Source organism: Anabrus simplex, chromosome 3 (genome assembly GCF_040414725.1).
Source record: "Anabrus simplex isolate iqAnaSimp1 chromosome 3, ASM4041472v1, whole genome shotgun sequence".
In the NCBI taxonomy this organism is placed as follows: Eukaryota; Metazoa; Arthropoda; class Insecta; order Orthoptera; family Tettigoniidae; genus Anabrus; species Anabrus simplex.
Genome location: NC_090267.1, coordinates 354,352,634 through 354,555,541, shown reverse-complemented (window position 1 = coordinate 354,555,541; position 202,908 = coordinate 354,352,634). Strand labels below are relative to the sequence as shown.

General features: G+C 38.5%; 1 protein-coding gene across 1 annotated transcript; it reads left to right on the top strand.

Moving 5' to 3' along the window:
• The first annotated feature begins 41,740 nt into the window (after positions 1–41,740).
• Positions 41,741–181,092, top strand: LOC136867331 (protein phosphatase methylesterase 1). Its single transcript, XM_067144490.2, has 9 exons — positions 41,741–41,904; positions 53,861–54,053; positions 72,502–72,611; positions 76,764–77,009; positions 92,515–92,580; positions 119,267–119,444; positions 151,056–151,239; positions 166,356–166,488; positions 180,029–181,092. Exons 1-9 carry the CDS (start codon positions 41,831–41,833, stop codon positions 180,045–180,047), a joined length of 1,203 nt encoding a protein of 400 aa, XP_067000591.2. The 5' UTR covers positions 41,741–41,830; the 3' UTR covers positions 180,048–181,092.
• Positions 181,093–202,908: the final 21,816 nt, after the last annotated feature.

Genomic DNA, 202,908 nt, shown 5'->3' with positions numbered 1-202,908 from the left:
AACTTAGAACCGACAATAATAAGTACCGTATAAAAAATTATAAGTACCTACAGAATATGCAGAGCAAAGTTGGAAAATTATAATTTAAGAGTACTATAACCTCTACAGTCACAGCTGTTTGGGGTTGAAGAATACTTGCTTTGTCCAATTCTACCAAATAATTAGGTTATGGCTTCTAATTTATGATGACCGGGCGAGTTGGCCGTGCGGTTAGGAGCGTGCAGCTGTGAGCTCGCATCCGGGAGATAGTGGGTTCGAACCCCACTGTCGGCAGCCCTGAAGATGGTTTTCCGTGGTATCCCATTTTCTCACCAGGCAAATGCTGGGGCTGTACCTTAATTAAGGCCACGGCCGCTTGCTTCCTTCCCATTCCTAGACCTTTCCCTTCACATCGTCGCCATACGACCTCTCTGTGTCGGTGTAACGTAAAACAAATAGCAAAAGAAGCTAATTTATGACGGCAAAATACTACATATTTTCTTTCATTGATAGAAGTATTATATAGGCAATTTAAATTCAGTGCTTAATTACTATCAGTTAAAGATATTACTCACATGTAGATAGTTAATTTACTGTCTGCTGTTACACATATGAAGAAGTTTACAAAGAGCGGATAACATTCTATGTGCGGCACAGAAGTACTAGGCTACAAGTTTATCAGTATTTTTGATGTAGCTAAATCTTTGTGAATACAAATTAGAGACAATAACTATCAATGAGTACAATAAACAGTACCGGAACCTACGCTGTGGAAAGAAGTCGTCTTCTCGAGAATGCAGACTGCGCACTGTCATGTATCGCGCAACGCGTTTTCCAATTGACAGCGCGGAAACCCATCTTTCTCTCTGAAATTTTTGTACAGGAAAGTAGTGACCAGATTTCGCATCCGTTTTATACGATTTGCAACCTTATACAGAGCAGTACCTCCTCAAATTTGACAATTTTCTTTCTGTTTCCATCACGACGTCAATGCTTCGCCATGTAAATATTCCTCACCAGTCACTATGTTGCAGCTTCAACATTCTACCGCGTGGCTGCGCCATCCAACTTTTCTGACGTCAATTAATAAGCGTATCATTCTCTATATAAAAACCTATAACTCCGACTGGCTGTAATCAACGCCAAGCCAAAACTACGGGACGTAAAGAAATGAAATTTTGGGTATACATTTATATTACAGTGTAGGTGATTACTAAGGGAGGATTTTTGGATATTCCGTCGCTAAAGGAGTGTAAAGGGGGATGAACTGTTTAAATGCGTACATATATATCTAAAAATTGACAGTTTCACGGAAATAAAAATTGATATTTGGAATCTACTTTAAAAATCAAGAAAAACGTACGGTATTATTTTGTTTCCAGAAAATCCACTTAAGGGGGACTTGAAATGAAGTGAAATAGGGGTTGAAGTAATTATATTATGTTACTTATCAATATAAAGAAAATCGTACAAGCGTGTGCCTGTACATTGACTATTTTGACGAAATGATCGTACAGTTATACGTTTCAGGTGTAACAATGACCATCTGTAAATATTTTAGCTTCGTTTCCTGAAAGTCCTCATTTTACACCCTCGCTCCAAATTCACGATGGCGGCACAATCTGCCAGGCGAGGTACAAAATTGAAATTTTGCAAAATTAAAGGTTTAGCCTATAACTGAAGGAAAAATTCCAAGATGTTTCAATTTTTCACTTTTTACCCCCGGAAAATATGGAAATAAGGACTCAATTTTTATGACGGTGCAGACTTTCGTTTCGATATATTTCGTGGCAAGTCGTATCACAAACCGGATAGCACAATCGAACTCAACATAAAAGACAGAATTTCTCAATTTTATATAAATTTGTACTTTTTACATTTTCTTTTTAATTTGGCACACTTATAGTAAAGATAGAGTCATCAAATTTTGTACGAATATTCACACAAACCATGGCCATATACGAGTCAAATTTCATTATTCTAGCTTCCATATAAGTATGCGAAAAATAATGTAAAGTGTTAAAAAAGTAACAAATTTCAACCTGTTCAAAGATTATAGCTCCATCTAACCCATAAATATGGGAGATACAAGAAAATGTTATAAGACTTAACCATGTAGAGCGATAAAAGGGGCATCTGATGGTGCAAGCCGTTTGTCGATATGATGTACCGTTCAGGAGCAGTAAATCTCGAAATGAAGATCTGCACTTATAAACGTGGCCATGCTTATGTCATCTATATCTTCTCTATAAAAAGGCTAATTCCGACTGGCTGTAATCAACGCCCAGCCAAAACTACGCGACTTAAAGGAATAATTTTTGTATATACATTTACATTACAGTGTAGGTGCTCACTATCTATATCTCAAAAGTTTACAGTTTAACGACGTAAAAATTGCTGTTTGGAATCTACTTCAAAAATGGAGAAACATGTGCCTATTTTTGTTTACAGAAAATTACCTTAAGGGGGGTAAAATATTGTGAAAAAGCGGTTCAATACCTTTTATGAGCATACTTATATCTCAAAAACTGAAGATATTACAGATTTGAAAATTGGTATTTGAAATCATTAAACTTAAAGAAAAACGTACTTTTTGTTTTCGAAAAATTCACTTAAGGGCGGCTTGAAAAGAAGTGAAATAGGGGTTGATATTTATCAATATAAAGAAAATCGTAAATCGTAAAACCGTGTGTCTGTGCAATGGCTATTTTGGTTAAATTTTTTGTACAGTTATTCGTTTCAGGTGCAACAGTGACCATCTGCATATATTTTAGCTTCGTTTCTTAAAGGTCCTCATTTTACCCCCTCCCCAACATCAGAATGGTGACACCATCTGCCAGACGAGGTAGAAAATTGAAATTTTGCAAAATTATAGCTTTTAGACTGTAACTGACGGGAAAATTCCAAGATGTTTAAATGTTTCCATTTTTACACCCCGAAAATATCGAAATAAGGACTCAGTTTTAATAACGGTGCAAGTCTTCGTTTCAATATATTTCGTGGCTAAACGGTAAGTCGTCACATAACGGATTGTACAATCTCTGTTCAATTTGGAGTGATTTAAAACTTTGGTCCTTTGACTTTTTGTCGCATCTCTATCCTTTATGCCTTAGATTTGGCTTTATTTCTCAACTGTACATAAATTTTGATGTTTTACAAGTATACTTCAAATTTTCACACACTTATATGTAATTCGGAATCATAAAATTCGGCACGAACTGTGGTCCTCCTGCTAGCCGTTTGTGAGCCAATTACAGTACATACCGTATGTTTCCAGCTGTCACATATGTATCCGAAAAGTAATGCAGAGTGCGGAATCTTTACACAAATTTCTCCCTATTCTACGATTCTAAGTTTCTGACTCAATCAAACTCAAAATTGAGGAGACACGGGGAAATATTTTCGGATCAACCATTCAGCCGTTAAAAGAGGCGACTTATGGTGCAATCGGTGTGTCGATATAACGTACCGTTTAGCAGCTGTTAATCTGTAAATGAGGGTCTGCAATGTTGTAATCATGCAAATACTTTCGTATGTCGATCTGAACATATCCACTGAAGTCAATTTGTAGCGATCTACGAGGGGCGTGTCTCGGTGTCTGCCATTATAATTAATAATTTACGAATCGATAGTGACTGCCAGCACTAGGACGTCTGCTATTGTAATCTATACTCCCCATATCGAATTTGACTGTCAATAGGAATGGGGTCCTCCAACTCCTGTGTAACTGGCATTAGTAAGGATGGCCTTCCATTGTAATGAATAATTCCCTTGTCGATGTGACTGGCAGAAGGTAAAGGAACGTGCAATTTTCTTCAAAGCTCCCCTACACAATTATGTCTGGAAGTAGGAAAGGGGGCCTACTATTGTAACGAAAACACCCCAAATAGACTGCGACCGCACACAGTAGACAAGGGTCCTTCTATTGTAATGGAAACTTCCCCAACTCGATTGAGAATGGCAGTAGCTAAGTGAGCCTTCCGTTATCTTCATGACTCCGCAATTCACACTCTACAACGGAAACAAGCTATGGGACCTCCACAAGCTGCTTTTTGGATAACGCTAAGAGACATGCAATTTAAACAATCGTATTCACTACGTGTACAGTAATTTACTTCGATATCCATATACAACATAGAATACCGTAGCGAAGCACGGGTACATTTGCTAGATATCATTAACTTGTAAACCTATGTGAAGCAAGATTGTTTTCCAGTGCCACCGTTTATTTATAAAAAGTAGGAACATGTGGCAATAACATCAGTCTGACTAATTTTCAGAATTCCAATGTAACTGCAGCATTATTGCGATTAGATAACTACTGAATTATAGAAGACTGGACTATACACTGTATTTCTACCGCTTAGTCCCGTTTCCGAACGGGGTTGGGAATGAGATGAGGTTAAATTAAATACCGTGTTTTATGGTCAGATGCCCTTCCTGAGGCCCACATCAATTGAGCAACTAGAGAAGGTCAAATAAATTATGATGTTGAGTGAAGGAGCTGGAAGGAATAGGATGTGCGCAATGAAAGGGAAATGTCTCGGCATTCGCCAGGAAGTGAAAATAGGAAACTACACGACAATATTCTCAGGATAACTGACAGCGGAATTCCATCCCACCCGCTTACCGAATACAGAGCTTGGCTCCATAGCCGCAGCGTGTTTACACGCGTAACCACTCTGCTCCGTACTTGTCATGTTCACAAATGTACACTATCATGTTATAAGAGTGGTGTACTGGTACCGGTACGCTTTCTTTCCTTCTGGTGTGCGTGGAGGGATTCACATGTATTTTTGTGCCTCGTCATACAACGACACTATTATTATTATTATTATTATTATTATTATTATTATTATTATTATTATTTTTATTTTTATTTTTATTTTTATTATTAATTAAAAGCAATATTCGAATTAACAATCTGTTTATAAGAAGAGTGCTTTAACTACAATGTACACACAAATAAAAATATTTTAAACGCTATTGTAGGAAAGTTAATATTTTCTAAGCTACAGAGAGAAACAACATATCATGGATATGTTTTAAGCTCCTTCTCATTATAGGTCTAAAACGTCCAACATCAAAATATTCCGAAAACATGTTTTCAATCACGGTGTCGATTTTTTGTCCAATCTAACATCAGAAAGACTCCCAGACAAAATATATATCCATGTTAATATGTAAGAAATACTTCATGCATTGTTTATACATATCACTAATGCCTTCAACAATCTCAAGAAGAACATCATCGCGTCGAAACTTGATACGCTAGTGGAGGACAAAGCTTCCATTAGTCTGGTCCAGAACATGTTGAAAAAAAATACCTGGTGACGTCATCTACGACATTGTAACATCATCGAAGAACACACAGACAAACAGTGTTCTACAGAATGTCCCCACTCAGCCCTTTATTGTTTGACGTGGCTGCTGATGCACTGGTGATAGTGAAGGATAATTCAAATGACGTAACAGTATATTTGTGAGCTGATGTGATAATATGTTCGCAGGGTATAACTTAAATGAACTGCAAAATGCACTGGAAACACTGAAATTTTTGTCAGATACAAGCAAATTGCAGATGAACCTTAAAAAGATTGTATACATGAACATTGGGGTAATCACATAAATGGGATAGTAAGTTAAATAAGCAGTTGTAATCGAGCTAGCGAAGAGAGAGGTTGTATTGTGCAGTGAGTGCTGAGTGAGAAGTATGAATATTGCTTTAGAGCAATATCGCGCGGCCATAGGTCGATGGCACGGGCGAGTGAAGTGTGTGTGTACGCCAAGTGATAAGGTTCATTTAAGAAAATCTGGGCTTGAGGGAACTATGATGGTAGCAGCAGTGGTGGCAATTCTTCTGATAATAGGAGGCATAGAAATGAACCCTGGACCAACGGGTTCATTGAGCTGGGAGGACATAGATAAGATTAGGGAAATAGTCAGAGATGCTTGCCAGTTTGAGCAAACGAGGGAGTTAATTCGCGAGCTGAGAAATGACATGACAGAAATGAAAGACTGCATAAAAGAAGAGAGAAGAATTATGACAGAAAAGGTGGTGGAAAACTCTAGGGAAATAGAATTATTGAAGTCGAATATGAAGGAGATTGAAGGAGAAACTGATAAATTAAAGTGGCAACTGAAAATGACTATCCAGGACGCAAAGAGGAAAAATATTTTCATATACGGCATTGCAGAGAAGGAAAAGGAGGATTCGAATGATCTAACGAATAAAGTGTTGGATATTATAAATAACCATATCAAGATAAATTGTAAAGAAGAAGATATTGATGAAATATATAGGCTGGGGAGAGTCAAAGGGAAAAGACCTATTAAGGTTAAGTTGATTTCTGCTTTGAAGGCGAACAAAATTATCCTCAATGGGAAGAACTTGAAAGGAGAAAGGATTTGGGTAAGAAGAGATACGGATAAAGAGACAATCATGGAACAGAGAGTCTTGCGATTTCACCTAGTAAAAGCTAGGAACTATGGACTAAAAGCATACATAAGAGGCAAACGTCTTATAGTAGGTGACAGTAACTGGTCGCGTATCTGGTCAATTGCACAGCTACGAGAAATGGATAGACAGTTGAGTTCATCACACCAGGAAGTGCAACGGCCTGTAGAGGAAGGAATGTGGCAGTCAGCTGCCTGCACAGTGGCTGATAACGTACAATCTGATGACAACAGCGATCTGCATACTCTACAGAGGAACAGAAGACGGCAGAGGGACGAACACCTAGTGGAGGAGGATGGACAAACAGCTGACTGACGAGTCGACACGAATCCAGGAAGTAGCGGCACACCTGATGACAGAACCAAGACTCTGGCTGGGAAAGATCTTCCAGCGGAGTTAAATAACAGTGGGAGGAACGACGAGGCGAGCCGGATGTCAACAGCGGCGCCGCGTGGAGGAGCTGAGGATATTTCCAGGCGTAGGTCAGTGAGTCTAAAAGAATTTTTTCAGAAGAAGGGGATGGGTTCAGGTAGTAGATTAAAACTCACAGAAGAACTATCTGAGAAGGACGTTATTTGCTCTCCGGAGGGAAGTATAATGGAAGTGGAAAGATCTAGAATAACTAGAAGTAAGTCAGGGAGTTTAGAACATAGAGGTAAAAAATAACTAGAGTTAAAGGTAGCATGTGTTAACATTGAAGGAGTATGGAGCAAAATAGGTAACGAAGACTTTAAAGAGCTACTGGAAGAAATGGACATCCTTGGGCTTGTAGAAACTTGGGCTGATTACAAGAAAGATTTAAAGATAGAAGGGTGTATCGTATGGAGTCAATATGGATCAAGGAGATCCAATAGAGGAAGGATATCGGGCGGAATTTCAGTGGTTATAAAAAACAACTTAAAAGATAGAATACAGCGGTTAGAATCTGAGTTTAAGGAATTAATCTGGATAATAATATTAGATAGGGTTAATTGGAGGAATGAAATATGTATAGCTTTTATATATAATCCACCTTTGAGCTCTCCATTTGCGCAGAATGATTTTTTTGAGAATTTAGCAACAGAAATTAGACGAATGAAAAGTGCGTATGATCAGGCAAGCATTATTATTATGGGCGATCTTAACGCGAGGATAGGGGACAAGAAACCAGTTTATAGTCAACTTGAGGACGGGGTATTACTAGTTAATAGAAATAGCCAGGATAAAGAATGTAACAGAAATGGAGAAAAACTACTAGAGTTATGCGCGGTAGAGGAGCTTTATATATTGAATGGGTGGTGGTTTGGAGATGAGAGTGGAAAACTAACCTATATAGTAGAAAATGGGGGCAGTACAATTGACCTAGTTGTATGCTGTAGGGATAGTTTGCAAATTATCAAAGAGATAAGCATTAAGGATTAGGCAGAGGCAAATCATATGCCAGTATCTATAAAATTAATTATTCAAGAGATAGGAGCGCAAGAGATCGTTTACGATAGCGTACAGGAGAGGAAAATAGCTAGGTATCGTTGGAGAGAAGAATTAGGAAATGAATTCAGAGAGTACTTCAATGGAGAAAATTTTGAGATTTGGAAAACAGGTATTGTAATATTGATAGAAGAGAATAGAGTGGAGGAAGCCCTAACCAGGATAGAAAATTTAATAGGAATGGCAGGAAAAGGTATGAGGCAAAATCTAAGTAAAACGCAGATAAGAGGTGGATGGTATAATACAGAATGTGTAAAGAAAAGTCACAAGTTATGAAGGTACTTAGGATATACAGGGTGGATGGTGGTCAAGTAGCTAGAAACGAATTTTGTAAAAAAAGGAAAGAATACAGAGAATTGTTAAGAAAGACGATGTTGGAATGGCAACAAAAGTTGGCTGCAGATATAAATAAAAAGTGCAAGGACAATGACAGTAGGAAAGTATGGGATAAAATAAATCAAATAACCAAGAAGAAGTCGGGCTCTGGGGGGACCGATATAAGTTATAGTACATGGGTCCAGTATTTCGAGAAAATATTGAATAAAGAAGACACATGGAGAGCTCAGCATGAGGGGATTACTGTTTCGAGGGGTTTGACTGTCACTCTGCCTGAATTAGATGAGGCTATTTCGACTCATGAAATAAGGAATCTGTTACAACGAGCCAAAAAGGGAAAATCAGGAGCAATTTCAGGTATCACATATGAATTTTGGAAAGAGGTGGGAGAACGAAGCGGCATGTTGGAAATTTTGACAAAGATATTCAATAAAATATTCGAGAAAGGGATATTTCCAAAAGCTTGGAAAGAGGGGATTGTATGCCCTATATACAAAAATAAAGGGGATAGATTAAATCCAGGAAACTATAGGGAAATTACCTTATTAGACACATTGGGGAAAGTATATACGGGTATACTAGCAAATAGACTAAGGAACTGGGCAGAGAGACATTCAATCCTCTCGAAATTTTAAAGTGGCTTCAGAAGAGGGAGAACAACACCAGATAATGTTTTATAGTGAGAACTCTTATTGACAAATATGTAAAGAAAAAACGTGGAAAGCTCTATATTACATCAATAGATTTAGAAAAAGCATTCGATACTGTGAACAGAGGGGCAGTCGTTACTAGATTGAGACAAGTAGGAGTTACATAAAATAAACTTCATTATAAAGCCCGTATTGTCGTGAGTATACGTTGAAGGTTAGGTCAAATGTTCCACCTTTACAATACTAAGATTCTTTATTAACTAAATATTTACATGATTTTTAATTATATCGGGACATGTTTCGTCTACCTTGTAGACATCATCAGCCATAAAAACTTTTGAGAAAAAGCTACAAGGACAAGGACAAAGTAACACATTAAAATAATTCGGATAACCGAATATGTCATTTAAAATGGTGAAGAATTCAGAACTGTTTTGAGCACAGCACTTAAGAATACCGTTGACATTAAAATTAAAATTGTCCACATGGGATGATTCAGTAAAAACTTTGCGTTAAAATTCTTCCTTTTTGTGTGATGTGTTAATATATAATATTCTGTTATGTCGTGAAGGCTTGATAATGAATTGCACAATGTTCATTCCAATAGGATAATAACGATGTATAAGAAATCCAGCGAGCATATGTTAAAGCCGTCTTATTGGTGTAGTATTGGCATTTCCTGTTGAGAAGTTAGGTGGAAAATTTGAACGTGATGACGTAATGTGGAATGTGCAGTAGAGGGCTCTAGAATAAGAAAGATGGCTGTTGTTAGTGTTAAAATAGGCAAGTTTTTGTGTCTTGAGATGTAAAGTAATGAAAAAATGAAAAATGAGAAGTGCGGCACATCTGATTACTTACGTTCTCGCCTGTCTGACAGCGACTAGTTCAGTGTGGAAGCCTGTGGTTGACTGAGAGCGAACTATGGAGGTTGTGTGTGAAGGGAGCCGCCATGAGGGGAAATTAGGGGAAGGTTAGGATCAGTAGGCGGGAAGCCGTCACATGGAAGCTTGTTATTGGATTTGTCAAAGTAAGAACTATTGAGCAATGCCTCAAAAATTACGTTCGCAGTTTCGGAAATTTCATTCAAATTGTGAAAGGGATTGCATTTATGATCTATATTAATATACATGTTTTCTAAAACATTGAGTAAAGTGCTTTTATTATGAAAATAAAGAATTTTTAAGTCCTGTTCTATGGAAGTGAAGGAATGATTGGATTCTGTCATGTGAGTACTCATGGCGGAGTATCTTCTATGTTTAGCGGCGTTGATATGTTCCTTATATCTAACTGAAAAGCCTCTTCCGGTTTGCCCAATGTAGCTCGCGGAACATTGGTTACACTTTAACTTATAAACGCCTGACCTATTATATTTATTCGTAGTATTGTTAATTTTATGTTGGTTGTAAAAAAGATTAGTATTATTGTTGACTGTTTTAAAAGCAATGTTGATCTTATGTTTCTTGAGGGTGTTGGTGATATCATAAATCTTACTATTTGTATAAGTGAAAGCGGCATATTTGTCTGTTTTTCTTTTTGTTTCTCTAAGTAAAGTTGAACTGGATTTGTTAGTAACTTTATTGATTATCCTGTCAATGAAATGCTTGCTGAAACCATTTTTACTCGCTATTAAGCGGATAAATTCAAGTTCTTTTTTACGATTAGCATTTGATAAAGGGACGTGAAAAGCTCTGTGGATTAAACTATAAAATGTTGCTCTTTTTTGAGATTCCGGATGCGTTGAGTCTTGTCGAATAGTATTAATAGTTTGGGTGGGCTTCCTTAATATGGTATAAGAGAATTTGTTGGAGCTATTGTTAATAGTGACATCTAAGAAGTTTAATGAATTATTGACTTCCGCTTCGGAAGTAAACTTGATCCATGGATCAACTGCATTCAACTGTTCAAGAACGATATCGCCGTTGGAGACGTTGTGATCTATTAAAGTAAATGTATCATCAACAAAGCGTGTCCAAAATACGATACCTTTAATTTTGTTAAGAATTTTGGAATTTTCCAAGTGGTCTAAATAAATTTCTGCCATTATTCCTGAAGCCGGGGAGCCCATAGGAAGACTATCCTGCTTATAAATTTTCCCATTAAAAGTGAAATAGTTGTTGGAAGTTACAAATTCTAAAATATTTAAAAATTCTTCTATTTCTTGTATGCTTAATTTTCTGTGTTTTAGAAAATTATCCTTGATGATCTTTAAAGTTTTCTTGACTGGTATATTGGAATACATGTTTTTAATGTCAAATGAGTACATTTTTTGTTGCGGCTGTAATTCTAGGTTTTTTGTCAAATTACAAAATTCTATAGAATTTTTGATGGAGTTGGGATTTTCAAATTTGTAGTATTTCTTCAAGAAATTATGAATAAATTTGGAAGTTTTGTAAGTCGGGCTGTTCCTGTAGTTAACTATGGGTCTTGTGGGAATATCTATTTTGTGGACTTTAGGCAATGCTTTAGTTGTGGGGATACTGGGATTCATATTGATGAGTTTTTGAGAATCATGTTCAGTAAGAATAAAGGACGTTTGTTTCAATAATTGTTTTAAGTTTTTTTGGATATTGTTAGTAGGATCTTTTTTTATCAGTTTAAAAGAGTTATCAGAAAAGAAGGTTTCAGTTTTTTGCACGTAAGTTTCTTTGTTCATAATAACTGTGGCATTGCCTTTGTCCGCTTTCGTAACTATTAGATCATTTTCGTTAATCTTCTTTTTTAACGAGTCTATGGCTTTTTTGGGAAATAAAGGAGCTGTAGATTTGCTGACTTTAATTAAATTAGCAATTTTTTTGCGAATATTTAGTCTAATTTCTGTTTGGCTGTCAATTGGTAGTTTTTGTATGGCGTTTTCAGTTTCGGCAGTGATAGTAATGGCATCTTTCAACTTAAAAGCAGTAGGCCAATTGAATTTAGGGATGTGGGGATACTGGGATTCATATTAATGAGTTTTTGAGAATCATGTTCAGTAAGAATAAAGGACGTTTGTTTCAATAATTGTTTTAAGTTTTTTTGGATATTGTTAGTAGGATCTTTTTTTATCAGTTTAAAAGAGTTATCAGAAAGATAACAGGCTTCAGGAATAATGGCAGAAATTTATTTAGACCACTTGGAAAATTCCAAAATTCTTAACAAAATTAAAGGTATCGTATTCTGGACACGCTTTGTTGATGATACATTTACTTTAATAGATCACAACGTCTCCAACGGCGATATCGTTCTTGAACAGTTGAATGCAGTTGATCCATGGATCAAGTTTACTTCCGAAGCGGAAGTCAATAATTCATTAAACTTCTTAGATGTCACTATTAACAATAGCTCCAACAAATTCTCTTATACCATATTTAGGAAGCCCACCCAAACTATTAATACTATTCGACAAGACTCAACGCATCCGGAATCTCAAAAAAGAGCAACATTTTATAGTTTAATCCACAGAGCTTTTCACGTCCCTTTATCAAATGCTAATCGTAAAAAAGAACTTGAATTTATCCGCTTAATAGCGAGTAAAAATGGTTTCAGCAAGCATTTCATTGACAGGATAATCAATAAAGTTACTAACAAATCCAGTTCAACTTTACTTAGAGAAACAAAAAGAAAAACAGACAAATATGCCGCTTTCACTTATACAAATAGTAAGATTTATGATATCACCAACACCCTCAAGAAACATAAGATCAACATTGCTTTTAAAACAGTCAACAATAATACTAATCTTTTTTACAACCAACATAAAATTAACAATACTACGAATAAATATAATAGGTCAGGCGTTTATAAGTTAAAGTGTAACCAATGTTCCGCGAGCTACATTGGGCAAACCGGAAGAGGCTTTTCAGTTAGATATAAGGAACATATCAACGCCGCTAAACATAGAAGGTACTCCGCCATGAGTACTCTCATGACAGAATCCAATCATTCCTTCACTTCCATAGAACAGGACTTAAAAATTCTTTATTTTCATAATAAAAGCACTTTACTCAATGTTTTAGAAAACATCTATATTAATATAGATCATAAATGCAATCCCTTTCACAATTTGAATGAAATTTCCGAAACTGCGAACGTAATTTTTGAGGCATTGCTCAATAGTTCTTACTTTGACAAATCCAATAACAAGCTTCCATGTGACGGCTTCCCGCCTACTGATCCTAACCTTCCCCTAATTTCCCCTCATGGCGGCTCCCTTCACACACAACCTCCATAGTTCGCTCTCAGTCAACCACAGGCTTCCACACTGAACTAGTCGCTGTCAGACAGGCGAGAACGTAAGTAATCAGATGTGCCGCACTTCTCATTTTTCATTTTTTCATTACTTTACATCTCAAGACACAAAAACTTGCCTATTTTAACACTAACAACAGCCATCTTTCTTATTCCAGAGCCCTCTACTGCACATTCCACATTACGTCATCACGTTCAAATTTTCCACCTAACTTCTCAACAGGAAATGCCAATACTACACCAATAAGACGGCTTTAACATATGCTCGCTGGATTTCTTATACATCGTTATTATCCTATTGGAATGAACATTGTGCAATTCATTATCAAGCCTTCACGACATAACAGAATATTATATATTAACACATCACACAAAAAGGAAGAATTTTAACGCAAAGTTTTTACTGAATCATCCCATGTGGACAATTTTAATTTTAATGTCAACGGTATTCTTAAGTGCTGTGCTCAAAACAGTTCTGAATTCTTCACCATTTTAAATGACATATTCGGTTATCCGAATTATTTTAATGTGTTACTTTGTCCTTGTCCTTGTAGCTTTTTCTCAAAAGTTTTTATGGCTGATGATGTCTACAAGGTAGACGAAACATGTCCCGATATAATTAAAAATCATGTAAATATTTAGTTAATAAAGAATCTTAGTATTGTAAAGGTGGAACATTTGACCTAACCTTCAACGTACAAGTAGGAATGTCATGTAAAAAGATAAGGGCTATAGAAAATATATATGCTGAATTAAAGTGTACTGTGAGAGTCAAAGAAGGAGTAGTAGTAGGAGATATTATTTCTAAAATGAGTTTGAAACAGGGAGGTAAATTGTCACCGATTTTATTTTTATTGTTCATTAACGATATACTAGAATTTGAAGTTGAGGAAAGATTAGCACTGCCGTGTTTAGAAAATCAGGACATTCCTGGTCTTGTCTTTGCTGAAGACATACTCCTGTTCACACTAACGCCAGTTGCAATGCAAAAAAGTATTGATGGTATCGAGAAGTACTGTAAAGAGTGGAATATGAAAATTAACGCACAGAAAACTAGAGTAATGGTGTGCAAAAACGGGAACAAATTAGCAAAAAAGGAAAAATGGTATCTTGAAGGAGTAAATCTGGAAGTAGTTAATAAGTTAGAATATTTAGGAATTATCATATCAGGAAATGGAAATTGGTCTGAACACGTCAAGAGAGCAAAACTGTTTGGTACAGCAGCCCTAGCTAGTATAAGAATATTAGATAACAGGACGCCTAATATTGATTTTAGGGTACAAAGAAATGTATACAACGCTGTGATTAAATCTAAAATGATATACGGTTCAGAAGTATGTGGCACAGAAAAGGAAATAGTAATGCTCGATTCAGTTACTAGTAGATTTATTAAAATAATTACAGGCTTAGCAATATGTACAGCGAATAGTGGAGCAAGATTAATGTGTACTGACATTAATATAAAAGTGGATATAATTAAGAGATTAATAAAATATTGGTTTAGGTTAAAAAGGGGTGGATGGGGAGAAATTCTAGATATAGCTTACCGACACCAAATGAGGTATGAGGATGGGTACTGGGCGGGCAACTTAAAGAAAATATTAGAAGGAATTGGGATGGGGAACTATTGGGACAACGATTTAGAAGAAAGAAAAGTCTGTGAGAGAGTGGCACAGAGGGTAGCAGATGTAGAAATACAAAGGCTAAGAGCTGAGGGTAATAATAGGAGAACTCTGGAGGAATTCATGAATATATACCCAGGTATGAAAATAATACATGATAAATTAACCAAAAGGGAATACAGGGGAATGATATGCTGGTTGATGGGAGTTTATAAAAATAAGGCATTTACAGAAGTCGCAAATACATGTTTATTGTGTGAAAAGGAGTTAGGAAATGCACATTTCTTGAGACAGTGTGAAAGTACAAGAGCATTACGGGTTAAATACTTGGAAGCGGAAGAGATAAATAAAATGGAAAGAGAATCTGAGTACTATACTCTTGTCAAATTAATAAACAGGGAATGGAGAAGGCCAGGGAAACTATTAAAATTATTCACAATTATAAAAAGCTTGTGGGAGAAAAAAATGAAATTAGTGCATGAGGGAAGGGGCACATGCTGCTGAAAAAAAATGATGAAACAGCGTAATCAGCACGAGTACACATGGTTAAAAGGATGTTATGGGACACTTAAGCTACACATACAGGAATGCATGCTAGTATTTCAGGTTGAACCAAGTCTCGGCTCTCCTACTTCGGACGACCGAAGTTGAAAGAGGGAGACTCCAAATCGACCAGTTACCCGTACACTGAATAAGAAGTTTAAAATTGATTATAGTCAGTAGAAGAAAACATACGGAGAGTAGTTATCTCTGAAGTATCATCTCTGTATGGGTTAATAATAACGAAGTTTTGTAATCATGTATGTACATAAAACAAATTTGATTCACAGATATGGAACATTATAGAGTTTAACTCACTAATAACTAAGGGCGACAATAATTATAAGTTTAGTATTATTTTCGTTTTTCATATCTGTTCAGTTTTGTTCCCTTGTTCCTTAGGTATTTTTGTTTGTCTGCCTGTTTTATTTTCTTTGGTTTTGTTAGTTAGTTTGTTTTGGCTACCTTCTAATGAGATTGTTGGTTGTTTGTCTGCCCGTTTTATTTTATTTTGGTTTTATTTTACTTTGGTTTTGTTAGTTTATTTGTTTTTGGCTGATGACGTACAGTGGAGTTGGAAGAGGCGGGGATAGGCCTGACCTATCTCAAGCTAAAGTGTTGATTTGGTACGTCTGCACATGTAAAGTAGAGTAAAGTAGTGAATAGTGTTAGGTTAGAGGAAGTAAGTTGTCAATGAGACAGTGAAAGATGAGCCGAGTTATGGAATCCGTCTCGGCAGTGAAATATAGGTGTGACAGCCTACATGTAGAGCTAGGCAATCCGCACACATGTGGGTTGTTACAGGAAGGAGTGGTGAGGAAATAACATTGACAGCTTAAAGGGTCTATGAGGTATCGGTTTCCGAGCCTCATGAGACATGTCTGGTCGTGACATCCCAGGGAAGGGTGGTAGCAGTTCCTCACCAGGGGTGATGTCGCGGCCAGACAGATTTAGGATAGATTTAGTATATATTCATGTAGTAAAGTAGTTAGTTTAGTTAGGTGGTGTGTTGCATGTGGAGCTGGCGATCCGCCCATGTGCAAGATGCTACAAAGTAGATTTAGAAATAGTTAAGTAGTATATTCATGTAGTAAAGTAGTTAGTTTAGTTAGGTGGTGTGCTGCATGTGGAGCTGGCGATCCGCCCATGTGCAGGATGCTACAAAGTAGATTTAGAAGTAGTTAAGTAGTAAGTAGTTAGTGTCTAGCTATAAATAGTCTGTGAGTGTTTATTTTATTGGAACATTGTAACTGGGCGAAAGCCTGTTATGTTCAGTTCAATAAATTAATTCATTCATTCATAGAGTCAAGTTAAATAAACGGTACAGATCTCTGCACATGGTTACGAGGGTGTTTAGGGGTTGTAGTAAGGTTGTAAAAGAGAAAGCTTATAAGCCTCTGATAAGACACCGACTAGAGTATGTTTTCAGTGTATGGGAACCTCATCAGGATTACTTGATTCAAAAACTGAAAAAATCCAAAGAAAAGCAGCTCGATTTGTTCTGGGTAATTTCCGACAGAAGAGTAGCGTCACAAAAATGTTGCAAAGTTTGGGCTGGAATACTTGGGAGAAAAAGACGAGTTGTCCGATTAAGTGGTATGTTCCGAGCTGTCAGTGGAGAGATGGCGTGGAATGACATTAGTAAACGAATAACTTTGAGCGGTGTTTTTAAAAGTAGGAAAGATTAAAATATGAAGATAAAGTTGAAATTCAAGAGGACAAATTGGGTCAAATATTCGTTTAAAGGAAGGGAGAGTTAGGGTTTGGAATAACTTACCAAGGGATATGTTCAATAAATGTCCAATTTCTTTGAAATCATTTAATAAATGTCCAGTCAATCAATCAATCAATACTGATCTGCATTTAGGGCAGTCGCCCAGGTGGCAGATTCCCTATCTGTTGTTTTCCTAGCATTTCCTTAAATGATCGCAAAGAAATTGGAAATTTGTTGAACATCTCCCTTGGTAAGTTATTCCAATCTTTAACTTCCCTTCCTATAAATGAATATTTGCCCCAGTTTGTCCTCTTGAATTCCAACTTTATCTTCATATTGTGATCTTTCCTACTTTTATAGAAGCCATTCAAACCTATTCATCTACTAATGTCATTCCACGCCATCTCTCCGCTGACAGCTCGGAACATACCACTTAGTCGAGCAGCTCTTCTTCTTTCTCTCAATTCTTCCCAACCCAAACATTGCAACATTTTTGTAACGCTAATCTTTTGTCGGAAATCACCCAGAACAAATCGAGCTGCTTTTCTTTGGATTTTTCCAGTTCTCGAATCAGGTAATCCTGATGAGGGTCCCATACACTGGAACCATACTCTAGTTGGGGTCTTACCAGAGACTTATATGCACTCTCCTTTACATCCTTACTACAACCCCTAAACACCCTCATAACCATGTGCAGAGATCGGTACCCTTTATTTACAGTCCCATTTATGTGATTACCCCAGTGAAGATCTTTCCTTATATTAACACCTAGATACTTACAATGATCCCCAAAAGGAACTTTCACCCCATCAACGCAGTAATTAAAACTGAGAGGACTTTTCCTATTTGTGAAACTCACAACCTGACTTTTAGCCCCGTTTGTCAACATACCATTGCCTGCTGTCCATCTCACAATATTTTCGAGGTCACGTTGCAGTTGCTCACAATCTTGTAAATTATTTATCACTCTATAGAGAATAACATCATCTGCAAAAAGCCTTACCTCCGATTCCACTCCTTTACTCATATCATTTATATATATAAGAAAACATAAAGGTCCGATAACACTGCCCTGAGGAACTCCCCTCTCAACTATTACAGGGTCAGACAAAGCTTCACCTACTCTAACTCTCTGAGATCTATTTTCCAGAAATATAGCAACCCATTCAGTCACTCTTTTGTCTAGTCCAATTGCACTCATTTTTGCCAGTAGTCTCCCATGATCCAACCTATCAAATGCTTTAGACATGCCAATCGCGATACAGTCCATTTGACCTCCAGAATCCAAGATATCTGCTATAACTTTCTGGAATCCTATAAGTTGAGCTTCAGTGGAATAACCTTTCCTAAAACCGAATTGCCTTCTATCGAACCAGTTATTAATTTCACAAACATGTCTAATATAATAAGAAAGAATGCCTTCCCAAAGCTTACATACAATGCATGTCAAACTTACTGGCCTGTAATTTTCAGCTTTATGTCTATCACCCTTTCCTTTATACACAGGGGCTACTATAGCAACTCTCCATTCATCTGGTATAGCTCCTTCGGCCAAACAATAATCAAATAAGTACTTCAGATATGGTACTATATCCCAACCCATTGTCTTTAGTATATCCCCAGAAATCTGATCAATTCCAGCCGCTTTTCTAGTTTTCAACTTTTGTATCTTATTGTAAATGTCATTGTTATCATATGTAAATTTTATCACCTCTTTGGCCTTAGTCTCTTCCTCTATCTCGACATTATCCTTGTAACCAACAATCTTTACATACTGCTGACTAAATACTTCTGCCTTTTGAAGATCCTCACATACACACTCCCCTTGTTCATTAATTATTCCTGGAATGTCCTTCTTGGAACTTGTTTCTGCGTTAAAATACCTATACATACCCTTCCATTTTTCACTAAAATTTGTATGACTGCCAATTATGCTTGCCATCATGTTATCCTTAGCTGCCTTCTTTGCTTGATTCAATTTTCTAGTAAGTTCCTTCAATTTCTCCTTACTTCCACAGCCATTTCTAAATCTATTTCTTTCCAGTCAGCACCTCCTTCTTAGTATCTTTATTTCTCTATTATAATAAGGTGGGTCTTTACCATTTCTTACCACCCTTAAAGGTACAACCCTGTTTTCGCATTCTTCAACAATTTCTTTAAACCCATCCCAGAGTCTGTTTACATTTTTATTTACCGTTTTCCACTTTTACTTTTTAGAAACTGCCTCATACCTGCTTTATCAGCCATATGGTACTGCCTAACAGTCCTACTTTTAAGACCTTCCTTTCTATCACATTTATTTTTTACTACCACAAAAACAGCTTCATGATCACTAATACCATCTATTACTTCAGTTTCCCTATAGAGCTCATCTGGTTTTATCAGCACCACAACCAAAATATTTTCCCTCTGGTTGGTTCCATCACTTTCTGAATCAGCTGTCCTTCCCATATTAACTTATTTGCCATTTGTTGGTCATGCTTCCTGTCGTTCGCATTTCCTTCCCGATTGACATCTGGCAAATTCAGATCTCCCGCTACAATCACATTTCTTTCCATGTCGTTTCCCACATAGCTGACTATCCTATCTAATAATTCCGAATCCGCATCAGTGCTACCCTTTCCCGATCTGTACACTCCAAATATATCAAGTTGCCGATTATCTTTAGAAATGAGCCTTACACCTAGAATTTCATGTGTCACATCTTTAACTTTTTCGTAGCTTACAAATTCTTCTTTCACCAGAATGAAAACTCCCCCTCCCACCTTTCCTATCCTATCTCTACGTTACACACTCCAGTGCCGTGAGAAAATTTCTGCATCCATTATATCATTTCTCAGCCATGATTCAACTCCTATTACAATATCTGGTATAAATATATCTATTAAATTACTTAATTCTATTCCTTTCTTTACAATACTTCTACAGTTCAACACTAACAATGTTATATCATCCCTACTTGATTTCCAGTTCCCTGTTCCCTTATCACCGCTCCCTAGGCCATCCCGTTTCCCTGAATGTACCTCCCTATTACCCTTCCAAACAAATTTCCTAACTTACACGTACCACTGCGGTTTAAATGAAGGCCATCCGAGCGCAGATCCCTATATCCTACCCACCCATTAGGATCTAGAAATTTCACTCCCAGTTTCCCACATACCCACTCTATAGTCTCATTTAAATCCCCAATCACTCTCCAGTCAGTATCCCTCCTACACAGTATTCCACTAATAACAATCTCCGCTTTCTTAAACTTCACCCGTGCTGCATTTAGCAGATCCCACACATCTCCAACTATGTTGGTACTTATATCAGCTTGCCTTACGTTGTTGGTACCAACGTGAAACACTACCACCTTCTCCTTCCCCTCCTCCCTCTCTTCTACTTTCCTCAACATCTTCCTCAACCTAATTCCTGGATAACATTCTACCCTGGTTCCCTTTCCTCCACACACTTTCCCCACGTGTCTAACGATGGAATCCCCCATGACCAGAGCCTCAACCCTACCCACCTCATTTGATCCCCTCCCCTCTTAGGCAGCCCTATCTTTCCTGATAGCTGCAGAAGCTACTTCCTCCTCCCTTTTCTCCTTCCCATGACCCTGTTCCACCTGTCTATTCCTATCCTCTACTCTACATTTCCCTTTTCTACCTTTTCCCTTCCTCCTACTTCCACACATCTCAGCAACAGTTCCCTGTCCCTCATCTTCCCTCTGTTGTTTTACCTGGAGTGACTCGTACCGATTTCGTACAGACACCTGTCCTGAATTCTGATCCTGAATAGAGCCCTTGGCCTGCAATCTCCTTCCCCTTAGAACATTAGACCACCTGTCTTCTACAACTCCTCCCTTTCCTTCCCCTCCCTCTTGTACACCTACTGTAACCTGTACATTGTTTGAGGGAGTCCTATCTTCCTTCCTGTCTTCTGTGAGAATCCTAATTATCTCCCTCAAACTTTCCAGGAAAACAACAGGTAGGGCATCTGCAACCTGGACGACTGCCCTAAATGCAGATCATTATTGATTGATTAGATTCAGAAAGGGAGGTCATGTACTGTATCTTCATATGGCAAACTGACTCACAAGCATGTTATTATGTATAGCACCGTAAACTGTTTTAAATTCCTCGGCTGGAGATTACAGACGACAGCAGATTCCTTTGGGGCTTCACATAAAAGTAAAAGTGGTGGTTGTGGTGGATTTTCTTTGACAGGAAGTACTGGGTAATCATCCTCTCTGGACAAAGTAATAAGAAAATAAACTTAAAATAAAATATATTATGTATCCAACGAAGGAATTTCAAGATTAATTACAATCAAAAGGCCAAGTAAGTTCCCCGAGTGAAAGAACACTTGAAAACTACATATCCTTTGTTAATCCCTCTCGTATATAAAGCGTATGGTGAGATCAGCAGAAGTCACGTCAACGGCTAGTATGAATTCCAGTGATTCTTGTGGGCCAAGGTTCCGTCTTAGAACAGAGAGATTGGCGCACCCTGTAGGAATGTAGGCCACTGTGAAATTAAGAACACGTGGGGGGATCTTCCCTTTCTTAGGAGGTAAGAGTGAGAAGATATTCCATGACCTAACCTTAGTCTAGAAAAACTACTGCCTCTCTCCGTGCAGACAGAAAAAGGACCGCCACACGGTAGTTGTCTCCTTAGTTGCTCTCAGCTTATTGGGAGTAGCCAATCCTATTCCCACGACGCTAAGGTAGTTCGACGGAGCTGAGAACAGATATCCCAAACAGATACACAGATATTCACAGGTCTAGGAGGTAAAATTACCGCTTCCTATGCAGCTTGCAGGAACCCCACCCATATTACTATATAACCCTGAATACGCCGGACAGGAAACTCAAACTACAAACACAACACCTAAATCTAAGCAGAAACATAGAAGTGATAGTATAAGAATAGGTCCATGGATTTCAGCCAATAGAGACATATGTAACAGCCGGAATTCGAACTCGTTTTTCCTACATAAACGGAAAATCTAGCTAATGCACGTCAAGTTCCTACATGAGAGAAGAAGCAGGAAAACAATAGGATTTATTAAAACTGAAGACAGAAAACTAGGGCCAAAAACATCAAGATACACAAAAGTGAGAAATGTGGCGTTAAATAAATACAGTCATGAAAAACACCTTACTTTTACCTTAGTTGCTTAGTACAGAATGTGGGATGCACACGTCCATTAAAATATATCAATACATGCGTTTAATGCTCAACCAAAACAAACAGAACAGAAACATTCCAATTCGCTCCGCACAATACAGCTGATAGAACCAGCTTTCACAACAGATAAGGGCTTGTGTTCCCAAGGGATATCAATTACGTCAGCCCGTGAAGCAAATCCCAGATAAAGACGACACAGTAACAATCAGTCATGGGAAAGGTACAAAATAAATGTAATTGTGTTCAATTACATTTACCTGAGAAAAGATTACTCCATTACAATTAGTAATTACTTTTCAAAACTAATCAGTAAAATTACAATTACAATTACTTCATAGAACGCGAGTCTTCATGGAATCACAGACACTTTTTCTCATACCGGGCGAGTTGGCCGTGCGCGTAGAGGCACGCGGCTGTGAGCTTGCATCCGGGAGATAGTAAGTTCGAATCCCACTATCGGCAGCCCTGAAAATGGTTTTCCGTGGTTTCCCATTTTCACACCAGGCAAATGCTGGGGCTGTACCTTAATTAAGGCCACGGCCGCTTCCTTCCAAATCCTAGGCCTTTCCTATCCCATCGTCGCCATAAGACCTATCTGTGTCGGTGCGACGTAAAGCCCCTAGCAAAAAAAAACTTTTTCTCATGGAATGGAATGGGATGGAATGATACAAAATTTTGAAAGGAAAAATACATTACATAATTTTGTGTTTTTTTAGCATAGAGATACTTACTATCACCACTAGGCGAGACTAACCAGTCTTTCAATATGATAGCTTCCAAGAAAAATTTGGATGCCACTTTCGTGATTCCATTACTTTCAGGATAACTAATTAAAACTTGTTTTTCAAATAAGGGAATGGAAATGCCTTAACCACCGTCATAAGTTTATTCCGGCTCCATTCTCGACCACGAAACCACTGTGGGTGGGGATGAGGGTTGGAAAAATAGCATCCAATCGGGAGCAGGCTTTGGCGAACACGGTTCCGCTAGTTGAGCCTGCATTGCTTCCACTTAACTGGGCTACTGTACTCGATTCCAGATTTCCTACCTGATCTCCCTTGATCAACTTTTGTTCTTTCCGTAGATCCACGGAATTAGGTATTCGAGGACTAGCAAGCCTTTGAATTTTTACTTGCTTCGTTGCCCTTCCTTTCTTTTGACGATATCTGCACTTTTCGAAGTGTCGAATATCCTCAATTTTCCTTCTGATTAGTATTAACAGAAGGTGGTTGAACTGCTGGGCTTCCTCTTAAAACAATAATCACCACCACAACTACCGCCTCACCAGTAACAACAACAAGCACCTGCGTGTAAATAGACGAGTGGGGACGAATCTTGGCATTATAACCTTAGTGCGACGCCTTGCGAGCTCTGGGACTCCAATGTTGCCAGGCTCTCAATGCTATATACGTCGATTACTATAAGGAAAATAAGGAAAGGAATTAAGGAAATTGTCAATAACCCAGTTATCGAATGTGGTACATGGAGGGATTTGATGTTTCTGACTACTACATGAACTCATAATCATTTACGCGGAAATCAGTTAAGTGGTGGCGGAAAATGTTATTCTTGCTCCTGGAGGTATCCAACATTAACTCCTATATACTATTAAGGGAATCCAGTACTAAAAGGTCGCATCTGAAGTTCAGGAAAAACTTAGTAACCCAACTTGTTGGGAACTCAGAACAGAAAAAGGAGCAGGCCATTAACTACAGATGATGAAGTGCGATTAAATGGAAAGCTGCATCTGTTTTATCCCCCATAACCAATGAAAAACGGAGGACTGCAAGGTTTTCAGGAGCAGCAAAGTTGGAGGGGGAAGGCGACAAGCGGTTCACTTCTACAAAACCTGCAAGAAGCAGCCAGTACTTCACACAGTATCATAACCCCCAGAAATTCCGATGAAAATGTGAAAAACATTGTCTTTCTTATGGCTTTGTGTACAATATTTTTTGCATGTTGAACCTGTATATAACTGTAGTAAACATGCGATTAAGTCATTCAAAATACATATCAAAATTGACTGAAATAATTACAAGTTGAGAGACGTGATGGTTAGGAAAATACTCGAGGTCAACGGATCATTAAATATTTTAATTTTGAACATGTAACGTTAGAATAAGAAATTCTAAAGGTTCAATCAATAGCTATTCTAACCATGAAACAGCTTATAATCTCAATCAACATCCCTTCCAAACGCAAAATCGCCTATAATCAAGGGGATTTTTGTCATTCAAAAAACATACTACTTTAGGAGGTGATTTCAATGCACAGAACTTATTATGTGAAAGTGCATACTGTTGCACAAAAACAAAAGAATATGAGACTATAAATAACACCTATATATCTTAAATAATGGATCACCATCTGACTGTCGAGTCCTAACTCATATTGCAGTCCTTTTGATTGGATTATAACTACTCTAGATATAATTCATAAAGTAAACTGGGCTACTATTTATGACACCAGTCTAGCTAAAGCAAGCAGTGGAAGCGAACGTGCTGAGTGGCCAGTGCCGAACAATGATTAGAGTTGAGCAATATCGGGCCGCGATTGGAAGATGGCAGTGCAGCCCGAAAAAGCAATCAATTTCAAGAATGGAGTATAAGGAGCATCTGGGAAAGATGGGAGAGGTGGGTATGGTGGCAACCGTGACAATTGTAACACTAGTTATTAGGGGAGTCTAATTAACCCCGGCCTGAATACACTTGGCAATATTACCTGGGATGGCATTGAAGTTATTAAGAAGGTGGTGAGGAGGTACTGAAAGAAGCCTGCCCATTAGACCAGATTAAGGAGATGATCCAGGACCAATCTAAGGAGTTTGAAGGTATGAGGAGGTGGATCCAGGAGAAAATGGGAGAGTCAATGGCCAAGACGAAAAGCAACGTGGAAGAAATCGTGATAATGAGAGAGAAGGTACAATATCTGGACGAGGAGGTGGCATATATGAAGAAAGAAGAAGCAAATAGCATTCAGGAACATATGAGGAAATGTATATTTATACACGGTTTGCCGGAAGGTGTGAATGAAAACAAAGTGGACATAATACATAAGGTGGTGGAAGTTATTCAGAATAAAATTAAGATGAACTGCAGTGAAGTGGACGTCGATGATGCAGAACGGGTGGGCCAATTAAAGTGAAACTGTTATCTAACTTGATGGCTGATATTGTTGTGAGAAACGCATGGAAGTTACAAGTTGAAAAGATACGGGTTAAAAGAGAAATCGGAAGCGAAGATAGAGTGCTTGAAAATGTTAAGGGGCATTTACTGAAAGCCAAGCACTAAGGACTGAGGACGCACATCAGGGACCAACAGCTGATGGTATCCAACGGGAGATGGGTGAGATCGTATCATGTGAGGAAGCTGCAACATGTGGATGAGAAGCTCAAGCAGGAAGAAACCATGGTGACAAGGCAAGATGGCAGGCAGGTTGCAGAGCGAGTGGAGGGAAGTGACGAGGTAAGACACGAGCGCATGGCAGGGGTCAGTATCCAGTGTAATTCAGGAATAGAAATGATTAGTCAGCAGGCCTCGGTGGAGGGAAAAACTCAAGAACCGGCAAATCAAGCGTTCAGTGGACACGTGGGTAGCAAAGATGATGGTACGCGTGATGAAATAAAAGGAATAGAAGCCTTCAACAAAGAGAGAAGTTTGAGCTTAAGGGAATTGTGGGGTAAGAAAACTAAAGGTGCAGAGGTAAAGGAGGGCAAATAGCGCCCTAATATGTCCAAAGAAGAAGGAATGGAAGCATTAGAGAGGGCCATAATAACGAGAAGTAAAAATAAGGGAGGGAACGGGGATCCAAAGGAGAGTAAGTCATAACTTGACTGGAAAATTGGGTTTGTAAGTATCGAAGGATTGTTAAGCTAGCTAGCCAATGAGAAGGTCACAAAGGTATTCGAAAGCTTTGACATTGTTGGGCTCCTAGAGACGTTGTTAGAAATAGGGTAGATAATTACATGGAGGGGGTTTGTGGTCAAGTACAAATCCAAGAGAAAAGAAAGCAACGAGAGTAGAACGCCGCGGGGATAGTTGTTTTAATAAAGAAAGAGATTAGCGAACTACTAGAGGACATTGAGAATGAGATGGAAGAAGTGGCCTGGGTCAGTTTCAATATGGGTAGTGTGAAAGGGAGAGATAAAAATGTATGTTTGGCTTTTGTATACTGTCACCCCAAGTGCTCCCCTTACGCAAATGCATTTTTTAAAGATTTATTATTGGAAACACGTATTATAAGGTGGGAAATTTGAGGAAGATGGAATGTTGCTATTTGGTGACTGGTATGCTAGAATAGGTGAGCTGTGCTCAATATTCAGCAAAGGGGATGGGATAATAATGAGGGAAGGAAGACGTATTGATGATAAAGAGAGAAATAGTTATGGGCTAAAACACCTGGAATTATGTGCCGCATGTCATTTTTGTATTCTGAATGGCTGGTAATAATAATTATTTCGTGTGGCTATTTCTAGCCGAGTGCAGCCCTTGTAAGGCAGACCCTCCGACGAGGGTGGGCGGCATCTGCCATGTGTAGGTAACTGCGTGTTATTGTGGTAGAGGATAGTGTTATGTGTGGTGTGTGAGTTGCAGGGAAGTTGGGGACAGCACAAACACCCAGCCCCCGGGCCATTGGAATTAACAATGGAGATTCAAATCCCCGACCCGGCCGGGAATCGAACCTGGGGCCATCTGAACCGAAGGCCAGTACGCTGACCATTCAGCCAACGTGTCGGACGAATGGCTGGTGGGAAGGGGATAGGGAAGGTAAGTTGACATATATCACAGCACAGCAGGGTAGCGTTATTGATTTAGTAATTTGCTCAGAAGATATGTTAGAGAGAATTAGAAGGATCGAAATAGGAAAATGGTTGAATCCACTGATCTTCTGGGTGACGATCGAAAGAAGTGAGGGAGAGGTAAAATATGTAGAGAAAAAGAGGTACGTTGAAAATGGTAGAGGGTATATTCAATATAAATGGTCATAAAATGTAAAACAGGAATTATATGCCCTCATAGAAATTGAAATACAACTAATTAAGGGTGATTGGGAGGAAGCACTGAGAGAAGATAATATTGACTGAGCGTTGGAAATAATTGAATACCCAACCAAAATGGTGGCCCAGATTGACAGAGGCAAGAGAAGGAAGACGGAAGGGGAAGGAGGATGGTACAACAAGGAGGGCAAGGAATTAAGGAGAATAGTCATGAGGTCGCTAAAAGCATATAGAAAGGAAGGAACGAGTGCAGAAGGAGAAGTTTTCTGTAAACTAAGGAAAGAATACAAACTTAAAATTGCTGAGATGATTAAATTGTGGATGAGGGAACAAACAGAGTCAATAAAGGGGGAATGCAGAATGAATCAACCTGAGAGAGTATGGGGCAGAATAAATATAATTAATAAAAGGGTAAGAGTATCGATTACGACCAATGGGTGGATTACTTCCGAGACTTATTAGGAGGAGTGGATGAATGGAATTCTATAAAGGGGGAAAATGTTTTGTGGAGGGGTATAGAGGTACAAATATATGAGCTAGGTCTTACTGAAACAATCATGCAAGGAGTGACAGGTTCCTAGACTTTCTTTTAGTAGTGATATACTATATTGTGAAGGTATATGTGTAATGAAACTGTATGAATAGTGAGAGTTAAGTTCGATGATGTGAGATGGTAGAGTGTAGCACGTAGATGGAAGAGGGAGGGATAGGCCTGCCCTGTCCCATGTAAGTATTTCAAAAGAGGAAGTGCTAGGGGTGATAGGTAAACTTAAGTGAAGGTCGGTGGTGGAAACAGTAGTATCAACAACGTCTATTGGAAATAAATAGGTAAACACAGGCAGATGATAGAGGGCATAAAAAATTCAATAGGATCTTTGAGTGTGGTAAGTTCCCTGAAGAGCGGAACACAGGGATTATACGACAAGAATTTTCCGAGTAACTATAGGGGTAAAACCGTTCTAGTCGCCTTGAGCAAAATTTACACAGGGGTACTAGCAAATAGACAGAGAGACTGGACGGAGGAACAATTGATACTCCCAATCTTTCAGGGTGGTTTTAGTAAGAGCAGTAGGACGGCAGATAATATAATGACAGTGAAGGTGATCCTGAAAAAATATCTGAATAGGGAAGAAGGAAAATATATGTAGCCGCCATAGATTTTGAAAAAGCGTTCGATACAGTGAGTAGAAGAGCATTAATAGACCAATTAGGAACGTTGAGGGTGTCTAGGAAAATTATTCGATCGATTGGGGCACTATACGAGAATGTCTATCGTTGCATTAAAATGTAAGAACATTTAGTAAGCAGTGTGATAGATTGCAAGATAGGATTAAAAGAGGATTGCAAGCTATTGCCGATTCTATTTTTACTATTCATAAATGACATACTGCAAGGCTACGGAGAAAAAAAATAACTAGGCGGCGCCGGTAGTGAAAGATTTAGAGATCTCAGGGTTGATTTTTGCCGATAAGGTGATTTTGTTGACCTTTCAGGGGGGGGGGGGATTGCAGAATAGTTTGGATGTGGTTTTGGAATACGATAGGAAGTGGTCCCCGAAAATTAATGATAAAATTCGAAGGTGATGATAGTGTCTAAGATTAGGGGGAGTAAGAAGGGAAAGAAACGGGTGGAACAGGGAGAGACGATTGAAGAAGTAGAAAAGTTGAAATATCTAGGAGTTCTTATAAATAAAGTGGGGGAAGGGAGGATCAAATTAAGAGATTTGAAATTGAAGGGGAGTGGGCGTCTCTCTCAAACGTAAATATTCTCGAGACTAAGTTCCCGGCATCAATTATAGTATTCAAAAATGGTGCTAAAGACAATGGCGTTACGAAGAATACTCTATGGGGCTGAATTATGGGGTCTAGGGGAAAAGTGATATATTAAATCAAATCATTTGTAAATTTAGTAGTACTTTAATGCGCCTACCGCAATGTACTTCAAATGTCGGAGAGATGGTAATGTGTGGGGTCTACATAGAAGTGGAATGTGTAAAAAGGGTACTTGAATATTGGGTGAGGCTAAAGGGCGGGGAGGGCGTATAGAGCTGCTAGCCGCGTACCAGCAACAACTGAAAAGTATGTATGCTGGAAGCTGACTGTCGGAGATTAAAATTTATGTGGATAGGGTGTGTATGGGTTACATATGTCAGGCGGTCGGGATTACTAGGGGCAGTATAAACCAGAGATCGATTATAAGGAGTGTTAAAGATATAAAAAGGCAACGTCAGGTGGAGGAATGCAGAGAGAGAGAGCTTCCCTTGGTTTATTTAACAAGATAATTCAAGTTGCTAGGATAAAAATTAGTAACGTGTGTAGATCGCAGAGAGGAGGGCTCTTGTGGTGGTTTACGGGCTTGAATAAAAATAAGGAGTGGATTAAGAATAAAGACAATTCCTTGTGTATTTTGTGTGGAAAAATGTACAGTGACCTGCACTTGGTAGGTCAATGCAAAGGAACAGAAAATATGAGAATGAAACTCCTGAGTATAAGACAACGAGAGAGATTAAATCTGGGCGATGAGCAAAAAATTATAGGGTGGTGATTTAAGAAGGGTTTAGGGGAGGAAATTTGAATCGGTATTTAAGTGCGGTGAAAAACTAAGTGTAAAAAATCGAAAGTAGTGTAAAATAATCTGGGAAGTATTAAATGAAAAAAATATCTGTGTGTAGATTTAGGTGATGTTTAATAAGAGAGAGACAGTTGGACACAAATTTAAATTTTAAGTTGCGGTGTCCAGATCTAGGCGCGGTTAAATAAGACAGCGACAATTGGACATGAATCAAAAACTTAAATTGAAAAGGCAGTAAGCTGAAACTCGGGAGGAATGAAGGCACGAACTCAGCAGACTGTAGGAATGACAAGATTGATTCAGCAAGTAGTGACATAGGTCACGTTAAGGGGAACAGCCTTGTCGGGAAACAATAGCAGTCAAGAACAAGGGCTGAGCTGTCCCGGCGCATGACGTGTGAGTAAGGAAAGTAAGGAGCTGGGTCTTACTGTATCAATTAGGAAAAAAGTGACAGGTTCCTAGACTTTCTTGTAGTAGTGATTTACTATATTGTGAAGGTATATGAGTAATGAAATTGTATGAATAGTGAGAGGTACATACATACATACATTTATTGAACATAACAGGCGACTTCGCCCCTATACATGTTCACATGCAATAATAATAATAATAATAATAATAATAATAATAATAATAATAATAATAATAATAATAATAATAATAATAATAATAATAATAATAATAATAATAATAATAATAATAATAGTAATAATAATAATAACGATAAAATAAATTATTAAAATGGATAATAATAATAATAATAATAATAATAATAAGGATAATAATAATAAGAATAATTAGCAGTCATTAGCTGAAGCAGTTCACTCACTCAGTGTTTATCCAGTGTCCTTATTATGCTCTGTACTTGCATCACATTCTTGTTACTGACCTACACCTGATCAATAATCAAACAACAACACTCAGCATTTCAGCACTTGCATTCCAGCTAACTTTAAAACAAACAGACCATGCAATCCTGTCCTCTTACCCAACTCCACCTAACTAAGTACTCAGTCCCTATATTCCCTAATCCATTAGAATTTTAACATACTATCCCCTTCCCTTATACAGATAACTATTCCACCCCCCTATTCCCCTGCCCACCCTCTAACTCACTCTCCTTCATTTTACTCTCGCAGGCCTTTTTTGTCGCACAAAAATACCTGTTCAATTCACCCCCTTTTTCCCATTGTTTAATAATCCATCTCAGTATTGCGTTCTCATCCCCTCTCCCCAATATTTCCCGATGCTCGGCACTCAATAATCCATGTCTTAACCCCTTCGTTACCTCACAGTCTCTTAGCAAGTGAAACTCATCATTCACATCTCCACAAAGTACACACCTTGTCTTATCCCTCCCCTGTAACCAGCCTGTATTCCTTGGCAAACCTAAAAGCCACCACATCATCCCATATCGTTTTGACCTATCGACGTATCTAATATTCAACCCTGCTATCTCCTCTATTTTCGTAAAAACAGTCAGCGAATTTCTTAGTCTGCTTTCCCCCAATAATTTCTGCCTATGGATATCTCTAATTCTCCTTTCCAGTATATTCATCCCTCTCACTTCTGTCTTTGACCAAACCTCCCCCCACAGGTGTCCTAATCCTATCCTCTCCAAATATCCCTTTATTTTTTCTAACCATCCACCCTTATACATGCTCTTAAATTGCTGTACATATGCTGCCTGTAATACTCTCCCACCTTCCTGTCTTTTTAAATTCATCCAGTATCTAACTATTCTTTTCACACCCTCTGATTCCAAATCCTCCCCACACATTAATTCCGCCCCTACATTTGCTGTACACCTCGGTAAGCCCATCACTAACTTAGCAAAACTACTAACAATCCTTCTTAGTTCCTCTCTTTTCTCATCCAGCCCCCAAACTTCTGCTCCGTATAATACCCTCCCAACGATTACCGACCTGAACACGAGTCTCAGTGTTTTATAACTGATCCCCGGGTACTTGAGTAGCAAATTTCTGACTGAGGCTAAGGCTGCCAATCCTCTATATTTCACTCTTTTGATCTGGTCACTCCAAGTTCCTTTATCATTAAAAATAACTCCTAGATATTCCAACTTCCTTACCTGTTCCAATCTTTCTCCCTGAATTACCCAATTCCCTTCTATCTTTCTTCTTTTGTCCACCTGTACTACCAATATTTTAGACTTATTTCCATTAATTTTCAATCCCCATTTCCTCGCAAATAGCATCACTGACTCTAAGGCCCTATTCATCGCCCCTGAAGTTAGCGTCATCAATAACACATCATCCGCAAATATCAGTCCTGGTACTTCCAAACCATTAATTGAATAGTGAGAGGTAAGTTCGAAGGAGTGGGATGGTAGAGTGTAGGACGTAGCTAGAAGAATGAGGGGTAGGCCTGCCCTATCCCATGTAAGTATTGTCAGAGGTTTTGTATGTGTAAAATAGGTGGTTGGAAGTGAGCATTCAATGCGGCAGTGAAAGACGAGTCGTGTCATCACTCTCTGTAGGAGAATTGAGTTGCGGCGGGCCACGTGTAGAGTTGGTTATCCGCTCAAATGTGGGCCGTTGCATAATGGAGTGCTGAAGAATTAGATTTGTCAGCTATAAGGGTCTGTGAGGTCACAGTTTGGTCCCACGAGACATGCCTGGCCGTGTCATCCCAGGCTGGGTGGCTTGTTCCTCACCAGTGTGAGATGACAATGCCGGTCAAATTTAGAATATAACTAGCTGATATACCAGTGCTTCACTACGGAAGTCAACATTGTATGCGGAATTCCAGGTTAGCGACTGTACACATTGTGTACGTTAATTGCATAGCTCTTAACGTTACCCTAGAAACGCGACTTAGAAGTCACCAAGCGTCTTTTGTCATATGAAGACTGCCAACAGTACTATGCTGCCGATGTAACAGCCCAAAGCAAAGTTCCAGATCTGGAACGACCAACCCGCGCACAGCCGTGATGCGCGAACACTCACCGTTTTTTCGTCGGGAGGGGGGGGGAGTGTCGAATAGTGTAGAGTCCCAGGGCAAAAATGTGTATAAGACATAAATGATCGGAAATGTAATCTATATATTAAAAAAATGATGAAAATTAAAGTCAGTCAGTACGTCCATTCTATCCGGTCGATTTCCTTCATTTTTTAAAACTGAAAGGTATTCATGCACAGATTTGTCATCAGGCACTATAAATCACTTAACTTTCACCTTCCTCAAATTATTTGATTTTTCAATTTTTTGTCTCTTTGAAGCAATCATATCTTTGACTCTAATTGAGGTACGGAGTTCGTTTTGACCTAAGAACACTCAGTGGATCAAGATCTTTCATTTCAGCTCTTAACTATTCAAATTGGTTGATTCTGAGGAAAGTTATGAGTGTCCGTGACGAAGATCTTTCAAGGACTTTTCAACAATTCAGCGCTTAGTCTTGTTCCAAGGGACGTTTAATTCAATTTCTTTGTGTGATGTATTTTCAAGTGTTTTATTGACACACTGTAATATTACATAATATTACATTCTATTACCGCAGCAGATCATGTGCTTTATTTCATTAAGTCGGAACTTTGCAAATACATCCGTGAGGAGGTTAACGAACAACACCATACTTTGCACATTGCGGGTGGAGCCAACGCGAAGCTCCTAGTTATATCTAACTTCAGTTATGTAGTATTTATAGATAGAACCAATAATAATATATAGCCTTCCCCTAAACTACCATTTCATTCAGTGTGAGTAAAATGATTTATAGCCTAGATTGTAGTGGCTCATCTCCCGTCTTTTCATTTCGTTTTTCATTAAATTCTCTTCAGCCGTTTCCTCGTGATGCTTGTACAGACAGACAGACAGACAGACAGACAGACAGACAGACAGACAGACAGACAGACAGACAGACAGACAGACAGACAGACAGACAGACAGACAGACAGACAGACAGACAGACAGACATTACTGAAAAGTAAAAAGTGCATTTCCTTGTTACTGTGGACAAGACCGATACAGAAATGCCATTCTTTTCCATTTCTGAGCAATGTGCAGACAGAACACTTATTTTGTATATAGATTAGTGAAGAAGTAGGGGTGGCGTCTTGCATGTGGACTGGTTATCCGCCCATGTCAGAGGCCACATAGTAGATTCAGTATTTCAGAGTTTAGTTAGATGTAGGGGTGCGTATGATTTTATTTGTTTGTATTCGGCAAATATAAGGGTGGTGTTTTGCATGTGGAGCTGGCTATCCGCCCATATGTGAGAGGCCACATAGTAGATTTATATTGATTTTATTTGTTTATATTCTCTAAGGGTAGGTTTCATCAAACTCCGTTAAGGATTTAACGTCACATTAAACTGCTTTAACGGGATCGTTAACAGAATGGCTATTTTATCAACCTTCGTTAACGCTAACGCTACGTTAACCTCTCTGTTATTTTAACGTGGCCCTCCCGTCCTGTTAAGATAAAAACGGCTGGAAGGGATTTTGTGTTTCGAGCTCAGGTACTCTATTTAGATTACCTCGAAAATGCTGAGAGACAAGATGTTCCCCGGAGAAGTAATGGCCTGCTTGAACTCCCGGAAATGCGGTTTTTGGAGCGGTACAGGTTATCTAAGCCCGCCGTGAGAAAAGTTCTTGAAGAGATAGAGGAGAGGTTAGAATTCCTCACAGCGCGGAATTCACCTCTGTCTCCAATGCAGCAATTGCTAATTGCATTGAGATATTATGCAACAGGGTCACTTCAAATCATTATGTGCGATGCGGCAGGTGCTTCCAAAGCTGCAGTTAGTAGGGTTGTGGATAGTGTTTCTGCTGCAATAGGGAACATGCATGATCCGGGGTCTTAATTAAAAATATGCTAATTTGATTCAAAATTGCATGCAGAATTCAAAAATGTGATCAGAATGTACAAATAATAACTCCAAACATGATAAAAATATACTAAAATGTCACGTCACGCAAGTACGCGATCTCATTGGCCTGACGTCATCGTACAGGTTGACTGAATTAGCAGACGAAATAACACATAGTGTGCTGTGAGAAGCAGGATACACTTCGCGTATTTCTACTTTACGTTAGTGTCTACTATGGTTAAATTCGAGGTCTATACATTGGATAATAATCTGAGTGGTATATTTTAGACTTAAAATGAATCCTGCGCAGACAGTGAGGCAGAAAACTTATAAATGGTGTAGAGTTCCGATGTGCAATAGCACATCGCATGCCATAAACAAATTGTTTATAAACGTTCCAAAGACGCTAAAACTAGGGAGAATTGGATTTTGGCGAGCTGGAGAAATGCTGGTGATATATCGGAAAAGTCTACAGATTATTTTTTTGAAGATTTTAACGTAAGATGAATTTGTTTGAATTTTCAAATCACTTTTCGATGTCAGCTGTTCTAGTGGTAAAACTTTAAATTTTAATGTATGGTGCTTTATTTAAATGCTTCAATTACATCTTGGAATATGAAAGTAACAAACATTGCATTAAATAATGCTGATTATTAAAGTAATCTCCAAACCTAACCTGTGTTTTGGGTGATCCATATCAAGATAATAAATCAAAGGGGTTATGAACCATTTGACAGCTCTAATTCTACCAACATATCTTGGCATGGGACAGTTATGTATGTCTTTATTGAAGAGCTTAATTGGTAAAGAAATTTAGACCGGGCGAGTTGGCCGTGCGCCGGGAGATAGTAGGTTCGAATCCCACTATCGGCAGCCCTGAAAATGGTTTTCCATGGTTTCCCATTTTCACACCAGGCAAATGCTGGGGCTGTACCTTAATTAAGGCCACGGCCGCTTCTTTCCAACTCCTAGGCCTTTCCTGTCCCATCGTCGCCAGGAGACCTATCTGTGTCGGTGCGACGTAAAGCCCCTAGCAAAAAAAAAAAGAAATTTAGGCTATATCTAAATACTCTATAATGTAACAAAGAATAGGCGTGTACATCATGAAAGGAAACAACGTTAATTTAAAAAATGTATAACTCTACACAAAACCAATGCTTGTCTGTTGGGGTCTTATAAGTTAACAATGCTCAATTATAATAATTATCATAATATTAATGAAATAAATAACATAATTGCACACAGGTGAAAATAGTGATGTAGGTGTTTAAAATATTATCCAACTTAGCCTAAGTTTTGGGTTATACAAGCCAAGTCAATAAACCGAAGGGTAAAAATACCGCGCGAGTTGGCCGTGCGGTTAGGAGCGCGCAGCTGTGAGCTCGCATCCGGGAGATAGTGGGTTTTGAACCCCACTGCCGGCAGCCCTGAAGATGGTTTTCCGTGGTTTCCCATTTTCACACCAGGCAAATGCTGAGGCTGTACCTAAGGCCACGGCCGCTTTGTTCGCATTCCTAAGCCTTTCCTGTCCCATCGTCTCCATAAGACCTATATGTGACGGTGTGACGTAAAGCAAAAAATGTAAAAGTCACAGCACCCAAAGACATTCCTGTATTGAGCGACTAAAATGTCACCAGGACACTTTTCTTTCCTGATATGCTCAGCTTGTTAAAAGCCAAATGTAATTAATGTTATTTTCTTCACGCCCCGCTAACTACTTCTACGATTTTCGGAGGCGCCGATGTGCAGGAATTTAGTCCTGCAGGAGTTATTTTACGTGCCAGTAAATCTACCGACACGAGGCTGACGTATTTGAGCACCTTCAACTACCACCAGACTGAACCAGGATCGAACCTGCCAAGTTGGGGTCAGAAGGCCAGCACCTCAACAGTCTGAACCACTCAGCCCGACTTGTGAAAACTAGATGAAGTCATATTTATCTTTATCATGTTTAACTTTTTCCCTCCACAAAGATATTTAATTCTCTTTCATGGGCCCCGGAAGAGGGTAGGCCAGTTGTCCCAACCATAAATATATATTTTTGGGGGAATGATAGATTATAGCCCTATAGTACTATGATCTTTCTTTCTTTCCTTCTTTCTTTCTTTCTTAATCAGTTTATCCTTCAGGGTTGGTTTTCTCTCCGACTCAGCGAGGGATTTCACCTCTACCACTTCAAGGGCAGCTTGTCCTGGAACGTGAGACTTTGAGTATAGTGATGAAACTGGTGAGGAGGGCCATTGCCTCGCGCAGGCGGCCTCACCTGTTATGCTCAACAGAGGCCTTGTTGGAGGATGGGAGGATCGGAAGGGATAGACAAGGAAGAGGGAAGGAAACGGCCGTGGCCTTAGGTGCCTGGAGGAGAAGTAGGAAAATACGAAAAACCACTTCGCGGATGGCTGAAGTGGGATTCGAAACCCTTCTACTCAGTTGACCTCCCGAGGCTGAGTAGACCCCGTTCCAGCCCTCGTACTATTTGTTTTCAACTTTTATGGCAGAGCCGGGAATCGAAACCGGGCCTCCGGGAGTGGCACACATTAACCACTACACCACAGAAGCGGACTAGTACTATAATGCAGCCTATATGTTTATGTTAGTGCTGAAATCCGATTTCTTACTTTACTAATGCTGAAAGCCCGAAAATGTAATGTTATTCTTTAATAGGGGAATCAGTCTAGAAGGAAATGTTGAAAGTGATGTGATATCTATCCAGGTTCGTTGTTATCCTAATACTATGGGTTACAGTACATTGCACGTATATAAAAGACTCCACTTACAAACTTGCTTTCTATCCGCGAATTTCTGCGGCCACAAAAGTCACTATTTTTCAAGAATGATGACATTTACACATGATAGATTGTCTGACTGTGCTGTTTTGAACCTTTCTTCTGTCATTTTGAAGTTATTCGCGATCATGAATAATAAACAATCGGCTTTTAGCAACGGTTGATGCACAACGGCTGGTAGAGTTCCATGAGGTACTGGATCGTGACGTCACAGCGCGCCGCTTACGTCAGAGGCCGTTTCACTCGCCTTGCGGAAAGGCACTATTAAATATTTTTTTAATGGTAGAAAACAAGGCAACATACCACAATGTAATACGTTTACGTACTATTTCATTGGTGTACTTTTCAAAAAAAAATATTTCTGAAAATGATGCATGTTCCCAATTGCAGCATTAATGCCTCTTTACACAGTCTAGCGGAAGCCAGTAAGGAGAGTAGACGTGTCGTGTGACGTGCGCCTGTGGAGTGGAGTGGAGTAGGAGTGGGGAAGCGGTCGGGCCAAGTGGACGGCAAAGAGACGGATAGGATGAGCTGGGTAGACGTAGAAGTTATGAGAAAAGTGGTAAAAGAGGTAGTACAGGAGTTATGCCCGTTCGAGCAATTAAAAAAGATGCTTCAGGAGCAAGTCCAGGAGCACGAAAAGACGAGACAGTGGATCCAGGATTACATGAAAAATACGAAGGCAATAATGAAAGATAGCGAGAAAGATCTGGTGTCACTAAGGGAGAAAATAAAAAATATGGAAGAGGAGGTGGTAAACCTGAAGAAAGAAATAGCAGTTTGCAGACAGGAGCGCAAGAAGAAATCCATATTTATTTACGGGGTGGAGGAAGAAAAGTCAGAATCTAAAGTGGACATTATTTACAAAGTGGCAGATCTCATACAAAATAAAATGAAAATTAATTTCAGTGAGGTCGATATAGACAATGTGGAGAGAGTTGGCAAGGTGGGAGGGTACAGACCCATAAAAGTGTCGCTGCTATCTTCATTGATGGCAGATATAGTGATAAGGAACGCTGGTAATCTGCAGAGTGAGAAAATTGGAGTGAAGAGGGATTTCGGAAGAGAAGAGAGTAGGAATTTCAAAATTCTAAAGAAACACTTAGTGAAAGCGAAAATCCAGGGGCTGAGAGCGTATATTAGTGGTCAGATACTTGTGGTAAGCGACAGGAATTGGACCCGGAAGTGGACAGTATCGAAACTGAAATCAATGGATGAGAGTTTGAGGCGAGAAGAAAAAAGCAGGGCTGAGAGTTCGAGGCAAGAAGAAACTACCAGGGCTGATGTACATACTGTAAAGGGAGGAACACTGAGTAGATGGGGTTCCTGGGAAGCTATCGTAAAAAGAGCTGAAGAAAAAGGAAATTCAAGGAGGATGGAAGTAGTCAGGAAATTAATGAACGAACTAGTGTCGGAGGTCAGCGCGAGTGAAGAAAGCAGGTTGCAGGAAGAGAGGATGGAAGAAGAATCACAGGGAAAGACAAGTGGACAGAATCGGAGCGAGAATAATGGTTTGAGGGAGGAAGCAGAAGTAAGAAGTGCCGTGGTTAAAGGGAGAAGCTTGAGTTTGAAGGAGCTATGGGGTAAAAAGGGAAAAATGGAAGAAGGAGTAATTACGAGAAGTAAAAAGACAAGTAACAGTAGTAAGTAACATGGTTTGCCTGTGTTATGAAATAGATGTCTGTAAGGAGCGGTGTTAAGTATAAGTGATTGTTGTGTCAAAGTTGAAGTGAATGATGGTGGAGTTCAATGGATGGATGATCAGAGAGGTAGCGAGGTTTAGAGGGTATTCATTCAAGTGAAGTTGGTTTTAGATGATTATTTAATTAGATCAAGCATGATTGAATAAGATGAGCAGGAACAGACAGGTAGTGCAGTGATAAAGTTGCAACATGAGTAGAATACGTATTAGCAGAATGTGAGTGCAACGGAAGTATGGAATCAGCAACCACGAGGGAGTCAAGTAGAGGAAATGTAGTAGGAATGGAATGTGCTAAGGTTAGCGTGTATGAGGTCTGTGACATTCATAATACCGCTGAAGCATGGAATCAGCAACCCTGAGAGAGTCAAGTAGAGGAAATGTAGGAGGAATAGAATGTGCAAAGGTTTGTGTGTATACTCAGCAGGGGCATGGTGGCGAATGGATGATAAGAAAGATAGCGAAGTTTAGTGGGTATTTATTCTAGTAAAGGTGTCTTTATGATAAGAGGTAGATATGTAATGATATGTGGCATGGAAATGAAGTGAATGATTGTTGAGTTCGATGGATGGATATTAAGAGAGATAGCGAAGTTTAGAGGGTATTTATTCAAGTGAATGTGTATTTATGTGTATTGAGATAGTATTGGTGAGTGATTTATGAGTTAATGACAAGAGGTACTAGGATAGAATTAGTATAGATTTAATGTTGTAAGTAATTAGTTATAGGCTTAATTTAGATGTAGGGGGTGCCCTAGCATGTGAGCTGGTCATCCGTCCATGTTAGAGGCAGCTTAACTGATTTAGCTAGGGGTGGAACCTTGCATGGTTGTCTGGTATTCCGCCTGTGTGGGGGTCCACCAAGTTAGTGGTATGAAATTTGGCTTAGGCTGGACATTGTTATTTTTCTTTATAACGGATCAAATGGGTATTATTACTGTAGATCTAAAGAAAAATAATAAATCTAAATCTAAATCTAAATCTAATGCCTCTTTACATTGCTTTCCTGCAAGGTGATTAAGAAGCAAAGGAGAGAAGTGGATTGTTTAGAAGTGGACATTTTCCTGGTGTGGTGGGTGCTTTAGACTGTACACATATAGAAATGCAGTCTCCTGGCCATGCCAGGGGTGAAATATATAGAAATAGAAAGGGATATTTCTCATTAAACATCCATGCTGTCTGTGACTCAGATCTCTTAATAAGAGACCTTGTTGTACGTTGGCCAGGCTCTGTGCACGATAGCACAATATTTAAAAACAGCAGAATTAGAGCTGACTTTTAGACTGCACGGATTAATGGTGGTCTTCTTTTAGGTGACAGTGGCTATCCTTTAAGGATTTATCTACTGACACCATTCTTGAAACCACTGACACGAACTCAAGAAGGATATAATGGAGCTCATAAAAGGACAAGGAGCTTTGTTGAGAGAATGTTTGCTGTGTGGAAGGGGCGATTTCCAATCCTGAGCTTTGGGCTTCGTACCAAAATGGAAACAACGTTTAAGAAAACAGTATTGCTCTTATGACAAAAGGTATGCCATATCGAACGCTTTGCTCAAAAGTTTCACTGGAAAACGGCGATACAAACTATTGTGAAATTCAGTAGGCCCCTATTTTAGTTGAAGAGAAGAAATAGTGAAAGAAACGAAGCTGCAAATTATTTTTATGAACTAAAGGGGATGGGGTGTTTACATGGGCTATTTTTGATTTGTATTGAATCGGAGGTAAACTATGGCACATAAAAAACCTCGGCACTGTAGTGTAAGGTAACTTGGGGGAGAAAAAAGCCAAATAATGTTTATGCCGTCGTGGGGTAAGGGATGTATTTATTTGTATTTAATCAATTTCTCCTGGCAATAAATGCTAGAAAACAGACGCAACAAATAAATGCTGTAGATGTTTCTACAAATGAAAGAAATCTCATACGTATGCTTATCGCATAACTCTCATTCAACCCAAGACAATTACGCACTGATTATAAGCCTAAAAACACACACGCAACAAATACATATTGTAGATGATTTCACTACAGAAGTGAGTTGTCGCTGTTCACTGTGTGATTGACTACACGAGGCTTGTACCAGAGCAACACAGAAGAAGGAAAAGGAAGTAAAGCAACGGAACGATGGTTGTTACATCCACTGTGTGTTCTCCCTACAAAAAATGTGTTAAAAAAAGCAATGTTATGTAGTTATTTTTAGCCGGTAGCTACCGGTAGGTGTAGCTTGCCTGCCTCTTACCCGGAGGCCCCGGGTTCGATTCCCGGCCAGCCCAGGGATTTTTACCTGGATCTGAGGGCTGGTTCGGGGTCCACTCAGCCTAAGTGATTAGAATTGAGGAGCTATCTGACGGTGAGTTAGCGGCCCCGGTCTAGAAAGCCAAGAATAACGACCGAGACACACGACACCTCGTAATCTGCAGGTGTTTGAGCTGAAATGTGCTACGGGGTGCTATTTTTTAATCTTTCACGACACTTTGCAAAGACCCTTGTAATATACCTTAATAACGAGGAATTATAGATGTTTATTAATATAGGGTTTTAAAACATTCCAAATCTATGGGGGCTCACATAGCGGTTTTACTAGGCGCAACAGGTAGGTACGTTATAAAGTTAGTGGCTTTCCAAAGTGTGCATACAATACACTGAAGTTCAATGTATTACTCTTTCCACGGCCTTCTTGTTTGTATAAGACGAAGAATCGGACTGTCCGGCAGTCTGATGACGAGAACTTAAAACTGTTCGCGAAAGCGAAAAAGGCTGTGTGTTTCCGATCTATCTTATCTTCGTTATGTCAACATTACAAAAGTGGGTGCAAAAATCTAAATTGCCACCAATTGCACCGGTTGGACAGTTATCGTCCAGGTGAGCTTTTTCGAAGGAGAACAAAGTTTGAATAATTGTGATATTTGATTCTGTAGTTTAATTTAATTTTAGCTAGAAACAACCTTTTCAAGTGAGTTACTAAAATAAACAAACATACATTTCGTGTTCACGTTTTATCACTAGTAAATTATGCATCGAGGATTATCCTAAATAGCTGGCTTTTTTATTTAAACCTCTTCTTCTGTACCACATATCTATGGAAACCATAATGTTGGATAGTCATGATAGACCCATGTGACTTGTAAGTTAGAATGCTGTTGTAATCCCTGACCCTAGACGAATTCCAGATCATCTTCTAGCTTATCTCAAAATACTGACATTTTATTGGAATATTTCCAATCTTTATTGCAGTCGTTTACGTTACTAACAGAATTTGGTGGAGTTATCAGGATAGTAATGTGAAGCTGAAGAATTATTATTAAGTGCATGTGTATGATGAGCCAAGGAGCACATTGTCGTCTCCATTTGTTATTCCTCAGTTTTCTTTCCAGAGAGTCAAATACATAATGAGAAATATTGTGAGCTTGCATGAATATTCTGTGTAACTTAATCAATTGGCCTACTTTGATCTACTGCTATTGATAACTCATATTAGAAGTTTTGAATATCAGTGGTTTTTCACCCTTGGAGCATAATTGTGGAGCAATACATCATTGGTATTTACTTCAGACATCTTATCACTAGAGGTTTACTAAAATGTATCATCATCATCATCATCATCATCATCATCCTTGCAAGTATTGGGCCATGTGTCCCGTTACGGTCTTGCATTTTTCTTTTTGCAAGACTTGAAAGCAATCAAATGCCCTTCTGACAGGTTGCTAGCCTGAAGGAAGTAAGACCATTGGTGGGTCTGCCACCTCTCAGCTAGTGGACTAGCTGAAATTACAGCATTTCCTCCGTAATTGATGTAACAGTTATATTTTAAAATCTGTTAAGTTTGTTATATTTTGAAAGTAGTGTAGAATTTTTATTTTTAAGACTTCAGAGACTTGTTTAAGCTATGTCTAAGATAAGTGAAACAAGAGTATGAAAATTGCAAGTACTTTCGAGCACATTAAACATTTGCCATGCAGGTCGTATATAGCATCTTTCATATACTCCAAGACCGAACGCACAGTGTTTGTACTCTGTGCTACGGCAGATATAGTGTGCATCTGGCCGGCTTTAAGCGTGTATACAATCTTATATGAAATCTTTCCTTATAAAAGATGGTGGAAGTGTCGCCTTCCTGGGTTATACAGACATTGTATCTGGTAACCACATTCTGGCTGACATGAGTGAGTTCTGCCACTGTAATGTTTCTGATTTCATTCATAATGTTTTCTTTCAGTTCCTCCAACATGTGAGGATTTGTTCAATACTTTTTTTTTTCTTTCTGTTTACCCTACAAGTAAAAAACCACACACTGTTAGATCTGGAGAATGAGAGGGAAATAGACCAGCACTGATCACTCTATCTGCAAACACTTTCTGAGATTGTAAGAAGGGAATCTTCTGCTGTATGAGCAGGGGGCTGAATCTTGTTGAAACCACCCACGCGATTCTTCTTCCGTTAACTGATGGAAGAACGGCAACAAAATGTCATCTTGGTACCTCTTTGCATTTACTGTCGTCTTGAAATAAATAGAAAAATAGGCCCAATTATTCATCTTGCACCAACAGCACACCAAACACAAATCTTCTTATTGTAATGAGGGACTTCATAAACAACATTAGGATTTTCTGCCCACCAATAGCAAGAGTTATGACTGTTCACATGACCATTAAAATGAAACCAGAACTTTTACATACGAAAATACGGTGTTGCTAAGATAACTGTCTCACCAAGTTAACAGCAGAGATTCATACTGATGCTTGCCAGGTTGAACACTTACAAGCTGCTTGCAAGGTTAAGAACTATGCGTGCGCCTCCCATACTGGAGCTTATACATATCAAAGAGTAAAAACGCTGCTTTGACGGTCTTAGTTTATATGAGAGACCCTGTAGATGATGACGGTTATGGTGGTGGTTGTTTTAAATGCAAAAATATTAGTACTTGCAAGGTTACATGGCAGATTGGGCATTTGTTTTTGTTGGGAATAATTGGTTTTGTTTGACATATGTTTGAGTACTCCAAAATGTTTTCATGTAACTTAAAAGCTTGTCAGTTTGTCGAACACACTAGTTCAAAACAATATACGAGGTTCATTCAATAAATAAGTTTCCCTATTTTACAGAAAGTACAAGCGGGTTATTTATACTTGTGAAATATTTTATTTTCATTCTACAACTCGTACACTACTTCTCCAAATAGTCACCATTTCTGCCCAAGCACTTTTAGTATCTTGGCAGCAGTTTTCTGATATCTTCGTCATACCAGGTCGGGTCCTGTCTCCGTAGCCAGCGGTTCACCTCCGCTTCTACCTCTTCAGCAGTCGCAAACCACTTGCTTCCAAGGTTCAACTTGAGTTGTGGAAAGAGATGGAAATCACTCGGAGCAAGATTTGGAGAATAAGGTGGATGGGGGAAAAGTTCCCAATTGAAGTTCTGCAGCAAATCCTTGGTCCTTTGAGCTGAATGGGGCGCGTGTTGTTATGAAAGAGCAACACTTTCCGAGACAGAAGGCCAGGACTTTTTCATTTGATTGCAGCTCTGAGCTTCGTAAGGGCCGTGCAGTACCTTTGAGCTGTGACCGTAGTGCGTCGAGGCAGGTAGTCAACCATTATAACACCATTACAGTCCTGAAAGACAGAAGCCATAACTTTGCCCCCAGAGCCTGAGGTCTTGGCCTTTTTTGGTGCACGTTTGCCATGTTTCTTCCATACCATGCTTTGTCGTTTTGTTTCTGGAGTTGAATGATTCACCCAACTTTCATCTCCAGTTACAATGCATGAAAACAGTTGATCTCCCTCTCTTGAAGCATTTGCAGGAAAGCTCGGGCCGCCTCGATCCGTTGTTGCTTGTAAACATCAGTAAGTACCGGGCGAGTTGGGCGTGCGGTTAGGAGCGCATAGCTGTGAGCTCGCATCCAGGAGATAGTGGGTTCAAACCCTACTGTCGGCAGCCCTGAAGATGGTTTTCTGTGGTTCCCCATTTTCACACCAGGCAAATGCTGGGGCTGTACCTTAATTAAGGCCACGGCCGCTTCCTTCCCATTTCTAGGCCTTTCCTGTCCCATTGTCGCCATAATACCTATCTGTGTCGGGTGACGTAAAGCAAATAGCAAAAAACATCGGTAAGCAAACGTGGGACCCATCTTGCACAGACTTTTCAATACTGCAAGACATCTGACAGGATCGTCACAATAGAGGAGCATCCAGTGTCCATACCAGGAGGCAGTCTATTCATTATCTCATCAGTGCTGATGTGTTGATCTTTGTCCACCACATTCCGAACTGCAACAGTGTCTGCATTGCCTGTAGAGGTAACAGGCCTACCATTGCGCTCTTCATCATTCATATTTTGCCGTCCTTCCAGGAACCATGAACGCCAGCAGCGACCCATTTGGATGTTCATGCATTCTTCACCATAAGTACTAAATGGTGATGAATATTGATAGCAGTTTCATTTTTCGCCATGAAAAAACGAATAACAGAACGGAGTTCACAAGTGAACACGCTTTCAAGTGGTAGCTCCATGGCAGCTGGCACCGTACTGGCAAACGCTGAGCATGCACGTGCTGTTGAAGGTCAAGTGCATTCTTTTGCCAAGTGCACACAATTTACAAGGAACATAGGGACATTCACTTCAAACCAAATTAAACAGTAGACCACTACATCTGATAAAACGGAATACTTATTCAAGTTATGAATGTTCTCCTCCAAACTACGTACAAACCATTACCCATATTACTATTCAACAAGACATAATCTATAAATTATGTGGCTTGACTATACGGATGGGGAATGCCAACTCCCAGATCAACTCAGGAACGTTTGCTGTAAGAGCGACGGCATAGTTCGGCGCCAGCTGCAGCAGTTTTGATGTGTCATTTGGTTTCAATTTTGGATGTGTTGTCGGACTTCACCAATGTTTTAGACTTGGATTTTAAATTGAGACATACCAGATTGTTTTCTTTATTATTGGGTGTATGTGAGCATATGTTTTCCAGTTGGATCATGGCAGAAGATGACCCAGTGCATGTGGGGTCGAAAGTAGTACCAATTATATAGGACACTATATTAAGTTAGTGGTATTGAATAGGTACTTCTCCATCATGCCACGTCTGCCATTCACGCGGGCTCTCAACTTGATGTATGCTATTCGACATCGCGAAGGCTTTTGATACCGTGGATCACACGCTTCTTGCACACAAACTTTCTGAGCGGTTTAATGTGCATGGGAGACTCCTAGCTCTCATTAACAGCATTCTGATTGAAAGACTACAGCGCGTGGTCCTTGATGGATGCAGTTCTTCTCCTTCCACCACCCTCTCTAGTGTCCCGCAGGGTAGTGTCCTAGGTCCCCTTCTTTTTGCCCTGTTTATTGATAACCTTATCGATACTGTTTCCCACCATTCATGTGAAATCCTTATCTTTACAGATGATTGTAAAATATTCAAGCAGATCGATTCTCTCATAGATACAATCCAGTTGCAAAATGCACTTTATTCACTGTCAGGTCGGTGTACTACATGGCGTCTTAAACCTCATCCCTCAAAGTGTTCCACCATTTCATTCACAGTTCGTAAATCCCTCGTTCTACAAGAATATCACCTACTGAACCAACCAATTGCAATTGTTAATAATCAGTTTTGACAGTAAATTGTTGTTTGTCTCGCACATAAATAGGGTCACCTCACATGCTATGCCACTCCTTGGTTTCCTCTACAGGTTTTCTGACATCACAGATATAAATGCCCTCAGAACATTTCTACGTTTCCTGTATCTTACCATTTCTGCTTCTTCAAATCTCAGCCACCTTGACCGTGTACAATCTTTTTTCTGTGCTATTGTCAGAGCCAGGGTCCCTGCGTGTCGCAACTTAAGCACTATCCAAGTGCTTTGGAAATTGAAACTCAAAACTCTTTCTGCTCTGAGAAAAGTAGCCAAACTAAAGATGCTATACAAAGCAGCTAATGGTCTATTTAGGTCTCTAGATTTAGTTTCCTTATTCCCCCTCCACGTCCTATCCCATAGTACCAGAATGAAGACCCTATTCCATACTCCCGGCTTTCTCTCACTAAAAGGTCCTTTTCTGTACATATTCCAGCAATGTTTAATACCTTATCTATCAACAAGAACCTAGACATCTTCGTATCATTTCCTTCTTTCCGTCATGATATTTATCATATAACTTAGTTTTCCTTCTTGTTCTTTCCTGTTTCTACTCCTGTATTTACTGTAAATGTATTTTCCTTTGTTAATGTCGTTGTTTATGTAAATATGTATTAAATAGGATTGTACAGTTTTTATTGTGTATATTTGTGTCCCTTAGCAAATATTTATATATCTTTCGTTTTAGATTAATCTCTATTGTACATAGCTTGAATCTTTGTAATTTGGCATTATGCTGTTGCTGATCCTGAATGAATAAATAAATAAATAAATAAATAAAAAAAAAATTGCATATCCATTATAGTCGTAGAATTACGGAGGTACTTTTATTGTACATATATTTTTCAATTTTATTGGTTTTCAACCTCAGTTTCAGAAAAAAGTAAGTTTAATTTAATTTCAGAATCACAACTTCAGAGAAAGTAATTTCAGTTTCAGAAAAAGTCAGTTAATAGTTTAATTTCAGCATAAATATAACTAAAAATTACATTTTCTGTATATGCTGAAAAAATTCTGTGCCCAAAGATAAATTAAATCATTTAATAATTAATAACTAAACAACAAGTTTCTCACTTTATATAATTTCTTTTTTGAATTTTCCAAAATTATGTCACCCATTCGCATTACAGCAGGAGAATGTATCTGCACATGCTTGACAGCCTCTAGGCACATCTGAGCGGTGACAGTTTGTATTGTGCCATCAGCGATAATCTCCAGGTTGCAAAGTCTGAATTCATTTTGCGTCATAGCTGGATCAGCCTTCATTAAAATGTTGTGGATTTCATTCAGGCGTTGCTTAATGTGTGCCTTACAGCACTCCACACATGTTCAGTTGGGTTCACCATAAAGCTGTAGTAGCGTTGTCTAAAAAATATGAAAATGTCTTCCACGTCGTGTCCATTATTTGCCATTACTCATATACAGTGCCTCAAAAGCTCGAGGAGGAGTTCTCTCCTAAAAGCACCTTGTTTACATTGCCAGAATTGTAAATCCATGGAAGAAATGCTGTCTACAATACGAAGATTTGATCTGTTATTGTTCAGTACCTTAACAGCGGCATTTTCTCCCTCTCTCCCTGTCTTCTTCTTCTTCTTCTTGTAGTACAGGTTGAAATTTGTTTCATCAATGAATACTTCATGCTTCTATTGGCCAACAAATTCCAGTATTTTTTCTGTGTACCTTCTCCTTTTCATCTTTTTTTCAATTGAATTCTTCCCATCAGCAAAATTGTGAACTTCTTCAACATTATTAAAAGTCCGTCCAGAGTTTGGGGCACAGTCTGCTGTGAAACAATTAGGCCTTTCTGTTGTCTTATCCCCCTGTGGGTGGGGGAGGTAGATTATAACACCCACGGTATTGCCTGCCTGTCGTAAGAGGCTACTAATAGGGGCCCTTAACTCGGGAGCGTGGGTTGGTGACCACAGGGCCCTCAGCTGACTCCTGACATTGCTTCCACTTGTGCCAGGCTCCTCACTTTCATCTATCCTACCCGACCTCCCTTGGTCAACTCTTGTTCTTTTCTGACCCCGGCGCTCGAGGCCTAAGGAGTCTTTAATTTTTATGCCCTTTGTGGCCCTTGTCTTCCTTTGGCCGATGAAATGAAGTGGCTTATGGCTTTTAGTGCCGAAAGTGTCCGAGGACATGTTTGGCTCGCAAGGTGCAGGTCTTTTTCATTTGACGCTTGTAGGCGACCTGCGTGTCGTGATGAGGATGAAATGATGATGAAGACGACACATACAGCCCCCGTGCCAAGGAAATTAACCAATGATGGTTAAAATTCCTAACCCTGCCGGGAATCAAACCTGGGATCCCTGTGACCAAAGACCAGTACACTAACCATTTAGCCGCAGAGCCGGATCTTTGGCCGATACCTTCATTTTTCGAAATATCGGATCCCTTTCATTGTTTCTCTCTGATTAGTGTTGTATAGAGGATGGTTGCCTACTTGTACTTCCTTTTAAAACAATAATCACCACCACCACCTCTCTTTTCTTAAACGTTGGCATATAGTATAAGGTAAGATCAGACGCCAAATTTTCAAAATATTGAAAATTTTTTTTTTTGCATTATATAATTATTTGGACTTTTCTGAATATTATGGTATACTATTTATCATAAAAATCTAATTATAAATATTTTATACAGATTTTTTAAAATTATGTGACATGACTGCAAATATGGCCTCTGGGCATCACACTGGAAAACTGTTCATCTACAGAATATTATTTGATCTAGAAGGCTGTGGTTTGGATTATTTCTTTGTGAATTGTTCTGCTATTTATTCCTTGGAGTTCTAGTGATTGTCCTTTGTTTATCTTCAGTCTGGGAGCACGACTTTGTCAACTGAAAAGCAAACCGCACGACACAAAATTATCTGATGGCAAAAGCATAAAAAATGCTGGTAGGCTTACCGATGTGGTCATAGATGAATTCCAGGAGTACTATGGAAAAGCTATCAGAGAAAATACCCATGATTTGGAATCAATGAAAAGGGTTGTGTGGGCAACCTACTTCCATAGGTTGTCTACAGATAAGAACCCAGTTCACCACCTGTGCCCACCTGCACTAAACACATAATGTAAGTACATAAAAGCGCAGGCAGCTGGCACATTGAATGAGTTCCACCATAAACACTCCATTCCTGAGACAGTAATGGAGGCAGTGAATCCAGTTTTCAGAGATTTAGCACACCCTAACTTACTGAAAAAGTGTCTTCATGGGCGGACACAGAATATCAACGAGGCATTCAACAATGTTATCTGGTCTCGAATACAAAAAAATACCTTTGTTGGCGTAAAAACATTGAGGCTGAGTGTATCAGATGCTGTAATCACTTTCAATAATGGCAATAAGAGTAGGATGAAGGTCCTCCATAAGCTGGGAGTGAAGATAGGACGTAACACGGAAAGAGCCCTGCTGCACCTTGACAAATTACGAGTGCGCAAAGCTGAAATTGCGGCTGAACAAATGATTAAGGTGGCAAGAAAGAAGATAAGAAGGAAGAAATTAGGTATCAGGGATGAAGAAGAAGGCTCAGACTATGAAGCAGGATGCTATTAGCAGTAATGCATCAACAAACAATAGGAATGTTGACATCATGAAACTTTAACCCATTTTTTCTCAGTTTAGTTTTTTCCTGCACATTTGTCCCATTTTCTCAGAAATGAGACACAACAGAAATATAATTTTTACACATATTATTCAATATAAGGTACTGCATATGTAGATCTACACTCAGCTGTATTTCACCGGTAGAACTCATTTTATGACGAGAAATATGTAAATATTTTCTTAAAAAATAATTATTTTTTAAAAAATACAGTTTTCTTTCCTAATCATCTGATCTGCTTGAATCTAGATCAGTAAACTGTCACGGGTTCTATGTAAAACTGACGAAAATTACAGCTTTCTATTTTGAATAGTTCCTAAGATAATGGGTCACCAATGTAGAATATTTAACATGGTCGGTATAGGGCTTTTAATCTTACCTTAATGCAAACTGTGAATTTTCAGCTATCCACTGAATAATAGAATCAACATCTTCATCAGACAGTTTAGGATGCTGCTTACTGCCATATTCTTTCCATTAGACTTTACCTTTCCGTGAGCAGTCTTGTTCTTCACTCCATTAGCTGTAGCCATCTGTTTCCAGTTTACCCCCTTTTCTTTTGCATTCAGAATTTGGCTCTAACATTTTTTGGATACCTTTTGATATTTTCCTCTTCGATGTCGAATAACTTCTCCACTGTTTTCCATATCGCACAAGAAAAATTATTATTATTATTATTATTATTATTATTATTATTATACGTGTGGAAAAATATATCCAAACACCAAGAAGGGGGTTCTGCTAGATTAACAAATGTTGGTAGGCATGTTTATACATCTGAAAGATGATGTTTATTCAGATTTTCCGCAAATTGCATTAGCATGGCGCTAGTATCGGCCCCATGATGTTGCACATCAGGCAGGTTTGCTTTGGGCTGCACTGTGCAAGAGCGTTAGTTACCTGTGAGATTGGATGGAGTGACTGTGTGTGTCAAGAAAGCATTTACGACGACGAAGAGGCCAGTATCAACAGGCGGTTGAACGAGTCCGTATAATAAGGCTGTGTGAAGGTCCATTGTGTTTTCTGATGAAAGCCAGTTCTGCCTTGGTGCCAGTGATAGCAGTGTGTTGGTTAGGAGGAGGCCAGGTGGGCGCTTGCATTCTACCTGTCTGCGGCGTCGATACACTGGACCTACACCGGGAGTTCTGGTGTGGGGAGCAATTTCCTATGACAGCTGGAGTATCTCTCGTGGTTATCCCACACACCCTGACATTCAGATGTGTACATCCGTCTCGTGATTCGACCTGTTGTGCTGCCATTCATGAACAGCATTGCCGGGAGGGTGTTTTCCAACAGGATAATACACACCTCCATGTTGCTGTTGTAATCCAACATGCTCTACAGAGTGTTGACATGTTGCGTTGGCCTGCTCGATCTCTCAATCTGTGTCCGATCGAGCACGTATGTTACATCATTGGACGACAACTCTAACGTCATCCACAAACGGCATTAACTGTCCCTGTATTGACTGACCAAGTGCAACAGGCATGGAACTCCATCCCACAAGCTGACATCCGGCACCTGTACAACACAATTCATGCACGTTTGCATGCCTCCATTCAACAGTCAGGCGATTACACTGGTTATTAATGGACCAGCATTTGCGATGGCTTTTCTCGTGCGGATATTAACATGTAGTTTTGTATCTTTAATCAATTAAATATGTTACCTCAACAAATTTATTGCCAGAATTTCTGTATTCTGTATTCCTTATTTCATGGTGTTTGGATATTTTTTTCTGCCAGTGTATTATTATTATTATTATTATTATTATTATTATTATTATTATTATTATTATTATTATTATTGTTGTTGTTACTACTACTACTACTACTACTACTACTACTACTACTTAAATGACCGGGCGAGTTGGCCGTGCGCGTAGAGGCGCGCGGCTGTGAGCTTGCATCCGGGAGATAGTAGGTTCGAATCCCACTATCGACAGCCCTGAAGATGGTTTTCCGTGGTTTCCCATTTTTACACCAGGCAAATGCTGGGGCTGTACCTTAATTAAGGCCACGGCCGCTTCCTTCCAAGTCCTAGGCCTTTCCTATCCCATCGTCGCCATAAGACCTATCTGTGTCGGTGCGTGTAAAGCCCCTAGCAAAAAAAAAAAAAAAAAAAAAAAAAGAACCTACTTAAATGTTGTACATGAAATAGTAATCCGCTTTATGTGTGACAGTGGATTAACCAAGGGTATGTAAATTACAAGTGTAGTGTTACTCAGGGAATGCATGTTCCCTTTTGATTCGTTAGTAATTTTTCGGCCTATTTAATAATTTTTTGTTTTATTTTGTACTGCGTTTCCAAATTCGTTTCTTGTATAAATTATTTTGTTTTATTTTAAATTTCTTTTCCACTAATTTGTTTACAGAGGATGATTACCTAGTTGTACTTCTTCTTAAAGCAAAAATTACCACCACCACCACCACCACCACCACCTGAAATTGTACAGTCTGTTTACTTATCGTCAAGACAACCATACCACTGTTATGCATCTCAGTGCTGAGAATAAAATAATACACTAATACAGTAACACTTTGTTCATGTTGTCTTATATTTTGAGTTCAGCTGTTTTTCTTTAATTAAATTAAATTTACTTTTTTCTGGAATAGAAGTTAGCTTTTCTGAAATTGAGATTACTTTTTCTGAAATTAAAATTACTTTTTCTAAAATTAAACTTACTTTTTCCCAAATTGAGGTTGTAAACGAATAGATGGGTCATGATAGACGAGTAGCTTTGTCACAGACTTCTCAACATGGCAGCCATACTCAGACCCCAGCCAATAATTCATGTGAAATTTTTGAAATTAAAATTCAGGTCAATGTCATTCAGTTTCCAGGTAAAACTGGAAGTACCTTGCCTATGATTATGATATCAACAGTTATGTAAAACTATTCACTCTTTATCTAGAATTGAAAAAAATATGTTCTTTTAAAATACTTCCATAATTTGATGTCCATATTGTGTTGTTATACTGAACACTGTTTATTTCCTTAACTTCAAACTGTTGTTTTGGAAACAGTTCAACTAGTTTTGAATGGCTAATGACCAGAAATAAAAGTACTTAAACCCTGGGAATATTTACACCTGATAAATACAGCTGAAGCATGTATTTCATGAACAATCATATTGATTGAAACCCTTTTTAGCAGGTTTATGCATTTGTGCATTGTTTTGTATTTAACAGTTAATAGTTTTGCGAAAATATCACTAAAGGGGTGTATCCTCTTCTAAAGAAGATGTATGTATTCTGCTTTCTTTCGGCGATACAAGGCTGGGAAAGAGCTAGGATAGGAAAGATAGCGGCCATGGCCTTAATTACGGTACAGCCCTAGCATTTGCCTGCTGTGAAAATGGGAGATGTTATTTTATGGGGACGTTAAGTGTAGAAATATGTTTGTAACAGAAATTACCATTACATTAATAAGATGAGTAAGAGATACTAATGATTTTATACCTCTTACATAGCATTAATGCAGTGCCTCTTAGTAACTTGGTCATTTAGTCTTGCTGTCATATTCAAATAGAACTAATTTATAACCTGAAAATTGTTCTGTGTTACAGAGGTGCTCGTCGTGGTGTAAGTTCAAGGAAGCGTGACTATACTCCTACACCTTGGAATCAGTATTTTAAAGAGTGTCGAGATATTTCTATTGATGGAGATCAATTTCGTGTCTACCAGTTAGGCAGCAGTGGACCCGTCCTGGTGTTGTTACATGGTGGGGGATTCTCATCTTTAACATGGGCATTGTTTTCGGTAAGTACTTCTTTACGCTGATTAAGGTGTAAAAGAGTGGTAGTGGTGGTGATTTTTGTTTAAAGAGGCAAAACAACCAATTATCAGCCCCTTGTAACATTAACAGAATGTGGAAGAGAAAGAAAGAGAGTTCATGCCCTTGAGAAATGAGGATATCAGTTAATGAAAGGGCCATGAATCACCACCACCACCATTGGTTTACAACCCCAGTTATCCAGGTACTGTTAAAAAGCTTCTTCCAACCTCCTCTATTCATAAATGAGTCACCCATTTGAAAAGTGGACCAAGTCTATTTTAATAGAATGCTAGTAAATGAGGTAAAACTGATTTCTACTATCACAGCTAACCTAAAATCATAAAATAGCTAAGAAATAAGCGGTTTAAATTGTTGAAGCTGTGAAATCTGTGGTCAAATGTTAACTTAATATTTTTATTTGAAATTTGCATTTAACCCGTTTTGCAGCCGAAGAATGGAGTTAGCCCGCTTTGCAAACGCCTGGGTGGCCATAATGGGTGCAAAATCGGCTGCGAAACCGGCCATGTCAGGAACGTTTCAGTCTGCTTCTAGTAGGTTGGGAAATATAGCCTATGGGGAAAAATGTAATGACCAAATACCGTATTTATGCAAATAATCCCCGCCACCGAATAATCCCCGCACCCTAACTTTAGGAAGGCTGATTTAAAAAAAAAATGCCAACATTGACTCAAAAGAAACCTGCACCCCAATTTCGTGCCTCAGTTTTTAAAAAAAATATGCGGATATTATTCGCATAAATACCCGTATTTACGCTAATAATCCCCACCACCGACTAATCCCTGCACCCTAACCTAAGGAAGGCTGATTTTGGAAAAAAAAAAAAAAAAAAAAGCCAACATTGACTCAAATAAAACCCGCACTCCAATTTCGTGCCTTATTTTTAAAAAATGCAGGTATTATTCACGTAAATATGGTATTTTTGTTTAAAAATAGAATGTTATTAACTGAGACTTTTTATTTTTATTCTGACACAGTCACAGGCACATAGTATAGTCAAGTGCCCATGCTAAGATAAGAGTCACTTTTGCACAATAATCATGCAAAACAAAAAAACCAGTAATAAACATAGCTCACAAGAAAAATGATCTTAATTGAACGTTGGAAAAAACATCCACTGAGTCAATGTATTTTCAGTGTCGTTTTCCTCATTTGGAGTTATGTCTAATTGCTAGCTTTCTTGCTGCATTTCTTTGAAGAAATCCAACTTCTCCTGTTGAGGCCATGATTTCCTGAGTGCTATTCTAGGATCTTGCTGATGTCCTTTATTTGAGCTGTTTTCAGTTTGACCCTCTTTGGAATCAGATCAGGAATGACACCTTTCTGGAAATGTTTGCTTCTTTTGATAAGAGTTATGGGCTCTCCACATTCAAAATTGTAGCATGGCTCTCCCTGCTCTAGGCATGTCTCCTTGTTTGACAACTTACACAATCCAGCATTCACTGGAGAAAGATATCTTGGAAAAGGCTTTTGACAGAGTTCAATGGGAGAAATTGATGGACATACTGAAGAAAAATGGAGTAGACTGGAAAGAAGGCTAATTAAGAACCTTTACATAAACCAAACTGTTCAAATCAGAATAAAACATGATCTGTCAGAAGGGAGCAGAATTGGCAGAGGGGTGAGGCAAGGCTGTTCTCTTTCACCAATGCTGTTTAATATATACCTGGAGGAATTGATTGCAAATTGCTTTCAAGGAAAGCAAGGGGTGGCAGTTGGAGGAAAGAGAAGTGAATGCATTCGATTTGCAAATGACATGGCAGTTCTAGCAGAAACTGAGAAAATGATGAATGCTATGTTGGAAAAATTGAACAGATCCTGTAAGAAGTTAAAATTAATAGGAAAAAGACCAGGGCAATGGTCATGGGGTCAAAGAAGGACTCAGCAGCTAAAATAATACTTTGGGGGGAGCAGATCGAACAAGTGTCTAAATTCAAATATTTGGGAAGCATAATCAGAAGTGATCTTTATTGCTTGGATGAAGTGAAGGCTAGAATTGCAATGGCCAAGGAAGCATTTATGAAACAAAGGACATTCTGTTGAGTGGGCCTCTAAATAAGAACCTTAAGAAGAGGTTAGTGAAGTTCTTTGTGTGGAGTGTGGTGCTTTATGGGGCTGAGACTTGGACGTTGAGAAAAGAGGAAGAAAGAAGACTAGAAGCATTTGAAATGTGGATCTGGCAGAAGATGGAGAAAATCAGCTGGCAGGAAAAAGTAAGGAATGAGGAAGTATTAAAAAGAGTGGGTGAAGGAAGGAGAACGATATTGGAATGCATTCAAAGACGGGAGAAAAATTGGTTAGGCCACTGCTTGTGACGAAATTGTTTAATAACCAAAGCCTTGGAAGGGAAGATACAAGGGAAACTGAAGAGAGGAAGGAAGAGGTATTCGTTAGTGGACATTGTAAAGGTGAATAGAAGCTATTGGAAGACAAAGAGAATGGCTGAAGACAGAAAAGCGTGGAGAATTCATGCAAAGACCTGCCGATAGGCAGACCACCAGTGATGATGATGATGATGATGATGATGATGATGATGATAACAACAATTGGGCAACTGTCCTCCATGTGAGGGGAAAAATAAATTTACATTTTATTCAGTTTTGGAGTTAATCATTATGTAGGATTAATTTGTTGTAAATTAAACAAAGCCAATTTTCTTCTAAAATTAGGGTGTGCAGATTATTGGATTATTTGCATATGCATGGTAGCTATTTTCCATACATGTATGTGATTGGTACTTATTTCAGTATAACAACATTTCTTTATAACAAATTAATTTCTGAGGTCCCAAAATGATATTATTCTGGTATTTTACTATACTTTGTTTCCTATCTGAGTTGGGGGAAACAGGAAATAATACTATATTTTTTGGTTTAAATATCTATAATGTTGATAGAATACTTATTTAGACAGTTTATTACATGGAGTTGTAACTTCCTCAGTTTTTGTATTCATATAGGCCTAGGTACTAGACACGGTATTTTGTGAACGGTACCTAGCACTTCAAAATCCATAGCACATGCAATGAAGGGTAAAATTTCTTGATACAAATTATATAATAGCCTTGTAAACTTGGTTTATAAAGAGTTCAAAAGAATATATGGTATTGCACTGACGAGTTAATTAACAACATATGAATTTCATAGTTTCAAACCCCCTGTGGGTGGAGGCAGTAGAATAACACCCACAGTATCCCCTGCCTGCCATAAGAGGCAACTAAACGGGGCCCCAGAGACTCTAAACTTGGTAGCGTGGGTTGGCGACCATGAGGCCCTTAGCTGAGTCCTGGCATTGCTTCCACTTGTGCCAGGCTCCTTATTTTCATCTATTCTATCCGGCCTCCCTTGGCCAACACTTGTTCTTTTCTGACCCCGACTGTATTAGGTTGTGAGACCTAGGGAGTCTTTCATTTTCACGCCCTTCATTGTGCTTGTCTTCCTTTAGCCGATACCTTCTTTTTTTGAAGTTTTGGGCCCCTTCAATTTTTTCCTCTCTGATTAGTGATAATAGAGGACGGTTGCCTAGTTGTACTTCCTCTTAAAACAGTAATCACCATCACCACTCACAGTTTCTTTTTCTATTTTTTTGCTTGTTGCTTTACGTCGCACCGACACAGATAGGTCTTATGGCGACGATGGGACAGGGAAGGGCTGGGAATGGGAAGGAAGCGGCCGTGGCCTTAATTAAGGTACAGCCCCGGCATTTGCCTGGTGTGAAAATGGGAAACCACGGAAAACCATTTTCAGGGCTGCCGACAGTGGGGTTCGAACCTACTCACAGTTTCAAGGTAGTTAATGGTCTTTGTATCGTTGGTGATTACTACTACTTATCTCATTTGCAATAAAGTTAACACCGAATGTTGGTTTTATTCAACATATAAATTCTAGGTGCTATGGATACATAAACAGCTAAAGAATCAATTCATGCTAGATGTTCTTTGTATCTTCACATAGAATCGATCATGATAATAAGTTAATAACAAATCAACGTTACTATTATGCTTATTACATTCTCCCCCAGTTCCATTTAATACATAGTCCTATAAGTAAGTTGGGGGTTTCACTACTATGCCAGAATTGCAGGGTACATTGTTCCCATCCAGTTTTGTCTCCCTTCCTTAGTTGTTCTTGTTCAGATTGGCATCATCACTTTCCATCGTGATTGAACTTCAAAGCGGCTTAGGAGGTGTCATATCCCTGTTCACATTATTTTTGACATCTTCCACTTGAATTCCATCCCCGTCTTCTAAAATAGGCATCTGTCCCTTTGGAGCAAGGTGTCGATTAGATACAGTTATGAGGATTATGCCGAAAGTTTTTTGCAGAGTGTGAGAGAAAAGATTTATATTTAAAACAACAATTACAACTTTTCAAAATACTCTCCATTAGCACGCATACATTTTTCCATTCTCTAAAAACGTCTCAGTCCAAGCTTCTTTCGGGATACCACTTAGTATATTCTTTTATGCTTTAATGGCCTCTACATTTGACGAAAATCACTGCCCATAAATTTTTTTCCTTGGTCTTAGGGAACAGAAAGAAGTCATATGGGGCCAAGTCAGGTGAATAGGGGGGATGAGGTAACACTCGCTCCTTTTCCTTTTCCAAAAAATCCATTGTTCTGGCAGCCCTTTGCACAGATGCATTGTCGTCAAGCAGCAGGAGGTGCCCACTCTTATTCTTCGGGTACTGTGAACTCCATGTGGCGAGGACTTTGGTAAAACAATCATTCATGTACCATTTAGCATTGACCGTACAATGTGTCACCAAGGTCACAGATGTGAGATGCCCCATTTTCGTACAAAAAGTTGCCACCATCTTCTTTCCAGAGCTCCGACTTCGTCAAACTTTTGTGGGTGTTTCCACCCCTGGAAAGCATCACACAGAAGACTGTCTCTTTGTTTCAGGATCATAATGGTAGACCCATGTTTCATCACCTGTGATGATATTGAAGGTGTCTTGGGACCGCCCTCCATTGAAGTTTTCTAGCATGAAATGACCAGTCCACTCTCGCTTCCGTTTGGCTTTCTGTCAGGGAATGTGGCACCCAGCGGGCACATCTCTTGGTAAGGCCTAAATAAATGTGAGCTATGGTCTGCGCTGCTGTTGACTCAATATTTAGGGTTCCTTCAATGTCACAAAATGTAAAATGTGGATCTTCTTTGATCAATTTCCTCACATCATCAATGTTTTCCTGAGTCACAGCTATTGCTGGGTGACTGGGACGAGGTTCATCTTCAATTGACTGCCGACCCCTTGAAAACCTATGAAACCAATTTCCAACTATGGCCCTAGAATGGTATTACCGTTAATAAAGTATTAATTAACTAATTAAAGAAGAGGAAGCCTCACCAAAAGTACGCAGCAAAGAAGAATAGCATTCTTTAGCACTTAAATTCTTTTTATAATCATAAAAAAATCATTGTGCGAAAATCGCGGCGCGACAGATCCATCTTGCACCATGTCTGACTCAGCACTGTGGAGGATCCACCGCTGGGAGGGGTTGTGTGTGCCTGTTCCAAGGTCGAGAATGCTCTTTCAAATGAAAAGAATCCCATTGTCCTCAGAATTACTGTTTACGGGCTGCTAAATACTTTCGGCATAGCTTTCATATCTCCCTTCCATGAGACGTATGAACATAAGAATAATTAGTGTTTGCTTTTATAAGTTGAACCTCCTCAACCAATAGGTCGAACTTACTAGCATGAACGTTTCTTCTCAAGAAAACAGGGCCAGGCATTGTTAGCCATGACGGTAGGATTGATCCATTCGCATTGCGTCTAGTGTGAGTGAACATATTGTAACAGGAACGCCCGTACTTCAGTTTATCGGAGAGCATGAGGAACGACAAGGCGTGTACGGCCCATGCTAAGAGAGTGAGAGAGAAGGGTAGTGAAAAAAAAATTCATGATTAAGTGGATCCTTCAGTTTATTCAATAGATATGCAAAGAATTATGTCACCTTTTACAGCTGAATTGTGGAGTTATCCCTGAAGGCGTGGAGAGGACGTCGTCCTGCGGCGGCTGTGTCGTCCTGCGGTCGGCGTCGGTGTTGTCTTCCGTCGTTGGGGTTTTCTCTGTATTAGTGTTGATGACTCGAACCTGAGGCAGGAACGGGGAAATGTGGAGCTTCCACATTGGACGTCATGGGGCACTGGTGTGACACTTCTCGAAGGCGAAGCACGCCGAAATAGTTCCCACAGTCAATGATGTTGAACGCACTTTAGAGTCACAGTTCCACGAGGATAAGATGGAAGGAATTATCGTATTTGGAATAATAAACAAACGAAAACAATCTAGGACCTTCCGAGGTGCAGTGATTAAGCACTTCATAAAGAAAATTAAATTTACCGGGTACAGTCTCTGCACTGTACTCCATCAGCACAATACACTTGTTGAAAGAAATGACAGTCCAAGTTCCATTACGTCGTAAATTTTAGAAGATTGGCACTTAAGATCATACGTGATTCTGAACAGGTTATGATGGGAATTGACATGGTTCCTCGGAAAGAAATCACGATACTGCATTCCACTGTCTTTAAGAGGGAATGTTGGCACAGTTTATTATAAACACAGTTCAACGGATAGACACAGTCTTTAAATGAAATGAAGATCGGCACAGTCTATGCTAGAAACACTGTCGCTGTTTTCACACAGTCTTTAAATGAAATCAAGGCTGTCACAGTTTATGCGAGAACACAGTCTTTAAATGAAATCAAGGCTGGCTAGAAACACTATCGCTGTTTTCACACAGTCTTTAAATTGAAATCAAGGCTGGCACAGTTTATGCGAGAAACACAGTCTTTAAATGAAATCAAGGCTGGCTAGAAACACTATCGCTGTTTTCACACAGCCTTTAAATGAAATCAAGGCTGGCACAGTTTATGCGAGAAACACAGTCTTTAAATGAAATCAAGGCTGGCTAGAAACACTACCGCTGTTTTCACACAGTCTTTAAATGAAATCAAGGCTGGCACAGTTTATGCGAGAAACACAGTCTTTAAATGAAATCAAGGCCACGGAGAAAGCTCTTAACACGAACGTTCTGAACTCAAGTATACAGCCGGACCGAGTGACGATTATGTCGCGACGTGCTTACTTGCACACACTCACTAAACTCACGGCTTACTGCCGACTCCATTCACTCATTGCCTACAGCACACTGCCGCTGCGTACCGCACACTCTCTCTGCTTTACCCCAGGCTGGCGACTCGCTTATATTGCCGAAGGCCGGTGGGCGTGGCTACACATGTGGGCCCCAAGAAAATTTTATATCTTGGCCATCTTCATACCGATTGACACGAAATTTCGGCTAGCAGAGTTCATTATTCCTGCCTGCAAGGTGACGTTATTGAAATATTGAGATTATATTTCGTTCATGCAGCAATGCTATGGAACACGAAGGAACCTTCTGCGTGACGTCGCTTGTCCTTGGCCGGTGTTCTAGAACATCGCGAGCTTGTTTGCAGCTCCCACTATGCCTGTGCGCTCGGCGCAAGTTTTAAATGCTTACGGCCGGGTGTTAGCGAGCTCCTCATAATAAAAGAATGAAACGTGAATGCTCGTAGGGCGTTCCCGTTTCAATATGTTTATGAGGTGTCATATTAGTATCTGTGAACAAACAAGACCTTATAGCGTTTAAAGATTCTTGAAGAACAGTCTCCCATTGCATAATGGAAAGTCGTTGAGATTATAAAGTGAGTTCTATAGATTTCCTGATTCTCTAATTATATCTCTTAACTTGTCCATTTCCTTGAAGGTTGTATGGTTGTATGCCATAGTAGGACTGGTAGCTACTCCTTGCGAACAAAGGTACTGCTTAAGTTGTTGCAATATGAATGTAGAACCTCAAACAGAATGGATAAATGATGGTAAATAATGGTGTCCAAAATACAGAGAACAGAGTGGATAATTTGCTTTTGTTGGTTGAGGCTGAAACATCACTGCAAGAGAATGCAAATGGGAATCTTGAATACTTATCGATAATTGTGAGCAAGTATCGATTACTAGTTTTTGATGGTAATGGTCCCCTAAATCTATATTTAGACGTTTCAAAGGTGATGTTGCTTTAATGAATCGGTCTTCTCTTTCATAGAAACAAGGTTTAATTTCTGCACACACCGGGCGCGATGCAGTCATCTTCTAAAGAGTATGGGAAATTGTTACAACGAATAAAGTGTGCCATTTGCATTACATCTGGATGGCAGATTGACTGATGAAGGTGAAAAAGGGTAGGAATTGTAGTAGATGAGCAGATTCTGGACTGTGTATCGGCTACAGGATTATCTTTCCCAGGACAGTAGACATCAAATTTGAAACATGATAATTCCAACCTCCAGCATTCGATCTTCTCATTTTTAATTTTTCCATGCTTGCAGTTAAACATGAATGATAATGGACGTCCTATAAGATAATGTCTCCTTTTATGTAGTGATTCAACTATAGCATATGCCTCTTTTTCTATAGCGAAATGCTGACATTCACTTTCAGAGAGAGTTCTAGAGAAGAATGCCACTGGTCTACTTATTTAGACTGTTTATTACGTGGAGTTGTAGCTTCCTCAGTTTTTATATTCGTATAGGCCTAGGTATTAGACATGGTATTTCGTAAACAGTACCTAGCACTTTAAGGTCCGTAGCACATGTAACAAAGGGTTTCTTAATATAAATGATATCTTTGTAACTTTGGTTAATATAGAGTTCAAAAGAATATGTAGTATTTCTCTGACAAGTGAATTAACAAAATATGAATAAAATAGTTTCGAGATAGATTCGTCTTTGTATTATTAGTGATTATTGTTGCATATCACATTCCAGTATTCCATTTTTAGCATGTGGTTGAGTAAAAATTAATAAAAAAATAATAATCCCAATATTTGCATTTCAGAGAAGTTTTTAGAAATCATTTCTGACTTTTTTTTTCTTCAGTATTTAAGGGATGTCTCATGTAATAGGAAAATTGATGGTGGTGATGATAATAATAATAATAATAATAATAATAATAATAATAATAATAATCTACCAGCTATAGTAAGAATTCAGTTTTAATCACATTTTTGTTACTCCCATTAACTTGTTGAAATTAAGATACTCTTAATTCTTAAGTGCATTTTAGAATTGTAGTGTAGTTATTAGATTAGATACAGTAATATCTTGCTTGCATTCTTTACTGTTATGTAATTCTTGTGTATTCCTTCCGATATTTAGCAGTGGCAGTTTTCATTTCTGTTAGGGCATAATAGAATAAAATAATAATAATATGTCTAAGTAGTATTGTAGTGAAGTTAGTTTATTATTTATACTTCGCACGGCTCTACTTTTAAATTGACGTTTTGGCAGATTTTGGCTCTGGTGGTTATGCGCTGAAGCATAGACATCCAACCAGTCCCAAGCTGCCATTCATATCGATTTATATCGGCAGAACACGATCTCGAAACCTAGTTGACAACTCTAATATTTACATTCACCATGTGGTTAACCTATCTCGTTCAGCGTGTATGGTATTTGGTACTGTTCGCGATCTTTTGCATTTTCCTTCAGTAATTGGTGTGTTTTTCATATTGTTGGAGGGTTCCAGTGACTCTGAGATCAGTAGAGTGTTCCCTTTGTAGGTCATAACCTCCTTCCTGTGCCAACAATTAGCGGTGAGTGATGCGTTATTTCCTCATTCTCTTTTATTCTTAATAAAACATTCTCTTTTAGTGTCAGATGTTGTTAGTAAGTGTAGTTTTTGTGCATTTGTTTTCAATCCATACTCATTAGTTTTTCTGAGTACGGTGTTACATTTGACAAGGGCTGTTTACCGCGGTAGTATTGCATCAGCTGTTCTCGTGGGTGTAGCGCGCTGGCAACAGAGGAAAGGCGATGCTCATTTGTTTTGCGAAACTTCAATTTAGAAGTAAGGCCGTGGGGAGTATAGTATATTGCTTACTTTATTGCCATGTGATCCTTGTGTTATCCTAGACAATTTCTTTTTATTCGCAGAATACGTTATTTTATTTTTTGGTGATTTTTCGTTTTTTCTGTAGAGTAAAGAATGTCCAAGGAATGCAGGTGTAGGGACTGTGAGTGGGGAGTAGAAAGTATGAGGGATAGTAAGTAAACTCGTGTCCTCATCCTGAGGTGGTGCAGCTCTTTTCAGGCACACCCTCAGTGGAGGTGAGCTGCATGTACCATTCTAACCACATACCAGTCCTCCTGCCATTCTTAAATTCCTGGCAGTACCGGGAATCGAACCCAGGCCTCCGAGGACAGCAGCTAATAGCGCTATACGCTACGGAGGTGGACAGTATGAGGGATGAGTTGGAGAGTTTGAAGGAGATAATTAGAATTCTCACAGAGGACAGGAAGGAAGGTAGGTCTCCCTCAAACAATGTACAGGGTACTGTAGGTATACAAGAGGGATGTTACATATGCCTTCACTACATTCATTAAATGACGAAAACCTGTCAGTTAATTTACTTCTAATTCCATGTGTGCTTTCTAACAAAAACTGACAAAATCTGTCTTCAAATGTTCCTGATATTTTAGTACATAATTTTTCCCCCCACACGTATTTGGAAACATCAATATTTACGTAGAATTATCATACTTTTTCATTTCTATGTGCAGTTTCCCATGCTGTAATCATTATCATAAGATGAAAATACATTCCTACACTCAGCATGGGGAAACTTGCTACATGCCTAGCCCATGACATAATGGTCTGCATTTTCCTGTATTACATCATAGTCATAATTAGTTACTGTTGAGTGACATTAGCAACAAAATTGCACTTCATCACATCATTATGAGTCAGTAGAAAGTCTGCAGCATCAGATTCACAATTGCTGTCATCAGAAGCACAGAGCAGTTGATTTATCATTACAGCCCTTATGGCACTGCAAAATTTTGTTGCATCTGGGGTTACATTGTTGCCTCCTCTTGCTCTGATGATGGAAAAAATGTTTTCAATGCAGTCCTGTGTGAGCCTCCTTGTTAGCAAATAATGGAAACCATAATCTATGTGTAATTTGGACCACAATAGTTTTGGTGCAGAAATATTGTCTATCTAACCCTGAATCTAACCCTTTGTGATCATTCAAAACTTTGAGTTGTTTTAGACAATCACTAATTTTGTCCAGTTTTTTCATGTCTTGTGCCATTGCTAAAGGTTTCCTGTACTCTTTGGGACTACTGAGACTTGAAGAATTAAAAATATCAGACAATGTATCCCACATTTCTATGAACTCTGCATTGTTTGCAGTACTTGATTGCAAAGAATTGAATGATACTAGTATTCCAGAAGCTACAGAATGGCTGAGGACCCTGGTGGCTAAACCTACCCACATATTTGAAAATGGGGGAAGTGTGATACATTTCTTTGTTAACTTTGGGGCTAACCTTGGAATGATTTTTGAGTCCTTTTTGTAAAATTCTCTTATGTCAGACCAACTACATATTTTACCACTAGAAAGAAAGCCATACTCTTTCAGAAGATTGTTTCTCACTGACTTGATTAAGTGAGGTGGATCATGGAGAAAAAAAAAAAAAAAATCTCATCATTTACCTGAATGAATGGCTTCTCTGCAGTCACATCTAACAGTTTCCTCACATTCATATTATTACTCCCTCGATCACACACAACTGCTTTAAGAACTAACCCTATTGCCTGAAGTTGACTGACAATAAATAGCACTAGCTCTTTGATGTAGTGTCCTGCCATAGCATTGTTTGTTACATATCTGGCAACCCTTCCGATTTACCCGGAAACTTTCCGTTTTTTAACCCTTCTTCCAATTTTCCAATTTATTTTTAATTCTTCCTGTATTTGACCAATATAACCTCCAGTATGGTCAATAATCTTCCCCTAGGATAAAGGATAAATTCTTATGTTTGTGTAATTTACCCAACCTCATTTTTAAGCATATTTATTTGATGCTTTATTTCGCGAGTGTATCGTCTGACACCTTCATGTATCGTGTTTCCTGCTCGCTACAGAAGCATGTGTGCTTTACGGCTGGGGATTCGGGACGGCAATTGTCCTACAAGCAAGAGAGGCTAGTGCGCGCTAGTGACTCAGTTAATCGGGATGAAAGAATGAGTTTGTTATTGGGTGGTTTGCGCACTATTAATGTCGTTTCTGCACGTAATTTCATTGGAGTTGTAGGCCACGTGTTTTTTCTAGTTGTTCTGTGCTTACCCAGCCGGCCCCGTGGTGTAGGGGTAGCATGCCTGCCTCTTACCCGGAGGCCCCGGGTTCGATTCCCGGCCAGGTCAGGGATTTTTACCTGGACCTGAGGGCTGGTTCGAGGTCCACTCGGCGTACGTGATTAGAATTGAGGAGCTATCTGACGATGAGATAGCGGCCCCGGTCTAGAAAGCGAAGAATAACGGCAGAGAGAGTTCGTCGTGCTGACCACACGATACCTCGTAATCTGCAGGTCTTCATGTTGAGCAGCGGTCGCTTGGTAGGCCAAGGCCCTTCAAGGGCTGTAGTGCCATGGGGTTTGGTTTGGTTCTTTTCTGTGCTTACCCCCGTGTCAAAGTCGTATGTTAATAATGTATGAGACATACCGATCTGTTTTGTATGTGGTATTTTTGCGTATTTCAGTATATTTTTTGTTCATTGTTACTTCATAATTTTAATGAGTTGAATGGATTTCAGGGAGTTGTGTCGGTGACAGTTTCTGGTATTTTCTCTTTACGTTATGGCCAAGAAACATAACAAACTTATCTCCAAGTGTTCAGAGATCCCTATAAAATTAAAATAAAGGAAACTATTATGCGTTTTGTTGTGTGTCTCAGTGTGATATAAATATTATTATTCTTATGTACTGTATGTGTCATAAAATGAGAGTGATTACGATTAGGTACATTTTCTTGTGACCATTTTTTTGTTTTTTTTTAAGTTTAAGATTTTAAATTTAATGGTCAATTCACATTGTAACTGTAGATATGTATGCCTTTTATCCTGTCCTTTTTTCACTTAGACCATGGCACAATGTATCTGATGAAATCCAAGAATTAAAAAATCTCCGTATTTTTGATTTCTAAAAGTTGGCAGCTATGTTGTTAGGAAGTACTCGATTATTTGTTTGTAATTGAGGCACAAACCTTGAATCAAAAATACTATATATTTTTTTTTTTAGTTTAAGATTTTAAAATTAATAGTCAATTCACATTGTAACTGTAGATATGTATATCTTTTATCCTTCGTTACATTGTTGGCTGTACAGGAGTATCAACACCAAAATCTTAATAGCTCTCCAGTTAATTCTTCTGAGGATCATGTGACAGTGATGACTTAATGGAAATTTCATCAAATACCATGAAATAACCTGCTCCTCCCTTCTCATTTTCTTTGCTTTAATTTCCAGCAAGCTTAGACCCATTTTATTTACTCCAGGTTCCACTTGAGCATTTTGTAACTTAATGACCTGGTACTGGGCAAAGAAAAATGCTTTTACATGAACTTGTATGACAGGTGAACAATAATGCAAAGCTATGGCAAAACTTTTGTCAGTACTTGAGTATCTTCGGTCCTGAGCTTTAGGGTTGTCTTGATTTTGTTGAACATTTATAGAGTTCTGAGCATCTCTCTTAACAACACTTCTCTCACAGTTATACTGTGATTGATTTTTCTGCACCACACATAATTGCCTTCTCAAACTTGTATTCACTGATCTGTACTTGGATACAAATTCTGAGAATTCCAATATTTCAACATTCAGTTTGAACAGCATTTATCCAGTCTCTCTTCTGCGGGCACTTTATCATCTTCATGGTCTGCGCTTTCTTTTGGTACTGGTAAATCATCTGAAATTTCTGGGGTAGATCCATGCTCTCGTTTCCTTTTCTTTGGGCTACTCCTCAAGTTTGTTCATTTGAAATTGTGGCATAACACTGATGGCACTACACCTGGCTAGATTCTGTAACAAACATGAAGATTTAATAATCAGGCATTCACAAGTGAAAAAAGCAGTAATGATGGAAGAATGCAATGCTTGTACTTCAAGCAAGTTCATTAGCAAAACCAGAAGAAAATATAGGTAATCATATACCTACCTTTGGTTTAATAGATTTTTGTTTCTCTATTCCTTTTTTGTGAAGTAGTCTGAGCACACTACATAGCTTTTATTTTAATGTTCTGCTCCTTTGGTCCTCAGAATTTCATCTGAATCTGCCCTTCTGCTCTCCACAACCCACTGCGTACACCTAAAACTTGATTAAGTGCATAGATTTAATCATAACATTGTTTTAAAGAAAGTACATTCACATAAAAAGAAAAAAATACAGGCACATAAACATTAACAGGTAGGCTTATACTCGCAGCACCTTGTTGTTAAGAAATCTGTAAAATAACTTGCGATCACTTTTTCTTATGTAATTAAAACAACCATACATAGCACAAATAACTCCTCTTCCTGCCATTTCCAAAATAGTGATACATAACAAACATGAAACTATCTGAATTACAAATGAGACGCTTCTAACACACACAGCTGACAGCAGTAGCAAGTGTAGTTAGCTCCTCGAACCGCTAGATGGCACGCAGGTGCAGTGTCACCAGTTTCTCGCAGGAGTTTCCACTATTATCTTATTAAGCTATTTGGTACTGCTCAGACAGCAGCAGCAACATTCAGTGCTTGTTGCTGCCATGTGGTCTTCTTTCTGTGAACTGCTTTCATATGAGTCATCTAGCTTTGAGATTCAAGTTTCTCCTGCAGCCTCCTCTTCACGTCAAGTTTTGATGTTACAAAGCCTTTCGCCCACAGTGACAACTCCATTAAATAAGTATACAGAGTTAGAAGAGAAAAAAAATCTGTACACACAATCATTAATGATCTGCATTTAGAGCTGTCGCCCGGTTGGGAGATTTCCTGTCAATTTTATTATTTGCCTAGTCTTATCTTAAATGATTTCAAAGAACATGGAAATTTCATTGTATTCACAGTAAGTACACAATACAAAACAAATAAGTTAAAAACGAAAGGCATGAAAAAATGTGTACTTGTGCAGTACAATTCATGCCTATTATATTAGAGTACAAAACTTACATAGTTAATAATAATAATAATAATAATAATACATAAGACAGAACTCAAATTTTTTACATTCACTTGTGATTTTCCGTGGTTCTCATGAAGTAATAACTCCATTGAATATACAGAATTAGATGTATGAATGTTCGTAATCCCAATAACCTAGGCCTAAGTTTTAATATAAAACAAATTAGTTGAAAAAATACATGAAAAAATACGTATTTGGTGGATCTATACCTCCTTATACTGTACTAAGACAGTACAAAATTTCATAATAATAATAACTCAAATTTTATACACTAACTTCTGGTTTTCCACTCTGGAAGTCACAACTCTTTTATATATATCTAGAATTAGATGTAAAAATACATGTGTTGACAATAAGTAGCCTACATATTATATAAATCAAGTAAGTTGCTTTACATTGTACTGACACAGATAGGTCTTATGGCAACGATGGGATAGGAAAAGGGTAGGAGAGGGAAGGAAGCGGCCATGGCCTCAATTAAGGTACAGCACTGGCATTTGCCTGGTGTGAAAATGGGAAACCAAGGAAAACCTTCTTAAAGGCTGCCTGCGGTAGGATTCGAACCCACCATTCCATGAATGCAAGCTCATAGCTATGCGACCCCACCCGCATTGCCAACTTGCTTGGTCATCTTTGAAAATATGTCTTTTTCTATCAGTCTAGGATTTTTTAAATTGTCATATGTTTTATAGGCTACCGAGATGCACAGTAGCCCTCTGATTTTCTGATTAAACATCTTTTTATTTAGGAAAGCAACTACCTCACTCCTCATTTCCCTAGTACGCCTCTTCACTGATGCCTAGGCCATCTATGACAGCTGATGGCAGAGCTGTTGAGGATCCCACCAGCGGAATCGCTGACGGACTGAACATCCATACATATTTAGGCTATGGTGTCAGTCGGCTCGGTTACTGTCCAACCTCCTCTTTCATCAACTTTTTATAAACTCTTTCCTATTACTTCGTATAATTCCATACAACATTACTTTACTGCCAGCTCTATCTGTTTCCATCTTTTGTGTAAATTCTACCCATCTGTTCTTCTCTTACCAATTTCTTATATTTTGTATACATTACCCCATATTTCTGCTTCATACAATGCTCTGGATTTTTTTCTAGGAAATTTAGAGTGCTTTTTTGTTCCTTATACTGTAGTCAGTATTTGGCCTGTAATTGTAGACAAGATAATAAGCTATTATATCTATTGAAGATGGCCCAAACATAGTGCTGAAGCATGTATAGATTATAAGTAAAATATAATTGAGTTGAATAGGAGGTTATATTGGAATAAATAAATCTTATAGTTACCTGTCAGTGCAGATAGATAATGAAGTTTGTAATTTATCATGTCTACTGGCATTTTCCTCTTCAAACATCTTGTGCTAGGCAGAGTGGCCAACCCTTCCATTGTTTGCTTGTCTTTTCCATCCCAGTTACTGTTAGATGCAATAAAGGTTGCCCAGATGAAACACTTTTATTGGTTTCTGTAATGATTTTTTGTTTCGAATGCGTGAAAATATAGGAAGTGACATACCTGCTTAAATATAGTCTCCTTGTTGGTTCAAGCGAGTGTCCCAGCGGTCTACTTGTTGATGGATACTCTGAGCGAATTAAGTTCGTGATTGGCAGCAGAACCATTCTTCAGTGGTGTCTCGGGCTTACAGTTGCTTGCAAACTCGCAACCCTTGATTGTTGTTGTTTTTTAAAAACTCTTTGCCATTCCTAACATTCCAAAGTACTTGAGTTTTATGACTCGCTTGCCATGCTGAGTACTTGAATACTTCAATGTTTGAATTGGTGAAATTAAATCATGATTCCCTTCTGAGAAATTTTTTTATATAAAAGCCAAAGGCTTACATTTATCTCTCCCAGTGCACAATCAATACTGCATTGTCCTATGAAGGTGGCTTACAGTGATGTCTCAATGGTGCACTAGCCGCAAGTGTCTTGGAAATGTGTGGCAGTCAAACTGATGAGCCCATTGTCACACTGGGCCGAAACTCTGGTGATTTCACAATTGAAAATGCCCTAGAGCTTGAATTCTTAAATAGGTACAGTAATTGCATTCAGTGAAATTAAATTTTGATTCCCTTTTGAAAAAAAATCTGATATAAAAACCAAAGGCAGGCATGTATAGAAGTGTAGGTACATATCTGCCTTTGTGCACCTTTGCTGCATTGTCCTACTAAGGAGGCTTGCAATCGTGTCTCAACAGCACACTAGCTACCTGTTTCTTGGAAATGCATGGCAATCTGACAACCCCACTGCCACACTGGGACAAAACACTGGTAATTTTGCAACTGAAAAGACCTAAGAGTTTGAATATTTCACAGAATCCCTCTCCCTGTATTAATAGTACTTGTTCATTGGCATCCAGGCAACAGTGCATATACCAACCTGTTCACTTCCCCTGAGGACATTAATTAGTAACTTCTAAGAATAGTACCCATCAGAAAATACTAATAAATACTAATGCTTGTTTTGATGAATATGAATGTTAAGTAAAAGTCTGAACTCAAGAACATCTGTAAATCCTGCATGTTTTTGCAAAATCTCCATTAATTCTTGCTTGTGTAATACATCTTTTATTTTTAGATATGTTTACTGAATACTTATTAATAAAGAACTGCTATTTCAATTAATCTGCTCTTCCACAGCAGCACATTATAAGAAAATGTACTTGTATCTTCAGATCATCAGCAAATAGCACTCTATGTATATTATGCCCTTAATTTTGAACCCCTAGTAACATCAAAAACAGGGCTGACATAAAATAAGCATTACTAACAAATTACTTTTTGCTGCAGTTTGAATTGTGGTATTGAAAGTCATAGCCATGTTTTCCAGATTTTATTATAAAATTATTTACTCTTTGACCCAATCATACAATTAAGTGGCAAGAAACAATAAGCTTTTCTTTTCTCTTCTTACCAGATAGATAATCTCAATATCAGAATTTATGATTTCTGTTCATCCTGTGGTGGTAAATGTCTGTATAATTTTATTCAATCCTGTATTTATTGGCTTAACTATTTCTAAGGCATATGTGTACTTGGTTCCAATTTGATGTTTTCAAAAACTTTTGTCTTATTTAAATTCTTCAGAATAAGTGAGCCAGAGAAAACTTGTTCAGAGACTTCCTTAGAGTAAACATTGGGTTATATTTGCTATGTATTCTCTTGTCAGTTCTCATCAATAATATTAAGACATGCAACTCAAGAGTTGTTTAGTAATGGAAGCATAACATAAATTAGTTCATTTAAATATGACTAGTATTGGAAACATCAACTTTTGCCTTCAATCTGTGGTAATGTTAGGAAGTTTTCTAAAATAAAAAAAGTTTTCTTAGAATTGTGTAATGTTTCAGGCATCTGTAACAAGTATGGTGGAATGCCAGATTCTAGCTATAGACCTCCGTGGCCATGGAGACTCCATTGCAAGGGATGAAGATGATCTCTCTGCTCATACCATGGCAAGGTGTGGATTAATATTAATATTCTTTAAGGCCCAATTGTATAAACATAGCTGATCTTTGATAAATTTTTATTCGAGATCAGAAAATGATCCTTCCCAAGATGCTCGTTGTGTTGTACACTATAACATTAATCACAGATCTCGTGATCTGGATCAGCTTTGATCTGTGATCATAGAATTTCGCTTGACAATGTCGTAAACAGCTTGGGGAATTGGAGCTAATCAGGATTATGTTGGTAGTGGTTAAGTTATTTCATATTTTTGTTCTCTGTGATGTGTCAATAAGATCTCAAAGACATTGACTGAAAAATGGACATGGCATGGAAAAATCATAACAAGGATGTGCCTTTAAAGTTAAAAATTTCATTGTTCCGTATTGAAGAATATTTCAATTATTTCAATTTTTACTGTAAGGATGTGCCTTAGCGAGAAAATCGAGTGCCATATTTTACAGCAAACAGAAAGGATTTGTTAATTGATTTAGTTGTTATGCAGTATAAGAATACAATGGATAATAAAAAGACTGATGATATAAGTAAGAAAGAGAAAGAAAATTCCTGGAAACCACTAGCCACAGACTTCAGTGCCTACGCAGATATGATGCAACTGGATTGGAAAACCTTGTATGTTACAAGAATGTCAAATGAAGAACAAAAAGTCTGCTGCAGACGATTAGGCAAGTACAGAAATACTTTATAGGCTGTTTATGTATTAATCATTAGTTGAGACTTTGAAGTACCGTACTTAACCAACTGTATATTCTTACAAGGCCAACTTTCATAAAACAGGTGGAGGTCCATTCATACAAGCTATGGTGGATGAAACTGGACAAAAACTCGTGGCAGCATTAAATCCTCAGTTTGGCCCAGTAGCTTGTGGGTACAATTGCAATATGTTAACCTTGAAATTCTGATATGAATAACTAGGAATATGGGGTGTTCAAAATATACAAAACTACTTTTTTCACTACCATATGGCATTGTAAATTAGTTACTGACACACAGGACTAAGAGTTCGTTTTTTGTTCTAGTGAATATTGCAATATGACCTTTTCCTTAATTCATTGGTCATCAGTAACTCCAATAAAAATTACAAACTACCCCATGATGACTTATGACAGGTAACTAAGTACAGTGCATATTCACTATGGAAGTACATGATGTCTACTTTTATTATAGAGATATACTGTAGGTGAATGTGGTGTGGAGGATCCTGCACTCGCAATGGAAACTGCAGTGCAATAATCGCAGTTTTAGTCGCGATCAGTTGTTTCTGAGGAGGAAATCGCTGTCAGTGGATTTTCTTACAATGTGGTAATGTATCAAGTTATGTGACTGCTGTATGTTGCAACAAACTTTATGTAGGTGTAGTTCAGATAGAAAGTGTGGTTGGTATCAGTATTTGGGAGATAGTGGGTTCGAACCCCACTGTTGGCAGCCCTGAAGATGATTTTCTATGGTTTCCCATTTTCGCATTAGGCAAATGCTGCGGCTGTACCTTAATTAAGGTCACGGATGCTTCTTTTCCACTCCTAGTTCTTTCCTGTCCAATTGTCGCCATAAGACCTATCTGTGTCAGTGCGACGTAAACCAACGTGTTAAAAAAAGTTCAGATAGCTGTTACATATTAAATTAAAGACGCTTTTCACAAACTTAACTGTTCCTCATTACTATTCCACTCGCTTTTACACCAAAGCCATTCTTATTTTTTATCATCACCTTCTCGTATTTCAGTTCTGACGGGCTGATATCAGGAACAAGCAACAGAAACAGATGTCAGTCCTGCTCCCAGCGGATGAACTTTACCTCCTAAAAAAGAGAAGCCGTGAAACTGAGCGAAGTTTAAGGGAAAACTTCTACAAGAGAAGATGGAATGTCTGGAGGCAGAACACACCATAAAAATGGAAAATCTAGAAATTAATCACAAAATTAAAAAATGAGCTAGCAGCAGCTAAATCAAGAGCAAATTAATATTGTTTTTAATACTATTAATCTTAAAAAATCATACCTGAATACATCGTTAATTATTTCATTCCTAACAGTAGTATTATTTCCTCCATTTAGCCCAGCTTCCTTCTTTCTGCTAAAACATCTCCTTCCACTTCAGGTTCACCATCAATGGAATCTAAGGCCATGTTACATAGGTCAAAAGTTCCCACTATAATATGCAGAATCCAGGATAATTTGACTTGAAGACCCATTTTCAAGCAGGGAAATACTCTTTTAACAACCTTGAAAGTTCTTTCAATTGTGGATCACGATCACCTATAAGGTCTATTGTATGACATCTCTGCAGGTGTCGCTTCGTGTAATGCTGTAGTGAGGAGGTACTTGCATCAATGGTAGGCATTATCTCTAAGGAGTGATATATACAAACCTCAAGAATCTTCAATGCCCAAATTTATTCTTCTTGAATTCTTCCTTCAACAGTTAAGTGCATTAATTTATGCATTTTTATGCATTATCCAAAACTTTTACAACAGTTTTGACCTTTCCACATTTATAGTGTCAAACCACTGTGTTTTCATGAATATTTCTTCTGTAATATAACCCACATTACTTGATTTTGTATTGAAAAAGTGGAAATATTTTACTCTTAATTTTTAAAATTAATGAAGGCATTATCTCGGAAAAGAAATCCTTTGGGTATTTCCTCCACCTCAGAGCATGAACTCTAGGGTCTTTGAATGTACTACTGTCATGTTCAGATCCAGGCCACCTTGCTACGATGTCAAGACAAAGCAGATTAGCATTGCATATAACTTGTACATTCAAGGAGAACCATCTATGCCTGTTCCTGAATACTTCAGCATTGTCACCCTCTGGCAATATGATAGTTACATGTATACAATATATAGTACCAAGAATTCCTGGGAAATGAGCTATGTCATAGAAGTGACTTGTGATTCTTCTTGCTTCTCTCTGGTCAGTCAACATATTGATAAACTGAGTTTTCAAAGCTGCAGTTTCTTTCGTTACTTTATGGATGATTCGACAAACCATAGCTCTGTTAATTTCGAATAAGTCACTAACTACAATTTGAAAACTCCCGGTCGCGTAAAATCGCAGAGTCAATACAGTTTGGAATATCGGAGTAAGTGGGCGGTTTCTGTTCTATCGTCTCATTAAAGCTTCTCCATGTCTACCTTTCATAACCTCAACAGTGTGTTTGGGTAAACGGAATCCCGTTTTAAAGGCTTTGTTGCCAGGTTCTATGAATGGGCTTCCTCTTTCTTGGAATACTCAAGGGGACTGCTGAAATTCTTCATTATCGTCATCTGAAGAAAAATCAGAGTAGTCCAACATCTGTTGTTCAAAGAAAGAATCGCGATAAAAATCCATTCACCAGAGTAAATAATAAAGCATAACTCTATTTTATTTTCTTACCATGATTTCTTGTTATGGCACTGTTTTTCACTGCAGCAGCCTTCTTCTTTTAACGTTGATAAATGTGGCCTACAGTACATGAACACTACTTGATGCAGATTGCAAGGCTTGATTCAAGGAATTTGTGGATCAATTTTGATTCGAGATCTAGGAGAAATCTTGGATCAACAACACATATTTTAGGATCAACATAATCTGGTATCGGTATTAGACCTTGATCTAGGATCAACTGCTTTATACAGTCGGGTCTAAGAAAACTGCTTGTAACAATTTAAGTGAAGATTTTTAATATCAGTTCCAAGTTCAGGCTTTTGTGATGCAAGAGGAGGATTCGCTATTAACGTTTGGGATAAATTGATGCCAAACGCTGATTACAGAATGTATAAAAAAGTTTTTAATGCTTTAGTTAAATCTAGGGTATTGTACGGAGCAGAGATCTGGGGAGCTGAAAGAAAAGTTCCCACACTTGATCCAATCACAAGTAAATATACTAAAATAATTACGGGATTACCCAGTTATACAGCAAACAGTGGAGTGAGAATGTTGTGCAATGATGTAAGTTTACAGGGAGATATTTAAAAAGATTAGAGGATTAAAAGATTAAAAGGTTAGGGTAGCATATGGTATGTCATAAAGTCCTTAAATTGAGAGAGCACATGTAACAGTAGGGCAGCTCAAGAAGAGATTATTGCAGCTTTATTTAAACCATGTGGTTTTTAAAATTCTTTTGCTCTTCCTTTTTATCAATGCTTTCTTTTCAATGTTTCAGTGATGTTGGTAATATTGTTGGTGCCCTTTATGGCTCAGATGCTCCACCTATCATTCTAATTGGACATAGCATGGGTGGTGCTATTGCTGTTCACACTGCTGCTGGAAATCACATTCCATCATTGATAGGACTTGCAGTAATTGACGTAGTTGAAGGAACTGCTTTAGATGCTCTTGCAAGTATGCAGAGCTTTTTACGTGGTCGGCCTGCATACTTCAGATCTCTGGAGCACGCCATTGAGTGGTGGTAAGTAGTTTTCTCATTTTATGTTCTTTACCACAATATAAGAGGTACTGTTAACTTTCATCTGGTAAATGTGGTTCCTTATTTCTGGCTTTTTCCTGCCTGCTTTTTTAGCTTCAATGATTTAAGGTTTATGAGGCAAAGGAAAAAGGTTATATGTACATAGGGATGCAAATGGTTCAAGCTTTCAGCTTAGTAAATTTGTTTGTGAAATTTCAGTGAGAGCCAAAAGTAGTGTTGAGAGTCAAAATTTCATGATATCAAATTCTTCCAGCAGATGCCACCCACATAATTTTGGTTTCATGGTTTAGTCTCTTAGATGGTATGTACAGTAGAACCTCGATAATTCGAAATCGGTTAATTCAAAATCCCGCCTAATTCGAAGAAGCTCTCGTTCCCGGAAACATGAGATACAGTTTTGCATGTTATTTCAATTGTTTAATTCGAAATACGGATAATTCGTAATTCGAAGTACAATGTCGGCCCCATTACCGAAATTCAGACTTTTAATTCGAAACTGCCTTTACATTTTAAAACAATAGTACGTTACAGAGTAATTTCAACTCGAAATTTATCCGCTCCGCGTCATAATAGAACGCACGTTCCGGAACGTGGAGGGGTAGCTTTCCGCACTTACACTCACTTCGGTGGATCTACAGTGCGCTTCATGATTGCTAAGTTGAATGAAATCGGAATTCTTTTGTGTTCAACCTTTTAAGGAACGCCGTAATATCACACAACAGACTGTGTGCGGGAAAACAGAATCCGCGAACACTGGCGATGCCGACAGTTGACGAAAAAACGTGGCAAATATAATAAATTCGTAGGCACCGAACAATATTGTCATTGCCGGTGAAACTGCATTGCTTTATTTTAATGCGAGCCCAAACGGTCTAATGGTTTCAAAGGAGAATTGCCAGCCGGGAAATTGTACAGTGTGAGGGATGGGGGTCATAGTAGTGCGTTGCAATGCACATGGAAGCGAGATACTTTATCCCCTCGTCTTAAGAAACTTCGATAAGCCACGATGTTTTAACGTCGGGCACTTTCCATGCCAGTACAAAGCATCTATAATAAAAATGCAAACAGTAAAGAAATCCAAAAAATAATGCATTTGCACTGGGGAACCGGCATAATTTATCCTCGTCTTTGAATTGTGCGTTTTTTTTTCTTTCGTTGCGTGAGGTTATGTTTGTCGGTGATTTATCCAAATGCATTATTTGAACATTGTAAATGCACCTTGTTGGATACATTTCGGAAATAGTTTTTCCATGGCATTGGAAAGGTTTAAACTGTGAATCGAGGTGATTGCATGTATTAATGGGTCTTACAATACTTCGTGACGCGGCAAGTGTTTACATTTCTGAAGTACGAGAGAACAGAGAAGTGCCATGGCGGGAAATCGTACAAGGATAGAGTCATAGGAAAGTTCGATTTTAAGGGCATCGGGTACTTTCTGTGTAAATACAAGGCATCTAAAATGCATACAGTATAGTAATCCAATTAATAAAGCACTTGCACAAGGGAGCGAGCATAGATTTCTCCTCGTCTTTGAATCGTGCTTTTTCTTCTTTCGTTCGTTGCGTGAGGTTATGTTTACCAGTGAGATATCCGAGTGCATTATTTGAATACTGTAAATGCACCTTCTTGGATACATTTTTGAAAAAGTTCTTTTTTCATGGCATTTGAAAGGTATAAACTGTGAATCAAGGTTAACTGCATGCAGTAACGGGCCTTTTGTAACGCAGCAAGGGTTGGTACTTCTGAATTGCGAATTGGCGGTTAATTCGAAATCACGTAATTCGAAGTCCGATTTTTGAGTCCCAACGACTTCGAATTAACGAGGTTTTACTGTATATAAAATTTTCTGAACCCTTCCACATGCAAAAAACTTTAACCTTGGTTTTCTCAAAACACACTTTTTTGCCTCCTTTGAATTCCAATGACAGTGTGTCTCACGTTTGTGTGTGTGTGTATTTTAACATGAAATACCTTTTTGCAGCTTTCTTTCCCACTGTTCAGTAATGCTAATTACTCAGTTCTGACCTAGGTGTGTGAGACATCACAAGAGTTTATCTGTACTTTTGTCAGAGCAAATAAAACATTGGTATTTTTGTGTTGGCCATGCCCAGAATAAGAGAGAAATGCAGTTTTAAAATTTCTGTCATATCTCTCTGTATGTACGCACATTATGAGTAAATTACTGAACAAAATTGAATGAAAATAAGTATTTAAGGTCAGGGGAGAAGATACTTTCAATCTAGGCTATCAATAATTTCATTCTTTCTGGGTGAATTAGTAGTTTAGTGGAAAGTCTAAAAGTTAATTCTCAGATATCTCCATTAATACTCTGGCTCCTTGGCTGAATGGTCAGCATACTGTTTTTCGGTTCAGAGGCTCCTGCATTTGATTCTTGGCTGGGTCACAGATTTTAACTGCATATTGCTATGGCTTGAGAACTAGGTGTTTGTGTTCATTTTATTACACTTCTCGTCATTCTTCTACAAAGGGTTGGTCTCAGGAAGGGCATCTGACCATAAAACATGGCTATATCAAGTGCCAATTCCAATTAATTGGGAAAGCGGCCAGGAAGAAGATCTCTGTTAATACTGTTGCTATTGGTATATGCTACACAACAATAGTTGTAGAAAACAAAATTTCCAATCTTACACGCAATATGAATTGATCCTCTGATGAATAACAAACATATTTAAGATGTTTTGTAAACATTTGTTTCCTGCATTGTAGTGTTTTAATTTTGGTGAAGAATTCTTTGTAACAGAGAGAGAGGAGGAATAGCATTGTTAGTGTTTTAATTTTGGTGAAGAATCCTTTGTAACAGAGAGGGAGGGGAGGAATAGTTATCTCTGATTTTCCATGCCTCATACAATTTTATCATGGTAGAAAGTTTACTGGTTGAATGTGTTATGTCCAAAGCTGGCCATGAGTGGACATCTGCATGGTGTGCAATCTAGGGGAGTTATTTCACTGAGTGGTACAGCCTCTGTCTGAATATTGGTAAGGAGAGGCTGGGAAGTTAAGTAACTTTCTTTTTTATGTTGCCCCGGTTCATACATGTTCTGATAACTACTGGTACTTGACATGCTGGTCCATCATTGTACTCTCTGCATCTCACGAGAAGTTGCAGCAGCTTGTAGGTACAGAATAACAGATACTACACCAAGCTATAAACATTAGTCGTGATAAAGAGTGCAAGCTCTCTGAAAGAGATGTGTGTTCATTATTAAACTGTTCATTATGCAGCATGAGTAAATGTTTACTTAAAGCACAATTGCACTACCAGTTTGAAACTTCTCAGCAGCCCCTTAGTTCACAAGAATCACCTCGGACGGAACTGATGTTTCTTGTCAGGCCTCGAGACTTGAAATTGGTGCATGCGCAGCAGCCATGCTTACCCTCTGCACCTCTTACCCCTCATGCACGCGACTTCTTGTCAGATGACCATAGTATTCAAGCTATTTAATCTGTGCTGACAGGAATTGAGAGTTTACACACTGAACAGAATACAGCAAAGGTTGTCTGTGGCCAGGTCATTCCAGCATTGACACTCGGCCTTGTTATAACTGCAGCATTGGACTTGAATGAGAAGCGAGTGGAAAGATCACTTTGGTAGTGATATCTTCTGGAATCTTCCCTGTTTTCTTACCCTGGGAAAGGTCAGATAGACTTTCTTATGTGTAGAAGACAAATTCTGAAGGAGCTGTGAAACTGTAAATGGTAAAGTAGTAAGGACTCCATGTAGAGTCTTCATTATGAGTTGCAAATTTCAAACTGGTAACAGAAGTAGATTCCTGAAGGTGATGTCCAGAATCAATTGGTAGAAAGGGAAAGCCCCAAGTTTGGAAAAGGAATTTAAAACAAAAACCCAAAAGTGGAAGGTGTGCAGAAGTGGTGGGAAGTAAACAGCGCAGATTTTAGAGAAGTGTGGGTAGAGGTTTTTGTATAAAACATCACGGAAGGGAATTCCAGTGGATAAGGAAAGTGGAACGACTAACTGCAGAAGGCATTGTAATAGAAAAAGGAAGCTAAGAAAATGTGGAACAGTTTGGAACATAACGAGGATAAAACACAGTACACATTAGCAAATAAGAGGGCTCAGAGGGCTTAGGAAAGGCAAAAGCAGTAGCAGTAGATAGAATGTACGAAGAGATGGAAACTAAACAAGACCCGAAGAAAATTTACAGGATAGCCAGGCAAAGAGATGGAGCAACTAAGGACTTTACCCACCTAAGGATGGATGAAGAGTACCGATATATTGTGCTGAAAAATGTTGATGATAAGAGGTGATGGAGGTGATAGAAGAACAGCAGTGAGCATCTACTTAATGAAGAGAACCCACAAACCACCCTTGAAGAAGGTGTACCAGATCTAGAAGTGATGGGCAGTATTAGTAGAGCCCTGCATGGATGCAGATGTCCGCGAAATTATTTTCTTGGCGGATGCAAATTGAATGGCAGTGCAGATAATTTTGGTGATATTTTCTAAATAATGAAGTTTATTACTTTTCATTCAGGTATACTCTTATGTTTGCTTCTGGTTAGGTGACCCATGGCAGTGCTATGGGAGAATGGTGATATATAAAGAGCCTTGAGACCATAAAGCCGTAAATTTGATGTAAGCCTAACTGGCTTCTGCTCGCAATTAATGGAAGGAAGGAACAAAGTTCAATAGGTCGGTAGTTACTCCAAGAGAAATTCCCTCATAAACCTGTGACTGAAGGGGTTCTGGTGCCAGGTATCAGGCCTATTGCAGAGATGTCAACTATTATGATTCAGTCTTAATAGTTACGAATGACCCGTCACAATTACGCTTTTACAAATCACACACCACAAATTATGATTTTTTTTTGTTGATTTTTAAATCTAAGTGTAAGAAGTGTTCAAAAGGATACACAAGGAATGCCATTACAGCTTGAATTCTCTGAATATTATTTTCATATTTCTCAGTAATGATTTATACCCCTTTCCTGTCCCACGTGTAGGACTATTTCGAGTTTTCACGCGCTGAATGCAGTGTGTGCTTCCAGTACCAGAAAAATAGGCACCTGTGAAGTGGTATATCTTGCGGAATAGTTGTCTTTGTTCGTCACATGGCCAGACTTCCATGCAACCATACAAGTTCTTTTGTCTTTGTTTTGGCGGCAAAGTGGTGTCAAACTCCGTTTCATTGTGGATACTGTGTGTGTGACTGTTGAAGTATGTATTGCGATTTTGGTTGCCAAATTTACATGTATTGTTCTTCTAGGATATATGCTAATCATGTTACAAAGTGCAAAAAGTTTGAAATAATGAAGCGATTTCTTGTGCAGGAAAATACGCGTGGTGACGTTGCCGTGATTAGTGACGCTAGTAATAAACCAAAAATAGTTTTTAAAAATTTGGGAGGAATACTCGAAAGACTGTCCCTGTTTACTGTGTTCCTTAAAATCTCATTTACACGTGTTTTGTAGTGTGTGCAGCAGTGATTTTTCAGTTGCGCATGGTGAGGAAGAACAGAGCCTCCGTGGCTCAGGCGTCAGTGCGCCGGCCTCTCACCGCTGGGTTCCATGGTTCAAATCCCAGTCACTTCATGTGAGATTTGTACTGGACAAAGCGGAGGTGGGCCAGGTTTTTCTCAGAGTATTCCGGTTTTCCCTGTCATATTTAATTCCAGCAACACTCTCCAATATCATTTCATTCCATCTATGATTCATTAATCCTTGCCCCAGAGGAGTGCGACAGGCTTCGGCAGCCGTCACAATTCCTATCCTCGCTGCTAGATGGGGGCTTCATTATTTCATTCCTGACCCTATCAAATGACTGGAAACAGGCTGTGGATTTTCATTTTCATGGTGATGAAGAACAAGACTGAGTTCCGTGCTAATATGAGCACCGAATTGTTAAGTGCTCTGTTAGTGCAGAGGATGCACATGATATCAAAAGGAAAAGCATGTAACCAGTGTAAGTTTACCAAACAGCAACTACAAGCTACTAGGAGAGCAACTACAGTACTCAACAAAAGAAAGGATCCTTCAACCTCCACTCAGATATGTACTGCAGATCACCTGTTGCTTTAGCTGGTAAGAATCATACACTCTTTATATGCCAGTCGTTGAATATCTGGTTGAATTGTGTGTTGTTCATTGATTTTTCAATGATATGTAAGTTAGTAAGATCTCCAAAAAAAATTCTACGGTCGCCTCCCCCCCGTCCCCTTTCACCCTTTGCCCGAACGGCTACATTACGAATTGCCTTTCTTGAAAGTTGGCATCTTTGCTATTATGTTATGTTAACAGATCTATCCATTTCAGTATCTTGGGGTAGTTTAATATTTACAATATCCGCGGATAACTGTTCGCAGATACGGATGAAGGAAGTGCACATACGGAGCGAATGCGAATAATATTTTGTATATCCACGCAGGGCTCTAGGTATTAGCAGGCAAGAAATTGTAATGGCACTAAGAAAAATGAAGACTGGAAAAGCGATTGGCCCTGACGATATCCCCAGTGAAATGTGGAAGTGTATCTGTGAAGAAGGTATTGATATTGATCAGTTGTGGGATCTGATGCAACAGATTTATAGAGAAGAGAGTGTACCTGGACAATGGTTCTAAAAATGTCAATAACAAAACATTACACTCTGTATATACATAAAAAAACGACAAAACGTATGCAGTCAGCAGTGACTGTGCTACTGGAGGTGAGTCCTGCAAAACACATTACTCATACACTTTTATCCAACATTGGGTCACAAGCTCCATTAAGTTTCTTATTTGCTTTCCCATTCAGATGCTATCTTCAACAACCTGTATTCGCACAATTCACAAATTTACTTACAGTATATGAGGTTCTACTAATGTCAGTTAACCACTCCTAGATTTCAAATTCCCAGAAAATGGTAGTTTACAAATTAAACACAGGCAGTCAACCTTATTGAAGCTCTCACAAGAAAAACTGGATTTCTCCTCATCATCATCTTATTACCCCAATTTGTAGATTTCAATCAATAACACACATGCAACATTCAAGATTAAGTGAATGCTGAAATTCTTATAGAAGTACTTTCCACAGATTGGGATGAATTTGACATTCATCAAAATATTATTTTATCCAATGTGAATATCATTAGAAGTAATTTCAAGAATTTATACTGCCGGGCTGTGTGGCTCAGACGGTTGAGGTGCTGGCCTTCCGACCCCAACTTGGCAGGTTCGATCCTGGCTCAGTCCGGTGGTATTTGAAGTTGCTCAAATACTTCAGCCTCGTGTCAGTAGATTTATTGGCACGTAAAAGAACTCCTTTGGGACTAAATTTCGGCACCTCAGCATCTCCGAAAACTGTAAAAAATGTACTTAGTGGAACGTAAAGCAAATAACATTACAGTATTCAAGAATTTATACCTGTTGCAATGTCACCAGACACAAAATTTTATTTTTTAAGACACATCAAACTTCATAACACAGCTCATGAGCACTTCACCCAATTTTAAGTATAAGTTTCATCATTGTTTCATGTATATATACAAAGTCTAAATTTTTTACTATAAGTTGCTGAGGATGATCATTACAGTATATGATTGAAACTAGTCCCACATTGTGTTGTATAAATAGTCAGGTATAATAAACATGTATTGAGTGGAATCCTTATCTCAGCTTATTGTATAAATATGGGCCAAAATGAAGATAACAGCATATGAAGTTCATATCGTACAAAGGGGAATGAAGTTGAAAACCCATAAACAAATTTTGGATAAGTACGTTACGATAACATTGACAATATGACAAATTTCATTCAAAAGCAAAGAAAATGCACACTGTGTATGAAGTGTAAAGCTGGCCTCCATTCAAATGGTTGTTTCATATCTTATCATTTGAGGCACTACATGACTGAAGTGAAATTACAGATAGACCTGTTTTACAAGTTAAAATACAGCAATTTTTGAAGTTCATAATTGTTGCAGACTTCGTACACATAGCAGATGATATCACCCCCCTTGTGACCATGGACTGTATGTGACATACCAGTCATAATTTCTACAATTATCAATAAAATACTACATGAGTACCCATTTTTATTTAAACCAACCAATAAGTAGTAAACCCACATAATTCCATTAAGAAACTCCCACTTTTTGAATTGCGGCCATCATTAGATTTTTTCATATCGTATTTTATCCATTCTCATGACTGCATTCATCCACCTCAACATTTTTAAATCTGCCAAATCAATTTTCTTTTTCCATACTTCTTGATCCCCCATGTTTCCACTCCATACACCATTGCAGGCGTAACCACAAGTTTATAAACCTTTTCCTTCAGTTTTATATTCAATCTCCTGTCACAAAATGCACCTGACATCTTCCTACAGTTCAGCCAGCCAGCGTTTATCCTATGTGTCAACTCTGAGTCCAAATTCTCCTTCTTTTCCACTGTAGAACCACGTTACTTAAATTTCTCCACTCTGTCCAATATTTCATCCCTAATTTTGATCGATCCCTCTCCCTGCCCTCCAAAGTTGAAGTACACTGTTTTGTTTCTGTTTATCTTCAATCCTCTTTCCTCTTATATTGTACACCATGATTCCAACTTTCGCTGTAACGCGTCCCTGTTGGTACTGCACAGTACATCATCATCGGCAAACAGCGCACACCATGGCGCTTGATCCCTGATTCTTCCGCTTAATACATCTATCACAAGTTCAAAGATGTATGGACTTAATCAAGATTCCTGATGAAAGGTGAAATCCCATTTGTACAATCATCCAGTCTTACAGTTCTATGCAAGTGTAAACCCTCGTCTGCACTACTCCATACATGTCCTGCACCAAGTGTACATACTTTTCAGATACACATCTTTCGCTCATGCTCCTCCAAACATCCTGCCGAGGTACCTTGTTGTTATGCCTTCTCCAGGTTGATAAATACAAAGTGCAGTTCTCTTTCTTGAAACTTTTCCATAACCTTGGTTCCATGGTTCCCTCACGAGGCATGAATCCAAACTGTTCTTCACTGAGCCTTTTCTGAATGATTCACTCCCGTTGTTTCATTGAATGTGATAATTGTATCCCTCTTTATTTTACTGCATTTCTGAATATCCTCTTTCTCTTTGTAGAAGGCCACCAATGTTGGACGTGTGAGTAATGTGTTTAAGAGGACTTGCCTACAGTAGCACTGTCACTGCTAATTGTATAAGTTTTGTCATTGTTTTTTATATAAAAAAAATACAGGGGGATCACTGTTGCTCATGCTCATAGGTTTAACCTTGAATTACCGTACACATGTCCCCCAGGTAGTGCAAAGTGTGCAACATTAGAATAAGAGGAGACCGAACTGTGAACTGTCGTATACGACCTCTTGGTCAAGGAAAACTGAGGAGAAAACACACCTAGAGACCCTTTTCAGGACCCTCAAGTTCGTAACATTGGCCCTTCAACGAAAATATGCCAACTTTACAACGAGGGCATAAGCAGAGCAAATTGTGAACATCTAGCAAAGATTCTCAAAGAACACCAGGCTCATATCATCCTGATTCAAGAAACCACACAGAAAATGATCTCCAGCTGCAATCCAGAGGGAGAATTCCAGGATTTAAAATAGTGTCATCAATTAATCAGTTTACTTTGTACCTTGCACTGTCACAACAGAGATATCGTGTTCTGTGATACCATTTTTTTTTTCTTTTTTTTAAACCAGATATCACCCTATCACCCACTGTCAAGTCTTGCCATCCTCCTCAGATAATGAAATATTTACTACCTCAGTCGAAGTCTGTTCATTTATTTACTCGTGTAAGAATCATTCTTAATCATACAGTTAAAATAATAATTAAACTATTTACAAAAATTAACAAGCAAAGGAAATTGACCAAATTTACTGTACATTCAGATCAGGGATTGTGATCCTATGCCACGCGTGTCACTAGGTGACATGCAAACACGATTTCGGTGTCACGCCACATGAACATATTAAAGTTTTTGTATACGTCTTGTGCTACAGACTATACATATCTCATGGATCGTATAGTCAGTGTTTCATGTGTAAGAAATAAATATCGAAAACCTGGCCGTCAGTCAGTGAGTGAAGTTTGACTTGTGTGTGGTAACCAGTAGCGCGTAATTGTTCGTTGTGTATTACTGCTTATTGAATGTCATTTGTATATGGATTTCACAAACATGTTTTCGGTGCTGAAAAAAAAAACCCCACGGAAACTTAACAATGGTAGTGACCAGATTCTTCAAGAACAGTGGACAAGGGAATTTGGAGTGATAGAAGCAATAAAGCTTTGTGTTGCCTGTACTTGAAAACTGTTGTGTCCCACACATTTAATGTAGGCATAAAGCGCCATTTCAAGACGAATTGTTTAAATGTTCGTTCCATGCCAAGTGAAGAAATAAGAAAGCTCGTTTCTCAGAAAATCAAACAGTACGTTTTGTATCATCTTTCATGCCAAGGAATAATATCAGTGCAGTTGTTTCCATCTGCCTCACTACACATTAGAGCATGGGAAACCGATTTCTGATGGTGAATTCTTGAAACAAAATTTCTTATTGATGTCCGATACATTAACTGAAGACTTTCCTAACAAACAACAAATAATTAACAGAATTAAAAGAAATGCCAGCCAGCCAAAGTACTGTCAAGGGTAGAATAATGAGAATGAGTGAAGATGTTTCGGAGCAATTGAAAGCTGATTCGGATAACTTCCAGATGTATTCAGTATGTCTTGATGAAAGCACGTATGTGACCTTACAAGAAAGGATTGCTGTTTTGCCTGATTTTCTGGTGGAAATGTGATGAGGGAGGAATTAGTTAAATTGTTGAGTTTACGAAGTATGGCAATAGGTAAAGATGTAATGAAGGATGTGAAGCAAGAACTTGTATTAAAAAATGGGGTTTGACTTGCAGAATGTTGCCTCAAGTGTGGGTATTCATAATGGGTTTGTGCAATTTCTTAAAGAAAAATTAAACACCCTATTTTACAGTTCCATCGTATGTTATAGCAGGAAGCCCTATGTGCAAAAGAAGGTATGCAGTAATTTGAAAGAGTATCTAAAATTGTGAACTTCATACCGGCACATGCTCTAAATAATTGCCAGTTCTTGAAAATGTTACACGAAGTGGAATCTCACTGTGGTGTACTTGTGATGTACAATAATGTTTGCTGGCTGAGTCGTGGGGCAAGTACTCCAGAGGCTTGTCGAGCTCTTGGATGAAATTCGCTTCTTCATGATAGAAAAGCACAAAGAATTCCCAGAATTCACGGACCCTATTTGGCTGTGCGAATGAATGTTTCTCCGTGATTTTACAGCAGTATACAATCATATGAATAACGAACTGCAAGGAAAGGGACATACTGCAGATAGATTGTTTGAGATCATAAAATAATTCCAGAGAAAACGTGTATTCATCAGTTTTAAGTACTTACCTTCACTTAAAGTACAACTTGAACTGATGTCAAATTTTGCAAATCAATTAACTTTTGAAGGCAAAAAAAAATTATTTGTAAGAAGTATGTGGACATCTCACAAAAATCGAAACAAATAATTTCCAAGAGATTTTTCCAATTTTGAGATTTGGTGAAAACATTGCACTTTATTACAGAAACTCATATTGCACAAATGAGTGACATTAAGGTCAATTTTTTACTGACCATTTAGAAATGGAGTTGATTGAATGTGAAGAAAGCAGTACATGGGTGAACAAATTTGTACAACTTGGTGAAGCATGGGTGAAAATAGACTGTGTTGTTGATGGTGAATATTATCTCCAGAAGCCAGATAACTTAATACGTGAACAATGGGACAGCCTACCACTAAAGATTTCGGTGATGAAGAAACTTGCTACAGCATTACTTACTTTGTTTTGGTCATCATATGCATACGAACAACTATTTTCTACAATGAACGTTGTGAAGTCAACAGTTAGAAGCCGTCTTGATTCAGACATGAGTGCTTCTTGTGTGTTATTGAAGACAAGAAGTTATGAGGCTAATATAAATGACATGGGTACTAAATGTGTGAACGATATTTCACTTAAAGTCCATTAGCAATATTCGTGATTTCAATTGTTATATCCAATAATATTTAATGACGAAGTGTGTTACAATGGGAGCTTATTATATATATGTACAAGTAATGTTAGGTTTTCTCCAAATACTTAAAAATGTATTTTTGATATATTTGCAAAATACAACCACGAAGCATGCAATCAAATGTATTTACAAGATATATATTAAATTAGTAAGTAAATAAATAAATCATTAAATGAATAAATAACATATTATGATACATAATTGGGAATTAAGAAAGGAAATCGGAGGGGGGGGGGGTATATTGTAGCCATTCCTTAAAAGAAAATAACAAGTGGCACAGTAAACAGTTGAGAATAATAAACCAGACTTAAAATAGCACACTAGCTGGTAAAGGTTCGCCATCCCTGATCCAGATGGTGTTTTTCCAAAACTGAGCCGCAACTAGGACGTTGTCATCAGCAAGCATTAAATCTTGCTCTGAGCATAAAAATGGGCAGAGATGACATTGTTACATATGGTTCACTATTTGTTCTTCACCGCAGTCACACTTGCTGTCCTCTGATATCTGATGTCCCTGCCGACACCAGTTCTTAATCGGTTAAGGTACCTCCAAACACTCCAGTCTTCATTGTAGCCAGCTGGAAGATATGTGATGTACCCACTTGGCCCACGGATGTATGACAAAATTATAACGTGGCGGGTCACTTTAATATTAAAATAAATAAATGATATGTCATTGTTTCTCCATAACCAGTACCCCAAGGGCACCAGTCTTCAAGCTTATGGCTTGAAAACAAAAGTAGATAATTAATAATAATAATAATAATAATAATAATAATAATAATACGTAATGAGACTCAAAAAACTCCCAGGGGTGAGGTGAACGGAACACAGACCATTAAGTACACTAACTTGGAATTTAAGGATCATTAATAATCATTTCATAAAATACAAATTAAAACAGCTATTTATTAAGATGAAAAACGTGACGTAACGGCGTTTTAACGTCATCTGAACTTATGGAAGCAAAATAAAAATTGAATGAAATTAATTTTTAAAATGAACTGTTGCGCGAAGACTTGCAGTAACTTATGCCATAAGCTCACCATATGTAGACTCTGTTGTCTTGAAGCTGATGATGTGTGGATCTCGTACCGGCGGCTTCTCTGTTGTTGGATTCCAGTCCTACTTCTACATTTCCTGTCCTTAACACTTCCTACTGTACTCCTTACATAAAGTCATAATTATTATTATTATTAGAAAAGCGCACGAATGTGCATTATAAAGATCATTGACCGTTTTAGTCTTTGCTATAATCGCATAGAGATTTGTTGTTGTTTTTACATCTTGTGATGTGATACATGTCACAGAACTGATCACACAGTGAACATTCACATTTTTCATTTGGGTCGTGATAAGACATATTTTTACATATTTTATGGTGGTACCCGTGTACTGCTAGTTTTATTATCACATGTCTTAGCTTCTGGTTGGCGTTCGTCCAATTTCGATCCCACATGGCATCTGTGCTGTAGAACTCTAGCGGAATTTCTTCTCTCTTCTTCCGCCTCTCCGCTAGGTGTGCTTCTACATTCATTGTGGTAGTTTTATCCTCAGTTCTTCAATAAGAAAGGGTTCCCGTGCTAGTTCGTATGTTAGGCGGGAACGCGTGTATTTTGAGATGCCCATTATGGTCTTTAGGAATTTTGCCTTAACTCCTTCTATGGTGGCCAGGTCTCTCTTTGTTAGTCTTTCCCATATCAAGTGGATTCCATAGGTGAGTATTGGTAGGATCGTTGTGTCAAATAGGCGCATAGCTGTTTTTAAGAATAACTGCTGTAGATTGTTGATGTCGTACATGGTTTTCATGGCTGCAACTGCTTTGTCTTTTATGTGTAGTCTGAATGTCCCAGTAGTCTGTAAGGTTATTCCCAGGTATTTGAATGAGTTTACTATTTCCACTTTGCCGTCTTCGTATTCTGCGTTTGCTGCGTTTCGTCCGCCTTTCCGAAAGACCATCTGTTGAGTTTTTTTCCAGTTTATTTTCAGGCTGTTATTTCCTGCCCATTCAGCCAGCGCTGAGAAAGCGTGTTGGAGCTCTTCCTTCTTTGTTGACCCTAGGACCATGTCGTCTGCATATATGTAGATCACTGCATCCTTTGCTCTTTCTCTGATTGCTTTTGTTACGTACGCGGTGGCAATATTGAATAGTATGGGGCTGAGTGGATCACCTTGCAGCACTCCATTAGTTTGTTTCTTCGGTTTAACTATATCTTTTACCTTGACATTCCACTAGGGCGTTTCTTGATCCTCTATGGCAACCTCGTCAGAATGATAGGGAGAGAAAAGACTCTTCCAAAAGAGTGGACGATAGGGGTCATTATACCAATTTTCAAGAAAGGAGACAGGAAGTAATGTGAAAATGATAGTGGAGTAACAATGATACCTCATACAGCTAAGATTAATGAAAGAATCTTGGATAAACGAATAAGAGACAGAGTAGAGGTAAAATAGGCAGAACACCAGTATGGATTCAGAAGAGGCAAGTCCATGTTTGATCCGATATTTACATGGCGTCAAATGATGGAAAGGTATTGAAATGAAGTGGCGTATGGCTTTTAGTGCCGGGAGAGTCTGATGACATGTTCGGCTCGCCAGGTGCATGTATTTTGATTTGACACCCGTAGGCGACCTGCACGTCATGATGAAGACGACACATACACCCAGCCCCGTACCAGCGAAATTAACCAGTAATGGTTAAAATTCCCGACCCTGCCGGGAATCGAACCCGGAACCCCTGTGACCAAAGGCCAGAACGCTAACCATTTAGCCATGAAGCCGGACATGGAAAGGTATTGGGAATATGGAAAGGACATAGTAGTAACATTTCTAGATATTGAAAAGGCATATGACAGTATCCCAAGGAATTTGGAATTGAAAACATTGGCAGAGGCACAGATTGGGAACGGGAGGTATAACAGTCCATGGGAAACCTCTAGAGAAAATATGTACGTATCAGTACCTTGGGAGTATGATATCATAAGATAGAAGAATGAGACAGGAGATTTAAGTATAGGATTTGAATAGTCATTTTACGTTACCAGTGCCTTCATTTAAACACAGAACCACAAATCTTAGGTAGCTGGAATGCCACTGAAATTACCATGGTGCAGATAAATTAGAAATATAATTTCTCTCTGCTTATCTTAAGTGTTATTTTGCACGTAGTGAAATAACTTTTTAACTTTCTTTTCCTTTTGAAATATCTTTGGTTGCTACATCACTTCTTTTCCGTAACATAGCAATACATTTTGAGTTTTGTAATATTACAGTTAGTACAGTATTCTAAGTTTTAATGAGAAAATACTGTTTTCTTTGAGTGTTTAGTTTAGAGACACACTTTCTCAGTTTGAAGAGTCATCTGTGTGTTATAAACCATTTATTCTGTTGTTAATTCATATTCATATTCTCTTTGCAGTGTACGAAGTGGACAGGTTAGAAATGTTGAGTCTGCGAAGGTATCGATGCCTGGACAGATAAAGAAGTATGTATTCTTTTTTATAAACCTCTTCTATTACCACACACTTTTTCCCCTTTTATAATTATTGCTTGCAGACAGTTATCTCCTTTGTGCCAGTTCATGTATCTGTGCTATCTGTTGTTGAAATTGATATGATAATAGCCAAAGTAAATTAATTTTCTGTAGGTTTCTTTAATGCTAAATCCTTTGGTTATTTCTCCTGGGAAGGAAACTACAATTTTTGTATTAGGTAATATGGATAAGGATGTGTGTGATTATGTGGAAGATTAAATATGTTACTTACTGGTTCTCTTGTGTGCTATGTCCAGGAAGGTACATTTTAACCAATTTGTGAATACTAATAAATAATAATAGAATATCATAAATAAAATATATAAATAACTGAATAAATAAAACTTCATAAAATACTTGAAATACATTAAATTAATAAAAATAAAATATCAAAATGTCCGTAGTATGGGCGCCAGAGTTTACCAGAATGGATCCCTCTAATTTAGATAGGGCATGATAATTCTTTATCTCCCATGCCGTGTACATAATGCTGCGTACTGGTACATCTGCTACAGGCCTTACCTAACCTTCTGAAAACGACTAAATAGCTAGGTTCATCAATAACTCCACTGATTCTAAAATAGCTAACTATATTCTCAATAAAATCCGTGCATGAGCACCTCATCAACACACCAAAATATACTTATAATACACAAACAAAAGATTGCTGGAAGACTCCATATTTACAACAACAACAACAACAACAAAGAAAACAGTGGGAAAACAAAAGTGAGAACTAAACCACCATTTGTAGTTAGTTCGTTGAACAATGTACATATATGTAGATAAGAACCCTTCACTGTCTCTGCATCAACTCGACTTAATTCTCATAATCAGCACTTATATCACACAGATACTGTACCTAATAATACTGTGTTCACTGACTTTAACACTTGTTGTAAAGATATATACATTTGAGCAACACACGCTTATCGATCCTGAACATAAATTATGGAAAGTCTGAGATAGGTTTCACCAACATGTAATGCCAGACCGCCAAAAGTGCTACAATACCTAATGCGTAAGCACTCCACAATTTGTCGATCAGCCACTTTCCATGAACATAACAAGACTACATTCCTCGAACGTTGGAAGCCCAGTCAGTATATTGCAGCAGTGTCACTCCAGCACCGCATATCCAGTTTCACTCCCGTATGGTGTTAACACCACTTTCTTCCTGTGTCGTGTATGGTCTCCTTCCTTCTCGTACAGTGTCTCTGGTTGTAGTTTTTCCGCTGTGGCTTCGAAGTATATAAAGATCTCAGCATTCCCCTTCCTCTCACATGATACGCCTAGATTGATCTTTGCCAGCCAATCATGAGTGATCCTCTTGTCAAGATCATGCCCTGAACTTCTTTTTGGTCCCAAGACATAAACAAACGCTGGGGTGTTTCATATGAGTCGTAGAACTTTCCGAGTACAACATCAACAAGCTCACATGATTCTGGGCTATTCACATGATTCATAGAACTTCCCGACGACAACAACAAGTACATCTCATAAGACACTGGGATGTCCGCATAAGTCATACAAATTATCAAAGCCCAATATAGCAATGTTTTCCCAGCCGTATGTACAAAACAAATTACTAATACCTACATATGTGGAGACTTCTCAGCTTACAAATATTAATGACAAAATATACAAATGAAATACTGACAATAATAATAATAATAATAATCATAATAATCATAATAATAATATGTCTATATAAAAGCAACACTGATTGTTTCATATACCATTGAACACAATCCCTTCTTACTACTGTACACTTAACTCAAAATTGATAATATATACATCCCAGGTGCAAATCCTATCTCTTAAATCTGCGAAGGCTATAGATATTAAATGTCCCAAGGACCTTGTTGTCAGCGGTTAGGAGCCTATAAGCACACTTGCCTGTTCTACTGTCCACAGTATACGGACCCTGATATAAATGGAAAAGAAAACTATATATAAACTTAACAAGATCTCAACATCGATAGACGAGGAATACGTACTGCAATAAAATCTAAATATATCTCGAATCCAATCTATCTCACAAACATTCATCCCATCCAGTCACACAGGAATCATACAAACTTTCATTTGGAACATTCATAACCAAGAAATCCCTATTTCTGAAATACGTAGGAATCTCACTATGTTTCCTCTTCCACAAAAACATAATTAATGGAAGCAAACAGATCACATACTTTTTCACACATTCCACATCGATATACAACACGTCATTCAAATCATACGCACAACTCTCAGCCTTAAATGAAACTTTACACATTCGCTTGAACAGACTTTCTTTCATCTCACGCACACTTCCATTCTCACTTTCCTTAAACATTTCCAACACATGCACATGATCTCTGACACAAGAATTTCTCACAAAATCTTCAAACCCTGAATCACCATACAATTTACCACCCTTCCAATGAATCTCATTAAGCACAAAACTTGACATACTATTCGCTTCAAACAACCCTTTACGAACAACGATCATAGTTAACTCACACTTATCATACACATGTACTTCAATTACCTCAATCTCATTCACACCACACTTAGCACACGTACCATCACTCACGCTCACTCTATTACTGAAATCGTTACCATAATTCACTTCAGATTACCATCTTTACTACTTAATGCCCCAACAATTAAACCATCTTCACCACCTTCCATACCGGCTCCTATTTTCACTAGCTTCATGCCAACAACACTGCTACTCTCAACTCTCTTACCAGAAGTTTCATTAATCTCAGTCACCATTTTCACACATAATCGACTAATTTTACTCTTCTCACGTCCACTTAAATCAACAAAAACATCCTCATGATGTATACTCCGTAAAAACTCTTCACTCACTAAACAACCTTCATCAACTTCACTAAAACTTCACTTTCAATTTCAGAAACTTCTGTAAATTTATCGATCGCAACACCGTTATTACCATCACCACTAGCACAAAGTAAGACATCCGACACATCTTTCTTACCTTCATCACGCCCCCTATTCTGAAGATCCCTCTGATAGTCAATTTCACTCTCTACTTGATCAAATGCCACCCTTAACACTTTACCTCGCTCGTCAATCTTATTGGACAATCCATCAAACATATTACCGATTTTGCTAGACAGTAGAACATTATTATTATCAATTTTACTGGACAGTTCAAGCCTCTGACTATCAATCTTACTGTTAACAACATTTAATTCCACACTCACTGAATTTAACTCCTTACTCTGACTATCCATCGTACTGTACAATTCACCCTTCAACTCTTCGTTCTTATTAAGAAGCAACTGAAGCATACTACGAATGGAAGCCTCCTCTAGATCCCCTACTTTCTGAGTTTGAGGCGGGTTACTCGGTTCCTCACCTATCGTTGCCAATTGATCTTTTCTACTATCAGCCATTTCGCTAGTCTCACTTAAATTAGATAAACACAATGTGGTGTAATTCTTTTGACCTCTCTTATCCTGATTCTTAGTACCAGCAACTTTAACAACCTCTCTACTTCTTAATTTTATAATACTCAACTCGCTACAACATTTCTTCATACTCCAACATACATATCACGTACATATAAAACACTTCACTGACATAGTTTGCAGAATTCCAACGACACCTGACAAGTGCACCTACGCTTCTAAGCCTAACAGATGTACCAATCATTCAGGCCCATGCTGGGTGCCAATTGTAACAATTTGTGAATACTAATAAATAATAATATAATATCATAAATAAAATATATAAATAATTAACTGAAATAATAAAACTTCATAAAATACTTGAAATACATTAAATTAATAAAAATAAATAATCGAAATGTCCGTAGTATGGGCACCAGAGTTCACCAGAATGGATCCCTCGAATTTAGATAGAGCATGATAATTCTTTATCTCCCAGGGCGTGTACATAATGCTGCGTACTGGTACATCTGTTACAGGCCTTACCTAACCTTCTGAAAACGACTAAATACCTAGGTTCATCAATAACTCCACTGATTCTAAAATAGCGAACTATATTCTCAATAAAATCCGTGCATGAGCACCTCATCAACACACCAAAATATACTTATAATACACAAACAAAAGATTGCTGGAAGACTCCATATTTACAACAACAACAAAGAAAACAGTGGGAAAACAAAAGTGAGAACTAAACCACCATTTGTAGTTAGTTCGTTGAACAATGTACATATATGTAGATAAGAACCCTTCACTGTCTTTGCATCAGCTCGACTTAATTCTCATAATCAGCACTTATATCACACAGATACTGTACCTAGTAATACTGTGTTCTCGGACTTTAACACTTGTTGGAAAGATATATACATTTGAGCAGCACACGCTTATCGATCCTGAACATAAATTATGGAAAGTCTGAGATAGGTTTCACCAACATGTAATGCCAGACCGCCAAAAGTGCTACAATACCTAATGCGTAAGCACTCCACAATTTGTCGATCAGCCACTTTCCATGAACATAACAAGACTGCGTTCCACGAACATTTGAAGTCCAGTCAGTATATTGCAACAGCGTCACTCCAGCACCGCATATCCAGTTTCACTCCCGTATGGTGTTAACACCACTTTCTTCCTGTACCGTGTATGGTCTCCTTCCTTCTCGTACAGTGTCTCTGGTTGTAGTTTTTCCGCTGTGGCGTCGAAGTATGTAAAGACCTCAGCATTCCCCTTCCTCTCACATGATACGCCTAGATTGATCCTTGCCAGCCAGTCACGAGTGATCCTCTTGTCAACACCATGCCCTGAACTACTTCTTGGTCCCAAGACATAAACAAACGCTGGGGTGTTTCATATGAGTCATAGAACTTTCCGAGTACAACATCATCAAGCTCACGTGATTCTGGGCTATTCACATGATTCATAGAACTTCCCGACGACAACAACAAGTACATTTCATAAGACACTGGGATGTCCGCATGAGTCATACAAATTATCAAAGCCCAATATAGCAATGTTTTCCCAGCCGTATGTACAAACAAATTACTAATACCTACATATGTGGAGACTTCTCAGCTTACAAATATTAATGACAAAATATACAAATGAAATACTGACGATAATAATAATAATAATAATAATAAATCAAATACTGACACTATCTCTCACTTCTACATGTAGTGTGAGGGTGTGATATATGTACTATCACAACATTCTTCTTGATTTTGACATTGGTTTCATAAACATATAAGGGGAGTGATGGACAGATGGAATGAAATTACTGGCTTTGGCTCACTATCCTACCCAGAGGCTATCTGGAAACAGGAATGGGTGGAGACGATGATTTTTGATGTGTATTGTGTTCTGATTAGTTATGTCTCGTAAACAATGAATGTGTCAAGTGTGACACCAGATATTTTCTACATGCTGACATTGTCCACGTCCAAATGTGCAGTAATTTAATTGAGCTCCAGTGCTGGTTTTGCTTTAGCGATCCTCACCTGGACTGTTCGGAAAATAGGTATAAGAATAATCCTTGTGCTTGGTCTCCCTCTCACTCTCTTTCACTAAAACTTCATCTCCATTATCTGTTTTGTTATTCTTTTCACTTCCATCCTCTTTACAGGTCCAAACCATGTTGGTTTACTCCTGTCAGTTCTCTCATTTAGGTTTCCTATTCTGACTTCCTTCCTAACATCTTCATTTCTCACTCTGTCTTTCCTTGACTTTGATATCGTACTACTTAGGTATTTAATTTCGCTGGCTTGAATTCTGCTCTCATTCCTATTTGCCACTTTCCAGGTCTCAGCCGCATAAGTCAATATGGGTGCATAATACATTTTGTAGATAAGAACCCTTTACTGTCTCTGCATCAACTCGAGTTGCCGATTCTCATAATCAGCACTTACAATATCACACAGATACTGTACCTAGTAATACTGTGTTCACTGACTTTAACACTTGTTGTTAGGCTGATTCCAGAGAATAGTCCACCCAAGTAGGAAAAAGTAAATTTTAAAATAAAACTCAACAATTTGTTTCTATGATTGATAAAACATGAAATTGTATTAATTTTATGATATATGTTAATTTATGGATGTCTTTCAGTTTTTAATTGTGTGGTTAATTGAACTTTTATGTAGAGGCTAAATTCATTTGATATTTCTCACTAGTTTTAGGAATTCCTGTTTATTATGATTTATTATGATGAAAAGTTATGAAAATAATTATAGTAAATGTTAATTCTGATGCTCTTTCTCTTCACAGTAAAGTACTTATTTAGATTATTAACAGTTTATATAAGGTGTAATAAAGTGACGAATTTATTGCTGCAGTCCATGTAAACACGAGGCAAAAAAGGTATAAAAGTTTCTGTAGACAAAAAGTGCTTGGCTCATTCTGAATAAAACTTGGTATTCAAAGCCAATACGGTACACCCTTTCAGGTGCTAGCTATATCATTCGTTTAAAATTTCAAATGGATTCATACGATGCTGATAGTAAAATACTTCGCGTATTTCGGCGTTCTCGCGAGCAAGCATTCGGGAAGTTCCCTGCTGCTGCAGCACGCTACCCACAAGATTCAATTTCTGCATCACACTCACTTGTAAAGAACGTATTTTAGAATGGCAGTCGGTGTTCACACTGGGGTGATATTTAATAATGCAGCTTACTCACAGGGAATGTTGTGAACGGTATCACAAGAAGAAAAAGAATGAGGAGCATTTTAAAAGAAAGGATAGGGAAAGGCATGCAAGGAGAAGAAGGAAGATGACACCTGCCCAGTTACGCGTGCGCCACCAACAGGCACGATAATCGGTGAAGAAGCACAAAGCTCAGAAAAAACTTCAGGGCTTATCAACAGTTAATTCCTGTTCTACAAGTCCAACAACACAACCATCACATCGATTGCAGAGCCGAGTATGCCAGCATCTGCTTATAAATGCAAACGAACAGGGGAAAGCTGTAAAGCGTTTGGAGCAGGTTTTACCAGCGAGTCTGCGGAAGAAACGGAAGTTGTTTCTGCGTCGAGTGTAAAATTCGGTGTTAAGTTCATCTACCTCTGGCAGGCACAGGGTCTTCACTTCCAAATCAAGCTTAAATTTTTCAATCCGGATCATATCAGTTGGCCATTTCCTCGAGCAAGAGATTTTATCTCCGTAAAGGATTGTTCTGAACAGAAATTAAAAACGGAAACGATTCATGTGTGTCACATTGCAAGACGCATACAAAGTTTTTAAACAAGAATACCCACATCACGCAATCGGTCGGTCTTCTTTTTGTGGACTTCGACCGAAGTACATTTCCTGCGCACTACCACGAACACTTCATATTCATTTTGTGGGGCCATTCAAAAAATATATAGTTCAAGAAAGAAAATATTCTGAAACTACTACCACACACTCTCTACATCCAGACTACAAGATCGAAGCAGATGACAAAAATCCACCCTGTGGTATAGCTTTTGAAGTGGGTGATTTCGTACTCGGAAAATACAGCAGAAAGGAACATTCAAAATATTGTTTGTACCATAACTGAAAGTAATGGTGATATTTAATTTGTATCCAGTTTTCACAAGTGCAACGAAAAGCTGAACTGTTTTGTGAACCATCGACGAAAGACGAGTGCCTATTAAATGTATGTGAAATCGAAAGAAAATTAACGGTGGCTCGTTTTACTCGTGGGAAATTATATTTTGATGAGTCTGTACCAGAAGCAGAATGAATAAAAGATGTTTTTTCATTTTATTATATTTTTTTCTGACGAAGCTTTCTTTCAAACTGTAGGCTGCGTAAGTGTTGAATGTTCAGTTATTTTTAAATGTTTTAGTTCATTTCACATTCACTGTTATTAGTGTTAAATGTGTGACACTTCACAGAAACACTTTATTATGTAGGCCATATTTCAGTACCAGTATCTGTAGTTATATACATTATTATTATTATTATTATTATTATTATTATTATTATTATTATTATTATTATTATTATTATTATTACACTGACTGACAGAGCAAATGCAACACCAAGAAGGAGTGGTTCGAAAGGGATGAAAGTTGGGGAAAAAACAGAGACGGCACGGACAAATAATTGATGTTTATTTCAAACCGATATGCAGGTTTCACAATGCGCTCGGCATCGACTCAGTAGGATGTAGGACCACCGCGAGCGGCGATGCACGCAGAAACACGTCGAGGTACATAGTCAATAAGAGTGCGGATGGTGTCCTGAGGGATGGTTCTCCATTCTCTGTCAACCATTTGCCACAGTTGGTCGTCCGTACGAGGCTGGGGCAGAGTTTGCAAACGGCGTCCAATGAGATCCCACACGTGTTCGATTGGTAAGAGATCCGGAAAGTATGCTGGCCACGGAAGCATCTGTACACCTCGTAGAGCCTGTTGGGAGATGCGAGCAGTGTGTGGGCGGGCATTATCCTGCTGAAACAGAGCATTGGGCAGCCCCTGAAGGTACGGGAGTGCCACCGGCCGCAGCACATGCTGCACGTAGCGGTGGGCATTTAACGTGCCTTGAATACGCACTAGAGGTGACGTGGAATCATACGCAATAGCGCCCCAAACCATGATGCCGCGTTGTCTAGCGGTAGGGCGCTCCACAGTTACTGCCGGATTTGACCTTTCTCCACGCCGACGCCACACTCGTGTGCGGTGACTATCACTGACAGAACAGAAGCGTGACTCATCGGAGAACACGACGTTCCGCCATTCCCTCATCCAAGTCGCTCTAGCCCGGCACCATGCCAGGCGTGCACGTCTATGCTGTGGAGTCAATGGTAGTCTTCTGAGCGGACGCCGGGAGTGCAGGCCTCCTTCAACCAATCGACGGGAAATTGTTCTGGTCGATATTGGAACAGCCAGGGTGTCTTGCACATGCTGAAGAATGGCGGTTGACGTGGCGTGCGGGGCTGCCACCGCTTGGCGGCGGATGCGCCGATCCTCGCGTGCTGACGTCACTCAGGCTGCGCCTGGACCCCTCGCACGTGCCACATGTCCCTGCGCCAGCCATCTTCGCCACAGGCGCTGTACCGTGGACACATCCCTATGGGTATCGGCTGCGATTTGACGAAGCGACCAACCTGCCCTTCTCAGCCCGATCACCATACCCCTCATAAAGTCGTCTGTCTGCTGGAAATGCCTCCCTTGACGGCGGCCTGGCATTCTTAGCTATACACGTGTCCTGTGGCACACGACAACACGTTCTACAATGACTGTCGGCTGAGAAACCACGGTACGAAGTGGGCCATTCGCCAACGCCGTGTCCCATTTATCGTTCGCTACGTGCGCAGCACAGCGGCGCATTTTACATCATGAGCATACCTCAGTGACGACAGTCTACCCTGCAATTGGCATAAAGTTCTGACCACTCCTTCTTGGTGTTGCATTTGCTCTGTAAGTCAGTGTATTATTATTATTATTATTATTATTATTATTATTATTATTATTATTATTATTATTATTATTATTATCATTATTATTATTATTGGGAGGGGAACGAAGCCTGTAGTTTTACCTTAATTAGCTGTACCTTAATTAAGGCCACGGCCGCTTCCTTCCCATTCCTAGGCCTTTCCTATCCCATTGTCGCCGTAAGACCTATCTGTGTTGGAGCAACGTAAAACAAATAGCAAAAAAAAAATCGCACATGCATTAATTGGGACTCGAACCCAGTCCGTCTTGATGGTTCCAAGCAGCTTGACCGCTGCGCCATCACTCCCCTTCTTTATTATTACTTACTGCGTTGTTAAATATACATTTTATCATTCAGTAATCGTATTTGATGCAGAGTTTTTTATTAGCCCCTCATGCCATGTCGCAATAGCACCGATTCACGTGTGTAATCCCGCTACGATCACCTTTAACCCTGCTGTTCTGTCCACTTTTACTTTATGAATATACTGTTCGGGTCAATATGCTGTAGAAATTTTGTAAAAACATACAAATTTGTACAGTTGTTAGGTATCGACATTGTTGTTCTTTTCCAATACCTTGATAATAATAATACATAAATCTTTTTCACATAAATTTAAAAGACCAGAGAGTTTTCAATACAATTATCTTAGCAAACACTGCAGTTCTTTTCTTACTTTTCTTCTTACTGATTGGAGTGTGGACGCAAGTAGGTGACATGCGTTATGCAAATATGTTTACTATATTTTACACACAATGTGTTTCTTTTATTGTCATTGTTTGATGGGCAGAACATACATCGTGCACGTTTCGTAGATTTTCTTGTTGTTACTGACGTTGACACACAGGTTACATCTTTAGGCTTTTGGATGCTTCTGACCATTCTCACAGAATCTTCTGTTCTTGAAAAATGCATTCTTGGTGCAACGTGTTTTCTTATAAGTGACTTTCCATGTTCCTCCAAGAATATTCTCCTTCTAGTCAGTTTGCTCTTATTCCATTTAGAGTCAATCAAGTCCACAAGATATGCACTATAAGCTGAAACATCAAGAATATTGTAGAAAATTAACATTGGCCACATTTTGGTTTTTCATTTGCATGCATAGGCCTATGTACCTGATAGCTGATCAAGCATGTCTACAGCCCCTTTGGTTGAATTATAGTCCAAAATCCTTTTTGGCTTCTTATCAGCCGTGTCACTGATTTCCTCATCATGGTGGAGAGTGCTCATACGTACAACATTCTTATTTCTCTTAGAAATATAATTGACCACAGTACTGTCATTTGTGAAAATGAAAAGCTAGTATATCCTTGAAGGTCATTTTATGTGGAAACTCAGGCTTTTTTTCCGTGTAGTTCCCAATATAGTCAATTTCCTTTTCAGAAGCAGCTGTTCCTAATTTTATGATATAAAAAAGTTGCCACATGTGATATTCTGACCATATACCTCAAAAGCGAGATCAGATACTACTCTCATTCCCTGATTTCTTTCTGGTGCCACTCCAATTGCCTGCTATCTCCAGGGATACTCTTGATGATGTCCAAAGCTGGTAAGTGGTGGTGGTGTGCTGGTAGATCCAACTGCCATTTTATATTCCTATTTTTAGAAAGAAAAGTCTCTACACCATCTTGTGCAGGCTGTGGACTGTTGTAAATGTCATCAGAACACACTGATATAGATGCTGATTCCCATAGGGAATCTGAAATATTTGTCCCGAATGAGTAAATTTATAATACCAATGTAAATGGTCCGTTAGTGGACGTTTTAAATTTTCAAGTTAGCTGAATTTATAATGTCCAATAACGGACCATTTACATTGGTATTATTAGAACACACTCTTTCAGATGCATTACTGACATGACTTCGAACTCAGAAAGTAATGCTTCATCTCCCCAGGCACTTAGTAATTCTTCCAACTCATCATCAGTCAATGATCTAATCACCATGGTTTCACAATTCAAACTGAGCAGAAACAAAGCATTCAGATTGTTGAGAGCTGCTAATTATGACTACCTAGGAAGAGCAAGAAACAAGCCTGTTGTTGTAAACGCATGGAGGCTTCGTTGATAGTTGAGTAGGTTGGAATGACAAATATCAATATTCCCATAAAATATAACAAAAACGAAGTTCAACATTTCCATTCTTTAAAAAAAAAAAACCAAATAACCGTAATCATAATTGTGTCGGGTCACACTGACCTGAACGATACATATGAAACTATTACAGTTTATGCCCATTCTACTTAAACTATTTTAAAACCTTTTTAAACGCACGCTGCTCTTCTATTTTCAGACAAAGTCACCGAGTTTCATAAACATTTATTAAACATTTAAAATATGAGAATTGACGCGCATGTTCATTTAGGGTCCTATAGACCCAAACAGAACAGCAGGGTTAACTATATTGTGGAGACATTGCGAAACTTACACTTTTTTACACTTTTTTTTTTTTGCAAAATGTACCTTTGTCCTTCTCGTAAAATACATTTTAACATTACCAATAAAAGTTGCAACAATTCGCAAAATTTTCGTAAAGGTATGTGAAGTTAATAGTCCGTTCCATGTAAACACTGATCGCTATGTTTAAAATTTAATAAAATCTCATACATCAGGTTTACAACAATGAAATTTGTGGAGGTTGTTCAGTATCATCTAGACGTTATTATGCATAAATCTCAATTTGTTTAGATAGTAAGTTTCATATATATGTTAAAAAGAAATGTCAACACACGACTCCTGGAATTGGCCTAAAACACTTCCTTAGTTCTTCCTTAGTCCAGACAAGGTTTCTTACACACTAGTAGAATGCATTGCGCTGTTGCACCCTCCTGCTAATCTCCATGTCCAGCCTTGTATTCTGCAATAATTCACTCCCTAAGTATTCGAAACTGTCCACAATTTCAAGGCTTTGACCACCACTTTTCACAATGCCTTTCCTCTGTCTTTCTCCTCTTGATATCACCATGGACTTGTTTTCAATATTTTCATTCAGTGCGTCAAGTTGTTCTTGTACTTCTTTGCTGTTTGTTGCCCATACCACGTTATTGTCTGCAAACAGTAACAACTTCATCTCCCTATTCCCATTTGCTTCCTTTCTTCTCATTCTCCTTTCTAATTTCCTTTCCAGTATATTTGTCACTTGTGATAAGTGTGTGATCCTTCTATAGTTATCACACACTTCATCATCCCCCTTCTTAAAGACTGGTATTACTATTCCCTTTCCCCAGTCTTCTGGCTCACATTTATGTTTCCGTATGCACTTTTACAATCTGTACACCCATTGTTTGAGGTCTAACATGTCTAGCAGTCTTTACCATATCCACACTAATTTCATCCATCCCTGGTGCTTCCTTTGTCTCCTTTACAGTATCGTCCATAACGTGTAGAAACAAAGATGTGACAGCACACTCTCCTGTCTTAGTCCAGTTTCATTTCTAGACCATTCTGTCATTCCAACCGGAGTCTGTATGCTGCTGATTCAGTTGTTGTACATCGCTTGCACCATTTGTATAGTTTGTGTACCTAGTCTCTTTTTGACCATGATTTCTCAAACCTTCTCCCTGGGAACACTATTGCATGCGTTTGTTAGATCTTTGAATGTCATTACCAGACATTAATTTGCATATTCCCAATTCTTTTCCATTAATTGCCACATGCTGAAAATTTGGTTCACTGCAGATCTTCCACTTCTAAAACCATACTGTTCCTCTTGCAACTTTCCTTTTTCCTTTCTTCTCACAAGCAAATGCTGGGGCTGTACCTTAACCCTTTGGCACTCAGCCTATATGCAGGGGTTTGCTCAAAGACACTCAGACTGTCATTAACCAAACCAAATTACAAAAAATCAACACGCGAACACTTTAACACACGTGAAAATAAAATAAATCACACTAATACAGGAAACTATGAGCATTTCAGAAATGAATATACCTAGGACGTATTGTTATTGGTAAAGCAAAAAAAAAAAAAAATTATTAAATTTTGAAAATAAATTTAAAAAAATAATTTTCGGTTTTCAATGACTGAAAAATCAGACATTATTGCGTCTTCCTTCTTTACTCTTAGACGTGAAAGAAATAACATTTAATTCTGTATAATTTGATATCAGTATTACGTGTATGCTGCAATTCACTCATGAAGCATGGCAAAAAAGTTATTCAGTGTACATGTAACGGTCATCGATGTTGGGTCCTCGCGGTCCGATGCACAGTGAGCAGCTGTGACTGTGTCACTTCCCACATAATACAAATCACTTTTGGCAAAAGAAGTTCATTATTACTGTCTAAATCATCTGAAAATTCAATGATATCGGCCTCATTTGGCCTTGAATATGGCCTAGCCATTACGATAAAAAGATGACACAAGCACGTGCAACAACGGAATTATGAAAAGGAGTAAAATTATAGTTTGCGAAGTGCAGCGAACACACGATATATCAAAGAAACGAAATATACTCTAACCTAAACTCATATCAATATCAAATTGTTGTATTCATAAGCCAACCAAAACAGATCCTCGCAATGACAACTTCAAATAACCACAACATAAACATTCACGGTCAACAGATTTCATTTGTCGAAAATAAAAATATTTTGTATGGCTGGTGGATATATCTGTAGAGTAAAATGCAAATTCAACGCTTCACGATTAACTGTTACGATTTAACAGCCACGCAAATGACCAAAATCCCTAAATAGGACTGAGCCGATGTACCAGTGTCGGGAGCTTTCTCGCCATAACTTATCGCGCCAATAGATCAGCGCGCTGAGTGCGAAAGGGTTAATTAAAGCCACGGCCGCTTCCTTCCCATTCCTAGGCCTTTCCTTTCCCATCATCGCCATAAGATCTATCTGTCAGGGGGATGTAAAACAAATAGCAACAACAACCTTTCTTCTCATTCTTCTTTCTAATTTCCTTTCCAGTATACTGTATTTATCATTTGTTATAAGAGTGTGATCCTTCTATAGTTATCACACACTTTATCATCCCCCTTCTTAAAGACTGGTATTACTGTTCCCTCCCCCCAGTCTTCTGGCTCAGGTTTTTGTTTCCGTATGCACTTTTACAAATCTGTACACCCATTGTTTGTGGTCTAACATGTCTAGAAATGTTCAGTTTTGCTTGCCTGTTGGCAGCAAGATTGCTGAATAACTCATTGAGTCTATATGTGCTTCTTTTTCGCATTCCATGCAGAAGTTAGAAGTTTATTTTGTGTTGAGTGGTGCAGTGAAATGTAGCTACTATTTGTCGTGTCATACGGTAGCCTATATCTGGATTAGGAACATACCTGTTGCATCACTTATTTTCCCTATTACCGCGTACTACAAGTATCATTAAAATGTCCGATGCCGAAGAAATTCCAGGTTAATTTAATGAATAAACGGTGGTCGACATGTCCATAAACTATAGGCCTAATTTCAATTACAGTTGCGCAGTATACACGAAACAATACTAGCAGCGTTGCCAAAAAAATTTTTTTGTTATATAATAGGTGTCACACACACATTCTTCTTCTTGAAATAATCCGGCAGTAGAACAGTTTCGAAACAATTTACTTGTACTTACATCCTTGGGTGTCCAGTTTAATATACGGCAATCCAATAGTTACATAGTTAGCTCATATTGCAAAAGGTACACTCACTCAGATATTCATTCCACAACACAAATACGAAAGAACGATGAATAGAAACTACATTAGGTAAATAATTACACAAAAACTAAGGCCAATGGCGTCTTGTACGTCACGACTTCTCCAAATGCGTCCATCATGGCGTTTAGCCGAGAACAGACTGGCGTGCAGGAGAGCAAGCCGCGCATCGCTCAGTTAAAAGAAGAAGTGCGCTTGCACGCTCGAATCAACTAGCTTATTGAGCGAATCAGAGAAACCGAAGGACCGACGCAACAATGGCAAAATATGCATTTTAAATAAGCATAGTTCAGGCACATAAATTAACGGCAATTCAAACAATGGCCGAGAATGGTAGATAAAGTCCACACACACAAATACATATGTCCAACAAATGAGGGTAGCATAAATTATTGTCACACCGTTGATGTGTGTGTAAATGATTAGATTTACAAGTATCTGTAATGTGTATAACATCCACCAGAGTGCATTCATGGTGGCACCATCCTGATGTTGATAAGTTGTTACCAGTGGACTGCTATGAGTCATACATTTAAGCAAGACGTGCAGTGAGGACTACGTACAGTATGAAGCACCTGCGATGCCTTGCAGATGTGTTAGACAGCCTATCCACCAATTGACAGCATTTGACAGAGGCTGCATTGTGGCACTGCACGAGGCTGGTTGGTTGTATCGTGCAATTGCCAGGCATGTGGGCTATTCAGATGTCACAGTGGCCCGATGTTTGACTCAATGTGTACATGAGGGTACTCATTCACATTGTGCAGGTTCGGGTCGACCAAGAAACAGCTCCCCAAGGGAGGACTGTCGTATGGTGCGTCAAGCATTGCGGGATCCCATAACTTCGCCATCCGCCATCGGCGAACATATACTGGAGACTCTACAACATCCTGTAAGTTCCCGCGCAGTGTGTCAACAACTCGCATCCGCTGGGTTAGGGTCCTACCAATGCATGCGTCGGTTGTCATTGACACCAGAACACCAACACCTTCATTTGGAGTATTGCCTTGCCTGGGAGGCATAGACAGAGGACAACTGGCATCGCATCATGTTCAGTGATGAGTTCCGCTTCTCCATAACCTTGGATGACCATCGTGTGCGGGTTTGGCGAAGGCAGAGGGCAGATCCTGCCCATATTGTGGAAAGATGTACAGGCGTAATCCCTGGCATCATAGTGTGGGGAGCCATTGGATATGCGTTCCGGTCACCTGTTGTGCTTCAACAGACTTTCACGGCACAGCGATACGTCAGACATTCTGCGTCCGCACACCCTACCCCTTATGGCACAGCACCCTGGGACAGTGGTCCAACAAGATAATGCATGTCCACACATGGCATGTGTGTCTGTGGACTGCCTAGAGCATGTTGAGGTCCTCCCATGGCCAGCATCATCCCCGGACCTCTCCATCATTGAACACGTGGGATGACATGTGAAGGGGACTCCGTCCCAGTACCAATCTGCGGGATCTGGAGGGGCAGCTGAAACAACTATGGATGAACTTGCCTCAGGAGGGGATCCAAAGGCTATTTGACACCATTCCGAACCACATAAGGGCATGCATTGCGGCCGGGGGTGTGCAACACCCTACTGACCTGGTGCCCACATTCCACCTGTAACTGCCAACGGCTTTGTCTCGTTCATCCCATTTTGTAATCAGTTCAGTAAGTCTTTCAGCAATGTGGTTTCATTCACTTTCAATCACTCCTTCTGGGTGCTTAACTTTTTTTGTCAGCCAGTGTCTTTCCATTTTCCCCATTCCCATTTTTGCTATTACAACTCTATGATCTTCATAGAATGCCTCTCCTGGTAAATATCCATCAACCGTCTGCAATTTTTCCTTTCCACCACATTTTATTTTTCCGTCACCCCAACCATAAATTGTAATTGTCCTGCTGTTTTTCTTCTGAAACTATGTGTTGCCCACAATCATTCCATTCTTCTCACAAAACTAAACTAGCTTATCTCCTCCTTCATTCCTTTTCCCATACCCATATGGTCCAATTACTTCTTCCTTTCCTCTCTTTCGCTTCCCACTCGTGCATTTAATTCTCCCATTGTAATCACTCCCGCATCAGTTATCTCCTTTTCTAGTTTCTCCAGGAATTCTTTGATATGCTCTTCTTCATTCCCTGTCTCTGGTGCATATAATTATGTCATGTCCCTCACTTTGCTCCTCATTCTCACAAGGGAAGTATCAGGTGAGATAGGTCGCAACCTATGTAGAAATTTTTTTGACACAGTCATTGTACTATAAAAGGACAACATGCAGAAAATCAGCCTCCAGATTTAACTGCAAGTCTCTGAAATCATGTAGAGAATCTCTCACATAGATTAATGGGATATGGCACGAGTACTGTATATGTACATGGCTGGAGTGGACAGCCCTGGTGGCCGATGTACCCAAGGCCATTGATAAGCGGATCTGCATGTACTAGTAAGCTGTGGGGTGTTTCACTGTATTCAGCAGTAACGTAATGGTTTTGATGGTTGTTTTAAAGAAAGCAAGACAGTTAAAATGAGTTCTCGGAAGATGATGTTTTAAATTCTATTAATGTAGCGGAGTTTGTAATGAGTTATTTCCATGAAAAGGCGTTTTTGTTTTCAGGATAAATTAGATCCAAAGAAAAGGAAACAGGACAATATCTGATTGATTTTATGGAAAATAATCTCCACAGTGGAGACAGTGAAATCAACTCAAGTGATTCTGTTTGTCAAAACCTTCTGTTAATCGCAAGCAAATCTGCAGGTCCCGGTTCGAAAGTAGAATAAGACTCCCCGGAATCTAGTGATGCTCCGAGTCCGCTGCCTTGCAAATCGTCTAGTTCTAGTTATGTTCCTTGTCACGTAGAAAGTGTGTCAGAAAACATCAGTGTGGGGTCAATGAAGAGGGCTGTAAAATTCTGGCTTAACGAAGGTGATAAAAAGTGATTATCATTTTCGCACATCCACAGATATTTTGGTTTAGTGAAGTTGGAGTCATATCTTTACTTGTGGAAGAAGCAGTTGGCCGTGCGGTTAGGAGCGCACAGCTGTGAGCTCACATCCAGGATATAATACGTTCAACCCCTCGGTTGGCAGCCCTGAAGGTGGTTTTCCGTGGTTTCTCATTTTCACACCAGGCAAATGCTGAGGCTGTACCTTAGTTAAGGCCATGGCCACTTCCTTCCCATTCCTAGGCCTTTCCTCTCCCATCGTCGCCATAAGACCTATTGGTGTCAGTGCGACGTAAAGCAACTAACAAAAAAAAAATACGGGTATGTCGGCAAGTCCGATTGAACATTAAAAAATTATGTATGAAAAACTCTGTTCCTGTTTCCAGGAGGCAAGAAAGAGAAGGCAAAATGTAAGTGATGAAGATTTATGATTGTGAGCTCTGGAAATTGCACGAGAACTATGTATAAAAAAAGTAATTTCTCCAACTCTCATGCCTGGATCACCTGTTTTAAGAAACAACACAGAATTGCGAGTAGGAAAATGAAATGTGTACTCTGTTCACATATTCAAGACGAAAAACAAATGAATAAGGCTGCAGAAAAATTTCTGGAGATGGCTTGAGAACGATTCTCCATTACACCCCATTCTCTATTTATAACACTGATCAAAGTGGGTTCGAGCGCAAATGCGGTCAAAAAGGACTCTTATCTATTGTAGGACCTTTTTACACCATAATACTAACAATTAGTATGGACAATTCTTTGTTCCCTAAATGATTTATTGTATTACAGGAGCCAACCAGGACCTCCAATTCTCTGGTTTCAAAAAATATGTTTAAAGCAGGTAACATCATTGTCATTGCCACAAAATCAGAATAAGTGGGGAAAACAGAACTGAAAATATAGTTTAGAGAAGCCTTTTCTCCATTCTCCTAAGACAACTGTGTCCTTCTTTTCGATTTGTGGACCACATACAGTGATACAACTTGTCATGAAGACATCCCCCCATACAAAACAATCGAACTGCTTCAGATTACTCTAGGTATCATGGGCATAATTCAACGCTTAGACAAATTCTTCTTCTGGCAGTGGAAAGCTTTTTACCACCGATTAATAGAAATTCTAACCTCTTGCATTGATGTTAAATTGAGGTTCACCACAGAGATGTCCGGCTCCATGGCTAAATGGTTAGTATGCTGGCCTTTGGTCATAGGGGTACTGGGTTTGATTCTCGGCAGGGTCGAGAATTTTAACCATAATTGGTTAATTCCCCTGATGTGTCGTCTTTATCATAATTTCATCCTTATCACAATGCGCAGGTCGCCTACGAGTGTCAAATCAAAAGACCTGCACCTGGCGAGCCGAAGTCCTCTGACACCTCCCGGCACTAAAAGCCATATGCCATTTCATTTCATTACCACAGAGATACAATCCTTAAACTGCAGTCCTTCATACATTTTCAGTTTTCATCTCCACGATTTTGTGATATGATAAAATATTTATTTGCAATGAATTGCACGAGGTCCCGAGTTCTTAGTGCTCTCTAAATATTTAGAGAAGAAGAAAGAAACGTGTGAAGAACAGTGTGACAATGAAGTTCTGCTCCACCCGTCGTGCTTGCGTACCAGGATTCCAGGTACAATTTCAAAGCCTTCAGAGCCTTGAAGATAGGCTGTTCTCAAGTTTTAATTTGTGATTTCGTCCCCATTTTAGTGTGACATACTGTACTTTCAAACTAAGAGGTTCTCAACCTTGCTGCAACCTCTTACTGATTTAGCTTCATCATGTCTCACTTGTTTTTATATATTCTTTTTCATCGTGTTTTAATAACAATCTTTTAACATTAATTCATGTAGTTTTTTTAACATTTTTTCACTGAAGATGGCTTAAAATGAGCCAAAATATGTTTGATTAAAATTACTCCATCAGAAGATGGACACATGTATTGAATATCAAGAATCAAGAATCTTTATTTGCCATTGACCATATACAATGAAATAGGCTTCGTCAACTGATAATAATTTAGTACTTAATATTACTAAGACTAAATGAACATACACCTTTCATTAAAACTTAATACTAACATTATGGCCATTGGTTGTGGCATCATACACAACCATTAACTCGGCTCAAGGGAGATAGGGTCACCTTCCCTATCCTTCACTTGAGTAATTCTTGTCTGACGCATCCACGTTGCGGGGGTGGGTATCCTTCACATCAGAAGGCCGGTGTGACGGAGAGCTAAGTTCAGGCAGGGACCCAGTCTCATGGGGTATAACGTGGAACCCATGCCCAGGGTTTCAGGTGAAGACCATAACAGCATCTTAGGCAGAGAAGGAGACCTTCGGAATGGTGAAGATGGTGGATGATTCAACCCATCCTCTTTGGGGAAAATTAGAAGAGGAAACCACTGCCTTGTGGAGAAGAGGGATCTTCAAAGGCTAAGGGAGTAAACCCTGAAAGAAAATCCTCAGATGCATTAGGCTTAGCAGGTCAGCAAATGAGTAAATTTGTACTTGCTTTCAACTATAATACAAGCCTCAGGTGGAAGTTTAAAAATGGAAATGGAACTGACAAGTCTCTGACTACAGTTGCACAGTATGATGGTAATGCTGATGTTCGTGCAAGTGTTAGATCAGAGAACAAAGCCGATATGGAACAATAAATATTTTAACAATGAATGGGAAGGAAAATGAATTGATTGACCTAATGGTGAGACGAAAACTCGACATCCTGGAATTAAGTGAAGTAAAATGGAAATGGAAAGGAATAAAGAAATAAAGAAAGGGGTACACCTTGTACTGGATGGGTAACAGTCAAGAGAAAATAAATGGAGTGGGATTTGTAGTGGATCAGAATGTTGAACCAATAGCTGATGTTGAATTTGTAAATGAAAGAATTATAATAATGCACATACATGTAAACAAGGAACTACTGAAGATAGTACAGGTGTATGCTCCACAGACAGGATGTAGCATGAAAGAAAAAGAAGAGTTCCTCAAAGAACTGAAAACACATATTGTTGGAGATGGCATTATGATAGTGGGAGATCTGAATGCTCATGCATACCTGCCAACTTTTCTGATTTTGGCAGGAGACTCCTGATTTTCGACAGTTTTTCCCGCTCCTGATTATTTTATTATTTCTCCCGATTTTAGCTTATATTTTGGTGAACTTCAAACATTTGTTTTCAAATCCCACCATTTCAGCTTTTTTACACCAGTGGCCGGAAGTTCTTCTCTCATTGGCTGCTTTAAAACGAAATATCTACGTTTATTAATGTGAGAAATGTGCACGAATGTGCAATGTTTATTGAAACCTGTATATCGCGACGCGTATTATGAGCATCAATCTCTCGTTCTCATGTGCTATGCTCATGTTTGTTTACATCAGTCTATGAGTCTAGTCGATTCTAGAGACAAGTCGCTAGTTATGGAGTCTTTTTTAGTAATTTAGTGACAGAATTTCAATGATAACGACTAGTGACTTTTCTAGAAATTTTAGGAGCCTTATGGAGACAATTCTGACTAATGACCGATGATGCTCTATAAGGGAGTGAAACATGTCCCGCTTATAACTTTATATTAATGATGAAACTCTAAATGTAATAACATTTTTATGTATTGAATAGGTGGTTTATAATAAAACATTGTTTATTGTAATTAAATCATTGTATGCCAGAATGATTAAAAATGGACTGGGGACAGAGCCCTGTGACACACCAGTTGTAACTTTCTTCAAAGTGGAATACCTATTTTTAATAGAGAAACTGATATCTCTTATTTAAGCATGACTTAATTATGTGTAGTGAAGGATACTCAACACCATCCATCTCAAGCTTTTCAAATAAAATTTCATGATTAATATAATCAAAAGCTTTACGTAGATCACATAACACCAAAGAGATGGCCTGCTTGTTTTCAAAAGCTGTTAATATCTGATTAACAATTTCAAGAACAGTAGTAGTAGTAGTAGTAGTAGTACATTTACCTTGTCAAAACCCAAACTGACTGTCAGATAGGAGATTGTAAGTTTTAAAATAGTTGCAAAGTTGATTGTACAAAAGTTACTCAAATATTTTAGAAATTATTGAAACAATTGAGACTGCACGATAGTTCTGAAGAAATTGTTTGTCCCCACTTTTTAATACTGGAATAACTAGAAATTTTAAAGAAATCAGGAAAAACTCCAAACTCTAAACACTTATTAAAAATAAAAGGTAGAGTTCAGAAATCAAATGTATTATTCTTTTGGTGATGTAATTAGATAACCAATAAGAATCCATACTCTTAGAGTTTGATAATTTTAAGCTAACTTTAATTACTATATCAGGTGTGATTTCAACCCAGTGGAAAGTGTTTCGGCAGAGGGGTTGATCAAGAAGAAAGTCACTCGCAGATGTACCTGTTGCCTTAATTTGATCCTCAATTTCTTTTACAGAGTTTAAGAAATAATTATTCAGGATCAAGGAATGTGTCTCGAGTACGAGTAGGGATATTTTCTTGTACTATAACATCCCATGCCGCCTTGCATTTGTTAGGTGCATTCTCAATATATTTTTCACATGCCCAAGTTTTGGCATGGATAAGTCTTTTATAAGTCTTAACAGTTTCTTTACTTTGGATCATTTGCCAAGTTGCTGATTGCCGTAATTTAATAGTTTCATTTATTTTGTGCTGAGGACCAAGTTTGCAGTTCCTCTTTTCATTTTGTGATAGTATTATATTCTTAACCTGGTTTTGATCTGTTCATTTCATATAATAAAGAGTCTAAAATGGGAGGATAACTCTGTATAGACTTATTGAATAAATAAATAAATAAATAAATAAATAAATAAATAAATAAATAAATAAATAAATAAATAAATAAATAAATATCTTGAGTGAACCCTGCTTTCACTCCCATACAGCGAAGTCTGTCCAAGCAGTCTGAAAACAGACCGATGTAAAGGCGGTTTCATCCACAAGCTAACTTCATTGTTACAGAATACTGCTGATCGCAGCTCCGAGCTCACGACATTAGCTTTGCTGCACCTTCCTTCAAATTTAACTACTATACTACCATCCTGGAAAATTCACATCCTAAATACTGTACTTGAAGTGATCTACCTGTTACAGTTTGCATTTCCAACCTGATATTCAATTGTGTTAGGTTTATTTGAAATTGTAGACTACCATCTCTCCTACCCTGCCAACCAACATTCTGAGGGTCAACATTTTTCTGACCAACCGGATTCGAACTGGCTAACCATGGCCAGATGGTATGTTTGACAGGTTTACCAAAAAATATTAGTTTTGTGGAAATGTAGTTGGCAGTTTGCCTAAGCCATAAACTGGTCTTAATGGCAGACTGAGCCAATAGTCTGCAGTCTATTATCTAGCAACTTGAAAAGAGGTCCGGTGAGTATGATATAAAAATGAGCATTTTGAAAACTAAAGTGATATCAGCAGGAAATAAACCTAAGACAATTGAACCGTAGGACCTGTCTGTGTCAATGTGACGTAAAGCAAATTGGTACAAAAAGAAAATGAGAAAAGATATGCACGAAAGCCTGGAATTGTGCTCCGTTTTTCACTTTTTGTGTGTATTTATAGTATATACAGTTTGTTACTTTCCCTTTGTACAATACGTGTAGCATTCATACCTTACCAGATTTTACGATTTAGAGACTAGATGTGCAACACCGTGTGAACATCTAAGTCCATTACGTTCGTCGGTATTATTCCTTTAAATGTTATATAGGACTGTATACAAGCATAATAAAATATTGACCGAGCAAGTTGGTCATGTGGTCAAGGCCCCGCAACTGTAAGCTTGCTTTCAGGAAATAGTAGGTTCAAACCCCACTGTCGGCTGCCCCGAAGATGGTTTTCCATGGTTTTCCATTTTCACACCAGGCAAATGCTGGGGCTGTACCTTTAATTAAGCCCACAGGCGTTTCCTTCCCACTCTTAGTCCTAAGTCGTTTCCTATCCCATGGTAACGTGTCCAGTATTTTATAGCTTTGATCTTATCTATGATGTTTGTGTGTTCTAAGTGGTCCATATATATGTTCGCCAAAATACTCGAGGACGGTGCTCCCTTAGGTAAACCTGTCTGTTGGTATATTTTATTCTCAAAATGAAATAATTATTACTTAAAGAGAATAGGCCTATGTTGACGATGTGCTAGCCATCATAGATAGCAGCGATAACAAAGGAAAGGAACTTTTGGAACTACTCAACATTTTAGATCAGAATATTAAATTCACTGTGGAAATGGAGAGCAATAACTTGCTTAATAATTTAGACATAACACTATCATGTCATAAGAATAATCACCTGGCATTTAACATTTACCGGAAACCAAGTTACACTGCTAACACTATTAAACAAAATTCAGTACATTCTGAAGCTCACAAAAAGGCTGCCTACAATAGTATGTTAGAAAGAGCTTTAAAAATCCTGCTCTCAAAGAAAAATTTGAAAAAAGAAATCATGACCATCCACAAAATAGCTTTGAACAACAGATTCAGCACAAAATTTATAAATAACCGAATCAATAAACATACTAACAAGCCCGCAACTACTTTAACAAGTCAAAAACTAAAGAAAAATATGCCACATACACATTTACCAATAATAATAATAATAATAATAATTATTGTGTGAAGTTAAATAATATTCTTTCATTAGTGTTGCTGGTTTTGAAAGCAATTTTTAGGTTCTGTGTATATTAAATACTAGCAATAAATACACAAATTCTGGGATATACAAACTGGAATGTCAGGGATGTAGGTCAAGTTATGTCGGAAAAACTGCTAGGAACTTCCTCATAAGATATACAGAACATCGCTACGCTTTAAAATATAATCGTTTCTCTGCCATGAGTAACCATCACAAAGACTATAACCGCAATTATACTACAATAGATCAAGATCTAAAAGTTCCACAATGTGAACAAAAAGGTCCACTACACAACATTTTAAAGGATTTTTACATCAGTATGGATCAATATAAGAACCCAGCCCTCAACTTAAATGAGATAAATGAAAAAAAAAAAAAGAAACGTAATATGCGAAACTTTTATTCAAATCATTTCTAGTAAAAAACAGGAACATAAGAACTCACAATTATTACACTCTGTTTCAGTCACCGCCCCCATTATTCCGAGCACTCCCACTCTCCCGCAAGTCCCACCCCATTTCCCCACTCCACTTCCTTGTAGCAACACGTCTTGCATCTCGACTGCGGGAGCAAGTCAGTCGAGAGCTGGACTCCGTAGTCAGAGAACACGGGTGATACAAGCGGGCCACGTAACGTAAGTTAATTTTCGTTCTTCATAACTTAATCTAAATATTGTTCCTGTTGGTCACCATTTTTCAACCTTAATGTGATTTGTATTACCCATCTTATAGACTAAAAATCAGACGGTTCAACTTCAATAATGCTTATGTATATCAGCCCATGTTGGAATACAACAACTAAGCCAACAGTACGCAGATACCAGTTAAACCACACCAAACGACAACAAGAACATTGAAACAGAAAGACCTCCAGCTCAAGACTGTTTTAACGATCAATATTTCACAGTTTTTTAACTTTCGTCATGCTTTTTAAAAAACTTTTTAACTAAGGTTTCATTTTGTGAGTTTCCTATGTTTTTAATGCATTTTACATGTCTTACTGAGGATGCTCCAGTGCTGGGTCGAAACATGTCTGTCTATGTGTGAAGTTTCATCTTAATTGGACATAAAATATATAGTACCGACTAGGAGGATTAAAATAGTTTTGTGCAATTTTGTAAGAAACAGTGATTCTCTCACAGATGGTGGCACTGATGCTACCTCTAGTGTATTATTTACTAACTCTGTGATCGGCCCATTTCCATTCTCTTATCAGAGAATAATATATTCTTTTCTTTTGTATTCTGTCAGCAGTTCCCAAGAAAATTCTGAACAGTTCTGTGGCTTCCATATAACATATGCAGTTTATGTAAAAATAGAAATAACTGGTAGCCCCATATAAAAAGAAGCTTGGATTTAGGACTTGAAAAGGGCTGTTTCAGGCTTTCTGTTCGGTCTTTTGAAATTTTCAAATTAAAATGCAAGGAAATGAATGGGTTAAGACCTAAGAATCCAGACCCTAGTTATAACTCAGTCTTGTAACCTCTTCTGATTGGATATGGGTACATTGTTTAAAAAAATAAGACAAGACATTACTGTATATAGGCCTATGTAAAAGTACTGTGGATGCAACATAATTCTGGGAGATATTTAATCTCTCTTGGAAGATAAAATTTAATTCCAGTAGACTTCAGATCATTCTTGCAAGTCTGGTGCAAGGGGTGTCAAATTTCTTAATGTGAAATGCAAGAAAATTAAGATTTAGAAAATAAGTCTTAACAAACTTGTGGAAATTTCTGCTAAGGGGGAAATTATGTAAATAAATACAATAGTGGTTTTGTGAATCTAAGTGTTGTGTACTAAATCATAATTTGAATAATATTTACTTTGTGTCTAGTTGATGTGAATTAGAAATAGATGAATGTTGGTATTTTTAAGTTCACATACTCAATAGGAACTCAGATATTTGCATTTTATTAAAACTTGTCCCAGAAGCAGACTGTTATTGCTATCAGGAAAATTAAATACGCCTTTTTAATTTTTTTTCATGTTTTTCTTTTTCTCTTGCAGCAATGAAACTGGAAAACTTGCAACTAGTGAAGTTGATGCATATGTCCCAAAGTCTCCTCTTGGAGATAGTCATCCCCAGTTGCCTGTTGATAGCATCAAGGAAGAGGACCCTGATGAATGCAATAGTAACAGCAACAGGACTGACACTGACACAGAGTTCAAACCTCCTTTGGCTCCAGTATGTTGAATAAGCTCATTAAATGTAATTGTGATTTGTTTTTAAAACTTACTCTCTCAAATCTTTCAAATCTGAATGTGATGGTGACACAACTTGGGAGATATGTGAGGATCTGTAGTGTTCTTGAAAATGAATCCAGTGTTTAACAAGAATCTCTCATTAGAATATTTGGTATTCTCTTACAGATGACACCTGATTTGTCAAACTTTTGATCCAAAATTAACTTTCCAAAAAATGACAGCTACTGACATAGCAGTTTGAGGCTGTGATAGGCAGGTTCCCAAACAACAACTTTTGTCAGTATTGTAGCAACAAGATAAAACTCTTATAAATCCTTAGGTACTGCTCCAAAGTTCATGGCTTGTTGGTGAACAAATGCACCTGCAGGATCAATATGAGATTCAAACACGAAACTGAAAGATACATTATCAATCTTGCTGGTCAATACAAATCTGACACTAACCAACCTGCAACATTAATTCTTCTGAAAGGATATTAACCAGCTAGTGTCAGATCTTGTAACAAGTCCCCCCCACCAACATTACATCCTTATATCAGCTCTTCAGCAACGGTGGCAAATAGTGACGATACCGATCTTGTTGATAATGATAGTGCTGAAAACTATGTGGATGAAGGGGTTCCAGGAATTGTTGTGCAGAAATCGGTGTATTTAATATTAAAAACTACATATTTGGTCCATATTGAAAGGAGACTAACATACAATAAAGGAGAGTACAAATGATCCACCTTATATCAATACAAAATATGTTGCTAATACAAGATCACAACACTTTTATTAGGTACCGGTTTCAATGTCTTTGGACATCATCAGCCACAATGGGTCAAATGAACAAAGATATATATATATTATAATAAAAAATATAGACCATTAGTAATAAAATTACATTAATTGGATGAAATATACAACGTGATGGTGCTTAAGTCATTCTTACAAAATTTACAAGTTAGGGACTTGATGGTCGAATAATAAAATAGAAGTGAAAAAATTAACAAATGGTTTTAAAAGTCTTTGTCAATGTGTAATGCCTAAAAGTCTTGAGCATGATGTGAATAAACACTGGATGAATGTTGAATGTTGACATCCAAAAGCTGATGTAAAACATTGTTCCTCTGTTGATAATATGTAACTTGGTAGTGGCCTGTAGCATCAAGGTCCTGCATTGGATCGAGAACTTTCTGGTTTCACAACAATACTTCTATCAATGCTGTTAACATGATCCACTTGCTTAATTACTTTATAATTTATTGTTTACCTTATAAAAACCGATGCTACAGGCCACTACCAAGTTACACATTATCAATAGAGGAACAAGCTGCCTCTGTGGATCCGTGGTAGAGTGTCGGCCTCTGAATCCCAAGATAGCGGGTTCAAACCCGGCAGAGGTAGTCGGATTTTTGAAGGGCGGAAGAAAGCCCATTCGACACTCCATGTTGTATGATGTCGGCATATAAAAGATCTCTGGTGATACATTTGGTATTTACCCGACAAAATTAATTAAATCTCAGCCATAGACGCCCAAGAGAGATCCGGTTTACTCTGACTGCCATCTAGCGGCCCTAGAGTAAAACGGAACGTCGAAATTGACGAGCAGGCAGCCAGATAGCGTCAAATTGAAATGTCTGCACACGGTAGCTGAGGCCATACGATTATTATTATTTTTAACAGAGGAACAATGTTTTACGTCAGCTTTTAGATTTCAACATTCATCCAGTGTTTATTCACGCCATGCTCAAGACTTTTAGGCATTGCACAATGACAAAAACTTTTTTAAACCATTTGTTCATTTTTTCACTTCTATTTTATTATTGGACCATCAAGTTCCTAACTTGTAAATTTTGTAAGAATGACTATTAAGCACCATCATGTATATTTCATCCAATAATGTCATTTTACTACTAATGGTCTATATTTTGTATTATAATATATATATTCGTTCATTTGACCTATTGTGGCTGATGATGGTGCCCAAGGACATCGAAACCGGTACGTAATAAAAATGTTGTGATCTTGTATTAGCAACATATTTTGTATTGATATAAGGCGGATCATTTGTACTCTCCTTTATTGGAAATCGGTGTAGGTGAACGGAGTTCTACAAGCAGCAAATACGCTATCAAATCACAATACAGTATTATGACCACCTGCTAGTATCCAGAACAACTGCTCTTCGCAGCACGGACAGCAGCTAGACATGTTAGCACTGACTAAGTTCAGTGCTGATAGGTCTCCACAGGTATCTGGAGCCATGCCGTCTGCAGTGTGTCCCACAACTCTTGAATGTGCGTGGCAGAGAAGATAGTTACGTGTAACAAGCTTTAACAGCTTAATTTCTAATAACAATAATCCTGTATTGACTATATATCAAATAGAGAATATTGAAGATAAACTTAAATATTAGAAACATATATCAGAATACAAAATAGACACCATTAAAATTGACAAGACACATTAAAAAGACATTGATGTATGGTACAACATTTAAAATACAATCTTAGCAAACTTTGTTAAAATTATCAGTCATATGATCAATAAAAACAGTTGAATTGTCGATTAAACTCTTGATAATGTTCTTGGGAATGAATATTATTGTGTCTGAAGTTAAAATATTCATTACTACAAAGAGCTTTACCACTACGGCCCCGAGTTGACTTTAAATTCTGAAGCATTCAATGTATATACCATTTAAGAAATTCATATCAAAGACCTAACAATCTTTCATCAAGAAATACTTTAAATCAATCAGTCACTACTGATCTGCATTTAGGGCAGTCGCCCAGGTGGCAGATTCCCTATCTGTTGTTTTCCTAGCCTTTTCTTAAATGATTGCAAAGAAATTGGAAATTTATTGAACATCTGCCTTGGTAAGTTATTCCAATCCCTAACTCCCCTTCCTATAAACGAATATTTGCCCCAATTTGTCCTCTTGAATTCCAACTTTATCTTCATATTGTGATCTTTCCTACTTTTAAAGACACCATCCAAACTTATTCGTCTACCGATGTCCTCCCACGCCATCTCTCCACTGACAGCTCGGAACATACCACTTACAAGTAACTATTCTCATTTTGGTTCCGTATTGAAGTTGACGTATGTCTCAAATATTATTACAATATTATAAGCCCACCTGTTCAATACAATACGATATGATCCACTATTTCATATGGTCAAAAAATTTTATACATAATACATAAAAGTCAATGGTACATGTTTCACCCTCCTTACGGGCATCATCAGCCTATATCAATCTTAAAAATAATACATGTAGAGTCATTCTAATCTTATAAATTATAGGTTAAATGTTGATAATGATTTTGTAAAACATTATACAATAACATCTAAAACAACGATAATGCACCAAAGTATGTTAAAAGAGAGTAAATTAACAGTTTTGAAGATTAAAACGTGATTAAACATGAAATTTTGAGAGTTTAAAACTAAAATGGATCCTTTTTTTGTAATATCATTAAGACTGTGATGGCCTTGAGTGTAAACACAATCATCAAAGGGGGATGTTTCTTCAATTCCCAAGTTGAATCCAAGATGGTAAAATCACTGTCAGTTATTTAAAACGGAAGTGTGAACGTAATAAACATATTAAAATGTACATGGTTAGGATATCTGAAAGTCGAAAAGAAAATGGAACGTCTTGTAGAGGCGTTGCTAATGATAAAACGTATGTCAAAGCTAGCGGAGTTCAGAAATTGTGGTAGTCGATTGGATCTAAAAGATAGTCACGTTGATGTTATAATTCCGTTGAAACATTTGTTGGAAGAAATGATCAGGATTTTCTGAAACAAAATGAAAGATGGTGAATAATACCGTACTGTACAAGAGACTTCCTGTACGTCAAAAATGTCTAATGCGGTACTTACTCGTACGGTGCGTATTAAGTACGTCAGGTTGTTTCAGCAACGCTAGCTTGACTGGGTTTTCGACTTCTAGTATTATAACGGTGTGGCTGAGGCAGTGAAGGACATGGAGGGGGGGTAATGGTGGGTGGAGCCTTGCGCGCATGTGTTGTTATTGGAGGGCTGTTAGGAGCAAGATGGGCGGGCCTATCATTTGACGAGGTGGTAGAAGCTTTAGAACAAGAAGTTCTAAAAGTTTGCGGGATTGTATTATGTTTTGAATTCACCATGCCTAATAACTTTGGAGTTAGGTCATATAAAGGATTTTTTACTTCCGTGGTATCATTAAGATTATGGTCTTTGTTATAGGCTTGGTCTAAAAAGATGTAAAGATTTTCTAATTCATTCATAAGCTTTCCTTTGCCTATGCATTTCAGAATAGTGAGATCTTTATCAATTGATGTAAGTACCGCATTAGGCATTTTTGACGTACAGGAAGTCTCTTGTACAGTACGGTATTATTCACCATCTTTCATTTTGTTTCAGAAAATCCTGATCATTTCTTCCAACAAATGTTTCAACGGAATTATAACATCAACGTGACTATCTTTTAGATCCAATCGACTACCACATAATTTCTGAACTCCGCTAGCTTTGACATACGTTTTATCATTAGCAACGCCTCTACAAGACGTTCCATTTTCTTTTCGACTTTCAGATATCCTAACCATGTACATTTTAACATGTTTACTACGTTCACACTTCCGTTTTAAATAACTGACAGTGATTTTACCATCTTGGATTCAACTTGGGAATTGAAGAAACATCCCCCTTTGATGATTGTGTTTACACTCAAGGCCATCACAGTCTTAATGATATTATAAAAAAAGGATCCATTTTAGTTTTAAACTCTCAAAATTTCATGTTTAATCACGTTTTAATCTTCAAAACTGTTAATTTACTCTCTTTTAACATACTTTGGTGCATTATCGTTGTTTTAGATGTTATTGTATAATGTTTTACAAAATCATTATCAACATTTAACCTATAATTTATAAGATTAGAATGACTCTACATGTATTATTTTTAAGATTGATATAGGCTGATGATGCCCGTAAGGAGGGTGAAACATGTACCATTGACTTTTATGTATTATGTATAAAAAAATTTGACCATATGAAATAGTGGATCATATTGTATTGTATTGAACAGGTGGGCTAATAATATTGTAATAATATTTGAGACATACATACCACTTAGTCGAACAGCTCGTCTCCTTTCTCCCAAGTCTTCCCAGCCCAAACTTTGCAACATTTTTGTAACACTACTCTTTTGTCGGAAATCGCCCAGAACAAATCGCGCTGCTTTTCTTTGGATTTTTTCCAGTTCGTGAATCAAGTAATCCTGGTAAGGGTCCCATACACTGGAACCATACTCAAGTTGAGGTCTCATCAGAGTGCTTTTCACAACAGTGATGATTTAAGAATTTATAAAGCACAACAATTATTCCCAAGAACATTATCAAGAGTTTAATGGACAATTCAACTGTTTTTGTCGATCATACGACTTATCATTTTAACAAAATTTGGTAAGATATTATTTTAAATGTCGTACCATACTTCAATGATTTTTTAATGTGTCTTGCTAATTTTAATGATGTTTATTTGGTATTCTGATATATTAATATTAATTTATTATAGCTGATGATGTCCTTTAGGGGACGAAACATGTACTAATATAATAAATTATAAATTATATTGAATAGGTGGACCACTTGTTTATAATATTTATCTTAAATATTCTTTATTTCAGAGGAGATAGTTGGCGAACACGGTTATTGAGGTGGTCCCACAGAGGTTCAATTGGATTTAAATCGGGACTGTTGGGGACCAGGAAAGAACTTTGAAGTCATGATTGTGTTCTTCCAGCCATGTTTTGACACTTACAGCCATGTGGCAAGGCTCATCATGCTGGAAGATTCTATCCTCCCGAGGAGAGACAATCATCCAGTATGAGTGGACGTGATTGCTGAGCATGGATTCATAATCAGATCAATGAAGAATGCCTTCCACATGGATGATGGGACGTAGGGAATAACACAACAGCATTCCCTAGACCATAGAACTTCCCTCTCACCACCTTATGTACATCCAGCAATGGTTGCAGGGTGTTTTAAGCTGGACACGTTGACATCCATCCAGTCTATACAGCAGAAAACATGACTCTTCAGAGAAAGCTACGTGCTGCCAGTCAGCAGCTATCTATCATACTGTCGAGCAAAATTCCAGTCGTCTGCACCTATTTTAGCATGGGTGCAATCACACTCCATCTACTCCAGAGCCACATTCACAGAAGAGTTCGCTGAACTGTTTCAGTAGAAATGTGTCCGGATGCTCCCTAGTTCATTTGGACGGTGAGGTGTTCCACTGTAGCATGTTGGTAGGCCTTCACGCATCGTCATCGACTTTCATCTTAGGCCTCAATGGGCTGTGGAGCTTCACCTTTTATACGACAGTTATCTCCAATGGTGCCATTCGTCCATTCACACTGCACCTTTACCACAGAGGCATATGAACAGTTCACAAACGTAGCTGTTTCTAAAATGCTGCACCCCTTGGTCCAAAACCCAATGACCATCCTTTTTTACTACCCAGTTAAATCAGTTCCCTTACCCATAACAGCAGGAAGTGCAATGTAATACAGCCAGCCTGATGGTCGCAGTATGTACACACTGTAGATTGCACTTCTAGCAGGTGATCATAATAATGTGATTTGACTGTGTATATAGGGACTTAACACAAGTAGTCACAAAGAATGATATGTAACTTGGATGAATATTTTAAATGTAACCCGTAGGCAGGGCTGGACATATCGGAAAGAAATGTAGTAACCATTCAAAATTTCTTAAGAGCCAAAGAGTAAGAATAAAATTCACTTGTTCACCTCTGTAACTCTGTACTATTCACCTGTTTGATCTTACCACCTTCAGCCATCATCATTACTACCTTCTTATTCCCTCCTTGTAACATACCTGTATCCCTTTTCTTCCAACCGTTCAATCATTCAGTATTGATCTGCATGTAAGGCTGTCGTCCAGGTGGCAGATTCCATATTAGTTCTTTACCTAATCTCTTCTTAAAAGATTTTAAAGACGACTGAAATTTATCCAACGTCTCCCTTGACAACTTATTCCAATCCCTAATTCCTCTTCTTATAAACCAGTATCTGCCCAATTTGTCCTCTTGAATTCAAACTTCATCCTCATTTTATGATTTTTCCTACCTTTAAAAACTCCATACAAGCTTATTTTTCTGCTAAAACACCAGTACTATGCTGATTTTTTCAATTCATAATCTTCTAAGCTTGGGTCCTTCGTATTGATAACATTAGGTCATGTTATCTGTTGGCAGTGAAAATCTCAGCTAATTTTTGAGTAGATTCTTAATGCAAAATCCCCTTTCATTTGAAACTGTTGACATTGACAGGGACTAAAACAATGTTGATTACTTTCCTGAGAAAACAAAATATTTCATTCATTCGTAAATTTTAGATGCCTACACATTTTTTCCTTGCTCAGGTGCCTGGTATTGGTCCATCCCTGCCAATAAGTGTCCAACAACTGCTACTCTTAGACAACATATGGCTGATTTTAAACACAGTTTCTGTTCCATTGAACCGGATTTTAAAATTCTCACTATTACACAAAAAAGGCACTTTGCTTATTGTCGAGGAATGTTTCATACATTTAGATCAGTATGCTAACCCGAACCACAATCTGAACAAAAAAAAAAAAAAAAAATATATATATATATATATATTTTATAGACATGATATAGGCTTTTGGGCTTATTCCGTGTCAAGAAAATAAGGTGAAATTCTGTACGTTTCGCAGAGAACTTTGCTTTGTGTCATGAAAAGAAAATCTTGACTGTCCACGAGAAAGGCTTCGCAAATGAGGTTTGAATTTAGACGTTATAATAGAAGTGGAAATGGTATGTTCATTCGTCACTAGATGGCTCCCTGGATGTGGTATACCTGTTATGTTATGTGACCCTCTCAGACTATTCTTATGGTTCCATCAGCTTCCGCTTCAAACGCTAGTGCTGTACCGCGTCCGGGGAGCCATCTGGTGATGAACGTAATATTTCCACTTCTATTATAACGTGTAAGTTCAAACCTCATTGTTTGAGAAGCCTTTCTCATGGACAGTTGAGATTTTCTTCTGATGACACAGAGCAAAGTTCTCTGCAAAACGTAAAGAATTTCACCATATTTTCTGACACGACATAAGCCCAAAAGCCTATATCATGTCTATAAGTATGGGCCGTGAAAGCATCAATGGCACTAAATATTTTATTCAATACATCTGTCCCATTAATGGCTAATTGTTATTCCAAACAGTTCGTTAATCAGTACAGTATAAGGTCTTGCCAACCTCCTCTATCTGCCTTTCCTCTTCTCTCCCCTCCCCTCCCTCCCTATCACAATCCAGGCAACAGCTTGCCTCGAGCAGTAGATAACATTAAGTGCACCACAGAGTCAGCCGCTGGGAGCAAGACTACGCGAAACTGAGGGAATAAATTTAAACGTTGATCCTCTTTAATTAGATTTCTATTTTACTTGGCATTCTTTCATTTTTTTTCTCCCTCTTTCCAGACATCTTTCCACTCATTTCAATCCAGATATGAAATAGCAACAACACGTATTGACTATTCCTAAATCTACAACAATCTCTCATTTTCACCATCAGCCTTCATATCAACTAAAGGATATTCCCTCAGATCAACTATCATACAATAATGTACTAAACTATATATGCTAAATCTAAGCTCTGCACACTGCATAAAAATTACGTTCTTACACACAGTTTAAGCATACATGCTTATATAATTCATGAAGGGCATTTTATAATTTTCTGGTACATTGCAAGAAGTCCTATTTTACCAGCCTTGTGAACATTTTTACGGATGACAACAACAACAACAACCATGGTATTTTATGCTTTTAAACTACCTTGAAGAGTGCTGTTATAGTTTTTAAGGATTATTTATGCATTTAGGTGAGGATGACCCACCTCAGGGTCTAAACTAGTTCTAGTGTTTTAATGTGTGAAATATAAGATTTGAATTTATATCTTTCGGAATTAATCATGTGGAACATCCCCTCCCTTTAATTTAAATACTGAATTAAAACAAATGTTCTCCGTATTGCAGTACAGCATCTGTAAACTAATACGGGAGTGTGTTGAAAATATTGGTTTAAATTTACAGAGTAAATGTATGCAAAAGCAGTTGAATTAGGACAATATAAAGCTCAGAATCTTGCAAATGACAACAGCTACTTCATAATACAGCTGGGAGGAAGTGACTTTGAGGACAAAGACCAATAACGTTTGTACTATAACTGTTAAATTGTATAGTAATTGTGTGTTGTAGTAGTAAGATTTATTAGAAGTAAATCATCCATTCTCCAGTGAGGGTGACCAGATAGGTCCGGAATACATAATTTACAGTAATAATGAAATAATAATAATAATAATAATAAATAATAATAATAATAATAATAATAGTGTCTGGCCAGTTAAATCTGCTATGGCAATGGAGTAAACCATACAGCCAGTGTCTCCACGCCGAGTGTTGGGCGGCGGTAAATAGCCTGACCCACTATAGGGACCAACGGCTAAGGGCGGAGGAGTCTTTATAGAGGGGAAATGGGCCCTCTGTGGAGGAAATGCCACTGAAACCCCATATCAACTGTAGCGTCTGTACTCCAGAGGAGTGGCTACAGAAGGCATCTGTTCTCCATGTTAGGAGCAGCCTACAAGTTTTGGATGGCAGTAGCTCTAAAATGCCTTTGGGAGTGGCAAGCCCATCGTAATAAAAGCCTATATGATAAGTGTACTGAAGCCTCGGAAAAGCTAGGGCGTTCCCCACAAGCGACGTCCAGTTCTTGTGATGCTGGAAGAAATGTGAGAAATGGGCGACCAGCAACCAAATACATCAAGATAGCGAGCATCATTGTAGTGACACTAATAGGGAATGTGGAAGACATTGTAGATTTTATGATTGAAAAAGATATAGCATTTCTGGGAATCAGTCAGTCCAAACGGAAAGGTAAATGTGAGAGGAAACTAAAGAAAGAATACACCTTATACTATAGTGGAGGAAGAGAAGCCAAAAATGGTCTAGGTCTCAAAATTAGAATAGACCTAAAGTAATACCTAAAATTGGTGGAAAACATAAATGACAGGTTGATTAAGGTCAGGTTGAGACTTGAAACTGGTGTTACAGATATAATCCAAGGGTATGCTTCACAAACAGGAAATACAGATACGGGTCTAGAGGAATACCTTAAATATCAGGAAGGCCATATACAGGACAAACAAGTTGTGATCATAGGAGACATGAATGCCCAGGTAGGTCAAGAAAGAAAAAAAGATGAGATTATAGGACCATTTGGATATGGGAAGAGAAACAAGGCTGGAGATATTTTGGTAGACTTTTGTAGAAGAAATGAGCTGATCATTGGTAACACATGGTTTGAAAAGAAAAACAGTCAGAAGGTAACAAGATATAGATGGGATTTTGGTTGAGAAGGGTAACAGGAAAATGTTGGTGGATGTAACAGCCCTCCCAAGTGAATCTTTTGAAGGAGATCACAGAGTTGTGATAGCGAAGTTAAAGATGGGAAAGACACAAAAGATGACTGAGATTAGGCAGAGAAAGCTAAGGGTGTGGAAATTGCAGGAGAAGGAAATAAATGAAGAGTTCCAGATACATATTAAAACAAGTATACCTAAGGAAGACATTGGAAGAGTCAAAGAAGAATGGACGTACTTTAAAACAGTCATGGTGGAGTCCGCAGAAAAGACCTGTGGAAGAGTATCAGGAAGGAAGAAGGATGAAGAAACACCCTGGTGGAATGACAGGGTAAAAGATATAGTTAAACTGAAAAAAAACAAAAAAAAAACAAAAAAAAAAAACAAACCAAGCTTGGAAAAGATGCCTGAGAAACAAAACAATGGAATGCAAAACAGAATACAGGCACTGCAAGAAGGAGTGCTCCAAGGTGGTCCAAGAAAAAAGAAATGCTGGCAAAAATTCACTGAATCTCTGCAAGAAGATACAACCGGAAGCAAAAGGATCTTATTCCAGTGGGTTAAAAAGAAGAAAAACCGAGGGGCTAACTTCATTAAAAATGAATAGGAGGAAGTGATGACACAGAAACAGGATATATTACAGAGGTGGGAAAAATACTTTGAACAGCTTTACAACGTGCAAAATACCTCGGTACAAGGAGAAATCGAAGAACCAGATTTAGTGTGCAGGTAGAAAATAAGGAAAACGAGGTGTCCATGGCAGAGGTTGAGTGGGCCACTAAAAGAATGAAACGAGGCAAGGTAGCTGGAATTGATGAGGTCACCATAGAAATGATAATAGCAGCAGGAGCAGTTGGTCTACAGTAGTTGTATAGACTCTTCAGTGTGATATGGAGAGAAAAGACTGTTCTGAAAGAGTGGACAAAAGAGGTCATTATACCAGTGTTCAAGAAAGGAGACAGGAAGCAAGGTGAAAATGACAGAGGAGTGACACTGATACCTCATACAGCTAAGTTCCTTGAAAGAATCTTGGATAAACAAATAAGAGACAGAGTAGAGGGAAAATTGGCAGAACACCAGTTTGGATTCAGAAGAGGCAGTTCCACATTAGACCCAATATTTACATTGCATCAAATGATGGAAAGATATTGGTAATGTGGGAAGGACGTGGTAGTAACGTTTCTAGATATTGAAAAGGCATATGACAGTGTCGCAAGGAATTTGGTGTGGAAAATATTGACAGAGGCACAGATTTGGAATGAAACAATGTAAATGGTAATAGTATCATATCAAAGTTGCAATAGCTGTGTTAGAATCAAAGTGGGTCAAACTGAATGGTTCAGAGTTGAGACAGCCTTATGACAGGGAAGTGTATTATCTCCCTTACTCTTCATTATTATCATGGATAGAATTCTACATAATATCAAGGAGATGATGGACGAGCAAGTAAAGTCTATGCTCTTTGCTGATGACATTGTAGTTTGGGGAGATAATGAAGAGGAAGTACAGACACAACTTGATTTATGGAATGAGGCAATGAGACATTTTAGAATGAAGATTAGTACTGTGAAAAGCAAAACTTTGATCATGACGAGAGGTAACAGAAAATCCAGGGGAGTGATAAAAATAGGAAATGAACCTCCTTGAAGTATTGAAAAATTTTAAATATTTGGGCAGCATGATGTCACAAGATATAAATTTGGATGGAGAAATTGATTTAAGAATACAGCAGTCTGCAAGTTTCTGCCAGTGTGTGAGAGACACATTGTATGGAACAAAGATGAGCCAATGAAGTGTAAGAATTGTCGTATGCATGACATTGTAACTGGTGTAAAACCTTCAATTATTATGTTTAATATATTTTAATTATAGTTTATTTAATGCTAAATTATCTTTCATTAAATATTAAACATGACTAATACATAGTTTCCCTGTAAATATGTAATATAAATTTGTATAACCTCAAATACGTATTGTGTATAAGTTTAACCTCAAAATCTATAGAGTCGAAAGCGGTAGAAAATTCCATAATTTTCGTATGTTAGACTTATTGTACTATAATTTGGTATATATGAAGGGTTCTGGAAACTTACTGCAAGGTTTTATTATCCAGATACATGTAGAGACATTACGAATGTTGTAGATATTTCCATGTGTATTTGTAAATAGTAAACGAAAGTTGGAGTACCCATTCGACTAGCTGGTCGATCGATGTTTTGAGTGTGTTCCATTAGATTGTTGTAAGAACTCTTCCAGAAATCGATAATTCTAGATGGTTGATCAAGCAGTATGTATATAGAGTCGTCAGTGAGTGAGGCGGTGAATTCAAGAGAGTGCATGTTATAGTGCGCGAGTGAGTGGTGTTGGTTGATATCTGTACTTGTCAGAATCGACTTCAGGGTACTCCGCTACTGAGTGTTGTATTGTCATTTGCTACTGTGTATAATTGTGTGTTGTGACGTACAGGGTAAATAAAGTGATTTATATAAGGAAGTGAACGAGTTCTCATTTGATATTTATTTACATAAAATAAAATCGCATTGCAGAACGATAAATTGGCGACCGTGACAGGACACTTCAAGACTCGGCAATCAAGATCGAACAAATGACCGTGGCGATGTTACGGAAAGGTTTACTGACGGCTGGAAGCAAAGCGGACCTACAGGAGAGGCTGCGCCAGGATTTGATAGACAACGAGGAGGACCCAGGCAGTTTTGACTTCGAAGTCACCTCGGAGGAAGAAACCAACGACCGGGTAAGCATTATGTTCGCACAACTAACTGCGTTGATTCAGGCCGTGTCTGAAAAAATTGAGGCCCAGTCTGGAAAAATCGAGGCCCAGTCTAAAAAAACCGAGGCCCAATCCGAAAAACTCGAGTGTAAAATTGAGGCCCAGTCTCAAGAAATAAAGGGCCAAATCAATTCCTTCATCAAAGATCTGAAAGAAGATATTTCAAAAATTAATGATAAAATCAGCAGCTTAGAATTAGACATAGATAAAGTAGTAAATTATATGCACATCTTGGAAAACAAAGTCGAGGAGAAGATTGGAGAAATTGAGCGGGAATCTAACGATCTTAAAACCGAAGTAAGCCAGTAAATTACGAAGTTTGAAACCGAGGTTAATAGAAAAATGTTATCCCTGGAGAAACACGTATCTACAGGCAGTAGTCAACCTGGCAGAGGTATGGACCTCCCCCTTGTGATACCGGTTGATCCTAGTTATCAAAGACAGCCTACCGGAATTTCATGGGAGGCTCGAGGAGTGTCCTAAAACATTTCTAAAGACATCAGAGTCTTTACTGGGTAGGACAAATATACCTACAGAAATATATTTGCAAATTGTCAGCCAGCAACTAAAAGCGTCAGCAGGGACTTGGTGGCAGAACATTAAAGGGCTCAGCCTATATTGGGAGGAATTCAAGAAAGAATTCGTCCAGAGATTTGACCCGGAGGCTGTCCAAACTTCAGTACAAAATAAGTTCCTAACTGAAGCTCAACCCAGTGGAATGAGGGCAGGAGCTTTCGTAATTAAAAAACTCCAGCTCTTTAAGAGAGTCCGCGAAGGGAAAAATATTGACACGAGTGTCCCCTATATAGTTGAAGTGCTACATGATATTCGATCACTTGTTAAGGTGGCACAACCAAAAGCATTTGAAGAGCTCCATCACATCGTAGCAAAATTAGATGAAGAAACAAGTTACCATGCCTCAAAAACAAAAGCCTCAATCGCGGAAGAACCCTGGAAATGCTACCGATGTGGGCGGATCGGGCATCTAAAAGACCGCTGCCCGGAAAACTAGATCGGGACCGTTCGAGTCGGGGCAAGGATGGTTCCGGAAGAATTAAGAAGCCCCAGAGACATTACACCTGGCGAGAAGGTGAACATATTGGTCAAATCTATAGTGATCCACCCCACCCGGCTATTAACTTGACGATTAATGACAAGCCTTCCATCGCCATCCTGGATACTCAAGCTTCACGCTTGTTTGTGAATATGAATGTAGCAAAGCTATTAAATCCTCTTCATCCTGCTACGGTGGCAACAGTCAAGGGAGCAACCCATGACATACATTACAAGGTTGAGGGTTGTACCCTTCTTCAAGCCAAGTGCTCTACTGAAGTCATAGATATACCGGTAAAGGTTGTCAACGATTTGATACCTTACATAATATTAGGACACGACTTCCTAACTAAATATGGGGTAGTGATAGACTAACAGCCAATGAAATATTCTTTGGTAATAAAAACAGAATTATGTTGGCATGGGTAGAAAATAAAGCCTTTGAGTCGGAAACGTTGGAAACCAATGTATTGGCCGAACTGAAAACAGGGCTGTTGAGGGTGGAGGAAAAGGAAGACCTTGAAAGTTGCTGAAGAAGTTCCCTGAGGTCATTACTGATAGGATTAGATTTACCACAACGGTAAAACATAAAATTATTTGTAAGGATAATGTCCCAGTTAAACAAAGACCTTACCCACTTAAACCAGATAAACGGAAATTTGTAATAGAGAAAGTAAAGGAAATGGAAAACCAAGGATTGATTGAACCTTCAGCATCAGGATGGGCTTCTCCAATAGTACTACCTAAGAAGAAAAATGGTGATTACCGACTTTGTGTAGTCTTACATCAGGTAAATAACAAGACTATATCAGATGCCTACCCCATGCCGGATCTCCGACATCTGATAAAGCAAGTGAGTGGGGCAAAAGTCTTCAGTATCCTCGATTTGAACTCTGGCTACTGGCAAGTAGAAGTCGAAGAGTCTTTACCGATGACCGATTTTTCCACCCCAAGAGGACTCTATCAATTCAGAGTCATGCCCTTTGGTCTTAAGAATGCTCCAGCCACCTTTATGCGTCTGATAGACGAAGTCTTGTCTGGATACACAGACTAATTTTGCCAGGTCTATCTGGACAACATCCTCATGTACAGCAAGTCATTTTTGGACCATTTGGAACACCTAGCTGGGGTCCTAGAGAGGTTGAGGATTCACGGACTTACCTGCCAAGTCAAGAAATGTCAGTTCGCATCAAACTTAGTCGAGTACCTAGGTCATGTATTAACGGACAAAGACTTGGAGAGACAGACTGAGAAGAATAGGGCCATTGAGGAACAGGAAAGGCCGTACACGAAACGCCAAGTACGTCAATTTTTAGTCCTTTGTGGGTGGTACAGTAGCTTTGTACCACACTTTGAAACAAAAGCTGCTCCGCTAACCAACCTCCTCAATAAAAACATACCATTTAAATGGACCCAAAGGGAAGAAACAGCCTTCCAGGAAATAAAAAGATCTATTTGTGACGCTCCAAGTCTAGCTTATCTGGATGCAGGCCAGGAGGTCTGCTTGCAGACAGATGCGAGTGACATTGGTCTTGGGGCTGTACTGTTCCACGAGAGGGAAGGTGGCGGCAAGGATATAATTGAGTATGCCAGTAGGAAACTCTTTGCCTGCGAGAGAAATTATTGTATTGCTGAGAAGGAGACATTAGCAGTTGTATGGGCGGTCGGGAAGTTCAGAGGATATCTAGAAGGAAGGAAGTTCAGACTCTTTACAGACAACACCTCACTTCAGTGGTTGAATCGAGTTTCTGGAACTAAGTCCAAACTGATGCGATGGGCCTTGATCCTTGCCGATTTTGACTTTGAAATTTGTCATGTTCCAGGCGTAGCCAATCAAGCTGCTGACAATCTATCAAGAAATCCTGAGGACGGACAGAAATCAACGACAAACTTACCAGAGAGAGAGATTCCTGGGCCAACTAAGAAATCCCAAACCGACCCCGTGCTTCTCGCTATCCAACGAGGAAACCATGAGATCGATGTAGATTTAATAAGGAAGTGGCAGACTGAGGACATATCCTGTAACAGAATGGCATCCTGGATCAGCAAACGTAGCACTGATTGTCGATCTGTCCCAGCTCAGTTTAAGATGTGGTACAAGAACTTCCGACTTGAAGACGATATACTTAAGTATACTTCTCACCTGCCTGGATCTTCCCCCGGTCATCGTCATTCCAAGGTTGCAGACTGCGAGGATTTTGGGAAAATACCACGATAATCCAGAAGCCGGTCATCCTGGTCAAAAGGAAACCTACTCTTCAATTCGGCAACGTTTCTTCTGGATACACATGCGTCAGGACATCGAGAACTATGTCCAAGCCTGTGCAATCTGTGCTCGCACTAAAGCGAACAACCAGAAGGCGAGTACCAGCATGAGAGGATGCCGACCGCATCAGCCTTGGGAGGTTCTCACCCTTGACCTTATGGGACCCTACCCTAGGACATCTCGGGGAAAGACGGGGATCCTCGTGGTGACTGACCTATTCACCAGATGGGTGGAAGCATTCGCCATCCCTGAAGCTACATTGGGACATATCATTTAACTCTTAAGGACAGAAGTCTTCAGTCGATATGGGTATCCTCGGTGTCTACTCACAGACAATGGCAGCCAGTTCACCTCAAGACAGTGGTTGCAAGCTCTGTCGGAGTTGGGAATTGAACACTGGACTACACCGATCTATCATCCACAAGCAAATCCCACTGAACGGAGAAACCAGGAGCTAAAGAAGATGCTCCAGATTCACTCGGTCGACAAAGAACATACCAAATGGGACCAACACCTACACGAGTTCCTTCTGGCCATCAGACAACGGGTTAACCGCTTCACGGTTTTCTCACCTGCAGAACTTTTCCTTGGACGTTCAATAAAGAGAACTGGCGACTGGAATTTTGTCCATGGACAAAAAGAGGGACCGGAGGATCCTGATACCTGGCATACATGGAACCAGCAGCAGATTCAACAGGTGCACTGCCAGGCCGAAAAGCATTCAAGGAGAGAAGCCGAGAACAACGATGCGCCAGAGGAAAGGGAGTTAGACCTGGAACACTAGTTCTTCGTCGAAACCATCCCCTCAGCAACATACTTCAGAAGTTCCACACTGAGATGGCTCCAAAGTGGCTCGGACCTTTCGAAGTCGATACAAAGTTGGGAAATGGTGTGTATCTCCTGAAGACTACACCGCCGACGAAGTTGCATGCATCGGAATTGAAGGCGTTACCTCAACCCCTACAAGAAGTCAGAGAGACAGAGGAGTCGACACTCTCTACGGGTCCCCAGAAGAATGCGGACTTCATGGAGGATCAGCACACACCGATACCTACCTTGGAGGATAAGCGAGGCGAAGACATAGATATAAGGACACCTAGATATAATTTAAGACTTAGAGTAAGGAATGTACAGGATCGATGTTGAAGGTTTTAGGGGGTTAATTGTCGTACGTACGACATTGTAACTGGTGTAAAACCTTCAATTATTATGTTTAATATATTTTAATTATAGTTTATTTAATGCTAAATTATCTTTTATTAAATATTAAACATGACTAGTACATGGTTTCCCTGTAAATATGTAGTCTAAATTTGTATAACCTCAAATACGTATTGTGTATAAGTTTAACCTCAAAATATATAGAGTCGAAAGCGGTAGAAAATTCCATAATTTTCGTATGTTAGACTTATTGTACTATAATTTGGTATATATGAAGGGTTCTGGAAACTTACTGTAAGGTTTTATTATCCAGATACATGTAGGGACATTACGAATGTTGTAGATATTTCCATGTCTATTTGTAAATAGTAAATGAAAGTTCGAGTACCCATTCGACTAGCTGGTCGATCGATGTTTTGAGTGTGTTCCATTAGAGTGTAAGAACCCTTCCAGAAATTGATAATTCTAGATGGTTGATCAAACAGTATATATATCGAGTCGTCAGTGAGTGAGGCGGTGAATTCAAGAGAGAGCATATTATAGTGCGCGAGTCAGTGTTGTTGATATCTGTACTTGTCAGAATCGACTTCAGGGTACTCCACTATTGAGTGTTGTAGTGTCATTTGCTACTGTGTATAGTTGTATGTTGTGACGTACAGTGTGAATAAAGTGATTTATATAAGGAAGTGAAAGAGTTCTCATGTGATGTTTATTTACGTAAAATAAAATAGCATTGTAGAACGATGGAAGGTTTTATACTCGTCCTTTTATAAACCTATATTGACCTATGCTTCAGCAGCCTGGACGTTGACTAAGTGGAACAAAAGTAAGATACAAGCAGCTGAAATGAGGTTCTTGAGGAGCATGCAGGGAAAGACAAGACAAGATAGAATACGAAATGAGGAAACAACGAGAAGCGTGGGAGTGTGTAACTTTCAAGAAGAGATTGATATAGCAAAGCTAAAATGGTTTGGACACATGATGAGAATGCCAGGAGAGAAAATACCAGAGAAAACATTCATGGATACAGAGACTGCAAAGAGGCCTAGGGGACGGCCTAGAATGAGATGGAGGAGCTCTGTTGTGTACTGTATTGCAAACACAGGAGTCGACAGCAGTATAGTACTAGAAGAGGAGTGGTGGAAAAATCGAGTAAGGTGGAGGGCTTTGGTACACTACCCTACCCAGAGAGAATCTGGAAAAGCGAACGGAAGAAGAAGGAGAAGCATGTAATAATTTTTGCTGGAAAATTCCTCATAAGGAGATTATGCACGTTAATGTGCACACCCCAGTAATCAAATTAAATGTGAGATCAGCAGTTAGCAGCATGCCTGGTCAGCACAATTAACAAATAGGTCTTTGTTACACCACATGGTTATATTTTGCATGCTACAATAACACGCAGCAGCCTTTTTTTTAGTGAAAGTGCTTTTTTTTGTAGTTCCGTTTGGGCCTGCTATGGATCACATGGTTCTTATCTCTACCAGCTTTCTTCTTTGACCAGTATTCCTTCATTCTTGCACTGTGAACGTCTTTTCATTCTTGAGTCCATTTCACACCTCCTCCCGGACGTACTGTTTTTTTCTTCTAGTGTTGGAGAGAGTTTGATGTTCTGATCAACATTCTGTACCTATTCATTGGGAGCAATGTCCAATTCTTGAAGGTCTTTTCTGACAAGTCTTGCACACTTGGCATTAGTTGCTTTTCCTCTAGAGACGGTATGGAAGATTCTGGAGGTGAGCCTCTGATTGTCCATTCTCATGGCATGACCCAATCTCCTCTTCCTCATAGTTGTTGTAATGCTCTCCAATTGTTGGTGCAGTTCATTGTTGTGCCTGATTCTGTACTTGCCTTCTTTAATAGGGCCCATGATTTTTCTCAGGATCTTCCTGTCCTTCAGCTCCACTTTTCTAAGTTGCCCTTTTCTTACCGTGTTTAGGCATTCTGAGGTGTGTAGTACTGACGGTCTCACTACAGCAGTACAATGCCTGATTTTGAGGTTAAGGGAGAGGGATTTGGATTTGTACATACTTTTACAGAAGTGGTAGGCGCTTTCCAATTTGATGCATCTGCTGTTCATGGCCTGATCTTCTTTCATGTTTGGGGTTATCCATTCTCCTAGGTATTTGAAGGAGTTAGTCCTTTGTACTGTTTTGTCCCCCAGTGGGATTGATTTGGGTGCATCTCTGATGTTGGTGATAAACTGTGTTTTGTTGATGGCGATCTTCAACCCTACTTTAGCTGCTATGTGGTCAAGAGAGGTTAGTTGATGGATAGCTTCCTCCACACTGGATGCCAGGAGTGTAAGGTCGTTTGCGAAGGCTAAACAGTTGACTGTTAACTTGTCTTTCTTGTAGCCTATTCTCAATCCAGAGTCATCCTTTAGCATTTCGTCCACTCACGAATGACTTTTTCGAGTAGGCAGTTAAAGAGGATTGGAGATAGACCATCGCTTCTATAACACCTGTTTTGATCTCAAAGCTCTGGGACAGTTCCCTTCTGAATTTGATTCTGGCTGTAGTGTTGGTAAGAGTTGTTTTCACTAGATTCAAGGTTTTCTTATCTAGTCCCAGTTCAGCAAGTGCCTGGAAGAGTGACTCTCTATCTACTGAATCGTAGGCCTTCTGAAAGTCAACAAATGTTGCCACATAGGATGAGGCGCTTGGTTTTTGTAAGTGATCATGGTTTTGAGGTTCAGGATTAGTTCGGCGCATGACCTTGACTTGCGAATCCCAGCCTGGTACTCTCCGATGCAGGAGTCTAGTTGAGCCTCTACTCTTGTGAGTAATACTTTGGAGAGTATCTTGTACGTCACTGATACAAGGGAAATCCCTCTGTAGTTGTTGAGATCTGATTTGTCACCTTTTTTGTGTAACGGGTGGATGATAGCTGAGGTCCAGTCGCTAGGTAATGCTTCTATCTTCCAGATATTAGATATGATTTCATGGATACTTTGGATTGACTCCTCATCAGCATATTTCCAGAGCTCTGCTATGATTCCATCCTCGCCTGCTGCTTTGTTACATTTCAATTCTGAAATGGCTTTCTGGATCTCCCCCTTTGTTGGTGGGAGAGAGTCTGACTTATTAACATTCTGAGGTTCGAAATGCAGTTTCTGCTTGGGTTCCTTCGAATTTAGAAGGTTGTTGAAATACTCTGCTAGAACTGTGGTGCACTCTTCAATGTTCATTTTCAGCTTTCCGTCAGCTCCCCGAAGGTGAAGTGTAGGGGCAGAGTGTTATTTGAGATTTAAAAGTTTGGTAGAAGTCTCTAGTGTTGTTTCTTTGAAAATCCCTCTCTGCTTGTTCAATGATATCTTTATTGTACTGCCTCTTGGTGTTTCTGATCATTTTAGTAGCAGTTTTCCTAGCTTCTAAGAAGTTTTTATGGTTATCCAGACTTTTGTTACGGTTCTGTTTTAGCCATGCTTGCTTTCTCTCTTCTATTGCTTTGTCACAAATAGTTGTCCACCATCGATGTTTGTTCTTTCTGACCGCCGGGATGGTGGTTGTCGCTGCATCTATTAGTGCCTTCTGTAGTTGGGGCCAATCTTTTTGTCTTTGTTTTTAGCCAGGGTCTCGGTGAAGTTATTATTATCTTTCAGTATGTTTCTTTTATAATTATAATAATAATAATAATAATAATAATAATAATAATAATAATAATAATAATAATAATAACAATAATAATAAAAATTTTGAAAAAATGTATATATAGATTAACCACACAATCAATACACAATATAGTCAGTATGGACCAATATGAGCATGATTACTTCTAATAATAATAATAATAATAATAGTAAAAACTACACCTTATAAACAGGTATAATGTGCTGCAAACTTACAATAGGGGCCACTTCATTCAAGATATCCTTCCATGTTCCGTATCTAAAATCACTACCTCAAGCTACACAACATTTTGGAATGCACTTGGATAGCAATTCCAGAATATTCAATGCATCTTGTGCTTGTGATATGGTCAGAGCTCGTAATAAGTTGCTTCTGTAATTAGTAAATCATACTGACTTTATCCTTGATTTCTACATTGGCACAAGAGTTAACACAGACTCCTCCAATTATCATTTTCTCTTCCAAGTCCATTGTTGTAAGCCAGTGTCCAAAACGAAGGTTTCTCTACATGGATGGCTCAAGGGCAGAAGCAAACGTGATTGTTTGCTGTGAATAGTGAGGGGTTTCTGTTTTCTCCACCTCGAGCCTGCAGTGTGTAGGCATTCCACCCTTGAACATCAGCACTTTCTGCTGTGCACTGAGTCACTTATTGACACTTATTTCCTGCAGCACCCTCCGGTGCAACGGATTCTCAGTTTTCTGATTAGATCATGTGAGGTAAGCACCAGTGCTGCATTTGGATGTGTGCCTAAGCCACTTGGGCATAGGGAGAATAAGCTAGCTCATAAGACTACAGGAAAAGTAGTCATACTGCCTCTGTTATCGTAGAAGGATCTGGCTAATGGTACACATTCAGAGCATAGTACTAATGTCTCACTGGGAAGGGTAGTTGCAAGCTACTGTCTTTCCATCAAGCTAAAAAGCCATAGAAAGGACCATTAAGGTATGGAAGGCTTTTTATGAGTCTTCTAGAAAGAAGCCACGAACCTACTATGCTGGCGTAGCATGGGGAGAGGTGATACTCCCATGTGGCATGTCCCAGGTGGTGGATAGTGGGGTCCTAACCGGCTTGCCGGTGGATTTGAGGGAAATAAAATACCTCTCGCAGACCAAACACACAACCCCTGTGGGTGGGGGATGCAGACGAAGAATGACTTGACTTGATTTATTTCCTTTAATTCCATGTGGAACATAGGGCCTCGATGAAATTTCTCCAGCTTGTTCTATCTGCCGCCAATGCTTTCACTTGCCTGCGACTGCCTTGTGGATTCCAACTCAATGCCTGCCTTGTGATACTCTCTTGTGGTCTTCTCAGGGTGTGCCAAATCCATCTCCATTTTCTTCTCATTATCTGTTCCTGTATGGGACTTTGACTTGTGGCCTCCCAAAGGTCTTTGTTTGAGATAGTTTTTGGCCACCATATTCTCATAATATACCTCAAACACCGATTTATAAAAGTCTGTAACCTTGTGGTAATGTCTTTGGTCACTCTCCAGGTCTCACTTCCATACAGTAACACAGATTTAACATTTGAGTTGAATATCCTTAGTTTCGTTTTTATACGAATGTGAGGGTATCTCCATATTGGCTGTAACTGTGCAAAAGCTCCTTTGGCTTTATTTATATGACTCACCACATCTCTAAAAGCACCTCCATCCTGGCTTACCATGCTTCCTAAGTAGCAAAATTCCTCTACCCTTTCTATATCCATTCCATCTAGAGTCAAGTTGCAATTGTTACGATGGTTTATGCGCATTTCTTTAGTCTTTTTGTTATTAATCTTTAAGCCTACTTCTTTAGCTTCTATTTTTAAGTCATTCAGTTTGATTTCCTTGTCCCGAAAACATTCTGCAAGAAGACAGAGATCATCCGCATAATCCAGTTCTTCCAATCGGTTATTTAATCCCCACTGAATGCCACGCTTTCTATTCGTTGCCTCTCTCAGCATACAATCCAGTGTCATGATAAACAAGATTGGCAACAGTAGACATCCTTGTCTTACTCCAGATTTTACAGCAAATGGTTCAGACAGCTTCCCTTTATGTTCTACATTGCCTGTGTAAGACGTACTATCTTTTGTGAAATTCCGAACTTTTCCATAGTCTTCCACATTTTCCTCCGTTTGATAGAGTCAAAGGCCTTTTCAAAATCAATGAAAAGTATGTACAGAGATGTCTGATACTCAGCAAATTGTTCAATGATTAGCCTTAGTGTGTTAATCTGATCCACAGTAGACCGACCTTCTCTGAAACCTGCCTGTTCTTGACGTAGTCTCCTGTCAACGGCTATGCTTATTCTGTTCAGTATGACTCTTGACATCACTTTTCCCCCATGTGAGAGCAACGTTATTCCCCTCCAGTTATTGCAATCTGAGAGGTCATCCTTCTTCGGTATCTTGATGAGGACACCCTTCTTCCACTCCTCAGGGAGGTGTTCTTTGTTCCAAATTAGTGTTAGAAGTGGTTCCATGATTTCCGCTGTTAAATCTGGATCTACCTTTAGGGCTTCTGGGATAATGTTATCTACACCGGATGCTTTGCCACTCTTCATTTGTTTCACTGCTTGTGCAATCTCTTGTCGTGTTGGTGGTTCTACCGAGATGTCTGGATCCTCCAAAATGGTTTCAACTTCTTCAGTTCTCGATTCCTCACCAAGATTGAGTACTTCCATGAAGTGATGTCTCCATCTTTCCAATTGTTGTGTCTCAGATGTCAAGGCTACTCCATTTGCATCTCTAACTGGTTTCTGCCCTGAAAAGTTCCTCCTCGAAAGCTTTCTCGTAATGGCATATACTTCTTTGCTGTTGCCGACTCTTGCTGCTTCTTCTGCTTGTGTTGCCAGTTGGTCTGTAAACACTTGTTTATCTCTCCTCACCTTTCTTCTTAACCTCCTTGTTGGCCTCCCTGTATTTTTCCATTGCTACTGCTTTCTGGTTTCTTGTTCTACTGGAGTTAACAAGTGCCTTGCACTCTCTTCGCTTTTGGATTGATTCCCAAGTGTCATCCGATATCCATTCTTTCCTCCATGGCTCTCTGTAGCCCTTTATCTCTTCACATGTGTCATGAAAGAGTTCCTTGACTGTGTTCCATTTGGTATTTACATCTTCATCTGGTTGTTCGGCAATTTTCCCAAATTTCCCGGAGTTGAAACATTTCATTCGTACTGCTGCCTGTTTTACTGGTGCTGCCACCTTCAATCTAACATCAGCAGTCATAAGGTGATGGTCGCTGCCTACATCTGCTCCACGTTTATTCCTCACATATAAGAGTGAATGTCTCCATCTTTTACTTATCGCCAAGTGATCAATTTGCTTTTCTGTGCGGAGATCAGGTGACACCCATGAGATCTTGTGGCAGTTTTTATGTGGAAATAATGATCCACCTATAACCAATCCAAAATTATTGCATAGATCTATGAATCTCTGGCCATTGTTGTTTTCTTCTCCTATACCGTGTCTACCCATGATGATTTCTCTTCCTTCATTTTCATTACCGATTTTTGCATTTAGATCTCCCATCAACACCACAATGTCCTTCTTCTTTATCCCTGCCAATGTTAATGTCAGCCTATCATAAAACTCCTCCTTCTCTTCCTCTTCTGCTACCTCTGTTGGCGCATAACATTGTATTATGGTCACAGGTCTAACTTTGGTTCTTATTCATATAGTAATTATCCTGTGTGATACAGGGGTCCATTCCATTATGCTATTTTTTGCTTTCTTTGTATGACACCCACTCCACTTGAATGCTGATCATTTTCTTCTCTTCCAGAGTAAATGAAGACACCCCTCTCTTCTGTCCTCACCTCTCCGTAGCCTGTCCATCTTGTTTCACTCAACCCAAGTATCTCCAGTTTGTACCTTTTCATTTCTGCCATTACTTCTCTCAGTCTGCCAGTTTCATACATAGTTTTAACATTCCAGAATTCGATTCGTGTTCTGTATTTCATTGCAAAAGTCATCTCCATAAAATCCGGCCGGTATAAATTTCGTCTGGTTTCTGTAATAAGTTAAATTCAGGTGTGCAAGTTATTAGCCCACAGCACCCTAAGTCCAGTGTAGGGGCTGCCTCCTGTCTGCGCTAGACCGCAGGATTTTTCTGTAGGGGTTATCTCCCTTAGCCTTTAAAGATCCCTCTTTACCACAAGGCAGCGGTTTCTTCTTTATTTATCCCCAAGAAGAAGGGTTGCCTCATCCGCCAGCTTCGCCGTGCCAAAGGACCTCTTCTCCGCCGTTGCTGCCGTTGAGGTCTTCACCAGAGCCCCGTTAGCCGTCACTTTTCAGGGTTCCTGTAGGGCCTTCACAGCTACCGTAGCGGTCATGGGGCGCACACACAGTCCCCACTGTACATCACCCCTACAGGCAATCCCCCACTTCATGCCGTTGCCCACCTCCCACGATGTGGACGAGGGGTTGGCCTTGTGGGAGGCCAGACAAAGAATACACCCACGGTATCCCCTACCTGTCGTAAGAGGCGACTAAAAGGGGCGACCAAGGGATGATCAAATTAGAACCATGCTACTATTGCTACTACCACCACCACACAGGGTACACCATGGATCGCTTTTACTTGCACGTAGTGACGCTATGTTAAGTAGACAGTAGGTTTGTGATTAGTAGCGACAGTGTGTGTTCAGGATGCATTTTACAGTACCTGTGATTCGTACCACTATGTGAGCGACACCATGAGTGAGCAACACCATGGTTCTGCCTTGCCTATGATTAGTATCCACTATGTGAGGAACTCCATGGGATAGTGTGAGTCCCTGTGGTTAGTCCACTTATGTGAAGAACACCATAGGTTTGTGTTGCCTGTAAATAGTGACACAATGTGCAGAACACCATAGTTGTGTGCTACATGTGCACATTACATTGCCTGTGAGTAGTACCATACTGTGTGGAATACTGCGAGTCTACGCTACTTTTGATTAGTAATGCAACATGACAAATACCATGGTTCTACTTTCCTAGCGATAAGTCCCATTATGATGGGCTGATGACCTGGATTTTGGACCCATTTAGACTACAAGCATCATCGATTCAGTATTATGCTTTAGAAGCAGTCCTTTGGTCAGTAATACTATTGTTTAACGCTAGTTTCTGGGAATGTCTGGCATTGCAGGTCGGATCCACTGATTGTTTTAACTTCATGTCCATGCATTCATTCTTTGTCCTCATGTTTTGAATTCTGGTCAGTGGAGGATTATGGATTTTTAATTGTCCTTACATTTCATGCCGTTAGGGGCCGATGACCTAGATGTTAGGCCCCTTTAAACACAAGCATCATCATCATCATCATCATCATCATCTAGAAAGAAGTAGAAATTTTGTGGTGTCTTCGTAAAAATCGTGGTAAGGCTACACGCTCATGCTTATTAGAGGGAGAGGACCCTGTGTGTACTTTGGGTCAAATGTGACCATAGTACATGTTATAGCAGTATGTTGATCTAGCCGATCCGCACTATAAAACATGTCCCTCATTCCCTGAGATGATGAGCAGTCATTAGATTCTCTATTTACATTGTAATCTTTTTATGAAAAATAAAGCTTTATGAATGAGATTTACTGATTATTTAAACTCCTGTATGTGTTCATGTTAGTGTGTAAATAGTAAACAATCACATTACATCATTAGTGGCTGATGACCTGAATATTAGGCTCCTTAATACCCCCCTATGGGTGCGGGCAGTAGAATACACCCATGGTATCCCCTGCCTGTAATAAGATGCAACAAAAAGGATCCCCAGGGGCTGTCAACTTGGAAGCATGTGTGGCAACCATGGGGTCCTAGCTGAGTCTGGCATTATTTCCACTTACTTTAATCATTACTATCCGACCTCCCTTGGTTAATTCTTATTCTCTTCTGGCCCTGAGAGTATTAAGTTTGTGAAGCCTAGGGAGTCTTTCATTTTGATGCCCTTCCTGCCCCTTCCTTTCTTTTATCGATACCTTCATTTTTTGAAGGATTGGATCCCCTCCTCCTCCACCTGCCCCTTTTTTTTCCCCTCTGTGATTAGTGTTAATAGAAGATGGTTGCCCAGTTGTACTTCCTCTTAAAACCATAATTGCCACCACTACCTGAGGCTCCTTAAAACAAGAATCTTCATCGGTGTCTTCAGTCTATGAATAGTATTAAGAGATGCTCTTCAATTGTTGCTACCCATTTATAAGTCTTTCCTTTCAGTTCATTTCTAACATTACTTTTATTTCACTGTTTTCACCACCCCTTTGTTGACTTTTTCTAACCATGGTTTCATCTTTATTTCTCTCTGTGATGTATTAATTTCTTTGTGAATTGATCAGAATTATTGGCTAAATCTTATCCATCCAAAATTCAGGAAATTTCTAAATGCCAGACAGTCCTCATTCCCCATCTATGAGGATGATCAGAATATTACATTACATTTGGGAAGTATAATGGAAGAAAGTGGTTCCAAGTGGCGTTTTGACATGAGTAAGTCATATATAGATATATGACTTGATTCGACACTTGTTTGTTTCTTTCTAATACTTGTGACACGAGTAAATATACCAAGACACTATGAGCTGTGTTAAGTACAAGCAGCTAGGTCCGGAAGATGCTTGTCCCCACTCCTTTTCAATAAGAATTATGGATGAAATCATCAAGATAATCATGAAGAAAGAAAAATACAAATACATTGGTGTTTACAGATGATATCATGATATGATATATGATATGATATATGATATGATATGATATGATATGATATGATATGATATGATATGATATGGAGTGAGAGAGAAAATGAGGTACAACAACGAAAGAGGAATTTGATGAGTGCTTGGTGATGAGGAGAGGATGCTGTGCATGCTGAGACTTGAATGGCATGAAATTAAAATGGTTCTGCATTTCAGATATTTCAGAAGTGTTCTGGCAGCCAACAGCAGAGTTGTGTGTGACATTAGCAACAGGGTTAAAATGGTTAATCTTCCACAGGTCTGTTTCCCAACTATTATGGGACAATGGCTTTCCCAAGAAAGCAAAAGTGTCAATTTATATAGGCTGGAAACTTATACCTTGACCAGTAGAGACAACAGTCAGTTACATGCAACAGAAATGAAGTTCCTTAGGTTGAGCATACAGAAGACCTGAAGGGACAAAATCAGAAACAAATCAGTCTGCCTTCAACTGTGGGTGCAACAGTGTGCACTTGATATTGTAGAAGAATCACAGCTGAAATAATAATAATAATAATAATAATAATAATAATAATAATAATAATAATAATAATAATAATAAATTAACCAATTAAGGCTAACCATTTAGCCACAGAGACACTGTAGTGCTTTGACAAAAGAAGACCTGGCCAGAAGCCCAAAACAGCAGAAGATGCTGGAAGAGAAGTAGTGACAAGATAGAAGTTTATGAAGGTGGCTTCTTCATTCCCACACCTGACCTGGAGTGGAAAATCAATTATGTTGATGTTGGCTTCCTCTTGAAAGATTCTTAACTTCTTAGTTCACTAACTGGCACAAAGAAGTAATATTAGGTGACAAAATTGTTGCCCTTAATTCTCATGATTCTTCTCTGCCTGATTGTGATGCTGCATTGTTAGTAAGGAGTAGTGTTTTCAAGACTAGGTATTTAGATTGTAAAAATTGTTCTACTGATGGCACTAACACTGTTTTAAACAAACTTTTATACAAAGTAAATATTTAGCTTTCAGTTCATGACTTGTACTTTGAAACAGACTTTTGTCTTACAGGTCGTGTTGGGTACATATAGTATATGTTAAAGAGACGTTAAGTACAGAATGAAAATAGCCTACTGTGCTGGCAGTAGTGCCATGCCTGTAGCTCAGATCTGTTCCAGCAGAACTAATGTGACCAAGGCCACCATAGCTTAATTGGCAGAGCATCTGACATGTAATCAGAAGGTTTTGATATGGCTTAGTTAGGGTACAACATCAAAAGGGGACCAACTGCAGAGTGTATCCACATCATTGAGCAAACATTTTTAACCATCACAGAGGTCTGTGGGAAATGCAAGTGTTGCCTTCCAGCCACTTTTGAAACCTTGCGTTCACCTTTTTTTCCATTTCTCTTTGTTGTTTCTTTCCCTATCTGGATTAAGCAAAGTCTGGCTTATCAGAGTCCAGATTAACAATGTTTTGCTGTACTTATCTTTTTATAAAACGTTTCAATGAATACAATATAAAAGGTAATTTGCCTCTCCAGCCATGGCAGTTCTGACTGAAGGGTAAACCATGCTCAGTGACTGTTTTCCTATGTTGTTGTCAATGTTTTCTGTCCTTATCTTCATAAGACTGTAATTGTGGAGAAGTAGAGTTATACAATAATACTATAGTAAACAGAGGATAGTGAAAGTTATTGCAGACATTTCATTTGTGGAAGTCCCTTACATAGTGCTGTTGATTATGAAGTTATATCTTCCTGATGTGATTCCAGCAGTACTTCAGCCCTTGAGTTCATCTCTGTTTGGGAAATGGCTTGTTGCTGCCATGTGATATACTGTAGTATCTGCTCAACATAGTTGCTCCTTCCAAGTTCTCTTTTGCTTGGTGCTGAAGGATGATTTGTAAGGTGGTAAGTAAAAGACAGTTAGAGCCATGAAGATTCTGTACTTGATAAAGAATTCTATGGCACTCAGGCCATTACCCGTGTTGTAATGTCATAGTTTTAGAAATAATTCTCCCCGGTATAAATCTCTGAAGAGAATGTTTTTTTGCGGAAAATAACGTTCCCTTGCTTATTTTCTCACCAAGGAAAGCATCCAGCCATTCCTAAGCATTTGATTGAACTTGGTTTTAGAATTTTCATTATGTACTGAATATGGAGAAATTAAGTGATTCTAAGCTTGTTGTTATTTGTTACATGCTGGGTCAATAGAGAGTTATGTAATGGATAGAGAGGAGCAACTAAAAGGAGAGACAGAATTTAATGGCACATGAATAAAACCCAAGAAGTGAATTCTGTAATGATGTCATTCATGAAATAGGTAGTTTGTTGATTAGGCAAGGATGAAAAGGCTGAATTAGGACTGCTTGATTGCAGTAAAACAATGTGTCATGCATCTCTCTGATGATACAAGTATCCAATGCTGTGTGATTCTGCATGGATTATTTGTTTCATATTTTCATCCCTCTGGTTTTACCCACGTGATATTGGCATGTAGGATAATGACCATTTATTATACCTGTTCTGTGTTAGCCTATAGGCCAGTGTCCATTATCTGGCTCTTTCCTTGTTGGCCTCTTTATCCAGTCCATTCACTTGGATCCATTCTCTCAGGTATTTTAACTTTACTGATCTTGTAATGTTCCCATGCTTTGTCTCCATGTATATTTCTCTCTGGTACCTGCACTCCATGCATTTTATCCTTTTATAGGAGACTTTTCTCCAAATGTAATGGAAGCATGTTTGGTATTTTTTCTTTCATTCTTTTCATATGTTATACAGTATCATCATTCTTTCCTTATTATAATTCATTGTTAGAATTTGGCCAATAATAATAATAATAATAATAATAATAAAGTTGATCCACTATCCTCTCTATCAAAATTATGCTAATTAACATATCAGCTCAAAGAAAAAGCATGTTTTTTAAATATTAAGATATAAGAAACTGAATTAGAATGCATGATTGTACACAGCATACACCAAGCAAGTTAGCTGAAAGGTGCATTTCATGTAGCTGTAACCTTGCATTTTGGGAAATGGTCTGTTTGAATCTCACCATCATCCCCGAAGGTGATTTCCCATGGTTCCCCATTTTCATACCAATCAAAAACCAGGCCTGAGAGCATGGTCTCGATCATCCCAGTCACCCTTCCCCATTCTACTGTCACCAAAAACTGGTATGCTTTACTGCAGTGTTAAACCTCTAGCAAAGAAGAAAGAGAAAACATAGCAGGCAAAAATAGTCTATTTCTTTCTTTCTTTCTTTCTTTCTTTCTTTCTCTCTCTCTCTCTCTTATCTTCCTTCCTTATTTGACACTTAAAATATTTTTTTAAAGTTCTCTAGTGAAGAGTGCATACTAACATTTTTGCTGTTTTTAGCCTTTAAAAAATAAAAACATATACTCAATAATACTTTAATTAAAGTAAAATGCTGTGTTTTTATATTTTTCAAGCATAAGACAGCAGCATCTGTAATTCTTTGTAACTTTGTTCTCCTTATTATATATATTGTAAACTACTATCTGTAGTTTTAGTTTTGTTGGCATGTTTTATGTTGTAAGGAATATGTTTCTTGTGCAGGCTGATAATGACAGTGAGACGAGAAAATACACATGGAGGATAGATCTGGGCCGAACTGAGAAATATTGGTCGGGCTGGTTTAAAGGTCTTTCAAGTATGTTCCTTAGCTGTCCAGTACCAAAGATGCTCCTTCTGGCTGGCATCGACAGGCTGGATAAGGACTTGACTGTTGGTCAGATGCAAGGTGACTGATTATTGTATATTATTAATTATGCAATTGTTTGTTCTTTCCATTACTTATATTGTCACATCGGGTTCCTTTTCTCCTTTTGTATTTGTCCGGTGATCCTAGTCTTTTAGATCCTGTATTCATTATCATTTTTTCTTTTCCCTTTTACTTTATTTATCTGGCTTTCTTCTTATCCTACACTTCCCACATCATTATTAAGGCTGGAAGTAGTTACGATTTACTCTAATTTCTTTTTACATATCTTCCTTCCTTGCTCGCTTTCAGCTATTGCAAGTGATATCCTATGGCAGGATTGAAAGTTGATATAGGTCAGCAAGTGAGACATGACCCAGAGCTTCTTCCCACCACCACATCTCCATCTGTCAAGATGGGCCGTCAGTGAGTATTGAAGCCCAACTGTCCTCATAAAGCTGGAAAGTAGAAAGCTTATCAGGGTGAGAAGAAATGGATGTATAAGAGTTGGGATCGATGAGGAGAGAGCTGATCTATTCGGAGAAAACAGTGTACGATGATGTGGAGACTGTCCTTGTCCTTTTGTGTTTTCTTTCTGTTTCTCTCTCTCTTCATACACTGACCTATCATTGTATTTATCCTGCTGTGTGTTCCTTTCAATGTTCCTGCCCCTGATTATTGTATATTGTTCAGTAGATAATAGATATTGATTAGTGTGGTGGTATTACTGTTTCTGTAATGTAGTAGAAGTCCACTATAACGAGTATAGCATGTAACGAGAAGCCCATTATAACGACAGTTCTTGTCTGTCCCTTCAAAATTCCTATATTAAACTGTGACAATAGGAAGGGTGATTTCCGATGAAGAAAGAAGGATAAGATCAGAGAGAATGAAGAAGTACTGGGCTGACAGGGAACTGAAAAATTATTTGTATGAAGTTGGCTAGAGTGGTCCAGTGAAGGCCATAAAATGTAAATAAAATAAAAACTGTGTGTTATCCTTCAGTTACAGCGAGAGCAGTTTCGCTGACGCATCCGTTATTACAAGCAATTAAGCATGCATGATTTTTTCCATTACCGACATTTATGCACCCAGTGATTATATTGCATGCGATCGATCATCTTCGGTATCGTTTCCTTGTTATGTCCCCTAGCAAGCTCTCTCGTCGACATTCAAAGATTATGTCAGAGTCAATTAGTAATACCTGTCGACTGGTCTTCCATAAAGAAAAATGGAAATGAAAGGGAAGAACATGTTTTCATAATAAATGCATAAATAATGTGTCCGATAGCAGTTGTTTACTCTTAAAAATAAAAGCTTAATTTTAATGCTAAATACTGCAATTAAGAATGGGATACACCTCAAGATATGGCAGAGTGCATCATTGATTTCAGAGGCTAGTTTCATATATTTTCTCGCGTCTGGTTAAATTTTGGAAAGGCTATTATCATGTATTCTCTACTGGTACTTGAAATATGTTTTCATGATACATATAGTACGGTTAAGTTAGGTGACACTGTTTGGATAAGAAAACTAAAACATTTGCCACAAAATGTAATCTATCATCTTCGGTACGGTATACTTTTCTCGCTATGTGCACTTGTGAGCTATCTCGTCGACATTCGAAGGCGATGTTGGAGTCGATTAGTAATACCCGTCAACTGCTGTTCCATTAAAAAAATCAAACGAAAGAGGAGAACATATTTTCGTAATAAATACGTAAATAACATGGTCGATAGCAGTTGTTAACTCATTAGAAATAAATGCTAAGTAAACGATCGCTTAATTTTAATACTCTACACTGAAATTAAGTAAGAATGCGATACACCTCAAGATATGGCAGAGTGTATCGCTGATTTCTCAGGTTAGATTATACTTTCTCGTATCTGGTTAAATTTAGGTAAGGCTATTACCATTTAAATTTATAGTGGAAGGGTATCATTTCTTTACTGGCGCTTGAACTATGTTTTCATGATTCATTTCGTAGGGTTAAGTTAGGTTAGGTGACGCTGTTTGAATAAGAAAACTGAAGCATTTGCCACAAAATGCGATCAGTCATCTTCGGTACAGTATAGTTTTCTTGCTATGTACACTTGCAAGCTCTCTCTTTGACATTCGAAGGCGATGTCGGAGTTGATTAGTAATGCCTGTCGACTGCTGTTCTCTAAAAGAAAATTCAGAATGAAAGAGGATAACGTGTTTTCCTAATAAGTGTGTAAATAACGTGGTTTATAGCAGTTGTTAATGATACAGATGTTGATTCCGAAAGGGAACTTGAAATATTTGTCCCTAATGAAGAAATGTATTATACTAATATAGTTGGCCTGTTATTGGACATTATGAATTTTCCAGCTAACTCATTCCTAGTTGCCAACGTTTCACCCCAGTTGGGCAACTTGGCACACTGGGATGAAACGCTGGCAACCAGGAAAATTTATAATGTCCAAAAACGGACCAACTGTATTGGTTTTAGCAGTTGGTAACTCATTATAAAGGCTGAAGTAAACGATCGCTTAATTTTTAATGTAATATACTGAAATTAAGTAAGAATGGGATACACCTTAAGATATGGCAGAGTACATTACTGATTCAGAGGATAGTTCATATTTTCTCACTTCTAGTTACATTTCGGAAAGGCTGTTCCCATGTAAATTTTTAGCGAGGAGGTTATCATTTCTCTATAAGTGCTTGAAATACGTTTTCCTGATACATCTACGATTAGATTAGATTAGATGCTACTGTTTGAAGAAGAAAACTGGACCATTTGCCACAGAGGCCTCTGGAGTGATACTATAATTTTTTCAGAATGAAATTAAACATACACTTTCATGTATTGTACAGGGTGACCGACGGGAATCTGACGTTTTTAGCATGGCTAGTACTCTCTCGGTAGGAGGAATGGGGAGCGGAATTGTCAAGCAGGACACTCGCCATGCGTTTCCGTTTCAGTAGCTATGGAGCAGTGGTCGGTTGAACACCGTATGTTTGCGTACGACGCATTTGTGCAGAATGGTGGGTCTGTTATAACAGTGCAGCGACTTTTTCGTGTGTGTTTCAACTGTGGGTGTCGTGGTGCCATTCCCAGCTGCAACACGATTCTCAGTTGGGTTAATAATGTACGGACAACAGGATCTATTGTTAAAAAGATGCCACCAGGTCCGACTAAGACAGCAAGAACACCAGAAAACATTGAGCGTCTGAGAGCCGTGGTGACGCTAAGCCCTGGGCGCTCAGCACGAAAACATGCACGCGAACTCGGAATGAGCCGTGAATCTGTGCGAACAATCTTAAAGAAAGACATGAAATTTCACCCTTACAAGATGTGTTACTTCCAGAAACTTGAGGAGAGAGATTACGTGCAGCGGCAGGAGTTCGCTTTTCGACTGCAAGTTGTTTTGGAAGACAATGAGAATGCAGTCATTATCATGAGTGACGAGGCGCATTTCCATCTCGATGGGGATGTTAATAGGCAGAACTTACGGTACTGGTGCCCTCAAAATCCCCTTGTCATTCACAAAAAAACTTTACACTCACAGCGAGTAGCAGTTTGTGTTCAGCATGTGGCAGTAACGTTCGGCATTCACTGTAACAGTTGCACCATTCTCGTCCTCGAAAAAATAGGGACCAATGATGCCGAACGGTGTCGTTGCACACCAAAGGGTGAAATGTCATGTCTTTCTTTAAGATTGTTTGCACAGATTCATGCCTCATTCCGAGTTTGCGTGCATGTTTACGTGCTGAGCGCCCAGGGCTACGCGTTACCGCGCCTCTCACACGCTCGATGTTTTCTGGTGTTCTTGCTGTCTTAGTCGGACCTGGTGGCGTCTTTTTAACAATAGATCCTGTTGTCCGTATATTATTAACCCAACTGAGAATCGTGTTGCGGCAGGGAACGGTACCACGACGCCCACGGTTGAAACGCACATGAAAAAATCGCTGCACTGTTATAACAGACCCGCTATTCTGCACACATGTGTCGTAGCAAACATATGATGTTCAACCGACCACTGCTCCATAGCTACTGAAATGGCAACACATGGCGAGTGTCATGCTTGACAATTCCGCTCCCCACTTCTCCTACGGAGAGAGTACTAGCCATGCCAAAAACGTCAGATTCCCGTCGGTCACCCTGTATTTTGAAAAATAACAAACGAGCAAGCCATATTGTGGATATCATGTGCGAAGATGCAAGTTTTGAACAAACTGTGCCTTTTCATACCGATTTTAATGTATATGGGGTTTTTCCAGACTTTTACGAAAAATCTGATGTAACGACAATCCGTTATAGCAAATAAATTTTTCACCATTATGAATTCTCGCTGTAACAGACTTCTACTGTAATTCTAAAGAGCAACTTGCAAAATGCAAGGTGATGATTGATTACCTGATTAAGTGGCTTGTTTTATTTTAATAGACACACTTTGCTTCAATTTAGGCATATCGTAACTTCGCGCCTAATAGAACAGCACTTCCGGCTCAAAGAAATACCACGAACTCAATGACTCATTGCTAGCTGTAGCCTTCTACCTACGCAAGAGGTAAATGTATTTCCTTGTATGGGCAAATCCATTATTCGCATGCTTTTAGGAATAGGGGAAGAGGGTATCTGTTTTCTGGAAAATATATGTTATGCTTGTATGAAATCAAACAAAATATTTAACATGGAAATTTAGTAAAATACAGAATTAAAATGGCTAAACAAAAAAATTATTTCTTGAAAATAGTAGAAAATGACCAAATTGATCTAAAATTTCCCCAAAATGTCAGAATGTCAAAAAATGCATTAAAAAAAAGACCTAACAAATAGACTTCATTGAACTCATTCTTTCATGAAACATACTTGAGCAACGTGTCAGTCTTACAAAAAAAAAAAATGCAAAATCATCAGAATCCTATCCCTACTAATCACAGATCATCCCAGAAGCAGAGAGTTAAATGCACTATATCAAAACACATGGCCTCCAAACACATACACACATGCACACAAAATAGACTACATGTACCCACGCTACAGGGAATTTTAGACCTTTACTTAACACGACATTAAAGAAATGACTTAAATTAACATTAGTGTGTAAGCTCCAAAACATTGGTGCGAAGAACGACGTAAGATCAAAATGTAAACAAACCACTAAATCGACTCCATTATTATAAATCTGACATCACCGGACATCTCAGCCGAAGATATCAAATATTAAGTATAGCATTACGTACAGTCGAGTGTTAAAAGCAAAATAGGCATCAAATGGGAAGCACTAACAACATATCACCTATTTAAATATATTAAATAAATTGCAGTAACCTGTGAAAGCTACTCCACATACCAGAAAACCATCTTGTCAGCACACAAAATTCCAACCGACTGCAAGGAGTACAAAACTCAAAGAGAAAATAATCTTTGAGTTTGGACATTTGCTGCTGTCTACTGCAAGATATGTGAAAATTAGTTGAACTGAACAAGAGAATGGAATACAAATGAAAAATGTATTGTCTTGTACAAGAAAATGCCAGTTCAACTCAGTGATCTGTCCAGAGGCACTGTATGGAACTGAGCACTGGCCAGCCACTAAATTTGCTGAGCACTTACTCCATGTACTGCGTGTTGCTATTTCCTGATGGATACAGTACTTTTTTAATCTGTCTCTTGGCATAAGCCAGAATAAAATGTAGCCTCCACCAAATTCTCAATGTAATTTATGGCTGTGACAGTGTGTGGAAGCTACTGAGGTGTGGCCAAATTGTATCGGTACGTTTAATTGTATTCCAGTACTGGTTTCGCTTTAGTGATCCTCACCTGGACGGGTCAAGGGAGGTGTGGCTACATGTTGAAGAAATGGGGTTTCCATTCATCTGCTGACTGCGACTGTGGAGCGGAGGAGCAGACAATGGAACACATCGTTAAGGAGTGCCCACTTCGAGCATTTAACGGTGATCTGAGGCTTCTACGCCAAGTGACTCCGAGTGCTCTGGACTGGTTGTCAAATTTGGACATTTCCATTTGATATTAGTTTTTTTGTGTACTTGTAAAGCCATATGATATATATATATATACCTGGACTGTTCAGAAAATAGGTATAAAAATAATAAGTATAGGTTAGTTGATAATAATAATAATAATAATAATAATAATAATAATAATAATAATAATAATAATAATAATAATAATAATAAAAAGTTAATTGATGCGATTGACTATCGTAGGAAAAGGAAAGATTTACTGTTTTAGGAAATAACATTTGGAGTCGAGCCTCTCTGAGCTTCGCGGTGTATTTGACCATGGCTGTTGTGTTCTTTGTTAATGAATTATGTGTGTTTCAGGGAGAGGTAGTAGACCTGGATGGCCCCCATCTGGGTACTGACCATGCTGAATGTTGCTTAACTGTCTTAGTATCAGTTTTAGCATCAGGAGGCCCTGTCGGTTTTTTCACGAGAATATTATTAATTCTCTTGTGTCAGCTGTTATTGACACTGTAAATTTTGAAAAATGTCAGCATGTGGAATTCCAGCATGTGTGCGCGTCCTGCCTCAGCGTCTTGTTGGTTTCGAGTGCTTTCGGTAGAGGTGGTGATGATTACTCTTTTGTGGGATTTGTATTGGTTTGTTGTGGTTTTAGGCTATGTTTGAATGTGGATTTGGAATTAGAAGGCTGTTTCTTGGTAGGGAGTGAGGCGTAAAGGCCTTTTCTTGGAAGGAAGTGAGAATTTTCATGTGTTTTACTGGACTTTGTGGGAATGATGCTTGGTTGGGGTGGTGGTCTGGCGATGTTTGGGTGTTGTGGGAGTGGTAGCCTGTTTGGGTCGAGAATAGGTTTAGTAATAATAACTGAGCAGGGTGGTTGTGTCTGGGATGAGCAGGGAGGGGGGATTTATGATGGATGTTGGGTTGGTTGGGGTGGGTCTTGTGTTCAGTGGTGGTGGGGTTGGGGCTGAGAGGCTAAGTAGTGGGGGAGGTTGTAGGTGTGAATGATGGAGTTGACGTGACTGTCTGTAGTGTGCCTCAATTTCCTTTTTGATGAATGGGCAGCCAGGGAACGAAGTAGCATGGCTGCCTTGGCAGTTGGCACATTTCGCCTGGTCCTGAGGCACCTTACAATCTTTGTGGCGGTGGGGACCAGCACACCTATTGCAGCGGGTGGTTTCTGAGCAGAAAGCTGTAGAATGATTTAGGAACTTCTAATAATTAGCAGGCAGTTACATAGAAAAGAGCCTAATTGCTCTTGACAGGTGCAAAATTTACAAGAGCACGATTTGCTCCAATTACTTACACTATATGGGAGTCTGCACTCCAAGTATAGTCCACCGAGCTCGATAGCTGCAGTCGCTTAAGTGCGGCCAGTATTCAGTAATCGGGAGATAGTAGGTTCGAGCCCCACTGTCGGTAGCCCTGAAGATGGTTTTCCATGGTTTCCCATTTTCACACCAGGCAAATGCCGGGGCTGTACCTTAATTAAGGCCACGGCCGCTTCCTTCCACTTCCTAGGGCATTTCCTATCCCATCGTTGTCATAAGACATATCTGTGTCGGTGCAATGTAAAGCAAATGGGAAAAAAAAAAAAAAAGCTAATATAGTCCAGCCTCGCAGTGGCGTCAATTTCTTATGACATACTCAAGTTCCACCTGACAACCAGTAATTCACTGTTCCCAAAGGGAACTAATACCAGAAAAAGTTATCAATTAAGCAAGGGTATAATTGCCCATACTAAGTGGCCTTAATAGTAAAAGAAAAGGGTTGCACATGACCGGCTATAAACAAAAGGGTAGGAGGCGAAATTCTTCACCTCCTTATGGAAAACGTTAAAACCCTAAGTGGGGTTGTGGCCCGAAAATACAGAGGCTAATCCTATGCTACGCTGTGGTGACTGAATAGGGAACATTAATGCCAAGACAAGTTTTAAGAAATTTAGATTTTGAAAATTTTAGTCGCCCAATGCAAAGTTGAGTGGGAAACGACAGAGGGTCATCACTCTTTGTTCCCTTGTATTACATATTTCCCAGTAGGGAATAGAACAGAGTCCTCAGACTTGCCAAAAATTCTACATTTAAAACACCAGATTTAGACATTTACATTAAATAAAAGAGGTTGAAACCTCTCCTCAAATTATTCGCTGGAGCTATCACATGTCTATGAAAATTCTGCCATTACCTTGTGTCCGTGGGCCTTCCTTACGCAGGACTCGCTCCGCCTCCTGGCTCACGTCAAGTCACCCTCCTCACATTGGTGCAATTCAGACAATACAGCCCAAAAGTGCCTTGCTTTTATAGTACTCTAAGGGGAAGACTCTAGAACTCTTTAGAGATAGGCTGGATGCCAGTACACACCCCCACTTTTAATTGGTTAGAGAAAATAATTCCTGGTTTTTGATAGGTTGGTTGCAATCGAAGAGGAACCCACTGAAGTGTTGACAACTTTGGACATTTAAAAAATCCTCAGAACATTAAAAAAAATTCTCTATGAAATAATTAGAGTGTAGCCTGCTAGAGGGAGCGAATAAACCAATAGTAGAGACATCTAACAGTTGAAGACCAAAGTTTCTTTTAGTTCACAAAGTCAAGTTGGTTTACATAGGATGCCCTTAGAGAAGGCACGTAGTTTAACTAGCCGAGGAAGATGTACCCCTGGTACAATAATAATAATAATAATAATAATAATTGTACCAGGAGGTACATCTCAACCCCGTGCATTTAAATGAAGCGCCTTGAAGAATGCTATCTAACACATAAAGTTTGCAACAACTATTTCAAGAAATTCAGACTTTTCTCCATAGATTTCTCTATTAACCTTTTCCCGCCCGCATTTTCACTCCGCTTATCCCCAGGTTTCAACCTATTATTTAGCAAAAACTGAAACAGACCATATTGTTTCAGAAAAAGTTAAATACAGTAAAAACTATTGGTCACAATGAATTCAAATTTTCAATAACATTAGAAAATATACCATCACATCCATTTCTCTGTTTATTGAGTCATAATGTGTTCCCCCTCCCTCCTCGTGATACTCGAGAGACAGTCTGCATTTGTCACATTCCCATATTGTCTGAATCCCTCAAAACCAATAATCACGTGATTTTGGAAGTGGAATGATGCCCATGTATATAAGATTTTATTTCATCTGGGCAAGGGTCTTCCCATTCTGTTTTTGTCTTACCGGAATGCGACTGTTTGAAGGCTGCATTGTTATATGCGCAATAGGCTATGTCACTGAATAGTTTTTCTCCTCCTAACATACGTAAAAACAATCTCTTTCCCCTAATACTTTTTCCGAATTGTGCGCAGGTTCAACATCATCCATTTAATCATTCGGAGCAACGAAACGTAATATTTGTGTTACCTGAATTGCCATGGCATCGCCATCAGGTCCGATTTATCGATATTCGTTTTCATTCATATCACTGTTATCACTAAAATTATCTTCGTTGATACATTATCCTAAAAATTCACCTGCTCCCCTACTCAAGGATTCTGTGTCACTTTTTTTGCCCATATTCATCTCAGTTTCAATATACGCGATATTCAATTCCGCCATGTTTACGGACGAAACAGCTGACCCGCGCTCGCGGAAGTTCAAGACCGTTGCCTAGGCAACGTCAAGACAGATTATCTCTCTTCCTTTATTCCCTAAGACTTGTAGATTGTACTGCGTGTTCATAAATGCCTTATAAACACTTCTCTGATGAGAAAAATAAAAAACTATCGCACAGATCGCAGACGAATGCAGATAATGCAGCCGGGCGCTAAGGGCCGGAAAGGGTTAAAAAACTGATGCCATGCACTCTGGTGTAAAGTGGGACTACTAAAAATTTAAAGAAATTTTGTATTTTTAGGTTTTCTAAACTGATCAATTGTTCTTTGTTGTTGAAATTTCAAAGATTGCAACACTTGTAACTCATCCCGCCAGCTTTGGAGTCTGGCCAATCAAAAATTTTGTGTATGTAATTTTCAGCCAGTCACATGCTTCTTGAACCTTTCCAATTGTCCAATAAAAAGTAGAGGGTGTGTCTGGACTTCGTCCAGAGCCTTCTTGAACCTTTCTCTTGGGTTTAAAAGCTGGCACCTTTTCGAGCTAACTTGTCTTATTGATCGTTGTGTTACTGAGTGTGTGTGTTAAGAGAGGAGGCGGGGCCTCATCCATCGGCAAGCAGAACATCAGCTAAGGTAATGGGCACCATTTTTCTAACTCTGTAGGTATCTCTGCCAGTTAATTCGAGGGGAAAGTTTCCAATTTTTAATAATATAACTGTAAAATTCCAAAAATGTAAATTTTTCTTTCTTCTCATGTAAAAGTTCAACTAGACTATAGCACTTAACTAAAACAAGGGATAGAGAGTGCGTTACCCTCTTGAATTCTCCTTCAATTTAATCTTGAGGTGACTATGATTTTGTAAGTGTTTTCACTATTGTAAATTGTAACCTAACTTGTCCATCTGTCCACCTCAGTAGTTTGGGATTAGCCCCTGTGTCATCGGGCCACAAGCCCAAGTAGGGTTTTAAGCTTTGATTTCAAGGAGCGCAGGTTCCGCCTCCATACATTTTTTGAGTTTTGGGCCATTAATTGAACCTGTTATTTTCCAATAAGGCCCGGTATTATTTCTTCTGTGTAGTTTTAAAAGACAACTAATATGGTCTTGTAAATTGTAGGTTGTGCCTAGAGAGGCCTGAAGGTGTAAATTTTATTGAGCAAAGACGCTCTAATCACAAATGTAAAAGTTAAAAGTTGCCTTGAGTAGGCTGTAAGGGTTTGGGAGCGCAGTCTCCTTGGTAGAATTATAGAACTTAGAGACTCTTTCTGGTAATCTAAAAGATATTTGTGCAAATGTTGAATGGTGCCTTTGGAAGGCCGTAACTTGTAACCTTTGGAACAAAAGGTCCTCGTGAAAATTGTGTGATTTAAATATCCTGTAAAAGAAATTGGGAGGCTCATCTCCTTGACTATCTAACTAAACGCAACAGTAGTGATGTAGGGACTTTTGTAAATTGGGAGCTTGAAGCTCAAATTTTGTAACTAACCTTGCTGGGTTTTTCTGTTTTTTCCCACTTTGTACCAAACTAGCTCTGTACCTGAGATCTTGTGCTTTTGCCAAGCGAATAGTTTTGTTAAAATTTAATATCGGAAAAGGAATATAACCTTTATTTTTAAAGTTTTAAATTAATCTTTGACTGTTGTAGATAGACCCATTCAAGCCAGCACCTTCTCTCACCTCTCTGTTCCACGAAAACACCGTAACAATAATAATAATAATAATAAATTTGCAGAGGCGTAGGGACGTGGCCCAGTGGGAAACCACTGCAATCAGCCACCCGAGTACCGGCGGGAGAACCGAAGCATGGGGTATGGAGGAAATGCCATCCCGAGTCGAACATCAGGCTCTCTCCAAGGTTTACAACCTTGGAAGTAACTTGGTCGATGTAAAACTACACCGACCCCAAACTACAAGTTTTCAACTGCAAAGCATGGAGGAAAATTCAACAGGAAATTGTACCCCAGGTGGTAACCAATCCACCGTCGCCTTGAGTGACGCAAGCAGGCCTTCGGATTCTGGGGAGCCTGCACCTACATGCAAGGAGGTATTGGAGACTCCTAGGAACAAAATCAGCCACAAACACCGACATTTTTTTGCTACCTTCAATGCCAACTCCCTCTTGAAAGTTGGTAAACTCAAACATCTTACGGATGTCCTCTCCCATCATGAAATCCTAATTACAGCAATTCAAGAGTCAAGGTTTACTGATGAACATGCGTTTGAATCACAAGGTTATAGAATCTTCAAAGGGAAAACTGGCAAATGTGTGATGAAAACTGTTCCACACCTTGGTACAGGATTTATTGTCAGCAGGAAAATTATTGATTCAGTCACTGACTTCAGCTCTCCTAACAGTAGGGTCTCGATGCTTAGCTTTCGGAGTATGAACAACGTACACACGCTTGTGAACGTACATGCGCCAATCAACCAGGCAAACAAGAAAGACCCAGAAGGAACAGACAAATTCTGGGAGGACCTGGAAGGTGTTATATAAAAAATTCCTGACAAACACACAATCATTTTGCTTGGAGACTTCAATGCCCAGATTGGCAAAGAAAGAAATTCCAAAATATCGTTGGAAACTATCCAGCCCACAGACGAACCAACCAAAATGGGGAAAGGCTTATAGAGCTTTGTAAGGCATTCAATCTTGTTCTTAAGTCAACAGCCTTCAAACAACTACCGAGAAAACAAAAGACATGGATATCACCAAATCCTCACTTGGGAGAATTTCAACTAGATCATGTTGCCATTGCAGGAAAAGCAACACAAGAGATCCGAAATGTTAAAGTCCTGAGAAGTGCTAACCTTGACTCAGACCATTATCTATCCAAGATCAAAATTAAGCTTCATCCAAGAAACACCAAGAGTGTTAAGATAAAGAAAACTAACAAATTTGATACAGAAAAGCTGAAAACCAGCAAAGAATTCACCCAGAAACTTCAGTCTTTGGACACAGAAAGTTGGGAATAACTGAAAAATGCCAGTGTTGAAACGGCTGAGGAGACAGTATTGCTAAAGGAACCAAAGAAGCATCCGTGGTGGACTCAAGAATGTGATGAAGCCATAACACAAAGACAAATCGCTTGGCAAAGATGGAATTCCCTGAAGAATCCAGAAAGATGTGAAGACTTTCTGGAGGCTAGGAAACATGCAGTGAAAGTGATCCGCCAAGTAAAGCGCGCATTTGACAAAAACCAACTGACACAGATCGAGCAGGACTTTAATAAGAATAATACTAGGGATTTCTATAGAACATTCAAACGCAACCTCGCCAAGTACACCCCACCAAGTCTACATTTCCGAGTCACAATGGAAAAGTTGCCTACAACGACAAGTATAACTGCCAAATTTTGGCTAAATATTTTGAATCTCTTCTTAACTGCGAAGAACCAGAATCAGAATTCACCTTTGAAGAATCCAGGCACCCCAACCCAGACTCTTCTCCCCCCACAAAAGAGGATATCAAACAGATAATTACATCATTAAAGAACAACAAAGCACCTGGAGAAGATGCGATAATTGCTGAACTCTGGAAGTCTGCAGGTGAAAAGGCGATCGATAAACTAACAGATCATTCGCGAGATCTGGGAAACAGAGAGGATCCCAAATGATTGGACAGCAGCCCTGATTCATCCCCTACATAAGAAAGGTGACAAAACAGATGTAAACAACTATCGCGGCATCTCCCTTCTCTCAGTAACATACAAAATTCTCTCCAAAGCCCTTCAAACTCGGGCAGAAGAGCAACTTGATTCACAGTTGGGTGAATACCAAGGAGGCTTTAGAAAAGGACGATCTTGTGCAGAGCAGATCATGAACCTTAAGTCTGTCCTGTCATACCTAAAATCCAGGAATAAGAATTTTGTAGTTACTTTTGTTGACTTCCAAAAAGCCTATGACTCCATAGATCGACACACACTCCTCCGCATTCTGAAGGAAATGGGCTTAGACAACAAAACGAGAGCTATCATTCAACAGACCTTAACCAGCACTACGTCCAGGGTGAAATTCAGGGGAGAAATTTTGAACGTCTTCGAAATCAAGACTGGTGTTAGGCAATCGCCCCTTCTCTTCAACTGCGTTCTGGAGAAAATAATTCGGGAATGGCACAAGGAGATGTGCAAGGAAGAGATTGAGAATGGCCTTAGAATAGGATATAAGAAAGATGATCTTATCATAGACTGCCTAGCTTTTACAGATGACCTAGTGATCTTTTCTGATTCCCTGGATACTGCTGAAAAACAAATTAACCAACTGAGAATCCAAGTAGCCAAAGCTGGCCTCCAAATCTCTTTCCAAAAAACAGAGTTTATAACCAACATCAAGCCAGCTCCCAGAGAGCTCATTGTGGAACAGGGAAAAATCAGACAGGTGGAAAAGTTTAAGTACTTAGGCGAGAGGATGGTACCTAACAACTCTGAGAAAGAAGCAATCATGTGCAGAATCAACAAGATGGAGATGGCATATCAGCTGACTAGGAATGTCTACAACAAAAGATCAGTGTCCATCAACGCCAAGCTTACGCATTATTCTTCGGTTGTATGCCCAGAAGCACTGTATGCAGCAGAATGCCTTGCAATGAACAGAAAAGGTATTATGGAGAAGCTAGAAGCTAAAGAAAGAAAAATCCTGAGAAAGATTCTTGGACCAATCAAAGAAAATGGTGAGTACAGGAGATGACACAACAGCGATCTGTACCAGCATATAGAGAGGATAACGGACACGATTCGGGAAAGGAGGATTAATTTTTATGGCCATATAGCACGCATGAGCACACAGAGACAGACCAATAGGATCTTTTCCTACTTTCTTAACAAGAAAACCAAGGGACCCTGGTGTATCGAAGTTGAAAAAGACCTTCAAGACATAGGAATCACACTCGAAGACATCCAGAAACATGCTCCTCTCCAGAAAAAGCTCCAGGGATACAAGAGGTTCCAAGAAAGGCCAAAGTTGAAAACAGGCAAGAAGAGGACTGATGAAAGAAAGGAGGCTCACAGAACGAGAATGCGTGAGTACTGGGGAAGAATTAAAGCTCAAGGATGCAAACGGTTGAAATAACGTGGTCCACAGCAGGCTGAAACGAAGAAAGAAGAAGAAGAAGAAGAAGAAATTTGCAGTCTCTCACCAGAAGTGAACATGGTGAATGAAATGTTCCTGTTGTACCTGAACATCATTAATTCAATTTATACGTTTCGTTATCAAGAACCCATATTGATGATAAATCAATTGTAATTGAGAGATTTCCCACCTTTTTTTCAGTACATTTATTCCATATAAAGGAACAAAACATGTGCTAATTATCATTTTAAATATGTGTTTCTTGTTAATATGGAGAAAACAATAATGAATATACTGAAAAGGTGGGAAATATCTCGTTTAAAATTAATATTATTAATTTGTGCTTTCATTACATAGTTTATGCTTCCTATATTTAGAAATTGCTTGGCAAACAAATATAATTAGAGAAGGAGAATATTGTGAAAATTAATAATAAGCATACCAATATATTACAAGGGAAGTGAGTAGAATAGGAATCATGTTACCTATTTATAATACTTAAAAGATTCAAGTATCTCATTATTTTGAGTTGCATGCTGTGTGACTGACACTAACAAGTGTTTTTTTATTTTCATAGGTAAGTTTCAGATGCAGGTTTTACCTCATTGTGGTCATGCAGTTCATGAAGATGTACCAGACAAAGTGGCAGAAGCACTTGCTACCTTCATGGTTCGACACAAGTTTGCAGAACCAGCTGCAAATTTTGAAAGGTTGGTACCAATAGATGAATTCGTGCTCATTAACACTTTATAAATTAAAAGTCCTCATATTCATTGTATTGAATCTATATAAAAAAATACCTCTCTTATTGCATCACTAATTTGCTCCAATACTGCTTAGTACGATCGCATTTTTCCTAGCCCTTGAAAATATTCATTGTCATTCCTTGTGAAAGGAACTTGATTTCCAGCACAGATAAGAGCCCTCAACACAGGAGGCTGGTCAAGGAAAGTTGCATAATAATGGGAAAAGGCCTTGAATCCTGAACTTCACAGGGTACGTTGGCACCTTTGGGGAGCTAGTCATTAGCCTCAGGAATGTTCAGTTTTACTTGCTAGTTAGTACTGGGATTGCTGAATAACCCAGTGAGCCTATTTGTGCTTATATATTTCACATTCCATTCAGAAGTTACAAATTTATTCTTTATTGAGTGGTACAGTGAAGGGTAGCGAATGAAGACAAAATTAAATTCTTGAGGAAGTGGACTAGCATCTGCATCTTTAAGTGTGCAGAGGTGGTGCAAATGGTAAAAAACGCACACCTTCAAGTTTCAACTCAAGTTGGTCAAAGTTTTGTCACGTTAAAAATGGAGGTTCCACGTCACACCAATTCACACTCACACCTTCAATACTTACAATACCATTCGGCTGAAAACCTGTTGTTTTGACTAAGGTGCTGAGTTGACCAATAACTTGACAGGTTCTTTTTCTTCACAAGACCCATATTTATGACTAGACAAATAAAACATTTTAAATCTGCCATCCCAATACCACCATTTGGCCATAGACGAAATCGACTGCCTTTCTGTAGAACAACCAAACTTATGAATGTATTGTCTGGCATAACGATTAGTCTCTTGCACTAATCTTCAGAAACCAAGGGTAAAAAACAAAAAGAGTACAAGATTGGGGCTGCATTACGGGGAGGCATATTTCTGGGTCCTGGTTGGTGAACGGTAAATGACACACTTTTTCCTAGGAATTCACTTTCTGGAGGTTCCACATCACACCAATTCACACTCACACCTTCAATACTTACAATACCAGTCTCCTGAAAACCTGCTGTAGAACCTGGAAGCTCACCAACATACGCGTCACTGGATTTTGGGACACCCTGTGATAATCTACCGCTCCACTCACAATTTCATTTTCAATTTCGTCATCTGATGAACTCGCCACATTATTCTCCACACAATAATTATCATCACTATCCGTATCATCATAAAGAAGTCTTTGAATTTCGTTATCATCAACATAAACAGACGCTATGTTGCTTAACTGATAACTTGAAGTGTAAAGATAAAATAGTGTCTGCCTTCCAAACGAATGCTATTGGTGATTCGCAAATAGTTTCAAAAGAAAGATAAACCTTCCAACTAGCACCTAAACATACTACTCTTGCCATCTCTTGAGATTCTTACGAACTACGACGATTTTCCCGACCGCCTGTCAGACAGACGATAACAGATGAGAAACAGTCACACTGTCTGTCAGATAGTCGGTGTGCAGTTCTTGGGTTAAGAATCACAAATATTCAACTGAAATGATGCACAGAAAGCTTGTAGAGGTTTCAGACGAAGACTGCGATCAGGACGAATGAAGAAGTACCAGGCAGATAAGAAGAATCAAACAGTACAACCTTCAAAGAAAGAGGGTATATGGAAGACTCAAGTGGTCCAATGTGGCCAATAAAGTTAAAAATAATAATAAAAATAATAATAATAATATGGACATTAGTCTGCGCAGCCTTTTTAGATGTAACCTAGCGCAAATAAAACAACTGTGGTTTTTATAACATTTTAACATAAAAACGTAAAATTTCCAGTCTTATATTAGGACCAAAACAGTAATAGGCAATCCCAAAACCTCTGATGGCTATATGTATGTAAGGTGCAACAGCTCTTCTGGTTTCGATTCCTGCCTGAAAGCCCAGTGACTGTACAGTGCCCTGAGGGAAGTGCCGAAAACCTGTTCGGCGAAACACTCAAAGAAAAAAAGAAAAGTAAACATCTATAACATTGGACGTTATGTAGAAGTTTTACAAGTACGAACATTTGACAAATCTCATTCCATCTTTAAGTAGAGCTGTCGAAATGCGCTCTGTCTCCTTCCAATTGTTGTGGACACTTTTTGTTTTATGATTTCCGAGGATTCTCTAAATAATACCACCCGAAATGCGATGCCAAGATAGTCTCTTATGCAAGTTCACCACCGATCACTTTTCCAGAACAGTACTTCCTCTAATTACTGCAATGATGGGACGTTAACACCAAGATTCATAAGTATGCCGTAGTTGTTCTTTCATGAGATACAGTTTCTTGAAAAACACGTGATCGAGGATTTAGCGTTGATGGGCTGACATTTCTGGACGGTTGATCCGGGAAATCATTTCTTCGAGGAATGGATAATGCGGGATTTCTAAAACGTGATTTTATTGGGAAGCTCGCGGAACCACGTAATTTAAACGAATAATAATGGAGAACATAGTTTCCGGGAACGTATAATTGAGTTTCTACTGTATTACCTACGTATCTGTCCCAAAATTGAATGTTGTTGAAAATATTACTTTAAAAATTCTGGTATGTTCTAAATTATCAAAGTAGATTTCAGCTAAGATTCCTGAGGCTGGTGACCTATCGCTAGGCCATTTTGTTGGTATATAGTGTTGTTAAAACTGAAATAATTCTTACTTAAAACAAATTTTAAAACAAAAATAAATTCAAGAATTTCAAGTTTACTCTATTTTGTCAGATTCTGTTGTATAATGGAACAAACTTCATATATGGGGATGCTGGGATACATGTTAACAATATCGAATGAATGAATGAATGAATGAATGAATGAATGAATGAATGAATGAATGGAGTGGTTAGGTTTAATTTTAAAAAGGTTGATTTTGTCAACTAGTTCATTAGTGTTTCTAATAGATTTGTTGACTAGAAAATGGTAATTTCTTCTTAAGAATCTCTGAATGATCTGTGATGTTTTATATAAAGAACTGGGTCTGTAATTAACTATCGGTTTAATGGGGATGCTGGCTTTATGGATTTTTGGAAGTGCTCTTGCTCTGGCCATGGGTAGGCCAGGATTGATGTTGATGAGAGAATTACATTCATATTCTGTTAATATGCAAGATGAATTTTTTAGTATTTGTTTGAGTTGACAGAGTTTGGCGGTGGGATCTTCCTTAATTGGGGAAAATGCACTATTAGAAAAGAATTGTTCTGTTTTTCTTATATATTCATCTTTATTGATAATGACAGTATAATTACCTTTATCTGCCTTAGTTATGACGAGGTTATGATCAGTAATTTTCTTTCTATATTCTAACAAAATTGTCTAGCGATGGTGTCACGGGCATCAGGAATCTTAGCTGAAATCTACCTTGATAATTTAGAACATACCAGAATTGTTAACAATTATATTTCCAACAACATTCAATTCTGGGCCAGAAACGTAAATAATACTATAGTTATAATGGATGAGAACTTAGTCGATGCTACTACCACCCTTTCAAACTTAAACACACTTGATCCATATATCAAATTCACTCTAGAATCAGAAACTGAACATAAAAACAACTTTCTAGACTTAACAGTCTCAAGACACCACAATTCCCTTAGCTGCAAAATTTATAGAAAGCCTACACAAACCATAAACACTATTCATCAAGACTCTTTACATCCACAAGTCCACAAACGTGCTGCTTACTACAGCATGGTTCATTGTCCATTCAATATCCCAATGTTAAAAAAAGATCATGTAAACATAGCCAAGGCCAACGGATGTAATAAACATTTCATTGAAGGAATAAAAAATCAAGTCAGGCATAGACTTCCCACTACCTTCATTAAAGAAGAAAAAAATTATCAAAACCTTACTTTCCACTTTCACTTTTAGTAATCCACAGACACACCAGATTTCTGACATTGTCAAAAAAACAATATATAAAAATATATTTTAAAACCGACAATAATAATGCATCAGTTCTACGCAACACAAACTCAATTAATGGTAATAATATGGTAAATTCTATAAATCAGGTGTTTATATGCTTAAATGTAGTAGCTGTCTGTCCATCTCTATCATCCACGAACCTGCTACGCAGGCGTAGCAGGGGGAGAGGTGATACTGCCACGTGGCGCGTCCCAGGTGGCGGATAGGGGGGTCCTAACCGGCTTGCCGGCGGACTTGAGGGAAATAAAATACCTCTCGCGGACTAAACACTCACCCCCTGTGGGTGGGGGAGGCAGACGAAGAATTCACCCACGGTATCCCCTGCCTGTCATAAGAGGCGACTGAAAGGGGTGACCAAGGGATGAGTGAATTAGAACCATGAAACTACTCTTGATTCGTACCATTATGCGGGGAACACCATGGGTTGCATGTACTTGCGAGTAGTATCACTAACTTGGTACGAAATAGGTTTGTGATGTACAATATTATAGGTTAGGATCCACCTTTCAATACTCCGTAATAAGATGGTAAAAAGTAGTTACAACCTGTTTAATGGGACCGGTTTCAACACATTTTAAGTGTCATCATCAGCCAATTTGCGAAGATCTTAAAACAACTAGCACATTGAATACAGGCAAAAAATTAACATTGTATCATAACGTAGCAATTCAGTAAATGTTCAAAACACAATAATCACAGTCAAGAGAGTAAACAGAACATCACTATCTTGCGCCGAAAACAAATATAGCTGAAGTTCATAAGCAGGTCAAATATTCGCTTATGTAAAGTCGTTGCTAGGCAGGTCTTGTAGGCATTTGTTTCTCCGGCCGAAGAGCAAAAGGTTTGTGATTCGTTGCAGTAAAAAGCCTGGCCGGGTGGATTCCAGTACCCATGCGTTGTACCCATGTGGGCAACACCGCGGGTCTGGGCGTAGCCTGTGAGTTGTACCACTATATGAGCGACGCCGTGGGTCTGCGTTGCCTATGATTAGTACTCGCTATGTGAGGAGCACCACGGGGCCCTTGTGGGACCGGCACCCGTGACTAGTACACCTAGGTGAGGAAACTCATCGGTTTGCGTTGGCTGTAGGTGGCGCCATTGTGTGCGAAACACCATAGGTCTGCGTTACCTGTATGAAGTACAATACTTGTGAGTAGTACCATCTTTTGTGGAACACCGTGTGTCTTCGCTACTTCTGATTAATACCCCAACATTACACATACCATGGTTCTATTTTACTCGCGACTTGTACCATTCTGTGGGGCCTTAGACGTGGATTTTGCACCCCCTTTAGACCCCAAGCATCATTGTGCTTTATAAGTGGTTCCTTGGTCGGTAATAATGTTATTTTCGATCTCTATTGAGTCCGATCCACTGGTTTTTGTTTGTTTGTGTTTTGTTGGGTTCCTGTCCATCCATTCATTCTTCATGACATATTTTATTTTTATTTTGGTCAGTGGATGCCTTTGAAATTTTTGTTCTTTCATTTCGTACCATTAGAGGCCGATGACCTTCGATGTTAGGCCCCTTAAAACAACAAGCATCATTATTATTATTATTATTATTATTATTATTATTATTATTATTATTATTATTATTATTATTAAAGCGTCTTTATTGTGGCGAAGTTAGGGCTCCCGGCCCTTTCTTACACTTAACCACTTCACATCATCATCTCTATCGTCCAAATAGGTAGAAACTTTGACACGAGGTACTTAGAACATGTAAATTCATGTAAGTATAATAGATTTTCAGCTGAGGGAAAACATATGATGGACTCAAATCATAAATTCACGAATATTGATCAAGATCTAAAAATCTTAAAAATGATTAATAAAGGCTTTCTGCTCAATATCTTTGAAAATTTTCATCCACCTGGATCAGTTTTTTAATACCAATTTCAACCAAACCCTTTATTTGATCTATTAATTCCTATTTTCAATAAAAAGAAATTAAGCACTCCACCCCCCCCCCCCCCCCCTTTTTTTTCCCTCCAAATTTCCTCCAGCAATCACCCACCATTCCACATCCCTCAGCCCCACCTTAGGGTACACTATACCTCCCATCTACAACTCAGCTCTATATTTTTTCCCCCTCTTTTTAACCTTTTCAATGATCCATATTGGAAACAAATGAACATCTCAACACTTTCCCATCATCATTCTGTTCACACTTGTTTCAGCTGAACTGAAATCTAGAAGATTCTTCAAGTGCTAGTATTTTAACTGTTTCACGTTTTCTTCTGCTAAATGCATTCTTAAAATTGGAAGAAAACTGAGAACTTACACACGACATGTGATTGTGATGAGTGTTTAACATCCAAATCTTTACTTGTCTTGCACTGAATTTCAACAACACACGCTTGCTTCATAAATTTTATCTATAATTCATGTCTCGCCTTAACTTTTATTGATTTTGACTGATGAAGGTCTCTAGTAAGACCAAAACTAGTTTTATCAAATATATGTAACTTTTTTAAGGTTACAATAGATAGTATTGAATAGATGGAAACCTTTAGCTTTTGTTTTGCATTACAGTAGAGCCTCGATAATTCAAAATCGGTTAATTCAAAATGCCGCCTAATTCGAAGAAGCTCTCGTTTCCGGACACATGAGATACAGTTTTGTATGTTACTTAAATTTTTTAATTCGAAATACGGATAATTCGTAATTCGAAGTGCAATGTCGGCCTCATTACCAAAATTCAGATTCGAAACTGCCTTTAGATTTTAAAACAATATTACGTTACAGAGTAATTTAAATTCATAATATCTGCGTCATGATAGAATGCATCTTCCAGAACGTGCAGGTGTAGTTTTCTGGTTTCTGCACTTTCACACACCAAGGGCCATTTAAGAGAAATCGCACACTTCATAATTACTAAGTTCGAGTGAAATCAGAATTCTTTTGTATTCAACGTTTTAAGGAATGCTGTAATATCACGCAACAGGCAGTGTGCGGAGAAACACAATCCATGAACACTGGCGATGCGGACAGTTGACGAAAGAACGTGGCTCATATAATCGATTCATAGACCAAACCACAGCACTTAACACCCTTGAAAGGGCCTTGGCCTGCCCAGCGACCACTGCTCAGCCCAAAGGCCTACAGATTACGAGGGGTCATGTGGTCAGCACAACTCATCCTCTCGGCCGTTATTCTGGGCTTTCGAGACCGGGGCCACTATCTCGCCGTCAGATAGCTCCTCAATTCTAATCACGTAGGCTGAGTGGACTTTGAACCAGCCCTCAGGTCGAAAGAAAAATCCCTGACCTGGCCGACAATCGAACCTGGGGTCTCCGGGCGAGAGGCAGGCACGCTACCCCTACACCACGAGGTCGGCTAATCAATTCGTAGGCACCGCACTATATTGTCATTGGTGATGAAACTGTATTGCTTTCCTTTAATGCCGGGCCCAAATGGTCTTATAGTTTTAAAAGAGAAAGTGCCAGCCGGCAAATCGTACAAGGGTGGGGGTGGGGGTCATTATACAGTAGAGTCTCGATTATCCGACCTAAACGGGACCTGGAGTACGTCGGATCACCGAAAATGTCCAATAATACAGAATAACTTTGAAAATGAACTGAAACAAACAAGAAGGCTATACTCTAAGTAGGTACTAAAACAATGACATGTTTTACGGTACTCTATTTATTGAATTATCAGTTCAATTGTACAGTACATGCAGTATTGAACAAAAATATTCCAAATGTCTTACGAAAAGAAACGTGTCAGCAATGTCTGCTTGCTTGCTGATCCACGTTTTCTTGCTGCAAGATCCCACCATCGACGAAAAATCAACACCTTCGTTGCGCTTGCTTCCGTCTGTTGCTCAACGTAGCTTAAGGCCATTTCCAATGCCCTTAATCCTTCACTGTGAGTCATCGTTTTCTCCTTTTGCTCTGCAATGCCTCGTTCTTCTTCTTCATCATCCTCATTTTCATTAGCATTCACAAAATCAATAATATCAGGGTCAGTTAGTTCAAACAGCTGATCTTGTGCATGCCACTTACTCACATCTTCAGTCGTAGCATCCTCACAGCCAGGAATGCAATTGAGTAAGGGCACAATATTTTCCATGTCTTCTTGTACCACCTCCTCTCGATGTTCAACCTCGCTCAACAATATGTTCCAAAACCATCTTCTTCCCAGGACTGCGCTATCCAGTATGCCATGTCTTTCATGCTGATTCGTTTTAACTTTTCTATCATGTCGTTGCCATTTTCCATTTCCTCTATCAGGGACGCAAGGAGTTTCCGCCGATATTTCCTCTTCAATGTTTCCAGCACACATCACGTTAGGAGGGAGGAACATGACTTTGATGTCAGCACTTCTAAGTTGCTCTTCATTTGGGTGTGATGGAGCAAGAAGAGCTTTTCTAGGGAGATTGTTTGAAGCTAGATATTTTTCTACATATGGAACAAACTGTTTAAAAAACCAGTCTTTAAAGATGTCAGCAGACATCCAGGCAGCCATCTGATGCATGTAATGGACTGGAAGAGCTTTTAAGTTCCCAGTAGCATTACTACAGGCAAGAACAGTAACTATTTCCTTACTACGCTCGTAACCAGGTGCAGAAGTCTCGGCTTCAGGTGCGAGAGTTTTTGATGGCAGCATCTTCAAATTTAGCCCAGTCTCATGACAATTGAAAATCTGATCACCGGAAAATCCCTCAGCAAGAATTATTTCCTGAAATTCCTTTCTAATTTTCACAACCTCATCGGATTTAGCTGACAGTTGATCTCCACAGATATTAAGCTGCCTAATGCTGTACCGTTTTTTTCCACCAATCAAGCCACCCAGCACTGGCAGTAACATTAGGGTCCCCTTCATTAAACTCCTTCTGGAAATACACAGCCTTTTCTTGCAGAATGGGGCCAGATATTGGCATGCCCTTTTCCCTCTGTTGAGAACCAAAGAAATAGTGCTTCACTTACTTTTTCTTACTCACATATTTTCATTGTTTTTCTCTGCTCTGGAAAAGCACCACTTTTCAATTTCTTCCCTCTTTTTTTCTAGTCTCCCACTGTAACACGTCCAACACCATAATCTGAAGCCACTTTTTGAAGAGTTTCCCCTTTGTCCAGTCTCTTTAATGCACTTGTCTTCCATAGAAACAATCACTTTCTTCCATTTACTCGCCATACTCACAGAGGATATGAAAACTATAACATCCGTACCCAACCAATACTACAATGAACAATGACTGAAGACTCACTGCACCTGTCCTTGAGAAAAAAAGAAAAAAAAAAAAAGTCCTACCGCCAGCGGTCAGGCCAGTGCTTGTCCCATGGTCGCACCATCAACACCGGGTGTCCCTGAATTTAGTCTCCACCAAAAGTTCAAATTAAGTCTAACAGTGTCGGATAACACGGTATGTCGGATAAGCGAAGGTTGGATGAGCGAGACTCTACTGTACTGTGTTGCAATGCACACAGAAGCGAGAGAATTCCTCACCTCATCATAGAAAAGTTTGATAAGCCACAATGTTTTAAGGGCATTGGGCACTTTCCGTGCAAGTGCAACGCATCTAAAAATGTAAACGGTGGAGTAATAAAAAAAAAAAAAGCATTTGCACACGGGAACCTGCATAGTTTATCCTAGTCTTTGAATCGTGTGACACCGAGCTCGATAGCTGCAGTCGCTTAAGTGCGGCCAGTATCCAGTATTCGGGAGATAGTAGGTTTGAACCCCACTATCGGCAGCCCTGAAAATGGTTTTCCGTGGTTTCCCATTTTCACACCAGGCAAATGCTGGGGCTGTACCTTAATTAAGGCCACGGCCGCTTCCTTCCCACTCCTAGCCATTCCCTGTCTCATCGTCGCCATAAGACCTATCTGTGTCGGTGCGACGTAAAGCAAAAAAAAAAAAAAAAAAGAATCGTGTGACTTTTTTTTCTTTCGTAGCGTGAGGTTATGTTTGTCAGTGATTTATCCAAGTGCATTATTTGAACATTGTAAATGCACCTTGTTGGATACATTTTGGAAATAGTTTTTTCCATTGCATTTGAAAGACTTAAACTGTGAATCAAGGTGATTGCATGCGTTAATGGGTCTTATAATACTTTGTGACATGGCAAGTGTTTACATTTCTGAAGTATGAGAGAAGTGCTATGGCGGGAAATCGTACAAGGATAGAGTGACTGTATTGTGTTGTCATGCAGGAGGAAGCGAGATACTTTCTCCCCTCATCATAGGAAAGTACGATTGGCCACGATGTTTTAAGGGCATTGGGTACTTTCTGTGCAAGTACAGGGCATCTAAAATGCATACAGTACAGTAATCCAATGAATAAAGCACTTGCATGTGGGAGCCTGCATAGATTCCTCCTCGTCTTTGAATCGTGCTTTTTTTTTTTTTTTTAATTTGTTCTTTCGTTGCGAGAGGTTATGTTTGTCAGTGAGTTATCCAAGTACATTATTTGAATATTCTAAGTGCACTTTCTTGAACGCATTTTGGAAGTAGTTTTTTTTTCATGGCATTTGAAAGGTTTAAACTGTGAATCAAGGTTAACTACATGCATTAACGGGCCTTAGAATACTTTGTGACGTGGCATGGGTTGGCACTTCTGAATTATGGATTGGCGGTTAATTCAAAATTACGTAATTCGAAGTCCGATTTTTGAGTCCCAACGACTTTGAATTAACAAGGTTTTACTGTATATTGCTCTTCAATATGGAATAATATGAAATTTATTACTTATGACCAATGCCCGTGCGAGAAAAGGTGCCGTACGCTGCGCTGGAGTGTGTCTGTTCCCCTGTGTTCAGAATGGGTCTGCGGTACCTATGATTAGTACCACTATGTGGGAAACACCACAGATTTGGCTGTTGCCCGTCATTAGTACCACTATGTGAGGAACCCTTTGGGTCTGTGTTGCCTGAGAGTTGTACTATTATATGAGGAACATCATGGGTCTGTGTCGCCTGTGGGTGGTACCATAATGTGTGATACGCCATGGTTTTGCATTGCCTATGATTAGTATCACTAGGTGAGTGGCACCAAGAGTATACCTGGCCTGTGATAAGTTCCACTATGTGAGGAACACCACGGCAATTCCAGCACCTGTGATTAGTCCCAGTAAGAGAGGAACACCATGGGTCTGTGTTGTCTGGGAGTTGTGCCACAACAGTTATATTCGAAATTGACCTAATAGGTTGAAAGTCGATTTTGATTACAATGCGGTTGTGAAAATTCAATATTCATTGACTTGGCCCACAACGGGTGACTTGCACGCACTGTACAGTGTGATTGCAGTAGTGCCAGACCTGTAGCTTAGATCCTTTCCAGCAGAACAAAAGTGACTTGGGCTACCATAGCTCAATTGGTAGAGCAACCGGTGCGAAATTGGTAGGTTGTGTGTTCGGATCCCACTGGTCTCTGTTTGGCCATTTTTGTTCTGTACTGAATGTCTCTTCAACATGTACTACATGTGCATAACACGACCTAATAGGTTAAAAGTCAATTTTGATTACAATATGGTCATGAAAATTCAGTATTCTTTAACTGTTAAGGTCGATCAAATATAAACGGGATTTTTGTTCCTGAAAATCAACAGTTGGTAGGCCTGGCCCCATGCTTCTGCTATGCTTAGGTGGACTGTTAGGAGTGGGGAGAGCATGCTGTTAGATATTTTCCACCATTTCATCGGTAATGCTCACGATCTCGGAGCAACAGGTGCACCCCTCCACTGTGCAACACATAATTATAAACTTTCTTACTCGTGAAGGAGTTACAGCGGCAGAAATTTGCCAGAGATTGACTGCACAGTTCAGTGATCAAACATTGTCAAGGACGGTTGTGTTTGCCTGGCATAACAAGTCAAGGAAGGACGAGAACATGTGGAAAATCAGCAACATGATCGCCATCGTTGGATCAGCATTACAGACTAAAACATTCATGCGGTTAAAGACATTATTGATGACGAGCGACGGGCGAGCGTATCAGAAATTGCAGAACAAGTTGGAATCAGTTATGGGAGCTGTCAAGCAATCATCACAAACGACCTACACTTCCGTAAAGTGTGTTCTAGATGAGTCCCTCATCTTTTGACCGAAAATCTGAAGTTGAGACGTTTGGAGGTCTGTCAGAGGCTTACAGTAAGGTTTGCAGAAGAAGGTGATGCATTTTTGAGTTGGATCATCACCTGTGACGAAACATGGGTCCACCGCTACATTCCCGAATCCAAACAAGCCAGTAAGGAGTGGCGCAGGAAAGGGGATGCAGCACCAGTGAAAGCCAAGACTCTACTGTCAGCTGGCAAGGTTCTTGCTACCGCGTTTTTCAATCGGCGAGACATTTTGATGATTGATTTTTTGCATGAGCGATGCACAATCAATGCTGCTTACTACTGTGAGCTGTTGAACAAGGCGAGGGTTGCCTATCGCCGCAAAAGATGATATGAACCGATTCGACAGATCATCGTCCTCCACAACAGTGTGTGGCCCCATACTTCAGCTCTGTCTCCAAGCTACAGGAAATGCACTGGACTACACTTGATCATCCTCCTTACAGCCCGGACTTATCGCCCTGCAATTTCCATTTATTCAGACCGCTTAAAGAAGCTCTAGGAGGGCAACGGTTTGAAGATGACGAGAGTGTGGAAGACTTTGTGCGCAACTGGCCGGTGACACGACCCTGTTCTTTTTATGATGAGAGCATCAAAAAGTTGCCCATACGCTGGGACAAATGCACTTCCAAAGCAGGAAACTATGTGGAAAAATAAATTGTAATTGCCGTGTTTTTCAATAAATTAATTAAAATAAAAAATAAAATCCCATTTATATTTGATCTCCCCTCGTATATTGTCAATTACTTTCCTATTTAACTGTGTGCTCTGTTAGAAACAATGTAGGGAAATGAACTGTAGGAATGTATGTTTGCAAAAAAAATCTATGCTCTCCAACAGTATAATGTATTTAAGGCTTATTTTCCTTTACACATTAGTATAGGAAAATGAACATAACGAAAATTGTTCTGATGGATTGCATATCCATATGTGGCTGGGAGACATGACAAGTCTTCAGGAAAATAATGGATAGGAAGATAATTGTTTCTTCATTGACAATGTGTGATCAAAAGCTTATACTTTATGGATTAATATTGATTTGCTGCTGCTGCTGCTGCTGCTGCTGCTGCTGCTGCTGCTGCTGCTGCTGCTGCTGTTGCTGCTGTTGTTGTTGTTGTTGCTGCTGTTGTTGTTGTTGTTGTTGTTGTTGTTGTTGTTGTTGTTGTTGTTGTTGTTGTTGTTGTTGTTGAAGTTGTTGTTGTTGTTGTTGTTGTTGTTGTTGTTGTTGTTGTTGTTGTTGTTGTTGTTGTTGTTGTTGTTGTTGTTGTTGTTTAAGGCAGAGATGGTAAGAAGATACTCTCCAAACATTTTTCATAGTAATGTATAGAACTTCAACAAAAAATATACAAATAATCTCATTTTATAATGAAAAATATAATATGCAATTTTAATGAAATTACCTTTTAACGTATACAATTGTATATAACCCTTCTTTTACACTATTTTTCAGTTTGCTTATTATTATAATTACAATAGACTGATTTTCTGATATATGGTTATATTTCTAGGACGTTTCCTGCATGTTAAATGAAGACTTCAGAAGAATACAGAGACCTTCTGTACGCTGTATGTTTGTGTAAATCCATGGCATCATATTTTACACATTGTAACAGTATTAAACTTCAAATGGTTTGATAAGGTGTTTTGTAAATATGGGTGATATTTTCATTATTTATTTTCTATTCTTGTAAAAAAAAAAAAACAAGTGCCACTTGAATGTTCTGCAGGACCATCTGTGTATTTAGTGGTGTTACAAGCTATTCAGTAGTTTCTGTCTCATATCTGTTCTGCTCTCATCTGAATCTTGTCTCTACAGTTAATATGGGTGAAAATGGTGAGCAGCTATACAACCTTTAATTAGGAGTTCTCTTCAAAAAGTAAGTGTGATACTGCTCAGTCATTCAGATACAGAAAAGAAAAAAAAAGGTAACTATCAAAATTTAGTGTAGTGGAGAGCATTATCAAGCCAGGGAAAACATATAGAAAGAAAGATCTTTTCACTGCTGGATTGTCAGATGAGGTATGGGCCTGCAGTATTGGATTATTTGGCTTACCCTCATCTGTGTGTTTATAAAGTATGTTAGTTTCATCTGCAATATTTGTTAAAATTTCCTCAATTGCCAAAAATTTAAAACACTCAAGTGAAGTTATTGCTGCACATATGGAAATACTTTGCACCATCGAATAATCCGTGGATCCTAATTTTAGGAGAGAAAATTTAAAAAAGGGAAGTGACTTTAATTTGTGTTTTATTTGCAATAAATGAATCCTACATAAAAATGTACTAAAAAACTGAATAAAATATAAATTGGTAGACATGATACTGTATAGGCTTTTGGGCTTATGCCGTGTCAAGAAAATAAGGTGAAATTCTTTACGTTTCGTAGAGAACTGTGCTCTGCGTCATCAGAAGAAAATCTTGACTGTCCACGAGAAAGGTCCAAAAGCCTATACAGTATCATGTCTGTAAGTACGGGTCGTGAAAGCATCAATGGCAACAAATATAAATTTGTTTTAAGAAACACATAAACTTAACGTGCCATTGCAGAAGCATCCGGGACTGTACGTACATAATGCAAATTACAGTTTTTTATCAATTAAATGTTAATATCTGCAATAAAATATTAAAGTCAACAATTGTATACTCCCTTACCTGTGTTCATCAGCACTAGCACTTCCCATGAGTGAGAGTCTTCGTTTCCATCAAGTGAATTTTTGATACCACATTTTTTGAGGATTTTTTCACCATTGCAGAATGGAGTCCCATGCATGTTTTATCCACTCACAAATCTGAGTCACATCCAGCTGTTTGATTTTCTTACTCTTTGTGAACTTGTGATTTTCGTCAGCCATCCATTGCATATCTGTTTCATTGCTGTTTTGAATGATTGGTTTATATACACATCTAACAGTTTGAAGACAGATGTTAGGCCTCCAGCGATAATTGCCAAATCAATTTTCCCTTGTTTGCAACTTCTGTCACACTTTTTTTTAGTTGTGTGTCCGCAGAAGCTGTTGAAGACCAACGTCTTGCGTAAAGTTAGCAGCACGCCAGGGCAATATTACCAAACATCTATTATTCAGTCATTTACAAGATTACTGTCCATCCATCCTTTTGGAATTTTCTTTCTTTCAAATATCACTTAAGGTGGTAGATTTTGTCCATTGCCAGTTATTAAACGTAAGGAACTTCACCTTATTTGCCCGTATTGAACTGAGATCACAATTGAAATAAAAATCTTGTTTGTTCCACCTTTTCAATACAAATACAATGTTCTTAGATGTTATTTACAACATATATTTTATTGCAGAACTAGTTTCGGCGCTCATTTAGATGCCATCATCAGCTGCATAATAAGTAAAGAAAAACTTGGCGATATAACAGTGTATAACAACATATTGATATAAATAACTCCTTAATATCAATTTTATGTTAAGTTTAAAAACTCTATTTTACAACAAGAGTCAAAATTATAAAATCTCGTCTCTAGGTGTTGAGTTGTCTTCATTATTCAGTGATGGGTATTATTCTATACAGTTGTAAACATCAAGTTCATGTACAATCTTAAAATTGAAAAATTGGAGCTGAATCCAGTCCTATTTTGTTAAAATGTTCATTTCACAGATGCGTTGCTAGCCATTTGTTAGATAAGAACTTGTTGTGTTCATTAAAGTGCTAAACTGCGCCATTTTCTGAAGTTTATTGATATGTAGAAACATAGTTCTTATGCTATATATCTAGTGGTTGGAACTGTGATTATTTGCCCTAAAGTTGTTGAGCGGGCATAGCCTCTCAGTTCAATACAACTGTGCAAAGATGAAAGCCCAATGTTAATAGAAAGCAAATAAAAATATGATAACCTGATTGAATCAAACTATTCATGAAGCCGACTCACCTCAACGGCTGTGTACTAGGTGCGACAACTGCAGCATAGCGAATGTGTCTGCTCATGTTGTGTGCTATTTGATGAAGCACTAAGGAGGGAGAAGTAGGGGCGGCGAGGGGAATGTTTCTGGAACCAAGACAATGTAAAAGAGGGTCCGGGGGACGTTGTGGATGAAGACAGTAGGATGAAAAACTGTTACGTAGAGTTCGAAAGATGGTCAAATTTTCTGGAATTCTTAGCTTGTCAAGTAATAGAATCGACTAATCGTATAATACTTTGGGTTTCTCCGAAATTTCATTCAAATTTAGATTAGCTTTATAATACTGGTCTAAATGTATTAGACATGCTTCTGTAATGTCGAGCCTCGCTCCCTTAGCTGTGTTTCCATGATCTCTAGATCTTGATCTATGTCCATGAATTTATGTTTATACTTGTGGACATGTTGGCCTACAGCTGAAAATCTATTATATTTCACAGCGTTTTGGTGTTCTTGTTACCTGATATTAAAGCTACGTCCAGTTTGCCCTATATATCCGCTTCCACAGTCTTCGCATTCAAACCTATATACACCTGTTTTAGAGTATGGATTGACTTTATTAACAGCTGATGCATTATGTAAAACTTCTGTTATCTGTTTTGAACACAATCCTAATATTACATTTCTTGAAAATATTCGTAACTCTATATACCTCTTTATTGAACGTGAAGGTTGTGATTTTTCATTTACTTCTGGTTTATCTTTAGTCAGAGTTGTGTGATGGTGATATTTAAATTTACTTAAATTCGCTCTATAAAATTCCCTTTAAAGCCGTTTGCCTTAGCCATAGATAGAATAATGTTCAGTTCCTTGTCCAAGTTTCTCTTGGACATTGGTATGCAAAATGCACAATTCACCAAGCTTTTATAGGTCATGCATTTGTGAGCTAAGGGGTGTATCGAATCCTGTCGTATTGTAACTGAAGTTTGTGTGGGTTTTCTGTAAATGCTAAAAGAAAATGAAGAGTGCATATTGATCTTTAGGTCCAGTAAATTAATGGATTTTTCTATTTCGGATTCCAAAGTAAATTTTATATTATAAGTATTGTGTTGAGATTATTAAGAGTGGTAGGGGTGTCGGTTATTTATTGATTGATTGATTGATTGATTGATCGATTGATTGATTGATCGATTGATTGATTGATTGATTGATTGATTGATTGATTGATTGATTGATTGATTTATTGATTGATTGATTGATTGATTTATCTGAAAGTACACAGGTTTTACACCCAATTAAGTACCTTCTTGACATTCAGTCACAATCTGTATCTATGAAGTTAAAGTTTAACAAAAACAAAGTTAAAGATGGACAAAAAACAAAATAGAACAAAATTAACATTATATATGATACCATTTACAGTTGAAAATAAATGAAAAGTTCACTAAGAAATCACACGGTAATACAAAGCAAAAGACAATACAAAAAACAAAGAAACTTAAAACATGAATGAGTACACTGGGAAATATGATGAATACCAGAAAGAAGGAATTATCAAAAATTTACAAATTGTAAAGGCAGGCTTCTAGTTTCTTACTGAATTCATTATCCGATTTGGTGAATATATAAACTTCTTTTATTACCATGTTATAAAGCGTTGTCATTTTTACAAAAGGTGAATTTGACTGATGCAATGTTTTTGACCTTTGAACGTGAAATAATTGGTGCTGACATGCACACACGCTCACACTCACACTCTCTCTCTCTCCGGTTGACTGCATGGGCAGGGCAGGCAGGTGGGGCCAATAACTTGGTGACATCACTTGCGGTTGGGGTCAGACTAACTTGCTCCTCCCACCTTGGAATCAGCATGGTGGCCAATCCACCACAGTATATATGAATGTTCTTGGCTCAAGTTTATTACATAGTGATGAAACTTCTCTACCTTTTCTTCGTAATCACTTGAAAGCCATTGAACAATGCTAGTTCTTCTCCAGAAGCCTAATCCATTCTGATTAAAAAGTCTTATTAACGAAGCTGGCTTGGAGCCTTTGCCTAATTCTTTGGCTACATTTCACTTACAACTGCGGATCTATATTGTCTTTTATCATCTACATAATCACACAGTTTCTTTTCAAGATCCGGGTGCTTCACTTTTTTTTGACAGTTCTGAATACAACTTTCTCTGACATTGTACTTTCTTCCTGCTGTGTGGTTTCCAGTGTTCTCTGCTTCTTCAATAACCCGAAGCTTTTCTTTAGCCATGAACAAGCGATAACGAGAACTAGTAGCCATACTTAATACATGGTTCACACTTCATGTCTAATGTGCTACTGATGCTACACAGACCAAGGCTGGACAATACTATACCTTAGTTTAATGGTATCCATTATTTGAGATGAAGCGGCGCCAGCCTTAGTTCAAGTAATGCATGCACCCAAATTTTTCTTGGGTAAATTCTGGAAAATATTATGCGTGGAGTATTTGCGTGTATATGGTATTCAGTTTCCCTGAATTTAGCTCCTGGAAGTCATGTACAAAGTTGGTACAAACTCATCGTCAGGCAATATGAAAGGCACATAGACTTACTTCACGACCACATCTCCCCCTACCAGACAACACTTCATCACCACTATCACTTTCCAAAATTTCACCAACATTCCCTGCATCACTTTCACTACTGTCAAAATCCGCATTTGTAATAATGTATTCCAAGAGGTTTCTCAGGATGCATATTATGGTTACTCATGGAATCCATGGTGCAAAGCAATATGTTTATATTAGGTAATGGACGATAAATGTATTTATTCCACCACCATATATTTACATACGCAAAGTAACTAAGCAATTCAAAATATAGCACAGCAACATGTAAGCATGTTTCATGTAAATGGAGTTTTCTTGATGTAAGCACTGAGGACACAATGTTCACATGAAGTTAACTTGACCACAGCATTGGCGGATTAACTTGAATCGAGTAAGCTCGATTGTAGTGGCGAAATGGTTAAGACAGGATCATGATCTATGAACATCTGGCGTTCAAATGTTGGGTAGAAGAAGACTAGCAAGATATGCCATTATTATGCACACAGAGCTAGAGTGGGCTCCAGTGCCCCCATGAGAAATATATTTAATTTCCATAATCTGGGAATAAGCTATAGGGAATTTTACACCTGGTATACAGGAGATGAAAGCGTTCTTGTCATCGTTATTCCCTAACTAGTGTTTCTCCCCAAACGGAATCTAACAGTAAAGGAAATCCTTGGTGTACTTATTTTGGCAGCTGGCTAAGTTGATGTGAAGTCATTGTGAAGATATGAGGTTAAAACCCTACCACTACAAAATATAGCAGCAGTTCATTCATATAGTCCTTTTTTTTTTTTTTTATAGTAATATTTTTCAGGCTGATCATTTTTGCAGTAATGAATGAATTATTTCCATGGTTTCCCATTTTCACACCAGGCAAATTAATTAAAGCCATGGTTGCTTCCTTCCCACTCCTAGCCCTTTCCTGTCCCATCGTCTGTGTCAGTGTGACGTAAAGCAAATTGTTTTAAAAAAAATGTAAATGAATTATTATATTTAGAAGTGATTTTGGTGCAGTAAATTTACGTCTGAGAGTCATAATTTATTGACCATGGAAATGCTCTAATTAGCTTGTTCTACAAAGTTTTGTGAGTATAGCATGGTTATACCACAAACTAGGTTATATAGGTAAGCAACTAGTATTGTCGGATGAACCTTTCAAAATTAGTTTTGTTGTTACAAAGTGGCACAAAGGAGGTATAGATGATAAGAATCCCGTCTAATAAGAAATGCAATAGACACCCTTTTAACTGGCCGACCCAGTCAATACCCATGCTGCCTCCTGCTCCTCCTTATTTGTGGATAACATGCAATTTACCGTTATTTCGCATTGCTCATAGTTTAGAATAATTAAATTGAAATAATAAATAAGGTAGGTCAACCTATTCAATACAAATAAATACGAAATGTAGAATTACATTCCTATTTAATTATAAGCGGAAGCGGTACTGGTTTTGACCCCAATCCGGGTCGTCATCAGCCGAATAAAACGCAAGAAAACAATGCATAGGTAAGAAAGAAATTAAAGATCAAGTCCACATAAAAACAGTTGAATAGGCAATATAAAATAACAGGGATAGGCACTGTAAAATTCAGAAGAAGTAGAAGGTAAGTCACTTAAAAGAAGCAAGGCGCAATGTTCTGAACAGCAGCATAACACACGCAAAGCGGCATTTTCTCATAATGTTTACGAGAAGCGGAGAACAGTTAAATGAGCCAGCTTGCATAAACTATCAAGCGCGAAGTCACAACACAATCCAATAAATACAAAGATCCAAAATCGTGCAGAAGCCGAAGATGATGCTGTTTTTATTTTGTTGATTTGTTCAGTGCAGTATGCAGGTGTGCTATTTTAGTGATTGTAAAGTGGTGTCGGGGAAAGAAAATGGAACATTTTAACAATCCATATGAAGGTGAATCTATGCAATTAATTTGTGTAGAATTGGGAGTTAGGAAAAATCCACTGTACCATCCTCATTATAAATTATGCTTTATGCCAGGCCCGGGTGCTCACAGTATGCCAAGAGTGCCAGACAGATTTAGAGAATTTTGCAGGTTTTCACTCTGGACTAAATAGTTCACAAATGTTATAACTATGACTTGAAATTTTTATTGAATGTTAACAAGAATACACCCTTACTGCTAAACTAAATTAAAACACTAAAATGCCCTTGGGTATTTTGAAAAAATATTTTCCAAACAATTTTCAAACACCAAAATATAAAAATCAGAAACTAAACAGAAAAAAACAGAAAATTTCACTCAACGATATATATTGAAGACTTCTTTGCAATGTCCTATTTCAGATGAATAAACATGTAAAGTTTCACATTTTTATCTTGAGTATTTTAAGAGTTATGTACACTGGTATCATAATATACAATTGGCATGGCCAACAATCGGATCGAACCTGGCACATGGGTTGTAGTCAGGGTGACCGGATGGTGATAGATTATCAATGTTCACAAGATGAAAGAATCTTAAGATCAGTTGGAATCTGTTTCTTGAGAACATATTTCCAAACCATGGAATATAACGCGAGTTTTTTACCCAATAAGAAAATAAGCTCGGCCTTCTAGCTATACCTATTTCCAACAAAACAGCAATGAAAGCCTTCATTTCAATCAATGTAACCGGGCGCCACTGCTGTGCTCTGGCATGTGGTGATATTATTTCTCATATCTGTTTGTCTCTGTAGTTATGAGGTTCCATAACTGAGCCGTGAAAAATAAAATAAAAATACGCTATAGGTTTGCGTCTGACGAAGGGGCGTGTCTCGGGCCAGGATTATCATAATAATTACGTAAGGGTTGGTATTTTGCATCTTGACCTAATTGAATTTCACGGAAAACATGAAATTTTTGCTGTTGGGTATTGTTACAGCCGTCGTCATCAGTACTGTCACTCAGACGGTCATTACCACTTTCAATATGTCGGACAATGAGCACGTGGTTGAGTGTTTACAGAAAACTCGCCGTTGTCACTCCAAATAACACTTTCACTTTCCCCTTCCTCACTTGTTGGAGGAGTGAATTCCTTATCTGAGTCTTCATCACCCCCTTCTTTACTAAAAATTATTAAGATATACAGCCAGTTCGTCATCATTAACAAAACTCTCTCGCTAGTCGCCATTTTACTCATGCGGCATGGAGATCATACATCGTAGACGAACACGGACTTCAGAAATTGAATGCATGATAACAAATGAATTTATCTAGCGACGTAGTTAAAATCTAATGACAATTCTCTATGGACTGGACAAACAAAATGTTTCAATCTGACGGCCCAAGTTGTACAAACTCGTATAGAATTGCGCGCTATCCAAACAACGATATATCGTGGTTGGCACTTTACGCGTATATACGAAACAACGATATACCGTTGTCTGGCTCTCTACGGGTTAATCTCATCCTATTTTAACACATTAGAAATGCCTACTCCTGTTGCTTGGTGGTTTCAACTGCAAACTGTAATGTGGTATTTATGTGCACACATTCTATCATACTTCAAGTGGATACTGATATTTTACTGTAAAGAGAGATATAGAGAAATATTAATAGAAGCACGTATGCATTAATACATAGGTCTTTTATCATTATTTGCAAAGTGAATTGGATATCTGGAAGAATGATTGCAGAGAGAATTCCTTTGTTATTAAGTCACAGTGGTTTATTTTGGATATTATTTTGCTTGATAAGGAATATTGATGTAGGGAACTCTGTTTTGTTGTTTTGGTTAATATTTAGCTTGCTTAGGAATGTGGATGTAGGGAGCACATTAAAATTTCAGTTCCAAATAATGCAAGGAACTTTGTGTCACCTTGATTAAGAATCACTGGAATACTGGTGATTGTAATACTTCTGCAGAAGTATGGTCATTGTGGGCTTTAGCCTCCCTCAAGACCCATGTCCATTCATCTTTATTCTGTGCCTTCTCCGACCATCTCCTAGCATACATGATTTTCATGTTCTTTTCCCAAACCTTGTATCTTCTTTTCCTGTCTTCTCTTTTACACTCCTATGTAACAGCCTCTTTTTTTTTTTTTTTTTTTCTTTCTTTTGTATCTCTTCCTCAGTCATCTGCTCTATGTAACCTAGCCAAGTCAGGCATTAGGACTCTCTCTGAGAAGCCATTCTATTTATCTAGTAGGTCCTTTCCTACATTTTCCACAGAATTATAAATCCTTTGTAAAACTTTCTATTCTTGGACATATTAAGCATCCTCACTAGGGACTGTCATAGTCAGGTCTTGATTCATAGTCTAGAAAAATGTATAAAATTCATTTTCCAGATCCCTGGTGATGAAATGATGAATATCAACAGTTTAATGTTAGCAAAATAAGCTCTATTTCCAATCATCATTTCCTTGCTAATCTTTTGTGTCATATAGTTATTCCAATAAATTAAGGACAATTTCCACAATACCAAAAACACTTTATACATTCAAAGTCACATCACCCAAAGGTTGTATTTCGCATCCATTTTCTGCATTCTGATGCCAACATTGCCATCTGTTTCGTTTATTCCTTCACTAATTTTAAGGACAGTAGTTTGGCTCTTCTTGTCTGAGATCTTGAACGTTTTGTTATGGAAATTCATATTTCATGCTGGTGATCTGAGCAAGAGAGTCACCTTGTCACATCCCAGTTACTGCAAGGTTCTGCTAGTTGTGTGTCTTCCTACTCAAAACCTAAATTGGTACTCGTAGTAGTATACAGTAGTATCCTCTATGGTGTAATATAGAAAACTGTTCCAAGCAAAATGGCTATGCGGCTTGGGTCATGTAGCTCTGAGCTTGCATTTGAAAGATGATGGGTTTGAACCTCACTGTTGGCAGTCCTAAAAATTGTTTTCCATGATTTCCCATTTTTAGACCAGGCTGTACCCTAATTATGGTCACGGTCGCTTCCTTCTTAGTCTTTGCTCTTTCCTATACCATCGTCACCATAAGACCTATTTGTTCCGGTGCAATGTAAAACCCATAGCAAAAGGAAAAGAAAACCCATGACATTTAGTAAAGTTATTCTCTGTTTTTAATTGATGATGATGATGATGATGATGATGCTTGTTATTTAAAGGGGCCTAACATCAAAGCAGCATTTTATTATAGCCTTCCCTTAAAAATTATTATTATAATACTGTTAACACTGGCTGTTTAGCATAGCTGGCTATACACTTGCCTCTTCTGATCAAGTTAGCAATATCATATCTCATTGCAGCCTTACGAGTTATCATTTCCCTACATTAAAAGATTTAAAAGATTAAAAGTTTTCTTTGTTTTATACACACAGCCTCACATTGTTTATAGTTGTACAAATTAGTCTTTTTAAGAATTTAAGTGGCACACTTTCTAGTATGATTGTAATGATAAATGCTTAAACTAAATCATTATCTTCTTCTTCTTCTTCTTCTTCTTCTTCTTCTTCTTCTTCTTCTTCTTCTTCTTCTTGGCCCATTTCTCACTTTATTGGTGTTGACACATGAACTGAATTTAGCCCAGATTTTAAATCAGAACACCGACCCTATGCGGAAGGATTTATAGTGTGCTTCTGTGGTGGTTGGTAGTGTGGTATGTTGTATGTAGATGAATAAAATGCTTGTTATTTAAAGGGGCCTAACATCAAAGCAGCATTTTATTATAGCCTTCCCTTAAAAATTATTATTATAATACTGTTAACACTGGCTGTTTAGCATAGCTGGCTATACACTTGCCTCTTCTGATCAAGTTAGCAATATCATATCTCATTGCAGCCTTACGAGTTATCATTTCCCTACATTAAAAGATTTAAAAGATTAAAAGTTTTCTTTGTTTTATACACACAGCCTCACATTGTTTATAGTTGTACAAATTAGTCTTTTTAAGAATTTAAGTGGCACACTTTCTAGTATGATTGTAATGATAAATGCTTAAACTAAATCATTATCATCATCATCTTCTTCTTCTTCTTCTTCTTCTTCTTCTTCTTCTTCTTCTTCTTCTTCTTCTTCTTCTTCTTCTTGGCCCATTTCTCACTTTATTGGTGTTGACACATGAACTGAATTTAGCCCAGATTTTAAATCAGAACACCGACCCTATGCGGAAGGATTTATAGTGTGCTTCTGTGGTGGTTGGTAGTGTGGTATGTTGTATGTAGATGAATAAAATTGTATTGAAACTAGCACAAATACCCAATCCCCAAGCTAGAGGAATTAACAGTTAAAATCCTCGGCCCAGCTGGGAATCTAACCCGGGGCCCTCGGAACCAAAGGCCAGTACACTGATTATTCAGCCAAGGAACCGGACGCAGGTGATTAAACTATATCTTTGTATATTTATTGCCATGGCAGTTTCTTGAGATGCAGTTAGGAAATAAATTAGCATAAACGTTTCATGAAAATTAAAATTACAATTATTTGATCAAAGGGTTCAAGATTTCAGAGTTTTAAGGCAGTCAGTCATAAGAGATTCCAATGAGATTTCTTTTAAATGCTACCATGACATACTTTCAATACCTTGTTATTTCAATAATTACAGGGTCATTTATGCTGTAAATCGAAACATTATATAGCTCTTTTATACAACTTTTGCCAATTTTATTTCTGGTTAACATTTTCTGTTCCCTGATGATATTGCCTACCTGTAAAAGCAACCCTCTCCAAAAATCATAAAATATCAGGAGAACTTGAAAACTGTTAGTTAAGAACATACTTATTTACTGTAGAATTATTTGACTGCTTCATTAGGTCACATCTGTTGAAATCTTATCTGATTTGTTTCTAGTTAATTTTTGGAGTTGGCTTGTTATCAGCTTGATTGCGCATTAAAGTCAGTTAATGTACTGTACTCTTGCAACAGTATATTTTTCTTTACTAATTGCTTAATTGTAAGAAATTTTTATAGACATAAAGTATTTTTACTTAATACACAGTTGAGTCTCAATATTACAACCACTAACTGATGTCCAGAGTAACTGCAATGTGCATTACAGACAGCAGTTGAATGGGCTGGCAGTGACTTGGTAAGGTGTTGGTAGGGTTCACAGATATCTGAAGCTGTACTGGTTTAAATCTGGGCCTGGGAAAAACTTGGATGTCTTCCTCGTGCTCTTCCAACCACATCAGACATTTCTAGCCATGTAATATGTCCCATTCATTGTTGGAAGATCCCATCTGCCCCGGGGAAAATAGCGTGTATAGGTGTACGTGATCTGTAAGGATGGATTCATAACCAAATGGATTGAGAGTGCCTTCCACATGGATGAGTGGTCCCAGAGAATGTTGCAAAAATGTTTCCCAGACCATAACTCTGCAGCCATTAGCTTGGGTGTTCTTTCTGCAGTGATTGCAGGGTGTTAGTTCAATGCTTATTTTCACCTGACACAGTTCTATCCATCTGTTCAATTAAACAGAAAGTGGGATTTATTAGAGATAGCAAATTATCACCAATGCTGTGCATGTAGAAGACATGTCTGCTGATGCACTTTTGTTGGCTTACCTGGAGCCCCATCCACACCAAGTTTCACTAAACTATTAATTTAGACACATCTGGTACCCCTGGTTTGTTTTGACAATGAGCTGTTCCAAGATAGTTGTTCATTGGCCTTCAAGCACTTTTGAAGCTATCGTTCATCTCTCATATCAATGGGACATAGTGCCCTGCAGTTTTCACATCACAGTTGTACAGTTTGACTTCTAACGATACAGTTTCACCACAACTGCATGTAAACAGTTTGCAAACTGTGCTGTTTCAGAAATATTATCACCTTTGGCTAACGTGCAGTTATTCATCCCTTTGTGCAACTCAGATTAATTGCCCCCTTTTGCCGATGGCAACAACAAATTACATGTTTGGAGATGGCTTGTCACACACCTTATCAAAAACCCCAGGCAAAACTTCAGGAATGGATTTTTAATTCTTGTTGGAAGACTCTGTTGATATGTCATATGAAATGTTCAAAATTTCCACCTTCTGCTTGACAGGCCTCTGCTTCTCTTCACATTTCCCACACACGCCAAAAAAGCAAAATTGGTGTAGTACATACTATCTGAGAAGCAGCCACAGTTTGCTTATGGAGAGTAGCTGCATCATCCACAGCAGGTGAATACACCAAAGACTTCCTCCACAAGAAATAGAATAGGATAACTTCAATTTTGCATATCCAGACCCGCGGTGTTGGCATTTTTTTTTCTTTTCTGTATATAAGGAATTCATTCTTGAAGTTTTGCCCTGGGGTTATAACCTGTATACTAACAAAGCCAGCTCATGATGTGGGTCATCCTTCATGGGCTGTATGCTGGAAATGTCAACTGTAGGATGTGGTCATAATAATATGACTCGACTGTGGAAATCATTAGGTTAATTGGCTTCATCTTCTTATTCCTTGACAGCATTTTCTTGTCAGGATGCGGGGTCCACCATCATTAGGTTAATTGGCTGTAAATACAAAATTTGACTTTGAGTTCAGAGAAGAAAAGTAAGCTACCAACTGAGGTTTCAGATTATTAGTAGATTGTTCAAATCCACATTTTCTGCTTCCATGTCCTTTGTGCCCAAATCCCTCAATAGGTTCATTTTCTGGCATAGCATCATCATTGAGAGGACTAGTACAAGATACCCCGATAACATTCCAACCATTCCAGAAAATGCTGCTGCTTGCTAAAATGTTTTGTACCATAAGGAGTGCAACATCTTGCACAAGCCTTATTGGACTTTTATCCTTGCTATAGACATATTCATCCTCAAATGTTCCCTTCCTTGATTTAGTTAGATGGTAATTGCTTAGAAAATGCTACTGTCGATAGGAAGTTTGATTGAGAAAGAACTTTTATTATATTATTCAAATTCTTTGACATATTTTCTAGATGATAAAACAGTCACACTAGTAAACAGAATTTCTGGTGTTGTACAAATACTTTCCTTCTCTACGTGGGGATAATAATGAATGATTGGATAAGGGAATGATGCTGCTTTCAATAAAAATTTCCTGATATCTGCCACATGGAAAGTGTTGTTTATGTATTGGCTTGCAGATACAACTTTGTTTGGGTTCTTGGGCGAGCTCAGGACGATAGTGTAAATATTTGGGTATATATCAAGCAAATTGGTCGTGCAGTTAGGGGCATACAGCTGAGAGCTTGCATTTGTGAGATAGTGGGTTCGAACCCCACTGTTGGCAGCCTTGAAGATGGTTTTCCTTGGTATCCCGTTTTCACACTAGGCAAATGCTGGGGCTGTACCTCAATCAAGGCCACGGCTGCTTCCTTCCCACTCCTAGTCCTTTCCTATCCCATCATCGCCATGAGACCTATCTGTGTTATTGCGACATAAAGCAACTTGTAAAAATAAAAGAATAAAAATTCAGGTATAGTTAGTTGCCTGCTGTTAGAGGTTGCTTGTTCTACTATTTTTGTCAACCTAAGGAGGTATATATCATGCTTCTCTGTAGGTAAATTATAGATTCCTTTTGATATCATGAATTCTTTTCTGAATCTGAAGGGATTGTTTTGCAGTTTTCTCATTGGTTTTCCATATGAGCGTATTGAGCTCAATTTGTATGTGCAGGCATAATGTATCCTTGGAGGACCAAAGCCATACATTGCAAACTATATTTAAAATGTCCTGGAAAGTGATTCCTTTAACTGGCCTAGCGGTCTAGGGTTAGTGAGCCTGACTCTTATGAAGAGGTTCTGGGTTCGATTCCCAGCTTAGTCGCAGAATTTTATCTGGATCTGAGGGCTTGTTCAAGGTTCTCTCAGCTTATGTGAGAACAATGGAAGAGCTATCTGATGGTGTGATAGTGGTCTCTGTCTAGAAAGCCAAGAATAATGACTGAGTGGACTTGTCGCACTAACCATGCATCACCTCATAATCTGCAAACCTTTTGACTGAGCAGTGATTGCTCAGCAAGTCTATGAGAGCTGAGGTTTGATAGTTTGTTGTTTTGGTTGTAACTTTGATTTCTGAATGGCACTTCACATATTTCACACATTTACTGTATGCTTATTTTACTGCTTAAGATTACCACTTACTATTGCCAAGAATGTTAAGGAACATGTCCCTGTATTAAAGGAATTTACCACATTTCTTTGACAATGTAAACCTGCCTGGTTTTTGTTTGATGCTTGTAAGCCATTTTTTTCTGCTTCATCCAGTGTTTGCAGGTCTGTGATAAGCCTACACTATTGTTTCAGTGTTGTTCTAAATAAAATATTTCTGTACTAATTTACTTGGGTTATTGTAGAATCTGTGATGGAAATGTTTGATGCAATTGATAGGTAAATGTGTGTGTTGAAATACCTTCAAGGAGTCGCCTCATGATTGAACTGTTGGGTTCACTAATGCACAGTACCTGGAGAAGTGGGCTATACTGTCAAGATTTGTGTTAAGAGTTTATTTAGATTAGAACAGAACAAAGACTGAACAATTGACTTAAAATACTGTAACTGTTTAAAGATAACTATACAGACCAGCACTTCAATGTCAAAACGATATTGGACAAAAAGAAAAGGAAAATCCAGATATATGCATAACAGTTTATCCATCTTCATTGCAGTAAACCATATAATATCACATCTCTTATGAAATAAAACATTCTTCTTCTTCCTTTGGGGTCGCAGGTGCGAACTACGATGCACATGTGGATTTGGCCCGTTTTTACGGCCGGATACCCTTCCTGGTGCCAACCATATATGGAGGGATGTAATCACTATTGCATGTTTCTCTGATGGTTGGTAGTATGGTGTGTTGTCTGAATATGAAGAGAAGAGTGTTGGGAGCCAGAAGAATTAATCAGAAGCGATTAAAATCCTGAGCCGACCGGCATTCGAACCCAAGATCCTCTGAGCCGAAGGGCAGTACGCTGACCATTCAGCCAACGAGTCGGACTTATGAATTAAAATATCAATAACCATGTTGTTTTTTTTTTTTTTTTTCTTACTCTGGCATCCTGTTTCCTCTTCCTCCATCTGTCAAATGTCACTTGCCAAATACTTTACTCCATTGTGATAATGAACAACATTATTACATCATTTCAGAACCATGGAGGCATATTCTCCTTCAGTCACTATGTAGACAACAAAATGACTTCTGTATCTGCTGATATCGGTACTACAGTTGATTTGTTGTTCACTTCTACTCCAAGAAGGTTGATCCTGACTGTGGTCAGAGGCATTTGAGTGTGTTTAAATGTGACCTCTGTTGTAGGCTTCTAGAACCGTAATTAGTTCCTGTGGGAAAATGGTTTTACACCCTGGTGTCTCTTAAAAGCAATTAAAGTCTCACAAAATAAATAAGTTTAATATTATTAATTTCCATTTGCCTGTCAGCACTTCCCAGTGGCTTTAGAGATGTCTGGTATCTGATATTAATTAGCAGTGCAGTTAGTTATAATCCTAGAAAGTAAAATGATGAATGCTTTGAGATGTCTTGTTTTGCAGCCACGTGATTCAATTGCTGTTAAGGGTCTAATACTTTGCTTCTTGGTCCTATGTATTTAAATGTATGTAATGTCCCTTCATTTTTTTATCTTAATTTATTTACTTAACTGTTTACATAAAGTTCTCTCTGAACAGTAGCAATATTTATTGTCATTAACAACTACAGCAATAACAAATTAATGTAAAATATAAATGGAGTTGCAGTTAAACTCATTGCTGAATGTAAATATAATGCCACAAGCATATGCCACCAGAAATAACATTAAATGCATCAAAGAATCATCTGAAATAATAAAAGTCATATAGCTCATACTGAAACACACTTATCTATCTCAGCATTATAGTCAGAAATCGCATTATAACTAGTTTATTTTTATAACTAATGGTGAGGAACAAACAAGTGACAAATCAAAACATATACAGAAAGAAACGTGAGATCAAACACACACTAACATAAACACAATGACAGATCAGTGTGGGAGGAGTCTAAAACTGGCAGGAAAATCAAATTTAAAATAAAAGTACATGATTTTTTAAAGTTTACAATTGTTGAAACTTAATAGTTGCAAGGCCACCATCTGCTATCCTAGTAGTGTTCTCCTGTCCCATTATAGTCACAGAGAAGACTTTCTCTGAATGTTTTGCTAACTGGTTGGCTGAAGAGGTGGTCACTGTTGGAGTTTTGTTTGGGGAGGCATGAGTATGGTATTCCTGCATCAGATTGTAGATATATCTTTCTTGAGCTGTTGATTATTAGGTAGTAGTTTATTTCTTGTGACAGCTTGATTTGAATAATTGCATTATTGGCTGGAGAATGTCTTTCCTTATCCATTGTCATAAAGTCTCCTTAATGTGGTCTTACTTGTTTTACCTTACATACGTGTTAAATAATTGTCAACATAATTTGTTTATTACTTTGAGTGCCATGTCAATAAATATTCATTGGTTGATAATTCACCTATGAAACCTATGCTTTATACACAGATACTATCCATTGATGAATGTTTCCAGGCTTTTTATTTTCACATTTTCCGTCCATAGAAATGTGACTGAATATTTTGCCACATGATTATTCATTTACTATCTACACAGGAATAATTTAGGTCTGTCATGCTATTCTCTTCTTGATTGCAAAATATGTTACATATAAGTCCATTTTCTTTTTCAACTTGAACTACAGGAGAAAATAGACTTTATGTGATCCTTCATACCATATTCGCAAATCCTTCCTCTGTTATCACTCTTAAAGTTAAGACTAAAGTTAGGAACTGGTTTGTAATAAAATATTTTGTTAAGGAAAACAACCCTTGTGATATGCCATAATTATACAGTAGTATTTTATATTACTATTCCCATTTCCAACATTTGTATGGGGGCAGCTGTGGTAAACTCATACTTTCATACTTTTGCAATTTAAATGTTCCTCACATAGTATTTTAATAGAAATATTGAATAAGTTAATACTGAATAAGACAATGAAGGAGTTTGTTTACATTATTGATTTACTTGTTTTGTGACCTTAATTCATGATGCAGCAAACAAGAGTAGATGATGATGATGATGATTAAGAATCACCATTATTACATTACTGTGACATACCGATTATTACACTAGGCTTAAAATAAAGTTGAAGGTATTCTCATTGTAAATAAATGCAAAGTATTGTATATCTGTTACTAGTATATATTCTGACCTTATTTACGGTTTATGCCTAGTCAGAATTGTAGGTTGTTTTTAAACTCAAGTATGGCTCATTTATATTAAATATGTCTCAAATACTATAATTTAGATTTAATTTTTTGAGACATTAATAGGTTATGAAACGTTCTCTTCACTTTCAGCAGCCATGAGAATCTGAATCAGAGAAAGACGAATGGTAATGAAGTTATGTTAAACATAGTTTTACCCTTTGGAGAGCTTTATATTATTTATGTGAACTTCACCAGAATGAAAAAAATTCTCAAGTTACTTTTTCAGACCCCGTTAGCTCATTTGGTGATTTACAACCTGAAAACCATCCCAGTTGTACGACAGAAATCTGCACCATAACACTGCCTCTTCTGGTATATACTTAGATGGCTACTCTTGTAATCTCGTAATACCTTTGACTTGTGACAAGGCATGTTTCAGATTTTAATACAATGGAATAATTAAAACTGGTGATGTAATAATTGTCTGTTCTTTAAATTGTTACCGGTACTTGTCTGACCATGGAATTTTATACTTGTTCTGTGTATCATAATCTACTTTGATTGTGATGGGATGTCATGTAAATAAAAGTGATATGAATATTTTATTATATGAACTGTGTTTTATTATATAGCATTTCGTTGTTGCACCTCAAAATACCGTTATGTGACAATGTTGAGGGGGGAAGTTCTGACCCACAGTACAGTCACTTAGAATAAAAATTCATTGATATAGTTCATTAAATACAACCTTAGATGACAGAACATTTCTGGTCAGAGTTCTAAGCTGAAATATTATCACATAGCAGTTTTTCTAAGCACAATGTCAATGTATTGTTGTTATTCTTCTTCTTCTTATTATTATTATTAATACAACTTCCCCCATGAGGACAAAGTATATTGACTACAAATTATGTCTTCTGAGTCATTGGGGAATTTGTTAGAATGTGCCAGCTAGAAAAGATAGCAAAGAACACAAGGCTCAGAAGTAAATTTGGAAATATGGCATGATGTACAGATCGTCATATGCGGAGTAAGGTTGTTGAACCTCGTATTGCAGCAATAGCAATGTAGTGTCTGTTTGAGACTAAGAGAATCCCACAGCTGTACAATAAATTTAGGGATTGTGCTTCAAACACCGATCGTGAGTCCATGGATGAAGATGCTGTCTAGATTATATTTGTTTCTATATTAGTTTACGATTTGCGTACCATACTTCATCCTTTTATGTGATTGTAATTTTGTTTAAAATCTCCCCTACATTGTTTGATTGGAAGTTACTCTAATAGGTACTAAAGTGTGTTGTATTTTAATCATGAAGTTTGAAGGTAGTCTCAACAAATACATATAGTGTCATCATCCTTGGAATCTTCCAGCAGGCCAGGTAATCTTTCTGTGAATGATATGCTTCCATCTGTTCTTATCTTTGTAAAGTACACTCATGTCCATTATTTAAGGGATCTTTATGATCCACGAGAAAATATTGCATCATGACGATAATGTGCAGACTAAACTGTGGGTGAACAACATGGAAACACATGACATACATGGCACGCATAGTACGAGACCAATTAATGTGCCTGAAACAGTCTTTGAGGGCAGAGGTCTTGGATAAAGCTGTTCTGACTGTGTGTTGTGTGCTTTTGGCACACAGTATTTGACTTGTAGGGAAGCAGGGTGGCACGGTTGACACATTTGGATAACATTACACGTGGCTGGATCACAGGCAGTTACTGTCAATGTATTGTTGTTATTCTTCTTCTTCTTCTTATTATTATTATTAATACAACTTCCCCCATGAGGACAAAGTATATTGACTACTCACAGCCATAGTCGATGTGAGGTAGTGCAGGAGCTGGATGTTGACTGTAGCATCATTTAACTGGAGAAGAGTCCAAGAGGAGGAGACATTCAACAGCAGTACAGGCAAGATGAACCATGTACTTCAACCCAGAGTCAGGATCAATTTGTCATAAGTGCCCGAAGACATCCAACAAGAACAGCATCTGTTCTTGCTAGAGAACTTGCAGCAGCTTCTGAGTCACACATCTCCTGATAGACTGGGCATCGTCAGCTTTGAGAGGTTGCTCTGTGTGCTCGGCAACCTGTCAGATCTATTCCTCTCGTAAAAGCACCGTATGACTTGTCGAATATGATGTCTTGCCCACCGTGATTGGACCCAGGAACAGTGGAGTTTTTAGTATGTCCTGTTCATGGATGAGTCGCCTGGAGAGTGATGATTCTCGCCTTCTGTTCATCTCAACTTTGATTGAGAGAGAGTTTTCACCTGTTAATATATATATATATTTTTTTTTGCCTTACATATACAGAGGACTAACACATTAAATACATATGCTAAGTGTGGCCAGTATCCAGTATTCAGGAGATAGTGGGTTCGAACCCCACTGTCGGCAGGCTTGAAGATGGTTTTCTGTGGTATCCCATTTTCACACCAGGCTGTACCTTAATTAAGGTCACGGCCGCTTCCTTCCCAGTCCTAGCCCTTTCCTGTCCCACCGTCGCCATAAGGCCTATCTGTGTCGGTGCGAGTATTGCTTATAGGGAAAGTTTGAATGTTTTTGAGGCTAAATTTATACATTTTCTTTTTGTTGGTAGGCTTCAAGTTAAAAGGAAAATTGTCCAGCTCTTAAATGTAAATTCACTGAATCGTGTTTGTAAGGAATGTGCCGATATTTTTGTTGACAAGTGTTTTAATATGATGATGCAATACATTTAAATGAGAAAAACCGGGCGAGTTGGCCGTGCGCGTAGAGGCGCGCGGCTGTGAGCTTGCATCCGGGAGATAGTAGGTTCGAATCCCACTATCGGCAGCCCTGAAAATGGTTTTCCGTGGTTTCCCCATTTTCACGCCAGGCAAATGCTGGGGCTGTACCTTAATTAAGGCCACGGCCGCTTCCTTCCAACTCCTAGGCCTTTCCTATCCCATCGTCGCCATATGACCTATCTGTGTCGGCGCGACGTAAAGCCCCTAGCAAAAAAAATAATAAAATTTAAAAAATGAGAAAAAAGAAAAATCTAGCCGTGAACATTCAGGCAGGAATTCTAAAGCTAAAAAAGTAATGCATAAATGAAAGATCAAACCCTTTCACAGCAGTCCATTTCACATCTTGATTATATGTCTAATTTCAGTCTTTAAATAATAACCTGTTAAATAATTCTTCATTCATTTTTCCAAAATTGCTTTAGCAACTTTGAAGTTAATATCTTAGTAACACTTTCTTTCTAGACGTAATTTATTTATCCATTTCCGTATATGCATTTCCATTGATATTTTAATTTAGTGCAAATTTTCAGGTCAAGCCACTAGGAGCACCACTTGCAACTTGTCTCCCATTTTAACAAGGCTAAATCCAGAAGTGTTGCGTATTGTCTCTATTGTATTTGCTGCTACTTCATTCACTCAGATGTTCCCAAACAAGTAGCAGGCTGTGGTGATTTTGAAGAAAATAAATCAGTGAAAAGTAGCAGGCTGTGAATTTATATACACTGTAACTTTAGTAACTGCGTTGTGCTTCGTAGCAGTTGAAAGGCTTTGTCTGTGTGTAGGTGTGAGGTTATGAGTAAGATTGGCGGTTGTTCTGAAACTCGTGGAATTGTGTGACGAATCTGTAAGCAATTTAGGACCTTTAGTGGTGTTCATAGTGAGTTCAACTAAAACGATAGTACGGTATCAATCTTTTAGGGAGGCATATTCTGCTGAATTTCCTTGTTTTATACGATCACGGAAAGGCGAAACATTCGCATTCTGTTCCATGTTCTCGAGTGATATAAACGTTTCTCACGGAGGTAGAACAGAATTAGTAAATCACATTAAATCTGTTAAACACGTCTCCAATACAAAATACCTAAATACAAGATACCTAAATCAATGATACCAAAAACAAAGGAAGCAGATGCATATTGACGTTCCTACAGGGAATGACATCAAAAGTGTGACGTGTGGCAAAACCTCCAATTAACGTAGATATAAAATATTTGTCAGTTTCGAACGTAGCTCGAGTTTGTGATGTGGAGGATGTGCCTGGGTTTAGGACGGCAGTAAAGAAATGATGGAAGTCTCCTCATTTATTGTCTTGAAAATGTGTTTGTGTTGTGTAAGATGCCTGGAGTTTTTAAGGCAGATGAATCCGGGCCCTAGTAATTATATACCGTATGTGATCGAGAGGAATAGGAGAGTATTTTATGAGCCCATTCATACAATTTAATAATTTTAAAACAGAATGCCTATATCTTTAAGTGACGGAACCAACTAGAGGGAAAAATATCCTGGACGTGGTGCTGTATCTGTCGACATTGGCCGTCTTCCAACAGACACACATACTTTCAGTCCAACGACATAAAGGCAGGAACATCCTGACAACTCAATTGGACTGTTGCGACCAGGTAGTTTAATGCAGCTTCCAGGCAGGCACAGAAGTACAGCTGATGAGCTGTATAGAGAAACCGAAGTAATAGATGGTATTAGTGATCACGAAGCTGTTTTTGTCGTAGTTAAAAATAAATGTGATAGAAAGGAAGGTTTTAAAAGTAGGACTATTAGGCAGTACCATATGGCTGATAAAGCAGGCATGATGCAGTTTTTAAGAAGTAATTATGATCGGTGGAAAACGGTAAATAAGAATGTAAACAGACTCTGGGATGGGTTTAAAGCAGGGCGCATAGAAGAGGAAGAAAAATTCTTATATCAATGTTCGAGGAGAAGAAATTCATTTTCTTGTCCTAGTGTGCATTTTATGTCCTTACTTTTACCATCATTAGTTATTTTACTACCCAAGTAAGAATATTCATCTACTTCCTTTAAGACTTAATTTCCTA

Excerpts from the sequence above, each read along its gene's own strand:
- LOC136867331 (XM_067144490.2), top strand. The coding sequence starts at position 41,831 with ATGTCAACATTACAAAAGTGGGTGCAAAAATCTAAATTGCCACCAATT. Across the intron at positions 92,581-119,266 it reads ATGCCTGGACAGATAAAGAA|CAATGAAACTGGAAAACTTG; the intron begins GTATGTATTCTT and ends TTTCTCTTGCAG. Across the intron at positions 151,240-166,355 it reads GACTGTTGGTCAGATGCAAG|GTAAGTTTCAGATGCAGGTT; the intron begins GTGACTGATTAT and ends TTATTTTCATAG.